This window comes from Mixophyes fleayi, chromosome 9 (genome assembly GCF_038048845.1).
Source record: "Mixophyes fleayi isolate aMixFle1 chromosome 9, aMixFle1.hap1, whole genome shotgun sequence".
Classification (NCBI taxonomy): Eukaryota; Metazoa; Chordata; class Amphibia; order Anura; family Limnodynastidae; genus Mixophyes; species Mixophyes fleayi.
Window position 1 is genome coordinate 76,941,324 of NC_134410.1, and position 288,358 is coordinate 77,229,681.

A 288,358-nucleotide genomic window follows, 5' to 3' on the forward strand; every position below is an offset into this window, starting at 1 on the left:
CATATCTTGACTGCCCTTACTGTAAAGAACCCCTTCCTTTGCTGGTTGTGAAATTTCCTCTCCTCTAACCTTAAGGGGTGACCGCGTGTCCTGTTTATAGTCCTTAGGGTAAAAAGTTCCTGTGAAAGTTCTCTGTATTGACCCTTAATGTATTTGTACATAGTAATCATATCTCCCCTTAGATGCCTCTTTTCTAAAGTAAACATGCCTAAACTGGCTAACCTTTCCTCATAACTTAATGACTCCATAACCTTTATCAATTTTGTCGCCCTTCTTTGAACCCGTTCTAGTTCCAAATTATCTTTTTTATAGAGTGGTGCCCAGAACTGTACTGCATATTCAAGATGAGGTATTACCAACAATTTATCCAGTAGTAAAATTACATTGTCTTCCCTTGCATCTATGCCCCTTTTTATGCATGCCAATACTTTGTTTGCCCTTGCAGCTGCTGCTTGACACTATTAGTAAGTCTACTGTCTACGAGCACTTCCAAATCCTTTTCCATTATAGATTCTCCTAAATTAACTCCATTTAATTTATAGATTGCGTTCTTATTTTTGATCCCTAAATGCATAACCTTACATTTATCTATGTTAAACCTCATATTCCATGTGGCCGCCCAATCCTCCAGTTTATTTAAGTCCCTCTGTAGAGAAGCTACATCTTGCTCTGATTTTATTATCTTACAGAGTTTAGTGTCATCTGCAAAAATAGACACTTTACTCTCTAAACCATCACCAAGGTCATTAATAAATATATTAAAAAGGAGTGGCCCTGTACGAAAGGTTGAGGTACTCCACTTAAGACTTTTGACCAATTAGAAAATGTTCCATTTATCACAACTCTTTGTTCCCTACTCTCTAACCAGTTTTCGATCCAAGTACAAATGTTGATTCCTAGACCCAGTTCCCTTATTTTGTAAACCAACCTCTTGTGTGGCACTGTATCAAAGACCTTTGCAAAATCTAAGTAGATCACATCTACTGTGCTGTCCTGGTCTAAGTTCCCACTAACTTCCTCGTAGAAACTAATTAGATTAGTTTGACATGTCCTATCCCTCACAAATCCATGTTGATTTCCACTAATAATTTTATCCATGTTGATTTCCACTAATAATTTTATTGCACACCAAGTAATCCTGAATACTATCCCTTAAAATACCTTACAGTAGTTTCCCCACTATTGATGTCAGGCTTACAGGTTTATAACTCTCTGGTTGTGATCTCGTCCCCTTTTTAAACAACGACACCACATCTGCTATTCGCCAATCCTTTGGTACTGAGCCTGATGAGATTGAATCTCTGAAAATTAAGAATACCGGTCTAGCTGTTTCCGAGTTTAACTCTATAGGGACCCTTGGGTGTATGCCATCTGGACCTGGAGCTTTATTTATCTTAATATTCTTCAGTCGCCTTTGGACTTCTTCCTCTGACAACTTAGTATCAATTAATGGTATGGTTTCATTTCCATTTTTATGTATTACTCCTACCATTTGTTTCTCTCTAGTAAATACTGAAGAAAATAAAGAGGCCTGTATGTATATATAAATATATATATATATATGTATATATATATATATATATATATATATATATATATATACATATACATATATATATATATATATATATATGTATATATAAAAAATACTGTTGTGACAAAGGGAATGGTTTGCCACGGGTCTCTAAGAGCTTAATTCAGCTGACAGCTGCAGGACACAGCTGCAGACATTACAAATTTGTACACCAGTGCACCTAGTTCAAACATATAAAGGTGGAGAACATATGTTCACCCAAATCTTTTGCATTCACTGCAGAGCAGTTGTAAATGCTGATAGTGATGACTGACAAGGCAAGCGTGCCACTAACAATCACAGGACAACTGTATGTAATGTTTTCTCCTGTTAAGAAAGAGGTAGAAAGCTAAAAATTGTGGACAGTGTTGGTAATGTAAATAATTTCTTCCAAGAGAAAGTAAGAAGTTTAGGTGCTGGAGTGTAGAAATGAAAAATGTCCTGTTTTGCTAGTTTTCTCCTGTTGAGAAAGAGGTAGGAAGCTGAAAATTGTGGAGAGAGTAAGAAGTTTAGGTGCAGGAGTGGAAAAATGCATTTATTTCAATAGTAAATTACAATGGACCTGTAGGAAGCTGAAAATTGTGGACAATGTTGGTAATGTCATCCTATACAAGAATTATATAAAATAATTAATGTAAGTCATTGCTTCCAAGAGAAAGTAAGAAGTTTAGGTGCAGGAGTGTAAAAATGCATTGATTTCAAAAGGAAATGAAAAATTACCTGGTCTGCTAGTTCTCTCCTGTTGAGAAAGGAGGTAGAAGGCAGAAAATTGTAGACTATCAGCATTTACAACTGCTCTGCTGTGAATGCAAAAGATTCAGGTGAAAGGAAGCATACTTACGACAAACACAGGACTTGAATCAGCAGCATCTGCATCGGAGCCAGGTCCGCAGAGAGGGGGGGAGTGGGTATTACCCAGGCCTGGGCATGCCAAGGGGCCCGGCCTGGGCCCTCACTGCCAACGATTTTTTTTATTTATTTTTTGTATTTCTTAATCTTTTTATTTTTTCTTTTGCAGTTTTTTTTTATTTTTGGAGAAAAGCACACTATGAGGAAAAAGGAGGGGGGAGAGAGGCACAGTAAGGAAAAATGGGGGAGAAAGGCACAGTAAGGAAAAAGGGGGAGGAGAGGCACTGTAAGGAAAAAGGGGGTGGATGCACAGTATGAGAAAAAAGGGGAGAGGCGAAGCATGAGAAAAAATAGGGGAGAGAGGCTCAGTATGAGAAAAAAGGGGGGAGAGAGGCACAGAATGAGGAAAAAGATGGGGGAGGGGCACAGTATGAAGAAAAAGGGGGGTGAGAGGCACAGTATAAGGAAAAGGGGAGAGAGAGGCACAGTATGAGGAAAAACGGGAGGAGAGAGGCACAGTATGAGAAAAAACGGGGGGGAGAGGCACAATAGTGGGGATTATTAATTTAAGATGGGGTGGTTTGGGCGCTACTGAATGTGGAGATGAGTTTGGGGAGAATGAGGTCTCTTTATTACATGTGCCTATGAATTATTTAGTTATTTAATGGCATTGACGGTTGCGGGAAATAGGTATAATTCTGAAATGTAAATACTATTAATTTATTGCTGAGGCTGTTTGTAGAGAGGGAAATAGATTTATTTATTAAATGTGAATACTATTATTTTAATGTTGGAGCTGGAGGAAAGCCTAAGTATTAATCGTGGGAGGTATTGATTTAATGACGGGGCTGGCTGTAATTTTCTAAATGTACCCATTTTTTTTCAAATAGGACATCCAACATTCCAGGATCCAGACAAGCCGCAACTAAAGAAACCTGCAGCACAGGTGGTGAAAGTGAGAAGAACAGTTAGGAGAGAGCAGCAGAGTCTGTGAAATGTTGTGATTCTAGTGGGACAATCCCAATTTTTGGTGACCGTTCAATGGTGTACACAACAATGCAGGTTTTTTGTCTGTAGGAGGGTGGCCTGGCCACGCCCACTGATGCATAGCTATGCTCCCAATTGTATGAACACACGCATTAGCAATTTTGCATTCTCAACTATAAAGGGACCCCATGAACTTGTTGTACCAGGGCCCTGAATTCCTCTTGGCAGCCCTGATCGGAACACCCTTACTGTACATTTCCTCCCCTGTTCCACCTCAAGTCATATGTGTCATTAGCCTTTGGACATGAATGATATTCAATTGTGTTCATCATCATCATTTATTTATATAGCGCCAACATATTCCGTAGCGCTTTACAGGGGACAAATACAGTAAGAAACAAAACTTGGTAAAACAGACAAAGAGGTGAGAAGGCCCTGCTCGCAAGCTTACAATCTATGGGACAATGGGAGTTTGATACATGAGGTTAAGTCTACATTTTGCATTTCCGTCCAGCCAGACTACAAAGGTAACAGTGATTCGTAAGCTAAATGATCCCATTACACAACAATGTTGGTCAGGGGGTAGTTGTCTTGTGTAAAATTGTGTAACGGGTGGTAATAGGGTAATCTAGTGAGGTTAAGAGGGTGGTTGAGGAATATTATAAGCTTGTCTGAAGAGGTGGGTTTTCAGAGACCGCTTGTTCATTTGCATAATGTCCATTTCTGGACATGCATAGAACTATTTCACGCAATATACTCTACGAATACGCTGCATGCATCCAAATATGACTCGGGCCCTCTGTAACTTTCTCTCCTTAATGTATAAAAACAGTTAATAATTGTTGCATTTCAATGATTTTGTACTACACAGATATGATTACTATGTTCCTTCCTAAGGAGGACTGCTAAATAATTGGTGTGGAGAGTAGCAGGGTCCGGATGGGTGGAAACAATACAATCTTAGTGCGTTTATTGTTTCTTTACATAAAAAATCAATATTCTTATATTATTAAATTCAATTGCAAATTTACTTTCATTGTGCAAAAGCAAAAATTGGAAGTTTGGTAGCTGACCTCTATCTAGAATAGTAAATATATAATCCCCAGTACACACATAAGGACTACAGAATCACACACAGAACAATTGGAGCTCAATATTTCCCTTGCATCTGAGTATCTGATTGGTTAGCCAGGCATAAGCCCCTGTGATGAGACCTAGTCATTGTACTTGGAGATGTCACACATAAAATCTGAGTTAATAAGGCAGAAGAAAAATACTTACAATAAAAGAATAGTAAGAAGACAAAAAGAGTTTAAATGAATGAGAAAGAAATTATTTATTTCATTAACTTTTTTTCATACTTGCCAACTCTCCCTGAATGTCAGGGAGACTCCCTGAAATAGGGGTGATCTCCCTCGCCCCTGCAATAGATAAGTGGTGGGGGGCGGGGCTTAATGACGCAAATATCGTGTCATCTTAACTAGAGATGAGCGCACTCGGATTTTGTGAATCCGAGCCCACCCGAACGTTTCCGATCCGAGCCGGATCCGAGACAGATCCGGGTATTTGCGCCAAATGAAAACCTGAAACCGAGGCTCGGAGTCATAATCCCACTGTCGGATCTCGCGATACTCGGATCCTATAAATTCCCCGGTAGTCGCCGCCATCTTCACTCGGGCATTGATCAGGGTAGAGGGAGGGTGTGTTAGGTGGTCCTCTGTCCTGGTAGATCTCGTGCTGTGCTGTTTAGTTCTGTGCTGTGCTGTGCTGTGCTGTGTTCTGCAGTATCAGTCCAGTGGTGCTGTGTGCTGTGCTCTGTCAATTTTGAGTTCAGTGGTGCTGCTGGGTCCTGTGCTGTGTCCTGTTCAGTCCAGTGGTGCTGTGTCCTGTGCTCTGTCCTTCTAAGGGCATAGTTATTTCCCCATTATTCCCCATTTTCAAAAAAATTAAAAAAAAGTTATAAAAAAAATACAAAAAAATAATTAAAAAAAAAATTAATTACAACAAAATTTGCAAAACCAACCCTGCAGTATAAGTCCATTGGTACTGCAATATTACCAAGTTCACACATTCAGCAGTAAAAGTCCAGTGGTACTGCAATATTACAAAGTTCACACATTCTGCAGTATCAGTCCAGTGGTGCTGTGTCCTGTGCTCTGTCCTTCTGAGTTCAGTGGTGCTGCTGGGTCCTGTGCTGTGTCCTGTTCAGTCCAGTGGTGCTGTGTCCTGTGCTCTGTGGTTCTAAGGGCATAGTTATTTCCCCATTATTCCCAAGTTTTTTTTTTAAAAAAAAAAAATTATAAAAAAAAAATACAAATTTTTTTTTATAAAAAAAAGTAATTATAACAAAATTTGCAAAACCAATCCAGCAGTATAAGTCCATTGGTACTGCAATATTACCAAGTTCACACATTCTGCAGTATCTTGTGCTACATATAATGGAGACCAAAAATATGGAGGATAAAGTAGGGAAAGATCAAGACCCACTTCCTTCAAATGCTGAAGCTGCTCCCACTAGTCATGACATAGACGATGAAATGCCATCAACGTCGTCTTCCAAGCCCGATGCCCAATCTCCTTGTACAGGGCATGTAAAATCCCAAAAGCCCAAGTTAAGTAAAAGTAGCAAAAAGAGAAACTTAAAATCATCTGCGGAGAAACGTAAAGTTGCCAATATGCCATTTAAGACACGCAGTGGCAAGGAACGAATTAGCCCCTGGCCCGTGTTCATGACTAGTGATTCAGCTTCACCCAAGGAACTAAGCCCTCCCCCCCCCCTAGAAAAAATTTAAGAGAGTTATGCTGTCAGGAACAACACAGCAAACAACTCTGCCTTCTAAAGAGACATTATCACAAATCCCCAAGGCGAGTCCAAGGGTGTTGGTGGTTGTCAAGCCTGACCTTCCCATCACTGTACGGGAAGAGGTGGCTCGGGAGGAGGCTATTGATGTAGCTGGCGGTGTGGAGGAACTTGATGATGATGATGCTGATGTGGTTATTGTAAATGAGGCAGCAGTGGGGGAAACAGCTGATGTCCATGGGATTAAAAAGCCCATTGTCATGCTGGGTCAGAAGACCAAAAAATGCACCTCTTCGGTCTGGAGTTATTTCAATACAAAACGGACAACAATTGTATTGCCATATGTAGCTTATGTAAAGCTCAAATAAGCAGGGGTAAGGATCTTGCCCACCTAGGGACATCCTCCCTTATACGTCACCTGAATAACCTTCATAGTTCAGTGGTTAGTTCAGGAACTGGGGCTAGGACCGTCATCGGTACAGGGACACCTAAATCCAGTGGTCCAGTTGGATACACACCAGCAACACCCTCCTCGTCAACTTCCTCCACGATCTCCATCAGATTCAGTCCTGCAGCCCAAGTCAGCAGCCAGACTGAGTCCTCTTCAATACGGGATTCATCCGAGGAATCCTGCAGCGGTACGCCTACTACTGCCACTGCTGCTGTTGCTGCCGTTAGTCGGTCATCTTCCCAGAGGGGAAGTCGTAAGACCGCTAAGTCTTTCACAAAACAATTGACCGTCCAACAGTCATTTGCCATGACCACAAAATACGATAGTAGTCACCCTATTGCAAAGCGTATAACTGCGGCTGTAACTGCTATGTTGGTGTTAGACGTGTGCCCGGTGTCCGCCATCAGTGGAGTGGGATTTAGAGGGTTGATGGAGGTATTGTGTCCCCGGTACCAAATCCCGTCGAGATTCGTCTTCACTAGGCAGGCGATACCAAAAATGTACAGAGAAGTACGATCAAGTGTCATCAATGCTCTAAAAAATGTTGTTGTACCCATTGTCCACTTAACCACGGACATGTGGACAAGTGGTTCTGGGCAAACGAAGGACTATATGACTGTGACAGCCCACTGGGTAGATGCATCCCCTTCCGCAGCAACAGCAACAGCTGCATCAGTAGCAGCATCTACAAAATGGCTGCTCGTGCAAAGGCAGGCAACATTGTGTATTACAGGCTTTAATAAGAGGCACAACGCTGACAACATATTAGAGAAACTGAGGAAAATTATCTCCCAGTGGCTTACCCCACTTAGACTCTCATGGGGATTTGTGGTGTCAGACAATGCCAGTAACATTGTGCGGGCATTAAATATGGGCAATTTCCAGCACGTCCCATGTTTTGCCCACACCATTAATTTGGTGGTGCAGCATTACCTCAAGAGTGACAGGGGTGTGCAGGAGATGCTTGCGGTGGCGCGCAAAATTGCTGGACACTTTCGGCATTCAACCAGTGCCTACCACAGACTAGAGGCACATCAAAAAACCATGAACCTGCCCTGCCATCACCTCAAACAAGAGGTTGTGACGCGCTGGAACTCCACCCTCTATATGCTGCAGAGGATGGAGGAGCAGCAAAAGGCCATTCAGGCCTACACAGCCACCTACGACATAGGCAAAGGAGTGGGGATGCCCTTGAGTCAAGCGCAGTGGAGACTGATTTCCGTGTTGTGCAAGGTTGTCCAGCCGTTTGAACTTGCCACACGAGAAGTCAGTTCCGACACTGCCAACTTGAGTCAGGTCATTCCCTGATCAGGCTGTTGCAGAAGCAGCTGGAGAAAGTGAGGGAGGAGCTGGTAAACCATTGCGATTCCACCAAGCATGTAGCTCTTGTGGATGTAGCCCTTCGTACGCTTTGCCAGGATCAGAGGGTGGTCACTCTTTTAAAGTCAGAGGAATACATTCTGGCCACCGTGCTCGATCCTCGGTTTAAAGCGTATGTTGTGTCTCTGTTTCCGGCGGACACAAGTCTACAGCGGTGCAAAGACCTGCTGGTCAGGAGATTGTCCTCTGAAGAGGACCGTGACATGCCAACAGCTCCACCCTCATTTTCTTCCACATCTATGGCTGCGAGGAAAAAGCTCAGTTTTCCTAAAAAAGCCGCTGGCGGGGATGCTGATAACATCTGGTCCGGACTGAAGGACCTGCCAACCATTGTAGACATGTCTACTGTCGCTGCATTGGATGCTGTCACAATTGAAAAAATGGTGGAGGATTATTTTGCTGACACCATCCAAATAGACATGTCAGACAGTCCATATTGTTACTGGCAGGAAAAAAAGCCAGTTTGGAAGCCCCTGTACAAACTGGCTCTATTTTACCTGAGTTGTCCCCCCTCCAGTGTGTACTCGAAAAGAGTTTTTAGTGCAGTGGGGAACCTGGTCACTGAGCGGCGAAGGAGGTTGCTTCCTCACAACGTTAAAAAAATGATGTTTATAAAAATGAACAATCAATTCCTCAATGAAGTACAGCACTGCCCTCCAGATAGTACAGAGGGACCTGTGGTTGTGGAGTCCAGCGGGGACAAATTGATAATGTGTGAGGAGGAGGAAGTACACACTGTAGGGGGAGAGGAATCAGAGGTTGAGGATGAGGACAACATCTTTCCTCAGTAGAGCCTGTTTAGTTTGTACAGGGAGAGATGAATTGATTTTTTGGTGTGGGGGCCCAAACAAACCAATTACTTCAGCCACAGTTGTTTGGTAGGCCCTGTCGCTGAAATGATTTATTTGTTATAGTGTGCATGTCCTATTTCAACAACATAAGGGTGGGTGGGAGGGCCCAAGGACAATTCCATCTTGCAACTCTTTTTTGGCATTATGTGACCATTCAACAGTCGTTTGCCATGTTCAAAAAGTAAAACAAAATGTCAATAAATTCAAAAAATTAAACCAAAAGTAAAATGCCCTGTCATTATTTAAAACAAGAGGTATTGATGTGCTAGAATTACTGTAGTGTTTATATGTTATAAACACTACACTTGGAAGTTGGAGGAGGTATTGTGTCCCCGGTTCCAAATTTAGTACCGGGGCCACTCCACTATGCAGTCCAGATAGAGGTGTATCAGATATTAAACAACGTTGACTGTTGCTGCAAAATTTTTAAATAATATTGTGGGGAACACTACACTATGCAGTCCATAAACTTTTTTGGTGGAATTCAGACCCGTGGAGGGTTTTTTAATTATATTGTGGCCCTGGTAAAAAATTGTGTACCGGGGCCACCCCACTACGCAGTCAAGAAACTTTTTTTTTGGAATTCAGACCCGTGGAGGGTTATTTAATTATATTGTAGGGACCACTCCTCTACGCAGTCCAGATACAATTTTTGGTGTAATTAAGACCAGTTGATGCCGGTTTTCTTATTATATTGTGGGGACCACTCCTCTACGCAGTCCAGGTACAATTTTTGGTGGGATTCAGACCATTTGAGGGTTTTTAAATTATATTGTGAGGACCACTCCTCTACGCAGTCCAGGTACAATTTTTGGTGGGATTCAGACCATTTGAGGGTTTTTAAATTATAATGTGGTGACCATTCCTCTACGCAGTCCAGGTACAATTTTTGGTGTAATTAAGACCAGTTGATGCCGGTTTTCTTATTATATTGTAGGGACCACTCCTCTACGCAGTCCAGGTACAATTTTTGGTGGGATTCAGACCATTTGAGGGTTTTTAAATTATATTGTGGTGACCACTCCTCTACGCAGTCCAGGTACAATTTTTGGTGTAATTAAGACCAGTTGATGCCGGTTTTCTTATTATATTGTGGGGATCACTCCTCTACGCAGTCCAGGTACAATTTTTGGTGGGATTCAGACCATTTGATGGTTTTCTTATTATATTGTAGGGACCACTCCTCTAAGCAGTCCAGGTACAATTTTTGGTGTAATTAAGAGCAGTTGATGGTTTTCTTATTATATTGTAGGGACCACTCCTCTACGCAGTCCAGGTACAATTTTTGGTGTAATTAAGAGCAGTTGATGGTTTTCTTATTATATTGTGGGGACCACTCCACTACGCAGTCCAGAAAGATACCTCGTTGCAACGTTTTGGACTCATAACAATATTGTGAGGTGTTCAGAATACACTGTAAATTAGTGGAAATGATTGTTATTGAATGTTATTGAGGTTAATAATAGCGTAGGAGTGAAAATAAGCCCAAAAACTTGATTTTTGAACTTTTTATGCTTTTTTCAAAAAAAATCCGAATCCAAAACCTTTAATCCGAACCAAAACCTTTCGGCAGGTGTTTTGCGAAACAAATCCGAACCCAAAGCCTCAAGCAAATCCGAATCCAAAACACAAAACACGAGACACCAAAAGTCGCCGGTGCACATCCCTAATCTTAACCCCAAAATGATGCGATTCGTTAAGCCCCTCCCCCGGAATCTCCCTGAAGCCAGCAAGGAAAAGTTGGCAAGTATGCTTTTTTTTATTTACATCATGCATGGTTTTTAATTTGCTCCATAGTGTATACCTCTTTCTCATTATACAGACACCCTTGATAGTTTGAGATTACATATAGCCATCATTGGTATCACAACACATAAAAGAATCTTGCACATTTTAGGGCTTGGTCTAATTGTGATAAGTAGACTGGTGCCATGTCTTCTACTACAAGAAAGTATAATGCCCCTGCAGCCACTGTCTGGTTACCAATATTTAGGGGGGGGGGGAAATATGCCAGCAGCATTGGCATTGTTATACAATTTGCATGGGGCTTGAGGTATGCTGCTCTTTTTAACTCATTAAGAAATTTATAACAGGGTTAAAGGAATCACATAACCCATAAGAATTTATTTAAACAGCTATTGAAATCCGACTAACACACCTCAATGTAAAATAAAGTTCATACAATGATTTTATTATGGGATTAGGTAAGAGACGGAATGCCTCCCTATATAGTGCATTCTGTTCTGCTACAGAGACATGTTCTCTGTAATATGTGGAACAACTATTCCACATATTATATTGCATATATATTGTATTGTGTGTATGTGTCATATATATATATATATATATATATATATATATATATATATATCAGGAAAGACTGCAGATAAGCCTATATTTGTTATATACTATGTACGGGCGCATTTTATATATATTAATGATTTTATCTTTGTAATAAAACATTTTTATGGATCATATTGATATGAGCTTATGTTGGTACCCAGTTTTGAGGAATTGTTGGTAGCCTTATTTGGCATACTACACCATAATAGTTTTGCTCTGAGTCCATAGTGATCTGAACTTCTGGAACCATAAGGACTGGACATCAAGGAGTCTATATAGGATGTCGGGAATCTAATTACAGATAAGCTGTTTATTATTTGTCTTTTGGTACGAGGCCAATTCACTTGTTTGCCACATTGAGAAGACTAATTGTTGGTCATTTAATACACTATGCGTGGTGCTTCTCTTTTTGTTTTTTGGATTTATATATATATATATATATATATATATATATATATATATCATATTTGCCAACTCTCCCGGAAAGTCCGGGAGACTCCCGAAATTCGGTTCAGTCTCCCTGACTCCCGCGAGAGCTGGCATTTCTCCCGCATCCCGAAATTCCGTTGTTAAAATGACGGAGAATCACAGAGAATTGCGTCATTTTGGCCCCGCCCGCACCCGCAACAAAACATAATTTTACTCCCGCCAATTAGTCACGCCCCTCTCCTGTACGTGGCCTACTGAAAGTAGGCAAGTATGATATATATATATATATTACACATATACTGACACACTATATATCACAGCTATATATTCTAGTTGTCCGTTCTACCTGCTTGAATGTATGTCGGAATGGAGTGCTGAGTACATTAATCATCCATTCCAGCTGCCAGAATGGGGATCTGAGTACCTTAGCCATCCATTTCGAGTGCCGGAATGGAGGTCTGAGTACATTAGGTATCCATTCCGGCTCTTGAAATGGATGATTAATAGAAAAAAAAACTTATTCCGGCACTCGGATTGGATGGCTAAGATACTTAGACATCCATTCCGGCACCCAGAATAGATGGATAAGGTACTCAGATCCCCATTCTGGCACCCGGAATGGATAGCTAAGGTACTCTGAGCCCCATTCTGGCAGCCGGAATGGAGTGTTAGGGTACTCAGAGCCTCATTTCAGCACCCAGAATGGATGTTTAGGGTACTCTGAGCCCCATTCAGACACTTGTAAAAGTTGCCTAAGACACTGAGAGACCAATTCTGGCAGCTGCACAGGATGCCTAAGTTATAAAGCTATGATATATATGTAACATATGTATAGCTATACACAAGTAATGTAAAATGTGGAACGAACAGTTGAGTCAAAGACAGAATATATATATATACACACATATACATATATATATATATATATATATATATATATATATATATATATATATATACACATATACATATATATATATATATATATATATATATATATATATATATATATATACCCACACACACATATATAAACACACATATATATATATATATATATATATATATATATATATATATATATATATATAGATAGATAGATAAATATATATATATATATATATATATATATTTAAAACACTACACACAGTGCAGAGAACATATCTGCGTAGCAGAACAGAACTGAATGCACTTTACAGGGAGAGAAAACAGAGCAAGCTTCACTCAAGACACCAAGCAGCAGAGGGCGCTGCAGGGAGTCAAATTGTTCCGACATTCCGGCATTTCTGTTTTTCACCCACACTCATTTATTATGAACACCCATTCAATTTCTCAGGTCAAGGGGATTCCAGTTTGCTGCCAACAAACACAAATCGTGTACTTACATTCCATGTCTACTTGGTCAATTTTATTACAGCAACTGAAAGCATTTCTTCCCAAGACACTGACATTGCTGTGCTTTGCCCAGTTGGCTGAGGGTGTGATTGCAGGACTGGTATTTTTTTAGCCCACTGCTTCCCAGCTGAAAGATTGAAGCTGTTAGTGAGGCAGGACAAGCTCTGCCTACTATATGAATGTCCTTATTTAGTCAGCCTGTGAGGTGGAGCACTTTAACTGCATTCCCGCAACTCAGGGGAAAGAAAATCAGACATAAATCAATGTTACAATCTTCTTTACCCGTCCTTTATGCAGCCTGACACATATGAGTGCAAAGATTTAACAAGCAAAAAAGAGAGTTTCCAAAACCACCGTACTTTACAGAATACTGAACCAAAACTCTCAACTCTTCAATGCATTATCGGTCACTCTATGAACATGTAAGATGCAAGTATAATTTGTTGGACAGCAGGGGCTCAGGATGAAAATGACTCCTCAGCAGAAGACACCTAGCAAAGACCTGGGATCGTGGATTCAGGAAGGAGGAAAGGTATGTGCCAAACTTGCTGTATTTTAAGTTTTCAATTTATTAAAAGCATGGAAGGCGCATACTGTACATGAAGTTATGGGGACTTTAAGCATGAACCAGTTTGACAGAAATGTGGATTATTGTACTCCATCCCCCCACTTCTGCTCCATTTATCGACCATCAAAAATTACTTACTTAAGAATAATGGAAGTCTAATATATTGATGATATTGATGATGTGTTTCTTTAGAGGTTAGCATTTGGTGATATTTCTATTTAACAAATATCTATAACAATTTGCATTTAGGATATATGCACTACGTCCAAGTGTGTCAGGAGATTGACTATTTAACAGTAATCTTGCATCTACAGCCATGTGTTATTTTCTGGCATATGAACGAACTTGTATGCTGGAAAATTGATTCAGGGTGTACGTGAACTGAACTTTTGTATCCACCTGTTACAGGAGTCATATGATATCACTAGCAAAAATTAACTTCTTATTAGAAAGTTTAACACTGTTCTCCTTGTTTTCATAAAAGTTGCTCGTTTTGCATATAGGGTTAACTACAGCAACTTTATGACGAACTGGTAAAAATACCTTAGTCTGGACATCTGTGATTATCATAGACAAGCAATGAATTACAAAACCATCAGACACTAAAACATAGCGTCAGAGAAATATGTATATATATTTACTGTGCGTGTTTCTAGAGGTCATTCATCTTGTATACATTGCTGAATATAACTGTTAATAGCTGCTGTTTTTATATTTTTGCTACAATTTTTAAATGACTGCTCTTAATACTCTTATAGTTCCATGGGTCATATTTAACAAATCACGGTAGTGCACTATTGTGCACTTACCGTGGAATTAAAGTCCCGATGTGCCCTCCGCAAATTTATTAAAGGTGCATCGCAGCAGATATCATGGATATCTGCTGCTTTGCAGTCCTGATCGTTTTTGCGAGCAGTCACCATTCAACAGAATGGTGACTGCTCCTGGCCGCAATCTAACAAGTCCCGAAGCTGGCGTACATTATCGGACTTGAAGAAATCCACTGCTGGCAGCTCTGCTCCAAAGAGCAGAGCTGGACAGCGCATGTGTGGAGGGATCACATGATCCCTCCCTGTCACTCAGAGTGGGGACTTTGTGCGCATGTGCACTGCACATGCACAATTGAAGGAAGAAGAGGAACGAAGAGGAGATCCCGAGACAGCGCATCCGAAGAGGGGGGTAAGTATGATTTTTTCTATCACAGAAACAGCAGTTTTTTGGAACTGCTGTTTCTGTGTTCCCTTTTTAATAAATTTGAGAAATAGTTCAATCCTTATCCTTGCGATAAGGATTGATAACTATTTCTCACTTTTGCCGATTAATGATAAATGTGCCCCCATATCTCCATTCCAGTTTACATTCTTTCTATCAAAGCATTATTCAGAATTGTAGCTTTAGAAATGACAGAGCTGTATATAGTGTAGCTAAAAGAAGAACAAGGAAGAAAGCATTTCTGATATCTGTGAGGAGACGGGGTGTCCTTTAGGTCACTCAGACCGATACCAGGTGCAGGTTCAACACCATTTTATTAGTACTGAAGATGGACTTTAACATGGCACAGCAAGACAGAAATTTCCAAATGTACCATACACGATAGCCAGGTGAGCAACAGTGTCCTGCAGATGGCAGTTCAGTGTCTTTGGGTATGTGATGGCAAGTTCCTTGGTTGTATCTCTTAATACATGGCACGGCCCTTCTGTGATTTAACGACGATAACAGCCAATGTCTCCTGACTTGGGATGTCGGCTCACATAAAGCACTGTCGCCAAAGGTACTCTGTACTAACGGAACTTAGATTCCTGCTTAGTACCCCTAACACACGACTCCCTCGAACTGTACTGACAAGGGGTCGGTTACAAATTACCTATGGTTAATATACTGACACAAAAATGTCGACAGGCTAATGCCGACATATTCATTTTGTCAACAAGCTTAAAATATGTGTCCCCCCCCCAATTAGATTATCCTAGTGCTGGTAGTAGCAAAATCAGGGAGATAAAAACCGCGGGGTCCCCTCAATTTTGCTACAACAAGCACTAGGCTAAGCCACCCGAGGCTGTTGGCACTATAGCAGGGTAATCCGCAGCATGGAGTCCCATGGCCATAATGACAACCAAGTACGGGCTGGTCAGCACGGGGCTGGGTTCCTTAGGCAGTTGGGATTACTAAAATATGTGCAGGCCCTCCCCATACTCAGCCCCATGCTGAAAGTGTTAGGGCTCTTCCCACATCCCTGGACGGTGGGTGTGGGGTAATAAAATTGTTTTTAATAATCCAGACACCATTTTGTGCTGGTGCAATATAGATCCCAGCAAGCCCAGGCTGCCATTAACAGTCTGGGCATGCTGGTGCTTGTAGCATACATAAGCAGGTTTGTGTCGTTTTAGGTGTGGGGGGGGGGGGGGTTGTTGACAAGCATGTTGCAGAGGATTAATTGGGATGTTTCAAGCTGCAAAGCAAGAAGATTTATTTCAACACAAGTGGAATAATTTTTTTTTTTATTTTTTTTTATTAAACACCATTTGGATTTAAAGCTTACAAGATATGGATCGTTTACAGATGAAGAACATGAATGTACTACTGGGGTTATTTACATGTAAATACAATTTGGTGGCAGCAAAAAGGGGTGTGGTTTATTTAAATTTTCTCTTGTGGCACAACAGGTCACAACAGGTCCTGGGCCCAGACTGCCATGGGTATGCTGTTGTTTGCAGTACTACAAGCACCAGCAGGCCCAGATAGTTAATGGCTGCCTTGGCTTTTTTTTGCAGACTCCAACTCCCTAGGGAATCCAGCCCCATGCTGACCAGCCCGGGGCTGGTTTGTCATTATGGCAAGCGGAGAGTGGGGGGGGGGGGGACATGCTCTTTATAGCCGCCGGACCTGCCAGCATTACTCACTTAATGTCGACAGCACTGCCGACAATCACACTGTCTACGTTTTAAGCATATGTGAAAATGAAAATGAATATGCATTTAGCCTGTCTACATTTTTGCATTGACAGGATAAGTGTCGGCATATTCACATTGGTAATATGACCGCCAACACTGACAAGCATCTCTCCCTCTCTTTTATACTTAAATCTCCTCCCCTAGCAAATACATTACATCACTTCAATACGCACACAATATATAATATGTTTTACAATTAAATAATTAACATTGTATTTTAAATAACATTCACATATTACAAGGACCAGTAAGGTTATTTGATTTATACCTTGTCCTAGACAACAGAATCAGAGACTGCTCATAACAGCTTAATTAACATACAACTAGAGGTGCAAAGACTGGCTTGCCCTGAAGTTAACTGTGGTCAATAGGCTATTCCCAATAATCTATTGCAATATCTGGTGACCTAGCTTCCAAAGATTAATCTTAATACAGTTACAATAGATATCAACACATAGATATCAACATAAATTACAGGTTACAATCTAAATACAATGGTGTCTTCCTCATAGAAAGTTAATCCACCAAAACTATGTCTACTTGCAGAATGCAAATGTCACATTTTACCATTTAAACTTCAACATGTGACTTATATTAAGTATTAGATACATATTATCAAGTACATAACTGTGTTAATAATAACCTTAGAAATATATCACAACATTGACATGCTGTATATTCACAAAATATATCAACATTCATGATACAACTTTCAAACACATGTACAGTATTAGTCCACATGGACCCTCACTGGATAACGTGGATACTAGTAGCACCCAAAAGTCCTGTGCTTAGAATCACCACTTTAATTAAAGTCTAATGGTAGGGGTGGAGCAGGACCAGGGCAATAAAACTCCATTAGCCTGATCCTTGGTTTTCTCATAACATACACAAAATTTATTTTTCAAAAAAATATTATTAAATATGTATTTTACTGAGCATTTAATCAACAGGAAAGTCAGTATCACCCTCAATACCGCTTTGGATTTCTGCATGAAATTTCTTAGACTAGACAGAAATTGGTCAGTAACTGATTATCTTCGCTAACTTCCCAAATAAGCTGACCCTAAAGTGCTTTAGAATATGAAATATGCAGTAGCAATATCATGCTAGACTTAAAGGATTTGTATATGTCCTCTAAGGTCTGAAACACAGTAAGTTCAGTGTCACAGTGGTCTGCATTTGATTGGTTGTGATCCTGAGAAGACAGTATGTGATTGGTGACTGTGCCTCATAACCAATCATAATGTTTCCAGCACTTGTACACTCCACCAGTTTCAAACTTCTATCCAGTAGCTGTCAAAAGTATTGGTCTGCAAATTCTATTTTTTTTACCTGTGTTCCTAATATTATATACACTAGTATGATTAAATGAAGTATGATTGAATGAAACACATAAAACATATCAGACAAGCATATTAAAATAGTGTTTGCTTTTTGCCTCAAAGGACAAAAACCACCACTGTGGGGTTCTAACATCGACCAGTATTGAATAAGTGGGCAACATATTGGCACAGTGGTTTTCATTTCTACCTCAAAACACTGGGATCATGAGTTCTAAAGATATACTGGTAAGTTAATTTACTTATGAAATTAGTCATGTGTGGATGTGTAATATGGAATATAGATTGAAAGTTACTGGGATAAATAATTAATATATAAATAATAAACAATACAAATAAATTAAAATTAAACAAAGTAAAGAAAAAGTGGCATCAGTAAAAGAAAAATATTGACTATGGAGCTCTGGGCTGAGACCCTGAGATGTACCTTGAAACCTTGCAAATACCCAGATATGGTTATTATGCTATGGTGTTCTTCACAAAAGGAACATACAAGCCCTTTCCTAGACATTGCTCTTGACTGTTGATTGTACAGTATTTTTCTATGAAAGTAGATCTTGAACCATGAACCAGTTCAAAAATTCACAATATATTCACCAACTTTAGATTAGTCAGTTTAAACTTATTGCATACATTACAATATATTATTTAATGGTGTTTACATCAACGTTGTTCATTTTATAGTTTACTTCAATTTCTATGAGCACTGCTAATGTAAACCTTGTTCTGCAGATATGAACTTTTACTAACAATCTTGGATTCGTGAATATGATTTCAAAGTCTACCACTTGAGGGTACGGCAGCCTCAGCAGTCAAACTAGATTGCAGAGGCTGACTACAATGCAAACAAATTCTAGACCCTTGTAACAGCTAAAATCGATTGAATTTCAGACCAATACAAATTATTCCAGCATCTCTATGAATGAGTCCCCCAGTGCTTGTAAAATGTTATAGCTCAAAATATGTTTTAACCCTATTATAATCCATACAATCAAATATAAGTGATATTTTTTTCTTTAAACAAAGGAAATGTTTAAAAATAAATATTTAAACTATTATTATATGGTTTTTTTATGCCTGTTTTCAACTTGCTTATGACTCCCAACTCACAGAACAGTCAACATTTTTTGTTTTTGCTTTTTTATTATTTACTAAAAGATTAACAATAACTGTCCCTTCTCTCCACTTGCTTATGACTCCAGCCCCAAAACCATTATAGTCATTGTTTCTTTTATTTATATTTATGTTGTTGGCAATTGCACCACTGGCATTCAATGTACACCAGCTGCTAGCTTCCGGTCATGGGAATTGACAGGTCTCCATACCAACATTTTCATGCCCCTCAACTAATTAAGTGTTTCATTGGTTTAAAGTACTTGCGTTGTTCTAAAGCAATGATAAATGCAGGGCCTAATCCCTATAGATTAATATTAATGAGGTACATATAGACAAGAAAATAGCAGTAGCATAGTAGTTTTCACTTTAATAGTTCTTAATTTATTTGTTAACTTTAACTCTAGTATGTGAGCCAGACAGGGGCTAACATATAACCCCTATAACTTATCAAAATAAATGGAAGAAAGGGAGGAACATATTTTGGGACATATTTCTAGAGACACATTAATTTGTTATTAATTAAGTAATCATGATTGTAATAATGGAAAAGTGTATTTTTTGACTATTTTTATCTAATGTAGCTTTCATTACTCCAAATATAATCAAATAAAAACCATTATAAGAATATATAATTAATTCGGTTACAATAAAAATTAGTTAATGCTGTTTGAACAGTACATGGCAAAAATGCTAAAATATGTCAAAGCTACAATGTACCATGGTAATTAAGCAGTTAAAGACTTGACAAGCAAAATATAAACATCCTTGCTGGCAGTGGTAGAACTACCATGGGTGCAGGGATGCGGCTACAACGGGGCCCGATGGTAAGGGGGACCCTGCAATGTTGGTGATATTCCCACCCCCAGGTCTACAGCAGGAGACCCCCCCACACCCCTAGAGCCCCAACATTATCTCCCTACACTACCGCTCTGCTTGGGAAAGAAGAGGCTTCCTCTCTGCTCTTTTTGGAACAGCATTGGTGGGTGCCTACCTGCACTTTGCTATGGGAGTTCCACCATTGCTTGCTGGCTTAGGCTGGGTACACACTACAGTGTTTTCACACGATTATCGGGCTAATCAAATGATAAACAACCGTTCAGCCCGATATCGCATTAGTGTGAACGTTGCAACGATGAACGATTATCATTCCAAAGCACATTGTATTGTTTGATTAGATTTTTAAACTGGACTAAAAATGTTGTTCAACGATGGAACGATGCGCTCATGTCCAGCAGTGTCCATGTTTCTCTATGGAGTGTGCAAAGTTACAATCTTTTCAGCCAATGGTTATAACAGATAAAGAACACAGATCTGAAGGTAAAACATGTATAGTGTGTACACATGAATTGGCCTGCTGATCAGTACTTTGTTTTTTTCTGTCATTGGTAAAATCGTTAAAGAATTCGTATCGGCAGAAGTTTACTGTAGTGTGTACCTAGCTTTACCTGAGAAGAGTTAAACAAATAATGATTCTGTACAAGTACAAAACAATGGATATCAATCTAATGGTCAGTATGTAATAATAAAAATGTTTACTGTACGTCTCCTTAGGCTTCATATGGAAATGTGGTATATCAATGCACTGAAAATGTGTTATAATAATCAGGTTACAAAAACCAAAGACATGCCGTCTGTATGGAAACAAATGGAACAAAATAGTTCCAAATATGTAGAATGACTACAGTCAAAATTGTTATGTAGTTCCAACACTTGATTTTTAGCAATTGCCATATACTAAACTCAGCTACACTGGGAGGATACTATTATAGATTAAATGAGCAGTTTTTTTAATCTATTTACCAAAATATGGAGCAGGGATAAAAGAGAATACCTCCTATTGTGTATATTGCAAGATTATTTCATACAATTCCACTTAATTTACAGTGATGAGCCAAAAGTTCCTCAATGTAAAGTCAATACCCCTATATATTATTTGGGTGGTATCTGTAGTACATGGTCCTGGTAAGATGAATGGTGGTGTTAAATTATAGCTGCCAACTTATTCTTCGTTTCCAGAGACAGTAGCAGTTGTAAATATTTATCACCAGGAATTTGTGTCCCTAATAATGGGCTCTTTACTACAAATGAACTGCATAGTTTAACATCTTAAACTCTGTATGTAATATGTCTTTCTGTATCAGTTCCTGTTCTTATTTTATATGCACTGACAGCAGGGGAGGGCTGGCAAGCTTTAGCCCAGGGGGCAAGACTCGACTTAGTAGCCTATTTTAAATGAAAAAAAAAAATGCAGGTGGCCCAGTGATCCAGTCCAAAGTAGCCCTCTTTGGGCCCAGCCTGGGGGGCAGATGCCCCCCTGCTCCCCAGGCCAGCCTGCCCCTGATTGACATTTACACATTACAACATTACAACTAATATATGTTTTTAATTGCAATTTATTTTTTTTAGAAAATAATGCTACATTTTTAGATATATCCATTCGTGGAGAAATGGAGAATTTTGAATGAAAACAACAATCAGTGCAAACATACCCATAACTCTGTTTAGACAGTACATAAATTAAACTTTAACAAGTAGAATGTTCAAAGAAAAATAAAAAAGTTTTAATTAATGAACAGAGTTGAGTGATAGTAGGCCATATTTACCAACTTTCTTCAGCTCTCTTCCAGGAGCCTGCCAGTGAAGGGGGGCGGGGCGCCAAAAATCGCCAAACACCACAAATCGTGGCGTTTGAGGCCTAATTCTGCCCACTTCACTAGGAAGTGGGCAGAATTCGGGAGATTTCCACACTCACCCGGGAGTCCGGGAGACTCTCGCAAAATGCGGGAGTCTCCCGGACATTCCGGGAGAGTTGGCAAGTATGTAGTAGGCTGTACTGTGACATTTTGACTTTTGCTGGCATATCCATCCCCATCTTAGAGAGCCAATCCACAAATTGCACACAAACCTTCTTCACAGCATTTTAAAAAAGCTTTAAGGGAGCATGTAGTTATAATGTGCATATTGGACAAATAGCCACATTTGTGCTAGAAAGCATGTACTGTGCATGTGGCATCACTGGCTGTAAAAATGTTGTGGTGGACCTCTTATATGAGAAGGACCTGAAGTGCTAGTGCAGGCGTGGACAACATGTGGCTCTCCAGTTATTGTGAAACTACAAGCCCCAGCATGCTCTGCCAGAGATATCTAGTTGACATCTTGCAATGTATGCTGGGACTTGTAGTTTCACAGCACTTGGCAAACTACAGGTTGGCCAGGCCTGCACTAGTGTACTCCATCCACTGGATAAACAGCTTTTTGCTATTGCCTCTTTGTTTATAAAACAAGGGTTTGTTTTAAGATTATTTATCTTTTTTGTTTTGTGTTCTGAAATTTTCTGTATGTGAGTTGTACAGTATGTTTTTTGTTCTTATCATGTACTAACCAGCTGAAATGCTACATGTGATAAAGGTCATTTTTTTTATTATCATTTATTTATAATGTTCATTTATAGTCATACTTGCCAACTTGCTGAAGTTGGCTTCTGGGAGCCTGCCGGGGGTGGTGGGCGTGATGGGGGCGGGGCTCCAAAATTTGAGTCATTTTGGCCCCGCCCCGTGATGTAATGACGCAAATGCGTCATTTGACAGTAGGCAAAACACCACGATTCCTGGTGAATCATAGCGTTTTGGACCTAATTCTGCCCACTTCACTAGGAAATGGGCAGAATTCTGCAAGATGCGGGAGATTTCCACACTCTCCCGGGAGTCCGAGAGACTCTCACACAATGCAAGTATGTTTATAGTATTATATAATAGTAGAGAGATGCATGATTTATGGTTTATTTTCATACTATTTGGATCCATGCCCAGATTCCCAAATTTACTTTAGTTCATTTTCATTACAGTTGCCCAAAGTAAAAAAAAAATGATGAGGTAAGTTCTGCAAGATAGAAGATTGAAAGTTTTTCTAATTTATAATAAAACTATATATCATTTTCCAGGGAAGGATGCATTGACATGACCATAGCAGTGTCATATTTGCTGATATTGTTTGTAATCTGCCAGAGAATGCCTTTCAGCATGACAATCACAATTTGAGGGGCTGTCCTGCTATCCCGCGTTTGGCACATTTGGCTCACCTTGCAGTTATTTGGGAGGTATATTTCCCGATCACCAAGGTGAGTGGGTGTAACTGGCGCCAGAGACGGGTGTTTCTGGTGCACAAGCAGTTCAAGAGTGATTTTAAGGGATGGGTAGCATTACGCTCTGCCCTGGACATTGCCATGCCCACTGTTAGATGCACACGCCCCCAATGGAATGCAGCCACACCTCCTATTGTTGTGTCCTAACTTGTACATTTCCAATGTTAGGAGTTATGGCTTTAGTGTGCTGACAACTTGGAATACTTTATTATTCAATTAGAAGTATCACATCTATGACTCCAATCTACAAAACCAAATTTCCTTTTCCCATACTGCACTTGGATTCCCTCATTATTTATTGCACACAGCTCCTCATTGTAACTATACTAATGCAGCTATAATTACATTCTTTCCTTTCTGTATTTTGGAAGTTTTAGGTTAATGGGTTTTTGGTTGCGAGATCCCATACCTGTATGACATTTAAATAATTTGTATGTTTCTTTATCATCATCATCATCAACATTTATTTATTTAGCGCCAGCAGAATCCATAGCGCTTTACAATTGGGAACAAACGGTAATAAAACAATGTAATACATACAGACAGAGAGAGAGGTAAGAGGGCCTTTCCCGCAAGCTTACAATCTATTTCTTTATGTAAAAGTGCTTTACTCTGACCTAGAACTCATATTTTTTCTTAAAAAAAAATGATATTCATAAATCAGGGTATGCTGTTGTCACGTTAAATGTTACCGCCAAGGCCTATTTGTGGTTCCTACCATGTCTGATAACCTCCGCCAGGAATGACTAAAGCCGGAGGCATTTCTGGCCAAAGAGGGGGGCAAAGGGTGTTAGTGCTACATGATTGCCTTGCATCTAATCACATGGGGTCATCTTGTCTTCAGTCTCTCAAATCCAATGGTATTAAAATGCAAGGGGTTAGTTCAAAACCCTTTAAGCACATACATACATCACTAATTACGAAATGCTTGGCTTACGCCTACCAGATCTCCCTTACAATGTGTCCTATGTACAAGGATCTTTTATCTTCAAATATGCCTCGCATTGTAAAGTTTAGCTCTCCTTGCATTTTTCAGAATGTATTTTGCACCCACTGCTGAATAGCTTATTAGCTTAGCTGTAGCTGGTTCTGTACAATTGCAGTTATTGTGACTGCAGCTTGTTTTACCAAGATCACTCTATCAAGCAGCCTGTACTAAATCAATAAAGGAAGGTTATTGAAAATTTGGGATAAGTGTTTTAAATGAACAGAACAGTATTGCACAACACAACTGGAAACTTAATTAGACATCTGATGAAGGGAAACAGTTCTCTGCGACGTTGTAATGTACAGGGTGTTCTGTAAAAATGAAAACAATAGTCACAGAGTTCAGTTACACTTTCTGTATTGATTTATGGAACTAGGTCTATTACAGTGGTTCTGCTACTATCTTCATAGAAAACCATATATTTATACTTTTCTAAATAAATAAAATACTTAAAATAGTTGTTCAATTAAATAGCAATTGATAGTACATTTGCTGGTGTAATGCATAGTTCACTTTCCTTCACTAACCAATTCATTCTTCTTAACTATCAGTCCTATTGGATTTATATCCATTTCTGTAGCTATCCTGCTGCACTAATTTGTGTAGGGACACAGTTACAAATTCGGTACAGTATTTCCCACAATCAATCAATTACTTGTAGTTACTGTCTAAACTGCTGATTATGTATCAGCTGTACAGTATGTAACGGGACTTGCATAAAATGAGAAATATAAAGTATGCTTAAAAGTTCAAATATTCATTTAAAAAAATCAGATTTTTCCCCAGCTGAAATGAGCTTTCACAGCAGTCACAGAATGAATGCACTTCTGTATACCGAAGCTCATGGCAATTTAAATCACGTTAGTTTAGGAGGCACACATAGGGGACTGTATGTAAAACATGCATTGCTAAGTTGGTTCATGTGTGTGATTTGTAAGGTACCATTTATATCCTTGGATACATTTCTCAGTATCTCTTTTCATTGTGCTTACTGCATAAGTAACATGCATACAACATTCCTTATGCTTATAGCTAGTACTATACCTTCTTATTGTCTCTCTTTTGGCAGATTAGCATTTATTTCTCTATGTCCTTCCCAATTGTCCCTCTTTTAGTCATATGTATAGATCTGTATATAGAAACTCTACTATTATATCTCAAAAACATTTTCTAGCTCCCACTGTTTATAACAATAAATAGCTAAGTATTTTAGTGTTCACTGTGGTAGTAAGTTGTATTTTATGATAAATTGTATTGGAAAACCTCCAAGAGGTTCAGAAGTCTGTAAACAAACTTTGATAACAATAAATTGAAAAAATCTTCTTAATAATCAACCTTATGTACCCTTAACCAATTAACTTTTTAACATAGTTTTTGTTTAAACCATAAAAGACCTTTTTACAGATTTGCTGGAAATCAAATTATTGTCTCAATATATTGAACTACCCCATCAGCTGAACTTCTTGAGCTTCACTTATGTCTAGCTCTAAATTAAATTAGACCAATGCAGTATTCAGTGGGATCATTTTTCCATCAGATTCCAGCATATTACCTGTTTCCAGCCAATAGAAGTAGGAGCAAATTCAGCAGCCAATAACTAATGTAGCACCTGAATGGACAGGAGCTGCATGCAATCCAGTGGGATGCAGTAATAATTATACATCTTCCATCCCTAGCCCAGAATGCTATGGAAAGAGGTAAATGCAGAGGTCCTGAGCAGTGTTCTCCACTAATTTAATAATGTTGATAGTATGGAGTATAGAAAGTCGTGGCGAGCGTCTTGTTTTCCACATTTCAAATTAGATAATCCACAGTACATGTGGTTGGGAAAATGGCCTAGATTTAATTATGCTCCACTATTGGTGATTTGTCTTGTAGTCATGGGGCCAGGAAGATGCTACCCCACAAATAAATATAAATTGAATAGTCAAAACCAAAATTTGCTGCCATAGAAAATCAAATATAGGTCCTGCCATATTATAAATGTCCTAGAGACATAAAAGAAATACAGCAAGCAAAAAAAAAAAGCACAGAAACAAATATTTAAATTCAGTTCTGCTGTACATTTATGAAAACTGTGGTTTGTATATTTATTTTTACCCATTAACTATAAAGTGCTGTCATATTATTATATGGAGGGGGCGATAATATAAACAAGTTATATACAATAACATGAAACAGCAGGTAAAGGTGGCCTTGCCCAAATGGACTTGTATTCTAAGAGGTGGATGTGGGGGGATTGATACATAGGGTAGCGGAATAACAATTGCAATTGGTAGGGAAAGTGTGTGTGTGGCTACTTTAAGGAAGAAATATCACTAGCCACCAATACTAAAGTAGCCATTGGTACCGGTCATTTTTGAGTGGCTATCAGTGGTAATGTATGATTGCAGTGAGGCGAGCCAGTGAAAGGTGGAGACATATAAAAATTAACTCTTAAGAGAGACAGCTGTTTATAAATTGATAAACATCTACTTTAGTTTGCACGTGTTCCACAATACATTCTGTCTGCCAGATTAAATTGATATAAACTGTAATTTTTTTGCAATTTACTATCCACTTCCCATGATGATCCTATGTGCAATTCCACAATGCTACTTTTTAAAAACATATTCTTAGTTGTTGTGTTATTCTATTTATTGCATTTCTAGAGATACTAACTAAGGGGGAGATTCAGTTAGCTGCGATATTCCTCAGAACATCACGGCTGTGCATTTTTATCGTTACTGTGGTATATTCTCCGCTCATTTTTACTCGCAACCTCTATGGGGCACAAGGAAAAATCAGTGGAGATTTCTTGTAAAAATCCAGCAGCCGCTATGTTCTGAGGAACAGTGAGGCTAATTGAATCTCCCCCTAAATGTGTTTACAGTGTGTATGAAATCTTTCGAAAATATGTCCTATATTTCTAGAGCACATTAGAAATGGTTATGGGTTTTTAAATAAATAATAATTCTCTTCATGACAGATGACTGGTAAATTTAGAAATAAATAAAGAGCAACTGATCAGCAAATCAAGTGCACAAACGTCTCTCATGTCTCAGAATCTTTTGAAATGTCTATAAAAACTGGAAGAGATTTTCTAGACCAATTTGCCTCCAGTTGTGCAATCAGAAGATTGATAAATAAGATTATGGGCCAAGCGCCACTGAACTACGTAAGTAATGGGACTCTTGTTTCCAAGCATTGTCAGGAATGCTGGGTTGCTAACACATGGGATCAGTTCCACAAGGTGATGCTCATAAGTGGTAAGGCATCGGCAGCTCGTTCTAATGAAATCCAGATGCTGGGAGCTGTGTTTATTTAAGGGATCACTCTCAGTGCCAAGCTGCTAACAATTGTATTACATTACGGTAAACACTATCCTTGCGATAAGAAAGAACAAACCGCAGCCAATATGAATTAAACCGTTAACAGAAACCACAGTCCTCTGACACTGACTGTAACAATTGCATTGGCTCGCTTCTAGGTTCTGTGGTTATGAGTCAGAATCTGAGATACACAGTCCTCACAACCTCAGTCCTTATGTTAATCTGTGTATCATAATAGTAAAGGGTTAAATGGTCCTCAGCATGAAATTAAATTCAGGGTTAGTGCTATTATCATTGCTTGACCCTGTAGCATGATGGTAACCTGTCACATGTGAGGAAGGGGTCAACTTGTTCAGAAGCATTTGAGTAGTCCAGCGCCTTCATCACACTGGGCAGGCCTATGCCTTCTATTAAGCCCAGCAGGCCACTATAGAACACATTGCAAAGAGGAAGAATGTGGCCTGGAACATCATTTATAAATATATTGAAATTTGCTTCCACTTTTTCATCCAATCAGCAAATGGAGTGACAAATAAAAACCAGTTTGCCAAATTCAGTTTAATTTTAGAGTATGTAGATCACCAAACACCGGCTCTTGAATAGCAATAAAAAACACCTGAAAGCAACTTGATTCTTAGGCCTTGTACAAATGGATGTTAAAATTAACCATATAAAGAGCATTTAACACAAGTCAGCAAAGAAAACACTCTCTGATGCCATAGCTCCAAAAAATATGCAAGTTGATGGATTTGTGCACACACAGGTTTTCTGGCAAGTGTTTGCTTAACTTTTGTCATGGAGTTCTATGAGAGCCCTCATCAAGTGTTTTGAACACAGTACAAGGTATTGTGTATGCTTTTAGCAAGATTTGGTTTAAAACACTTGTGTGTAACCTTAATGAAAGTTTCTGCAGAAATGTGTGTTAGAAAAGTACAACCGTACATTTATTGTAATAAAAATAACACTAGAATACTATATAGAAACAGTAAATAAATGGCAGGCAGGTTCACCACATTATCTGTCCCTTACCCCACTAGCTTAAGGAGCAGTTACTTCTGTCATCTGGATGTCCTGATTTTCAGAATCCAAGACCCATGGAGTTCTTCTGAGCTGCATGTGTACCAGCAGGAGGATCAGTCCAGCAGAGGCTTAGACCTCAAAGCTGGAGTTCTTCCCAGGGTCAAATAAAAAAAGACACAACCTCCCCTGTGTCTCACTCTTTCCTCTTTATCTTGTAGTTTTTCCATGCTCCAGGGTCTGGGTCAGGGGTGGCCTTAGATAGAGGGAATCCTCTGAGTTTCACTGTCTGTCAAAAGGGGCTGTTATAGGGCTCTCCCTTGTCATCCCAATACATCTCTTGGTCCCCTGCTGGGATGACTCCAAGGAATCTGGTAGAATACAACCCAAGACAATGGGGACATCCCTATGTTAATTAAGGTGCAGTCACAAAAGTGCAAGTGTCATCAAAATACTTCAGTTGGTGCTAAAAAAAAAGACAGCAGGTTCATCAGTTATAATGCTGTCGGTTTGTGCATGCTATATAAACCAGGTCATAAAGAGCAATTTTTTTGCCAATCAAAATACCTTTTGAAAAATGAAAGCTGAAAAGTGAGCATATTTTAAGTCATATCAATATATTATTAGTTCAAATGTCACAAGTAATCTTTAAGATGTGTCATAATAGGGTAGAGGTATTTTTTTAGTGACAATACCTACAGTAGTTAGAATACCGTTTTGTTTGTGATAGGAAAGGTAACTAAGTTGATTCCTGTCTATATAGAATTCTACCTGAATGTGAGAGAGTTATGTGTTCCCATATAATCCCATTTGTGCAGGCATGTGTGACTAGGTAGCTACACTGTATTAAGGGATATTGATCAGCTTGTATAGTACATGTGACTGAGGTCCAGCATGGCTGATATTTTGAACAGAGTCTAGTTTTGTGTAAGGACCATTGTGTCATTTGTGTGTGGCTGTAGAAGGGATAAATTCAGTTTCTGTCATTGCTGTTGCCAGTAAGGAGAACCCATGAAAAGAGCCCAATTAGGATCTAAGACTAAGCTTTATACTCTTTGTCCCAGGTTCTCTCCTACCATTCTGAAGATTCACAAATTCACTTGAAAACTAGCAGGTGACTGCAACTTCCATATTACAAATAGCTATACATTTCCATATACAACTAAAAGTTTGATTGAGAGTCTAAAGGAAAAACAATGATGGAAATCTACTAACATAGTGCAAAAGTATAAATGTATAGCATCTAATTAGATATTTTCTTTAGTTAGTTTAACTTGACCTGGAGCGATCAAATGTTATTGCTCTTTGTTTTTATTGGTAGCTGTCCATTTGCAATTTTGCACCATGTTCATAAACAAAACTTAGTACCTAAGAATTAACTCAGCAGTGGGCCTAGGCCCAAGGAAGATGAAAGTAAAAATAATTTAATATAGAAAATGTTATTCTGGCAGCCAGTGACTGGATTAGATTGAGTCGGAACAAAAAAATGAAACTTAAGGAGATTCAGAATTTTGTGCAGCTTCTTGAATGAATTGGAGCAGGTGTTTCCACTATGTATATAACACATTTTCCAGGTATACTGCATCTGTGTGGCTGGGAAGAGCTCCATGGAGTTGTTGTATATGTTCCACTCCACTTTTCATAATAAGAAAATGGGCATGGTAGACTTTCCAATTGAAGATGAAGATACTTGTTAGCTCCAAAGTTGTGAGAACTGATCAAGAGACTAGAATAGCTGCATAAAGAAAACCAGAGTATTGAATTATAGTATAATTGTCCCTCCGAATTAAAGCTTCAGGATGAGATAAAACAGCTATGAATATCCAAATTGTTCTATGGAGAGTCCCATGTTGGTAGCCCCCACTCTCCCCCTATTAACATTTTGTCAAACATGCCCCGAGTAGATAATGAAAAAGCTGTAATTGTGTCTTATGGGGGAAAGTAATGCACCAGAAGTGAAAATTGCTAGATTTCTTACGTAAAAATTCCCCAAGTAGCTGGAAGAGTTCACCTAAGAAAGGGGAAGAAAAATTAAATCATGAATATCCTGAACAAGGAACCAAGATAGATATATGATTTGCATGTCAATACTGTCAGTGGTGTCTGGAATATCTGTATCTAAAATTCAAAGGAATAAAATACTGAAAATAATTATTTACTTTATTATCATGTGTTTAAAATTGTGAATATTGCATAAGAGAATACAGTTGTCTGGTGCCATGTTAGAAAGACCAAAAGGCAGAAGCGGTTAGAAGAATGTGATATGTGTGCAAGCTCACTGAATATAGGAAGCAGATGTTCTCATCAGGAAGCTGCGTGTACAGAAACAGATTGGCTGTTGTGCAATGTATGCACCATATCTATAAGTACTTGTACATAAATGGAAGTCATACTGACAAATACGCAAAGTTTCATAGATTATAAACGTACAGAGAAAAAGTTATCTTCTGCAATTGTTATTTATGCGCTGCGCATATATGGAGAAAATAACAAAATAATACTATTTTTGCTTGTTTACAAGACATTTTAATGTTGTTTTTTTACGCAATATAGTTCTCATAAATGAACACAATGCTTTTCAAGTTTCTATGGGAGGAGTCACATATGTGGTAGAATCACTGGATACTATTACAATAAATATGTCCAGTTTGGGTTTGGTCAAGTTTTAGGATTTTTGGAAGATAAGATGTTATCATGTAAGACACTCAGGGGCTTATGTTAAATTAAGTGCAAATTGTGTTCATTGGCGTATAATACACTATGCTAGTTCTAGAGAGCTTTTATCTGTGTATAAACTCTACATATAATACATAACAAAAAGGAGGGGCATCATATCTAAATTAAGTATCAAACTATTTCTATAATGATTTAAATTACTAAGTTAAATACAATTTTACACAACAAATTAAAAACCATATATGATGCCTATGGTACTTTATAAAAGTGCTCCTATAGGCCGTTTATACAAGGGTGTAAATTTTAAGCTTTTAAAGGGGAATTCAATTCCCCCGAATTAGCACAGCGTTAAATCTATTACCGTTATTACGATAAATTTAACCTGGCGTTGCGAGCAAAAAGCCGGGATTGAATCTACCGTAATAACGGTATTTAAGTGCACTATTACCGTAATAACGGTATTTAAGTGCACTATTACCATAATAACGGTAATAGTTCGCAGGCCGCGTTACTTTTCACATTAACGCGGCCAATTGAATTCCCCCCTTAATGTTCATACTGAAAACCTAGCAAATGTTCTTTGGCACTAATAGTCCAAAAATAATGTCAGTAAATGGACACACACACTTTTTCAAAATCTTTTGCTTTTTTTTGTTTGTATCAATTTCAACTTTACATGCAGCATTCATAGGCAATCAGCGCATGTAAATTTCCAATGGAGTTCTACAGCAACACTTACTTACTTGCCAAAATGTTCATCAGGCATATAGAAAGTGTTTGACCTGTTGTCAGAACAACTTCCTGTGTCATTGCCATACAGAACTGATGATGGTGCTTTGAGCATTGAGAAAGGACAGACAGGAGTGGTGAGCACAGCTATAAAGAGCATTCAGCATTCTGTAAAAGTAATAACCAATAGCAATGCAACAATGCTAATCCAGGAGGTGGTGCAGCATCCAGAGCTTTGTGATCTATCTACACCTAACCACAGTGATAGCCACAAGAAGATGGAGGCACAGTTGGATTTTATAAAAAGTGTGGCACCTGGCTACATAAATCAATTACACTTGCACCCATTCCACCACTTATTGCTACATTGGCACCATACTCATATCCATATCACAGTGATGCATCTATAGTCCCGCCTCAACATATATAAAGTCCACAACACAAGCATATTTCACACATATAGCACCAAATACCACATACAGTACCAAATACACCTCCCTCTACTTCCAGCACAACAGTATTTAAAACCTAAACGTCTGAGGGTATAGGCCTGTCTCCCCAACTATCATCCACTGTACATAACTACTATTTCTAGAACGTTTAAGGTTAAATATTTACAATTAAGGCTTCTTAGTTGTTTTGGCTAATTGATTGTAATATTTTGTTATAATTGACCTATATATATATATATATATATATATATATATATATATATATCTATCTATATATATATATATATATATATATATATATATATATATATATATTTATATATGTGTGTATAAGTATATATATATATTGTAACAAAGGGAGGCATTTACCTGACAAGATGCAGAGAAAGCATACAAGCAGAGTAAGACATTGGCGCAGTTATGCACCTAGATTGAGGTTAAACCAGGTAAAGACTTATGTATAGTTTAAAGTTTGGTTAACTTACATGATTTAAAAGCTCCTTCCTCTCAGCTAACAGACAGGGTGTGTCTGTTAGTGCAATCAGAGCCAGTGATGGGCGTTTCCTCTTAAAGAGAAGGTGGGTGTGTCACCTGTCCATCAAGCTAAGTCTGGGGGAGGAGTATCAGGTATAAAAGCTTGTTTGTATCATTTGTTCACTGAGACCAACGCTGGAGAAGCTGGCTGGTCTTGAGAGAGATTGTCTATGTCTACCTAGCGTTTAGGGTCTCCATATCTATTGTGAAATTCATATGGTGTCAAATACATTTTAAACCATCCTGACAATAAAGCTGCATAAAAAGAAGTGGTTCGCGTGTGCTTCAGCAGTAGCGGGCTCTTGCCACAAGTGGAGTCAGGAGTGGAATACTCTGAGAAGCATGTTTCTGCTACCCAACTCGCACAAACGTCAACATGGAGGAAGTACTGGGAACAAAAAGGGCAAAATGGCCTCCTAAAGATTGGTCTGAGAGGCTGGCGCCATATCTGACTGGTGAAGCTCAGTGAGCTTATATGGATTTAGATGAGGAACGGGCCTCTGATTATTTGTGCCTAAAGTCTGAGAAATTGGCTCGCATTGGAATTTCCGGGCCAGGCCAAGCCCAGCGCTATCACCAATGGCGCTATGATAAAGAAAAAACGGTCAGAGCGCAAGTGGCTGAGCTTTCTAAAATTTTAAAGAAATGGCTGCAGCCTGAGGAGAATTCGCCTTCTCGGATTATTGAAGTTCTTGCGATAGATCACTGCATTCGGGGGCTGAACCACGTTTTTCAAAGGTGGGTTCTGCAATCAGACCCACAAATTTATGAAGAGCTTGCCACCGTGGTAGAAAGGTTTTGTGCACTACAGCAAATGACTAAAGAACCTGCATTCGTGCCAAAGCCACGCCAAAAGCCAGGTTTGACAATCCTTGCTACAGGGCCCAATGTCAAAACTGCTACGGACAGAGGGCCAGGTGCAAAGCTGTCTAATTTGAAGTGTTTTGAATGTGGTGAGCCAGGCCACTTTAAGGCAGAGTGTCCTAAACTACAGGAACCATGGACTGTTCCTTGGCACATATTGGGCCTGCTTTTCCAAGCTGTTTTACCATGAATCCCACATCAGGAAGTCCTTGTTTGTTCCGGGTGACTGTGCTAATCAACCAAAACCTTGTTCTGGCCTTGGTTGACTTGGGGAGTGAACTTTCATTGGTTTCCAGCTCCGCCTTACCCGAAACAATAACTTCTCGGTTGCCCAAGGTGAAGGTTCTTTGCGTACATGGCACGACAGAGGAGTATGAAAGAACAATACTACCAGTCACACTCAAAGACAAAACCGTTATGGTGGTAGCTGCCATAGCAGCTAAACTCCCATATCCACTCATTTTAGGGCGAGACTTCCCACTGTTTAATGAGGTCCTCGGTGAGCGGATCCGGCCGGACATGCCGGCAACTGATGCAACGGTCGGAAGTCCGGTCTTAATGGAACCGCTTAAGAATCCACAACATCTGGACATCGATCTTTGGGAACCGCCAAACCGGAATGCCATCCTGGGAGTCACAGCAGGAGTTCCACAAAAGCATCCACCTGCAGGGAAACATGGACAGTCCAAACAAGCGTTGGTCGGTGATGTCGCAGATGAGCCCACCCCGCCTGTCAGTGAGGATACGGACTGGTCCGCAATACCAATTTTGTTTCCTCTGCAGGACTTTGCTCGGGACCAACTTAATGATGCCACTTTGGAACATGCCTTTAAAAGTGTGACTGAGGTAAATGGGGTAGCGAAAGCCGCCCAGCCTGCAGAAGGTATACCATATTTTATTGTCAAAAATAATTTTCTGTATAGAGTTGCTATTGTACAGGGTGAAAAAGTAGAACAATTAATAGTTCCTCAGGTCCATGTACCCCTAGTGTTAAAAGCAGCACACACACATGTTTGTGGGGGACATCTAGGGGAGGATAAAACACGGCAACGAGTTCTGCTTAGGTTTTACTGGCCCGGGGAACACATGGCAGTGAAAAAGTATTGCCGGTCCTGTCCCATTTGTCAGAGAGCCTGTCCCAAACCCATGTACAGGGCACCTCTCATTCCAATACCAATAGTACAAGTTCCTTTTGAACGGATAGCCATGGACCTTGTGGGGCCACTGGAAAAATCCGCACGGGGGCACCAATATATACTAGTGGTGCTTGACTATGCAACCATGTATCCTGAAGCAATTCCCCTATGAAACAAAGTCCAGCACCATAGCTAGAGAACTTGAATTGATGTTTACACGCTTGGGAATACCCAAAGAAATTCTCACAGACCAGGGTACTCCCTTCATGTCCAAATTGATGAAGGACATGTGCCAGTTGCTAGGGGTTACGGCGCTTCATACCTCTGTGTACCATCCACAAACAGACGGCTTGGTGGAACGCTTTAACCGCACATTAAAGCACATGCTCAGGAAAGCAGTGGCTCAAGAGAAAAAAGATTGGGACACTCTTATTCCCTACTTGATGTTTGCCATCCGTGAGGTACCTCAAGCGTAAACAGGGTTTAGTCCATTTGAGTTATTGTTTGGGAGACAGTCCAAGGGTATCTTGGATATGTTAAAAGAAGGGTGGGAGCAGCAAGGTCCCAGGGAGCCAAATCTGGTACAATTTGTGTCCCAAATGTATGATAGGCTAGGAAAGATAGGGCCCATTTTGCAGCAACATGCAAAAGAGGCTCAGGAACGACAGAAGAAAAGTTATGACAAAAGTGCTGTTGTTCGATCTTTCAAGCCTGGGGACAAGGTCCTAGTCCTGGTTCCTACCCAGGAAAGCAAACTTTTCGCCCATTGGCAGTGTCCATAGGAAGTTCTAGAGGCTGTCGGTCCTGTCAATTACAGAGTCCGCCAGTTAGGTAGGAGAAGGGAGGAGCAAATATATCATGTTAACCTCCTTAAACCCTGGCATGATGAGGAAACCTCTCCTCAGGTAGTGAGTACTGCCATTGAAAAGTCTGAAGTGCCCACAGAGCCAGCATTGTCCGTTAAGCAGAGACAACAGACTGAAGAAATGATTCGCCGGAACAGGGATGTCTTCTCTTCCCTCTCTGGGCACACTACCTTAATCGAGCACGACATTGTCACTCCGCCAGGAGTCATTGTAAAGCAGAAGCCGTATCGTATTCCAGAAGTCAAACGGGTGGACATGAGAAAGGAGATCAAGAAGATGCTCCAGTTAGACGTGATTGAAGAGTCCACTAGTGAGTGGAATAGTCCCATTGTTCTTGTTCCGAAACCCAATGGGACAATTAGGTTCTGCAATGACTTTAGGCGCCTAAACAGTATGTCGCAGTTTGATGCCTATGCGATGCCACGTGTGGATGAACTGGTGGAAAATCTTGCTGGTAGCAACTATTTGACAACTCTTGATCTAACAAAGGGTTATTGGCAAGTTCCCCTGACTTCCACGGCCAAGCCAAAGACTGCATTTTCCACCCCTGATGGTCTCTATCAATATAAAGTCCTACCCTTTGGGTTGCATGGGGCACCTGCCACCTTCCAAAGGGCCATGAATAAATTGCTACGACCTCACACAGCTTATGCAGCCGCTTACTTGGACGATATAGTGATTTATACCCCAGACTGGCGATCACATTTAGCCAAAGTTGAGGCGGTCTTAGCTTCATTAAGGTCAGCAGGGTTAACAGCTAACCCAGAGAAATGTGCCATAGCCATGAGAGAAGCCAAATGTTTGGGGTATGTTGTTGGTTGATGGCGTGTAAAACACCAGCTAGACAAAGTGGAGGCAGTCAAAAATTGGGCAAGACCAGAAAAAAAAGTCGCAGTTAAGAACCTTTTTAGGCTTAGTAGGTTACTACAGGCGGTTTGTAAGCCACTTCGCCACTAGAGCTGCTCCACTTACGGACATATTAAAAAAAAGTTGTCCGGGTAGATTAACCTGGTCTGACTCTGCAGAAACAGCCTGGTCTGATCTTCGGTTAGCTCTTTGTTCCTCTCCAGTTCTACAAGCACCGGATTTTACCCGGAGGTTTTTTCTCCAAACTGATGCTTCTGGTGTTGGCTTAGGTGCAGTCTTGTCACAGGAGAAGAATGGAGTAGAAAATCCTGTCCTGTACCTAAGTCGTAAATTACTTCCAAGGGAACAAAAATATGCCACTGTAGAGAAAGAATGTTTCGCCATAAAATGGGCTACAGAAGCTCTGCGCTATTATCTCCTAGGCAGAGAGTTCACCTTAATAACAGATCATGCACCATTGAGATGAATGCAGAACAACCGGGAGGTAAATGCCAAGGTAACCCGCTGGTTCTTGGCACTGCAACCTTTCAAGTTTTCAGTAGAACATAGACCTGGGATTCTGCACAAGAATGCAGATGCATTGTCACGAAAATATGCGCTCCTCGCGAAGTCAGCGTCCCCCTACTTGGAGACGCTAGGGGGAAGGATATGTAACAAAGGGAGGCATTTACCTGACAAGATGTAGAGAAAGCATACAAGCAGAGTAAGACATTGGCGCAGTTATGCACCTAGATTCAGGTTAAACCAAGTAAAGACTTATGTGTAGTTTAAAGTTGGTTAACTTACATGATTTAAAAGCTGCTTCCTCTCAGCAAACAGACAGGGTGTGTCTGTTAGTTGAAACAGAGCCAGTGATTGGCGTTTTTTCTTAAAGAGAAGGTGGGTGTGTCACCGGTCCATCATGCTAAGGCTGGGGCAGGAGTATCATGTATAAAAGCTTGTTTGTGTCATTTGTTCACAAAGACCAATGCTGGGAAAGCTGGCTGGTCCTGAGAGAGAGCTGGTCTATGTATAGCTAGCGTTTAGGGTCTCCATAATTGCTGTGAAAGTATACGGTGTCGAAACATTTACCATCCTGACAATAAAGCTACATAAAAAGGAAGACGTTGTTTGCGTGTGCTTCTGCAGTAGTGGGCTCTTGCCACAATATATATATATATATATATATATATATATATATATATATATATATATATATATATATATATATATATATATATGTGTATATATATATATATGTGTGTATATATATATATGTGTGTATATATATATATATATATATATGTGTGTATATATATATATATATATATGTGTATATATATATATATATGTGTGTATATATATATATATGTGTGTATATATATATATATGTGTGTGTATATATATATATGTGTGTGTATATATATATACATACATGCATACATACAGCGGGTGAAATAAGTATTGAAAAAAGCAACATTCTTCTCAGTAAATATACATTTAATGTGGCTATTGTAATGAAATTTACACCAAATGTCAGCAACAACCCTTGCAATCCACACATGCACAGAAATCAAACCATAGATGTCCATAAATTAAGTTATGTGAAATGACACAGGGAAAAGGTTTTGAACACGCTTCCTGAAATGTATTTAATACTTTGTACAAAAGACTTTGTTGGTAATGACAACCTCAAGATGCCTCCTGTATGGAGAAACTAGTCGCATGCATTCTTCAAGTGTGATTTTGCGAATTCTTCAACACAAATAGTCTTCAAATCTTGAAGGTTCCGTGGGCTTCTTCTATGAACTCTGATCTTTAGTTCTTTCCATAAATTTTCATTTGGATTCAAATCAGGTGATTGGCTGGGACTTCTATCAGCTTTATTTTCTTTCTCTGAAATCAATTGAGAGTGTCCTTGGCTATGTGTTTTGGGATCATTGTCTTGCTGAAATGTCCACCCTCGTTTCATCTTCAGCATCCTGGTAGATGGCAGCAGATTTTTTATCAAGAATGTCTCGGTACATTTTAATTCATCCTTCCTTAAATCATATCAGTATGCCAGTACCTTGTGCAGAAAAACAGCCCCACACCATGATGTTCTCACCTCCAAACTTCTCTGTTTTTATGGTGTTTTTGGGGTGATGTGCAGTGGCATTTCTCCTTCAAACATGATGTGTATTATGGCATCCAAAGAGTTCAATTTTGCTTTCATCTGACTACACTATATTTTCCCAGTATTTCACAGGCTTGTCCAAATGTTGTGCAGCAAACTATCTACAAAAATGTGTTTACACAGTTTAAAAATATCTTCACTGTATCTTTGTATTAAACAAGTATTTTATAGCAGTATGTATTGTAAAACAACATGGAGAAATAATTCATTGGGCACATTTTTCTAAATTTTTTAAGTGGTATTCATGCCATATCTTACAATCTTACAATTCATGGGAAAGCTAGTCCTATCTTTGGCATACAACTTTATGCAGGAAGCATTCCACCTTGATGACCATATCAAAATGTAAGGGAACAAGTTGTATGGCATTGCGTAAAAGATTTTCCATTTTATTAGGGTATATGCTGAAGGAGCTTTCTATTAAATGACTTTCATAGCTTAGGTGGTAATTGAAGACCTTCCTAGGTACACCAAGATCTTTTTTAGCATATGGTTTTATTAGATTGGGAGTAAAAAAAAATGGTTTTCCTCCACCCACAAATGACATTGGGTTTGGAATGTAGGACTTTCCTTCCATTCTTTTGCAACCCATTGATGCGGTTTTAAAGATATTAAAATTGTCTTTCCTGCTAGAGGATCCTACTTCAATGGCAATAGAATTATGAGAACCATAACCATGACAACAGCTCTGTTCAACCAGTTCATATGTTAGAAACTTCAACAGCACTGTTTTAATTTGAAATGGGAAAGAAGCATTGGAGCACTGACAGGCTTGAGTTCTTCCTGATGTCCATGAACCATGAAGAAGCTCTTGACTAGTGAGTGGGGGGATGTTAGGTACAAATAATAGTTTGGCTGGAGTTATCTTTCAAAGAGATATGTCAGTGTGATTCATTTTCACTTTATTTTTCTATAAATAACCCATGCAGATAGCTCAATATTATTCTTGCTCTAAAGAAAGATTAGCTGATAGTTCCACTGACCATACTGTTGCCATAGCAGCCATACAATTGTTAAATGGCAGTATAGGCGGATTAAGGGAAGAGTCTGTTTACTTTAGGCAAGGACAATTGATTTATACATTTCATTGTGAAGTTAGCTGTCGAATATGTTCCCAAATTTGAATATATTTCTAATAAAATGAATTGATTAAAAGTAGAAAATTGATGAAATAATTTGTCAACAGTTTGTTTCAGGTTTTTCTGTATTTATAAAATGTGTTTAAAAGAAAAACTGTTCGTGTTCTTAAGGAAGATTCTAATACTGTTTTTAGTGAGTCTTAATTTGAGACTGTTCTACTAGTCTCTACTAGTCTAGTTCTACTAGTAGCTTCCACCACTTCATTCTAGTGCCAACAAGCCAAAACAGGTGAATTTAACAACATCTGGATTGACACGCATTGAAGAAACATGCAGCCAGCAGCAGTACACATACTTTTGTAGAGCAGTGCAAAATCAAGAATTCAGTTTGCAAGATTATTGAATTGAGAAACATTGGTGGATAGTTTACACATTTAAGTGCATTTCATGCTGTACGGAGAAGCCAATAGTCATTTTCACTGGACAAAATGACTTGAGTTCCACAACAGGTCTGTTCCCATATTTAGCATGGGATGCTCTTTGTAGCATCCATTTAAACTTTTGTGGAGAGCCCAAAATACAGGTACAATCTCAGTACTGCTAATTTTCTGTGAAGTGGAAAATTAAGCCAGGTGAATGTATTTGCATGCAACTTTTACTCCTCCCCCTCAAATATACAAATACAAATGTTATTAGTAGTCAGCTTGGATTTAAGGTATAGTGCACCTTTAAAAATGAAGCAAGGATTACCATAACAATGGACAGAAACGTGCCGCCAGAAATGCTCTGCCTGTCAGTTTTTAGAGTTTTCAATCTTTAGTACGCATGGAAGTAGTTTGTGGAATGTAGATCTACTTTATGAAAGGCAGATTTTAGCGTCATATGTACTGGTAATTCTACATAAATGGTAATGTGTCTGAATTGTGCAGGTTAATCCATCAAGACAGGCTCATTATCATGTAGTACTGAAGCGTTAGTTCAAATTAAGTTTCCTCATATTTAGTTTGAGGCATGACTTGTTCAAAACACTGCCACTGTGGAGGTAGCCGGGTAAACAAATGACACCCAAGCTGTCTCTGGAGGTCTTCAGCAGAGTTAAACGACGTTTAGAGCTCAATATCAACATACCAAAGGCCATGGGTTGGGCTTCATTTTTAGAATAACACTATGCTGACAGTTCAGTTTACTGGAAATGTGGAATCTGAGCAGGTTCACAACCTAAGAAAATTCTTCATCAGTGTTTCTTTACCCAGTTATCCCTCTGTGCACTATTCCTGCCCTTGAAATTGTTTACTCTAAAAGACATTGTTTGGCTCTTTTCTAGACTTCAGAATCATAGCTTTACATGGTCAATAGTGATTGATAAATCTAAGCATGTAGTAATTAAACAACTTAGTTCTGTAATGATAGCTCTATTTCTGAAGTAGCAATTGTTTTATACCAATCAACAAGTGTAACCAGGAGACTTGGCGCCATTTCCAGTCTCGTCTGTTCCAAAAAAATGCATCTCTGCTGCACCAGATTTATCACATAGCAAATGTGTTTTAAAAAACAGAATGATAAATGGTGGGCCTTTGTTTATTTACATAGCAACATAAATTATTCTTAGTTGTATGAACATTTGGATTTTTTTTCTTTAACTCATTTTAGCTGTTACTGTTTCTAAAATAGGTAATGCAAATTATTATACTGCATAAAATATAATTAACAGGCAAATGATTTTAAATATTTCTGTAAATACTGAAAATCCAAAAAAGGCAAATATAAATCTAGCATATGTTCAGGAGTTTTGTAGTTTCCAATAGGATTACAGGTAGTTTTGTCATATGAAGTAAGAAAGGAGCCTAGGTATAATGTCATAACCTGAATTATTTAAAATATCCTTATAGGTGTAATTTTATAATATGGTATACATGCCATTTATATTAGTATCACATGAACAAAGTGATACAAATTAATCAGCTTGGATCAGGTAGTTATAGAATCCAAACAACTCTGCTCCATTCCTTAAATTTACAGCCTCTTGCCAATCAGAAAAGAATGTACAGTATTGATGTTATGTTTTAATGACATCATACAGTTAGGACCTGTTTTGTCATATGAAATAATCTATTGAACATTGATTTGCTTGTCAGTCATGTTTCAGGAGAATAAAACAGATTGTAATATGTCAGCTTGCATTTGATCCTCCATGACTACCTGCAACATTTTAATTTTGGATTGTTTTCTGTCCCAACACTTATACTAACTGTCCTCCCATCTGCAACCTAGATTGTGTCTTGTCTTCAATCTTCAGGTCCATGACGTGTTGATTGTTGCATAGCAGGTCATTCTGTGGGCCATGACCTCTGGGTGTCTCGCCACAAAGACCATCACTTCTTTGCAGGCGTCGGAAGCATTACTCATAGTTGTGACAAAGATTTAGGTTAATCAGTGTCTGCGTATAGCCTTCAAGGTTTGAGGCTAAAAAACTTGTGGACATTTTTCCTTTAATAAGCATACATTAAAGATTGAAAAATCACTTTTGAATTAAATATTCTAAACAAAACCCAATCCCAAAAAGTTGCTTAAGAGGGTTTCATTGTTAATGCTATTCGGTGGATCCTACTGGGAGTATATTGTTAGTGGTCAACACACCACCTGTCTGAATAAATGGCTGTTTTGGCAGGAGCGAGGAGATTCCAGTAATGTCTGTCTCATTCCGCTTGCTCCAGCCGTCACAGCATTTTTTTTTCAGACAGGCAGTGCAGCAGTAAGCAGGGCAGGCATGCTCCAAGATATTTTGCGACCACCTGGATAGCAAAAACTGGACTTTAGGTAAGTGTCCTTAAGTATGGATATTACATTAAATAGAATGCCTTGGTCACTAGAGTTTACACTCTAAAGTATGGTAAGTGTCAAAACATCCACATTAAAGGCGATCTCACTGCATCAAAGCCATGCTTTCTGTATTGTGAAACCATGTGCCTATATTTCCATTACTGTGTGCCTTTTTCATGGAGTCTGGCACTGTTTAGCACACCAAATGATGTTGATTGTGGAATGAGCACATTCTTGCTCAGTATAATAGGCAGACATTCTGTATGAAATGTGGGATATATTCAATAATCCTGTTTTTCATGCACAATTGCAAAATTAGATTTCATTTAACAGGAACTGATAATTTAATAAACTTAAATATGTGGATCTTGCACATACTGGGGTAGGTTCGATTTAGCTGGTGTCTCCAAAGCCTTTTTGCCACAAAAAATGAGCGGTGTGTGTGCATTTAATAAAGACAGAGTATTAATAGTCAAACATAAACCATTCTGCATAACATTTTAAAAATGAAAATTTGATACTTAAGGCAGCAATCTCACATATAAAGTTAATTTTTTTCTTTAAATAGCAAGTTAAGTACTTTTTAAGCATGCATTTGATAGCCAATGTTTTAGCTGTCCACCTAAAACAGGGGTGGGCAAACCTGTCCTCAAGGGCCATATCCAGTTCATGTTTTTAGGATTTCTGTCTGTAGAAACAGGTGGGATAATTACTGACCCAGCCAAATAGATTAACTCAGCTGTACATGATTAAAGAAATCCTAAAAACATGAACTGGATATGGCCCTTGAGGACAGGTTTGCCCACCCCTGACCTAAAATCATTATTTCCTTTTCAAACTCTCTCTGGAGGATACAAATATGGCTGCCAGTAACACACAGGGTCACATCTCTCAAATTGTCCTGTGAAGGCAAAAGGGAGAGAGGAGGGGGATTATTTTACAGTACAGACAGAGCTCAGAGGTTTTTTCAACAGCCTCACTACATCATGGTTGCCATGGTAGTCCATGACACTGTGCCGATTTATAAATCATTAACAGCAGCCTGAAGATACAAACCAAGGAAAAATGATAAATATTGATATTCTTCTTTTAGCTTTCCACAGTAATTTATGTTAAAAAATTCACCTCATTTTGTTGTTGGATGGTTGCTTTAAAATAAAAGTATACTCAATTTCCTATTACTGTTACTGTAAGCAAGCAGTATTGTAAGAGAAAATGTTAATAGTTCAAAATTAGTCTAAGGTTGTCCCAAAAAGATCATAGGCAGTACTTTGAGGTGAGGTTTAACTTATACAGGCAGAAATATTTCAGCCAGGAATGAACGTCTGCAAAATGTCTTACGTTACTATCTGTTTACCTTCTTACCTTCTTTGCTCCTGCTCTGAGGAGATCATTTCCCTAATCCTGGGGAACTTCTGCTTGCATCTAAATCTAGCATGCAAGAATAGCTCCTCTTTAGTGAATCTACTCAAACATACCTTTAATGTGGGATGGTTAACATAAATGTGTGTGCTAAAATAGGCGCAGTTCCATCTAAAATGTGCTCCGCACCCACATTTTTTGCGGTTCATATGTTACCCCCATTTTCTCTTATATTTTTTTTTCTTACTGAATTAAACATTGTTCACAGCCAATGAGAATATGGATTACAATGTTGCTTGTTAAAATGATATCCCAGTCAGTTCATAGTTGACTTTTCTGTCATTCCAGCCAAATTATTAACATAAAAAGGATTCATTGTTTAACATTTGTTGTTTTAGCAGCTCTTTATTCATTTAACCTTTCACTGTCTATGGAGCAAGGAAAGTTCACATGCACCAAAATGACTGATTCATTAGACAAGCATTTCTCAATATTTGTTTGTTTAAAGGAATATATGTCCTGTTTTGTCAGCTTAAAATATATTTATTAAAAAACATGGTAGATATATGGATACTGGTATACTGTGGGAAATACATTCCAAAGTTACTCTTTGTTTTGTATTTTTTTCGGAAACTACGTCAAGATGTCAAGATGACCGCCTTAAGAAGTCAACACTGGATTAGTTTGTTTTATGAGATTTGAAAGGGCAGGACCAAGAAAAGAGACAGACGTGCATGCTAAATATGATCACATGTAATAACAGAGATGTATGGTTTCATTTAAACATTTTTCTACATGTAAAGTTATTTCACTGTGGGAAACTGCTTCACAAGCTCCAGTTGATGTTTAACACACAAATTGTTAGTGAAGAACAAAATACAGAACAGGTTACATTTAAGTCACCATTGTATATTTTGAATTTATAGTTGATAGAGCTGTAAGGGATGGAGATATGGATGGGGTCCTGGGACGGGATAGGAGCTCACACTTACCCTACGCACTGCATCGGTCTCTGGTCATCTTCGGGAGCGTCTCCCCTCTCCTCGATGGTATCTGCGTGAAGGGGGAGGGGGTGTCCGAGTACCTGAATGCATCAGGGGACAAAGCCCCTTGTCTCGTATGCCAGGCACTCGTTTTGCTGTAAAGGGGGTGGGGTGAAATACAGGGAGGACAGTTCTGCAAGATGAGTGCTCCACAGGGAACAACCCTCGCCGGACTATACTCACAGAAGCTGGTCCACTACAATAACTCCATCAGTCCCTGCTGCTCCAGGGGGTTCTCATTCACGGGGGGGGTCTTCCAATGTCCTTGTTTGCCAACCACTGCATGTAACCAGAGCATAGTCTCGCTACCTAGGTTGTCTCTATCCTAACTGCTGCTACGCTTCTAAACTCGCTCGCGCAGCAACGCTGACAACTATCGTGCACGCACAATTCGCATTAAGAGATACACAGCACAACAATGATACAACAAAGAGGACAATCGATAGATAGAGGGAGGGAGGGGGTAAGGTATACATTCGCAATATGGTGCATAAACACTAATCAATACGAAAAGACACACCCACTATGAGTGTTAGACTGGGGGTGGCCTACTAAGATGTTCCTGGGGTAGGTGGTACAGGCAGGGGAACCTAGCAAGACCTAGGGGCTGTGGCTGTGGCCTAGGGGTAGTGACTCAGGCCAAGGGGCAGTAGCTGTAGATCAAGCCTAGGGGCAGTGGCTGTGGATTCCGCCTAGAGGCAGTGGTTGTGGATCAGGCCTAGCGGCAGTGGCTGTGGATCCAGCCTAGGACTAAGCTTAAGGAAGAGGAGACTAGGGACGGCCAGCCAAAGGGTTAGGAGGCTGGGGATGGGAGCTAGAGGTGGAGGCCTGGAACTATACTGGGTCACACACACAGACAAAGAGCACTTACCTGTTCCTTCCTGGTCGCTGAGATCCTTCCTGGTCGCTGAGAGCTCTGCTGCTGCTGCTCTCCCCAGTGGAGCGGCTGTACAGGCTTCTTTTTCCCCTTGTGGCTGCTGGTATTGGGACACTCCTTCGCTGGTCTTTTTCCCTTTCTCTGCAGGAAAACATTTTAGCTCTCGGGTCTCCCCTGTGTGCTCCTGCTGCTGCTTCTGTTTCTCTGTGTGTCTGCCTGTGTCCCACAACAAACTGTTCCTTTGTTCTCACTCCTTCTCCTCTTTGAAATGCCCGCCCGGGTACCAGGGGTAGAGCTCTGGCTGGGCGACACATGATTGGTGTGTTGCCCGATGGCATCACCAAGGCACCACCCACCAGCTGGGGATGCAGCCTAGCAACGCTGGTCCCGGCTCTCACAGAGAATATGATGAGTTGAAATGCTAGTGTTTTACTTCCCTATAATCACCCACATTCAGATGATATTTGCTATTGAGATGTGCTGCTTCCCAATGTCTGCACTCTAGCATGTGAGACAGACAGAGCAAAGCTGATTGAATAATTAAGGAACTGTAACTAGACTTTCTGTTAAACTTTTTTGATACTAATAACTGTATTTTATTTTTTGCTCTCCCTGGGTCATTTTGTTGTGCTTCCTCCTTCCCCATTGCTGGAAAACTTTATGGCCCCAAATTTAACAAAGTCCTCTTTATATTAAAGAAATAAATATATTCTAACAATAATTAAAAATGATCACTCATTTATGCCACCGTGCACCCAATCACCCACTTGAAGAAGAGATTTCAAATAAGAACAGAATTGCCACTGGTGCATTTTTTCCTCCCAAGAACCAGGATTAGGTGTCTTTCCACAAATCTGGGCCTGATTATACAGAAACTTAATTTGTATGCAAGATGTTTGGCTCAGGAACAACTTTTTTCTGCTCCTTTTGTCTCTTATTACTCAAAGCGCTTGTAGTAAAGTAGCAATCCCATGAAAAAATTAGGTGTGTTTTTTAATATAACGAACTGTGGCAGAATCAGGAAAAATCATGGTAGTTACAATTTTACATTGGTTTGTTTATTCTTAATTCATAATTCTGCATAGTGTTATGTAATTATCACTGCAACCTCAGTCACATGGCACATGATGTAGCAAGCAGAGAAGCTTTGGAATGCCTCTCTCACCTCTGTCTGCTCTTGTGTACTTTAAAATCCCTCCCCATCATTCTTCCCCCTTTATGTTCAGATGACTGAGAGCTATGAGTCTGTATCTTTGTGACTGGCAGCCATATTTTGTGACCTCCAGAGAAATTTTGAAAATGAGATAATGATTGCATGTGTATAAGATTCTTAACTTGCTATTTAACAAACAAAAAAATAAACTTTCTATTTGGGATTGTTGCTTTAAGTATCTGCATTTTATACATGACCGCTGCTGTTCAGGAAAAGGTAACATATATTTGATTCTTGGGATTCGTATTTTGTATAATTTTTGTATAATTTATACATACAAAATCAACAAACTAAGGCATTGTCCTTAACCTTTTTGTGCACTACCTAAGTTATGTATGTGAATCAGGTTTGTGATTCATTCTTCACATTTTTGCAGATAATATATTTCCTTTTAATAACAATTTTGTTGTTGTAAAACCCCACACAAATAGGCTCTGTATACACCTGAATTCAACAAGGAACGGATTTCAAGATATGTTCCTTGTTGACTACAAGTGTATCTTGTCTCTGCTCTGCTCTACTACCCAGGGCACTGCAGGATACGGTACCTGTCAGGCTCCTGCGGCAGCATTGCATCCGCCGCACAATACAGTGATTAAATAAATAAAAAAGCAACGTACCCTCCCCCACCCCCAATCAAATTAACACTTATGCTGCTATCTGCTGGGGCAAAACAGGTCACAGCAGGCCATGGGTGCCAAGGCATGTTGGCACTTGTGGTTCATCAAGCACCAGCATGCCCATACTGTTAATGGCAAACTGGGCTTGCTGGGATCTGTAGTGCACTAACTCAAAATGATGTCTGGATTATTAAAAAAACATTTTTAATACCCCACACCCACCGCCCAGGGGTGTAGGAAGAGCCCTAGTGCTTTCAGCATGGGGTGGGTATCCCTAGCCTGAGGCTGGTTTGTCATTATGGCAGGGGGACTCCACGCTGTGGGTTCCCCTGCTATAGTGCCACCTATCCTGGCTGGCTAAGCTTAGTGCTGGTTGTAGTAAAATAGAGGGGAACCCACGCTTTTTGTCCCCCTGATTTTGCTACTACAAGCACTAGACTAGCAGCACAAGGATTAATCTGATTGGGACGTGGGGGGGCACTTTGTTTTTAATATTTATATATTAAACACTGTCATGTGCTGCTGGTTGTAGTGCCGGCGCAACACTTAAATCCCTAACTGGAGCAGGAATTACGACAGAAATGACTGACTTAGACATCCCTGCACGGGAACGCCCTTACTGTATATTTTCTACATAAATCCGACCATTCCCCATACCGATCACTCCCCTAAATCGTATGCTGCAGTCTTTTTTTCACTCCCAAGCCAGCCACTTATGTGCTTGTACAGACTGATTTTGCAGAGGATATGCTCAAAACAGCCAGATAAGTTCCTTAATGACTCAGGCTCATAGGTTTACAAAGACAGGACTCATTCCAGATTGTTTTCCAAACCTGTAAAAAAAACTCTGAGAAAGTAATGGTTTGTATAGGTACAATAAGTACAGGATTTATGGTGTAGTCTAAAAGTTCAGCAAATATGAAATACTTGGGTACATTAAGACATGTATCTAGTGCATAGGATACATTAGATACTTTAGATACTTTTTTGATTTGTGAGAATCCCATATTTGATCAATGCTGTGTTCAGACAATTTTTTCTTGCAACTGCTATCCAAATAATCTGATGTTTTGCCCCTGAGGGGTGGCCATTTCTATTTAGTTATTGCCTATGAATTAAATTAGGTTCTCTGTGCTGAATAACTTATGACCATCTGTTTAATCATATTTACTAATATTGTTTATGAAATTTTATTAAAATACACATTTAGAAAAACATGCTTGCAAGTAGGGTGTGCTTTCCCTTTTTGAGTATTTAATGATTTAACAGGAAAAAGCAGTATGAACGCCCCTCAAAACTTAAAATCTAATAATAGGTGAAGTTGGGTAAAGTTGACTAAGTTAACATTTAATCATGAACTTTACTTATCTGTGATGTGTTACTTGGGCCTCCCCAGATGTGCTACTGGTCCTGGAGGCCATTACTCTTGGCTTGTCTGGATCAAACAAGTAGCAGTGTTGTCAATGCTTTTCCACTGCTTACTGTCCAGTGCATGTAAATTGAATATATAAAGCTGATTATCATCTGTGTTATTATTATTTCCAGAAGTATAAAATTAGCTAAGGTAGATTGGAAGAACATGAATACTGTATAGAGGTGCATATAACTTAAAATGTGATGGTCATAATGGCACATCAGAGGTACATACAACACAGGATTTATTGTTGACTTATGGGACTTATGGGTTTAATATTAGTGTAAAGTCTTGGGTGGTTTTTCTTAGAGTTTAGCCTCACTGAGGCAGCCATTATGTTGGCAGTATTCATGACTCAAGAATATCATTAGTACCTAATGATTGGCTGCTTCTGCTAGGTGCAGAAATGGGCCCACATTAATTCACATATTGGCCAGATTGAAATAATAAGAATTATACTGTATATACTATATTCATGTATGTTTAATTGCAGCTTTTATTTGTGAGTATCTGAGACATGGTGTAATATTTCTTTTACTGAAAGCACCCAGCTATAGTATATTGAAAACATGACAAGTTCATGTTGCTTTAAGCCATAAATGGGTTTAGAATGAACAATATTAGAGGTTTTTGTGCCAAGAAATACAGAGCTAGAGCTGGCAGTTCTCTGATGGATAATGCAGTTACAGCACTGAGTCCTAACGAGCCGAGCGGGTAAACTCTGAGTTGTTGCCTTGGAAACATAACACAGAGACATGAGTTGTTGATGAAACTGTCCGAGTGACAGGTTTAAAATCGAAGCCCAGTCAAAACCAACGTCCGTTACCCAATATGGCCTCACTGAAGGGAATAACTCCCAGTTTGGAATGACTTTATGTGAAGTGTAGAAGGAGATTGTATTTCCTGTAGATTTGTAAGACTGAAATTGATTAAACCTTACTGCTGCAAGGATTATCATCACTCACTCTCTTTGAGAGTTTTCAACAAACTAAGGTCAAACATAGCAGGACCTTCAAAGCCTTTATGACTCCATCTAAGAATAAGTGTAACACCCCTTTCGCAGGTGTGCTTATGGAAAAGGTGTTTATAGTAGAATGGTAGCTCTCACTGCTATCTCTTCTATGTAGTGCCTCCACCATAATCAGAATCACACGGTGTCTTCATTGGGTAATGTCCAGGAAACCTGCAGCACCAGAGGGAGACTAAGGGGACCCTCTGCCCACCTACTATTTATGACCGCAGTCACACAAATGAAATAGTGGTGCTTTAGACTGGTCTTTAGAAGCCACAAGGGCATGTTTCTTTCTAAACCACAGGGACCACTGAGTGTTTTAACTATTATATAAAAAAAATCATAAAAAGGTTGCTTTGCAATATCTACATAAAAAGGGTCAAGTGAAATAATGTATCAAACAGAATTTTCAGTCCAATGACATAAAAACAACAGCAATAAGCATATAAACAGTGTTTTACAGTATATAGAGTGTCTCTCCTTTTCCCGCCTTCTATGCCTTATTAAATTAAGAGATACCTCAGACCAGGTGCGGGCTGGCAGATTTCAGCCCGGGGGGCGCACAGGCAGCCGCATCGCGTGTCATGCGATGCGGCCGCCGTTAATAATCAGGCAATAGAGCATCCGGGGACTGGCCGGCCGGCCCTAACAGCGGTGAGACAGAGCGGCCCCCCTGCCCCCCGGCCCAGCCTGCCCCTGCCTCATGCCCACTTATCACTATCTTCAACAGCTAAACACTGGTTGTTGCTAGAGACTATATACCATTCTCTAATTACATAGGCAGTACTCAATAAACATAAGCTGCTGACACACTTAAACTTGCTCAAACAATGCAGTACAGATATCATGCGTTAAACTGGTAATGCAGTTATAAATGTCCAAATCTTTGATATCCTGTAGTATCAAAGGTGCAGATCCTTGCTTACGTGATCCAAGAATCTAGGAACATATATTCAATTCAGATGAATAAAGAAATAACACAGCTCACTTGAATCACTGTATTTGGCAGAGCATAGAAACCAGCAGTAATCACACACAACTTTCAGTATACATCCTCAAGGAAAATATATATTTCTCACAAATATAACATCCAACACTCCTTCCTACTCACTTGTTGTTTCTCAAAATGGAGATAGAAACAAATGCAAACAAAATGGTGGCTGTTCACTCCTATTGGCTATAATGCTTTCTTTGCTCAAGAGTAAATCACACTTTAAACTTCTAGTTTAATGCAAGAAAATGCTTATTCTTTGCATTTAACAAGCTATTTATTCTTCATATCTCAGACCGATAATCCCTGTCTATCTCTCCCTGCACTATTACCTTTGAAACTAGAACACAGTCCTGCAAAAGAATTTTAAATCAATGTCTTTGGGTCTCCCCACCAATTCCCTGTTTAGCTAAAGTAGGAAACTGGGCCCCTGGTTCCACAGTGCAGCCTTCTCCAACTGTTCTCTATAAATGGCTCTGTCTCCTAACGGTTAGCTTCTCTCACACAACCTCCTCTCTAGCTTCTCCTCTCTCTGCATTCCCACTTTCACACACAGTCCCCCCCCCCCCACCCCCCACCACCAACCTCTTTGTGTCTCTCTAAACTCTGTCTGACCCCAAGGCTGACTGTCATAGGAGCCAGTGCTAATAATCTTTATTATTACTTTAAGGCTAGATCATGCAGAGACATTAGTAATTCTTAAGACAATTTATTTTAGGAGATGTTTTGGTCAAGTGTGTTTCTTGACAGATAAGCAAGTAATGTACAAATTTTCTTGATTATTTGCCCATTAAGGGCAATGTTAAATTGATATGTCCTGGCAATTATTGAGATGCATTTAAAGTGAGGTGCATGACAGTTTTGATTCATAGCTATTATGCAAATATTTACAGAACTGAAGATCAAGAGGTCAAATGGGGCTCTGAAACATTTTTATGTGACTCTCAACACCAAACAACTAGGGTTGAAGAACTTTGGTTTTTACTAGAGATGGTCACTGACCCCCGTGTTTTAGTATTGGATTCAGTTTTGGATCTGGATTACCGTCATGTTTTGGTTTTGGTTTTGCAAAACCGCCATTGCGTGTTTTGGTTTTGGTTTTGTTTGGTTTTGTTTTGCTATTTTGTTGGAAAATCAATGTTTTTGGGCCTAAAATAACCCAATTTAGTGCTCCAACTGTTTCATAGATAAGTAATCTAATTGTAGAGGTAATAAATCTTCCAAAAAACAGTTTAATTCCTGGTAGGTAGGCCTTCATTTATTCTACACACAAAACAGATTGTCTTCCTCTCCATCTATGCATATTGGCAATGCAGCCATCGTCTTTGGATGTATATTACTCCCTGCACTTATAGTTAAATATGAAAAGAAATTGAAAAAGGCAGTTTGCTTTCTGTCACTTGTTTAAAAAACAAAAAAATTCAGCCGTTATAGACTGTACAATATTAATTGAAATGGACAAAGCCAGTTTGGTTTCTGGCTCTCTAGGCCCCCCTTCACTTGTCAAAAATACTAAAAAATTCAGCCGTTATAGACTGTACAATATTAAGAGAAATGGACAAAGCCAGTTTGGGGGTCACTCTGTCTATGACACCCTACCCTTAAGGATAAATTGCCCAAACAGCAGCCTTTCAAGACGGTACGTGATATGGAAATGCCACAAGTCCCTTTCCTCTTTGGGGGTAGATTGCACCCTACACTTACATAGAAAGTTTTAAAAAGATGTTATCGTCATTATCTTCAGCTTCATCCTCGCCCTCATCAGTGTGTGTCATCATCACAGACTATCAATTAATCGCCGCTTGAATCCGCCATTAGAGAACAGTCAGTGCTTCGATGTCTTGGATGGTAAAGGCCTTCCTCGTGGAAGATGTAGTTCATTTTTATAAACATCATTTTCTCCACATTTTTGGGAAGTAACCTTCTATGGCGATCACTAAATAAGTTCCCTGCTGTGCTGAACACTCGTTCAGAGTACACACTGGAGGGTGGGCATCTTAAGTATTGCAAAGCAAGTTTGTACATGGGTTTCCAAATGGCCTGCTTCTCTTCCCAGTAAGGAAAGGGACTGTCTGACATTTCCATATCAACTACCTCTTGAGAAAGTAATCCTCCACCATCCTTTGCATGTTTATACTCGTATTAGATGGAGTTATGGGCAAAGTGACAAATTTTTTCGAAAAATCCTTCAAACCAGCTGTCACGGGCACTAGGAGTCTTGCCCAGGATTTCACCAGATGACTGGGCTTACCAGAGTAGTGAAGTTCACACAACGGTCCTCTGGTAGCGGGGTGACTAGCGGAACAAATATCACAGCAGATGGAGAGAGAATGCCAATCAATAATAGGAAAGTCAGTGACTTGCAGCAATCTTTGGTCAATGAATCAGCGACTAGCTGATATAGTGGAAAGGTAGATTTGAACACGGAGATCAGGATAGACGTGAGTAGATGCAGGGAGGTAGCAGAGAAGTCAGTGGTCTGCGTACAGCAAGTTGTACCACTGCTTATGGTGAAGAGACTTGTCCAGGTGCAGGTAGGTAGCGGGGAAGTCAGTGGTCTGCGTATAGCAAGTTGTACCACTGCTTATAGTGAGAAGACTTGTCCAGGTGCAGGTAGGTAGCGGGGAAGTCAGTGGTCTGCGTATAGCAAGTTGTACCACTGCTTAATAGGTGAGGATGTGTACAAGTGTTGATGAGTGGAAGCATACAAAGATAATAGGATGCAGACACTGAGAGCACAGAGGAACTTGATCCCAATAGGTATGCAACGTATCCAACAAAGTCTATATAACGGTATGTGTGGCGCTGCTAGGTAGAGACTTGCTAAGCACAGATATGCAGGCCAATAATGGATTGTCAATCACAGTTATGCATATAACGACTGAGTAGTATGGTTAATTCCAAACAGGTATGCAGCGTAACAATAACAGTCCATAGCGGGTATGGATACCGCTGTTGAGCGTGGAAACTTGTCCTAGCGGATATGCAGAGTAAACGTAGAAAGTCAATAACAGATAGGCATACCGCTATTCAGTAGAACAGTCTGTCCACAGGGAGATGCAGGAACTGCAGAGACGCTGGACGGCAGAGACGAGTGTAGGAACCACAGGTGAGTAGATCCGGTAATCAGAGTCCAGCTGAGGACACAGGCAGGAAACAGGAGACTGTAGCAGGTATGGAAACCAGCGATGAGTAGCACAGGGAATCCACAGGAACTGAAGACACTAGTAGTACACAGGAGATAGTAGCGGGTATGGAAACCAGCAATGAGTAGATCAGGAATCAGCAGGAAACTGAAGACACTAGTAGAACACAGGGAAAACCTTCAGAGACTCACAGGAAATGAGACTCCAAGATCAGGCAATGAGGTAATGCAAACAGGTGCCTTAAATAGGGAGTTGCCTGATCAACCAATTTGGATTAAAAGCAACAGTCACAAGAGTTCATGGGAGCTGCGCATGCGCAGACCATCAGGATGGGGAACGGCTGCGGTTCAGGATAGGTGCCGGCAGGAAGGCTAGGGAGCCACGCACCAGCGCAGAGGCACTCACGGTCCGGTGAGTGACAGTACCCCCCCTTTTAAAGGTGGGCACAGAACACATGGAGCCGGGTTTGCCCGGATTCTGGAAATATAATTTTTTCAGGAGAGCTGGGGCGTTGAGATCATCAGCCCGGATCCAGAACGCTCCTCTGGGCCAAAGCCCTTCCAGTGCACAAGGAAACGAAGAACTCCTCTGGAAATTTTTGCGTCTAATATATTAGTGATCTCAAACTCCTCCTCTTGATGAACTTGAACTGGCCGAGGTGCTGAAGGAGGAACAGAGAAACGGTTGATGATAAGAGGCTTGAGTAATGACACATGGAAGGCGTTGGAGATACAAAGGTTCTTTGGTAGTAGAAGTTTGAAGCAGACTGGATTTATCACTTGAATGATCCTATATGGACCAATGAAACGAGGAGCAAACTTCATAGATGGAACCTTCAAGCGAATATTTTTGGTAGAAAGCCATACACGATCTCCAATCTTTAGTGGTGGAATAGCCCGCCTCTTTTTATCCGTAAAGGACTTGTATCTGGCAGATGTCTTTTTTAAACAGGTTTTGACCTGAGACCAGATATCTTTGAAGGTCTCCACAGCAGGAACTTGGGTGGGAGGAAGGGCAGGAAATTCCGGGAAAGACGGATGGTGACCGTAAACCACAAAGAATGGACTTCTTGAAGATGACTCGTGATACATGTTGTTATGGGCGAATTCAGCCCATGGGAGTAGATCTACCCAGTTGTCTTGGTTGGCTGAGGAGAACATCCTAATGAAAGTTTCAAGATCTTGATTGACTCTCTCGGTCTGTCCGTTTGATTGAGGATGGTAGGAAGATGAGAGTGATAACCGAATACCCAAGGTCTTACAAAGGGCTCGCCAGAATCTGGAAACGAATTGCACTCCCCTATCCGAAACAATCTCAGAAGGACATCCATGAATTCGGAAAATCTCTTTGATGAAATAATCAGCCAGAGTAGATGAATAAGGTAAACTGGTCAAAGGAACGAAATGTGCCATTTTCGAAAATCGATCCACCACTACCCAGATGGTATTACACTTTTTATTTGGAGGAAGATCGGTGACAAAGTCCATACTAATATGGGTCCAAGGTTTGGAAGGAATGGGTAGTGGTTGTAGTAATCCCGCTGGTGTTCTGCGGGGAGTTTTAAACTGGGAACACAGCTCACAAGCCGCCACAAAGTCTTTGACATCTTTCCTCATAGAGGCCCACCAGTAGCTTCGAGAAAGGATTTCTAAGGTCTTGCGTTCACCCGAATGTCCAGAAAAACGTGAAGAATGGAACCAAGACAATATTTTCCTCCTAAGAGATGGAGGCACAAGGGTTCTCCCAAATGGTAGCACATTGGTACACGAAGTGGCCAGAGACACACACTTGGGATCTAATATAGAATGGTTAGGACCATCTTCAACGTCTGAGGATGTCACAAATGCCCGAGACAGAGCGTCTGCTTTTTTATTTTTGGCAGCCGGTTTGAAGGTTAAAATAAGTTAAAAACGGGAAAAGAAAAGAGACCATCTTGCTTGACGGGGATTCAAACATTGAGCTGACTGTAAATATGACAGGTTTTTGTGATCCGTAAAAATAGTTACAGGATGACGAGCTCCCTCCAGTAGATATCTCCATTCCTCTAATGCTGCTTTTATGGCCAACAACTCCTTGTCCCCGATGGTATAATTCCTCTCCGCAGGTAGAAGACCTCGGGAATAAAAGGCACAAGGATGGAATTTTTGTTGCTCCGATCTTTGGGATATTATGGCCCCTAAGCCAACATTAGAGGCGTCTACCTCTAGGAAGAAGGGAAGCGTCACATCAGGCTGTCGAAGAACAGGAGCAGAAGAGAAGGACTCTTTGAGAGACTGAAAAGCTTGAAGGGCCTCGGAGGACCACTGTTTAGTGTTAGCCCCCTTGCGGGTCAGGGCCACTATAGGAGAGGCAATGGACGAAAACCCTTGAATGAAGCGTCTGTAATAATTCGCAAATCCTAAAAAGCGTTGGATTGCTCTGAGAGTAGTTGGCTGGGGCCAACGTAATACACCTTAATACAACGTAATAGTTCACCTTTTCTGGATCCATCATAAGACCGACTCCGGACACAATGTATCCCAAGAATGGAATCTGGGATAACTCGAATGAACATTTCTCTAGTTTGCAAAATAAAGAATTTCTTCGGAGTCTGGAAAGGACCTCTTCCACCTGTTGATGATGAGTGGGCAGATCCTGGCAAAAAATTAATATGTTGTCCAGATAGACGACGACACAGCAAGTCCCGGAAGATCTCATTCACGAAACCCTGGAAGACAGCGGGGGCGTTACACAACCCGAAGGGCATAACTAGATATTCATAATGGCCATCCCTGGTGTTAAAAGCTGTCTTCCATTCGTCTCCGGACTTGATCCGGATTAAATTATAGGCACCTCGAAGATCCAACTTGGTAAAAATTCGGGCTCCCTTAATGCGATCGAAAAGTTCAGTAATTAACGGAATAGGGTACCGATTTTTGATGGTAATGGCATTGAGTCCACGAAAATCTATACAGGGACGTAATGATCCATCTTTCTTCTTTACAAAAAAGAACCTCGCTCCAGCGGGAGAGGTAGAAGGTCGGATAAATCCTCGCTGGAGGTTCTCCTTAATATACTCAGATGTTGCTTGAGTCTCAGGTAATGAAAGTGGATACACACGGCCCCTAGGAGGACTCTTGCCGGGTTGTTAGTCAATCGGACAATCCCATGCCCGATGAGGAGGAAGGCGTTCTGACTGAACCTTATCGAACACATCCGCAAAGGAAGCATACTGAGGAGGGAGGCCCGGTGGACATGGTGAAATGGACGACTGCTGTATTTTGAGTGGAACAACTTGAGAGAGACAACGATGACGACATTCGGGACCCCAGGAAGTGACTTGAGGAGTGTTCCAGTCAATCTGAGGGGAATGGAAGTTGAAGCCATGGAAGGCATAGTACGATGGGACTGGTAGTAACAGGAAGGATCAATAAAGAAATTTTTTCTTGGTGTAAGGCTCCAATTTGAAGAGTCAGTGGAGACGTACTTTGAGTAATGAGACCATTAATTATACGTGATCCATCAATAGCAGTAACAGCAATGGGAACCTTTAAGGAAATCACTGGTAGAGACCATTGATTCACTAGGGAACTAGAGATATAATTTCCAGCAGCTCCAGAATCTATAAGTGCTTGAGAGACAAAGGATTTGGTAGCAAAGGAAAGGGTGACATCAAAAGCACAAACTTTCACATTCGTAGAACATGGAGAGGACTCCAGGGACCCTAACCTTACCTCTCCAGAACTGGTTAGGGCCTGGCATTTCCCGACTTCCTAGGACATGAGTTCAGCATGTGAGTAGAGTCAGCGCAATAGATACAGAGTCTATTTTTCACTCCTTGTTCTCTCTCCTCAGATGTCAGTTTAGAGCGACCTAGCTCCATAGGTTCTACTGGAGGTGGAGAATGACGAACTTGACATACTGAGCGAAGAGGCACTTTGCAGGAAGTTATTCTCTCGGAATCTCTCTCACGAAATCTCATGTCTACACGATGGCAAAGGGAAATCAAATCATCCAAGGAGGAGGGTAACTCTTGAGAGGTCAGTGCGTCTTTAATTTTATCGGAAAGCCCCTGCCAGAAGGCGGCGATCAGTGCCTCAGTGTTCCACTGAAGTTCAGAGGCAAGTATCCGAAATTGAATGACATACTGAGCCACAGTCCGAGATCCTTGGCGTAGTCGGAGGATACTGGAAGCTGCAGAGATAACACGACCAGGTTCGTCAAAAATACTTCGAAACGTAGAAATAAACAAGGCACTATCTTGCAATAAAGGGTCATTTCTTTCCCACAGAGGGGAGGCCCATGCGAGGGCCTGTCCGGAAAACAAAGAGATGAGGTAGGCCACTTTGGAACGATGAGTAGAGAAGTTATGAGGTTGAAGTTCAAAATGAACGGAGCATTGATTAAGAAAGCCCCTACAGGTTTTGGGATCTCCATCATATTTAGAAGGAGTAGGCAGGTGTAGCGTGGAAGCGATGGACACCTGGGATGGCACTGGGGAAGGAGATGGAGATACTGGAAGATCAACGGTTGCTGCTACATTTTGCACAGGGGTTCCTTGGGAGGCTAAAGCCTGACAAAATTTCAACAACTGTTGTTGGCGAACATCTTGTTGTTCGATTCGGGTGACCAGATACTGCAGCATCTCTTTAGCTGTTGGTTCCGATCCTGGGTCTGTCATGGCCTGATCTTACTGTCAAGGGCACTAGGAGTCTTGCCCAGGATTTCACCAGATGACTGGGCTTACCAGAGCAGTGAAGTTCACACAACGGTCCTCTGGTAGCGGGGTGACTAGCAGAAAAAATATCACAGCAGATGGAGAGAGAATGCTAATCAATAATAGGAAAGTCAGTGACTTGCAGCAATCTTTGGTCAATGAATCAGCGACTAGCTGATATAGTGGAAAAGTAGATTTGAACACGGAGATCAGGATGGATGTGAGTAGATGCAGGGAGGTAGCAGGGAAGTCAGTGGTCTGCGTACAGCAAGTTGTACCACTGCTTATGGTGAAGAGACTTGTCCAGGTGCAGGTAGGTAGCGGGGAAGTCAGTGGTCTGCGTATAGCAAGTTGTACCACTGCTTATGGTGAGAAGACTTGTCCAGGTGCAGGTAGTTAGGTAGCGGGGAAGTCAGTGGTCTGCGTATAGCAAGTTGTACCACTGCTTATAGTGAGAAGACTTGTCCAGGTGCAGGTAGGTAGCGGGGAAGTCAGTGGTCTGCGTATAGCAAGTTGTACCACTGCTTAATAGGTGAGGATGTGTACAAGTGTTGATGAGTGGAAGCATACAAAGATAATAGGATGCAGATACTGAGAGCACAGAGGAACTTGATCCCAATAGGTATGCAGCATATCCAACAAAGTCTATATAACGGTATGTGTGGCGCTGCTAGTAGAGACTTGCTCAGCACAGATATGCAGGCCAATAATGGATAGTCAATCACAGTTATGAATATAACGACTGAGTAGTATGGTTAATTCCAAACAGGTATGCAGCGTAACAATAACAGTCCATAGCGGGTATGGATACCGCTGTTGAGCGTGGAAACTTGTCCTAGCGGATATGCAGAGTAAACGTAGAAAGTCAATAACAGATAGGCATACCGCTATTCAGTAGAACAGTCTGTCCACAGGGAGATGCAGGAACTGCAGAGACGCTGGACGGCAGAGATGAGTGTAGGAACCACAGGTGAGTAGATCCGGTAATCAGAGTCCAGCTGAGGACACAGGCAGGAAACAGGAGACTGTAGCAGGTATGGAAACCAGCGATGAGTAGCACAGGGAATCCACAGGAACTGAAGACACTAGTAGTACACAGGAGATAGTAGCGGGTATGGAAACCAGCAATGAGTAGATCAGGAATCAGCAGGAAACTGAAGACACTAGTATAATACAGGGAACACCTTCAGAGACTCACAGGGAATGAGACTCCAAGATCAGGCAATGAGGTAATGCACACAGGTGCCTTAAATAGGGAGTTGCCTGATCAACCAATTTTGATTAAAAGCAACAGTCACAAGAGTTCTTGGGAGCTGCGCATGCGCAGACCATCAGGATGGCGGACGGCCGCGGTTCAGGATAGGTGCCGGCAGGAAGGCTAGGGAGCAACACACCAGCGCAGAGGCACTCACGGTCCGGTGAGTGACACCAGCCCAGATGTTAAATTGTTATGGTCTGCCCCCTGCGTCTTCCCTGCTTCTTTTTGGGAAATTAAATTTTTCTACGAGCAGCAGCAGCTTGAGAAAGTGAAGGAGGACACGTCGTCAAGCTGAGGCCCAGTTCAGCGGCCAACTTGCTGAGCAATAGCTCCTTGCAAAAGTTCACATCTCGCTCATTTACAAGTAAAATGTAAAACTCAATGTAGGTCTTAAACCTTGGATCAAGCACAGTGGCCAAAACGTATTGATCCGAGTTCAAGATCTTAATAACTCGAGGATCATTGTGAAGCGAATGAAGTACTTGATCGAGAAGGCCAACATATTTTGTTGAATTGCTTGCTTTCAGCTCCTCCTTCATTTTCTCAAGCTGCTTTTCCAATAGTCTAATTAAAGGAATGACTTGGCTCAAACTAGCAGAGTCTGCACTAACCTCACACGTCACATCTTCAAATGGTTTCAGCACCTTGCACAGCACTGAAAGGATTCCCCACTGTGCAAGAGTGAAATACATCCCCCCTCCTTTACGAATGTCATGGCTTGTGCAATATGCTTGGATGGCTTTGCGCTGTTCCTCCATCCTCTGAAGCATGTACAGGGTGGAATTCCACCTAGTTACCACCTCTTGCTTAAGTTGGTGGCAGGGCAAGTTAAACTGCTCTTGGAGCTGCTGTAAACTCCTACATGCTGTGGCTGAATGCCTGAAATGGCCTGAAATTTTACGGGCCACCGAAAGCATCTCCTGCACCTCACGGTTATTTCGTAGGAAGCTCTGCACCACCAAGTTGATGGTGTGAGCAAAACAGGGAATGTGTTAGAAATCACCCAGCTGTAATGCTCGCGCTACATTGTAGGCGTTATCAGAAATGACATACCCTGGGGAGAGTCCAAGTGTTAGAAGCCATGTATCAATCACATCTCTCAGTTTGCATAACAAATTGTCAGCTGTGTGCCTGTTAGTGAAGCCGCTGATACAAAGAGTGGCCTGCCTGTGACAAATGTTACGTAGTGGTGTACATGCTGCTGCTGTTTCTGCTGGTGAAGGTGAATGACCAACCCAGTGGGCTGTCACAGTCATATAGTCTTTGGTTTGCCCACTTCCACTTGTCCGCATATCTGTGGTTAAGTGGACAGTGGGCAGAATGCCATTTTTCAGCGCAATCTCTAAATTTTTACACACTTTTTGGTATAGTTGTGAAATTGCTTTACGGGAGAAATGGTGTCGCAATGGAATTCTGTAATGCGGACACAAAACCTCAATTAACTGTGAAAAACCAGCTGCGTTTATTGTGGAGATTGGACGCAGATCTAACACTAACATTGCAGCCATGGCGTCTGTGATTCGCTTGGCGACTGGGTGACTGCTGTCATATTTGCTTCCCCTAGCAAATGATTGTTTCACAGTTAATTGCTGAAATGTAGGACTGCTCATTTTCTTGACCTGCCTCTGGGCTGGCGATTCACCCGCAACAGCAGCAGCAGCAGTGGGACTAATACTTTCTTCAGAGGAATCAATAAGCGTGCAGGAGTCATCCAACCTTAATAAGTGGGATGCCGGGCTAACTCCGAGCGATACTAAGGATATTGATGAGGATGGTGTGGTGGGTGTATTTTGTAGCCGTCGTGATGTCGGTGAGCGGAGGGTCCTAGCTGATGATGGAGTGCTTGTAAATTTTTGGGAAGAACTTTCAGCTTTTCCCAACACTTCGCCATGAACTCTCGTTAAATGGCGTAACATAGACGAGGTTCCAAGATGATTAAGGTCCCTCCCTCGACTGACTGTGGCTTGACATACACTACAAATGGCTATACAATTGTTGTCTGGATTTGGGAAGAAATAATTCCACACATAAGATGTGGACTTTCTTGTTTTATGACCAGGCATGACAATGGCCTTTTTCTTGTCACGTGCCAGAACTGCTGCCACTGGTGCAGGACTTACACAAACAACCTCATCCTCATCAACATCCTCATTATCGCCCTCATCGCCTACACAAATCTCCCCCTCATCCTCTTCTAATTCCAAAGTGGCATCCTCAATTTGTGTATCACCGGCTAGAATCGAGCTATTAAGGCACACATCAGCAGAATGCTCACGATTAGACATCCCACTGTTGGATGGACTCTCCACAGGGATTGGTGTCATTTCTGAATCAGAGCAAACAGTATCCTCTAATGTCTTACTGTTATCTTGCAACTCGGCTTTGACGCGTAACAGTAGTTGTGCACCAATTGTAGGCTCGGTAACTTTTTAGGATCTGCCACTAATAGCCAAAGGTGAAGGCCTCATTCTCTCTTTGTCACTGCGTGTGTAGAATGGCATGTTGGCAATTTTTTTTTTTTATCAACAGTTAACTTTTGCTCAGTAACACTTCTTTTTCGCTTCAACACAGTAAAAAAAATAAATTGTTTTTGTTTTTTGGACTGATTTCGAAACACTGTGTAGTTTGATATCACCTTGCCCAGATGACGTACTGGGAACACTAGCATCAGGACTGATGACAGAACCTGGTTGCTCATTCTGATCATATGTGGACTGCTGTGAATCCATTCTGAGCCCAAAGCACTGGGGAGTGGTAAAAATTATTTGGTAGATACTGCTGACAGATAGTAATTTTGACAGACAGAAATATTTATGCACAATTATGGGGGACACCCCAAAAGCATTGGGGAGTGCTAAAAATTAGTTGTTAGATACTGCTGACAGATAGTAATTTTGACAGCCAGAAATATTTATGCACAATTATGGGGGACACCCCAAAAGCACTGGGGAGTGCTAAAAATTAGTTGGTAGATACTGCTGACAGATAGTAATTTTGACAGCCAAAATATTTATGCACAATTATGGGGGACACCCCAAAAGCACTGGGGAGTGCCAAATATTGAAAAGAAAAAAAACCTCTATCCTCCTCTCATCTCTAGCAATTTTTGTTACAACAATTGGAATCAGAATATTGGATTTTCTGTCCCTGCTCTAATCAGCCTGTGACTACACCCAGCTCTCTCCCTCTGTCAAATGGCGATGGATTGCTGTGGAGGCGTGTATTTATAATCTTGAAGTATCGCGAGAACCGAGCCCCGAGATCCGATGACGTCACAATGACGTTCGGCCTCGATTTGGATTCGGAGCGGGCAGGAGAGTACAGAGCTACTCAGCTCGGTACTCAGATACCCAAAGTTCCGGTGGGTTCGGTTCTCGGGGAACCGGACCCGCCCATCTCTAGTTTTTACCCTGCAAACATAAATTAATGAAAGATATTATGAGAAATTACCCAATATAAAGACAAGATTCATTGAACAATATCATTAGACAGGTTTATGTGGAAGAGGACACTTGTGCATCTAATCAAGTTGTGCCAGTATCTGTGTACGTATAAAAGCAGACATCGGTAAGGTGTAGAAATCGATCATTAACAACTCGTCCATAATCTAACTCATTAAGTTCCAAATGGAAAGTAAATACAGAAATTAGGGTAGAATTGTATTATTAATATTATTATTATTATTATTATTATATTAATGGTGATGCAATGCATAGTGTACATAGATTCACCTGCCCATCAACATAGTGACTTACAACATACTCAAATGTAGCGAAAAAGAGAGACATCACTTGTTAGTGTGTTTTTACAGCTGCACTAATGTTTCTGACATGCAGTGAGAATTGTTCATTAGTGGCATTATTTAAATAGCTGCTGATGATGATAGTGCAACTCCACATAAATTCAGACTGAGTGCTTTGGACACAGATAAACACTTGGGACCTGATCCACTAAAGAGCTTAAATGCCGATATGTGCCATATTTTGCGTAAAATATCACTGCGCATGCCCATAATCGGAGCACACACCAGAGAACGCAGCAACATCCAATTAATTTTTGTGCGTAACGGCCCCTTACTACAGCCTACGATTTCATGGGCGGAATGGGGAGGGGACTGGGAGTATGCACGAGGTTAATATACTATAAGGATGTGCCAAGCTTGAGCACACGCAACAATGTCCAATTCAAGCTTTGGGCATCTGTAAGGTACGTGATTTTCTATCACTTGCACCAGCTACAGGTCTGGTGTAAGTGCCGATTACTAGTGATGACAATCACATATGCATGCTAGAACCTGTTTTGCAATCAAAAACAACAGTTAAACTGCATTTAATGTACAGTAGACATTAATAACATCCTAATAAATGTATTTTATGGGATTTTTTTTATTTTTTAATGTTTTGCCTTAAATGACTATATTATTAATAAGTGACATTAATTGAATAGTTTTTTTGTTTTTTCTAGGTGTTCTTTTGTGACTTTATTTTCCACATATACTGTATATTGGACATATCCTGCAATGTATTATCTATTAGAGCAGAGCGAACCTAGACCTGTATTAAACAATAATATTGAGGAAGTGCTGATACAATTCACAGAAATATTTAATTCCTAAATATGTTAAAACCAAATTTAACATAAAATAATGTATGAATTACAATAATAAAATATATCGGCATATCACATAAATTTTTAAGATCTGTATTGAATATGTATATATGCTGTATTATTACCGCTAAGAAATAATAAATAACAATAAATGTTGTAATCAGATTAATCTCTACACTCATTAATGAGTAGATATACTAGATATACTAGTTCAGTGGTGGTATTTCCCACTAATTGTGCTTTAACCGTACAGACATTCTGACGTCACCACTTATAAATGAAGGATAATTCTATGGAAACGAGCTGGTGTGTAAATGACAGTATTATTAATCTTCATCAACTTAAGGAGAGAATATTATTATTCCATACAGCATACATCCAAAAAGAGTATATATAAATAGTGAATCTAAACACATTAACCAATAATAAAACATACCACCCTAGTCACTGATATTCATCATGTGACTGGGACGTAACTGTTATGAGATGTGTGGCAGACAAATAATTATACAGGTATCCAAATTAAAACGGATGATAACTTAAATAATATTTAACTCCAAAGTATCATTCAGACCAAGTGGCCACTATGTCTTGAGTTTGAAAATCCAATATGTTTCACGCTTGCACAAAAAAATAAATCTGTCTCCTCCTCTTTTTGTATTTTCAATCTGATCTATAGCTTTCATTTTTACACCTTTGAATTCACCATTCAGGCATATATTAATATGTTCTGAAAGCATATGTTTTCTCACTCTCAACTATATTGCGTCTATGTTCCAGGAAGCGCAACTATAATGGTCTGATTGTACGTCCCACATACTGCATACAGCATCCACAGTGGATTAAGTACACAACATAGTATGACCTACAATCTATCCATTTGTTGATTGTAAATTTTTCCTTGATACAAATGACGAAAACTTGCTTGCTCCATGATCCACTGATTTGCAAGTTAAGCAACGAATTTTTCCACATCTACAAAAACCATACGGTCTACTATTCAACCAACTCTGGGAGTTCACAGGTGGGTTAGCCCCACCTGAAGCCTCAAACTCTGACCTTTTGTTCATTTTTAATATACTACCTTCTGCTCTACTAACAAAATGACTAGGAGCTAACCTCTCCTTGAGATTGCGTGCCCTCCTAAATACAATGTTTTTACCTTTATTGATTTGAGACCCTCATCCATCTCTAGGATCTTTGAGTTCTCGCTAATAATTTTTCTAATACTTTGTGCGTAGTTGTTATACTGAGTAGCAAAAACTGTTGACTTATCACTTGATCTATCTATAAACTTATCTTTGTGAGTCAATAAAAGATTTCGGTCCATAGATTCCATTTGTTTTAAGGCATTTTCTAGCAATAGTCTTGGATATCCTTGTTCCGCAGAAGATTGAAAAAATGTATTAACTTGTTCCTTAAAATCATTTATATCAGAACAGTTTCTACGCACTCTAAAGAACTGACCTCTAGGTAAATTAATCTTCCACCTCCTGGTATGCCCACTCTGAAAGTGTAAATAATTTTATGTATCCACATGTTTCTGTAAGTTTTTGAAACAAATGTATCTGCATTGATATACATTGATAGATCCAAAAAATTAATCTGTGTCTGACTATGGGTATTGGTAAATCTAATACCAAAATCGTTACTACTCAAACAAGCCATAAATAAATTGACTCTTCATCTCAATCCCAAACAAAGAATAGGTTGTCAATATACTGGCCATAGAGAACCAGGCTTGTCCCAAGTAGCGAACCCCATATTTATCAGTCCTCAAAGAGGCCCATATAGAGGTTCGCATAACTAGGGATGAACCTGGTTCCCATGGCCATACCCTTAATCTGTAAATTAAATTCAGAGTCAAACAAAAAATAATTATGTTCTAGTATGAATTTTATTGACCAAAAAATAAATTCAACTAAACAGAAATCCATAGCCAAAAAGTATTTTACTGCTTCAAAACCATGTTCACGTGGAATGTTGGAATATAGAGCCTCCACATCGAATGTGCGGAACCAATAGGAGTTCTTCCATTTTAGTCCAGCTAATGATTGTAAGAAACTTGTTGTATCTTTCAAATGAGATTTCAACGCAAATACAAATTTCTGTAAGTGTGTATTGACATAGAAAGATAAGTTGCTTGTAAGGATGCCCACCCCAGAAATAATGGGCCTGCCTGGGGGTGATTTCAGATTTTTATGGATCTTTGGTAATTGGTAATAGGTCGGTATTACTGGATGTTTAAAATATACGTATTAATCAACAGACATATCTATACATCTGCTCCTTATTGAATACGGAATTGCATATCATCAACATTGATTTATATAGCGCCAGCAAATTCCGTAGCCCAATGTACGTGTGTTTTTTTAAAACGCATATTACTTTCATTTTGCGTTTGTTACTGAATCACGCCGCTGAACTGCAACCTCATTTCTGGGTCTAGAACTAGTTTTAAATATGTTCGTATTTTAACACAAAAAGTCTGTTGCAGCCAACAAGATGTTTGCTTTCATTAGGATGATTTGCAGTAACTTAATGAAGACCTAGTGAAGAATTATAGATCTTCTCACTATTACAGATGAAGGAAATTGAGGACTGAGAATAAATGCAGTTTGTACTATTGTTTCTCCTACAAAATAACTACTAATAACATTCATACACATATAATATTTTCAGAATTTTACCTAAACTTAAAGGGGTTGTCTACTTTTAGCCAACCCCCATTGAAGCTGGGGCTGGAGGACTCAATACAGCCCTCTTCAATATAGCTCTGATTGGTAATATTTGTTTATTGGTGTACTTATTAATGATAACTTCAACTTTGTTTTCACAGAAGATGAGGGCCTCGGTACAAAGAAGACGCTCTGCTTCAGCCATCTCTAAGGCACTGAGCAAGACCAAATCACAATCCAGGTAAAGGCTTTACTAGAAACAAAGAGTAATTTCTCCAAAAGTATAATATTCTAGTGTTGCCTAAAACGGGTGGGGTACGTTATTCCGACAACTTTATAACCCGACAATGAGTATATAGACAAAAACATTGCGATTACTATAACAGCGACATGGTTTAAATTCAGACTTACATTAAAACAGATGACAATTCTAAACACACTGACATCCAGACTGGTACAAATTGTGAACATACAGCATGCCGACACTTCACATTTCGTTAGAAAACAGCGACATTGAGAAATCTGAATTTAAAGCAACAATGGCAGGATCCGGCACTTAACCCTATCCCTAACCTTTAGATTAAATTGGCTAGTTGCCGAGTCCTGCCATTGCTGTTTTAAATTCAGAAATCTTAATGTCGCTACTCCTGTTACACTGTAATGGATTTCAGTATATAAAGAAACTGTTGTGAACTTGCTACTTATTGCAAGCTATATTAATAAAAAATTAAAGTGAAAGAGAATATTTAACTGCACCAAGTGTACCACTCACAACCTCCTCCACTTATATAGTTCCCCCTAACTCCAACTTGATAGAGATATTTATTGAGGAGGGGTGCACCCGGTCATATAATTGGGTAACCTTATTCAACAAGAAGAAAAGAAAATGACCTTAAGGGGCACTCATGAATGGAAATAAACAACATATATATTTGCATTATATTGATATGTTGGTGATATTAAAATCACTCTTTATTGTGTATAAATTTAGAACGTACTTCTAATAGCGAAATATTTAAAATTTGTAATTGGAACCATACATTGATAAATACATAAATCAGTTAAAATAGACAATATTTTATTGTCTAGCCGCGAAGCTACTCTGATATTCTTGTGTGATAATTAATAAATATTTTCATACAACCGCATTCACGGTATGACAATCAACTCCAATTGAATACTGACACTAAATATGTATTTCCTATATATAATCTGGAGATTAGCACCCCTAATAGTGGGCTATTAATAGGTTAAATCTGACGGGGATTAATTTCCTTCTCATAAACCCTTAAGCCCTTTTAATAAAACGGTATTGCTACAAATAGAAAGTGTGCCTCAATTTTCAGATGTAATGCTATTATGGACTCCTATGGTCTGGGATCTAGCCTATCTCACAGTACTGCAGTCTAGCTGTCTGCTGCAGTACTAGGAACTACTGAGATAGTGGGCACCGCTAGCTAGTACCTAAAGCTGTAATTAAACTTGCTAACTATATTGTTAGAGGTGATAATAAATATAATAACAATAGGAGTTGCAGAGTAGCGAGCGCGGCGTCCGCCGATGCGCGTTTCGCTAGTAGCTTTTGCCTTGTTAAAGCTACTAGCGAAACGCGCGTCGGCGGACGCCGCGCTCGCTACTCTGCAACTCCTATTGTTATTATATTTATTATCACCTCTAACAATATAGTTAGCAAGTTTAATTACAGCTTTAGGTACTAGCTAGCGGTGCCCACTATCTCAGTAGTTCCTAGTACTGCAGCAGACAGCTAGACTGCAGTACTGTGAGATAGGCTAGATCCCAGACCATAGGAGTCCATAATAGCATTACATCTGAAAATTGAGGCACACTTTCTATTTGTAGCAATACCGTTTTATTAAAAGGGCTTAAGGGTTTATGAGAAGGAAATTAATCCCCGTCAGATTTAACCTATTAATAGCCCACTATTAGGGGTGCTAATCTCCAGATTATATATAGGAGATACATATTTAGTGTCAGTATTCAATTGGAGTTGATTGTCATACCGTGAATGCGGTTGTATGAAAATATTTATTAATTATCACACAAGAATATCAGAGTAGCTTCGCGGCTAGACAATAAAATATTGTCTATTTTAACTGATTTATGTATTTATCAATGTATGTTTCCAATTACAAATTTTAAATATTTCGCTATTAGAAGTACGTTCTAAATTTATACACAATAAAGAGTGATTTTAATATCACCAACATATCAATATAATGCAAATATATATGTTGTTTATTTCCATTCATGAGTGCCCCTTAAGGTCATTTTCTTTTCTTCTTGTTGAATAAGGTTAAAAAATTAAAGTGATCAGATAAATCCAGTTTCGGACTGGGGCATGAAGGGCCCACCGGGGGACTGCACAGCTAGGGGCCCACCAGAGGGGGTGTGGCCAGCCATCAAAGAGGCGAGACCAGACACTAGAGGGGAAGTGGTCAGCCCACGAAGGACAGCTAGCACCATAGTGTAATATATAAAGCGTAGTATATAAGAAGTAAGCGCTGGGCGGGGCCGATCCCAGGTGACTGGCTGCCATAGCAATGGGTGAGATATCGGTCGGGTCACGCTCAGGAAACGGGACGGTAGTATTATTATTGTTACCCACAGCGCACACAGAGTTAATGAATGGGGGGCACAATGGAGGCATGGAGAGTTGATCCTGGTGGTTGAAGGCACACACATGGATAATAAAAGGGGTGAGGGGCACCTAGGAGCTGTGATCATTTCATTCTGGCTCGGGTTAGGCATGAAATTATATGGGGGGGGCTGGGGTTGTTCACAGATGGGCAGATCTGCACACAGGGTTGAGAGCGGGGTCATCTCTTCCTCAGGGCATGACATGAGGGGTGCTGAGGGATAAGGTGTGTGATGCTCTGCTCACACAGGGTTAATGAAGGGGAGGGGGCACATAGGAGTGGTCACAGAGAAAAGATGGGGTGTAAAGGACACCTGGAAAGGAAAAAAGGTGTTTGGGACAAGGTGTACTATGTTTTGCACACTGTGTTAATGAAGGGGAGGGGGGCATATAGTAGTGGTAGTGATTTTATTCTGGGGGGGTAAAAGAAAAGTATACTGATAGATAAAATGAAATGAGGGGGGGGGGTAAAGTATACTGATAGGTAAAATGAAGTGAGGGGGGTGAAAGTATACTGATAGGTAAAATGAAATGAGGGGGGGTGAAAATATACTGAACTCCTTCTCCCCAGCGCAAAGTAAAAAACACACTACCGCGCAGGTGCAGAGAGCCCAGACGTGGCTCTCTGCACCTGCATGGTAGTGTGGTTACCTTAAGTGTCGCCACCGTCGGAAGTGTCGGGTACCAGCTGTTCGGTAAGCTCCGCCCTAACAACGGAGGGGACAGAGCTTCATCCGGCGGGGCCTACCGATGGTTAGCCCGGCTGCCCGGCACGCCAGTCCGAGGCTGAATAAATCAGATATGGATTAGATAGATACACTAAATTGATGAGGATCATATGGTAATTTAGTGGTTAGATGGTAAGCTCCAATCAGGCAGGGACTGATGTGTGTTTTTGTACAGCTCTTCAGAATTAGTGGCGCTATATAAATAGCTGCTGATGATGATGATGCATATCCTCATGTAGAAAACAGGCAGTATTTAACTTATGTGCAAAACAGAAAACTAATTTTCTCTCCTTGTATTGTAACATGGTTTTGTCCAGGAGACTTAAATAAGAATTTAAGTTCCTTAATGAATCAGGCCCTAGGTGCGTTCATGTGCCTAGCCCATAGTCAACAAGAAACACTCTGAATCAAACCAGTTCCTGCCATCATATGCTGGCCTGAAAAACTATGCGTTGTCCCATAAAAGTGAGTGCATTTGCGCAAAGATGTAGCTGTTATGTGCAAAAGTGGAGGTGCAAAGTATACATTTCAGTAACTTACTTTCTTTGAGTTACAAAATTTAAAACGCTACTGTCATGAAAAACTGAACACATTGAAAATACTTGACAAATTTTAGTATCGACAAGTGCGGTAGGGAGCGTGGTGATGCAATTAGGTTACCATGGCCCCACCCCCTGATGTGTAATGCCGCTATTCACAGCATTGCACACGAAGGGGGCTGATGACATGATTTGCGTCATTAAGCCCTACCTCTGCTGTGATCGGGGAGGGTGACCTCTCTTCTGTGATTCAGGCAGGGCTCCCCTAAATTCAGGAGCCTTGCTAATATTCCGGGAGAGTAGTCAAATATAAGTTATAACATTGAAGCCCAATTACTTTATCAAGAAAAACAAAACACTAAGAATAGCAGACAATACAATCCTCTGCAGCTCTAGAATGTACAGCAAATGAAGTAACAATTTGATCTAGGGAGGTAGTGAGGTCCCAAATCAAGGTGTCTGTATGTATGTGCCTTATGTGCCTAATTATACATCTGGCCATGATTAACATTCTGTATTAATTCCAATTTACAATTAAATAAAACATTAAAAGGCTTAGCAAAGCTGTCACTAGTTGTCTTAACATCACATTTTCACTTTATCTGTTGTCACCATGTTTCTTGCAATGCTGGGAACATTTGTTTCATGCCTGATTTCTGTTTCAGTTAATAGAATAACAGGGAATCTACTGTAACTAGTCTCAGCCAAAGGAAAAATTAATTTCCCTCCCTAAATATTAACAGAGACGGGACCAAAGCAGCCAAATGCTTTTTAATTCTGTTTATCTCCGTGCTTTTGTATAAATTATTTCTCTGGGTGTTTATCTCTTGTTAAGAGTTTCTTTAGCGAACCAATGGTAAGAAATATGATTTTCATATCATATTACAGTGTGCTAATCACTTATTCTTCATAAGCAGCCAAATGTGTTTTCACTGATTTACAACCATCATTTTTGGGGCATAATCTACTTGTAATTGCTGGTAATTGCTGGTGATTGATCTATCCAGAAAATTATACAGGGTAGTCACATAGAGACTTGAATTGAATTGAATAATTTGCTATTTGTACAGAAATATAACTGTAGTCTTGCCAGTTAATGATATGTCATATCCATAGCATTTCCCACATTTTACCACGCTGGCATGCACAACTCTATTGTATCTTTCTGTCCATCTATAGGGATGTGTAAGTGCATATATCCATATCTAGCTCAGTTCACGTCATACTAGACACAGTGGGTAGTTCACTGGAAAGGGCCCCGTGCACATGCAGGTTTATTAATTTAGTGTGATGCTGACACAAGTATTGTAGTGCAGTACAAATCTTATAAAACAAAGCATTACTTTATTACACGTTTTGCTCTTGCACAACACTTAGGTTTATGAGTTTCAGTAGTATCACTTTACATGGTGGCCCCAGAGCTAACACTTTTCCTGGGTTTGTCAATCTGTTTTAGAATTTTCCGGCTCAGTTGTATCATGATATCTCCTCTTGGTCTGGTCATTAATCACTCCAGAGTATACCTTCCCTTTATCTGTTCTGCAGTCTGCCCTGCACAGTACTCATGCGTGGATATGCTCCTCTATGGAACTGCATCCTAAGAATGGACATCCATCCTCCTGCATTGTCCCCTGGCAGGTTAGGTTGATAGTACCTGACTTATCTGAGTCTCCAGTCACACACAACTACTCTCAACAGTTATACAGACTCCTCTCTACACCTTGCTTGGTTCTGGGGCTATTCTCTTGGAACTGATGTTCTCAAATGCATTACTTGTTACAGTAGAGTCCCAGAGTTTCCCTCTTGGAGTCAGTGGCGGATCCAGGGGGGGGGGGGGGGGGGGGACATACTGTGCAGCCGCCGGCAGCCTTAGAAGTTAGAAAGGGGGCGCCCCCACCCCCCCTATATCGACCGGGGTAGAAAAAATTTCTAGATCCGCCCCTGCTTGGAGTTCACACTGACATGCATTTATTGGGCTGCAGTTGTTAATATCCCAAGACCCTGCTATATCAGAATGTTATTGGGTTGGAAGGATTTAGCACTGAAACAAGAGTTCAAACCCAAATGTACATGTTTAGGCTCAAAGGGGAGGTAGCAATCATTCCCAAAAATGTTAACTTGACATTTAAATGCTCTGGTCACGTCACAACACACTTGCCTGCATGAGAGTTGATTCTATTTCACTCGGGGCTACTATTGCAGTTTTGCACCACATTTACATATAAATACTTTATAAAATGTTGTTATGCTATATAAAAGAAAAAACTACACTTTATTTAACTTAATGAACATTTTTTGTTTTGGAGTAATATCTCCCAGTTTATATATTGTGACTGTTGTGTTTGGTCTGCTAAGTGATGTATAGGTTCTTATGACAAAATTTTCTCGCCTGCAATTGAACAATTTCAGCGGGTTTTAATCTGATCCAGTTTTATCCAATCTAATCTTCACCCCTTGCAATTAATTTAAATGTCAGAGATGCACATACAATATTCCATGTATGTGCTCTATCTTAGGTTATAATGCACACGTAAAGTCACAAATCATCCAGCATCCAGAACAATTATGCAATTCACCATCATAGCTTGCAAAACATGCCAGAAAGTTGCATGTGACATCACAAAAAGCAAATAAAATAGCATATACATATATATATATATATATATATATATATAATGTATATATCAACAATTTTCCCTGAAGAAGCGCTTATGCTGGGTGAAACATGTAGGATACAGGTTTTACAAATGAACAGTGAACATTTTCAATCTCTGGTGTTCTAATTCGACAACTGCCATAGTACTAGATGAGACAGCAGCATTTGATTTCCACAGCAGATAAAAGTACACAGCTACCTCTCTGGCATCCCCACGCCTGGACATTACAGAAATAACGGGAACCAAAGCAGAATGGATGAAAGCAGCTGACTCCCTTAAACCAATGAGAGGTAAGAGCTGGACTACCGCTTGAACCACCAGTATAGAAAAGCCATCGTCAGGAAGCATAGCCGTAAGTGGTATCATTGACTGTCATTGTTTCTATAGAATGTCGCCATGGCACTTCCACTCTCATCACTCTCATTGGGTACACAGGACGTTCATCACTATGGATCGATAATGCCTTGCTAGCATCATCCTTTTATAGGCATTGAAGCAAATCATTCTTTGTCTTTCAACTTATATTTACAGCCTCTACTTACCCAGGTACCTGATAGGCAGGCATACAAATCATTATAGAGGTACTCATTTACCTCACCCTGTACACTTTTTATTTATCGGTTGTACTGTTTTATTTCTGTTTATATCAAGTAATTTGTTTCTGCTACTGTTCACTATAAATGATTCAGAATTTGTTGATTATTTATACATCTCTGTAGTTATATTTTATTTTATTAGGTTATGGTACATTACTCTATAAAGGTTATTACCACTCCTGATTATCTCTTCTATACTCACACATATCTGTGTACACATGTATACCTGTACAACAATTTAGAGCGCTAGGGACATCATCAGTTATCTACCTATATTATCTTTCTGAAAACACCAGATCAGCTTGACACACTGCCATAAAAGTATGCACCAGATTAACAATGATGTGTAGATATCCTGTGGTATTCAGACATAACTCCAGTATGCTTACGGGGGTTTTCCAGTTGCCCAGAACCACCAACACCTGATGCAGGCTGCCAGGAAGATTTTGTTATCATTAAAAAAAAAAAAACACAGTAGTAGGCTACAGAGCCCTACCTTCACAACAATGACAGAGGGTGAAGGGATTAAAGGGGCTGTCTTTAATCCCTCTCATTGTGAAGGTAGGGGATAGGCATCCTATTACAGTTGTGCACGACTTCTAATAGGCCACGGCAAATATGCCTTCCTCTGGTACTGGGCTCTGTTTTCTTGTTTCTATGGATTTTTAGTATGGACACAGCCACAAGAGTTTTACAAGCATATTGCTTAGCAATTGTCTCTGTCATACACCATCTTAGGGCTTGGTTTTATTTTGTAATATTTCCTCATACATGTAGTGAATTATCATATAACATTGCTACAGATCATGACATTTTCAAGCTCCTTCTTCATCATTTGCTCCTGTTTTATACAATTCTCTGCATATGTACTGAATATAATATCCCAACTAGAGTAGTACATTCCACTTTCAAAAAAGGCAAATATCTGAATTATTTCACTGGTGTTAGAGATACCCTCCTGCTCACCAATACCACCTTACATATTTTTTATTGTTGTACCCTATAATTTTAACATAGGAGTAATTTACTATTAAAAGTCCCTATAGTTATCCAGCAACTATCATATTTAGACTCTATTAGTTTTCAGCTATATGTGATTTTAAACATTATTTTCTAATCATTTTTTATTGGAATATACTTTCATCAATTTATTGAAAAGAGATGCTGATCTATATGTCAAGAAACAAAAGATTTCATATCATAACTTGTCCTCTGTCTAAAGGGAAGCGATTAAGAGAATCAGTTCAGGCAAATCTTGTTATACACCCCTCTGATAAGGGCGGTGGTATTGTCCTACAGATTTGATGAGTTACATGAATGAAATATTAAGACAAAATTTTGAGGAGATCTGTTATCAGAGATTTACTTTTGACCCTACTTATCAGTACAAGAAGGAGATAGATAAAATCATTACTCTAGGAGTAAATACTGGCAGTATTGATCAGGAGACTGCCCAATTCTTGACGCAAACACACCCTAAAACACCCATTCTCTACGCATTACCAAAAGTACATAAAAAATTGAAAGATCCTCCTGGGACACCCATAATTCTCAGCTAGAGGTTCTGTGTCAACCATTTGTACAAAGTTTAAGCAGTTTTATATCTGATACTACAGAAATCTGTAATGGATGGAGCCTTGTTATTATTATTACCATTTATTTATATAGCACCACTAATTCCGCAGCGCTGTACAGAGACCTCACTCACATCAGTCCCTGCCCCATTGGAGCTTATAGTCTAAATTCCCTAACACGCACACACACACACAGACAGACAGAGTCAGACAGACACTCAGACTAGGGTCAATTTGTTACCTACCAGTATGTTTTTGGAGTGTGGGAGAAAACCGAAGCACCTGGAGGAAACCCGCGCAAACACGGGGAGAACATACAAACTCCTCACAGATAAGGCCATGGTCGGGAATTGAACTCATGACCCCAGTGCTGTAAGGCACAAGTGCTAACCACTTAGCCACCATGTTACTCCTGATGTTACGAGCTTGTATACCAATATACCACACAATTTGGGTCTCAGAGCCTGTAAACATATAATTGAAACCTGTATAATATATCTTGGCCCTAATTCAAATTTTTTATCTTACTGATTGAGATCATCTTGCAGGGGAATTACTTTTTTCAAAATCATTTTTAACTTCAGCTCAGGGGGACCGCAATGGATTCAAACATGATGCCCTTTTATATTAATGTCTTTATGACTGAATTTGAAAATCAATACATTCTGTCAGACTCAATTTATTCCCAATACTTTTTTTTGTTTGCTTCATGGATTATTTGAATTCTGATATGGCGTGGCATTATGGAAGATCTTAACAATTTTATGCAATTCCTAGAGCGATACAGTTTACTTTACATGCAAGGCAGAAGAAGATTCATTTTCTTGATGTCACTGTCCAAGTATGTTCTAATATGTTTGTTACTAAGATTTAAACTAAGAAAACTGATAAGAGTACTCTCTTACATCCAGGAAGCTTCCACACTGGTCCTCTCAAGAGATGCCTCCCATATTTGCAACTTCTTAGGGTGGTATGCATTGTATCAGATACTGAGAAAATTGGGGAAGCATTGGTCTCCAACATTTTATAGACCATGGCTACAGCAGAGCAGAAGTAGGTGAGGCTTTGGTATGTGTAGGCAAAATTAAAAGGGATATGCTTCTTGAACCTCATAGGTGTCTCTGTGTTAATGACCAGAAAACTATCAACTTTTGTTCAGCATTCACAACAGCTTCAAGACATATACAAGAAATGGTGTTAAAACATTGGCATCTTGTTTCTACTTATCCCAATTTGTCTTCTAAATTACCATCTACACCCAGATTTGTTTATAGTGGGGCAAAAAATTTGCGAGATCTACTGGTTAAAACCGACATTGGCTCATAACCGAAAAATAACAGGCTTAATTGGCTTAAAAATAATCCTGGGATTTACCATTGTTCTGGATGTACTAGTACCCAGGTTCGGACTGGCCTGCAGGGCAGCAGGACTATCCACCGGTAGGCCCCGCCACATTATAGCCACGCCCCCTCCGTTGTTAGGGAGGAGCTAAGAAAACAGCTGACTCCCGACTTGCATACAATTCATCTTTTGGACATACGCGAGAACAGGAAGGGACAGATGCTTTCCACGCAGGCACCTTCCTCTCCAACAGTAACAAGCACGGACCACGAGAAACATCGTCTGATTTCAGCACACTGGGTACCCGGCCACCATCTCTATATACATCGAAACTGCAAGTAAACAAAGCTAAATTTGAAAGCATTGCAGCAATAACCATGTGATATATGTGGACAGTGATCTGAATATTTATATTGCACTAGCAGAGACTTAAAGAAATACCAATTCCCATCTACTGGACTTGTATGCTATGAACATTATTTTATTGAGATATCAGTGACTGTGTTATATCTGGATCAATGCAGCATTTATACCCACTGCCATTTGCCTCCCAGTAGCTAGACTAGTCCAGGTCTATATACCTAGGGTTGTCTGATTTTTTATGTATGTTCAATTGATGCCATACCATATGTATGTATATAGAAATCAATGCCTCATAATATAAATACTGTGGTTTAATTGGAGTATTTTATTTGTCTATATTAATGTATTTTTATGTATTTTAACCAGGATTCAATAAATTGTGATAAAACTAACATTAAATGTTATCCCACTAATTGAACCGAGCCTCTTGCTCACAGCCTAATACAAGATATAGAAAAATACGAATTATATTCAAGATAAAAGAATACAAATATTATTATTAGCATTACACTTGGAATAATACATAAGTCAATGAGCGCTTAGCTTTCAGTATATTATTAGTTCGTAGAGAGGCATAACCTGTGTTAATGCTGCTCTTGCAACAGTAGGGGTAAAGCACAATTCCTCCCAACCCCCCCCCCCCCTTCCCCCCCGTTTTTGCCAAACACTCCCGTTAAACACACTACCACACAGGTGCAGAGAGTCGCGTCTGGGCTCTCTGAACCTGCGCGGTAGTGTGTTTTTCACTTTGAGCAGGGCAGATGAGATAAGGAGTTCCGGATATCCAACCGCCCAGAGGAGCATGAGCAGGTTAGTAACTAAGTGCGCAGTCAGCCTGTCATTTTAAAAGAGAAGGATGAGCACACTACATTCTTTATATACTACACTATGGTGCTAGCTGTCCTTTGTGGGCTGACCACTCTCCCTTTAGTGTCTGGTCTCGCCTCTATGATGGCTGTCCACACCCCCTCTGGTGGGCCCCTAGCTGTGCAATCTCCCGGTGGGCCCTTCATGCCCCAGTCCGACACTGCTAGTACCAGTTTTTGGTTTGCAATAGAACATTTATACATTTACACATCCTACTTTTGGCAAAGTATACAACTTCAATAAAAATTGAATTGTGATAGCAAATTTATAGTCTAGATCAGGGGTAGGCAACCTTTTTCTATCGGAGTGCCGGCTAAAATCTAGTCAAGCCCAGGTGTGCCAGTTGTGTGTGTGTGTGTATATATATGTATGTATGTATATATATATGTATGTATATATATATATATATATATATATATATATATATATATATATATATATATATACACATGCATACATACAGAGCTGCCTAGAGAAATTCATGGCCCCTGTACAGCAACTCCATGGGTCCTCCCTTGTAGTTAAGCATAGTTAAAAAAATGTTGTGCCGCCGCAAAGGCGGTACAACATTTTTTTCCCATGCGAGTGGTCGTACAATTGGGGGTGTGGAAATACATCATTGGGGGCATGTCTAGCAGGTGAAAAGCACCAGGCCACCCTCTTACAGAAAAATGCATTACTCACACATGCCCCCTTGCTCTGCAGCTTTGCTCGCATATATCCCCTCTGCCCACATGCTTTAATCACACTTGCCCCCCCCTCTGCCCGGCACCTTTAGTGACACATGCCCCTCTCCATCACACCTTCTTACCTTATTCTCCACTGCACAGCATGGGAAGATATCCAGCAGCCCACCGAGTACCATGTGACCACTGCAGTCACATGACCTGGCGTCTGAAGGTACCTGAGCTGAAGGGGATTTAGCCACTACCGATCCCCCTGCACTCAATAATTTTTTTTTAAAAAAAGTACTTTTAAAATATTTGCTTTTTTTATCAAAATTAGGTCTCCAGAGGGGACTCGGGCCACCATGCAGGCCCAGGCAATTTGTAGCCGCCCCCTCCCCTCTCAGCGGCTATATATATATAATTATTTCTCATTTTATGAGGCTAATATCATATTAACAGTAAGGGACCAGCAAAAAAAAATGTTATGCCGCACAGTAGTGCCCCAGTTCACATCATACCTCATAATTGTGCCCCCAATTCATCTTATGCCACATAGTTGTGCCCCCAATTCATACTTTGCCACAGTTGCCCCCATAAATACATAGTATGTCACAGTTGCCCCTAGAAACACATAATATGCCACAGTTGCCCCCAGAAACACATAATATGCCACAGTTGCCCCAGAAACACATAATATGCCACAGTTGCCCCCAGAAACACATAACATGCCACAGTTGCCCCCCAGAAACACATAATATGCCACAGTTGCCCTCAGAAACACATAATATGCCACAGTTGCCCCAGAAACATAATATGCCACAGTTGCCCCCAGAAACACATAATATGCCACAGTTGCCCTCAGAAACACATAATATGCCACAGTTGCCCCCAGAAACACATAATATGCCACAGTTGCCCCAGAAACACATAGTATGCCACAGTTGCCCCCAATATCTTTTATGCCACAGTAATGCCCCCATTGACTCTTATGGCCTCAGAATTGCATAAAAAAATTTTTTAGGACACTAATAAATGAATAAAAAATTATATAATTTTATACTTACCTCTTCTAGCAGTGATCCGGTCCGCAAAGGTGCTTGGGAGGAACTGCGCTGCCGACACTGAACTTTTTAATCAATGACAGCCGGAGAAGAGCTAAACTGCTGCGCTTGCGCAGTAGTTCAGCTCTTCTCCGGCTGTCATTTAGAACAGTCGGACAGCCGGCGTGCCAGACTCAGTCCTCACTGCTTTAAATAGTACAAAGGGCCAATCAGGGAAAAGCCCTAAAAGTGCTCCCACAGACTTGCATAATTAATCACTGGCATAGCAGCCAATAAGGAGCAGAGTGACCAGTAGTATTCCAAAACCTAATCAGCCATAATTGGCTGAACTACACAGCCCTGCGCGCGCCCAGCTGTTTGCCAGCTGGCCGAGCGTGGCGGCAGGGAGCCTGAAGCGTCCCGGTTGTTGCCCAGGCAACTGGGACACAGGAACCGGAAGCGATGCCCCGGTCGTCATGGAGATGGCCGGGACACCACCAGCAGTGCAGAAAGAGTCACGGCGGTGCCCGTGGCCGCCGCGGCTGCTGACACCTTCGTAGTGGGTGCAACCAGAATAAATTATTATTTATTTGTTTTTTAAACTTTTTATTTATAACAGCAGATTTGTATAAAGCACAACAGTGCAGGTCATACATATTATCCAAGAACCAAAAATACTAAATGTAAAAACTTCATATAAGAAAAATAAGAAACGCATAACAATAACAAAAGAAATATAGGTACAATTTTCTTATCCGAGTACATTCCAAGAGGGAGTTAAGGATCTGCAAAGTGAGCAAGAATAAATTATTTTTATAAAAGGAAACAGGATGGATATCTCATCTGAACACAATAGCACCACAAGGCCTTAATGAGGAACTTTACTTATCGTGCCTAATGTGATGACTACTTAAATTATGATTAATTTTTCCATGCTCTTTTGTCTATCATATATTGCTTAGAGCTCATTACTTGTGTATAGACTGTTTAGCTTATTCATTCTATGTGATTATATAGCAATAGCGATCATATGTTCTATTGAATGTGTGTTTGTTGGTTATGATGGTTGCTTTTGTGTAAATGCCTCCACTGCCAGACATAGATACGTTTTTGCTCTGTTACTGGGGGAGTGACAGATTGCAGCTGGCACCAGTGCAGGTATTATTATTATTATTATTATTATTATTATTATTATTATTATTATAATATTGTAGATTTATAAAGCACCACAGTGCTTCACAGCACCATACAGTAAGAAAACCAGGATATACATAAATAAATGCAGAGATGAAATAAATGGTAAAGAGGGCTCTGCTCATAAGAGAGTTTACATTCTAATTGGAAGAGGGTACAGCTGAGACAAGAAGAGTGGCGCAGAGAGGACATTGGGACAGTTGTGAGGGTGCATTAGTTGAGTAGTATTGACAGGAGTAGCATAGCTTGCAATAAAAAGATGGGTTTTCAAAGAGCATCTAAAGATTTGAGGGCTGTAGAAAAGTCTGATTGGTTGTGGGGATGCCATAAGTTGGTAGCAGCATGGCAGAAGTCTTGTAAGCATCAGTAACCAGAGACGAGGTGAGGTGCAGGATAGAGGTAGATCGAAGAGGGGGAGAGGGAGTGTAATTTGAACAAAATGGTATTTGCTATATATGTAGGGGTGGTGGTGTTGTTAGTTATGGGGGAACAGGGTTGAGGAGACAGGTTGCAGGGTGAGATAATGCAGAAACTTCGTCTTCAGTTACAGGATTGAATGAACTGTGAGAGTTACTGTGAGGAAGAAAGGGGCACAGGTGGGCAGCAAAGTGAGTTGAAGGTGGGTAAGAGCCGACGTTGGTTAGAAGATAGAGTGGATGTTAGAGATTTGAAGTATGCTTGCTCGCCAATTGAATGATGAGAGAATGTAGTAGAATTATAGTAGAGGAATTCAGAATAGGAAAAATATTTCCTCCAGTGGTGCTCAGCGGTGCAGGACCACTTTTGCAGGTATTTAAACTTGCTCAGTATGATTTGTTGTATGTGGCAGCCCTTGAAAAGCTCTGAAATGTCCATTGGGCACATGAATACATTACTGTCCTGATAAGTACACTGGTTGTTATAAATATATATATATAGATAGATAGATAGATAGATAGATATGTCCCTGACAATTTCTATGTCAGCAGCCTATCCAGCCCAAGCTAGCAATGTCGAATAAACGAGAGTAAGATAAGTGTCATGAAGAGGGAGAGCTCTATTGGCCTCTATGTATGTATATAAGAAAGTGGAGATTTTCATGCTGCCTTTTGTTGTTAACACAGAGGTCAATGTTCTATGCAGCTTGCTCATCACACACACAGAAGCAAGATACCATTTTTAGTATGCCATTCTGAGTATCAGTAAGGCCGTGGTTGGCCGGTAGTGGAAGCCCAGAATACCATGTGTGTTCAAGGAGAGTGCAAGGTCATTTGGGTAGAATTAGAGATAAGGTTAAAATTATAAAAAATTATAAAATAGGCTGTTATTTTCCTGTTGTTTAAAAATCACACTCTGAAGGATACAATGCTCCAGGCATCCTGTCGGGTTTCCTGTAGAAATCCTCTGGTCTAGTAGAATTCTTCCTTAACTTCTCTTGTTTTTGCCAACTGATTTTAGAACAGAAGTGGCAACATAAATGTGCCCAGGTCCCAATGTGCCTGGTAGTAAAAACAGTAACAAAAAAAAAAAGTGTTTGTTCCTTTTGTTGTCTTCTTGCACCAATTTGGCGACTCTATCTCAAAACTGAACATACCTTTTCCTGCAGAATTCTTTGATATCGAGACCTTTAACATTTTGTTCTGTTCTCCCAACTCTTTTTCCAAATTTCATGGCTGTTCGTTTTGGAGATGTTTATTTATGCAGTGGAAACATTTTGCAGGTTGTGCCAGAGTGTTCTCAAGAGATTAGAAGACACTTCATTCATCTGCTCCTCAAAATAGATGTCATGGTGGGATTGTTGATCACATGGAGACTTTAGCATGGAGACTTACATAAAGTTATGGTTTTATGTACTTACAAGTGAATATAACTTTCCAACACAGTTGTTCACTGTGACTAATATGGTGTTTGGGGAACATCAGACTCTATGGGGTAAATTTATGAAGCTGCGGTTTTGAAAGATTGGAGATGTTGCCTATAGCAACCAGTCAGAATCTAGTTATCATTATTTTAGTACATTCTACAAAATGACAGCTAGAATCTGATTGGTTGCTTTAGGCAACATCTCTACTTTTTCAAACCCGCAGCTTGATAAGTTTACCCCTATGTGACAGATTGTAACATTGTGTATACTGTGTTGTATAAAATAGTCTAACGTAATTAGAGATGGTCACTGACCCCCGTGTTTTGGTTTTGGATTCGGTTTTGGATCTGGATTACCGTCGTGTTTTGGTTTTGGTTTTGGTTTTGCAAAACCGCCATTGCGTGTTTTGGTTTTGGTTTTGGTTTTGTTTGGTTTTGTTTTGCTATTTTTTGGGAAAATCCATGTTTTTGGGCCTAAATTAACCCAATTTAGTGCTCCAACTGTTTTAGAGACAAGTAATCTAATTGTTGAGGTAATAAATCATCCAAAAAAACAGTTTAATTCTTCGTTGGTAGGCCTATTCTACACACAAAACAGATTGTCTTCCTCTCCATCTATGCATATTGGCAATGCAGCCATCGTCTTTGAATGTATATTACACCCTACACTTATAGTTAAATATGTAAAGAAATGGAAAAAGCCAGTTTGGTTTCTGTCTCTCAAGGCCCCCCTCCACTTGTATAAAATAGCAAAAAATTCAGCCATTATAGACTGTACAATATTAATTGACATGGAGAAAGCCAGTTTGGTTTCTGTCTCTCTAGGCCCCCCTCCACTTGTATAAAATACTAAAAAATTCAGCCATTATAGACTGTACAATATTAATTGACATGGAGAAAGACAGTTTGGGGTCACTCTGTCTCTCTAGGCCCCCCTCCACTTGTATAAAATACCAAAAAATCCAGCCGATATAGACTGTACAATATTAATTGACATGGAGAAAGCCAGTTTGGTTTCTGTCTCTCTAGGCCCCCCTCCACTTGTATAAAATACTAATAAATTCAGCCGTTATATACTGTACAATATAAATTGAAATGGACAAAGGCAGTTTGGTATCTGTCTGCATCAGATCCTCTCTCCACTAGGAGTAAAATAGAAAACTATTCAGCCGTTATATAATCTAGAATATAAATAGAAATTGAGAAAGGCAATTTGGTATCTGTCTGCATCATAATCATCAACATCATCATTAGCGCCCTCGTCGCCTACACAAATCTCCCCCTCATCCTCTTCTAATTCCAAAGTGGCATCCTCAATTTGGGTATCACCGGCTACACTCGGGCTATTAAGGCACACATCAGCAGAATGCTCACGATTAGACATCCCACTGTTGGATGGACTCTCCACAGGGATTGTTATCATTTGTGAATCAGAGCAAATATTCTCCTGTAATGCCTCACTGTTATCTTGCAGCTCGGCTTTGACGCGTAACAGTAGTTGTGCACCAATTGTAGGCTGGGTAACTTTTTGGGATCTGCCACTAATAGCCAAAGGTGAAGGCCTCATTCTCTCTTTGCCACTGCGTGTGTAGAATGGCATGCTTGCAATTTTTTTTTTATCGTCACTTAACTTTTGCTCAGTTACACTTCTTTTTCGCTTCAATACAGTAAATTTTTTTTTGGTTTTTGTTTTTTGCACTAATTTGAAAACACTCTGTTGTTTGACATCGCCTTGGCCAGATGACGTACTGGGAACACTAACATCAGGACTGGTGACAGAACCTGGTTGCTCATTTAGATCATATGTGGACTGCTTTGAATCCATTCTGAGCGCAAACCACTGAGGAGTGCTAAAAATTATTGAGTAGATACTGCTGACAGATATGACTTTTGACAGCCAGAAATATTAATGCACAATTAGGGAGGACACCCCAAAAACACTGAGGAGTGCTAAAAATTATTGAGTAGATACTGCTGACAGATATGACTTTTGACAGCCAGAAATATTAATGCACAATTAGGGAGGACACCCCAAAAACACTGAGGAGTGCTACAAATTATTGAGTAGATACTGCTGACAGATATGACTTTTGACAGCCAGAAATATTAATGCACAATTAGGGAGGACACCCCAAAAACACTGAGGAGTGCTAAAAATTATTGAGTAGATACTGCTGACAGATATGACTTTTGACAGCCAGAAATATTAATGCACAATTAGGGAGGACACCCCAAAAACACTGAGGAGTGCTAAAAATTATTGAGTAGATACTGCTGACAGATATGACTTTTGACAGCCAGAAATATTAATGCACAATTAGGGAGGACACCCCAAAAACACTGAGGTGTGCTACAAATTATTTAGTAGATACTGCTGACAGATATGACTTTTGACAGCCAGAAATATTAATGCACAATTATGGGGGACACCCCAAAAGCGCTGGGGAGTGCCAAATATGAAGAAAAAATAATAAACCTCTATCCTCCTCTCTGCACTAGCGATTTTGGTTAGAGCAATTGCAAGAACAATATGGTATTCTCTGTCCCTGCTCTAATTAGCCTATGACTACACCCTGCTCTCTCCCTCTGTCAAATGGCGATGGATTGCTGTGGAGGCGTGTATTTATAAAGTTGAAGTATCGCGAGAACCGAGTCCCGAGATCCGACGACGTCACAATGACGTTCGGCCTCGATTTGGATTCGGAATGGGCGGGAGAGTACCGAGCTGCTCAGCTCGGTACTCGGATACCCAAAGTTCGGGTGGGTTCGGTTCTCGGAGAACCGGACCCGCCCATCTCTAAACGTAATTGACATATTTAATTGTAAATATGTCAGTTAATCCTTGTTTACTATTTAACTATAAACACTCTATATGTTAATGTCAAACAGTGACTTTACTTGCTAGTTAAACATAGGTTAGTCACCTTTCGTACACTAATATTAAAGTGTGCTTTTTGTTTTTTTAATTAAATCTTTCACCAATATTCACATTTAATATTAAATCGTAATGATGATACCACTCATTTAAGAGATAACTATAGGACAATGTGTAACAGTATCTTATCACCATGATTTTTGCAGAAATATATTTATTCCATAGTACTGCATTAGTTTCCAGTAATTCTAGGTTTAACATAAAGTATATTATTTGTAACCGGATAGAATAATTAGAAAATCATTTTCAGTAGACACATGCATGGCTGACAACCTGGCATCAGTTTTTGGAAATGCACAAAAGAATGTTAAAAGTTAGGGAATTATTTATGAAGTGACCTGGCCGGTAGCTCTCATATCAGAACTCCCCCCTGGAAATAATGCATTTTACAGTTGTCCCAAGTATTTCATAAAAATGTTCAAGAGAGAAGACTGTTGCTGACTGGCGGTGATGTCCACCCTTCACTGGAATGAATATTATGAAACAACTATACATGCTGCTACTCAGCCACAAGACTAGCCAGGGCACCTGTTCTGTTATGTATTCTTTTAAGCATCTGACATTTGTTTTCAGATGTATTATATATATATATATATATATATATATATATATATATATATATATATATATATATATATATATATATATATATTAAATATAGTAAGTCTGCGCTTAGCACATTAACTGATATTTGGCCTTGCTTTGTTAGGGAGAGCACACTATTTTCTGCTAAGTCTGGGAATGGACTTCTCCTCGGAGCTTTCTGTAGACCCAGCAACATGTTCATCCTGAAAGAAAGAGTTCAGCTATCAAGTGGTTGGCAGACACAAGAGAGACACCTGTTCCTATTCAGTGACTCCCTTATAATCGCTAAGTCAAAGTGAGTACAGCTTCACCAATCTGGATAATCATTTATGTGATTTATTATTGAATGTTTATGTAAGGACAGTCCGACCATATGTTAGCTGAAATCATTACTGATAGACTTAAATTAATGGGATTTGCTCAGACAGATGCCAGTATCTAATTTTATGTGTTAGAATAGAATATAAGTAAATTTATAGGGTGACCTTTAGAGAACCACCAAAGGTCCCGCTAAATCATTGTCCACTCTGTTTTAAAAATGGATATAGAGAACTCCTGGTTTTGTCAATCTATATTTGCATTCCTACTTCAGTTTATCCTGAAAAAAATGATATCCTTAAAAATTTCCCTTATGGTTACAGCCAGTGACAGAACTACCAGATGCCATGCAACAGAGCCGATGGAGATAATGGGGCCCGCTGTATGGCAGATGCAGTGGGTCGGGTGCCCTTATTCCCTCCTCCCCACCTCGCTGCACCAGGGCCCAAAGCTCGCTAGTTCCGCCTCAGGTTACAGCCTTATATCAAGCAAATTTGCGAAGTTCCTAAAACATATATATTTATTAACTGAGAGAACTGCAGGAATCCCAAGTTTATTGGCTATCATCCAATCAGTTTTATCTATGCCTTGTACTGAGCAGTGTATTCCTTCAAATTTCTGCAGAGTGTAAGCCAATGAGAATTAATCGCTACCAGCACTGAGAGGGGTGGGTGTCTGTGGAATTTTCTGTTAGTAGTAGATGGAGTTCATCTATAAAATGATTTATTTAGGACCATAATGAGAAAATACCTTTCTGTAAATATAGTAGCTACTTTCTCGTAAAATTCCTGAGATAGCCACTGTTATGCTGCACAGTCTTAAATCTCTTCAGACACATGCTCTCCTTACATATCTTTTTTGACCAATATTGTTTTTTAATATCTTCTCTAAGCTACAAAGTACCTCTTTTTTTTCCTCTAAGGTCCTCCTCCAGCATGAAGCTAAAAAACCAAGTTCGATTGACTGAGATATGGATCTCCACCACTCTCGGGGGAGTCTCCGGAAAAACACATTGCTCCGACAATTCATTTGTAATTGGCTGGCCTACAACAAACTATGTTGTTACATTTAGGTATGTAATTTCAGTTTTAGTATTCACCCACAAGGAGACTATCTTCTGCAACTAAAGGGGATTCCTTTAATTAAATTCCATCACGCAAATTAATCTGCCATTTGTAAATGAAAATATCAGCCATAGGGCTAGATTTACTAAGCTGCGGGTTTGAAAAAGTGGGGATGTTGCCTATAGCAAACAATCAGATTCTAGCTATCATTTTGTAGAAGATACTAAATAAATGAAAGCTAGAATCTGATTGGTTGCTATAGGCAACATCCCCACTTTTTCAAACCCGCAGCTTAGTAAATCTAGCCCATAGAGTGTTTGCTCAACACACAAAGCATGAAACATTTCACAACCCATGTTAATATCTATAGTAAAGCTTGTTGAACCAAAATCACTATGTATAAAGTCCTCTTCTTCTTTGCTTAATAAAAAAAAGAGTAGATGAGGGAAGAATCTGTCTAGGACTTAATCATCCAGCACACTGTTTACAATAATTTGGTATAAGTTTTATTATAGTTTAATTGTGTTTAGTTTTTTAAATTCTATATTAATTTATGAAAATGTTTCACATAAGTGTAGTAGCATTGAGATTGAAAGCCTAAGCAAGTTCATTAAATTTCTTTGGAAAAGTTCCAAAGTCACATTTGAGAGAAGTGATACAGAACAGCACTATTTTATAAGATCAAAGCAAAATTCATAAAGAGGGCTGATTACTTAAACATAAAATCACAAAGTATGCATTATGAACTGTTCTTTAGATGACAATCTAAAATAATACATCTAAACAATTGGATAACTTCTGCAAGTCAAACACTAGCCAAAGTAAACAGTAATATGTTTATTTTGTTCAGGTTGCTAAATGTAGAAAACAAAAATATTACAAAAATGTGATCTCAAAAGAATAATAATGAACACCAACTGTAAGATGTAAGAATATTAGAAGCCGCAGGGGGGTTATGTGATTAGATAAAGACATCAATCAAATGCTTAATGTATCCATGTGAACACTATTGAGCAAAATTACTTACAAGGTGGTCCTGCATTACACAAGACAAGTAATAAGTATTTAATACATTTATTTAGACAGAGACAGTAGATACAAAAGTGCAATTTATTGTAATAATAGTAGAGGTAGAACTGCAATAGAGAGGATAAATAAAAATACATTTGGGTTCAGTTAAAAGACAGGCCATAGGCCATTCATAACAATGAGCCAATAAAATTGATACCAGATACAACATATATAACAATATATATGGATCCGCATGTCAGGAATTTAAAGACACTACAGTACTGCATGGAGGGTGGATATTACAAATTAAATGATGTACATAGATAGTTTAAAAGGTCCCAGGCATATCATTGGGAGACATGTGTCAGGGCCTGGAACCGGCAGTGGCGGTCATAATTCCGGCACTGGAAATGTCGGCACTTAACCTGCAGGTTAAATGCCGACAGTTCCATTGTGCTGACAGGTTCACAGTGTTGATTGCCATTGTCGCCAATAATAATGCCGTCATTAAAAGAGTAATGGAGGTAGGTCCGGGGTATAGTTGCTGAACCCGCCTTCATTACTCTTTTAATGTCGGGAATGTGATCAGCTAAGTTAGTGCTGACATTTCCAGTGCTGGAATTACGTACCCCACCCGCAACCGGAATAGTACTCGGAGAGAAAAAGTGAAGAGTTGTAAGTATACAAGGAATAGGTAAGCAAGGGAAATGAAATTTAGGGTGACTCAGGGACAGGCATATCCTCCCTCTTTCTTGCACTGAAGGTATTCATTAAGTCAACTCACAGTATTATAGTACATAGAAAGCACCTAGTCTTGTGCTTTAGCATTGGTATAGAACTTGTAATTTACTTATATCTTACTTAGGGTTACATTATTACATATTTAGTATTCAGCATGTTATGTCAGGACCATATAGTATGATGAGCTAGATCAACACTTACATACAAAAGTATTTGAACAGTTACATTGTAATGTCTTACTGTGAAGGACTGAAGAATATGTTGGCTCTGTATTGATAAACAGTATAAATAATATTTATAGGGTGCTGCTGCCATATGTGGACCCCTGAGACTAAATGAATGAAAACACAATGTTCAGGTCAATAAAGATAAATACAAAAGGAAACTTGGCAACATGTAAGATCTTGACATAAGGAGAAGGAAATCCAGACTGGACATCGTTTCAATGCTAAAATAGAAGCAGGAAGGGCAGTTTGCTTATGTTGTAGATAGGAGGAAGGAACTCGGATATGTGTCTAAATGTGCCTTCAGTAAGAGCGGTAGTCACTTCATTTCTCTCTGCATTGTTTTTTCTGTTGTAGTTCCTCAGACACAAAGGAGAAGTGGCTCTCAACTTTATGCTGGTAAGAACTCATTTAAAAAAAAACAAAAAAAAACAGAAAACTTTCTTAACTCTACCGCTGCCAGACAAGACATATTGCCAGCAACAAAATCCAATTAGATGTTTATATATTAAATAGCTTACTTTTATGCTACTTTACATATGTTATGATGTAAGCACAGGACAGCACAATTATAGTGTTTGGCTGGATAAATCAGGATCTTTTGTTTGTGCGCTATACAATGTTGTGCAGCACAATCATTAAGTACATGACACAAGATGGAATGCAAGGGTTAAGAATAAAGTATTTTTTAAAATCGCTGACACAAATCAATTTTCATAGAACACAGTCAGAAGTAACTTTAAAATTAGATTTCTTTTGACTTTTTTCAGAAGCCACTGCAGTTCCATAGAAGAATTCTGTTCATGCAAATAATGTAAAAAGAAACCCACATTGCACTACTGATATAAAGCCAGTTTCAAAGATTATTTGATGGCACTTTTGTATATGATGTGTATGTAAATGTAGCTATGAAATTGTAATGGGCAAATTGTGATTTTTTTTTTATCCTCAGGCATATCAATGAGGCGAAAAAAGATGAATATCCCAGGAAAGTTCCCATTAGTGTTTTATACCTGGATGCAGAGGATTTCATGTCTGTAAGTGGCTCTTATCTAATCACTGATATGGATATTCTACTTATCTATATTTGCCACTGGCAAGCTGCACAATTTTATTTTTTAGCATGCCGGGACTGTTGGGACAAGTCCAGTTCTCACTGAAAATCTCTGGTTGATGCCTAATTTATAGGGAACAATAATTATGAGGAGACAAGCACTGGCATAGAACACTGAGTCTTTAATTAGAAGAAGAATTATTTTAAACAAGTCTTGAATTCTCTGGACATCAAATTCGAAAAAGTATTTGGAGATCAAAAAGAAATTGATTTAATATGTAATACATTTCATCGTGTTTCTTTTAACATTGAAGAAGTATAGATACAGTTGCGGGAGTTCTGGATAAGTCAATATGCTCACAACTGACTCATCAACACAGGAAAAACTTACAGTTGTGCGCAGTTAGAAATCTGAGTACAATAGCTATTATAACAAATGGATCCTATATAAAAGCAACATATACATTTTTTAAATACTCACGTTTGATGCAAGTGCACTACATATACATGCACTACATATACACATATATATATATATATATATATAGTTGCAGGTGTTACATTATTAGTCAATACAATATACAATTAATTACAACAATACAACATTTTCTTGAACAATAGTTTTACTGTAACAATCCTGGAAGGGATATCTTGCTACTCTTGCTGAACAGAAGGTACACAATTTCAATATGTTATCATTTCCCTAGCACAATTACATCAGCTCACATCTGGCTGGGAAGTGAGAGGTGCTGACTCTTTACTTATCTTGTAGATCTGGAAACATGTAATATACTTTATAGTAGCTCTTACTACACACAATATATTGTATATTTTGCTGAATGTCAATCAACTTTCCATTCTTTGAAAACATTTGCTAGAATTGTTTGAAGTTGCTAATATACAGTATTAAGGATATATGGAAAGACATGCAAGACAACTACATGAACTAATACAGGGTGGGAAAAACCCCAAGAACCAGGATATTTCATTTTGTGTTGTCCGGGTATCCTGAGTTTTGAAATAACAAGCTGTAACTAAATATATTTGATTGGCTGCTAACCTCTGCATAGTAATTGTATGTAATATTAAAGTTAGGAATGCATGTTCTTAAGTCTCCATTAAATAGTTAAAAACAATTGCATCATTAATTTTGTTAAAGATGGATTGGAGGTTATTTTTATATTTTTATGGATGCTAGGTTAGTGGAATTGTGTCAACAGTGTAAATTGTGTCCATTCTGTTATTTATTATATTCTACTATGTCCTCATCTCTCTAGAGTGCCACAATCACTGTATGTAACATGGATGAAGCAGAGAAAGTGATTAAGCTGGTGTCTCAACAACTCAGCATTCCAGTAAGTATACAAAATATGGGATTTGTTTAAAATATATAGATATATATTTTATATATATTGTGGCCGTGTGAGGGGGTCAGATACCATCTCCCAGGTTAGATGGAGGTGAACAGTAGCAATAATCATGTAAGTCCAAGGTCTGCGGTATAACTGATAAAAACATAAATAAATAAATAAATCTTGCCTGTCCAGCACTAGCTAAACTTTGTCCAAAACCCTCTCTGAAGTGTGGAACCTTATGTCCCAGACACATATCAAACACAGTAATACAGTTGCTCACAACAGCAATGTGTCTCTCAGAAGGTACCCAGCCTCCTTACCCCAGGACTGAGAGAGAGATTCAAGCAGAGCTGCAGCCTTTTACAGCCATCACTCACCTGCTGTGAGCTTGCAGACCAGAAGACCTGGACTGGCCATTTTGCATGGAGCCCACCCTGCTCTCTCCATACAAAACACCAGGGATCCTTACCAGCTTTTCCTATGCTGAACATACTCTTTTGGAATTCCTATATAAATCGATCTCCCTAGGTTTAAAAACATGCAAGTCAGGCAGCCTGGGACATAGATACCTCCCAGTCCAGTGACTTTGTCACAGTATATATATAGATATAGATATACACACACACACGCACACGCAACATCAAGTATTCTACCCTGCTGATAATTCATAATTAATTAGAGATGTAAAACAGACAATAATTGTTTAAATTCTCCTCTCTTGTTTTACTACTTGGCAGAAGCACATCTTTCTTTATACTTTTGCTTGTAAATATTATACAGTACATTGCTGTTTTGCAAACCCTTTAGTTTTTGTTTTATTATTCTGTTATATTATAACACAGTTCCAATTTTTTTAAAATTTAGACTGATAGATATTAAACCGAATAACTTAGTTACAGATGAGAGCTAGTGATACCACTAGGCTAACCTATGTGGTCACTAGGGAACAAAAGTTTAGGTGGGAGGCTAAAACATTGAATAAATTACATAATCATACATGCCAACTTTTAAAACTTCTGTCACATGACTTCACTCCCCGGGATCTCCCGGGGGAGAAGTCATGTGACGGGGTAGGAGGGGGCGTCACCATAGCCCCGCACCCACTTTAAAATGACGAAATTCACGGCATTAAATAGATGAAGCGGGGTTTAATGACGCGATTAAGCCACAACATTAAATCCCATGAATTTCGGCAAATCTGGGAGTTTTGCCTATTCTTCAGGGAGTCCGGGACTCCCCAAAATACGGGAGCCTTCCGGGAGAGTAGGCAAGTATACATAACGTCACTAATTCAGTGTTTTTATTTTCCTTGTGTCCCCCCCCCTGCCCCTGACACTGAACACTGTGGACATGGCATGGAGGTGCAGCAGCCAGCAGATTCTGATCTGTGAAGCTGCCAGGAACTTTTCCTTCATGTCAGTGATATGCTGGGAGTGTGGCACTGGGGCTATGATTCCACAGCCCACAATAACAGTTTGACAAATGAGCAGAAGATGCCAGGTGGGTTATGGGGGTGGCACTTAGGGTTTTTCATTGGCCCTGACTGTGGAGTACACTTAAATATACTGTATGTCTTAAGGATATCCTCTTTTAGGGACTCCTTCTGCCAGTATGAAGACACAAATGCATTGAACTTTCAATCACCTTCTATTTTCTTTTCCCCTTAGACTTAAATTGTCTGATGCTGAGTTTGAATGTTTTTGTGTAACGCAAAAAAAGCAGACATAAAATGGGTTCACGAAAAAACCCAGAAAAAAACAATTGTGCAGATATGCAAAGTTGGACAAATCACAAGATGTTTGCAGCTCCCACTTATTTTTGTTTTGATATCAAAATACGCATTCACTATCAGGTTGGAATAAGAATAAAAAAATCTCCTGAATACAGCAGGTATAACTCCACTTCTCGTGTACAAATAATAATAAAGAAATTTTGCCTAAAATACACACTAAAAATCATATAACATGTGCATGGTCAATGAATAAAGCATCTATCAGGTTCAGAGTAAATCCGCAATCAGAAGAGGCTAGTTAGGCTGGCTACCATCAACATCATTAGTGTGTCATTTCACCTGCTCTCAGACACTGCAAATGGATACAGCTAGTAACAGGTATATATGTGTCTCTGTGCGAGTTTGCATCTGTTCGCAATTACTTGAACATGCCCTTACTGTACTCAGCCTATTTCAAGACAGTCCAGTCGCAAGCAGACGCAAGTGTTAGATGCGAACAAATCTGCATATGAATGCAGATTATTTTGTGGGCTTGTGCAGTACAAATTTGCATTTTTTTACTATACGCAAATGGGTGTACATCCAACACATCATCATGCCCAACATCTTTCTTTTTTTCCCGTCAGATCTTTGCTCTGTGTTAATATTTTTCTAGTTTTCTGCCTCTTTCCTCCCTTTTATAATTACTTTTTATTCACTTTTTCTCATCATATATTCTGCTTCTACTTCAGTGGGTATACAATTTTCTTCCCACTCACTACAACTCCTATATCAAAGACTATCTATTCTTCTGGTCCCTTTTCTTTATTTCTCATTGCACACTAGTGATCTACCTGGCAATGCATTTACTTTGGGTGAGAATGACATAATGCCGCTCTTTACTTACCCATTCAGTCTGTCACTATTTGTCATGCCTCATGGTGATGTCACCATTGTGGCTTCCAATGAAAACGTTCCTGCCTGTTGGATAGGATGGGTGTCTTGGAAACCAACACTATGGCTGGCACACTACTACACCCAGCATATAGTCCAACGAAGGAAAGTATACTCAATACAGATAATCAGCAATTTTCAAATCAAACCCCACATTATCAGTGGTTTTGAATTCTGGGTTTTGATCCAGGACATTTATTTATTTTTATACTATGCCAGTCCAATTTGGATTTTAGTGTATGATTTGGACCATTGTCTTGCTGGATTATACATTTTCTCTCAAGTTGTATGTCTCTTGCAAGCTGCAGTAAGCTTTCATCAAAGATTTCTATATCTTGCACCATCATTATCATCATCATCACCATTTATTTATATAGTGCCACCAATTCTGCAACGCTGTACAGAGAATATTTGTCATTCACATCTGTCCCTGCCCTATTGGAGCTTACAGTCTTCATTTCTTAACACACACACACACACACACACACACACACATACTAGTATTAATTTTTGTCAGCAGTCAAATAACCTACTAGTATGTTTTTGGAGTGAGGGAGGAAACCGGAGCACCGGAGGAAACCCACACGCACACGGGGAGAATATAGAAACTGCACACAAATAAGGCCATGGTCGGGAATTGAATTCATGACCCCAGTGCTGATCATTTTGACACATTTTCCAGTCACTAATGCAGAGAAGCATAACAGTATGCTCTTGCCACCATACAGTAAGGAGAGTGTTCTTGCACCAAACATAGTGTCTGGCATTAAAGCCAAAAAGTTCAGTCTTGGTTTCATCAGGACATTTACTCTTCCTGCACTTGGAAGTGAATCTTCCACATACTTTCTGGCAAATTCTAGGTAAGGTTTCATGGCGACCTCTTCTCAACAATGGTTTTCTTTCTGCCATCTTCCACTGCGGCACTGATTTATGAAGTGCCTGAGCTATTATTGTCCCATGTACCATTCCTTCCATGTCTGCCATGGAAGACTGTAACTCAGACAGAGTTACAGGGGCATCTGTGTGGTGCCTCTGAGTGTCCTTCTAGCATAGATGCACAGTTTTAGGGCACGGCCTTTTCTAGTCAAACTCCCAGTTGTGCCATATTTTCTCCATTTCTTTCTAATTTACTTTACAGTGCTTTGGGCGATTTGAAGCATATTTGAAATCTTACATGCTTCCTCTGATTGGTGCTTTTCTGTAACTTTATCTAGGATCTTTATCTTTTCTTTATACCCAAATTCCATTTTTGATTCTATTAAATAAGAAAAAGAAATCTGAAAAAGGGGGTAAATATTTTTTTTATAGACAATGTATAATTTAAATAAAATGCTTAGACTTTGTGATTTCTAGTTATATTAAGGTGTTTTCTATGTGGTTGATAATGCCAGGTAAAAACACTAGAAAAGGTGCATATAACAAGCAAACACATTGCATTATACAGATCATTGCAGGCTGTGAGAAAGAAGTGCTAACCACTAAACCACCGTGCTGCCCATATATTTTATCAGAATAAGATTTTCACCTGTTTGACGTAGTTCACACTACTAATTTTATACTATGTCTGTAATATATCTTTGGCTCTCCAACAGTTATGATTCAACTAAAATTCCTATGATACTTTAACCAGCATCTGGCCCTCTGCTGTGACTGACAATCTGATGATTCTAATCTGACAAGACATTGGTCCGTGATCCTCATTTATTTTTCTTAATAATTGCTTGTGTATTTGTGCAGGGCAGACCAAGTGACTACCATCTGTGGGTGATGTCTGGAACGGATGAACCTCCCTGTCCTCTTTTTGGTGAGAGCTTCACTGAATACCTGATAAGGGTTTCTGGTTACCACATGTTCTACTAATATAAGCAGTGTGCCAGCTATAAATCCTTAATCCCAGCAACCCTTGGTATTACTTTATATTTATAACTTTCATTGCTCCCTTTTTTCATTTCCTTAAAGTGTAGACAAATGTGAATTATACAGTGAAAGCAGAATAGTATGTTCTCAACTGCACAGGTGTTAGAATGTTATTAATATTACAGTACAAAATAATGAATTAATTAAATTTGTTTTTTTTCTGCACTTAAACATGTATCTAATATTTAAATGCGTCTGTATGTAACATATTGTAGTCATTATGATCTCTATGTTTGCTATTGTACTCACAGTATCTTGTTTCCCACCAGGTCATGAGTATCCTTACAGTATTGCAATGAACTGTTTTAGGGAATCAGTGGACATACCCAGAGGAAGCAATAATCATTGTTTGTTACAGCAGAGTGCAGATGACATGGTTCTTGAACAATTCTCTCAGGAATCACAGTGCAGGTTCATCATTAAATTGAAGCCACAGGTTCCTCTTTACATGAGGAGAAGTAAGTATCTTATGTACCTGCATGTATTGTTTTTACATACTTAAGAGTCTTAAGTGTAATGATTTTCAATAACACAAAAGTGCAGAGGAAAATACAATAAACCAAATGTGATACCATACCCACTCGTGCTTGCAATTGAGATTGGGAATGCCGATTCGGTTCAGTCTTCTGACTAAATCCAAGTATTGTTTGAATCAATTTTCAACATCAAACTGAATCCAACAACATTCCCACTAAGACAGTGCATCATTTTCAGGCCCCCTTGCACAGAACCACTTTCACTGACTTCTAATAGCAGAGGTGAAGGCCTCAATTGCTGTCATCGCTGCAATTACTGCAGCATCCATGTCTTAGCCATTGAGTGCTCATATAACTTTGTGAACCTGACAGCAATACTTATTGTGCATTTACATCACATCTGAGGTCATCTGGGACCAATGAGTAACAGCTTGTGGTTCTCAATGATCTCTGAACTAAACACCAATGTGGAGGCCCTGAGATATTTAGAACAAGACTGCTTAGTTGTTAGGGTGGCTGAGATTTCTGTGCTTCAGTTGGAGGATCTCTATAACAAGTAGCTGTCTGTTTGGGGGTCTCAGTACAACAGCTGGCTGGCAGTTGAATATCTGACTGGCTGTAAGTGGTTCTCTTTGGAACAGATGGCAAACAGTTGGGGGTTTCCATGGAGCAAGTAGCTATAAGTTGGTGGGTTTCTATTGACAGGTGGCTGGAAGTTGAGGGTATAGCTGGCAGTTGGGGAGTTCTATAAGCAACACATAGCTAGAAGTTGTAGGGGTCTCTGTGTAGCAGATGGCTGGCATTTCAAAAGGGGTCTCTGCAGCTGGAGGGTTCTCTGTGTGACAGGTGACTGGCAGTTGTGAGGCTTTCGTACAAGAGGTGGTTGGTAGTTGTTGGGTGGTGTGGGGGTTTTGCAACAGATTGCTGGCAGTTGTGAGTGTCATGGCGCAACAGGTAGCTGTCAGTTGCTGGTTTTCTGTTCAGCATAAGACTGGAAAATTGGTGGTTCGCATTGAAGGTGTTTCACTGAAATATGTTGTTTGTACTGAGGGAGGTTCTGCAATTAACGTGTTTTATGTCAATATATGGCTGTTAATGATTATTTATCTCTGTGCTATATTTCCGATGATGATGTCCTAAAAAACAAAAGTACTTTTTTGTAGAATTTGAATTCACATCCATTTTTAAGATTCAGAATTTGCCCAAATCCTGAAATATTGGATTCAGTACATCCCTTATTTTAAGATTAGTACATTTTATGGCTTTATGACTTTAATACATGTGCACTGAAATAAATGTCTCTAGACTTTAGAACATAGCAGAAATGCAATTACTAACATGTATGTAATTGTAATTGATCTGCCATCTGGTTTAGGTAAATTACCTACATCTGCAGACTCTGCACAAAAACATTGCAGGAGAAAGAAGTCACTTATAGATTGGGCTCTGCGACGTAGCGGAAGTACCACACTAATCACACCTGCTGCCCACTCACCCCTAACTCCTCGCAAACTTTTTGGGCATTCCCTGACATCAATATGTCCAAGTGGAACTCTTCCCAAACCCATAAAGGTAAGGCTAGCTCTTTATATATCCAATAACATCAGCTGTAATCATTCTGCAACAGTTCTTTATGTGCCGTGCAGGAATAATGCATTGCATTTGTCTACTTTGCAAAAATAATTGCCTTCTATATGGTGTGTAGCAGTTGTCAGGTTTGGAAAAGTAATTTCAATTGCACGTGTTGTTAATTTGTGTATACAACCTATGTGGGCTCATTTAGAGTTGGTTGTAGGAAAACATGTAGGAAAACACACACAAAAAAAAGTACACTATGGGCCTGAGTCATTAAGGAGAGCAAAGCATAAAAAAGAAGTAACATTTGCACCTGTCACGAGCCGCGGCGGTACTCACAGCCGCCGCGGCTCGCATCCTGTCGGTCCCAGCGTCCCGGCCGTCGCTATGACGACCGGGACGTCACTTCCTTCCAGCTCCGGACCGTTGCCAAGGCAACGGCTGGGCAGCGTCGCTGCAGCCAGGCGCGCCTGCGCATTAGGGACTAATAGTTAGATTCAGCCTGTGGCTGAATTGGCAGTCTTTAGCTTGCAGGTGTGAGATTCAGGGCTAAGCCCTGATTGGCCTTTTAGTATCTGGCAATTAGTCTGCAACTGTGGCTCTGTTTGTGATTGGCTCTTGGCTGCATTTAAGGTAATGAGGGCTGATGCCTCATTGCCGGTTATAGCGTTCTGTCTACCTGCTTGTTCTCCCTGTTTGGCTATTATTACCTTTGATTGACTACCCGTGTATGACCTTTGCTTGTTCCTGGACCATTGAACCCTCGCTTCTTACCCTGACCATTTGCCTGAACTCCAGATTTTGCTCCTTTCGCTTGTGCACCTGACCTTTCGCCTCTCCCTGGATTACGTACCTGTGCTAGTGACCTTTTGACCTTGGATCTCCTTCTCACTTCGGCCTGCCAGTCACTCCTCTCCTGGGTTCTCCTTTAAGTCAGTATACGTTACTCGACCCTCGGTCGGCCCGCAGCCAAGTCTGTCCCCACCACTAGGGGCTCCAGTGAATACCGGGCCTTCAGAGTAGTCCCCGAGTTTCACTGTACTGGCTTGGTAGTTCCTAACATTATAACCGGCCAAGGAAGATTGGTATCATACGGCCATGGACAACGATGAGCCGAACCTGTCTCCAGCCCAGATTCTGGCAAATCAGATACAGGCAATTTCCCAAGTGGTGCAGAATTTATCCCAGCGCCTGGCAGTCCAAGAAGGGGCTTCCAGAGACCTGCAGCTCCAGCAAGTCCCCGCTGGTGACACACCAGAGCCTAAGATGAACTTGCCTGACCGATTCTCTGGAAGCAGGTCAGCCTTCCGTAATTTCAAAGAGAGCTGCAAGTTGTACTTCCATCTGAAACCACGTTCCTCTGGTTCTGAACAACAAAGTGTAGGGATCATCATCTCTTTACTCCAGGGTGACCCTCAGTCTTGGGCCTTCTCCTTGCCTTCAACAAGCCCAGCCTTGCAGTCCGTGGATGCTTTTTTCCAAGCTTTGGGGTTATTGTACAATGACCCAGACAGGGTAGCCTCAGCTGAGTCTCATCTCCGAACGTTAAGGCAAGGACGTCGCTCCGCGGAAGAGTATTGTGCGGAATTTCGGCGATGGTCCACTGATAGTGCCTGGAACGATCCAGCATTGCGAAGTCAATTTCGCTTAGGACTTACCGAGCAGATTAAGGATTCCTTAGTCCAGTATCCGATATCCGATACACTGGAGAAGTTGATGCAACTCGTTCTAAAAATTGATCGTCGGATCAGAGAAAGGAAGACTGAACGGGAGTCCTCTGCTCCTATGGACGTTTTCTCTAGCTTTGGTAACACTTTGCCCAATTCCTCTGAACCCATGCAGTTGGGCGCTTACCGCTTGCCTCCGGAGGAATGCTCCAGAAGACGCTCACTAGGCCTGTGTATGTATTGTGGTCAACCAGGCCACTTAGTTCGTTCATGTCCCTACAAGCCGGGAAACTCCAAAGCCTAAGTGCAGGTGAAGAGGTGTGCTTGGGTCTTCAGATTACCTCTTCATAAATTCTTTATTAGTCCCTGGACATCTAACTTTCCGTGGGAGATCCATGGACCTGAAAGCTTTTCTTGATAGTGGTGCGCCCGGTAATTTCCTGGATATACATTTGGCTCAGACGCTTGATATTCCGCATATCAAGTTAGGATAAAGCATCACCACATGTGGTTTGGACGGTAACCCCTTGCCTGGGGGAAGGATTCTCGCTAGGACTCCAATGGTTCAGTTGTCTGTAGGAGCCCTCCATACGGAGGAACTCTCCTATCTTATTACTTGTTCCTCTGCTCCTTTGATATTGGGGTATCCCTGGCTTTGCAGTCATAATCCCCTTATTGACTGGAAAAGTGGATAGATTATTTGTTGGAGTTCCGAGTGTTCCTCGTCTTGCTTGACCCTGCCGCTTAGAATCCTACAGCCTAGTCCAGACTTTTTGCCAATACCCTACCAGGACTTCAGTGATGTGTTCTGCAAAAAGAAAGCTGATTCCCTTCCACCACATCGAGAATATGACCGCAATTAATTTAGTCCCGGGTTCCAAGTTGCCCAAAGGGCGGTTATACTCCTTGTCCATTCTGGAGACTCATGCCATGGAGCTATACGTAGAGGAAAACCTGAAAGATGAATTCATTCGTCCTTCTAAATCTCCCGTAGGCGCAGGTTGCTTTTTCGTGTCAAAAAAAGATGGCAGTCTTAGACCTTGCATTGATTTCCGTGGACTGAATAACATCACTATTAAGAATATGTACCCGTTACCGTTGATTTCGGTTTTGTTTGATCAATTAAAATCTGCCACTATATTTTAGAAGATTGACCTCAGAGGGGCTTACAATCTTATTCGAATCAAGAAAGGGAAGACCGCTTTCAATACCCAGTCGGGACATTATGAATATCTCGTGATGCTATTCGGGTTATGCAACGCTCCGGCGGTTTTCCAGGACCTGATCAACGATGTTTTACGAGAATTCCTGGGTAAAACAGTAGTTGTATATTTGGATGATATTTTAATCTACTCTGAGTCTTTACTTCAGCACCGTCAGCATGTTCGCCAAGTTCTATTGAAGTTACGGGAACATCACCTATATGCAAAAAGGGAGAAATGCGAATTTGAGGTGGCCACAGTGTCATTCCTGGGGTATATCATCTTCTCATCAGGATTCGCAATGGACCCTGCCAAAGTTCGGGCAATCCAGGATTGGGTCCTCCCTACTAATCTGAAGGCGATCCAGAGATTCCTCGGATTCGCAAATTATTACCGTAGGTTTATCGATTCTTTTTCCTCATTAGTGGCTCCTATCACTGCCCTCACTCGAAAGGGAGCTAAGCCAGCAAAGTGGTCTTCGGAGGCATTGGCGAGTTTCTCGGCACTCAAAGCTGCTTTCATTTCTGCTCCAGTGCTGAGACATCCTGACCCGGAACTTCCGTTCATTGTAGAGGTGGACGCTTCAGATATCGGTGCTGGCGCCATCCTTTCACAAAAAGACCCAAGGAGCAAAAAGTTACATCCCTGTGCATTTTTCTCTAGAAAATTTCTATCTGCCGAATGTAATTATGATGTCGGCAATCGTGAATTGTTGGCCATTAAGTTGGCATTGGAGGAATGGCGACATTGGTTAGAGGGAGCTACTCATACCATTACCATCTTCACGGACCATAAAAGCCTCCAATACATCCAGACCGCTAAAACCCTGAATCCCAGGCAGGTCCGCTGGGCCTTATTTTTCACCAGATTTAAGTTCATTATTACATTCCGTCCAGGTTCTAAAAATACTAAGGCCGATTCCTTGTCCCGAAGTTTTTGGGCCCATCATCCTCAGTCTCCTGACCCGTTGCCTATTGTTCCTACAACTGCTGTTCATCTTGGACTCACCCAAGATCTAGGAGCAACTATCCGGCACTTCCAGAGAATCGCTCCAGTTCAGACACCGGTCAACAAATTATTTGTCCCAGTACATTTAAGGAAATCTGTTCTAATTGAAGGCCACAACAACCGCTATGCTGGCCATCCAGGAATTTGTAGGACTATCGAGGTTCTTTCTCGTTGGCTGTGGTGGCCCACCTTGTCAGACGATGTGGAGAATTATGTTCGGGCTTGTCCTGAGTGTGCTAAAAACAAAACTGATAGGAACCGTCCTTCTGGGCTATTGTTACCCTTGCCGGCGCCAAGCAGGCCTTAGACCCATTTATCCATGTATTTCATTGTCGACCTACCAGTATCCGCAGGACATAACACCATCCTGGTAGTTGTGGATCGGTTCAGTAAGATGGCACATTTTATATCATTGCCCAAGTTACCGGATGCCAAGACCTTGGCCACCTTGTTTTTGACGCATAATTTTCGTCTTCATGGGACTCCTGAAGATATCGTATCAGATCGAGGATCCCAGTTTATTGCCCGGTTTTGGAAAGCCTTTTGTAATTCCATCGGGATCTCTATCAGTCTGTCCTCGGCGTATCACCCCCAGTCGAATGGACAGACAGAGAGGACCAACCAGGCTCTGGAACCGTTTCTGCGCATCTATGTGTCTAAATTCCACGACAACTGGTCCTCTCTCTTGCCCTGGGCAGAATTCGCGTACAATAATTCTTGCCATTCCACTATTCATACATCCCGTGTTTCTGCAACTTCGGGTTTCACCCAAAATCCAACTCATTCTCTACTACTGTTCCCTGCGGGGATTCCGGAACACCTGCTTTTACGGCCAGGCTGAGGTCCGTCTGGAAAAAGGTGCACGCTGCACTAGGTCAAGCTTCCCGAAAATCCAAGGTCTTCGCTGACCGTCACCGTAGACCATGTTCATTGAAAGTGGGGGATCGGGTTTGGTTATCCACATGGAACATCAGGTTGCGGCAACCTTGTAGGAAGCTGGGGCCCCGATACATTGGACCGTTTCCAATTGAGAAGAAAATTAATCCAGTGGCATTTAGGTTAAAACTACCAACCTCCTTAAAAATACCTGTGACCTTTCATTGTTCGCTTCTGAAGAAAGTCGCTGCTCCCAGCAAGTTTAATCAGTCTCTCTCTAACAGGCCCAGGCCTCTGATGGTGAACGGAGACCACGAATATATTATTGAAAAAATCCTTGACTTAAGGAAGGTTCAAGGCCAAGTTCAATTCCTCGTACATTGGAAGGGTTATGGCCCTGAGGAGCGTTCTTGGATACCACAGAGGCGCCTTCACGCTGGAAGGCTCATCAAAGAGTTTTTTAGAAAGTTTCCCACGAAACCTGGATGTCGGGGTTCCTTAACCCCTCCTCAAGGGGGGGTACTGTCACGAGCCGCGGCGGTACTCACAGCCGCCGCGGCTCGCATCCTGTCGGTCCCAGCGTCCCGGCCGTCGCTATGACGACCGGGACGTCACTTCCTTCCAGCTCCCGACCATTGCCAAGGCAACGGCCGGGCAGCGTCGCTGCAGCCAGGCGCGCCTGCGCATTAGGGGCTAATAGTTAGATTCAGCCTGTGGCTGAATTGGCAGTCTTTAGCCTGCAGGTGTGAGATTCAGGGCTAAGCCCTGATTGGCCTTTTAGTATCTGGCAATTAGTCTGCAACTGTGGCTCTGTTTGTGATTGGCTCTGGCTGCATTTAAGGCAATGAGGGCTGATGCCTCATTGCCGGTTATAGCGTTCTGTCCTCAGTTCTGCTACCTGCTTGTTCTCCCTGTTTGGTTTTATTACCTTTGATTGATTACCCGTGTATGACCTTTGCTTGTTCCTGGACCATTGAACCCTTGCTTCTTACCCTGACCATTTGCCTGAACTCCGGATTTTGCTCCTTTCGCTTGTGCACCTGACCTTTCGCCTGTCCCTGGATTACGTACCTGTGCTAGTGAACTTTTGACCTTGGATCTCCTCCTCACTTCGGCCTGCCAATCACTCCTCTCCTGGGTTCTCCTTTAAGTCAGTATACGTTACTCGACCCTCGGTCGGCCCGCAGCCAAGTCTGTCCCCACCACTAGGGGCTCCAGCGAATACCGGGCCTTCAGAGTAGTCCCCGAGTTTCACTGTACTGGCTTGGGAGTTCCTAACAGCACCTGGGCAAAACCATGTTGCATTGGAGGGGGAGGTAAATTTAAAATGTGGAGACAGATTTATAGTTGGGGTAGGACATGTCCTAGATCAACTTTAAATTTCGGTGTAATAATAAAGCTAGCAAGTATTTGTGTGCTAGAGGAAAAAGCCAGTATTTAACTTATGTGCAAAATAATAAACTAATTTGCACCCCTTTGCATTGTAACATGGATTGTCACAGAGAACATTTACTCCTTTTTTGCCTTAATGACTCAGGCCCTATGTGTATATGTTGAGTTGATTGCATCTTTAAGATATGTCCAGCTCAACAACATTTCAATTTTTATCACACATGTACAAGTGTGTTTACTTAAGTAGAGATGTAGCTTGACAGTGCTAGCAGTAAATGCTAAAGTCACATTACTCTATTTGTACATAATATATTAATGAATATTATAGTAATGTAACAATAAAATAAAATTAATAAACAAAGTGCCAAATACACAAGATAGTATATTGACTTCACATGGAAATCTTTTCTGCAGCTATCCAAATGGAAATGTTAAGTAAGTAATGCAACGTCACACAATATAGCCACCATGTCAATGAATTAAGTATTGTTGCACAATCCCTCCAGTACCTTCCAAAAAATGTAACTGCAGATGTGTGCATGTCTAATTATGTCACAATTACATGAACACACCCTTACTGTCCTCTGCTTACACCTGCCCATCACCTTCCGCCTCCTTCTGCAATTCGATAAGCAAAAATCTACCTATAGACGTATGGACATCTGTATTTTACGTAAAAAAATTGATGTATATGTAACTCAAAATCAGCCTAATTGTATCTTTACAATACATTAATATTAAAAATTAGTACTTAATATGGAGTAGTGTTGGTCTTAAATGGAGCAAATTAAGATTAAAACCTGCCTGGGGACATAAACAAGTATTTTATTCCAGTCAGTACTATTTGGTGGGCAATAAACAGTAAAACAAGGATTAGGATTAATGATGGAGCTGTCATAAACCTTTCATGTCTTGTTCTAAATCACTTCTAGGATATGCTTCTGCTATTGTATGAAGAAGGGCCGAACACCAAGGGTATTTTCAGACGCTCAGCAAATGCCAAAACATGCAAAGAGCTTAAGGAGAAGTTAATCTCTGGGGATGAGGTCCAGATGGATGGAGAATCTGTGTTTGTAGCAGCTGCAGTGATTATGGTACTTGATGAAAGTATAAACATTGTTTGAATGGAAATGTTACTAAAATATTTCATATTTTAAAAATAATGTAGTTTTATAGATGTTTTAACTGAGTAAAAGAAGCTTAAAACTAGGAATGAGCGGTTTGACTACTGTGAAATACGATAGATCCAAATTTTGGTGTTCTGAGTCTAACCAAGACATAACTCGGATTCTCGTGCCGAATTTGGATTTGAAAATAAGGAAAAATCACATTTACATTAAAATGTTGGATCTCACGAGTTTTGGATCAATATCCTCTATATACAGCCCTCCCTCCTGTTCTCATTTGCTATTTTAAAAGTGAGAGCGTGTGGGGAGGAGGATGGCTGCAGTTCTGTGCTCAGAAAATCACTTGTTTAGGGTTGGACGGGGTGACAGATGCAATTTATATAGCAAGCGATAGCTGTGATTTTACTGCAGTTTATATAGAGATCAGTCTGCCAGAATTCTGTTCTGATCAATTGGGTGCCAGAGAGTTTAGAGTAGTGGCTACTGGTAGTTATTATTACATATAGTATAGAAGTCTGAACTATTTAGTGGACAAAGAACAGGGTGCTGTTGCTATCTGGCTGTGAGCAGCACTCTCCAAAAACAAATATATTTCTTTCTATTAAAAATCGAAGTGTTTCAAACACAATTTTTTTTAAAACCAGTCATGTAAATTTGAATTATATTGTGTAGCAGTGTCAGAAGAATTGTAATGTAGAATTCCCTCCCTTTCCTATTTCATTGGTTGTTCACCTTGTGTAGTGGCAACTACAAGTAGTTCCAAATTCAGGTAGCATTACTTCTCTTGTGAACCATGGATCAGTCTACAGATCAATAGCCTCCCACTACCAGTACTGGCAGTTGTACTTTTACCGACATGTACCAGTAAAGAGGGAAGAAAGTGTAATCCAAACACTGTTGGTCAATCTTAAAGAAAACATCAGCAATTGGTGTAAGAAGGATTAAGGGAGAAGTTTCTGATGAATGTGGTGATTTGTCCAAACAAAGGAAAATAGCTAACATTCCATACACCACCCGTAGCGGAAATACAAGGCTTAGACCATACCCACTTTTTCTAGTTGAGGTCCTGCTACTGCTGGTATAGTACTAGAATGTGTTGAACTAAGGCAGCCACCAGTGGTACCACCTCATGGGCATAATAAGCACGCTGTCATGCCAGAACATAAGACAAAAAAAACACCTCTTTTGTTTGGAAATATTTTTAGCCCAACCCAGATAACATTTGTCAGGGCATCTGCAGCCCTTGCAATGTCAAAATAAATAGAGGTAAGGATGTTGATTATCTAGAACCTCCTCCCTGTTACATCATTTACAGCGAGTTCATTCAAGACGTTTTTCAAAAGGTGGAAAATTGTGCATAGTAGTGTTATGATCACAGGAGAATAACTATCAGTCAGGGTTAGCACAGAACTTCCCAAGGAGCGGAGTCTAACAAACCCCCAGGTCTCCACCAAGAACTGCTGCAAGGTGAGATGGATTTTCTCGTGGGAGTTCGCAGGTTGCAGCTGTTTGGTTAGCCCATGGACAGTATAGAAGAAAGATGGAAGGTCACGGCAGGACATAGAGTATGGAGCAGGGAGAAAACAGGCTGAAGATAGCTAAAGGCGGGATGCAGCAGAGAAACCAAAGCCATAGTCAGCTCAGATTTGCCGGGGTCTGGCTGTTTTAGGATCTACAGAACTACCATGTCTGTCCAGCTGTGGGACCCTCAGAGCTCAACTGTCATTGCTTATTCAACATCTGTTCAGCTACTCACTGAGCTAAGTTGTGATTACTGTTACCATCTCTGTTTGGCTGCTGGACCCTCCGCACCCAACTATCAGCATCCTCTTGGAGCTCGCTGTGACAGAGCGGCAGAAACTGCCTACTCCATTAATCCCAGTCAGGGTCCGGTAAGGTATCCTTCACCTCTTCCTTTGCCCCACACAGTTTGGATCAATTGTTCCTTTCAACTCTCTCATTACCTACACTAACTAATACACATTCATTTCCATCTCTCCATCATGCACCTACTCAAATTACTGTCTCTCCTATTTACTGTCACCATACTTCTCTCCAAACTCCATTTCTTTCTCCATCATCCTATTCCTCCCACCCTGATTATGATTTCCCCTTCACTATTTCCCTCCTCGCTAGTCTGTACACATGAACTGTTTTGTCTCCTGCTCACACCACACTCACCAACCTACATAAACAGAAATAAACCTCACACCCAAAAATTCTCCTCACATGTCCTCTATCACGCATCTTACTGGTTTAGTCCCATTCTGATCCTGAATTTGTACATGGGTTTCCCGTAGTTACTCCTATCTGTTGTACAGTCTGGCATTTCTCTATTCTCGAACACCATCTTGCCAAGTATTCTGCACATGCTCAACCCGGGAACCTTGTAAAACCTCTGCTCCATGGAAATAGGACGATCACCAGCCAGTTCACTTTTATAAGGGTCCTACTCCTTTCTATGGGTGTCAGATCATCAGGTCCCCCTACCTGATAGGAAGCATCTTTTCGGACTCCTGTCCATTCTCATACTTACCCTGCTCTGGTCTTCGCCAGTTAGACCACTCATTCTTCGGCTGCAGATTCACCCATCATCGGTCCTCTTCCAGAGTTATAAAACTTGTGTGGATCTCAGTGCTTCTGCTCCCCGCTGTTCATTGCTCACTGCAATACCTGATCTGCTTACTCGGCAGTTAAGTCCTGAGACTATAGTGCTTCGCTCAGCATTTGTCCTGTTCCTGAATTACTAAGCTAGCGTACAACTCAGTTCTTCTGAGTTCTGCAGCTCATAGCTTCACAGCATCAGCGTTCAGCTTATTCTGCTGTTAAGACCTGTGACTATACTTCATCGCTCAGCATCCGTCCTGTTTCTGAATTCCCATACACCTGAGGTTACATTTCATTCTGCTTTACAGTTACTTTGTGGTTCTCCAAATTATCTGTTCTGCGCCCCCTAGAGGATCACGTCCTGCAGTTGAGAGCAGCTAAGACCATATTCCCTTGCAGGAATCCCTGGTGAATACCTCTCCTCCGTTAGACTCCACACCTCTCTGGGGGTATGCTGTTACTCAAGCAGAAATCAAGACCATTCCAACTATCTGGCTTTCGTGACATCCTCTTTCTCAACCTGCTCCCTCTCATGGCTGTTGGTGATATCTTACCTAACCCTGGGCCCCACACAATTCCCATTATCTGCTTATGCTCCTCGCTGCACCCCAAACCTTTCCATCCATCCCGCCAACCTTATCCACATATCTATACTGCCCTCTCTTCTTTTCTCCTGTGCACAATGGAACTCAGATCTGTTTGTAACAAACTTATATCCATCCATGATCTATTAATTTCAAAATCCCTCAACCTCCTTGCCATTACAGAAACCTGGCTCACCTCCTCTGACACTACATTCCCTGCAGCTCTCTCCTATTGGGGACACTCCCTCTGCCACACTCCCAGAGCCGGAAACAGACAAGGTGGTGGAGTAGACATTCTACTCTCTCCAAGCTGCACCTTTCAAGTTATACCCTCTAAACCCTCACTCTAACGCTACTAGGATAAAATAGACTGACACTATCTGTTTATTTTATCCTCTCCACCTTCATGTTGCTGTCATTTATTGCCCCCCCCCCAGGTCCAGTTTCCCAATTCCTTGACAACTTTGCAGCCTGGCTCACTTATTTCCTATCCTTTGACCTGCCTACACTCATACTAGGTAATGTCAACATTCCCATTGATAATCCCACTGTCTCTTCTGCCACTAAACTTCTTTCACTTATTTTCTCCGTTGGTCTCTCCCAATGGATCTCATCTCCCACCCAATGTGATGGGCACTCCCTTGACCTTGTCTTCTCCCGCTACTGCTCCATCTCTAATTTCTCCAATTTAGCTTTTCCACTCTCCGACCACAACCTCCTTTCCTTCAGCATCTCCTTACCTAATGCTCTTCCCCCTGCACCCAAATACACACGTACACAATGAAACCTAAGTACTCTTAACCCAATCCACTTCTCATTTTCACTAAAACAAGTGATCGCTCCACCTGTTTCTTGCGAGTTGGTACATGGGTCTCCAAATTCCTTTTTTTTCCTCCCAGTTTGTAAAGGGACTGTCTGATGTGTCTACTTCTATGCTGTCGTGAAAATAATCCTCCACCATCCTTTGGATGCTGATAGTAGGATCAGGTGGAGTTACGGCAGAGGTTTCACGTTTTTTGGTCAATTCTTTTAGACCAGACAAGATATCAAAATTTGGTGCAGAGTCATCTGCATCATCCCTGGGTCTCTTGGGAAAGGGAAGTTTTTTCCTAGCAGCAGTTGAGTGAGAAACTGAAGGAGGAGATGCCGTCCTGTCACGTAACACTTGAGCTGTCATCTTGCTCATCAGGAGCTCCTTTCATCTCTTCAGATCTGGGTCAGTTGAAAACAAAGAGAAGACATAGGTCTTAAACCGCGGATCAAGCACAGTCGCCAAAATGTAGTGATCCGATTCAAGATTTTTATTTTTTTTTATTAAATCTCTTTTTTATTAAAAAATTTAAACAGCTTTTACAAACATCTCTCCAAATTTCAAGATTTTGATAACTCTTGGATCCTGGCGAAGCGAATAAAGTACTTGATCTACAAGTTCGACATACTTCGTGGAATTGCTTTGTTTCATCTCCTTCTTCAGTTTCTCAAGCTGCTTTTCCAAAAGTCTAATTAAGGGAATCACTTGACTCAAGCTCGCAGTGTCTGAACTCACTTCACAGGTGACTACTTCAAATGGTTTCAGCACCTTGCACAACATGGAAAGTATTCTCCACTGCGCTTGACTAAAATACATCCCCCCTCTTTTCCCAATGTCATGACTTGTGGAGCAAGCGTAGATGGCTTTTTGCTGTTCCTCCATACGCAGAAGCATATACAGGGTTGAATTCCAACTTGTCATCACCTCTTGCTTCAGGTTGTGGCAAGGCAAATTAAATTACTCTTGCAGCTCCTACAATCTCTTACACACTGTTGCTGAATGCCGGAAATGTCCAGATATTTTACGGGCCACAGACATCATCTCCTGCACATCCTTGTCATTTTTAAAAAGCTCTGCACCACCAAGTTTATTGTGTGAGCAAAACAGAGAATGTGATGGAATTCAGCCAGCTGTAATGCTCTCACAATATTGGTGGCGTTATCAGAAATAACATATCCTAAGGAGAGTCCAAGTTGCAATAACATCCCTTAGTGTTTGTAACAGAGTGTCAGCTGTATGCCTCTTAGTGAAGCCGGTGATACACAGAGTAGCCTGCCTCTGACAAATGTGACATACTTGGCTACATGCTGCTGCTGTTCCTGCTGGTGAAGGGGAATCACCAACCCAGTAGGCTTTAACAGTCATATAATCTTTAGTTTGCCCAGTTCCGGTTGTCCACATATCTGTGGTTAAGTGTACATTGGGTAGTATGGCATTTTGCAGCCCAATAATAAAATTTTTACGAACCTTCTGGTAGAGGTGAGGAATAGCTTTTCTACTGAAATGGTGTCGTTATGGAATTTGGTAACAGGGACACAAGACCTCAAGTAACTGTCTAAAACCAGCAGCATTAATAGTGGATATTGGACACAGATCTAATACTAGCATAGTCGCCATGGCGTCTGTGATCCTGCTTTGCGACTGGGTGAGAGCTTTCATACTTGCTTCCTCTTGCAAAGGATTGTTTAACAAGCAATTGTGGTAAACTACTAGTAGTCTTCTTCTTCACCTGCTTGTGTGATGAAGATTCACCCCCAGTGGGACTAATGCTGAAGAATTCTTCTGAGGAATCCAGGATAGTGGAGGAGTCATCTAGCCTTAGAAACTTGGATGCAAGACTACCTACGATCGCTACTGAGGATATTGATGAGGACGGTGTTGTGGGTGTAGATTGCAGGCATCGGAATGTAGGTGAAAGAAGGGTCCTAGCTGATGATGGACTGCTTGTTGTTGTTTTTTTTACCATAACTATCTGATTTTCCCAACACCTTGCCATGAACTTGTGTTAAATGGCGTAACATGGATGAGGTTCCTAGATGGTTAAGGTCTCTCCATTGACTGACTGTGGCTTTACATACACTAGAAATGGCTAGGCAACTGTTGGCAGGATTTTGGGTAGAAATAATTCCACACATGTCCAGACATGACAATGGCCTTCTTCTTATCACGTGCCAGAACTGCTTCCACTGGTGCAGGACTTACACAAACAACATCATCCTCATCAACATCCTCATTACCGCCCTCGTCGGCTAAACAAATACCCCCCTCATTCTGTTCCAATTCCAAAGTGGCATCCTCAATTGGTGTATCACCGACTACACTTGGGCTGTTCAGGCACAAATCTGCAGAAATGCTGAAAGGGGCATTCTTTATGGGTACACTATCAGAATGGTCATGATTACACATAGCACTCGTGGATGGACTCTCCTCAGGGATTGGTGTCATTTCTGAATCTGAGCATACATTTTCCTCTAATGCCTTACTGTTTTCTTCCAGCTCGGCTTTTACACGTAAAAGTATTTGTGCACCCTTTTGGAATCCGAATTACTTGGTCTTGCTTGGTCACTCACGAGTAACCTTACAAGAAGATGCCTCAGTAACAATTTAGATCTCGCACTCATAGAGAAAGGCGAAGGCCTCATTCTTTCTTTGCCACTGCATGTGTAGAATGGCATGTTGGCAATTTTTTTTTTTTTTCGACAGCTAACTTTTCCGGGATTACAGTTCTTTTTTTTCTTCACCATGGTAAAAGGTGTTTTGTTTTTTGTTATGTTTTTTCCCTGACTTAAAAAGACTATGTACTTTTACATAGGCTTTACCAGATGATGTACAGGGATTACTATCATCAAGACTGGTGTCAGCAGCTGCTTTCTGCTCCTGCTCTTCTGTGTACTGCTGTGAATCCATTTGGATAACACCGTACACTTTTTGTTGCAAATTCAGAAGAAAAGCCTGCAAGGACTGGTATTTGTATTTCAGCAATGACAATTAGCAATGGAGCTCTTGTCATTGGGTGTATATAACAACTTACACTTTTTGGTGCAAATTCAGAAGAAAAACAAGAAAGGACTAGTATTTGTATTTCAGCAATGACAATTAGCAATGGAGCTCTTGTCTTTGGGTGTATATAACACCCTACACTTTGTGGTGCAAATTCAGAAGAAAAGCCTGCAAAGACCAGTATTTGTATTGCAGCAATTACAATTAACAACGCAGCTCTCCTTTTTGTGTTACCTATATAACACTGTAGAATTTTACTGCAGAATTACACCAACCCTGATAGCACTAGTTTTTTTATTTTTATGCAATGAGTATTACCAATGCAGCTCTCCTTTTTGTGTGTTACCTATATAACACAGTAGAATTACACCAACCCTGCCAGCAGCAATAGTATTTGTATTTCTCTGCAATGAGGTTTAACACTGGAGCTATGGAGCTCTCCTGAATATCACTGATTACTTTCTTTAACACTGCTACCACCCTCCTCTTTCAATTCTCTAACTTCGCCTGCCCAACTGCTTTATACTCTATGCTACCCCTTCTGTATCCCTCTCTCAAATGGCGCTAGATCGCCGTGGAGGGCGGTATTTATAGATTCCAAAACTACAGAGATCCATCAACGTCACAATGACATTTTGCATCGTTTTGTAATCCGAAAAGCGTGAAAGTACCGAGCCGCCTCGACTTGGTACTCGGATCCACTAAGTTCGGGTGTGTTCGGTTTCCGAGGAACCGAGCCTGAGCATCTCTAATTGTCACCATTAGGAAGATGAGCACGGTTAGCCAAATGCCTATTAGTAAGTTGTTAGAATCCCTTTCTGTTCTCCAGTTCAACAGCAAACTACCAAAATGTTTGCTTTTGTGTGGGTCTAAACAAATCAAGCACCAGTCGCTGAAATGCTTAGTTTGTTAAACTATATGTGCATGTCCTTTTTTTTTTGTTTGTTTCTTGTTTTGTGAGATTTTTTCCTCATACTACATATAACAACACTACAGATAAACCATGTCCAACACCACTTCATACCACCTATTAATGTCCTAAAAATATTAAAGCTGATTTAGTAATTATATTTTTTATGCTGCCATAGGCCTTGTCCATTTTAGCTCTTTTATTTTTTTTCCCTATGGTAATGATTCCTATGCTGGCACAAAGCCACTACCCACATGGGTAGCAACAACAAACAGCTCTATCAGTTCTCAGTTATTCATCGCTGCCCATGCCACTATGCACCAGAATAGAGATCAGTAATCTATCTATATAACTTGGCACAGGAATCTGTTGTCAAGCAGAGGCATGGTCACTGTAATTATACGGCATACAGCAGGACTCGTTAACCTGTGGCTCCCCAGGTGTAATGAAACTACAAACCCCAACATACTTTGCAAGTAGATAGCCAGCCGACAACTGATAATGCATTCTGGAACTTGTAGAGCCACAGGTTGGCCAGGTTTGGCATATAGGCTCCAAAAGGACCAGATACAACAGTATTTGAATCTAACTGGTGAAGTTGGCATAAGAATGGTTTGTAGCATAAGAATTTTGGGCGTCCAGGATATGCAGATGATTGACTGCAAGGATTGGTCTGTTGTGTACTGTAAGACGCTCCCTGATATCCCTGAGACATTAAATTAGTGTTACTGCCATAAGTATAATGAGAAGGAAAGGGACCTAGGAGTCACTATTTCAGGTGACTTAAAGGCAGGTAAGCAATGTAACAAAGCAATGAGGAAGGAAAGTCAGATGCTTGGTTGCATAGGGAGAGGAATCAGTAGTAGAAATAAGTAATAATGCCACTGTATTGGTCATTGGTACGGCCTCATCTTGAATACTGTGTTCAATTCTGGAGGCCATATCTGCAGAAGGATATAAATACATTAGAGACTGTACAAAGAAGGACAACTAAAATGGTGTATGGCCTAAAGCACAAAACTTACCCAGAAAGACTAAAAGATCTTAATATGTATAGTTTGGAGCAGAGAAGGGAAAGGAGGGACATGTTATAAACTTTCAAATATATCAATGGTTTTAACAAGGTACAGATGGGAACCATTCTCCAAAGGAAGAGAAGAATTAGAACATGAGAACATGCACTGAAACTGCAGGGAAGTGGGTTCAGAGCTAATTTGAGGAAAAACTACTTCACAGAAAGAGAAGTGGATAAGTGTAATAGCCTTCCATCAGAGGTGGTAGAGTCTAATACAGTAGAGCTGTTTAAATATGCTTGGGATAGACCTAAGAATATCCTTATAAAGATTAAAGGCTCAAAAAGGGGTTGAGGTTACCATAGGTTAATAAAACAATGGGCAGACTAGATGGTTCAAGTGGTTCTTATCTGCCATCAAATTCTATGTTTCTGTTTCTATGAATAGTGCCAAGGATTAGAAGATCCTTGGCACTTCATATATGGGATGCTAATCAGTGACATTAACTGGCTGTTCCATTTGGGAGGTTTAGGCTACAGCAGCGCCATCTGAGTAGAACTGTCTCCCAGTTTTCCTTTGTTCCAGCATGTCCTTTTTAACATATGGGTGGGTTTACCAAAGGGAAATTCTTTCTTGCGTTATTTAACATTATGGCCTTGGTCTATCATCATCTGTTAGATGTCTACTGATGCAGCAGCTGTCCGTTTAATGAGCTCTGATTACTGCCTCTTCACCTTCCATAAGGCATGCTGTCTAATGTTGAAAAAAAAGCGTGTGTGGTCTTTCACCATTTTTCTACTAGCTGCAGCCCAACTTTGTCTACCTACTTGTCTAAAATGACCATCCTATCAGCCAGTGCACTGCCACTATGTTTCATTGGGACTGTAGCGTGCTTTTCACACAAAACTTGTTTGTTCATCATCATCCTCCTCCTCATTCTTTAAGCATAGTAGTGCTAACATACAATGCCAGGTCATTCACAGGAAAGCTACCCTTTGGGGGGGGATTCAATTGATGAGTAACGCGGCCCGCATACTATTACCGTTACTACGGTAATATTGTGCATTATTACCATTAGAACAGTAATTTCAATGCTGATTTTTGCTAGCAGCTCTGACGCCACATTTATTAGATACACATAAATTACAAAAACGATAATAGCTGTAGCTGACAAATGTTAGATAAGTGAAAAATGTATTCTCTATATAATTGAAATATTCTCATCATATTCATTTATAAGACACTAATAAAACGACAGAAAAACTGCAAAAACTAAACTTCAGAAACTCAACATTTCAAATTAACCTGTAATGTAAGCGTTAATAAAAGATAAACTGTAGAGTCACTTTGCTTCCGTTTGTACAGTGTCTCATTCATTGGTCTCTCTAAAAAGGAACCAGTAATAGTCCCCATCATTCCAGGGTCCCAGCGTCCTTTGTAGCGACGCTCCATAGTCAGAATGTCTTGGTGAAAATGTTCCCCCTGTTCATCACTTACACTACCCAGGATGTCAGGAATAAAGTCTAGATGGGAATGTAAAAAGTTAATTTTAAGTGACATTCTACAGCTCATATTCTTGTAGTTGTGCAAACATTCATTCAGGATGGACAAGAAATAAGATTGGTTGCCATACCTAAATAGTGAACTACATTAGTAATCTTATTTTGAGTGTGTCCTAATTTCACAAATGCTTAATGGCTTTGTGGGAGAGCAATAATGCTATTCAAACCAAATATTACATAGATCAAATATTTAAGGCCAGTGACCCATACAGTGAGTATCACATCTTATTTCTGTGTGCTTAATAGTATCGTATTTTACCAAAGGAATAAAGGGAAATAAACCCTCTGTGGGGTTTCAGCAAGTGGCACCAGGAATGATATCATGGGCTCAGTGTAGTAATTTGTACATTAGATTTTTCAAACTTCATTTAAACAGCTGCCAAAAAGTAACCTTCTGAATGTATGAGCTGTTTATTGTAGCTTTATGTATCAGCCGAATGCTATCAGCTAGCACCAGCACATTGACAGGCAGATTAAACAACTAGGAAGACGGTGATATTCTCCAATGCTATGTTTAACTACAGTGTGTTAAACATATAGAATTCCATTAATACACTATGGGGCATTTTGTCACAACCAGTAGGGTCAGAGGAGTAACCGTACAGTCTGCTCACGTTGGCACTACCTCCTTGAGGGTGCGGAGTCTAATGGAGTGGGAGGTTTTCGCCAGAGTCTCCCGTAGGGGTGCTTGGTCGTCTCAGCTCCCTGACCGCAGGTCGCGGTTATCCTAGAAGGTGATGAGCGAAACTGCGAAGAGAACCAGGACTATAACTGAAGATGCTTCGGATGAGGAGTACCAGGAAGGCTGAGAGATTAGGAGACAGTAGAGCAGTGGGCTGATTAACACAGGAGACTGATAGCGATGGTAGCAATAACCAGCACACAGGGATAGTGGAGTAGACACAGAGGCTGTGATGATCTGCAGATAGATGTGCTGGAGACTTCAGAGAACAGGCAGCAAACAGGAGCCAGGGAACAGGACATCTGAAAAGGCAAGTAGACCTGAAGATCTGGCAACTTGGTAGAGAAGCAGGTGCTTTAAATAGACAGAGCTGACAGGCAATTAGCCAATCAAGAGAATGCAGAATGTATTGAGCAGTATTGGTGTGTGCCTGCTCAGTTCAGCCCAGCAAGTGAATGCAGAAAGAGGGAAACAGGTGCGAACAGTGACTATAATGCAGGTTTAGCTTGTGCAATGTGTGACACATATTTATTAACAAGCAGTAATAACAATTTTTTTTTTATTATTGTTATTGCCACAATTTGTCAATAAAATCTCACCGATACCCAGCTGCCTCTGTGATACTGGCCTGGAGCATTAACTTACCACTTCTTCACGCCAGTCTCAGAATATATGGGCATGTAAGATCGAGCGAGCAGCCCAGTTCCTTTTAGTACAAAAAAAATAATAAAAAAATAATTAAAAATAGATTACAATCATTATATAAAATTAAAAAAACTATTGCTAAATTCTTTTTTTATTCATGTATTGTTTTATATTAATTTTCTTCTGTTATCGCCATTCGTGGAGAAGCTGACAAAACCCAGCAAACGCAGTACCTGAAGCCCTATCGCCAGCGAAAAACATACATTTTCACCACTTTTGTTTTTTTTTGTCCTTTTATAAATATACCCCTATATCTCTAAAATAGACTGATCTACAGTGATGTATTTTTGTACAATAAGAAACATATCTAAGCTATATAGTAAGGACATAGCCTTGTTCAATAATGAATAATTTTAGGCTAGCCTTTTGTTTCCTTTATATATATATATATATATATATATATATATATATATATATATATATATATCTGTAAGTCTGTAAGTCTCTCTCCTGGTGAACTGACCATCCTAATATACGCGTATATTTGATTTAGGATTTTCTACGCAATGTTCCTGACAGTATTCTATCCTCAGAAATGTACGGACTTTGGATGGAGGTTACAGAAATGGAGCAACCTGAATATAAGATAAAAGTCATAAAAAGGTTAGTCTGTAACAGGAGACTGAATGTAGCACCCTGCTATTATATGTTCAAGTTAATCTGTTTGTGATTGAATTCCAATTTATAGGATTTTTAAAAACAATTGTAATTAGAAACTGATGTGGCAATATTGTCATTGACAGTCTGTAATATATTCAAAATTGTATGTACCATTGCCATCTAGCAAATGAACATTGCTTTCATGCTATTCCTTACTTTGTCAACTTCCTGGTGCTTATATTGCAGACTTGAAATACAATCTGCAATGCAAAAAATAATTGATTTAAAACCTAAATGAGAATATATTAGTTCAATAATATTGATAATCCCCATAACAATCCATTATTAGGGTGCTATTCATTGTGTTGTGTTTATTTGTATTTTTCTGTTTATTTATTACTGTGTTGCCTTCCTTCAGACAAACTGATTGCAGGAAAACCAGATTGAGCAGTTCACTTTACTTCTTATTTCAATACTATTCTGAAAAGCACATTTGGGGCCTGATTCATTAAGGAATGTTAAGCAAAAAATTGAGTAAGTTTTCTTACTCAAGTTTTCTGGACAAAACCATGTTGCAATGCAAGTGGTGTCTGTTTTTCCATGTAGCACACAAGTACTTGAGAGCTTCTTTGTATGCTGAAATTGAAAGTTGATCTAGAACACGCCCTATCTCAACTATGGATCTGACATCACAGATTTAGCACGCAACCTGCATGCAAGTTGCGTTTAAAGAACGAACATGGAACTTGAGCATAGTTCCAATTGTATACAAATACAAGCGGATCTCAATATACGTGTCCATTGGAATCTGGGTGTCACGGGCACTAGGAGTCTTTGCCCAGGATATCACCAGATGATGGACTTACCAGCGTAATATAGTTGGTAATATGGTTCTCTGGTAGCAGGGTGACAACGGAACAGGAGAAACAGCAGATGGTGAGAGAATGCTCGAGGAAAGTCTATGACTAGCAGCAACTGGTAATGAGTAGATGAATGTACACGAGGAACCAGATGGACAAGGGAACGTGAGGAAAGTCAGTGGTCTGCGTATAGCAAGTTGTACCACTGCTATAGTGAGGTGGAATGTCCAGGAGTAGCGAGGAGGTAGTGAGAGTCAGCGGTCTGCGTATAGCAAGTTGTACCGCTGTCTAGGTGAAGGAATGGAATCCAGGTGAAGGTAGGTAACAGGGAAGTCAGTGGTCTGCGTATAGCAAGTTGTACCACTGCTTATGTGAGAGGATACTTGAAACTGGTGTCACAGGGAACAGGAGTCAGTGGTCTGCGTCAGCAAGTTGTACCACTGCTATATATATGTGAGGAGGGGCACGAGGAGATGAATGTAAAGCAGAGTATACACGGGGCACACAGAACTGGATCCCACGATGATATCCACAATACAACGATAACTGACAAGCACTGCTTAAGTATACAAAGTCACAATAACTATCCAGGCAATAGGAAACAAAGTCAATGGTAACAATAGCTTCAGTGGATAGGAGGCTCCGAAGGAGAACACAACTCAGTCCAGATGGATATGCAATACACAAGCAAAGTCAATGGAAAGTATGCATACCGCGGTTCAGGAGAGCAGGCTGTCAGAGAGACGTGCAGGGATACCTGAACGGTTGAAGGCCGGCAGGAGGAGAGACCACTGGAGGGTGGAAGCGGTAATCAGGTTGGTGCAGCGCACGGCAGGTAATCCAGAATGAACGAAGCAATACTCAGGAAGCAGTAGTAAGTGGAACTGGAAACATGAAGAACATGGGAGAGTTGAGGCTGTCTGGTATCCAGTAGTAGAGGTGGAGGCAGCGGAGCGCTGACACGATAAACCCAGGAGAGTTGGGACGATCAGGAACTCTGTAGTAGTAACGGAGGCAGCGGATAGGAATCAGCTGAGTGCAGGCACGATGAACACAGGAGAGTTGAAGTGAACAGGAACTCTGTAGAAGTAACGGAGGCAGCGGATAGGAATCAGCTGAGTGCAGACACGATGAACACAGGAGTTGAAGTGGTCTGGAAACCACAATAGCAGTAAACAGGAATCAGCAGGAGCTGAATACACGAGGAACACAGGAACACCTTCAGAGGCTCATGGGGAATGAGACTCCAAGATCAGGCAACCAGGTAATGATCACAGGTGGTTTAAATAGGGAGGGTTGCCTGATCATCCAATCAATTAAAAGCAACAGGTACTGAAGGTTTGAAAGGGCTGCGCATGCGCAGACCCTCAGGATGGTGGACGGCCACGGTTCCTAAACACACGGGAAGAAGCACTCACAGTCTGGTGAGTGACACCCACACACACAATATATATACTGCATCCCTCCCCCCTATTTACCTTTCTATTGCCTTTTTCTCTTCTGTATTCCTCTTTCCTGCTCTTCTTGTCTTCCTGTCATCTTCTCCGGGGCGCTGCTCCTCTCTGCTCCTCGGTGAGTCCTCACTGAAAATGACGTTGGGAGTGATGATGTCACGCCAAACATTCAGTGGGATAGAGCAGAGAGGAGGAGAGACTGCCAGGAGCCGACGCAGTGTCAGGTGACTGATTTTTTTTTTTTTATTGTTCCTGGACGCAATTTGTTTTACTATGCCAGCAGGCAGACGGGGATGGCAGGCGGAGGGGAGCGCCCCTCTGCCTTGCCTACCCCACTTACCGCTGGTCCTTGGGGGCCCTCTGGGGACCGCTGGGCCCTAGGCAGTTGCCTAGGTTGCCTAGCGGTAAATCCGACCCTGACTGCGTAAGGCCCGTTTCTAAGCATGTGCACACTAGATACAGCATGCTAATGGACTTATATCCAAAGATGAATCAGGCCCTTGGATTGTTATTTTTGTCTGTGGAGGCTTTGAAAATACCCCCACTAGATATGTGCACCATTTCATTATATATATGCAAACAAAACTAGGGTACTATAATTTTTTTACCATTAGGACCAAACTAGCAGAAGCATATTTGAAGATGTAGATGGTTTATGTGTATTTTCCACTTTACTTTTAAATCTGCTTTTATTTTTATTTTTAACTGCAAGAATTAATTTTTTATTTAAATTTTTTTAACTGTCAAGAGGGACTGTTTTTTTATTCGTGTAAAATAGTTTGCCTTTTGCTCAGGCTTACTATTTCCTGTGCAAATGGTTAAAGCATATTTGTTTTCTTTCTGCATTACAACAAAACGTGCAGAACTTTTAAGAGTCATATTTAAAATTCTTATCATTTATTCCTGTGCAAATTTTAAATCTAATTTTTCTTCAAATGATTTGGAGCTCTTAAAATCAGACAGCATTGTTTTAAGTTTTAGGACAGTTTAACCAGACCTTAAATGTGTTTTAAGTTTATTAGGACTGCGTTTGTTTTGCCACTGAAAATATTCTTTAATGCACCATGATTCACAGAATTAGTGAGGATTCCTATAACATGATAAATGCATCCAGCAGACTGAAACATCTTCTTGCCATGGTTTTCACTTTAGAAATGATAGAAGTCCTAGATGTTACCCAATTATGTACACATTCTATGCATCCATAGTAAAGTCATTGTTGGCACATTGGGTGATGTCATAATTGGTGTGGCTAGTGTGCTTGCTATCTGGTGACCTATTGGATTACGACAACAGGAGAATGGATGAAACTCGTAACCATACTGGATGAAGCCAGTATTGCACCCCAATAATATAGCCTATTTTGCCTACTTTTGTAACAATACAGATGTTTGGTTGCTTCTTACCTGATTTACACAATCTACTATTTCTAGCTTGTTGGACCAGCTTCCTGAAGCTAATTTCATTTTGCTGCAGCATTTGTTTGCTGTACTGAACCACATTGAGGAGAACTCTGAAGAGAACCAAATGAATGCTTCCAACCTTGCTCTCTGCATAGCTCCCAATATGTTATGGCTGCCTACTGTGAGTGACCCAGAAGAGGAGAGCAAGTCAACAAAAAAGGTAAAGACAGAATGACAGAAAAGTTCTTATATGGTACTAAACTATACATACTAAAAATATCTTTTTGTTTTCAATCCAAAATTAAAGACATAACCACTTTCAGTGTAAGTGTAAACATACATAACAAGACTTTGTGTTATGTCTTACAATCAGTGTAATAAAATTCTCAGGGCTGTTTTGTGTCTGGATGTCATATTAGATAATGTTTGAAAGTGGGTGGTTTTCCTAAAAGCTAACCCCTGTTTATTCAGAATTAGTTGTCAATGCGCAACTTGAAATTGCTAAATGAGTTTGTACCATAATGCTATAATAACTCCATGTGTTACAATGAATAAAACATTCTTTTGTACTACTTCTTCCTAGTCTGTGAGGAAACAATAACCATAGTATCCTCTAAGCCATTGGCTCCTGCAGGGTGAAAGCCTGAACACTTTCTCCACCCTCTTAGTATAAAACTTGATATTTTTGAAAGCAGTTGGGTCAAGGGCAGAGGTGTAGTAATGTTATGTGGCGCTTGAGAGCATATATGTAAGTGCTTCAGCACGTAACATCACAAGTTTGTGTCACCAAAATCGGTGCATCATCACATGACATCATGTGGAAGTGTTAGCCACATAGACATGCAAGGCAGTGAGTGGAGGAGAGCTGTGAGCACCAGGGGGACCACTGTGAGCAGGGGGATTGAAGCCCTTTCCCTTGGTCCCCCCTTAATTCAGCTCTTCCATCCCCCCCCCTGTAAACTGGCGCCAAGGGGTAACAGCCCCCAGTTTCCTCCATCCTTGGTCATCAAGAAATTTTAAAGGAGGAACATGCTACCGGGTTAGTGGTAGCACTATGTATTAAAATCTTAATGTGTTTTCATTATTATCATTGCCATCATCACTGTTTATTTCTAAGGCGCCAATTGTTCCGCAGTGGCGCCTTAGAAATAAACAGACATACAGCATTAATGAACATATGGGGCATGTTTTGTGCCTCTTACCTATTTCTTTGATACAGAAAAGATAATTTGTAAAATTAGATGGCTCATTTGCTCCTTATCTGTAGTTAAATTCTGTTTTTGTGTGTTTAATTTGAACTCTTTAAGCATTTCAGAGCAGATATCACTGTGTGCCTATTTTGTATATTTGCTATCTTATGTTCCAAACATCCTAATTATAGAACTATTTCCCTCAGTGATGGAAACAGCGAATGTACTGGGGAGTCATTTCACACTAAGCTGGGGTTCCTGGCTGGGATCCACCTTTGAATTGCATACACAGTATTACACTGAATATTGGCACGTCTGCACACTTTGTTCCATTTTTGCGGATTTCCTTAATATCTAGACATTTTGAATCATTAAGGCATAACCTTTATGTATTTAGTTGATGCTAAAATAGTACAAAAAGAAAGTAAAAATAGCTTATGCATGAAAAAATGTCTCTCTCTTCTTAATTTGAAGATATTAATTAGAGATAATGTTTAACTCTGTTTCTAGACTAGTAAAAAGAAGTGATTATGTTAGCTGCGCAATCACCATTCCAGATATTGAAATTTTATTTTTCATACAGGTGGCTCTTCTGGTACAGTTTCTGATAGAGAATTATCCACTTATATTTGGTCAAGATGCTGCATCTTTGTTTATCAAACACAAAAAGCAAGACTCAGGAAGCACTGAGGACTTCAAAGGTAATTTCTTGCAAAGGGTGTTAAAATACTGAGGGTCATTTATTTTGCACAAAAAAAAATGTTAAGTAAAATGCAACATATTTATAATTGAAGATGGACATTTTTATCCTTTTGTGACTCTCATGACTGCTTTTGGATTCTGGGGGTAATAAAGGATGGGAGTCATGGGCTTCCTATGGGACTGCTTGCCACCACCCTGGGATTGTGCTGTCCATAATATGTAGTGATACTAGTATATTATAGACTCATGGGTAATCAGGACATTGGGAAAGAAATCTACATCAGTATTTAATATTTGTCCTGGCATCTCGTGTCCACTTGTATCTTTGCTGTCTGACATTACACTGGGAAAAAATGGAGTTTTACAACAAGGCTAAGATTAAATATCTAACCAGACAGACTCACTCTATTTTAAAATATTTTCAGGTAATAGACTGGTGATTTACAACATACCAACTGACAAAACATCTCTGTTACAGGCATACATTTGATCCAAGGACAGGACTCCTCTGATGAGCTTGAATTTCTGGATAAGTCAGAGCTAAAAGATAAAGATGTGCTGTTTGATGAGTCTTTGCTACTAGAAGAGAGGGAAGACTGGGACCTGTTTGGCGAAATAGCTGCCTATTATCAGAGTAAAACAAAGATGGACATCCTAGAATGTTATAGCACTGACCCACTGCACACCATAGATTCTGCATGTTGCCTAAGTCCAGCCAGAGACAGATGCTCTTCAGAACCAAGTGTATGTCTCAGTTCAAGGCCTCCTGCCGAGGACCATGAACCAGTTGCCCGGCAGTCTAGCTGTGATGCCACCATTATACACAATCAAGTTGATTATATAAACCAGCTGAAGCAGATGCAGCTAGAAAGTCAAAAGTTGCTAAATGACAAACTGGGCCCTAGTTTGAAAACCACTCAACAAGCCTTATGGAGGTCCACCCAAGCTAGTACATTAATAAAGGAAAAGAGTTCACAAAAGGAAAGCCCTTCAAACAGATCAAGCTTTTCAAGTCTTTCTTCCACTACCACCTCCCCCTCTGCCTCCTCCTTAAGTTCCTTGGACAGTGCTTTTTCTTACTGCTCAGAGTCCTCAGTATTCAGCCCCACTGATGTCACCTCATTACCTTTTATGTTTGGAACATCAGCCAGATTACACACACTATCTCCAGAAATTACCAAAAAGAAATTAAAAGAATGGCATATACCTCTGTCTACTCTATTTGGTGGCAACTCTTGTGATCTTGACTCATGGGAGATGCAGTGGGAATCAAAAGTGGATAGCACAGTAAGAGCAAATGATAATGCCAACAACAAAGTCCCAATTCAAAGTGGTATTCAAAATGTATGTTTGGACAAGGAGTCAAATGCCAATTTTAATTACTTTGTACAAACCACAAACAGTGTCAGGTCTTTAAAGGAATCAAGACTTGAAGGAAATCATGTCAGAGCTGAAGCATGTCCAGAAAATGGGCATTGTATTCACAAGGAAACCTCTGTCAAGCACATTGAGATTAGGAGACCAGAGTCATCCAATGATGAGGGTCACCAGCATACAAAAGTCACTTTCTTTATGTCTCCTAATATAATGGCAGTAAAAAATCTGAATGACCAGAACATAAATGGAGATTCTAGTAGTTCCGGCTCTAAAAGCACAAAACTTCAAATACCCCAGACGGTATTCTATGGTCAAAATACACCACTTGTTCTGCATTCAGTGTCCAGGAGGCAACAACCAGAAATAGAGAAACCTTATTGGCAAACACAACTCAAACATGTACTTCACAGTAGCCCTTCAAATGAGCCAGTAACTAATAACAAATATGAGGACCTTCCTTCCACAGTTATAGACAATGAGGTTGTAAACAAAGAGCAAAGCTTAAAAGAGCCTAAAAGAGAGGAAACTACCAAAGAAGCCACACTTACTAAAAGCCATAGCAAGAGCATAGCATCCTTCACTCAGACTATCCATATAACTTTACCATCTTCTGTAAAGAACACCGTGAGGGAATATTTCAAGCATAGTGACCCTAAGTCTACTTCTCAACCAGTGACTATGGAAAGCAAGCTGGCCCAAAGTAAAACTGAGACATGTGACCTACAGGGTCCAGAAGCTGCCAGGGAGAAAAAGGAACACGGTTGCTTGGTAGAAGAATCATTTGTATAAAAGCGAATGATGAAAAAAATTAATATTTTTTTGTATAAGGTGCAAAATAATGCTGCAAAGGAAAATAATGTAAAAGATTCAGATGTGAATAGTTTTGTTGTACAAAGCTTTTTTGTCAAGTAAAACGTTTATTTTGTACATTTTTAATGTTTTGAATGGATTTAAAATGAACTTTATAATGTGCAATCAGGTGACCACTTGGTAAGTTCTTCTTTCTTTCAAGTGGAGCATCTAGTGTTTCTTAACTTTGCTTTTAGGAGCAAAACGTGATCTGAACCACAGTTACCAATTAGCAGTTAGCGTTTATCTGTTTAGTGTAAGTTAGACAATGAAAGCAAGTTTCTGATTGGTTGCTATTGTTTAGTGCAAATACCTTGATGCATGTTAGTAAAATCCCTAGGAGTGTATTTACTAAACTGCGGCTTTGAAAAAGTGGAGATGTTGCCTATAGCAACCAATCAGATTCTAGCTATCATTTATGTAGTACGTTCTAAAAAATGAGAGTTAGAATCTGATTGGCTGCTATAGGCAACATCTTCACCTTTTTAAACTAGCAGTTTAGTAAATATAACCCCAGGCGCCTTGCTTTTAGTAATATAACTTTAAAAATAAGACCAGTATTTATTAAAACCTGTCACACCATAACCATAACAGATCAAAAAGTAAGTACTAGTAACAAAAGAATGTATCTAAAGAAAGTTAGAAAGTACCTTGACATGTGTTTAAAAAAGAAAACTGTACCAGACACTGTAGTATATGAAGACAAATCTATGGTTTATATTATTTAGTTGTCAAAAGAAGGATATAAAACTCTTCTAGAGATGGTGTGATGGACACATTTCACCCCTATACTGGGCGTCTTGTGGAGCTGGAACAGTTGGAAAGCCACAGATCTAAATTTGCTATAAATGGCTGTCAAGTATTAACTATTTAAAGAAGAAATCTCATAATGAAAGTCAAATCAGTGGTACAGGGTGCATTTTTGTAGCAAATACATATGCTTAACCATACTGTTTATGACATTCCTTGTGTTTTTTAAAGATCCACATGTAATCATGTATATTTATTTACTGCCTCTACTCCTATTGCTTGAGTTTAGACCAGTATGCTACTACAAAAGAACAAAGTTCATGTTAACTCTTAAAAATCACATATCCATGTCATTTAAATGTGTCATCTCAAGTACATGCCGATGGGAGTATCATTTACTGGGTAATTGAGAGACATTTAAAGTCAAAAGCTGGACAATGTTAAGATAAAAGGAGATGTCTACTAATTGTTTTAATTTATATACCACCATTCATAAGATGATTTGCAAATACTGAGTTTCATCTTCCTGCTGAGTGAGAGCTCATACACACTTGCATGGAAAAGCATTAGTTGCATCATAGACGACACCTTTCTCCTCACTTTGACTGAGTGCAAGAAACACATTTATTAATCTGTCTCAGCACTTCCCTGCAGCATAGTCAGGGCCAGACTGGCTATCTAGCCCTTCTGGCAATGCCAGAAGGGCCGCTGGGCAGATGGGCCGGTCCGGTCCCGGGAAGTCAGTGCACGGTGTACTGACAGCGTACACTGTGCATTGACACAGAGTGCACTGACAGCTTGTCACAGGCTTCCTGGTGGCTGGCTCCTCCCCAGGAACCAGCCACCAGATCACATGTGCAGCGCTGCACTGTCAAGTCGGCAGGGTCAGAAAAGCGGAGAACAGAAGAAGAAAGAAAACGGAAACAAGAAGAGAAAAGAAGATGAAAAGGTAAGTATACTAAAACGGGGGGGGGGGGGGGGGAGGATGCCACACAGAAAACGGGAAAGGGGGGGAATAAGGATGCCACACAGAAAACAGAGGGGGAGAAGAGAGAGGATGCCACACAGGATGGGGGGTATAGAGAGGATGCCACACAGGGAGGGGAGAGAAGAGAAAGGGTGCCACACGAGTGGGGGGTGCTGTATAGTCCATAATTATTCCTATTGGATATTTATATAAACTCACAGTTTATGCAAATATAATTTAGTGTTGTTAATATGTTTACTCTGTGGCATAATATGATTTGGGGCACTATTGTGGCATAATATGATTTTTGAGTACTACTGTAAAGTATAATATGATTTGGGGCACTACTGTATGGCATAATGTGATTTGGGGCCACTATTGTGGCATAATATGATTTGGGGGCTGTTAATTGAAAGTGGGGCTGCTTGGGAAAAAAATAACGTCTATTTATTAAATGTGAATAGGAATTATTTAATGCCAGTGATGGTTGCGGGAAATAGGTATATTTCTTAAATGTAAATGCTATTTAATTTATTGCTGGGGTTGTTTGGAGGGAGGTATATAGGTTTATTTATTAAACATGAATACTAGTATTTTAATGTTTAGGCTGGAGGGAGGCCTAATTATAAAACATGGGTTGCATTGATTAAACACCAGTGGGTAAATGTATTATGCTCCGATTTTTTCAAGTCGCCGGAAATCGGCGACTTTGCAGCTAAAACTTAAAGCGGCGATGGCTTGTAAAGGCAAACTTGCCTTTACAAGCCATCGCCGCTTTAAATTTTAGCTGCAAAGTCGCCGATTTCCGGCGACTTGAAAAAATTGGAGCATAATACATTTACCCCCAGGGCTGGTTGAAGATTCCTAAATTACATGTACGCATTTTTTTTTCCAAATAGGGCCTCCAGCATTCGAGGATCCAGACAAGCAGCAACTAAAGACACCAGCAGCCACAGGTGGTGAAAGTAACAAGAACACTGATGGGGAAGTACCGAATTTTGGTGACTGTCTCGTTTAGTGAGATTTGGTCCTACTACAAGGACAGTTGGGAGGTAAGTCCCACTTCACACTGTACTGCTTGTGAAGGCAGAGCTGCGTGCAACTAACAGTAGTGCACACAGTATTGCCTGTGTATTTGTCTAACATTTGTCTAATATGATAACCATGTTACATAATAGGGGGCCCCTGTCTTAAATACCCCGTGCACCCTGAGCGTTAATCCAGCTCTGGTTAGCAGGAGGGAGCGGATAGCTGCTCCCAGTCCCTGGATAGGACACCGCCTGCAGAGCAAGCCGAGGAGCTCTAAGTCTTACAAGATTTGGTAATCTCGTGAGACAAAGAGCTTCCCTACTCACTCTACAGAAAGTTCCCACCCTGATGGATGTCAGCAGCACCAGAAGTATAGATAAGTACAGTGGGCTGGGGGTGTCATAATGGTGGGATGGCGTGATGTGGCTTGGAGGGCGTGATAAATGTAATGTTTTATTATAATGTATGTATCAATGCCCCATGTCGGCCACACCCACAACACAATATGGTCACGCCCTTTTCGCCGGCAGCGGCGGCTCACAGTCTCTTTCCTACTGGACCTGAGGTGGGCCTGTGTACTTTAAATGCCAGTGCTGATTTTTAGTCCCAGTCCAGCACTGAGCATAATGTACTAAGTGCTTAAATGAGCGCAGTCATCATTGACACAGGCAAAGTGAAGTGACAACTTTTACTTAGTGCAATAAACTATTTGTTCTTACCCTGTCAGTGGAGCAACCCACAAATTATAGAGGTAAGCAAGGGAGAACTGAAATATAGAAATATAGTCTAAACTGAAAAGAATGAATGTCGACGATGGTGTGTGCATGTGATTAGAAAGATGTTAAGCATGTTGTAACATAGTAGTACTAAAGAGTAGATTCTCACCAGCATTCCGTGGCCATAATCAAGCCAGATTGTGAGAATATAGAAGCTTTTAAAGTTGGTGGTGTTAAGTAGATTTAAATGGACAAGTTTGTTGGATAACAATTATATTTGTGATTATCTTGGATATGTAGGAATTGTGTAAAGTATGTGGTAAGTGGTGAAAATCTATAGCATTACTTTGTTGGATTTAAATTTTTAAATCACTTTTAAATTGTATTTTATGACCGTAACTTACAGGGCTGTACCCACAGCACATACAATAAAGCAGCAAGTTTGGGGGAATGGGGCAAAGTGTAAGGAATTCCTTTACACAGCAAACATTCTTCATGCAAAATTCTAAGTGGTTTCTACAGCATCTTGTTCATATATAGTAAGTATTAATGATTAACATGTTTATACCACTCATATATAACTCTTTATAGTAGTATGTAAGGTATGAGAAGGATACTTCTTCAGTTATCCCTTCAGACAACTTGGCCTAAAAACTTATAAATATTAACTTTGAATGGGACTTTCTAAGCAGCATGTTTAGTACAAAAATCCCAGTCTTAAGTCAGACATATAGTCTGGAATAACTTATAAATAACATTTTTTTTTCTTACAGCACACTTTCACCATATAATTCTGAACACAATATGAAACATGTTTTTACTATTCTGTGCTTCGACCAATTTTATCTCTTACATCTTTAAATTGTGAAATTTGCCTGTAATTGCACCCTACCATAACTGTCCTAGATACAACTGGTAAACCGAATAATACTTAAGGAGCTATTTATTTTTATAGGTCTAAGTTTTGTCAAGTTTGGCAGGTATGTGTTCACATCCAACAGCCAATCAGGTTGCAAAAAAACAAGAAGAACACCCCCTTCCCCGAAAGTCTGATGGGCTCTATGTGGAGATTCAGGTCTGCCAAGCTTGCGACTGCTGTTTATTTTTTTAATTTGCATGTTTGTTTTTGAATTTTGAAGCGGTGGATTGAGAAATGCACAAGTAAACCCTTCAGTTTAATGGGAGACAAACAACAATTAGTGAGTTGCTGGCATCATTCAGCGCATGGTTGTTCTGAGAGACATTAGCACAATTTTGTGGTCACAGTGTTAGCCAAGAGTAAGTGGAATGTAAATATCAAACATGTAAGAGATGACAAGAAGGTGTTGTGAAATTAGTACTGCAAAGCAGGATTATTAACAAAGGGATTGAAAACATACTGGCCTACATTTTCTACCCAATTGGCAAGTACATGGGGGGGTGCATAATAGCATGATTCTCATCATCACAGTCCTGCCCCTGCAGCACAATGGCGGGATTCATATCATTGTGCAGCAAGGGGTGGGATGTAATGATGCAGTATGCAAGAAGATTGAACTGGATCCGTAGGGTGGCTTACTCTTCTGAGAGTAATGTATGAGTTTCCTCGACATTCCAGGGGGTATATTTACTAAACTGCGTGTTTGAAAAAGTAGAGGTGTTGCCCATACAAACCAATCAGATTCTAGCTGTCATTTATTTAGTACATTCTACAAAATGACAGCTAGAATCTGAATGGTTGCTATAGGCAACATCTCTACTTTTTCAAACCCGCAGTTTACTAAATATACCCCCAGGAATGTAAATATACCCTCAGGACTGTAGGCAAATATGCCCGAAAAATGCTAAATTATTTAATAGCAAAGGCTATGATGAATTCTGACACAGAAATGCACTGACAATATATTTTCTTGAAATTCTCCACATTGACAACCAATAAATGTGAAATACAATAGGCTGTGGCTCTGTGCAATCAGTGTCTGTGTAGGAAACTAAGACAGCAATATGCATCTCCTTATCAAGCTGTTGTCCTGATGTAGCACGTTCAGAGGCGAGTTCTTCTGAATTGCAGGGGTGCAGGGCACGGTTCTGCTATTTAAAGGAGGGGGATGTAATAAATGTACATGATTTCAAGGGATTCAAGTGTTGATTCAAATTTAATATCTGTGTGGAAATATCCTTTAATTTTATAATCTGCAAATCAAGGATGGTATGTGTGTTTGTGATTAGAAAGATGAGTGTAACTATCCATAGCTGACAACTATAGAACCAATCGGTGGGCCACTGGATCTAAAGGAAATGTGTCTCTGTGTGGACTGCCGCAGTCTGACTGCATATTTATTTATTCAAGTAGCAACTGATTTACTTATTGAGATTAAAAATATTATTTAAATAGTTTAGGCCTCTGTGTCAGATTAGTAAAGCTGTAATAAGTTCAGTTATGTGTCAGGTGTAATAGACCTAATAGATCTTGGTGGGTGTGATTTTAGACTTGTAGTAAACCATTGATTTGGATGGCACAGCCGAAAGTATGTCCCTGGTACAAAGTTATTTTAAAATTCTACTTTTCCAGAGTTTTCTATTCCCCTGGGATAGCATGTGCTGCCACAGCTTGAAAATAGACCATAGTGCAGTTACTAAAAGAAATGTTGAACTTTTTAAATTCAGCTGGACTAATATAAATGTGCCATTTCACCTATCTAGTGCTTAGAGTGTTTATTTTGTAGTTTATAATTGATAGTTATAAGCTGAAAAATGTCAGTGGGCCTGATTCATTAAGGAAAGTTAAGCAAAAGTAAGCATCTAAGGCAAAACCATGTTGATTAGAGGGGAAGGTTAATTTAAAATTTGATGACAGATTTATAATTGGGTAGGGCATGTCCTAAGTCAAGTTTCATTGTACAAAAAAACTATCGAGTATTTGTGTGCTACATGAAAAAACAGCTAGTATTTTCCTTATGTGCAAACTCATTTGCACCCCTTGCATTGCAACATGGTTTTGTCCAGAAAACTTGAGTAAGAAAACTTACTCAATTTTTTGCTTAACTTTCCTTAATGAATCAGGCCCAGTATGTCCACTATTTTTTTTTAAATTCATATCTCAACATTTTTCTGTTGTCTGAGGACATTGTATACATTAAAAGCAATGCTAGTTAAAGTCATAATTGAAACCTCCTGCTTTGTGCCCTCTTCCTTGGTGAAATAGTTGGGTTCAGGGCGAAACGTGTCATCCTGGCTCCGCCCCCTGTTGTGATAGGCCGATATTGATAAAGTTTGACAGGTGAGGGGCCTATTGATGTGCCCCATGATATCATGACGATGCCCCCTCTTGGTGATCATACTGCCAAAGTTGCAAGTATGGTTAAAGTGTAGACTAATCCTTGAACTCTGTCCTATCTTTATCAGAGTGTTACAAGTGCTTTCAATAACATGTCTCAAATCTTCCCTGCATCAGATTATACTAAGCACTTAAATGAAAATTCCCATAGAACTCCATTGTATTTTACATAGTTTTAACACTGCAGGCAATGTTGAAACTAATGTAAAGGAAAGTGAAGTGAACACGTGTCAAAAGTGCGCTTTGATTTTTTTGTTGACTATCAACATTAAAATGCATTTAATTGTCTTTGAAAACGAGTGTTGAATGCTGGGAATTACTGGCCATGTATACAAAATCTTGTTGTTGAAAATGTTCTTTTGTCAGCTTGTGTGCAGAAATTGTTGGAAAAATGTTGCAGTTCTCTGCAAAATAATTAGCCACTAAGTAAATTCAAATTTCAAATTCAGGTGCAACATGACAGTTAAAGTCTTCAGTACCCTAGAAGAAACTATATGGGATAATGCACCCTGTACAGTGAAACATAAACTACAACAACGGAATGCCATATCTGGAGTGGGCTTTTTGATTGTTGTCTTCTAACCTGGTCGTCATGCCAATTTAGGCTCAGACACAATGATCCTCAGCATCATAATTATTGTCACTGAGACCTTGACCGCTGGCGGCCTTAACTAGGGTTCGATTTCAGTGACCTCTAAAGTGCAGAGGACTGGGGCCTAATGGAGCGATGGTCACAGTTAAGGTACTGTAATCAGCTAGAACAGGGGTGTCCAACCTTTTAGCTTCCCTGGGGCACATTGGAAGACGACGAGTTGGTTTGGGCCGCACATATATTAGAAAAAAAGTGATATATATATATATATATATATATCACTTTTTTTTAAAATCCCCCTATACTTACCTTTCAATTGCCCTGTTCAAAAAATCCTCTCTAGTTATTATACTATAATCACTTTTTGTATTGTTTCAATGGAATATCAATAAAGTGCATTTAAGCCAGGCATTGTATATCAGGGTGCCCTGACCAGGCCTGTGGTACCTGACATATACATTACTGTGACCCCAAATTGTGACCTGTTTTGCTAATTACACCACTATGTTAGTTAAGGGATAACAACTTATAATGGGCCAAGAGAATAATATATAATGCCCCATTAGTATTACAAGTAGAAGTATGTAGCAGGGAGATAAGGTCCATGATGCTCCAGGACAAGATGACTTTTATTCACTGGTCAGCGTCCCTTGAAATAATAAAAAAAATCCCCTGTCCTCTTCTCTTCTTTTCTCCAATTATGTGCTGCTGTTCTTCTCACTCGGGTGACTCCTCTGTGCTGCGCTCCGCAATGGATGTTGGGCGTGATGACATCACGCCCGACATTCACTGCGAGCACCGCACGGAGGAGGAGACAAGGGAGGGAGCCAGAGTACCAGCTGACGTGACCGTGTGACCGCGATGTAAGTCTTTTCTTTTCTTTTTTTTGCAGGATTTTTTTTTTCCATTAACAGTGCTGCCCCCTTTCCACAACCAAAACTCCTTCTGGGCCACATTTACAGGCGTGCTGGGCCGCATGCTGCCCGCGGGCCGCAGGTTGGACAACCCTGAGCTAGAAGAATGTTCACCCTTTGTGAATGGTGAATAGGAATGAGTAGGATTAACCCGGGTTATTGTTACTTTAATTTTTCAGTCTTGTTTTCTGTAAATGCACAAATCACATTTGTTTTGTATCTTAACAATATATTTGACACTATGTATGTTTTACGCATGATTATCTGGATAATGTTGACATCAACCATATGTTACTAAGTAAAAGCTAGCAAACATTTTGTTTTATTCATTTGAAGGGAGAGAAATAGACGGAGCACTTTCCTGTAGAAAAGCAATTATAGGTTACTGAACTGAGGGGCAAACTATCTATTCAAGCAATGAAGAATTTCTGCACTATATCTTCCATGCTTAGACAGACACTGGTCGTTTCAGATTAGAGGCTTTGGAGTTCAGTTAGTAGTAGATAAGTAGAGGTTTGCTACTCCTTGATCCAGTCATATGAATATACAACAAGTACATTAGAGCTAACAGGGTGTGTTCAGAGTGTATTTAAGGACAGTATTTTAACTCACGTATGCTGATTGCTGAAGGATATGTACATAGCTTATTTTCTGCTATGTTTCTGCTTTACATGGTGTTCACATTCTCTGTGCCACAACACAGTTGTAACTATTTTAATAAAGTCAAATGGATTCACCACTGGAATGTCTCTTCGTGTTTATATGTCTTTGATTATTCAGAGTCTGTTAACACATTCTACTGTGTGAATTAAACTGTGTTTTATTACTAATCTTTTTAGGCTAAAACTATCCAGAGTTACGTAGAACTGTACTGGAACCATTAAGCTATATAGTTCAGCTTGCATTGTATACATTGAATATGTATTGCTAATATCCTAAATAATACAGTAACTTATTGCTTAAGATTGTGCTTATTTTCAGAGAAATAATGTGTTGTGAAGAAAAACTTTGAGCAGATCAACAGTGACATGGTTAATATTTTATCTCCAATGTCGAGAGTTTGTTTTATTGATATTTTTAGAATTTTATGAATGTTTGTGGACATCAAATTCACATGGGGACTGTCAGGTATTTGAATTGAGTAAAGACTGGCGTCTACCAGAGTGCAGGATGTGTGTTTACACAACGAAGGCACTTCCAAATACTTATCATTACTTGGTTCTTCTCATGACGCAATACTTCTGGAAGAGGTTCAAACCGAGTGGCCTATGTCTGCATATGGGATGATTCTCCACTTTACACCTTGGGAACAGAGAGGCAAGAAAAAACATTGTGAGGCAGAGGATTGGACATTTCATGTAGTACAATTGAAGAACCCTGTGTTCTATGTGATATGTATATCTCCAACACTTCTTCTGCTCAGTGTGTAATGAAAAGTTGCATTGATTAGATATTTCAAATATTTCTGCATATAACAGGTGCTGTCTGATTTTAAATCCAGTTCTTCTTCTTAAAACAATCGTCCAGAGTGCATATGCTATAACATTCATTCAACATAATATTTCCCAATGCTACTTCATTTTGGAACTAAACTCCTAGGGGTAAATGTATTAACTTCCAATTTTTGCAAGTCGCCACTATTTGGCGAGTTTGCAGGGAAAATTGAAATCAACAATGGCTTTATAGTCATTGTTTTGGCTTTAAAGCCATTGCCACTTCCGATTTTTGCAAGTCACCGCTATTTGGCGAGTTTGCAGTGAAAATTTGAAGTTAATACATTAACCCCCTAATCTGTCTATGCTTCAATATTGTTTTTTGTCTTATCCTACAGCAGTATAAATGTACTTTTTGTTACCTCTATTCTACATTATTAACCTCCTCCCCCAAAACACTAATCTATCCACACAGTGGGGGCTTATATAATAATCTGCCACAAACAGCAATGATGCGCTGTAACTTATAGTGAGCAATCACATATAATATTGGTTTATATGGGTTATAGCAGATATTTATTCTTTGCACAATACTTCATAATAAGCCATTATAGATGTCAAAGTGATGTTTAGTGCTATAGTTTGGTGTTGATTAACTGTCATAATTTGATATGCATTTGTTTACTTCTATATCTGGAATACAAGCAAAAAAGGTGTTTGTACACTGAGCATAAAGTGTTCCTACCATGGACTATATTTACTTTTAACTTGGCATCTTATTATTAAATATGCTTGATCACCCTCCCTCCCTCTCCCTCTCGCCACCACTCCCTCTTCTCCTTCCGCCCCACTACGGGAGAAGAAGTCCACTCTCTCATCTCATCCTCCCCTCCGTCTTTCTGTCCCCTGGACCCCATCCCCTCCCACCTCCTTCGCTCCCTTTCCCCCGCCACCTGCTCCCACCTCGCCCACCTCTTCAACCTCTCCCTCTCCACCGGCATCTTCCCCTCCTCCTTCAAACACGCTCTTGTATCCCCCATTCTTAAGAAACCTGTCACGGGCACTAGGAGTCTTTACCCAGGGATCACCAGGTGATAGGCTTACCAGAGCAGTATAGGTGGTAATATGGTACTCTGGTAGCAGGGTGATCACGGAACAGGAAATAGCAGATGATGAGATGCTCAGGAAAGTCTATGACTAGCAGCACTGGCATTCTATTCTTTACTCTTCGTTTCCTCTCCTCTGAAGATAATTTGGAACGTCCTATCTCCATGGGAATCGCAGAGGATGGAGCTGGACGAAATTGAGGGTTAGAACGAAGAGGTGCTTTGACAGCCGTTGTTTTCTCAGACTCTCTTTCACGAAATCTCATATCTACACGATGGCAAAGAGAGATCAAATCTTCTAGTGACGAAGGAAGTTCTTGGGTAGTCAGTGCATCCTTAATTTTATCGGAGAGCCCCTGCCAGAAGGCGGCAACTAATGCTTCAGAGTTCCACTGAAGTTCAGAGGCTAAGATCCTAAATTGAATGACATACTGTCCTACTGTATGAGAGCCTTGTCGCAAACGAAGAATGCTGGAAGCAGCGGAGGTCACACGACCTGGTTCATCGAACACACTTCGGAACGTGGAAATGAATTTGGCACTATCTTGTAGAATTGGATCGTTTCTCTCCCACAGAGGGGAGGCCCAAGCCAGGGCTTGTCCAGAAAACAATGAGATAAGATAGGCCACTCTGGAACGATGGGTAGAAAAATTTTGAGGTTGAAGTTCAAAATGGACTGAACATTGGTTAAGGAAACCTCTACAAGTTTTGGGGTCCCCGTCATATTTTGATGGAGTAGGCAGGTGAAGCGTAGGAACTGTAGACACCTGGGATGGCACTGGGGAAACGGAGGAAAGCACAGGAGCTTCAACATTAGCTGTAACAGTCTGTCCAGATGTTCCTTGGGAGGTTAAAGATTGGTAACATTGAAGTAACAGCTGTTGGCGAGCATCCTGTTGCTCCACACGGCTGACCAGATGCTGCAGCATCTCTTTAGCGGTAGGTTCCGTATCTGGGTCTGTCATGGCCTGATCTTACTGTCACGGGCACTAGGAGTCTTTACCCAGGGATCACCAGGTGATAGGCTTACCAGAGCAGTATAGGTGGTAATATGGTACTCTGGTAGCAGGGTGATCACGGAACAGGAAATAGCAGATGATGAGATGCTCAGGAAAGTCTATGACTAGCAGCACTGGCAATATGGAAGTAGTAATACACGAGGAACTGTATGGACAAAGGACACGTGAAGGTAGTCAGTGGTCTGCGGTAGCAAGTTGTACCACTACTATAGTGAGGAGGAATGTCCAACAGAAACGAGGAGGTGAAGAGAGTCAGCGGTCTGCGGATAGCAAGTTGTACCGCTGTCTGAGTGAAGGAATGGAATCCAAGTGGAGGTATCCGGGGAGTCAGTGGTCTGCGTTAGCAAGTTGTACCACTGCTATGTGAGAGGATACTGGAACAGGTGAAACTGTAAACAGGAGTCAGTGGTCTGCCACTAGCAAGTTGTACCACTGAATATATATGTGAGGAGGTGCACGGGGAGAGACTGCAACACAATATATACACGGGCACCTTGACTTTGATCCACAGTAATATGCACAATATAAATGTATAAATGACTGAACAACACTGCCAATATAGAAAGTCTCTTGAAGTAATCCAGCATGAGATAACACAGTCAATGATGGCAATAGAGTCAGCAGATAGTACACTCCAGAGGAGAACCAACACAGTCAATGATGGCAATAGACTCAGCGGATAGTACACTCCAGAGGAGAACCAACACAGTCCAGCAAAGTATGCAATACACAGCACAGTCAATGGGAAGTATGCATACCGTGGTTCAGGAGAAGGCAGTCAGACAGGAGTGCAGAGATACCTGAAGGGCAGGAGGCCGGCAGGATCCAAAGTCCCTGGATGGGTGAAGCGGTGGTCTAGCAGGTGCAGCGCACAGGTAGGTAGACCAGCAGGGAACACAGGAAGGCGTGGAGAGCGGATCAGCAGTAGATGGATGAGTAGCGCTGAGAAGTAACAGCAGCGGGTCTCTGCGGGAACACGGAGGTAGCCAATAGCAACCAGCAGGTGCAGTAACGATGGGACACCGGAGCAGAGTTGAACTGGAACAGTTGATCACGGAGAGTAGCGGGTAGCAATAGTGGCAGCAGACTCAAGGAAACACGGGAGAGTTGACAAGGGCTGAAGACTGAAGCGCACAGAGGCAGCGGATAGGAATCAGCTAAACAGTCACGATGAAACACAGACGGGTTGCAGGTTGAAGACTGTAGTGCACGGAGGCAGCGGATAGGAATCAGCTAGCAGTCACGATGATGAAACACAGACGAGTTGCAGGTTGAAGACTGTAGTGCACGGAGGCAGCGGATAGGAATCAGCCAAACAGTCACGATGATGAAACACAGACGAGTTGCAGGTTGAAGCCTGTAGTGCACGGAGGCAGCGGATAGGAATCAGCTGGCAGTCACAATCATGAACAGGTGAGTGGATGTGAATGAAAGACTGTAGTGCACGGAGGCAGCGGATAGGAATCAGCTCACAGTCACGATGATACAGTAGATGGTAGAAGTGGTATGGGAACCACAGTAGTAGAAGTGGTTTGGAAACCACAGAGGTAGAAGTGGTTTGGAAACCACAGGAATCAGCTGGGCTGAATAAACGAGGAAACACAGGAACACCTTCAGAGACTCATGGGGAATGAGACTCCAAGATCAGGCAACGTGGTGTTGACCACAGGTGCTTAATATAGGGAGGTTGCCTGATCTGCCAATTTAGTTAAAGGAACATACACTGGAGGTATGGAAAGGGCTGCGCATGCGCAGTCCCTCAGGATGGAGGACGGCCACGGTTCCTAAATGTCCGGGAAGAAGCACTCACAGTCCGGTGAGTGACAGTACCCCCCCTTTTAAAGGTGGGCACAGAACGCCTGGAACCGGGCTTGTCCGGATTTTTGGAATAAAACTTCTTCAGAAGGGCAGGAGCATTAAGATCTTCAGCTTTGATCCATGAACGCTCTTCAGGACCAAAGCCCTTCCAATGAACGAGGAAACGGAGGACTCCTCGCGAAATTTTTGCATCCAATACCTCAGTAATCTCGAAATCCTCCTCCTGATGAACTTGAACTGGCTGCGGTGCTGAGGGAGGAGTCGAGAAACGGTTGATGATGAGAGGTTTGAGCAAGGACACATGGAAGTCTTTGGAAATCCGAAGATTCTTAGGAAGAAGAAGTTTAACACATACTGGATTGATAACTTGAATGATCCTATATGGACCAATAAAACGAGGGGCGAATTTCATAGATGGAACCTTCAAACGAATATTTTTGGTAGATAACCAGACACGATCTCCAATTTTTAGTGGTGGAATAGCCCGCCTCTTCTTATCTGCGAAAGACTTATATTTATTAGATGTCTTCTTTAAACAGGTTTTGACCTGAGACCAGATATTTTTGAAGGTCTGACAAGCAGTCTCCACAGCAGGAACTTGGGTGGGCGGGAGGGCAGGAAATTCCGGAAAAGACGGATGGTGACCGTAGACCACAAAGAATGGAGTTTTGGATGATGACTCATGGTACATGTTGTTATGGGCGAATTCAGCCCAAGGGAGCAATTCTACCCAGTTGTCTTGGTTGGCTGAAGAGAACATCCTAATAAAAGTCTCAAGATCTTGATTGACTCGTTCCGTTTGTCCGTTAGATTGCGGATGGTAAGATGATGAGAGTGCTAATCGTATGCCCAAGGTTTTACAAAGGGCCCGCCAGAATCTGGAAACGAATTGTACTCCTCTATCCGACACAATCTCAGACGGACATCCATGGATGCGGAAGATTTCTTTAATGAAATGTTCAGCCAGAGTAGACGAGGAAGGTAAACCGGACAGAGGGACGAAATGGGCCATCTTCGAAAATCTGTCTACCACTACCCAAATAGTATTGTGATTCTTACTTGGTGGCAAATCAGTAACGAAATCCATACTAATATGGGTCCAAGGCTTGGACGGAATGGGTAGCGGTCGCAGCAACCCTGCTGGAGTTCTGCGGGAGGATTTGAACTGAGAACATAAATCACAGGAAGCAATAAACTCTTTGACGTCTCTCCTCATTGAAGGCCACCAGTAACTTCGAGAGAGAATCTCAAAGGTCTTGTGTTCACCGGCGTGTCCAGAAAAACGAGAGGCATGGAACCACGAAAGGATTTTCCTCCTCAGAGTAGGAGGCACGAGGGTCTTCCCAAATGGTAGCATTTTGGTGGATGAAGCAGCCAGAGAAATACATTTGGGGTCTAGAATAGTATGGTTGGGAACCTCTTCTACATCAGAGGACGTCACAAAAGCTCGAGATAGAGCGTCAGCTTTCTTGTTCTTAGCGGCTGGTTTGAAGGTTATAATTAATTCAAAACGGGAAAAGAAAAGAGACCATCTTGCTTGACGAGGGTTCAAGCATTGGGCAGATTGCAAATATGACAAGTTCTTATGATCCGTGAAGATCGTCACCGGATGGCGAGCTCCTTCCAACAAGTATCTCCATTCCTCTAATGCAGCTTTGATGGCCAGCAACTCCTTGTCCCCGATAGTATAATTTTTCTCTGCGGGCAGAAGACCCCGAGAGTAGAAGGCACAAGGATGTAATTTTTGTTGCTCCGAGCGTTGGGAGAGAATAGCTCCTAAGCCCACATTAGAGGCATCTACTTCTAGGAAGAAGGGGAGTGTCACATCAGGCTGTCGCAGAATGGGAGCAGACGAGAAGGCCTCTTTGAGGATTTGAAAGGCTTGGAGAGCCTCAGATGACCATTGCTTAGTATTAGCCCCTTTCCGAGTTAGGGCCACAATGGGAGATGCAATGGATGAAAAGTCTTGAATGAAGCGTCTATAGTAATTGGCAAAACCTAAAAAACGCTGGATGGCACGAAGAGTAGTTGGCTGAGGCCAATGTAGTACAGCATTTACTTTGTCTGGATCCATCTTCAGGCCAACTCCGGAAACTATATACCCCAAGAATGGAATCTGGGGTAACTCGAATGAACATTTTTCCAATTTACAGAACAACGAGTTTTTCCGTAGTCTGGAGAGGACCTCTGCCACATGTTGGTGATGAGAAGGCAGGTCCTGTGAGAAGATCAATATGTCGTCCAGGTAGACAACGACACATACATATAATAAGTCCCGAAAGATCTCATTGATGAAACCCTGGAAAACAGCGGGGGCATTACTAAATATTCGTAATGCCCATCTCTGGTGTTAAACGCGGTCTTCCATTCGTCACCGGAACGGATTCTAATTAAATTGTAGGCACCACGAAGATCCAACTTAGTAAATATCCGAGCTCCCTTGATGCGATCAAATAGCTCAGTGATCAGCGGAATGGGATACCGATTCTTGATAGTAATGGCGTTGAGTCCACGAAAATCTATACAAGGGCGTAATGATCCATCCTTCTTTTTGACGAAGAAGAACCCAGCTCCAGCGGGAGAGGTGGAAGGTCGAATGAACCCACGCTGGAGATTCTCCTGTATGTACTCAGATGTGGCTTGAGTTTCAGGTAACGAGAGAGGATAGACCCGACCCCTGGGAGGAGTCTTGCCAGGTAGAAGGTCGATCGGACAATCCCAAGAACGATGAGGAGGAAGACGTTCAGACTGAGCTTTATCAAACACATCGGCAAATGAAGCATACTGAGGAGGGAGTCCCGGGGAGGAAGATGAGATGGAAGATCGCTGTACTTTAAGAGGAATAACTTGAGAGAGACAACGATGGTGACATTCAGACCCCCAAGACATAACTTGAGGGGTGCGCCAGTCAATCTGGGGAGAGTGACACTGAAGCCATGGAAGGCCTAAGACAATCGGACTTGTCGTAACTGGAAGAATTAAAAACGAAATTTCTTCATGGTGTAGTACACCAATCTGAAGGGTTACTGGAGACGTACTCTGGGTGATGAGACCATTGATGAGGCGTGATCCATCTATAGCCGTCACAGTAATGGGTGTTTTTAAAGTGATCACTGGTAGGGACCATTGATTCACTAGTGATTTAGAAATGAAATTTCCTGCTGCTCCGGAATCAATCAATGCCTGTGACTCAAAGGATTTGGTAGCAAAGGAAATCGTAACATCGAAAGCGCAGACTTTAGATTTCATAGACAATGGAGAGGACTCCAGGGACCCTAACTTCACCTCTCCAGAACTAGTTAGGGCCTGGCATTTCCCGATCTCTTAGGGCAAGAGCTGAGCATATGCGTGGAATCAGCACAATAGATACAGAGTCTATTCTTTACTCTTCGTTTCCTCTCCTCTGAAGATAATTTGGAACGTCCTATCTCCATGGGAATCGCAGAGGATGGAGCTGGACGAAATTGAGGGTTAGAACGAAGAGGTGCTTTGACAGCCGTTGTTTTCTCAGACTCTCTTTCACGAAATCTCATATCTACACGATGGCAAAGAGAGATCAAATCTTCTAGTGACGAAGGAAGTTCTTGGGTAGTCAGTGCATCCTTAATTTTATCGGAGAGCCCCTGCCAGAAGGCGGCAACTAATGCTTCAGAGTTCCACTGAAGTTCAGAGGCTAAGATCCTAAATTGAATGACATACTGTCCTACTGTATGAGAGCCTTGTCGCAAACGAAGAATGCTGGAAGCAGCGGAGGTCACACGACCTGGTTCATCGAACACACTTCGGAACGTGGAAATGAATTTGGCACTATCTTGTAGAATTGGATCGTTTCTCTCCCACAGAGGGGAGGCCCAAGCCAGGGCTTGTCCAGAAAACAATGAGATAAGATAGGCCACTCTGGAACGATGGGTAGAAAAATTTTGAGGTTGAAGTTCAAAATGGACTGAACATTGGTTAAGGAAACCTCTACAAGTTTTGGGGTCCCCGTCATATTTTGACGGAGTAGGCAGGTGAAGCGTAGGAACTGTAGACACCTGGGATGGCACTGGGGAAACGGAGGAAAGCACAGGAGCTTCAACATTAGCTGTAACAGTCTGTCCAGATGTTCCTTGGGAGGTTAAAGATTGGTAACATTGAAGTAACAGCTGTTGGCGAGCATCCTGTTGCTCCACACGGCTGACCAGATGCTGCAGCATCTCTTTAGCGGTAGGTTCCGTATCTGGGTCTGTCATGGCCTGATCTTACTGTCACGGGCACTAGGAGTCTTTACCCAGGGATCACCAGGTGATAGGCTTACCAGAGCAGTATAGGTGGTAATATGGTACTCTGGTAGCAGGGTGATCACGGAACAGGAAATAGCAGATGATGAGATGCTCAGGAAAGTCTATGACTAGCAGCACTGGCAATATGGAAGTAGTAATACACGAGGAACTGTATGGACAAAGGACACGTGAAGGTAGTCAGTGGTCTGCGGTAGCAAGTTGTACCACTACTATAGTGAGGAGGAATGTCCAACAGAAACGAGGAGGTGAAGAGAGTCAGCGGTCTGCGGATAGCAAGTTGTACCGCTGTCTGAGTGAAGGAATGGAATCCAAGTGGAGGTATCCGGGGAGTCAGTGGTCTGCGTTAGCAAGTTGTACCACTGCTATGTGAGAGGATACTGGAACAGGTGAAACTGTAAACAGGAGTCAGTGGTCTGCCACTAGCAAGTTGTACCACTGAATATATATGTGAGGAGGTGCACGGGGAGAGACTGCAACACAATATATACACGGGCACCTTGACTTTGATCCACAGTAATATGCACAATATAAATGTATAAATGACTGAACAACACTGCCAATATAGAAAGTCTCTTGAAGTAATCCAGCATGAGATAACACAGTCAATGATGGCAATAGAGTCAGCAGATAGTACACTCCAGAGGAGAACCAACACAGTCAATGATGGCAATAGACTCAGCGGATAGTACACTCCAGAGGAGAACCAACACAGTCCAGCAAAGTATGCAATACACAGCACAGTCAATGGGAAGTATGCATACCGTGGTTCAGGAGAAGGCAGTCAGACAGGAGTGCAGAGATACCTGAAGGGCAGGAGGCCGGCAGGATCCAAAGTCCCTGGATGGGTGAAGCGGTGGTCTAGCAGGTGCAGCGCACAGGTAGGTAGACCAGCAGGGAACACAGGAAGGCGTGGAGAGCGGATCAGCAGTAGATGGATGAGTAGCGCTGAGAAGTAACAGCAGCGGGTCTCTGCGGGAACACGGAGGTAGCCAATAGCAACCAGCAGGTGCAGTAACGATGGGACACCGGAGCAGAGTTGAACTGGAACAGTTGATCACGGAGAGTAGCGGGTAGCAATAGTGGCAGCAGACTCAAGGAAACACGGGAGAGTTGACAAGGGCTGAAGACTGAAGCGCACAGAGGCAGCGGATAGGAATCAGCTAAACAGTCACGATGAAACACAGACGGGTTGCAGGTTGAAGACTGTAGTGCACGGAGGCAGCGGATAGGAATCAGCTAGCAGTCACGATGATGAAACACAGACGAGTTGCAGGTTGAAGACTGTAGTGCACGGAGGCAGCGGATAGGAATCAGCCAAACAGTCACGATGATGAAACACAGACGAGTTGCAGGTTGAAGCCTGTAGTGCACGGAGGCAGCGGATAGGAATCAGCTGGCAGTCACAATCATGAACAGGTGAGTGGATGTGAATGAAAGACTGTAGTGCACGGAGGCAGCGGATAGGCATCAGCTAACAGTCCCAATGATACATGGTAGAGTTGAAGTGATTAGAAGACTGTAGTGCACGGAGGCAGCGGATAGGAATCAGCTCACAGTCACGATGATACAGTAGATGGTAGAAGTGGTATGGGAACCACAGTAGTAGAAGTGGTTTGGAAACCACAGAGGTAGAAGTGGTTTGGAAACCACAGGAATCAGCTGGGCTGAATAAACGAGGAAACACAGGAACACCTTCAGAGACTCATGGGGAATGAGACTCCAAGATCAGGCAACGTGGTGTTGACCACAGGTGCTTAATATAGGGAGGTTGCCTGATCTGCCAATTTAGTTAAAGGAACATACACTGGAGGTATGGAAAGGGCTGCGCATGCGCAGTCCCTCAGGATGGAGGACGGCCACGGTTCCTAAATGTCCGAGAAGAAGCACTCACAGTCCGGTGAGTGACAAAACCTCATCTCGACCCCACCTCTCTCTCCAACTATCGCCCCATCTCTCTTCTCCCTTTTGCCTCCAAAATACTTGAGAGGCTCGTCTGCAGCCGCCTCTCCACCTACCTCTCTGATCACTCCCTCCTTGATCCTCTCCAATCTGGCTTCCGCCCCCTCCACTTCACCGAAACTGCCCTGGCCATAGTCACCAACGATCTCCTCTCTGCCAAAGCTAGGGGCCACTTCTCCCTTCTCATTCTCTTGGATCTCTCAGCGGCCTTCGACACCGTTGACCACCCGCTCTTGCTCCACACCCTTCAATCCTTTGGCCTCTCCGGCTCCGCCCTGTCCTCGTTCACCTCTTACCTTGCTGACCGTACCTTCTCCGTCTCCACCTCCGGATCTGTCTCCCCCCCCTTCCAGTAGGGGTTCCCCAAGGCTTTGTTCTCGGACCCCTACTGTTCTCCCTTTACACCTCTTCCCTCGGTGAACTCATCAGCTCCTTTGGTCTCAAGTACCACCTCTATGCGGATGACACCCAACTCTACCTTACCTCTCCCGATCTCTCTCCCTCCCTCCTCTCCAGGGTGTCCGCCTGCCTCTCCGCCATCTCCTCCTGGATGTCCTCTAGATTCCTCAAACTCAATCTCACAAAAACCAAACTTATTGTCTTTCCCCCCACTCACTCCCCCCTCACTTCCGACCTTTCTATCACTGCTCTCAACTCCTCTATTTCCCCTGTTTCTCAACTTCGCTGCCTCGGCGTCACCCTGGACTCCTCTCTCTCCTTTGTCCCTCACATCCTCTCTCTCGCCAAATCCTGACGCTTTCAGCTGCGCAACATCGCACGCATCCGGCCCTTCCTCTCCCAAGATGCCACTAAAGCCCTTGTCCACTCTCTTATTATCTCCCGCTTGGACTACTGTAACCTCCTCCTTACTGGCCTCCCCCGCTCTCATCTCGCTCCCCTTCGCTCCGTACTCAATGCAGTCGCTCGGCTCATTTTCCTTTCTCGCCGCTCCTCTTCTGTCTTCCCCCTCTACCAATCCCTCCACTGGCTCTCCATCCCCTACAGAATCGTGTTCAAGCTCCTCACGCTTACTTTCAAGGCCCTCTCCAACTCCACTGCTCCCTACATCTCCAACATTATCTCCAATCACGCTCCATCCCGCCCTCTTTGTTCGGCTAACGACCGCCGCCTCTCTTCCCCCCTGGTTACCTCCTCCCATGCTCGCATCCAAGACTTCTCCCACGATGCCCCCCTCCACTGGAACCAGCTCCCCCGCTCCATCAGAACTTCCCCTAACTTGTCCAGCTTCAAACAGGCCTTAAAAACCCACCTCTTCCTTAAAGCCCTTCCGTCCCCCACCCATTGACCTCCTCCCAGTCTCCCCCTACCCCCCTCCCTCTCCTGTCCCCCTCCTACTTCCCTCCTTTTCATTCTCCTCTCCCCCCCCCTCTGTCTCTGCCTCCGTTCTCCCCATTCCCTCCTCCTACCATTGTGTCTCTGTCCGTCCTACCCTCCCCTTAGATTGTACGCTCCTCCGAGCAGGGCCTCCTCTCCTTCTGTTCTCCACCACCTTAACTCTGCTCTCCAGCTCCTTGTCTCCTCCGTGAGGTCCTCCGGCCCCTGTCTCTACCCCGCTGGGGGCGCTCACCTCTAATCTAGCTGTTCATTGAGCTTCTGAGTTACTGTGATTTCTGTTAACTGTACTGTGCTGTCTCACCCTGTATCGTGTTTCTGTCTGTCCCTGTACGGCGCTACGGATACCTAGTGGCGCCCTATAAATTAAAAATTAATAATAATAAAAAAATTTTGCCTGGACTCACACTTTTTTATTGCTCTTCAGCTGATATCATAGCCCTACCTCCACTACTTAGTACATAGAATTATGATGCACTGTTGCCAAATTTACATTTATAGCCCCCAGTGATAGCTACTCTTTACATCTATGTCTGATCATAAACAGAACCACTTTAAAATGTTCAAGTATGAAAAGATAAGTAGTTAAAAATGGAGCAGGGTATAGACAGATATTTGGTAGCTCATACACATTTCAGATGTATCTGATTGCCACCAGCGCCCTTCCAGCGCATATGTTCAAATGTCATGCAGGTGGGGAGGACATCCTCAGGACATCATCAGCTAACTCTTTACTCCCTATAGTCATTTTGTGGTGGCAGCCTCTTTATACTTGCTCTTCAGGGCCTTGAGGTGCCACGGGTCTGAGCCGATTAGCCTGTTGAGCTGCAAGTGCCCAGAGGTACCACTCTGCGCCATAGACTCAGGCCTAGGGCCCAGTAGGCAACAATGAGCCCATATTCTCTAACCATTTTTATGTGTGTGCTTTTTTTGAAAAACTGAAGGGCCCCAATTCAGTAAATTTCCTATGGCCTTGTGACGTCTTAATCAGGCTCTGCAGATGGCGTTGATGGTGGGCATTTCTGAAGTCTTTTTCATGGAAAACATGTTATATTGACCTTCCATAATTTTTATCTTAATTTTCTATACATCCCCTATATTGGTACCTTAGCTAATTACCACTATGATTTATCCTGTTGATTTTTACATTTATTAGCTACCCTGGCTTTATCATAGTTCACCCGCTTATTAATAATTAATAATTAGATATATGATATATAAGTGGCTACAATTACACCCCACCTCCAAAAAAAAGTTCCCAAAGGTGGATTTGGTCATTATTGCACCTGAAAGCTGATGACATGAATTCTGCAGCTAGTTCCCACATATTTTCAATGGGACTTATGCCGAGTTGGATGTACACACATTTCAGTAGAGTAAATTCCTAAAATTTGCACTGCACTTGCCCACTAAAAGAGAGAGTGCTGTGCGCATCTGACCCTTTTGCCTCCTTATGACTGCAGACGCGGAACAGGGGAGTGCGTGTTTATGTAAATGTGGCTCTGACAGAGCAGCACAGAGATGAAAATAGGCCTGTCAGGAGCCTTATCCTTTGCACTAGCTAGAGGGCAGATGCAAATACACATTGATAATGATGATAATGAAGATGATCGTCAACACTAGCTAGTGCTGTTGTCTGCACATTCATCTCTGAAGCTGAGAGCTGCTTTCTTCATTAATGGGGCATGTATTATAGGATTTTGCGGGCATATTTTTTTTCAAGCCAAATTTCAAATGTGTTTTTAGCTATCAAAGCAAATGATAAACCTTTATGACCTGGTTGGGTGTATATATATCATGGTGTATGGTACGTCTGATGTAAACCTGGTGTTCATGCTGCAGGTGCAGAGCTGCCGCATGTTACGGTACATGTGACTCAGCATATTGCAGTAAATATCCTATTTTTCTTGACAGGTTTTTTTAACATAAATTATGCCCAATGTCCATCCAACTCAGCATCAGGCCAAGTATGTGCAAAATTGCATCTTATATCAACTGCGTTTTTGGTTTATCTGTTGTACTAATGAATAGTTTTATTTGTATAGAAGGATCCAATAACTCATTAGAGGATGGCACATTTCTGCTGCTTCTGCCTGTGGGTCAGCAAATTGATTTTTCACTGGGGAGTCTATGTGTCAGCATTATATGTGTATTTTTCAGACATCCCAACCATGTTGACAGCTCTCTTTGAAGCTAAATGGGACAAGGCCCAGTTCAGGATATATTCACACAGTATTGTGGGAACATTTCTATCTCTTATTCCGTCCTTATAACTCAGATTTATTGTTATTCGAGAACACTGACCCTATTAACAACATACATTGCTGTAGTGACAAAATAGAGTCAACAAGGAAAAGCACAGCAATCATATACCTTTTATGATTACCTCTCTATCAATTTACCAAGAAAAAAACATGCATAATTGACATAACATTAAAGTTGTCAGCATGACTAATGCACAACAAAAAAATATGCACTCAGTGTCAGTTTTGTAATGTCCGTCTGCAACCCCTTCCCATCCACTTCAATTACACAGGCAATGCTGCGTACACTAGTGTTGTGTGTACGCAGATCCTCTTTCCCAAGTAGATGAGTGTGAAGCAGAACATACCTCCCAACTATCCCTTCAGATTGAATAAAATCGTGACTGAGCAGGACAGTCACTCAAAATCAGTCCCACCAGAATCAGGACAGTTGGAACACTGTCCTGCTCTCTCCTACCTGTTCTTGCAGCTTTCACTACCTGCAGCTGCTGGTGTCAAAAGTTTTGGTGCTGCTTGTCTGGATCCTAGAATGTTGGGTCCCTGTTTGGGAAAAGGGTAGGTACACAATATATGAAAAGCCTAGCAATGAGTATGAGTATTAATAAATATACTCTTCCCACAAACAGCCTCAACATTAAGTTAATAGTATTAAAATAATAAATAAACTTATTTCACCATTAAATTAATAAACCTATCCCACCAAACAGCCCAAACATCACACATTAAATTGTTAGTATTACATTTAATAAATATACCTGTTTCACCAAACAGCTCTTTTGCACCAAACTCAGCCGCCATTCAATTAATAGCCCCCATACCATCCCATCATTAAATTAATAGTCCCACTACACAACTGCAAATTAATAGACACTACCCATAAGCTCACTATTAAATTAAATAGCCCTCACCATCAAATCAATTGCCCCCATAAATACATTAATATCTCCCATCCAATATTACATTAGCCCCATCATAACAATAAAATGAATAGGCCAAGTCCACACTACATTAAGAGCACTCCTTCCCCCCACACTCTTACCTTCTTGCATTTGGCACTGTAAATTTCAGACACACTTTTCTGTCTGCTTCTCTTAAATGACACGGGTCCCCTGTAACTGGTTCATCTGATACATATGGCTCTTTCAGCATGATACCAGCAAGCCAATCAGAGAGGTTTCAGTCTTTCGCTTGGTGGTGTATGGGAAAGAGAAAGTGGAGCAAAGTACACTGAACAGCCGGGGAAAGACCATTTTCATTGAGCGGACTGCATGTTGCGAGTGTGCAGTCAGCAGGTGATGGCATGCACACATAGACGGAAAATAGAGCACTGTGCAAATTGGTCATGCAGAAATTCATTGGTGTCCAGGCAGTTGTGGGATTCAAATAAATTAACAACCGGTTCTCTGCCCTAATGACCGTTTTAAGTATACAAGAAGATATACCGAAATATTTCATGCATTTAATACTCACATAAGAACAATTAAAGAGGCACACAAAACTAGATTATGTTATTAGAAAGAATTTTGTGCCATCCTGCTTTTACCCCCTTCACACTGTGCCATGCTGCTTTTACCCCCTTCACACTGTGCCATGCTGCTTTTACCCCCTTCACACTGTGCCATGCAGCTTTTACCACCCTTCAAACTGTGCCATGCTGCTTTTACCCCTTCACACTGTGCCATGCTGCTTTTACCCCTTTACACTGTGCCATGTTGCTTTTACCCCCTTCACACTGTGCCATGTTGCTTTTACCCCTTCACACTGTGCTATGTTGTTTTTGCCCCTCTTCACACTCTGCCATGCTGTTTTTGCCCCAATTCACACTGTGCCATGCTGCTTTTGCACCTCTTCACACTCTGCCATGCTGATTTTGCTCCCCCTTGCTTCCATTCCTTCACTTACCTTTTTTATCTGCTTCTTTCTTCTCTTTTCTTTTCTTCTTGTCTTCTGTCTTCTTGCTTCTTGCTTGCAGACTCCTCTCTGCGCAGCTCCTCACTGAATGTCGGGCATGATGACGTCACACCCGACATTCAATGCGAACGGAGCAGGGAGAAGGAGTAACGACGGGCGAACAGGTGAGTATTTTTTTTTTTTTTTTAAAGGACCCTGCTCCCCCCCCCAACGAAAATTAGGTATAGGTTCTGGCGAATCGGTGAGAAACGGTTGAATCCCACCACTGTGTCTGGGCCTGGACAAATGTATCTAAAAGTTAGGAGCTAGCATCACCAGTTAGCAAATTTAAGAAAAAAATAGTAAGCCACGCAAAAAAATGTTTGGAATGTAGTGACATTAAACACAAAGCAACATCCAGTGACAAGCATATAACTTACCCCAAATACAATACATCTACAAAATTTAATACACAGGCTATTGCACTACACAAATATTTTACTATCCTGTGCCTCTTTCGTACACTTTATAAAAGCACGTTCACCCTTTTTACACATTATGCCATATCTGCAAGTGACTGTGTTCACTTTCTCCGATTTTCATTTGCCTGGAACCATTAGACCTTGTTTCAGTGGTTACAGCTACCAAAGAATCAACGCAGTGTATCATAACACTCAGGGCCATCTTAACAACATTATGGGCCCCCGGGCAAAGCAGTGCACCGGGGCCCCTAGATATAGATAGATATATAGATGTATACAGATACAGATATAGATATAGATATATAGAGATAGATAGATGTACTTGCTCAGTGACCCTTGTAGGCTTTTTTTGCAGTTTTTTTTCTTTTGCAGGATTCTTTATTCTCATTAAGAGCCGTGCCTATGGGGCCCCCTTGCCCGTGGGGCCCCCGGGCAGCTGCCCATTGTGCCCAATGGAAAAGATGGCCCTGATAACACTGTGCCTGAGAGCTGTCATCACCCAGAACCAGGTATAATAGTTCCCAGCAAAATGCACTTGAGAGATAGATCTGTCACTCAGCTGTATTCCAGGACAGACAACACACATGAGACATGCTTTGGTCACCAGGAAACATTTCATAGTCAGCATTGCATCATATGTAGACATCATGCATACTGTAGATGTATAGGAAGAGTAAACAATAAATCCACATTTAATAAAAATAACTTTATTGTTTCATTTACTATTTATGTTTTATTAATTTCTACATTGGTTATATATATTATTTAAATTTATTAAATGGAATAAACAATACTTATGTAATTTAAAGATTTTTTTTAAAACATACTAATTGCCATAATTAATTTATTTGTTCTATATGAGTGTTTATATGTTTTAGGAACTTGCAATGATGCAGTGAACAGGAGCAGAGATTGTGCATTTGGTTATGTGGTTGTGAAAATATGGACACTTATAGACTGCACGCAGTTTCATGAAAAGCCACTGCTGGATTTGGAATGCAGTGCACACTCCCACTGTGACGATTAGGTAGTATATCTAATGACTGATTGTTATTGCATGTTGAATTCATGTATGACAATGTGACTGGATCACTGAAAAATAACTTCTGGTATAAAATTGTTTAAAGAAAATAGCGCAGGGCGCTTATTTATATAATTGCACATGCACTTATTTTTGATATTGTGTATATTTTGAGATAGGAAATTGTTATTTTTGAGACCAGGGTAGAAAATTTGTTTTTCTGTTTTAACCTTTCTAAAGGAAATGCCTTATTTCGGATGTATATATCTGATACAATGAGCCTTTGTGGATAGAGATCTTTTGTGTATTTGGATGTATTTTGTATGGGAGTGTCATTGTTTGGGGTTTGTAAGGTTGCTAGTGGAAACCTCCAATTAGGCTTATGGGGTGGGAGTCTGATAGCAGGAATTGCTAACTAAAGCTGGGTACACACTACAGAAATTTCGACCAACTTTTTATGCCGAGCGATTTTACATGCGACCGATGGTCCGATCTCTCGGTCCATGGACTGCATACACACTAGCCTTGTTTAGGATGATAAAGGGAAGAGCGGGCGTCCCTTTAGCGACTTTTTACAGCCATGTTGTTGTGAACAATGATTTAAATTTCGTATACACTGCAGCGACATTTTCGGAAAATGTACGAGATACCAAAGACATTAGCATAAAGGGGCAGAGCTTTCACTATAGTTAACTCCCAAAACAGCTTAAAAACAGAAGGCTACACTGTCCCTTCATTCATTCCTATTTGCAAACCTACAATGGCTACAGAAGAACAAGAACAAGCAACTGCACTTCTCCTGCTTGCTGTGGCAAGAAGACTGCTGGTACAGAACCAAAGAGAAAGAAGGAGAAAGAATAGATCTTGTTGGAGCAAAGATTGGTTCAAGAGGAGAGACTTGCTCTCTCATATGCCCCTGCTACAGGAGATACGGGACAACAACCTAGATGATTTCAAGAATTTTCTTCGTATGAGTGATTCAACTTTTCAGGAACTGCTCCAACTAGTAACTCCTCTCATCCAGAGGGAGAACACTCATTTAAGGAGACCCATACCGCCAGAGCAAAGACTGGTGGCAACACTATGATTTTTGGCATCAGGGAGAACACTTTCAGATCTAAAATACAGTACGGCTATTTCACCCCAAGCTCTTGGCATGATAATACCTGACACCTGTGATGCTATCATCGAAGTTCTCAGTGACCAGTATATGAAGGTTGGTGAAAAGCAATACAATTTATTGTAAAAATAGCGGTTTACATATTAACATATATAACATTGTAAAAATACATTTAACTTGGAATGTGCAATTCGTAGATTGTTTGGACCAGAGCAATAGTTTATAATTGTTGGTAGTGCAAATTGTCGCTTGTGTCCATACCAGATGTGTCCCCTGCGTAATGTGGCATCCTTACTGATGGTAATGGCGTGGATGTCATATAAGGTTGAGACATGCCGCTTTGTCCACTTATGGTACCATGCTGCAACTGTGCTGTGTGAAATGTGTATGATTGTTTGTGTCTATGGTTAGTTGTGGAAATAAATGTGTCCGGCCACAAATCTTCAGCGGTAGCCTTACACATGAGGTCGCACAGCAGCCGCTCTATTTCAGCTTGTATGCGCTTGCTACTACTTCTCATTTTGCTCGCTATTGTTGCTGCAAGGAAATCAAATGTGTCCTGTTCCTTTCTTTTTGTTATCAGAGTGTTAGCGCAATCAATCATCTTTTCTGCTAGTGCATCAGTTTCTTGTATTTCATTTATTCTGCGTCTCTTTTGCTTCTGATTGTTTTTTGCTGGTGTATCAGCTTGGGTCACATCTTGCCTGTCAGCAGTTAGCTGGCTTTCACGTGGAGTGCTAGTAATTGTTGTAGCATCCTGGTCTTCAACTTCCAGCAAGAGCCCATCAGACAGTAGTGCAGGCTGAAAAAGAGCAAACGAATGAGGGAATGCAATTGCATGCATGTTCAAATGTAAACTATTTACACATCTTTATGTTTCAGTTTCCATCGACAGAGGAAGACTGGAAAGTGAAAGCGGAAGACTTTGGGAGACTATGGAATTTCCCAAATTGCGGTGGTGCTATTGATGGCAAACATGTCCGAATCATGCCCAAGCCTGTCGCTACCAGCTACGCAACATTGCCCGTATCCGGCCCTTCCTCTCCCAGGATGCCACCAAAATTATCATCCACGCACTCATCTCCCGCCTTGATTATTGCAACCTCCTTCTTACCGGCCTCCCCCATTACCATCTCGCCCCCTCCGCTCTATACTCAATGCGGCTGCAAGACTCATCTTCCTTTCTCGCCGCTCCTCGTCTGCCTCCCCTCTCTGCCTTGCCCTACACTGGCTCCCCATTCCTTACAGAATCCTTTTCAAACTCCTGACAAGGCTCTCTCCCAGTCTACTGCTCCCTATATCTCTAACCTCCTCTCCATTCACACCCCTGCCTGCTCCCTGCGTTCGGCCAATGACCGTCACCTCTTCCCACTCCAGAATCCAAGACTTCTCCCGTGCTGCCCCCCTTCACTGGAACGACCTTCCTCGCTCCATCCGTCTTTCTCCCAATCTGTTCTCCTTCAAGAGGGCACTCAAAACTTACCTGTTCCAAAAGGCTTACCAACCTTCCACTTAACCTCTCCTCCACCTGTTCTTCCCCTCTCTCCTCCCAGCCCCCCTGTTCTCTCCCCTCTTACTTCAACTTGCTCCCTGTGTGCCTGAGTTCTGTCTACCCTCCCTTAGGATGTAAGCTCATTTGAGCAGGGCCCTCTTCCCTTTGTTCTCCATACCTGCTCTTCTGCACGTTGGCTACGTGGTTAGCACTTCTGCCTCACAGCACTGGGGTCATGAGTTCAATTCCCAACCATGGCCTTATCTGTGTGGAGTTTGTATGTTCTCCCTGTGTCTGCGTGGGTTTCCTCCGGGTGCCCCGGTTTCCTCCCACACTCCAAAAAACATACTAGTAGGTTAATTGGCTGCTATCAAAATTGACCCTAGTCTCTCTGTCTGTCTGTGTGTGTGTGTGTGTATGTTAGAGAATTTAGACTGTAAGCTCCAATGGGGCAGGGACTGATGTGAGTGAGTTCTCTGTACAGCGCTGCGGAATCAGTGGCGCTATATAAATAAATGATGATGATGATGATGATGATGCTCCGTCTTTACTGCATTAGCCTGCCCGGAGTCTCTGAAGTTTTGGTATTTTTTGTTAACCGTTTGTAATGTTTCACCTTGTTTAGTCTACTGTTTGTGCTGTGTACGGCACTGCTGAACTCTTGTGGCGCCTAATAAATTAAAGGATAATAATAATAATAATAATAATAATCATGCCACCATCAAACAGTGGATCTTTCTACTATAACTACAAAGGTTTTTTTTTTTGGCATTATTTTAATGGCCATAGTAGATGAGAACTATGAATTCCTATTTGTGGACATTGGAAAAAATGGAAGAGTCTCAGATGGAGGTGCATTGGAGCATACTACCTTCCATAACAAACTACAAAACAATGCCCTAAACCTTCCATCGCGGAGTAGCACAAAATATGGACTAAACTTTGTGTTTGTGGCAGATGACGCCTTTGCATTGCACAACAATGTTTTAAAACCATACCCTCAAAGAAATCTGACCATTGAAAGACGTATATTTAATTACAGACTGTCACGTGCTTGGCGTGTAGTTGAAAATGCCTTTGGGATTCTAAGTAACAGGTTCCGAGTTTTACATTCTACAATAAACCGGCGTTTGGACAAAGTCAACAAAGTAGCGATGGCCTGTTGTGTTCTGCATAACTTTCTGCGGCGTAAAAGCAACAGTGGACGTACCACTCAGGTCAATGTGGAAAGCAATGCAGAGGACATGGAGGTAGAGGGCTTGACACCATTAGAGTGTGGAAACTCTAAAAACAGTAGTTCATTGGCAAAATTAAATCGTGAAGCTGTACGCTTTTTCAACGGTTATTTCAACGGTGATGGTGTCGTGCCATGGCAGAATGATTGCTTATGACTGTTTATATACATGTTATGCATTGTTATCGTGTTGTTGATTGTTTAAACATGAATAAATCTGTTACATGGCAACATCATAATGTACTGTACTTACTGTGCCGCTTGCAGGTATATCATATGCTTGCTGCCAGTGGACGTACGTGGTGTTTCTTGGTCCCTCACAAAGTGTAACATATCAAAGTACCATAGCTTTGGCACATACACGTCTTCAGCTGCAGCTCCAGATTTTTATGCTGCTTCCACTTTATTTAATTCTTTTTTATACACAGTCCTAAGGTTCTGGATCTTGCTTTTTGCCCATTCAACAGTTGCTCCAGGGTGATATGGCAGACATGCTTTTACAAGCTCTTGCATCGCCATGTTTCGCATCATTCGGTTAAAATACTCTTTGGATTTGGCTTTCCACAAACATGGGTGAGCCCTGTAGGTCTCAATTAAATCCTTCATTAGGTCAGCATTTCTTTCGTAAGCCATTGTGTTCTGTTTGGGTGTAATAAAAAGAAACACAAGTCCCATCTGTGCTGTACAATAAACCAATGCAAGTACACATGTATGTACCAATCAGAAATAGCTTACCGTATATGTGAACGAATGTACAGCTCCGAAGAATCATAAAATACCTTCGTATGTAATGGTCATGAACGGGTTACAGTTATAGAAACAAAAATCGATACACGAGGTTATTATACACGAATAGTCTTCACCCACAATGCTCCATTCTCTAAACAAACGCCCATGTCTCAGTGTATAATATTATAGAGGAGCCTGTCTAGCGCCGAGGAACGTGAGAAGATGGCGAATGAAGAGAAGGTGTAAGTGGGGGTTGAGGCAATGGAGACGGAGACGCAGTCACAAATGGTGCTGGAAGGGCCTACAAATGTTGAAAGAGTTAAGGTGGGGGTGGAGATGCTCAAGAAGAATTTACTGCAGTTAAAAGAGCAAAGTCAATGAGCCCAAGAGAGATGGAGATGATGGTAAAAGTACTGGACCAGTACGACTACGACTGTCAAAAGCGAAAGTACAGAACAGTGAATAATAGAAAGGAATTGATAATGCAAAAACTACTGCGATTACTGAAGTAAAAAACTTAGAAAGAAAAGAAATAAATTCCAAGTCCAAAAGAGGTAGTCGGACCTTAAAAATAAAGAGGCTAGGAGACTGGAGCTAAATGGGAAAACATTTTTATTTTCTTGCTTCATAGATACCATCGTCATACCCGATGAAAGTTTCGGAAGAAGAAAAAAATGTTGCCAAGAGCAATGATTATTTTAAATAAATGAAAGGAAATATTGCCAACATTAAGAAAAAAAATCAAAAACCTTGATAATACTTTTGATGACATGTATATGCTGTTTGAAACTGTTGTGCCACAAACCAGTAGCACCCTTTTACTGTAATACTAATTTTATATTGTTATTTTTTTACCTGCAATAAAACTGTTGCGTTAACACTGTGTGGTTTATTCTGAGTATTTTATAAATAGTATTTATTAAAGGTTAGCATGACTTTATAACTTTCATAGTTTTTAAACTTTATAAAGGCTAAATGAGAAATGATTGCCAACATAGATGCAAAGGGTAATAACCCACGTGCTTTATACACGTGTAACGGTCTGCAGCCAGATAGGTGCAATACACATCTATACAAAACACAAGCCTGTGATGTGCGGATTCCGCACCACGTGGGACTGGGATTGACATAAAAAATTAACATACACATGCCCCCCAGGTCGAGGAAGTATCGGAGGATTGTCGTGGATCGGTCGGAAGTTTATACATACTACACAGCGGAAACGAGATTGGAACGAAAATATTAAACGATATGACCAACCAAATGAGGCGACAATCGTCCATTTGGGCAGACTTTCGACCATCGTGTCACTGCACACACTGACCCGACTTTTGAACGAGCGGTCGTGTGTCGGCTGTTTGAGCCGATTATTGGACGAAAACAGTGTAGTGTGTACCCAGCTTAAGTTTTTTGATGAAGTGTCAAATGCCTGCTCTCGTCAAAGGCCCAGCAGGGGGTCGTTACTGTGTGGCCTGTTGTCAGAGTATTCAAACCTTTCTGAACATTGTAAGCAGTATGTGAAGCATGCCTACCCCTGACAGGCATATCTGCGTCTGCTTCCACCTCTACAGTGGAGCAGGTTATGAGAAATACTCTTACTGTGCTTGAGCTATGCATGCTGCTATTTCTCTCCCCCGTTCCGCCACTCCAAGCCTAGCTAAGCGTAGAAAGTAGTGAGACTGTTACGGTTGGCTATAGGAAATTGATCTCTAGGCTCTGCTGAACATGGCTTAGCCCACCCACAGGCGTGGAGTCTAACAGGCAGGTGGTTTTCACCAGGAACCCCCGCAAGGAGGTATGGGCTTAGCGGCACCAAACCTGCAGGTCGCGGTCCTGTGAGTGGGTGCACAACAGAACGGTGAGGAGGAGCCAGGTAACACAGATAGAGATTCTGGAGCACTGGAGTACTGCACTAGAATCATGCTGAATACACGGAGAAGTGGAGGTAACTGGAGAGGACAAGCAATGAGTCACCAAGGCAGTTGCGGTTCACAGTAGTAGCGATCAGAGAACTGGAGCTGTCACGATGAAGTACATAAAATATAGTATAGTGGTACTGGAGCAGCAATAGTTCAATACAGCAGGATACTGAGAACACTACTGAAGTGGTGAAGGTAACTCATAGCAACCACTGATGAGACACAGTAGTAGTAGCGGCTCAGAGTGATAGTGGTAAGAGAACTGAGGCTGTCGCGATGTAGTACAGGTAAGATGGTGATAGCAGTACTGCATCAGCAAAAGTTCAACACAGCCAGAGACTGAGAGCAAACTGAGGTAGCGGAGGTTACTCATAGTAACGGCTGATGAGTCACAATAGTAGCAGCGGCCCTGAGTGGTAGCGATGAGAGAACTGGAGCTGTCACGATGAAGTACACGAGAAGATGGTAATAATAGTACTGGAGCAGCGATGGTTCAACACAGGCCACAAACTGAGAGCAGGCTGGAATAGCGGAGGCAACTCGGAATAGCAGCTGATGAGTCACAGGTGAAATAGTGGATCTGAGTAGTAGCGATGAGAGAACCGGAGCTGTCACGATGCAGTACACGGGAAGATGGTAATAGTAGTACTGGAGCAGCGATGGTTCAACACAGGCCACAAATTGAGAGCAGGCTGGAATAGCGGAGGCAACTCGGAATAGCAGCTGATGAGTCACAGGTGTAATAGCGGCTCAGAGTAGTAGCGATGAGAGAACTGGAGCTGTCACGATGAAGTACACGGAAAGATGGTAAGAGCAGTACTGGAGCAGTGATGGTTCAACACAGGCCACAAACTGAGAGCAGGCTGAACAGCGGAGATCCACATGGAGAACAGGAACCAGAACCACAGGCTACAGGAAGTGAGCTTAAAGAACAGGCATCAGACAGGTGAATCCAGGAGGTTTAAATAGTGCTCCAGAAATGCTCAGCCAATGACAAGAGGAGGGAGGTCCAGAAGTGCAATAGCCTAGCACCTGTGCCGAACTGAGTATAGCTGAATGAATGAATGAATGAAATTGTCTGATGCTGAAACATGGCAGTTTCCAGATAAATGAAATGCGGGTAACGAGACAGATACTACTTGCGGGACCGAAGCGTTACAGAGACATACGCTTGCAAAATACTAGTTCATATGCATGTTGCCACAGTGTTTTGGTCTTGGTCACTTTCTTGACATCTGGGGATGATCAGCCGATTAGTCACTGTTGGAGATATGCCTCCAACCGAATCATACTAAGGGTCTCCCTAAAATAGGTCCATCTGTTCAGCTTTATATTGTCATTGATAGCATTTACACGCCAGCTTCCTGGTCCTGTACTTTCCGCTCCAGATGGTTCCTGGCTCTGCATTATGGTAACTTCTGGCTCCAGATCCCTGGCTCTGCATTACGGTAACTTCTGGCTACAGATCCCTGGCTCTGTATTATGGTGATTTCTGACTCCTGCCCTCTGGCTCTGTATTACGGTGACTTCTGCTCCTGATCCCGATAGATTACTTGACAATCTACTGCTGTTATGCAATGCAATTCAAGACAGGATGAATCTTTATCTATTTTTTTTTACTGACACTCAGTTTTATCGAACATTTTCTGTGCACATGTGAAGGTTTATTTTGTTCACTGTGAGTTTGTCGTTCAATATGTCCCTTTTTATAACATTTCCTGCATTCTTTAATGTTAAACCATCAGTGGCTGTCGTCATGTGAAATCAGCCCACGTTGACAACATTATATTGTCCATCTAAAAGATATTTTGGGGCAGATTCAATTGTTCACGATGTTCCTAACAACATTGCAGACGTGCTTTTTTTACTGTTACTACGGTAAAAAGTTACGCTCATTTTTGCTTGCACCTCTATGGGGCACAAGCAGGGCCGGATTAACCCGAGGTCTAACTGGGCTATAGCCCAGGGGCCTCGGGCATCCAGGGGGCCCTTCAAACTCCTCAGCAGCATTATTGATCGGTCGGGGGCGGGGGCGCCCCCGGCCCCATCGATGCTGCTGAGTACTGTCAGTGCAGTCCTCCGTCCCGGCGCGCTGTAGTCTGCTTACTGAGGATATCTCGCGAGAGTTCAGATCTCCTCAGTAAGGAGCTTACAGCGCGCCGGGACGGAGGACTGCACTGACAGGTAAGTGCTTGGGGGGGTCCTCGCGGGGGGTGGAGGGCGGCGGACGGCTCACATTGGGGGCCTCGCGGGGAATGGAGGGCCCCTTAGCCCAGGGGCCTTCATTCCCTTAATCCGGCCCTGGGCACAAGCAAAAATTAGTGTTACTTCTGTAAAAAAAAAAAATCAGTGTGATATTTTTCACAGCCATTCCAGAAGCACCCCGTGTGGATATTTTGAGAATTCAATTCACCCCTTTGTGTGTTATTAATTCAAGCCCTTTTTATTGTAGTTCTTCTGTGTCATCCTTTGCTGCTGTTTCCATTGAAATTGCAATACACAATGCACAGGCTATTGGTAACTCTGGTTAAGATAATAATCTCTTTAATATACCTCATTGTCATCAACTTTTTATATAGCACCACTAATTCCACGGCACTGTACAGAGAACACACTCACATCAGTCCCTGCCCCATTGGAGCTTACAGTCTAAATTCCCTAACATACACACAGAGAGAGACTAGAGTTAATTTGACTTCAGCCAATTAACCTACCAGTATAATTTTGGAGTGTGAGAGGAAACCAGAGCACCCGGAGGAAACCCACACAGACACCACACAGCTAAGGCCATGGTCAGAAATCACATCATGACCCCAGTACTGTGAGGCAGAAGTGCTAAGCACTAAGCTACCATGCTGCCCATACTTTCATTGTGCATACCACACCAGCCTGTCTTTAATTGCATCTGAGAGACCCATTCCAAATTGACGTGTGGGAGGAAACCGGAGCACCCGGAGGAAACCCACGCAAACACGGGGAGAACATACAAACTCCTCACAGATAAGGCCATGGTCGGGAATTGAACTCATGACCCCAGTGCTGTAAGGCAGAAGTGCTAACCACTTAACCACCGTGTGGCCTGTGTGACATTATGTGGAGTTCGGTTTTTTTTTTAGATTGGCTCCGACGTTACCTGATTCACCGCTGAAATCCTGGCTATTTATTTGTGCACTGATCATTGCAGTTTTAGCCTTGTCGTCAGTTCAAGTAGTTTTGAATAAACAAGCTGACCACTTGAATATATTAGGAACAGCAGCAGCTGCACCGTTTATTTCTGAGCTCATGCGCGTAATACAAAAGATGACAGTTGGGCACATGATATAAATACATTTCTTAGAACACACTCCCAACGTCGACCTCCACGGAACTATAAAGTAGTCCACATACACTACACTGTGATTAACACTTTGTCACAGACGTCACTCATACACTCAGGTGAGTCCTGTTTTGTGACATATTACCACTGTTTTTTTAATTTCTATTTTATTTCTTTGTGTTTTTACTTAGTTAAAGTTCACATTTCATTTACTATTGAGGCATAAATGTACTTGTATTTGATATTTAATGCAGCATATGTTAACACTATATAAATACATTATTATTTATTATAATAAAGTTGTATTATAAATTTGTACATGACTTGGCCTATGGAGCCTATTTATTAAGGACCCTACTTTTGCCCCGTTAATAATAATCTGTTGCAGCGATTACAGACAAATTAACATGACAATTTACTACTGAAGTCATTTGGGGACAGTGCATCCGATAGGAGGCTGTCCCTGCCATGACTTCTTTCAAACATTAACACTGGGTCCTGGCCTGGAGTCTTTACTGCGCATGCGCGACCTGCGGTATCTTCTGCGTTAGGCTTTTGTTAAATGTTAATTTATTTAAAACTACATAAGTCTTGCGGAAAAGCCGTTTCTACATGGCTTGGAGCAGTGATGGGCAAACTTTTTCAGGAGCAGGCCAAATAAAAAAGAAAACCTTTAGGCGGTCCAATATAATTTATTAAATAACTCAAATATCAAAAATATATAATACAAATTTTTTGAATGGGACGGGAGGGTGTAATATAGCAGTGTTACCTCTATAAGTGCTGCGATCGTACAGACACAGCCCTTATTTCAGCAGGTTGTTGCCGGTCCGTCATTCTGGTGAGCCACTAACTGACAACACAGCAGCAAATCGAAATCCGCCTTAGTATATGGCCCAGCCCATCACTTCTCACATGACTTTCAGCCATTAGGGGGCGGGCAGGTGTTTGAGTGATTGACATACGAAGTGTCCTTTTAGGAAGGAGGATGAAGTCTGGAAGAAATAGCTGGGAAGGCATAAAAATGAAGGTTCTGACACACAGGGTCGGCCCTAATAATTTTATGCATATTTTAATGAAATTTTTTTAAATATTGGCAGGCCGGAGAGAACCTCTAAGTGGGCCGGATCTGGCCCGAGGGCCGCAGTTTGCCCATCACTGGCTTGGAGCTTGATAAATAGGTCTCTCTGTCACATAATATGTAGGGATTTGTTACAACACCTCTTGATTATTAACCTTAATTTTGGCCATTTGCTTGTGGTTTGATGCCTTAATCAAGAAATAGAGGGGATTACTTTACACATGGCCAACAATTGGAGAAAATATAAATCTGGGACTGTATAAATCAAGTGTGAATATATTTTCAATATAAAATCTATTGGTTTTCATATATTGTCCTGCCATTAATGACTGAAAAAAGCACCATTATAAGGTGTCCACAAAGAACTGGGAAAAAAATTGTATGTTAACTACAACTTTGTTTTTGAATTATGGTGATAAAATCAGAGAAGCTTAAGTTGAAAAATTGTAGCAACCCATTTAATAAGAAACAGCAAACTCTTCAGAAAATTAAATTGAAATTAAATATTTTTAGAAAAAATCAAGAGAGCATTACAACAGGAGAAATAAAAGTCAATGGCCCCATTCCCATAACTGTGCTCTAAAATGTTTAGCATTTTTAGATTTACGCGTTCCCTAATTCTTATGCCTTAAAGCACACTATCACCAGTACAATAAATTGATATTGATTAAAGTGCGATGTATGTAAAGTGCATGGAAAATGTGGTAAAAAATGCAGAACTAAAGCAGATGCTATTTTTAAGTGTTTCGCTCATTTTCTCAGCACATTTATGTGAATGAGTCCTAAAAATAAACTGGAAAAAGAGACAAACTGGAAAAAAAGAGACAACTAGACAGCTTAGCATAGATTTCATAACGCTAAAATTATTCTGCTACTATCTGTATGTGGATAGAGCTCCACCAGGTGGACAACATCAGTATAATAAAATGTACGTAATAGATGAATGGGATGCCTATGATCCTTGCATTGTCCATTATACCTAAAAAATATGTGACACCAAGACATAAATGCATTTTAATTGAACCAAATTTTCCCTCCTTATTAAAAATGCCTTCATAATATAGATCATTGTGGGTCATTATGCGCCTGCTTAGGCAACCCGTAGCTGTGGCTGTGGCTGGACACAGATGGTCCTTAGGTTTGCAAGTGGTCATGACAGGTGGGAAAGGGGTTGGGGCAAATATGTAAAGGAAAAAGTGAAAAGACCAGCACAATCGAGTCTTTGTTCTATTCTAGATTTTTCACAAAGAGATTGATTAATTTGGAAGGGGAAGCTGCAGAGAGTACATTCCTGTGTTTAAAATTGCACTTCTGTTGTTGAAGATTTAGACTATCATTATTCATTTGTCATGCACTCACTTTTCTTCTTGTTTCTGACCCTACTCAGCACTCTCCCTTCAGGAGGTGTGTCTGTCACCCTGGTGGGCATGTCCTTTTTATCCCGTTTGTACGGTTGGCAGGATGTAACCAAAGGATTCTTGCTCTTTAGGGTGCCGTGCGGCTGGGCACACAAGTGCCCTGTCATTCCTGATGGCAGGCGATCTATTAGTTCCGAGGTCTTGGTAGGCTTGCTAGGTGCACATGCTGTTGTGGCCCGAGACCCCTATGAAAGTAGTTTATTTGGCACGCCCTTCATTGAGCTGTTCTTTGGCACGTTCCGAGGGAGTGAGGTGGTAGCCTCCGGGCGGTCTACTGCGTTCTCTGTGATATTGGCCAAAGATGTAGTCCTGGCCCCTGATTCGGTATTTTGCAAGGTGAACTGGTCCAAGATAGATCAGCTGGGTAGGGGACGATAGGTTACAATGTCACCCCAGTGAAGCTGCTTGGTTTACAGGTGGTTACTAGATTTGCTGGACTCCGGCCGCAGGAAGCGTTACCATGGCTGGTGCATTGTGACAATACCCCTCACGTGGTACCAGTTCACGGTGGTCTTCAATCTCACGCTTAGCAAATTCAAATTTAATAGCGCACAGTTTGGCACGCATTCATTTAGAATAGGTGCGGCCACGTGTGCAGCTGTGGATGGGGCTTCAGTCCCATGTATTCAGGAATTAGGCTGATGGAAGTCTGCTGCATATCGTGATATGTTAGGCCCTCTCTTCTCTCTCTTGATCTTTGTTTTGCTTTCTCTGATCTCTCTGGGTTGACATAGGACTCTGTTGCTTGCTGCTCTTGGGAGCAGGGTTGCTGTCAGGAATAGCCCCCTCTAATTACTCCCTGATCAAACCATAAATCACCTCTAATTTGTCAGGAAACCTCTCCTGACCCCCTTTATCTGAATGTCCCTTGAATGCAACCTAGGGTTTGTTCAAAACTATTCCTAAGTTTTGACCTGTCTTAACTTTTCTTAGAGATATCCCAGAAACATAACTTCCCCGTCAATACACTGGTCATAATCTCCCCCACATTTAAATACAAAACATGATGGAATTATAACATTATGACATACCTTTCCCAAAGACATGTGACTACAGCTCTTCCCTGGCACCGCTAGTACCTGTAATTTACAACTCTGGTGTGGTTTATGCCCCCCAGTATGGAGTGGCACACAGATTTTTTAAAAATATTTGTTGCCTTTGTCTACATAAGATACAGCAAGTCATCACGTGGTCTCCTTGTGCAAGACCACAAACTGTGAACAGCTCCCTCCCATCTGAATAAAGACTTGTTAGTGTCAAAAACTCTCATATATCAGGATGCAGCTCACCCTAGGGGCCTTTGAAGCGGGTCAGCTTTCCCTGAAAGTGTTGCTGTTATCTTTTAACATAGAGGTGGCCACTGTTAAACAAGACTTCACTCTCTCGCCAGAATCTGCATGCTCTTGCGTCTAGGGATTCCTCTGTCTTGTCTGCCTTGCTGAAGCAACACTCCCTACACGTTACCAGGTGCCTTAAAAACTCCACTGCCAAAGACTACACCCACTATTCGGGCCCCCATCAAATATACTCTAGCATTAACATGCTCCATGTTTCTGACTCTCTTACACCCATGACCACACAGGCGGGGATTACCCCATTTTCCTCGACTGATCATACGGGAGTATAAATCATTCTCGACCTATTGCAAAATTATCCCCGTACTCCTCGTTGGCGCCTGAATGCCTATCTGCTGTTGAATGCCACTACCTTTTCCAACATCAAATCGGCAATCTCTGATTATTTTCATGACAACTCCTCTCAGGAGGTTGCACCGGGTGTCGTATGGGAGGTCCATAAAGCCACCATTCGTGGCCAGTTTATCAGCGCAGCCTCACAAGCTAAAAAGACGGTAGCTCTAGACTGCTTTTCCCTAGACCAAAGCATTTCCTCCCTCTTGGTGCAACATCAGCAACACCCTGACCCATCGTTACTATCACAGATTGATTCCCTTTAGGGCCAACTGAACACCTTTCTATCACTTAGGGCAGCCTCCCTTTTGCAAACACTACAACAACGCTTTTATGACAAGGCAGACAAGGCAAACTCTTTGCTAACTCGGAAGCTTTGGCAGAAATGTGCACAGGGACTCATTGACAGATTACATGAAAAAAGGACTAGCACCATCACTTATGGCCCCCTTGATATTGTGAATGAGTTCAGAGAATGCTATTCCTCTCTTTATAATCTTCCTGACCCTCCGCACCGGGGAGACTTTCTGTCAGGACCCTAGAGTCGTATCTAGCGAGCACCCCTCTCCCCACACTCACTCTGCCCCAGATCTCCTGCCTAAATGCGGACATTACTCCGGCAGAATTGACAGTGGCCATAAAATCCCTTAAACCCTCTTCAGGCCCTGGCCCGGATAGCTTCACGGCCCAATATTCTAAACAATTTGCCATGATCCTCACTAAACGTCCAACATCCTTGTTTAACCAGATTCTAGAGGGGACATCCTTTGACTTCGCCACATCCTCTGTCCAGCATAGCCGTCATTTCGAAGCCCGGGATAGACTATATGCATTGCTTAGGCTACAGACCCATTTCCCAACTAAATGTAGACTTGAAAATTTATGCTAAGATTCTTGCCACAAGACTCAATCCCCTACTTTCCACTGTCATTCACCCCCACCAAGTTGGATTTATGCCAGGTAGACAGGCCGCCGACATCACTAGGAGAACCATTAACCTGATCAACTCTATTCATAATGGCAAATGTCCCTCTCTGATAATGTCCCTGGACGCTGAAAAAGTGTTTGATTTAATCTCTTGGCCGTTCATGCGTGGAGTGCTTGGGTCGATGGGCTTCACTAGAAAATTTTTGACGGACATTATGGCTCTCTATAGATCTCTGCTACAGTCTCGCCTAATGGTCTAATCTCCTGACTGTTTAATATTAATAATGAGACCCGTCAAGGATTCCCTCTCTCCCCACTAAGCTTTGCTCTCGTAATTAAACCACTTGCTGCCAGGATTCGGGCCAATAAAGCCATCTCTGGCATCAAGGATGGCTCCAATGAAGATAAAATAGCTCTTCAAGCGGACGATGACCTGCTAAGCATATCTCACCCAACTTCCTCCCTTCCCTTTCTCTTATCTGCGCTCAACACTGGCCATTTTCTCACGATACAATATCAATCCATACAAAACAGAGACTCTAGATTTCTACATTTCCCATTCTGAAAAATTGCTTCTAGAACACAGTTCCCCATTTACCTGTCGGCTACAGATGATCAAATACCTGGGCGTCTATCTTACTAAAAATAATCACCAGCTTTTTCAGGTCAACCTCCCCCACACCTTATCTCAAATAAAACAAGGCCTTGCCTCTTGGGCTCATCAACTAATTTCCTGGATAGGCCGTATTAATGCCGTTAAAATGAATATTCTCCCAATGCTTTTATATCTATTTCAAACCCTCCCCATCCATATACCTCCATATGTAATCAAATTTCTCCAGCATGAAACATCAAATTTATCTGGGTGGGTAGGAGGACCAGCATACGGCTCTGGGTTCTACAGAGGTCTTCCCAGGGCAGCGGCCTGTGCATTCCAAATTTTAAACAATTTTATCTCTCAGCCCAACTCGCTCAATGTCTCTTGTGGATAGGTCCTACATCATATAGAGTACGGGTTTCTCTCAAGGCTGAGGACCTTGGTGTCACTCACCGGACGGTTAGTGCCTCTGGTCTGGTACGTGGCTCTCTCTCATTCCTGCCGGCGCCTGTCCTAAGCCGCAGCCATGCGCCATCTTGACTGGATTGCGCATGTGCAGGACTCTTGAACTTAAAACCTTGCTTTTAATCCTATTGGTGAATCAATCACCACTCACTATTTAAGGCACCTGTGTCCTTAGTATCGTTGCCTGTTCTTGGTTCTCATTCCCTTGAGACTCCTAGGTGTTTCCTGTGTTCTGCTCGTGTGATCGGTTTTGCTGTGGACAAGTCCTCTCTGCTCATCCGTGGTAAACTTGCCCGCTACAGACTACCTCTACTCCGCTGCATGCCTACACCTGAACAAGCCTTATCTGCTCATCTGTGGTAAACGTACCCGCTATAGACTGCTTGCCTTTCCGCTGCATACCTGCACCTGGACAAGCCTGCTCTGCGCATCAGTGGTAACGTACCCGCCACAGACTATTAGCTATTCAGCTGCTTGCCTGCATTTGGACAAGTCTCCCTTGCTCATCAGTGGTATACTTGCCGCTACAGACTACCCGCTATTCCGCCACCTACCTGCACCTGGACAAGTCTTCCCATCACCGCAGTGGTACAACTTGCTATCCGCAGACCACTGACGCTCCCGCTCCTACCTGCACCTGGACAACTCTTCCCATCACAGCAGTGGTACAACTTGCTATCCGCAGACCACTGACGCTCCCGCTACCTACCTGCACCTGGACAACTCTTCCCATCACAGCAGTGGTACAACTTGCTATCCGCAGACCACTGACTCTCCCCGCTACCCACCTGCACTGGCACGAGTCTTCACTGCTTATCAGTTGTTATACCTACCTCCGCATTATAGTTGCAAGTCGCTGACTCTCCTGCTGCATAGCTGCAAGTCGCTGACTCTCCTGCTGCATAGCTGCAAGTCGCTGACTCTCCTGCCGCATAGCTTGTCTGCTTACCCCTGCATCCCTTCTCTGGCTCCCAAGGGCTCATTTTCCCAAGAGGGTTCTGGCTCACCCAGCTGTTTTGCACTCCCTGGCTAACTAGCATTCTGCCTCCAGATTGTTTGACCTTTCTCCGCACCCAACCCCAGTAGTCTCTCTCTTTAACTCCCCTGAATTCCCACAAGGCTTTCTACCGGCTGCCTTTTCTACCTGACATACTCAAGGTGTTAAATACCTAAATGATCTCTCATGTAGCATCACATTCCCTCAATTCTCCGACATACAAGCAGCAATTCCCTCCAGTTCCCTCCAATTCCCACACCAGTACCTACAGATAAGTAACCTACATACAATGGCTAAGTCTTGCTTGACCTTCCGTCCTCTCACCGCCATTGAGGCGCTGTACCTATGCCGAGCAGCATCCACGCCCGGTCTTATCTCCACTATCTATTCTGAACTCACCACCCCAAATGCCCCCGCCCCCCATGATCTCCATAAGATGGCTCTGGAACGTGAACTGGGTGACTCTCTCAACGACGACGACAGGATGGAAATTCGGGAAAATTCTGCTTTCAGCTCCTATTTTGCTGGTCCCTACTCGTATTTGTAAAATGCTGCCGGACTGTTCTAGTAGATGTTGGCGTGAATGATGTGGCATGGGCATGTTCTTTCATACATGGTGGGGCTGCCCAAAACTGACCCTGTTTTGACAGGATATTACATCCCTATTAGAGTCTATAATTCAAATTTCCTTTCCGCTGGATCCGAAATGCTTTCACCTCCCTTTGGGTATCCCTTCGGCTACCAGACACCAGAATAAATTGGCCCGCCACATTATTTTAGCCGCCACCTGTCAAATTGCTGCTGACTGGAAACAAACCATCCTTTACCACTGTTATTACCAGACTCTGGCATATCCACCACATGGAATTCATGACCAGCATAATCAATAATTCTTTCAAGTCCTATAATAAAGTTTGGGACCTATGGATGTCATACTTCCAATACCGCTCCCCCTTTTCCTGATGCACTCATCAATCCTGCTCAGTACCATCACTTTCCTCCTCGCTTCCTCTCTCTCAAAGACGGCTCCTGCCACCCCGTCCTTTCTCTCTATTTCTCCTTTCTACCTGCCTCCCTTCTCCTTTCTTTTGGAGTCCTTTTCTTCTCTCTACTCTCATCTCCTTCTCGTTTCTCTAGCCCCTAACTTACTCTTTTCTTTACTTCAATCTCTGTATAACTACAAAAATTCTCCAGTCTCTCATGATTGATGTCTCTGTTTGACCTGACTACTGCATGTTCAGTTTTCTCTCGTTTATCCTTACTTATGTTTTTGTACACTTGTGTGATGTATCACTTTATTACACCATGATATAATATTGACAGTCTTCTGTTTAAAGACCGTTTAATAAAAATAAATTAAAAAAACAAAAAAAAAAGCATTGAGGTGGTCAGAAGCACCACGTAAACACACACCAGACTCTTTGACTTCACATTTTACACTTAGAGCTCAATTTATCAATGGATTCATTTGATATAACATATTTACACTGCAGTTATGATAAGACCTTATTCACCACAATGATGTTATTGGTTAATCCTTATAACTGTAATTCCTGTCTGTTCACTACAGGTGTAAAAGGATGTTTCTGGATTTTTCCTCTAAAGTGGGCCTGATTGGCTGTTGGCACCACAAGGTTTTGAATGTTTTTACCTTCGTCTGTGTTGTCCTATGGGAATGCTGTGTTGCTGTGGGATGCTTTAACTTTTTTGTTTTTGCTGCCTTACAGTGTATGAAGCTCCGCTGAAGATTTGGTTCCTGGGCCACTCGTTCATGCATTGGGCAGCTTTGCACCGAGTGACTGTTGATACATCCGTGCTCCCGCTCCCAGTAGAAGTATATTGGGTGGGGAGACCGTGGTTGAGATGGTCGAGCTTTAGAAGACTGCTGTCCATGGAATAGCGGAGCGTGAGGTCCCCCATATTCTTGTTATTCACCTGGGTGGGAACAATTTTGGTCATGCCAAATCGGTGCATTTGACCCTGGCTATCCAGTCTGACCTAGCGTGGGTGCACGCCTCCTGGCTGTCAGGCCGATGGCCTACTGGAGAGTACAAAGGAGCAGAACACTAACCGGAATTAGAACTACTGAACTAGTAGGTGCGGAGTCTAACGTACCCCTGGTATTCGCCAGGGACCCCCGCAAGGAGGTTTGGACTTCGCTGCACAGGGTACGCAGGTCGCGGTCCTGCTAGCCAGTTGCCGCTGTAGTGTAGAAGAGTCAGACAGTCCAGGTCACTACAAACGAGATAATACGGTGCCAAGGGAAATCCAAAGAGTAGTCCCCAAGCCGAGGTCACAGTACAATATGGGTCACGTAGATAGCAGAGTAGTCGCCAAGTCGAGGTCACAGTACAATATGGGTCACGTAGATAGCAGAGTAGTCGCCAAGCCGAGGTAACAGTGAAGAGCAGGAACGGATAAGCACACAGGAGCATTAAGGCACAAACCAGGAACACAGGCAGATAACCTGTTACTCTGGCACCCTAATGGCGCCAGAGCCAGGTTTAAATAATGGGGGAGAGGCGCTGATAGGAGCGCTCTGGAGGCGGCGCTGATCGGCAGCAGAAGCGTCCCGTTGCCTAGCAACGGGACGAAGGCATAGCGCATGCGCCCGACAAGGAACCCAGGAGGTGGAAGTCGATGCCGCCACGGAGGCTCAGACGTCCGTTCCCCGACTGACAGGGAATCAGCGGGGACGGCGTCTGACACTGGCCTAATCTGTTACTATGCTGGTCTGACACAGTGTAAATAGAAAAAAATAGGATAAGCGCTCAAATCCAATTAAAATTCAACCTGCTACAAGCTGCATGTAGGGAGACTCTCCCAAAATCCCTAAGTTTAAATGATGTATACAATCCCACAATATCAAAGCAATATTGAAAGAATCACTATAGATTCCGGGCCACATCCGTTATTCTAACCATCATTCCGGACAATCCACACTTCTTAAATCACATTAGAAGATGGGACAGAGGTGAAGATATTGGATGAATTTTATCGATTATCATCAGGAGACTTATATACGGTACATTTTTTATTACCCATTGGAGACTGATGCACGTGATAATCCCTCCGCTGAGGAGTTAAAGTGCACATTTCATTTCCTCACTGACGGTTGAATTGAAATGTTACACAATCCATCCTTTTATATGCGTGCACATTACACTATATGCTGAGTCAATTAGCATGGCTATACAAGTTGTAAGACCACATCTCAAATATTAGTCCCAAGGTGTTTGTATGAAAGTATAACTGCAACTGTACCTCTGGGTACATGTAAGTGTGTTTTGTTTGTATCTTGTTACTTAGCGCTGTGGGATGGTCTGACACAGTGCCCCAGCTAGTGTGGAGGTCCTTCCCTCCTGTAGAAAGGTGAATTCTTTGGTTGCCCGGTATCTTAGGTCCATAGGGAAAATTCGTATTGAGTACCCTGGGATTAGGTTCCAGAGCCCCATTCTCTATAGGTTAATGGGGTGCATCTTACTGGGTATGGCTTAGATATCTTCATAGGGGAGATTTATGCGGTTTTGGGCACATTGGTTAGTGCGTTTTATGGTGGCAGGCCTAGGTTCAGGAGGGAATCTGGCATGGCAGGAGAACACTTTACAGGTGATAAGCAAGGTTGGTAAAGCGCACAATGATGCTAACGAGGCATTTGGAACCCATTCATTTCAATAAGTCGGCTTAGGTTCGGTGCAAGTACAGCCCCTTTGTGCTAACTTGTGGTCTATTATGATTAGCCCAGAAGAGTTCAGGTTCTAGATTGCCTGGAGATTATTGTCCCAGTTTAAGGATACACTAGGGTGGAGCACTTAAATAAAATGGCTGATAATACTGATGTCCCGAGCATGGGTGACTCACGATGGGACATCCTGATTAGTAGTGATCAGTAGCCAAGGCTGAGTACAGTGTTCACTCTCCACTATATCAGTGCAAGGTTAAATTAATAAACTAAGTTAATTGCCAACAAGTTGGTGTTGTGTCTCTTATTACATAGCATAAATATTAAGGTTAAATATTTATGGTTATGTTATCAACCGCTAAGCATTTTATGAAACTTTCAGAGGGGACACCAGCAACAGTTAAGTACAGAAAGTATTGTTGAATTCTATGAGATATTTGTACAAATGGAAAAAAAAGACTAGACCATGTTAACTTTCTTCTGTCTGGCTATATTGATCTGCACATGTTGGAACAATTACAGACTGTGATATGCAAATATGTAAATGAGTGAACAGTTTATGCTTGTTGGCTTCAGGAAGCCTATAGTCTTTTTCCTTTCCCATATGTAGCATGTATTATGGTTATGGGAGATGACCAGAGACCTAATTGATTATATGATTGCATATTAATATATCCCTGTCACGAACAGCACTCACCTGAGTCTGCGTGATGCATATGTGACACAGGGTCAACCACAAAGACAACCACCTGGTCTGTCTAAAATGATTAAATACTTCCCTATCTATGCCACACACTAGCTTTGCGATACTAATTACCACCACCAAGGTTGTTTCGGATAAGAGCTGACACTCTTATTTAGGAAGCCTTCGGTCCTCCCTAGCATCAATCCAACACAATTTACTTTAATCAGAGTTCACTTAAACCACAAGGTTTGCACAGTTTCAATTAAGTAGCGTCTGGACCAAACTGTCGCGTGAATTCATAGGAACACAGAGACTAGAACTTATTAAGTGTAATTTAATATGGAAGATACATCCACAATGCTTAAGATAAAAAGATAATAAAATGACATACAAATATAGTGCAATTGTTTCACATAAAATAAAAAGGATAAAACACAGAATTGATACCTCACTTAGCATCAAGTTTGTGGTGCCGGGAGGAGCAGAACAAATGGGACTTCTTCAATTAAATGACTCCCTCAGAAGAACCCGGAGTTACATTTTCACTACAGTTTTAAAACCAAGCTACAGAGCCCACAGCCCCCCTTTCTGGGAGGTCAGAACCAACAGGTCTCAAGAATGCAAATTAGGGTTTTATGATTATGCTGTAGAGACAAGTTTCTGTCACTCTATCCTAACTTCTCACCCATAGGCCTTACAAACCTGATTTTACCTCCACACAGCAGGTCATAAGTTTCCCTTCATCTGCATACCACACATGCCTCTGGTAGGTATGATATTGGAGAAAATGATATGATATTTTCGTGTGACCCTATTCAGCTTGAATCTGTCATTCCCATACAACTCTGTCTCTGCAGTCGGCATGTCTGGGGCCTCCCAAACAGGTGTTAGATTTCATTGTCTTGCAAGAGATATCCTCAAAGGCTCAAAGGCTTTCACATTTGCGTCCTGCCATAAATGTTATAAGGTGCTACTCTTATCTACCAGCCCCCCTGGGCAGTTTAACATATACACAACCCATTGATCTAACAGCTTCTAAGAGAACCATGTCACACTATTTCTAGGAAGTAATTCACAAACATATATTTGCAGATTTATGCCTAAAAATTAGCTTGCACATGACAATCCCCTTATGTGAATTCTTAAATCAGATTTTTTACTGCACGAATTCTGTGAAGCGCTCTGAGAGGGAGTGGAATGTAACCCTCCCCTACTCTGTGGCGGTGTGAACGCTTCTCTATGTTAGAAGGCAGACAAGGAGGGGTTGTGTGGGGGGTTGCTGCTGTAGCATCTTTCATTAACAAATATTATAGTCTGTGAAAAAAAGTGTAAAGGAAAAAATGTTTTGTAAGTTGAAATTGTAATGAAAATGTCTCCGGGGTACTAACAACAAGAGCTTAAATGGAATCTGATCATTTTTTTTTATTTTTTATTTTTTTTAAATATGCTGGGACTTATTGAACCAACTATGTAGGCTGTGGGAAATAGGTCCCCCCCCCTTTTTATTTCCTGTTTTAGTGAGTGTCTCTGCTCTTACCTCACAGTTATTCTTAGAGAGTGGAGAATGATGTTTTTTGCTTTCATATTTTATATGTATAGCCAAAGACGTGCAATTGTTTGCATACAGTATACACTATGACAGCTGTGTGTGCATGTTTCATTTTTGTTGTTGTTTGTGAGACACTGTGTGGTTAACTTGCTTTTAGAAGATAAAAATGGCTAAATACATCATATACTTAACTAACATTTATATGCCTTGCTTTTCATGTACATATATTTACTAAACTGCGGTTCTGATGAACTGTCGATTCTCTGCGCTTTCCTGTCAGTTTTTAAAATAGCAAACTTATTAAAGACAAAACCCATGGCTGTGAATCATGTCTGGTCTTAGAGGGTGAACCCTCTAAGACCAGTACAATATATAATGATGGGACTGGTCATTATGGGGCAGTTCATGCTGCTAGACTATACCTATTCTCTGGGGGGCCTATAGGGACACCCTTGTCCAGTACATTCAGTACTGGTTATTACCCCATCCTTTCCACAGAGTGGGGTACTATAGAGCGATGAAAAAGAAGCCAACGCTTACCCCAACATCTTCATCGCAAAGCTGTTATTCCCCGACAGACTGCTAATCCCAATTGTTTGAAAAAGTCACCTCCAACAATTCCAACCTATGAACATCCTTGCCCCACAGAATTACGTGACTTTCAAGGGCGACACTCTTATTCCCGCTGTTAAGGGGCAATGCAAGCAGGCACCGACTGTACAATGTAGAAGCCTTCATAAAAACATTGTACAGCCGTGAAGATGTCAGAGTAAGAGTTTTCAGCGTTTTGTTCATCGCTGATATGACTACCACCGCTTTCCACACACCTTCTACTTATTTGTTTTCCCTACACTCCTTAGTTGTAGGCACTCTAGTGTGTAAGAGCATGCAATTCAACCTACCTGTCACTTCTACTAAGACTGGGTATTGATTTGTGTGAGGATGGATTCCTCAGAGGGAGGATTATTAAAAATATAATGGATCTTGGATGAATTCAAATATTAATGTGAAGATAGATTGTAAACTTGCGAGGGTTCTCTTACCTCTCTGTTTGTATGTATTACCCAGTATTGTTTTATTAATGTTTGTTCCCAATTGTAAAGCACTACGGAATTTGCTGGCGCTATATAAATAAACGATGATGATATGCTTATGCTTATGGTTAAAGAGTTAATAAGAGCTCATAGTGTGCAGATGGAATAATCTGTTCGACTAATGTCTAACAAAGAAGAGATAAAGCACATTCATGGTATTTGACTGTATCAAGGTATGAGAAAACCAGATGAAACCAGATATTATGCAGGACCCTGCAGATTCAAAATCTGTATAGGGGGAGTCCTAAAACAAGATGTGTTACTAAAATCTGCCAAATAACAAGAAAGCTATATAAGCTATATAAGACTGTTAAAATGTATTATTTAGGGTTCAGACATTTGGATCTTTAGATTATGACTCTGACTTCTTACTGCTTGGTAAAAAACTAAACTATAACATTTTCATTCAGCCCAGAGACCTTTTTCTATGTCTTGCCAGCATACTGCTTACTTCAAAATACACAACTGCAAAATAGAGGCAACATAAGCCCCATTCACCTACTTTGGCGTGAGGCTGAACCAATGGTTGATTTGTAAGTACCATCCATGCTGTTGTGGCATTCCTCCCAACTGCATTGATTGGGGTTGGGTACTGTTATGCACGTTTTTGTCGCTATCCAATAACGATTGTCGAATCTTGATTTGTGTTTCCAACGCACAAATATTTATTCTCAAAAAGTAGCAGAATAATTCAAGCGAAATAATAATAAGTACAGCCGTTACTTATCGCAGGCGCTCTGGATCCAGTGAACAGTCATTCAGGTCTGAAGTCTGTGGTCAATGTGACTGAACACTAGATGAAAGCTACTGCTTATATGCAAACAGAAATACAGTAAAACAATGCAGATGGTATGGCTTGCTTCTATGGTCCAGGCTTCAGGAAGGTCCAGGGGGTTGCAGATCACAGGATAGTTCAAACTAAAGAATCCAAAGTTGGGGGTCATCTTTCCAGGGGATGTGCTCCTTTCTTCCCGCCAAGACTCCAGTTACAACTAGTCCATTAGCATTTTATAGTCATCATCATATTAAAGGTTTATTCCCTAACATCAATAACTAGAGTATGCAATGTGTGATCTCTTCGCCAAATGCACCGGACAGCTGCTGATGTAAAGGGGATTAATATAATATCAGACATGACACCTTTCCTTTAACCTGTACTATATGTATTACTAATGTGCATATAACTTATAATATTACACATAAACACTACTATATTTCAATATAAATAACTATGTGTTGCGAATATAATTAATGTGTACTTGTTAGGAACCCCCATTGCCAGCAACACAAAACCCGGAGTCTACTCAGAAGTCTGGTTTTCGCTGGAGCCCCTAGTTGTGGGGACAGACTTGGCCGCAGACAGCTGAGGGTTGTAAATTGTGCGCTGACTGGGGAGAACCCAGCGATAGAGGATAGGAGCAATAGCAGAGTGAGGTCCAAGCAAGAGTCAAGGTCGGCAGCAGACAGAATATCCAGTACACAAACCGGGGTCAGAGGTCACAGGCAAATCAGCAGCGTAGAAGTCCAGGCAAAATGGTCAAAGGGCACAGGCAATCAAAGGGAGTCAGGAATCAGGCAAAAGGTCGGCAACAGGTATCAATCCAAAAGGTAACAGCAATCAGGAACAAAGCAGGCTAGTCAGCAGCAAGCAGGAACTATAACCGGCAGGGGAGGATTGCCCCTCCGTGCCTTAAATACTAGTACTGGCCAATAGGAATGTCTGAGGCACAGGAAGAAAACATGGGCCAGCTGACTATACTTTAATTTGCGCACGCGCCCGGCTTCCCTGGATGCCGGGACGCGGCGCTAAACATCAGGAGCGTCCCGACCGTTGCCTTGGCAATGGTTGGGGTAAGGCGCAAGTGACGTCTCGGTTGTCATGACGACGGCCGGGACGCCAGAAAGCAGAGAGGAGCGAGTCGCTGCAGTGCCCAGAGCCGCCGCGGCTCGTAACAGTACTATTTACAAAGATGCGTATTGGTGCGAATGTGTGTAAATGTGTAAAAACCGCTATTGCCACGTGTTGTGGCTGCGTACGCCCTTCCACGCTGTAGCATGCAATACGCATCTTTTTAGACAAAGACATCCAAATCTGCTCGATATTAATTAAAATGACTTTATCCAATTTGCTGACTTCGACAGCACGGATGAGCAATTACCAGTATTCCGACAACTGGGATTCCTATATAAAATACCCGATGGCAGAAGAAGACGAATGAAATAGAAGCAGCCTTACCTGAAAGATGACGAGGGAGATGTCCGATAGCAGTGAAGGCTGACAGGCGGCGATTCCGACTGGAGACCTGTCCGGCAGTGCAGTGTGACGTGGACGCGACTTACTTCAATGGTAATTTAAAGCGGCATTGTCCGGACCCCGCAGGCTAACTGCTTGAACACTTACACTCTAATCCATTCCCGACTGTTCTGTGTTGAACCCAGCATCTCTGTGTAAAGGCTCTGCCCACTACCCAGTAGCCCTCTTCCATAGTAAGTGGTTCGAAGGTACCTGCAAACCCACAGAAAAGATGTACTGTAGCAGCTATACCAGCTACCTAAAAGTAAGCGGTACTAGTTACCGTGAAGGAACCCAGTGGTGGCAATGAGATTCTCCTAGAGCTATTGCGCAGTTTGCATTCACAGTCGGCTAGTGTCTGGTGGCAAGGTGACACCAGTAGAAGTGGTCAGTAACAGTTGGTTACTGATGGTGAGAAAGAAACCCAGATAAACTATGTAAGAAGAACATCCCTTCATCCTCTGCCCCCAACAGACCGGGTAGCAAAGTAAGCCCATCCAGTCACAATGTATATCTGCAGCACAGGGGAACGCACAGGATGGCTAAATGCAGTGCAATGTACAAGGTAGACCTCTAGATCCTGTGCCAAGCAAAGAACATTAGAATTCCTCACTCAGCGACAAGGAGCAAAATGAAATAGGCACTGATGGCCTGGAGTGAGCAGTACAGGTCAGTGGTCGAGGAAGCTGAATGCGACAGTGACTATGTCACGGGCACTAGGAGTTCTGCCCAGGATTCACCAGTTGATAATGCTTACCAGAGGGGCGGGGTTTCCACAGCGGTCCTCTGGGCAGTAGGGTGAATAGTATGAACGTATATAACAGCAGATGGAGAGAGAATGCCAATGGAATAGATGAGAGTCAGTGACTTGCAGCTATACTGGTAAGAGAGTCAGCGACTTGCAGCTGTACTGGTCGGAGAGTAGAGTGGACGTGAACAGGTGAAGGAAGGTAACGGGAGAGTCAGTGGTCTGCGGATAGCAAGTTGTACCACTGCTGTGAAGGGAAGACTTGTGCAGGTAGGTAGCGGGAGAGTCAGTGGTCTGCGTATAGCAAGTTGTACCACTGCTGTGAAGGGAAGACTTGTCCAGATGCAGGTAGGTAGCGGGAGAGTCAGTGGTCTGCGTATAGCAAGTTGTACCACTGCTGTGAAGGGAAGACTTGTCCAGGTGTAGGTAGGTAGCGGGAGAGTCAGTGGTCTGCGTATAGCAAGTTGTACCACTGCTGTGATGAGGTGAGGACTTGTCCAGGTGCGGATAAGTAGAGGAGTGATAAGAGTCTATAACTGTATAAATACAATTGGAGAGCAGAGGAGCTAGTCCCAAACAGATATGCAGCGTCACAGCTAACAGTCTATAGCGGGTATGTATACCGCTGCTAAGTAGAGAGGCTTGTCCAAGCGGATATGCAGGATAACAACTGATAGTCAATAACAAGTATGCATATCGCTGCTGAGTAGAGAAGCTTGTTCAAACAGATATGCAGGGTAACGGCTAATAGTCTATAGCGGGTATGGATACCGCTGCTGAGTAGAGAAGCTTGTCCAAAGCGGTAATGCAGGATAACAGCTGATAGTCAATAACAAGTATGCATACCGCTGCTGAGTAGAGAAGCTTGTCCAACGAGGATATGCAGGCACAGCAGTATAGCTGAGAGACTGTAGCGGATATGGGAACCACAGGTGAGCAGAGCAGGTAATCCAGCAGACAGCTAAAGACACGAGCAGGACACAGGAGTCAGTAGCGGGTATGGGAACCGCCGATGAGCAGAGCAGGTAATCCAGCAAACAGCTGAAGACACGAGCAGGACACAGGAGTCAGTAGAGGGTATGGGAACCGCCGATGAGCAGAGCAGGTAATCCTGCAGGAAACTGAAGATACGAGCAGGACACAGGAGCCCCCTATAGAGACTCACAGGGAATGAGACTCAAGATCAGGCCACGATACAATGGCCACAGGTGCCTTAAATAGGGAGAGGTGATTGATCCACCAATTAGGTTAAAAGAAAGGTCATAAGAGTTCATGGATGCTGCGCATGCGCAGTCCATCAAGATGGCGGATGGCCGCGGCTCAGGACAGGCACCGGCAGGAAGGATAGAGAACCACGCACCAGCGCAGAGGCACTCACGGTCCGGTGAGTGACAGTAGCCCCCCTTTTAAAGGTGGGCACAGAACACTTGGAGCCGGGTTTGCCCGGAAACTTGGAGTAAATTTTTTTTAGACGAGCTGGAGCATTGAGATCATCTGCGCGGATCCAAGAACGCTCTTCTGGACCAAAGCCCTTCCAACGCACTAGGAAGCGAAGAACTCCTCGCGAAATTTCGGCATCCAGAATATGAGTAATTTCAAACTCCTCCTCTTGATGAACTTGTACTGGCCGAGGTGCTGAAGAACAGAGAAACGGTTGATGATAAGAGGCTTGAGTAATGACACATGGAAGGCGTTGGAGATCCGAAGGTTCTTAGGTAATAGTAGTTTGAAGCACACCGGATTTATCACCTGAGTGATTTTATATGGACCAATGAAACGGGGCGCGAACTTCATGGACGGAACCTTCAAGCAAATATTTTTGGTAGAAAGCCATACGCGGTCTCCAACTTTAAGTGGTGAAATAGCTTGCCTCTTTTTATCAGCAAAACACTTGTATCTGGCAGATGTCTTCTTCAGGGAGGATTTAACCTGAGACCAGATAGTTTTGAAACTCTGACATAAACTCTCCACTGCAGGAACTTGGGTGGGAGGGAGGGCAGGAAATTCTGGGAGAGACGGATGGTGACCGTATACCACAAAGAATGGAGTTTTTGAAGATGACTCGTGATACATATTGTTATGGGCGAATTCAGCCCATGGAAGCAAATCTACCCAATTGTCTTGGTTGGCCGAGGTGAACATCCTTATGAAAGTCTCAAGATCTTGGTTGACTCTCTCGGTCTGTCCATTTGATTGAGGATGGTAGGAGGATGATAGTGACAATCGGATACCCAAGGTCTTGCAAAGGGCTCGCCAGAATCTGGAGACCAACTGCACTCCTCTATCCGAAACAATCTCAGATGGACATCCGTGAATCCGAAAGATCTCCTTGATAAGATGGTCAGCCAGAGTAGATGAGGAAGGTAATCCGGTCAAAGGAACAAAATGTGCCATTTTCGAAAATCTATCCACCACTACCCAGATGGTATTGCAACTTTTGCTAGGAGGAAGATCGGTGACAAAGTCCATACTAATATGGGTCCATGGTTTGGAAGAAATGGGTAGTGGTTGAAGTAATCCCGCTGGTGTTCTGCGGGGGGTTTTAAACTGGGAACAAACCTCACACGCGGCCACAAATTCTTTGACATCTCTCCTCATAGAGGGCCACCAGTAGCTTCGAGAAAGGATTTCTAATGTCTTGCGTTCTCCCGAATGTCCAGAAAAATGGGAAGAATGATACCACGATAATATTTTTTTTTACGTAGAGATGGAGGCACGAGGGTTCTCCCAAATGGTAGCACCTTGGTGGAAGAAGTGGCCAGAGTCACACATTTGGGATCAAATATGGGATGATTAGGACTATCCTCAGTGTCAGAGAACGCCACAAACGCCCGAGATAAGGCGTCTGCATTTCTATTCTTGGAAGCTGGTTTGAAGGTTATGATAAGTTCAAAACGAGAAAAGAAAAGTGACCATCTTGCTTGACGAGGATTCAAACACTGAGCTGACTGCAGATATAACAGGTTTTTGTGGTCAGTAAAAATAGTTACAGGATGATGAGCCCCCTCCAGCAGATATCTCCACTCCTCTAATGCTGATTTTATGGCCAACAACTCCTTGTCCCCAATGGTATAGTTTCTCTCCGCAGATAGAAGACCTCTAGAGTAGAAGGCACAAGGATGGAATTTTTGTTGCTCCGATCTTTAAGATAGAATGGCCCCTAGACCAACATTAGAGGCGTCTACTTCCAGAAAGAAAGGAAGGGTTACGTCAGGCTGTCGAAGAACAGGAGCGGTAGAGAACGCCTTCTTGAGGAAGTTAAAGACTTGAAGGGCCTCGGAGGACCATTGTTTAGTATTAGCGCCCTTACAGGTCAGAGCCACTATTGGAGAAGCAATGGAGGAAAAACCTTAAATGAAGCATCTGTAGTAGTTTGCAAACCCTAAAAAGCATTGGATTGCTCTGAGGGTAGTTGGCTGGGGCCAACGTAGTACAGCTTTAACCTTCTCCGGATCCATCTTTAGACCTACTCCGGACACAATATATCCCAAGAATGGAATCTGGGATAACTCAAAGGAACATTTCTCTAACTTGCAGAATAATGAGATTCTCCGGAGTCTGGAAAGGACCTCTGCCACATGTTGATGATGAGTGGGCAGATCCTGGAAGAAAATTAATATGTCGTCCAAGTAGACGACGACACAAACATACAAGTCCCGGAAGATCTCATTCACAAATCCCTGGAAGACAGCTGGGGCGTTTCACAACCCGAAGGGCATAACTAGATATTCATAGTGTCCATCCCTGGTGTTAAAAGCTGTCTTCCATTCGTCTCAGGACTTGATGCGGATTAAGTTATAAGCGCCTCTGAGATCAAGTTTGGTGAATATGCGGGCTCCCTTAATGCGGTCAAAGAGCTCGGTAATTAGCGGAATAGGGTACCGATTTTTAATGGTAATGGCATTAAGTCCACGATAATCTATACAGGGTCGTAATGACCCATCTTTCTTCTTAACAAAAAAGAACCCCGCTCCAGCGGGAGAAGTAGAAGGTTGAATAAAACCACGATGGAGATTCTCCTTGATAAAATCAGATGTTGCTTGAGTCTCTGGTAGTGAGAGAGAATACACACGACCCCTAGGAGGGTTCTTGCCAGGTTGTAAATCAATCGGACAATCCCAAGGTGTTCAGACTGGATTTTATCGAACACATCCGCGAAGGAAGCATACTGTGGAGAAAGACCCAGCAGGCAGGGTGTAATAGAAGATTGATTTATTTTGAGTGGAACAACTTGAGACAGACATCTATGACGACAATCCGGACCCCAGGAAGTGACTTGAGGAGTGTTCCAGTCAATCTGAGGAGAATGAAGTTGAAGCCATGGAAGGCCAAGTACAATGGGACTGGTGGTAACAGGAAGGACCAGCAAAGAAATTTTCTCCTGGTGTAAGGCTCCGATTTGAAGGGACAATGGAGTCGTACATTGAGTGATGAGTCCATTAATTATGCGAGAACCATCGATAGCGGTGACAGCAATAGCTGCTTTTAAAGGAGTCACTGGTAGGGACCATTGATTCACTAGAGAACTAGAGATAAAGTTTCCAGCAGCTCCAGAGTCTAGAAGCGCCTGAGACATAAATGACTTGGTAGCAAAGGAAACGGTAACATCAAATGCACAGATTTTAGAATCCATAGAACATGGAGAGGACTCCAGGGACCTTAACCTTACCTCTCCAGAACTAGTTAGGGCCTGTCAATTTCCCGACCTTCTAAGGCATGAGTTCAGCATGTGAGTAGAGTCAGCGCAATAGATGCAGAGTCTATTTTTCACTCGTCGCTCCCTCTCTTCAGATGTTAGTTTACAACGTCCTACCTCCATGGGTTCTACTGGAGGTGGAAGATGACAAACTTGAGATGCTGAGCGAACAGGCGCTTTGGAAGAAGTTACTCTTTCGGAATCTCTCTCACGAAACCTCATGTCTACACGGTGGCATAGAGAAATCAAGTCGTCCAAGGAGGAGGGTTACTCTTGTGAGGTCAGTGCGTCTTTGATCTTGTCGGCAAGACCCTGCCAGAAGGCAGCTATCAGCGCCTCAGTGTTCCATTGGAGCTCGGAGGCAAGAATCCGAAATTGGATGACGTACTGGGCTACTGACCGGGATCCTTGGCGTAGTCGGAGAATACTGGAAGCCGCAGAGATAACATGACCAGGTTCGTCAAAAATTCTTCGAAACATAGAAATAAACATGGCACTATCTTCCAATAAAGGGTCATTTCTTTCCCACAGAGGGGAGGCCCATGCGAGAGCCTGTCCGGAAAACAAAGAGATGAGAGAGGCCACTTTAGAACGATGAGTAGAAAAGTTGTGAGGTTGAAGTTCGAAATAATTGGAACATTAGTTAAGAAAACCCCTACCTGGGATGGCACTGGGGAAGAAGAAGAAGGTACTGGAGGATCAACAGTAGCTGCTACAGGTCAGGTAATCCAGCAAACAGCTGAAGACACGAGCAGGACACAGGAGTCGGTATGGGAACCGCCGATGAGCAGAGCAGGTAATCCAGCAGGAAACTGAAGATACGAGCAGGACACAGGAGACACCTTCAGAGACTCACAGGGAATGAGACTCAAGATCAGGCCACGATACAATGGCCACAGGTGCCTTAAATAGGGAGAGGTGATTGATCCACCAATTAGGTTAAAAGCAAGGTCATAAGAGTTCATGGATGCTGCGCATGCGCAGTCCATCAAGATGGCGGACAGCCGCGGCTCAGGACAGGCGCTGGCAGGAAGGATAGAGAACCACGCACCAGCGCAGAGGCACTCACGGTCTGGTGAGTGACAGACTAAGGGGAGATGCAAATGCCAAACCAAGTGGTGTCTGCAGTTACCTTCAAGAATCCAGCAATTTTTCCCAGCAACAGCCCTCTCCCACAGACTGAACGAGTGGTGTAAATTCAACATCCTGATGAGGGCAAATTTTGAGTACTATTGTGGCAGCTGAAGTCCCTGGGAGAGAAAACAACTGAGGATTTGATGACAATGTAAGAGATATAGATCTAGACTCCATGATTTGCCCAAAAAGGGGTGGGACAAGTATTTGGTCCCCACACAAGAAAACTGTTCAATGGAGACTGATCTCGGCCACAGAGGACTGTGTGGATTATGACGTCATGAAAATTGCTCTCTTTAAGCGCTATTTTATTGCCCCAGAAACCGACCATGAGGAATTTGCCAAACAGTGTCAGCAGTTGGCAATGAGATGGATTAATGGATCTGGCACCTAATCCTGGGAAGAATTAATGGAATTAATTTGCAGAGAGAAAATTAACTGCCAGTGTGCACTGGAGGTAAAGCAATGGGCACTGGACTATAGCCCAGCAACCATCAAAGCAGCGGCCCAGTTGGTGGATCAGTATGTGGCGGTTCGGCCACATTGGCAGAAGCAACAGTCTAGTAGCCGGTCCCAAATGACTGTGCAAACAGAAGAACACCCCTCTTCTGTTCATCACCCCCAAAGCACATATCTACAAAGTGCTTCTAGCTGGCACCCACTCTGCCCTGTTCCTGGAAGTTATCAGAGACCACCGGAGCCCCAACTGAATTGTTATTGCTGACAGAAATTAGGCCACCTGAGGATGGATTGTCCCTCAAACCAAGTACCCCAGACTTGTGCCTCTAAACAGAGTCCTGAGGCCTGACTGACTTGTTTAACTAGCGAATGTGAGCCCAAAGAGACTGTACCCACACAAGCCAGTCCAGAGGAGCGTGGCAGTGAGGAAAACAACTCAGGGGAGAGAGTAACTTGTTTAGCCAAAAGATCCCCAAAAAGCATTTGGAGGAACTTGCAGCTGGTGCTAGTGGGCCCCCTGCAGAGAGATATACTTAGAGAATCGGGGGCCTCAATTACTGTAGTGAGCCCTCATCGTATTGATCCTGCTGCAGTATTGCAGGGTTGCACTGCCACTGGTGTTCTGGCTGAAGGACTAGAAAGGGAAGTTGACTGGGGAGATGGCAAGGAGTTGCAAGATGTTGCCTCCCCACCGATGTGACCTTGGGCATCAATGTTGGGGGATGGAATTGTGACTGCATTTCTCAACTCCATTACCTGGAGCCAAGCTGCCAGACTATAGTCTTCAGGATCTAGACCTGCACATCTAGCCTAGAGGAAAAGACCACAGCTGCTAGAAAACAGTCATCACCAGCAACCTCAGCATCAGCCAGCCCCGAGGAAAAGACTCAAGCTGCTACATCTTCAGAAACCAGTGAACTCTTTGCCTCTGGAAAACCTACATCCCCTACCAGCACAGAGGATATTTCCTCCAGACAATCTGATCTTATGGGGATACCCAGTGATACTCTTGCCCCTAGCAGTATGCCAGCTCCAGCGGTGAGTATAGCCAACCACAGTGACGTCCTTCTGGCTGACCCCACTTTGACTGAATCTAGTAACCCCAACATAGTACATCCCAAGGCGAAAAAGGAGAATCCTGCGCTGGGCTGCACTAGGCTCAAGGTGTACAAAGCAGCTGCACTAATATGGGCAAATTGCTTATCCCCAATAATGAGTCTCCAAAAAAAAAAACAGAGCTAGAGTACAAACAAGAGTCAGTAGATTAATTAGATGTCAAAAACCAGGACAGAAAATAAATCAAGGTAGTTTTATTGCACATATATTCAATTATAACCAATATATAAAAGATAAAATAAACCCTCCTAAATACGATGGCACTTTATTGATAAGAGAGTCTCTTGAGTAAATTAGGACCTATTTATACACATATGAATGTTGGAGAGAGATAACTGATGTTTGTATCCGGAATTCTGTGTCGCATAAAGTATTTTCTAATACATGTCTGTAAATGCAAAAACTGCACAGAAAGGAGTAATGGAAGTAAACCAAAATATATCCGGCTTAGCAAGCCCACTAATAGTCCAGAAAAAGGTAAGAGTAGATGCTGAAAACTGTCCGTATTCACAATCCCTCTCGTACTTCTTATTCAACAGCTCTCCGGTATCAGACCTCCTGCAGCTATCCGCTGACAGTATGTTCCGAGATGCAGTGCATATAGAAAATCTGCCCGGGCAGAAACAAAAGATGACAGCTGTTGATTCCTCGTATACTTAATCCATTACAGTATATTCAATGTGTGTAACATCTCCAGGTCCGTAGTACTGGTAATAACTCAAGATATAGGATAGGCTGGCGACGCGTTTCGTCTTGGTAATGAGACTTTTTCAAAGCCAAAGGTAAGTGTATGCTCATTGTTAAAGTACATTCTTAAATAGAAGGAAGAAGTACCAGGTTTCATTAATCAATTAGCTACATCATTGGCAGCTGACATAGAATATCGCAAACATAGAGAGCTAACAATATAATGCAACAAACCCATTTTTGAGAGAAGAGAAGGGTATTCTGGCCTAAAAATAAACTAAATAGGGAATTATATTAAAAGTAATACATATTCAACTATGATCCCTATATAGTAGAGGTATCAAATCTGATAGACAATAGTCATATATGTGTGCTCTAATAGAAATATAGACAAAGTTACAAAGACAAAAGCAGTATACATAATTATTAAATAGGAAACCCCAAAATAGACCTCTCTGCAATGTATCCAAACGCAGATGATACTGAGTGCCGCAAGAAAGTCTTTAGGGCATCTCAACTCTCTGATGCCTCACAGAAAGACATGAGGTGCCAAGCTTTCAGGATTGGAGGTAAGGAGTTTGACCTGTTGTAAAGGGTTGCTGTACCAGGTAGCCAGGAAGGTAGATGGGTTAGACCAGTCTGGAAACAAGTTCAACTGCTGACTCAAAGGAGCTTTCATGTGCAACTGATATTAGTTACTCATAAAAATCCCTTTGGCTGGACATGAGGAGAAAAACTGCACATTGATGTAACTTACACAGAACATTTTCTGGCCCAGGAATGTCAGATTGCCTCTGAGTTTACTGTAAGTCCTGTGATATGTGTCAGTGGCTTGGACACCCCAGTGCTCGTGCTCCCCTCAGGTCCTTGCAAATAGTCAGGAAACCTTTCCAGTGAGTTGTTGTGGACATTGCAGGTCAACTACTTGTGCCCAGTAGATCGGGGAAAGAGATACATGCTCACTGTGGTGGATTATGCCACTAGGGACCCTGAGGCTGTAGCTTGGTCCTCCATCACTGCAGATGTTCTGCTAGGAATATATAATAGGATAAGAATAGGTTTCTTGTCATGATTAGCCTTTGGCTTCAGTTCACCATCTCCTCACTAGATACTGCTGGTCCTTCATCTGTTCCTGCCAGCTAGGGGTTAAACCCCCATCATGTGTTTTTTATCCCAATCACCTCTCTCTGGCCTTTAAGAGGCTGTCATCCTCAGCAGTCTGGACAGTTCCCCAATTGTCTTTGCAGATGGTTTCTCCTGTAACACCTGTGATCTGATTCTGACTTGCTTCCTGGTATTTTACTTCTGTCAAGTGATCATTTCTCCGCTAGTATCTTGCATTTCCAAAATGTATACTTTTCTGCAAATACCCTGCATAACAAAGTGATCATATCTCCAGTGGTTAAACCTGGTAATCCAGTCTCATTGTTCCTGCATTTCATCAGTTATACCTGGTGTGATAAAGGGATTGTTTTGCCACAGACCTTTAAAAGAGAAATGAGCTATTCAGCTGACAGTCTGCAGATAAAGGCTGTAGGCAGGGTTACACACATGTATAGCAGTACACCTAGGTTAAGGTATACAGGTGTAAGACATGCGTTACAAAGTAAAAGTATTAAGTGTGATTTAACTTACATGCTTTGAAAATGGTTTGAAAATGTTTTTCCCACAGCTCCATTATTGTTAGGCTGCTGGCCTGATCACCAACCCACAGAACTAGATGACGGAGATCTTTGCCTATAGCAGCCGCCTTTCCCTTAGAGTTTGACGGGCTCACCGGTACTCGGATGCCCCCGGGACTTAGCTCCAAGTGTAGTGTGGGTTAGTAATGAAGGACCACAGCGGCGGGCCAGGAGACTGGAAGAAGGCAGCGAGTAGTCAACACGATAGCCAAGGTCAAGGGTCACAGGCAAGCAGGGTAATCGATAAACACGCCAGAGGTCGGGGTCACAGGCACGGTAGCAAAGTCCCAGGTACAGGCAAGAAGTGTGAGGGTCATGAGCAAAACAGGCAGAGTCCAATAATCCAAGCGGGGGGTCATACACGGGAGATCAAACAGGGTATCCACAGGACAAGGCAAGGAAACAGGAGCAGACTAGGTCAGACACGCTATAACCGGCAGTGAGGCTTCAGACCTCACTGCTTTAAATATCACTGGCCGCCAATCAGAGCTTAGCTCTGAAATAATCCACAGCCCCTGCTAATATTGCCTGAGTGATTAATTAGCCCACAGGCTGGCGGACATACTGTGCGCGCGCCTGACTTCCCTGTCTTGTCAGGACGAGACGCCTGGGGAGATTAGCATCCGACCGTTGCCTTGGCAAAGGTCGGGTCTTCAGCGGAACTGACGTCCCGGTCGTCAAGGTGACGGCGGGGACGCTAGAGGCCACAGGAAGCGAGTCGCTGCTCATAACAATTATTTTGTCAAAAAAAAGCAAATCAAAACCAAAACCAAAAACGCAAGGGCGGTTTTGGCAAAACCAAAACCCAAAGGTAATCCAGAACCAAAACCAAAACACGGGGGTCAGTGAGCATCTCTACTTCAAGGGCGACAATATTGCTTGTGGTGTAAAGGTGCTAATGCAAAGAGGCGCCGGTTGTACTGTGTTTTTTACAAAGCCTTCTACCTTGTAAAGCCGGTGCTTCTTTGCATTAGCATCTTAACACCAGGAACGATAGTGCTGACCTTGAAGTGACGTGTCACACATCGCACCTGTTAACCTTCCATTCTGGCTGCTCTGAACTGAGCATGCGCACACCTGGGGCTAGATTTACTAAGCTGCGGGTTTGAAAAAGTGGGGATATTGCCTATAGCAATCAATCAGATTCTAGCTTTCATTTATTTAGTACCTTCTACAAAATGATAGCTAGAATCTGATTGGTTGCTATAGGCAACATCCCCACTTTTTCAAACTTGCAGCTTAGTAAATCTAGCCCCTGGTCTTTTCGAAACCCCCTACATTCACTTGATTGGCTAAGTACCTGTCAGCCTGTCTATTTAAAGCACTTTTCTCCTTACTATGATTGTGAGATCTTCAGGTCTCCTTACCTGTTAGGACGTCTCCTCCTCTGGCTCCTGATATTGCTCTCCTGTGTGTACCTGTATCACCTCCTCAGTCAAGTTGCTGCTGCTACTCTGCAGATAGTTATGCATTTCCTCTTTCCTCTGATCCTGCTCCAGGGCTTCCATCTTATCAGGATCTCAGCACTTCATTACCCTGCAGTCTATTGCTCTCCTGTGTATACGTGCATCACCTCTGAAGTCAACACATTACTGCTACGCTGCAGATCATTGTGCATCTCCGCGAATCTTGCTCCAGGGCTTCTAGCTTATCAGGACCCCGGTGCATCAGCATCCTGCAGACTATTGTTCTCTTCTATAATCCTGAACTTCCACTTACCTGTTGGACCTGCCTTCAGCAGTGTGACATATCCTTACTGCAACCATTATCTCCTGATCCTCCATCTAGTCTCACTCATTGCTACCTAGAGGACTACGATCCTTGGGTGCCTAAAGTGGAGAAAAGAGGGGTGTAGGAGAGAGACAAATGGTGGGGGGGGGGTAGAGAATTACAATTTGAGCGGTACATACAATATACTTAGATGCTGGATATGTAGCAGGTGATTATAGCTTTTTTTGCAGTTTTGAATGTTATAGCTCTTTTGCTTTTTGTCTATAGCTCTGATGCAGTGTATATTGTGTGTGGTTTTGTGCTCCGTTAATTGCTAATTGCTCTTGTTTATAGCTCAGGGTTTTTTTGGGTATTTGTGATAATGTTTATAGATCTATGTTTATAGCCCCTAGTTTTCAGGGTGTTTGCATCTATAGTGGGCTAATAAATGAGTGGCTGGTCTTGAGGTAGTGGATGTGTTTGGCTGTGTGTCTATAGTCTGGATTGGGGTGGGTGGATACAGGCTGTATCCTTATTTGGGCTGGCAGTAGGGGTGTGTAATACTGTAGTGTCGTGGGGTCTTATTACATAAAGTAGTTTTAAAGTCTCTCGTTCTGTTTTCCTTCGCTTCAGTCAGAGAGGGAGTGGTTCTAAGTTGATTGGAGGGGTTGATTTCCCACAAATACAACCTTAGTGCGTAGTACAAAAACCTGCAATCCAACAGTCACCAATCACCCCACAAAAAGTATAACACACGCATCGGTACATAGTTCCACAAAAATCGATACACAGCATCCCAATATCCAATTAAATTCAGTCCAATCCCATCTCTCCCACCCCTTCCCGACTCCTGCAATCTGATTGGACAAAAGATCAGAACCCTGGAACAAAAGGAGCAGCATACTTACACAACCACCATATCCCTGATGAAGTCCACAGACGAAACGCGTTGGTGAAGGAAACAAGCACCCGGAACAGAGCACCAAAAGATCCTCTACGCCTCCAATCAACTTAGATCCACTCCCTCTCCAACTGAACGAACAGAACGAGAACCAAGCGGCACTAACATTCAGCAGCGGAACGCACTGGCGCCTGTGCGTTCCACCCAATTACCGGGAGTTCGGCATTTGGAACGAATATTGTGTTCCAACTGCCGCAATAGGAAGCCGCTCGGCCCAGCTACATTCTCTCTCTTCTTCTGAAGCAAGGAGATCCACGAACCACCCCTGGACATCTACAACCAACTAAAACCGAGGCATTTTAACCAAACTGCTCTTATAAGAGCGACATTATAAGAGCATACCTTGCCCGCTCCGCAACTACATGCCCAGACTTTTAAACTACTTCATGTAATAAGACCCCACAACACCACAGTATTACACACCCCTACTGCCAGCCCAAATAAGGATACAGCCTATATCCACCCACCCCAATCCAGGCTATAAACACACAGCCAAACACATCCGCTACCTCAAGACCAGCCATTCATTTATTAGCCCACTATAGATGCAAACACCCTGAAATCTAGGGGCTATAAACATAATGTTTATAGCTCTATCACAAATACCAAAAAAAAACCTGAGCTATAAACAAGAGCAATTAGCAATTAACGGAGCACAAAACCACACACAATATACACCTCATCAGAGCTATAGACAAAAAGCAAAATAGCTATAACATTCAAAACTGCAAAAAAAGCTATAATCACCCGCTGCATATCCAGCATCTAAATAGAAATAATAGGGCTGACAGTCTTGGTCTAAATCTGCAGTCACATTGTACTGTGTTATATAGCTAACACACAAACAGGACAGGTCCATTGCTCCATTGCTAATTGTCATTGCTGAAATAGAAATAATAGGGCTGGCAGTGTTGTTCAAAATCTGCAGTCACATTGTAATGTGTTATATAGCTAAGACACAAACAGGAGAGGTCCATTGCTCCATTGCTAATAAATAAATAATAGGGCTGGCAGTATTTTTCAAAATCTGCAGTCACATTGTACTGTGCCATAGCTCACCCAGAAATAGGAGAGGTGGCAGTGTTCAGTGCTGAAACAGAAATTCAAATAATAAAGCTGACAGTGTTCTTAAAAGTCTCCAGTGACATTCTGTGATATGCCTCATTGTCACTCACCGGAGTGTTAGTTCCTCTGGCTCAGGACCTAGGTCTCTCTCTGCCTTGCCGGCGCCTATCCTGCACCGTGGCCGCCCGCAATCTTGACCAGAGGTCTGCGCATGTGCAGACCTACAGACTGTTAAAACCTTGTTCTTCTCTTCATTGGATGATTAATTACTTCTCACTATTTAAGACACTTGCTGCCCTACTACCTATGCCTGTTCTTGGTCCTCATTCCGTTGAGGTACTAAGGAGTTCCCTGCTCATGTTCGTGGTTCGGGCTTGCTGTGGACGCTACCTTGTATCTTGCCTGCACCTGGACAAGTCTCTACTCCACGCCAGTGCTAATACCTGTTAGCCACAGACAGCTCCACGCTGTCACGACTTGCACTCTGCAGCTGCTGTCTGCAGTGACTCTATTGGATTTGTTATGCTTTCCACTTGTAGTACCACTGCCCACCAAAGGGGCCACTGTGCTACTTGATTATTCTCCTTGATCGCTGGGAGTGGTTTCAGCTGCATGAGGCCTAGTTATACCTGCCTGCTTCAAACAGTCTGGGCCAGATCATCAGGTCACTCCTGTGAGCATTTCCTTGTGCTTTGTTCCAGTCTGCATTATCAAGTTGTTTGTTCCAGTCTGCATTTCCATGTGCTTTGTTCCAGTCTGCATTACCAAGTTGTTTGTTCCAGTCTGCATTACTAAGTTGTTTGTTCCTGTCTGCATTACCAAGTTGTCAGTTCCAGTCTGCATTACTAAGTTGTCATCTCCAGTCTGCATTACTAAGTTGTTTGTTCCAGTCTGCATTACCAAGTTGTCAGTTCCAGTCTGCATTACCAAGTTGTCATCTCCAGTCTGCATTACTAAGTTGTTTGTTCCAGTCTGCATTACCAAGTTGTCCTCTCCAGTCTGCATTACCAAGTTGTCCTCTCCAATCTGCATTACCAAGTTGTCCTCTCCAGTCTGCATTACCAAGTTGTCCTCTCCAGTCTGCATTACCAAGTTGTCCTCTCCAGTCTGCATTACCAAGTTGTCCTCTCCAGTCTGCATTACCAAGTTGTCCTCTCCAGTCTGCATTACCAAGTTGTCCTCTCCAGTCTGCATTACCAAGTTGACATCTCCAGTCTGTATTACCAAGTTCTGTTAAATTGTTGATCCCATTGAACTGTTGCTCTGTCTTCCCATATCAGTATATCTGTGCCACAATCCGTGGTGGTTTGTTATGTGTTCTTAATAAAGCCACTTTAACCACTTACGCTCTCTCCTTGGTCATACCTGGGAAATCCTGACACACGCTACCTTGTATCTCACCTGCACCTGGACAAGTCTCTACTCCACGCCAGTGGTAATAACTGTTAGCCGCAGACCGCTCCACGCTACCTCGCATCTTGCCTGCACCTGGACAAGTCTCTACTCCACGCCAGTGGTAATACCTGTTAGCCGCAGACCGCTCCACGCTACCTTGTATCTTGTCTGCACCTGGACAAGTCTCTACTCCACGCCAGTGGTAATACCTGTCAGCCGTAGACCGTTCCATGCTACCTCGTATCTTGCCTGCACATGGACAAGTCTCTACTTCATGCCAGTGGTAATACCTGTCAGCCGCAGACCACTCCTCGCTACCTTGTATCTTACCTGCACCTGGATAAGTCTCTACTCCACGCCAGTGGTAATACCTGTCAGCCACAGACCGCTCCACGCTACCTTGTATGTTATCTATTACCGGGACTAAGTTTCTACTTTGCATCTGTAGTAATATCTGCTAGTCGCTGACTTCTCTGCTACTTTGTATAATTGGCTGCTCGTATAGACTTTTCTTCAGTTGTCAAGCATCCGTCTGTTACAGTATACTTGCATGCTAGGCACTTCGGAACCTCTCATTCCCAGTTTCTACTGGTCATCATTCTTGCTGTGTCACTACTATTCCTACTACTCAGAGACTATCTACTCTCCTGGCATTTCTCCTCCTATCCAGCTCAAGGAGGTCCTTAATCTCATTGTGTATAGCTGTATCCGCCTATTTACCATACTCTCCAGAGGGCCGCGACCTGCACAGTGGAAGCCGCTAAAATCCATACTTCCTTGCGGGAGTTTCTGGAGAAGACCAGCCACTGTGTTAGACTCCGCGCCTCTGGTGAGTAAAGCTACATCTGGTAAATTCTGGGTCAAGACTCCTAGTGACCGTGACACTCATACAGAAACAAGAGGGTGGCAGTGTCCTTGTCACTCTCCAGTAACATTGTTCTTGTCACTCTCCAGTAGTCACATTGTTCCTGTCACTCTCCAGTATTCAGTCACATTGCTCTTGTCACTCTTCAGTCTCAGTCATGATGATACTAATCCCTCTACCTCATGTGCTAAAGCATATGTTCAAGTGCTGAGTGGTTTTAAGTCAGGGAAACAAAAATGTAAATTAAAAGCTTGTACCTTTTTATAAAAAAACACCTCTCTATTAAAGGTGAAAGTTTACTGTAGAAAAACATAAAATTGCCAACATGCCATTCTACCCAAAATATTACCAAGCATACCAGCATCAGCTAGCTCCCTTCTCTCAGCTAGTTCTCAGCACCTGCAATCTACACTGTCATCATATTCACCCTCATCAGTGTGTACATCATCCTCAAACAATACTAATTCATCCCTGGAATCCACCATCACAGAAATCTGTGTACCTTGATGTAATTGCCAGTAATTGCCTTCCTCATGGAATTTGTAGTTCATTTTACGACACAGCTGTCACAATTTTTGGGCAATTCTTTTAGATCAGACCAAATGTCAAAATGTTGTGCTGACTAATCTGCATCACCACTGGGTGTCTTGAGAAAGCTAAGTTTTTTCCTAGAAGCAGTTGCCAGAGAAACTGAGACGTCGTTGTGTCATGTACCACTTGAGCTGTCAACTTGCTGACCAGGAGTTCATTGCATCTCTTGAAATCTGGGTCAGTTGGAAAGAAAGAGAAGACATAGCTCTTAAACAGAGGATCAACCACAGTTGCCAAAATGTAGACATTCGATTTCAAGATGTTTATAACTCTTGGATCCTGGCAAAGAGAATAAAGTACTTAATCTACAAGTCCAACACAATTATCAGAATTGCTTTGTTTAATTTCCTACTTCAATTTCTCTAGCTGCTTTTAAAAAAGTCTAATTAGGGGATTGACTCAGCTATCAGTGTCTGCACTCACTTCACAGGTGATTACTTCAAGTGGTTTCAGCCCCTTACCATCCACTGCGCTGGACTAAAGTACATTTCCCCTAAATTATATTCTTCTTGCAGCTGCTGCATTCTCCTACATGCTGTTGCAGAATCCCGAAAATGACCCAAAATATTTCGGGACACAGACACATCTCCTGCTTGTCACTGTGATTTTTTAAAAAGTTCTGTACCACCAAGTTGATTGTGTGAGCAAAACAGGGAATGTGATTGAATTCCCCGTGCTGTAATGCTCTAATAATTTTGGTTGGTATTATCAGAAATCACATATCCTTAGGAGAGTCCAAGCAGGATAAGCCATGTTGCAATGACAGTGGTATGCCTCTTAGTGAAGCAGATGATACACAGAGTAGCCTGCCTCTGAAAGATCTGGTGTTGTTTTTTAGATGCTGCTGCTGTTCCTGCTGCTGAAGGCGATTTACCAAGCCAGTGGGCTGTCACAGTCATATAATAATTCGTTTTCCCAGTTCCGCTTGTTCCCATATCTGTGGTTAAGTGTACAGTGGGTAGAATGGCATTTTGTATCCCAATTATTTTCTTATTTGTAACCTCCTGGTACAGGTGAGGAATTGCTTGTCTAGTAAAATGGTGTTGAGATGGAATTTGGTAACGGGGACACAGGCCCTCAATTATCTGTCTTATTCCTGCTGCATTAATGGTGGATATTGGGTGCAGATCTAATACTAATATAGTCACCATGGCGTCTGTGATCCGTTGTGCGACTGGGTGACAGCTGCAATACTTGCTTATTATTGCAAAGGATTGTTTAATAGTCAATTGTTGTAAACTACTAGTAGTCTTCTTCTTGGTCTGCTTCTGTGTTGAAGATCCACCCCCGGCAGCAGGAGCAGCAGCACTGGACCTAACACTTGAGGATTCTTCTGAGAAGTCCTAGATAGGGGAGGAGTGATCTCGCCTTAGCAACTTGGATGCAGTGCTAAATCCGATCACTTGTGAGGATATTATTAATGAAGGTGTTGGGGGTGTAGACTGCAGGTGCTGGAATCTAGCTGAGAGAAGAGAGGTAGCTAATGCTGAACTGCTTATTGTTATTTTTTTAGCATAAGTTTATGAATTTCCCAAGAGCTTTCCATGAACTTGCTTCAAATGGCGTAACATTAATGAGGTTTCTAGATGGTTAAGGTCCGTACCTCTACTGACTGTGGCTTGACAATGCTACAAATAGCTAGACAACTGTTGTCAGGATTTGGGTAAAAATAATTCCACACATAAGAGGTGGATTTTTTGGTCTTATGCCCAGGCACGACAATGGTCTTCTTCTTATCACTGGCAAGAACTATTTTCACTGGTGCATGACTTGCCATAGTAGAGTTCATTAACAGCACTGTCTGCTTCGGTGCCTTAATCCCATTGTTAGCTCGTTTTGTGGGGACCAAAACAAACCAAGCACTGCAGCCATAAAAGTTACACTCCTTGACGCTGGAGTACTTGCTTTGTTAAACTGTTCATGTCCTTTTCAATATCTTACATAAAGGTGGGTAAAAGGGCCCAAGGACAATTCTATCTTGCACCACGTTTCCTTTTTTTCTGCCATCGCTATGTGGCAATGTTTCCTAGATGTGCTATGAACTGCTGTGTGTTTGTGTCGTTGCTCTTTCGCTTAGCATCAAGCCAGCTCACTGCAGTCTTTGTCCGAAAGTGGATGAAAATAATATTGTGACCTGTGAGGTGTTCAAAATTGACTGGAAATGACTGGAAATTATTGTTATTGAGGTTAATAATAATGTAAGAACAATAAAGAGCAAAATTAAGTAATTTTAGCATATTTTAGCTATTTTTTCTAAAAAAAATACAGGTCCAAAACCAAAACACGGGGGTCAGTGAACATCTCTATTTTTTATCTTGAGTAAGCTGGACAATTGGGATAGTGCAAATTGCACACTGTGAGTTAAGTACTTAATAGTACATTTGGAGATCCATTTTGTTATTTCTGTTTCATGAATTTGAATAGCAATATTAGACATTGTTGTTTAGTTTATTTTATAATAAATGTTTGTTTTATAAAGACACGAATTGCATAATATTTCTATGTTTATTCATTTGTTTAAGGTTTGGCACTCCTTAGCGAGGATGCGACATCGGATTTTTGAGCTATTAACACTGACCCCTGGAGTATGAGTGCCCAAGAGTTTAGTTGTTTATATTAATAATATTCCCACCCACTAACAGAATTTATCAACCTGACATTTATATTTCTATTGACAACATGGCCATAAATTCCAACCTGCAAGCTAGCTGGCTAGGTGTGATCCTTGACTTCCAACTATCCTTTGTTCCCCACATCATCTCATATATATATATATATATATATATATATATATATATATATATATATATATATATATATATATATATATCACGTTACATACATTTAAAAAACATTTCCAGAACACGGACATATCTTATATAAAACACTGCATAAACTTTAATTCATGCACTCATCATCTCCCGCATTAACTATTGCAATTCCCTCCTTACTGGTCTTCACCTAAACAGACTCAAATCCTTACGATCTATTTTGCACACTGTGACCAGAATGATTTTCTTTGCAAATCGTTCTTCCTCTGGTGAGCCACTCTGTCACTATTTACATTGGTTGCCTGGTTTTTCCAGAATCCAATATTAAATTCTTCTTCTAACATTTAAGGCCATCAACAAAACTGCACCAACAAATATTTCCTCACTTGTCTCAAAATATCTTCCAACTCGACAACTCCATGTCACACTTTATGCAGGAAATATCACTGACTGGTATTAACGCAACTAACCCGAGAGGCGCGGAGTCTAACACACCACCGGTGTTCACCAGGGACCCCCGCAAGGAGGTTTGGGCTGCATGCAATGTGCAGGTCGCGGTTCTCCCAGGAAGTCACCAGTGCAGCGATTAGAGGGTAGTCAGACAGGCCGAGTCGAAACCAAGGAAGCGAGGTACCACGAGGAAAAGGCAGGAGAGTAGTCAGGAACGGTCCAAAGGTCAATACCAGTGCAGGCAACGAAGTACAGGGGATATCCGGAAGAGAGGTCAAACAAGCCAAGGAGTCAAATACACAGGAGGTCAGGAACTGTAAACAAACTAATAGCTGGAGCAGGTAGAACCAATACTCTGGCACTCAAATGGTGCCAGAGTGGAGTTTAAATAGTGGTTGGCAGGAAATCCTCATGATGAAGTTCCGGTGATCAGTCTCAGCTGATCGCCGGAGAAGCGTCTGGGTTGCCAGGCAACCGAATTGGCGCATGATGGCATTAAGTCTCCTGTAATCAATGCACGGTCTGAGAGAGCCGTCCTTCTTCTTTAGAAAAAAAGAAGCCTGCACCTGCTGGAGAAGATGATTTCCTAATGAATCCCTTTATGAGATTCTCAGCCACATATTCCGACATAGCCTGTGTCTCGGGCAAGGACAGTGGGTATACCCTTCCTCTAGGAATGTTCTTTCCAGGGATGAGGTCGATGGGGCAATCCCAAGGCCGATGAGGAGGAAGGATCTCGGAAGCAGTTTTAGAGAACACATTAGCGAACTCAGAGTAGACTTCAGGAAGGTCCTCCAAGGCAGAAGTATGGAGACAGACCAGCTTAGGTCTAGATGTAGAAACAGATCCCAGACATCTTTTTTTGCAGGATGAACCCCAACGGATAACTTGAGCTCGCTGCCAGTTGAATTGTGGAGAATGGAGCTTCAGCCAGGGTAGACCCAAGATGATAGGGTTAATGGATTGGGGTAGCACAAGGAAACTTATAGTCTCGGAGTGAAGTGCTCCTATCTCCATCCGAAGCGAAGAAGTAGAGAGAGAGATTGAGCCATTGGAGACTCTATTTCTGTCCATCGCAGTGAGCATCAAATGTTGAGACAAGGGTTTAGTATCCAGGCAGAGTTCGGTCACTAGCTTGGAAGAAATGAAGTTCCCTGCGGACCCCAAGTCCACAAAGGCCCAAGTAGTAAATGGGCTGTTAGGGAAAACCAAGGTGACTGGCATCAAAAACTCTGACTCCTTCCGAAGGTAGAGAGAAAGGGACTGGGGTCCTAGGTTGACCTCCCTATTATCACCTAGGAGGTGGCGTTTCCCGGCCTCTTGGGACAAACAGAGAGATGTCCTGGTTCACTGCAATACAAGCAGAGGCGGTTTTTCATGCGTCTCTCACGTTCCTCTGGGGACAGACGAGAACGGCCGATCTGCATACGCTCCTCTGTATGCTGAGTAGGAGGAATAAAGTTAGGTGCTAAACGAGGAAACGTCCGGCGAGTGCGGTCCCGCTCGCAAGCTCGTTCTCTATGGCGGATGTCCACCTTGATACACAAGGATATGATGTCACCCAGAGTAGAAGGAAGATCCCGAGAAGCTAAATCATCCTTGATGCGCTCATTAAGACCCTGCCAGAAGGTAGCGATGAGAGCTTCGTCGTTCCACCGGAGTTCGGCTGCAAGGGTCTGAAATTGTACTGCATATTGTCCTGCTGTCAGAGAGCCTTGGCGTAGTCCTAGGAGACCAGAGGCGGCAGAAGAGATTCTTCCGGGTTCATCAAATACCTTGCGGAATCCTTCAATGAAGACCACAGAATTTTGTAGAATGGGATCATCTCGTTCCCAGAGAGGGGAAGCCCAGGCCAATGCTTGCCCTGATAGAAGAGAAATTAGATAAGCCACTTTCACTCTTTCTGATGAGAAATTCTCCGGAGCTAACTCGAATTGAATCGAACACTGGAGAGGAAACCACGGCAGTTCAATGGATCGCCATCATATTTTTCAGGTGGAGGAAGACGGAAACCTTTGACGGTAATACCCCTAGCGGGGATGGTAGGTTCTGATGCCGCAGAGGAAGTGGCGGCCAAGGAAGTGGTAGATGGTAATGCTTGCAAGGAGTCCAAACGGGAGATGACCCCCTGAAGGCATTGCAGTAATTGGGCCTGGTTGGACTCTTGTCGTTCCACTCTTTAACCCAGGTGAATTAATAAGTCGCGGGCCGAAGGTTCATCCGGTCCACTCATGGCCAGAGTATTCTGTCACACTTTATGCAGGAAATATCACTGACTGGTATTAACGCAACTAACCTAAGAGGCGCGGAGTCTAACACACCACCGGTGTTCACCAGGGACCCCCGCAAGGAGCTTTGGGCTTCGCTGCGTGCGATGTGCAGGTCGCGATTCTCCCGGGAAGTCACCAGTGCAGCGATTAGAGGGTAGTCAGACAGGCCGAGTCGAAACCAAGGAAGCGAGGTACCACGAGGAAAAGGCAGGAGAGTAGTCAGGAAAGGTCCAAAGGTCAATACCAGTGCAGGCAACGAAGTACAGGGGATATCCGGAAGAGAGGTCAAACAAGCCAAGGAGTCAAATACACAGGAGGTCAGGAACTGTAAACAAACTAATAGCTGGAGCAGGTAGAAAAAATACTCTGGCACTCAAATGGTGCCAGAGTGGAGTTTAAATAGTGGTTGGCAGGAAGTCCTCATGATGAAGTTCCGGTGATCAGTCTCAGCTGATCGCCGGAGAAGCGTCTGGGTTGCCAGGCAACCGAATCGGCGCATCGCGCATGTGCGAGCGCCGCGGTCACGTGATCGCGTCCCGTTGCTACGTTCCTTCCGGGCAGAAGGTGTCCGTCTCCGGCACCCAGCGGAGGTGCGGAGGCGGCACCTGACACTCCATTCTGCACAAGGGGCCTGATTCTTTAAGGATCTTAACTTGAGAAACTTCTTATTTCAGTCTCCTGGACAAAACCATGTTACAATGCAAGGGGTGCAAATTAGTTTTCTGTTTTGCATATAAGTTAAATACTGCCTATTTTTTCATGTAGCCCACAAATACTTGATAGCTTATTTGTACACTGAAATGTAAAGTTGACATTTTTGTGCTACATAAAAAAACAGGCAGTATTTAACTTATGTGCAAAACAGAATACTAATTTTCACCCCTTGCATTCTAACATGGTTTTGTCCAGGAGACAGAAATAAGAAGTTTCTCAAGTTAAGATCCCTAATGAATCAGGCCCAAGATCTGCATCTCTCATCCACTCTAATTACATCCTCCCATTCCCGTTTAATTGACCGCTTTTCGAGTTGCACCCACTCTGTGGAATTCCCTCCCTTGCACAATATTATTTTCCTCTGGTCTACAAACCTTCAGGTGTTCTGTGAAAACCCACCTATTCAGGCAAGTTTATAATATTTCTCAACCACCCTTTTAACCTCACTAGGTTACCCTATTACCACCCTTTACACAATTCAGACAACAAAACAACCCTCTGTACCCAAATTAAGATTACTGTGTGACTGGATCACATAGCATTCAAATCACTTTTTACCTTTGCAATCTGGTTTGTCCTAAATTTTAAAGCGCTTCGGAATTTGCTGGCGCTAAATATATAAATGTTGATGATGGTGATGATTATGAATGGGCAATTACACTTGCAGTACTTATGAAGTACCAGTTACCATCACTGGTTCACAGGAGCAAGTTGATTTTAATTATCACAAAACTCACCGCCATAATGAGAAACGGAATGATGATGGTTAGTGTTGTGCTTTTTTGCTATCTGGAATATTGTAATTTACACGTTGCACATGTCATTGTTTACTTAACTGCCTTCCAATGTGCACATTTAATACTTGTATCACCTTTGCCATGGTCCTTTTGAGTCACAATGTACAAAGGTAACCATTGATAACAGTAATAAATACTCATCTTTACAAGAGTATATGACCCTAGTATCATTATGATAACAATATGGAAGATTCTAAGCCATCAATGTATTTGTTTGAAAAGTGTAAATAAGGCTGACATTAATGCAGCTATGCTTATTAAATACATAATTAGAAGCCTAACGATAGCACACAAAAATTAGTTTAGAGCAATGTGCATTTGCTACTAATCACCACACCACAAGACGTTCACAAGTTACAGGGTAAATCGTAGCACGTATCCTCAGCAGCCTCTTGCAGTCAACACTCCAAAGTAATAATCTCAGTCTTTTTCAGAGTCTTATCCTATCCACTATTACCACTACTGATAAGCAAAACAGATACTGGCTCACTCAGACTCTGTCCTGGTAGGGTTTCCTCCAAGCGGCACCACAATGCATGGCCCATAGTTCTTTTTGCTGATGTCTTGTACACCAGGATCCTCCAAGCTTCAATGGCTCCCTTGGCATTCTGCTCTCTCTATATTCTTCGCTGTATACACAGGAAGTAGGGTCAAATGTCTCAAACCTCCCCCCGTACAGCAGGGGTCTCTCAGTGGACACTTTAGCTGCTAGACATACTGTCCCTGTTACCTTGATTATACAATGGAATGACTTCGCTCAATTAGCTGTTTTGACTGGATACACTAAACATCGGGTTACAATATTACATTAGGGAATGACACTGCACGCTTACATGAAACAAGACTTTTGACACATTGTTTCAGCAGTGTTAAGCCATCTGAGTATGTGATACATTTTGATGCAATAACATTTATATTGATACATATGGATACATTTCCAATGCTATTTCAGCCAGTATATTACTGTGGAGGCACATTGCATATCATCTAAAAGTTCTAACCTAATTACCTCTCAGATTACCTGTTGACCTAGCTAATTTACATGTGCTACCAGCTAGTTAACTCAGACATTATATAAACCAAATTTAAGCTGCACCTCATAACAATGAACATTTGAGACAAGTGGTAATTACTTTAGCTTACACAAGCAAATGACTTCTGCTGTCCTGTTATTTTCAACAGTATGGCAATATTCTTTATATTTCTACTACATACAATATTGCAGGTAATAGCAAGGGCAAAATGTACCTAATAACATGAAATAATAATACACACAATACAAAGATGTTCTGGCGTCTATACTTAGACTGGGCCAAGGATTAAAAAGGACTTTAAATCATGAGAAACGGGTGATGAATACAAAGTTCTCAGTCCAGTAGCATTCAATTCCCTCACATCCCTTCCCCACTTTGCAAACTTGAGCCCCAGTCTCTTCTGCCGACACTACTGCAGGTTTTATGCGGTCTCGCGCAAGGTGGACCAATTTCCTGCTGGGCTGTGCGCAGCCTCCAGCGTTCACTTGTTGCACCTTGTTATATTTTTGTAGCCGCCAGCATCGGTCGATTCCCAGAGGCTCTGTGGGAAGTCTCGGTCTCCTGCTCCAGTAGCTACTCTGAGCCCTACTGCCTGAGAGCTCTACCGACTGCCTTTCCCTGGTTGTCTGGGGTTCTGTCTGGCTACGCCTCCACCTACCCCCAGTTCCTTTCTACCCTGGGATTACTCATTTCCCCAGTCTGCATCCGCTAATAGACTGGTTTCTTGCAGGAATCCTGCTGCACACTCTCTCCTACAGGGATTACTGAGAGTAACATCATGCAGTCATCAATGTCCGGCTCTCTATGCTGTCTTCTCCCCTCCTGTGTCTGACTGTTACTGTTGCAGCCCTGTCCTAATATATTCATGCAGTTTGCACAGTGGGCTATGTAGCGGACTAAATCCCTCACTAAACCTAACCACATAAACTGCTGTCTGAGCCTGGCTCTTGTTCTCCTTTTTCCTTGGTGATTGGTGCCCCCTTCCCCATGGGCCTGAGCTATGAGCCAATCCTGATATTCGGGTGGGATTACCAACCTGTACTTATGATTTGGGCTGGACACCATATACAGTAACCCATCAAACCAAGCACATTCATCTACCACCCTAGTCTTATATGACATATATGCTATTGCCCGCATCACTTCTAGATCTGGATCTAGTAACTGGACTTCTTGCAGTCTAAATTTATCCTCCTCCCCCAGGACTATCCCCCCTCAGGATGGTCTTAGCTACTCACCCTCAGAGGCCCGGAGATGGAAAAAAGAGGTTGCTGATACCCGGTTGTCACTGGCGTATAGGGGTGGTTGTTCTTCCTCTGCCTGGGGTTCGCCTTTCTATGGGCATCTTTTCCAACAAAATAATTTCCGATGTCTTGCCCAAAATCACCTCATTGGGCATTCCTGCCATAACTCCAACTTTCACCAGGTTGTTACAATGGCCCCAATGCAACTGGAGTGTTGGAATCTCTGCCCATCGTCCATCCTCCATCCTAACTTTAAAGTACTTGTTGGGGATAATTATTTTGGAATTCACGAACACGGGCCATACCAGAGTGATGGCTGCCCCACAGTCCCTAATTTCTTGGGCTTTTCTGCCATCCATCCATACAGGTTTCAAGTGTCTGTGATTGCATCCTCTTGTTGTTTGCCTCATGCCAGCCACAGCATTTCAAGTGGCACTTACCCCACTTGCCTCTGGCGCATCAGGGTGGTAGTGATTGTTTTTCTGCAGATGGCTCCTGCCAAAAACCCCCGTGGGTGGAAAATGATCTAATGACCTCCTTTCCTGGGACACTCCTGTCGAAAATGCCCCCGGTATTCACATCGATTACACCGCTTCCATACTTGTCCCGAGTGTGGTATCGTTGGTCCTCGTTTGCGTGGTCGCCATGGGCCTTCACTCTGCCCCTTTTCTGTTTTTTCCCCGGACTGTGGGTTACACTTTGCCTAGCTTTTACCAGCTCAAGTCCTTTACTCCGGATCCACTGACTGAGGACGTACTGCAGCTCTTGACTAAGCTGACTATAGTCCCTTAGCTGGGATGACAGTTGCCCTCTGTGGGATTCAGCTCACCTGGGTAGACCAGAATATATCCAAAATAAGTCTTTATTACAACAGCACAACACCACAAGACCTTCACAAGTTACAGGGTAAATCGTATCACGTATCCTCAGCAGCCTCTTGCAGTCAACACTCCAAAGTAATAATCTCAGTCTTTTTCAGAGTCTTATCCTCTCGCACTATTACCACTACTGATTAGCAAAACAGATGCTGGCTCACTCAGACCCTGTCCTGGTAGGGTTTTCTCCAAGTGGTACCACGATGCCTGGCCCAGAGTCCTTTCTGCTGATCTCTTGTACACCAGGATCCTCCAAGCTAGAATAGCTCCCTTGGCATTCTGCTCTCCCTATATTCTTTGCTGTATTCAGAGGAAGTAGGGTCAAATGTCTCAAACCTCCCCCTTACAGCAGGGGTCTCTCAGTGGACACTTTAGCTGCTAGACATACTGTCCCTGTTACCTTGATTATACAATGGAGTGACTTGACTCAATTAGCTATTTTGGCTGGATAAACTAAACATGGGGTTACAATATTACGTCAGGGAATGACACTGTACGCTTACATGAAACAAGACTTTTGACACATTGTTTCAGCAGTGTCACACCATCTGAGCCTGTGATACATTTTGATAGAAGAAAATTTATATTGATACATATTGATACATTTCCCAATGCTATTTCAGCCAGTATATTACTGTGGAGGCACATTGTATATCATCTAGAAGTTCTAACCTAATTACCTCTCAGATTACCTGTTGACCTAGATAATTAACATGGACTGCCAGCTAGTTAACGCAGACATTGTTCTGAATACAAACCAAATCTAAAGCTGGGTACACACTACAGAATTTTCCACCAACTTTTTTATGCCGATCGATTTTACATGCGATCGCTCGGTCCATGGACTGCGTAAACACTAGCCTTGTTTAAGACGATAAAGGGAAGAGCGGACGTCCCTTAAGCGACTTTTTACAGCTATGTTGTCGTGACCAATAATTTTAATTTCGTACACACTGAAGCATCATTTGTGGGGCATGTAACGATATAGCAAAGACATTAGCATAAAGGGGCAGAGCTTTCACTATTGTTAACACCCAAAGCCGCATAAAAAGAGAAGGCTACACTTTCTCTTCATTCATTCCTATAAAATAGAAGTTTATTACCATACATAAAATTTGGAAAAACATTTAAGTGGTAAAGTGCAATGCAATGAATATTCCCTAATAATAAAATCCCTTTGTATGTAATGGAATGCTCCATTCTCTGCGGGCATCATTGCTGATTGGCCCACAGCAGAAACGAACGCCCATGTCTGAGTCTATAAAATGACAGAGGAACCTGTCTGGCGCTGAGGAGCGTGAGACGATGGCAAGTGAGGAGAAAGTGTCAGTGGGTGTTGCGATTGAGGAGAAGGTGTCAGTGGGGGTTGTGGGTGAAGAGAAGGTGTCAGTGGAGGTTGCAGCTATAGAGACAGAGTCAGAAATGGTGCTGGAAGGGCCAAAAAATGTTGAAAAAGTTAGGGTGGAGGATGGAGATACTCAAGAAGAGCAAAGAGCAAATCCAATGAGCCCAAGAAAGGTGGAGATGATGATCAAAGTACTGGACCAGGACGACTACGACATTAAAAAAAAGTCAGTAGCACATGTAGTGTACCTGTTTGAAGGACTTTATTTCATTCTAGTTTCACACAAAGCAATGTAAACTCCTAATTTGTAACATAGATTTTTGTTTGTCAGAACAAAGAATTAATGGTGAGAAGGCCTGTTTAGATACCACTGATACCACTATTGTAACATCTGTTATCAAACAAGAAAAAAATGAAAAAGAAAAAGATATGAAAGAAGTTAGACACAAAGATATTTCAGTGAACATGTATAGACAACTAAATGCTTTGGGCACATAGCTGTACCGTTATAATAATAAAAATGGCGCCTGTTTTCCAGAATATATGGAGGTCAAGTCCGCTATTATTGCGATTGTACCACAGGGACCAAAACATAAACTGATCTCGAACAGTGTGCAAGATGAGAAAATAAGAGTATTTCTGGTGTTGGATATATAAAGATATAGAAGTTTAATGGTAAACATTTTTTATTTCCTTGTTTTGTAGGTAAAGAAATCAAAGTGAATAGAAACCCAAGAGACATCAAGACCTGTTCTGCCACAAACCAGTAGCACCTTTAAAGTGTAATACTATTTTTTTCACCTGTCATATTGTAAAAATGTTTGTCCTTTTTTCTGCAATAAAACCGTTGCATGAATACTGTGTGGTTTATTCATGGTATTTTACAAATATTAGTTAATAAAGGTTAAATGTGAATGGATTGCCAACATGGATGCAAATGGTAATAACACACGTGCTTTATACATGTGTAATGGTCTGCAGCCAGACAGGTGCAATATACATTTATACAAAACACAAGTCTGTGATGTGCGGATACCACACCACATGGGACTGGTACAGATATCACAAATTTACATACACACGCCCCCCCCCCAGGTCGAGGAAGTATTGGATGACTGTCGTGGATCAGTCGGAAGTTTATACACACTACACAACGGAAACGAGATTGGAACGAAAATATTTAACGGTACGACCAACCAAACGAGACGACAGTCGTACATTTGGGCAGACTTTCGACCATCGTGTCACTCCACACACTGACCCGACTTTTGAACGAGCGGTCGTATGTCGGCTAGTTGAGCCGATTATTGCACGAAAACCCTGTAGTGTGTACCCAGCTTAAGCTGCACCTCATAACAAAGAACATTTTAGACAAGTGGTAATTACCATAGCGAACACAAGCAAATTGACTTTTGCTGTCCTGTTATTTTCACACAGTATGGCAATATTCTTTATACTTCTACTACATACAATATTGCAGGTAATAGCAAGGGCAAAATGTATCTAATAGCATGAAATAATAACACACATGATACACCAATGCTCTGTATATACTTAGACTGGGCCAAGGATTAAAAAGGACATTAAACCGTGAGAAACGGGTGATGAATACAAAGTTCTCAGTCCAGTAGCACCCCGTTTACTCACATTGGCTTTATAGCCTTTCTTGTCCGAGTTGTGAAACGAGGAAAGCTTTGCTGAAGGGAAGTGTAAAGAGATGTGTCTGCATTTTTGTTTTACAAATGTTGTATGACACAGACATTGTTTGAGCCTCAATTATAAAGCTCAACACACTCCAAAAACAGCTTAATTTTGCATCTCTGTACAGCGCTGTGGAATTAGTGACGTTATATAAATAAATGGTAAAAATAATAGATCAAATAACAGGGACAAAAAATATTTTTTCTCTCATTTGGACCAATATAAATGAAAGAAGAAGAAAATAAGATTTAATTTAATTTGGGGGGATAAACATGACAAATCTGCATAAAAAAATGATCCACTCACACACATCAATGACCTACCTACACAAGAATTACAAAAGGAAAATGATTAAAGTTTGGAGTGCCCGGATCTCACATTTACCACCAACTAATCACAAGCAGCAGCATGTGAAATAACCTGTGATTGGTTGACAATCAAGGTAAGAACCAAAGACAAGTATTGATCATGTTGCTTCAGCCATTTGTCATGAGCATGTGGTTTGTTTTTTCCAGGGATTTTTTCAGTATTGGGTACCTTTTTACCTAAGTAAGAAAAATGGAAAAAAACATTGCTCATTTGGACTATGACAGATCAAGAAAATAAAATTAAGATTTGATGCAATATTTAACAATGTAATGAACCAGGTTTTTATGGTATTGTTTATCCAAACAAAATCATCATATTTATATAGCGCCACCAATTCCATAGTGCTGTACAGAAAATATTTGTCATTCACATCAGTCCCTGCCCCATTAGAGCTTACAGTCCAAATTTCCTAACACATAGGCACAGACTATGGTCAATTTGTTAGCAGCCAATTCAGAGGTGCCTGCCTGAATTGGGATGGCTGCCACTGTGCATGATGATGGTGCTAGTAGCAGTGGAGCACCTAGCAGGTAGGAATGAGCCTCTGACAAGGTTATCTGGGCCCAACATAGATGTACTCACAATGCTGCAAATGCTTTGGTGGATTTTGATCCATCTGCACTGACCCAGCCAACAGGGCAGAAGGATACAATTGTGGGGCAGGGTAAACTAGCAGTGTGGCAGATAGTTTCAGGTCCCTGTACTTGGCTGTACGCGGTGTCTGTTATGAAATAATGGTATGACTATGGGCAGGGCCGCCATCAGAAATCATGGGGCCCAGTACAAATGAAGCAGGCAGGCCCCCCCCCGATGATCACCCCTCCCTAATGAACCATTGCCATCTTTCCAACTGCGCACAATGGGCAGGTGCCCGGGGGCCCAGGGGAAAAGGGGGCACATGGCAATGAAAAAAAAAAATCACTGAACTTAATGAGTTAGGTTCAGGTAAGTTAAGGGGGCCACTAATATATATATATATATATATCTATACACACACACACTCACCAAATATTGGTATTGTCCCTACTAGAATCACAACATTTCACAGACTGTCCTACCTGTTCTTCTCACTTTCCCCACCTGTGGCTGCAGGTGTCTTTAGTTGCAGCTTTTCTGGATTCTGGAATGTTGGGGGCCCTATTTGGAAAAAAAAAATGGGTACATTTAGAAAATGACAGCCAGCCCCGGCGTTAAATCAATAGCACCCACGATTAATAATTAGGCCTTCCTCCAACCCCAACATTAAAATAACAGTATTCACATTTAATAAATAAACCTATTTCTATCCCTACAAATAGCCCCAGCAATAAATTAATAGTATTTACATTTCAGAAATATACTTATCACTGACATTAAATAATTCATAGTCACATTTAATAGAGTGACCTCATTCTCCCCCACATTCAGTAGCCCCCAAACCACCCCATCTTAAAATAATAGTCTGCACAATAAAATTGCCCAACCATTACCCCACAAACAAACTTGCACCCATTAATTAGCCACCACCTACCTCACAGTACATTGCCACAAGCCCCCTGTACCATCACACACACATTACTGTGCCCCTTCATCACCATGTTTTGTCCCCTTATGATCACACTGCGCACTCCATGCTGCTTTTCCCCCTTCACCTGGCTCCCCATTTTTACACTATGCCATCCTACACCCCCTCTCCATCACTCCGTGACTTTCTCCTCCCCCCCCTTTTTCTTCATACTGTGCCTCTCTTCCCTACTTTTTCCTCCTGGTGTCTGTGCCTCTTTTCCTACTTTTTCCTCATGGTGTCTGTGCCTCTCTTCCCTACTTTTTCCTCATGGTGTCTGTGCCTCTTTTCCTACTTTTTCCTCCTGGTGTCTGTGCCTCTTTTCCTACTTTTTCCTCATGGTGTGACTTTCTCTTTTCATTTACTTACCTTTGTATTAGCTTTTTTCCCTCTCTTCTCTTCTCTTCTCTTCTGTCTTGTTCCTCTCTGCACAGTTCCTCACTGAGTGTCAGGCGTGACTTGATGATGTCACACCTGACACTCAGTGTAAATAGTGCAGAGAGGAAGAAGGAGGGACGCCGGCGCTGTCATCATAGGTGAGTATCTGTGTTTTGGGTTTTTTTCTCCCACTACCCTGCTCCCCACTGAACACCAGTGGCGCCCCCCCCCCCCCCCCCCCCCCCCCGGCGGCGGGTGCGCGCTTGCGCGAGCACGCAAAAAGAAAAAAAAAAGTTTAAAAAGTTTTTTTAAAAAAAGAAATGTGGGCAGTGAGGGCCCGGGCCAGACACGGCGGCCCTGACTATGGGACACGATGCTGAAATAATAGATAATTTTTACAGACTACCTAGTTTCAACAACATAAAAGCACTCTCCCTAGCTATGAACATACCTGATGTTCCTTCAAAGAATTTAAGATAGTATGGAGGTGGTGGAGAGCAAGAGGATGTTGGTGACGGTAGGGACAATTGTGGCCACTAGTCAAGGTTAGTCTGCCAGTAACACAATCACAAGGGGATCACAATAAAATAAAAGTACTGTATGGCAATTTTGCATGACTCCACCTGTCTCCACTCAAAAGTTGCAGAATTTGGCGGCTTTCTAATCATGATTTTACAAAACATCTGCATCATTCCTATCAATATAGGTGCATCTTATGCATTGGTGTTGCTAAATTCTTTATTTCCTGGAAGGCAGTTTTGCTGATAGTTTGGTGAATTCGTTTCACATTATGGGGGGAATTATTACGGTAATTCGCATATGCCACATTCATCCCTATTAGCAATATTAGTCGCCTAATCAAATGGGCTATTTCCCTGGGGTAATGAAATAAATACATTTGTATCAACATAACAGTCATTGATATCTTTTCTGTGCTCTTAGAGTCTCTGAAACATAGCGACAGTAGAATATCATGTAGTTAGACAGTTAGAATATCAATTATGAGCTATTGCGACAAATTGTTGTGCCATTTTTGTAATATGCGAAGACCATTTCTAGGGCAATGTGATCTATTAAAATTGGCATAGATCTTCCTTTAATATATAAACATATCATTTGTTGGCAACCATTTGGCCTATCTAGTCAGCATATTTATTTTTGTCCCTGATAACCCCAGACCCTATTTGACACTTTTCATAGAATCGTAGGATATTCTGTCTATCCTACACATCTTTAAATTCCCCTTCTGTAATTTTTTTTCTTAGATTTCCTCTAAACCTATTACCCTCCAGCTTTATTGTGCTATTATCAGTTTGTTCTAAAACTTTTCTTCCTCTGAAGAAAGCTTCCTTCCTGCACCTTGTTAAAACCCTTAATACATTTGAAACTTTTTTTTCATATATACCTCTTCATTCTCTGCTCCAACTATACATGTTTATATAATTGAGGAATAGATTTACTAAAACTTATAGCAAGAAATAGTGGAAGTGCTGCCCATAGCAACCAATCAAATTCTAGCTATAAATGTATGCAATCTTCTAGACAAATGATTGCTAGGGGTAAATGTATTAAGAAGGGCTTTTTTCAAAATGCAGATTTCCGGCGACTTTGCATGAAAAATTTAAAACGGCAATATCTTGCCATTAAACTTTCCTAATATTTTTTTTTTAGAACAGAATAAAGAAAATAAAATCAACAACCCAAAAGAGGATATTACAGGCTAGAGGAAAATACAGAAACTAGGCAAGGGAGGAAGTAAAAAAAAAAGAGGGGGGGGGGGGAGACACATCTAACAAGGCAGTAATATTCCATAGTTAAGCAATCAAATAATCTAACAACTGGAGCAATAGGTTCTAGTCTGATATGGGTGAATCTGGCAATCCCGGATAATCCACATAGAAATCATTCCATGAGTTCTTTTTAAACAAGGGGAGGACACAGAAATGGAATACTTGAACCCAATGGTCTCCATAATGTAACTTCTCGGAATTTTAACAATAATTTTAAAAAGAGGTGGAGGAGTTGGGCACTTCCACTGTTGGACTATGACAATCCTGGTTGCAATGAGTATATGGCCAGTGACATAGTGATTGTGTGGTAGTAGCAGCTGTGGAGGATAGAGATGGAGAAGTGCCATACTAGGGAGGACATACCTGTAATCTTGTGTTAGTAACTTGATGTATGAGGTAAAACATAGCTTCCCAAAGAGAGTGTGGTTTCGGGCAGGACAAAAAGATTTGCATAAAAGATTCAATCTCACTACCTTCCCTCCAAAAAGGCTTAGTTTATGTAGTAGAGATCCTATTGAGTTTATCATTCATAAGGTACAGTCTATGGATTACCTTAACCAACATCACTGAATGGTTAATACATCTATACATTTTGCAAACATTCCAGAATATTTTTTCACAGTCCCCATCAGAGAGAGAAGTTTGCAAATCTGCCACCCACTGAGTCTGAATGGGTAATTTGTGGGAATTAACAGGGGGTCAAAAGTGTATTATACCATGAGGAAATACCACCAGAATGGGAGGAAGAAGAGCAAAGCAGTCTCATATGTGATGGAGGGGGCTTCAAAGATGGGGAATGTGTTGGCTGCGACTGTATCCAGTGGCAGAGCAGTAAATATTTCTAAAAGTGTTGAGAAGGGATATGAAAGCGATCCTACATTTGAGAAAAGGACATAAGAGAACCACCCACAAACAGATTCTGTATCCCAACAGCTGTCTGACTATGCCAAAAATCTAGTCGAAGTTTCAATATCGATTTTGATAATATTATTATGGAAATGTGGGAAGAAGGGAGAACAAACTCTTGGGTCAAAATCCTCATCTTGTCCCAAACAACAAGGGAGTCAGTGATACTTTGCAGGGGGGTAGTATATACCGATCTGCTAATCCTACCCAGCTGCAATAGATCCTCCAGAGGGAATGGGGAGGACTTATTCTATTGAATGGTAACCCAGGGTTTATGAGGGAGAGGCAGTGGCGCACGCAGGGGGGGTTTATGAGTCTCTAGAAACCCCACCCCTGCGCTAACTAAGTGGCCACTGTCCTATACAGCAGCCGCGGCGCTGTCAAAGAAGCGTCCGCGGCGGTGCTGTATTGTATACAGCACCGCCGCAGACGCTTCTTAGACAGCGCCGCGGCTGCTGTATAGGACAGCGCTTGCGAAACGGAGTTGCTGCGCATGCGTGGGCGCATGCGCAGCAGCTCTCTCTCGGGGTTTTTTTGTTTGGTTTTTTTGGGGTCGGCGGGGAGAAACCCCCCCCCCCCCGACAATCCTCCATGCGCCCCTGAGAGGGGCCACCCAATCTTTAAGTTTGTCCAACAGGGAGGCTTGTTGGTAGGCTTTCAGATTAGCGAGACCCCCTTTCAGTTTGAATTGATACAGGCATTCTCTAGCAAGTCTGGGGCACTTACCTCTCCATCAAAATTTAAAGCTACATAGTAAAATTTATTAGGAAGGTTTTGGGGAGCTGTATAAGGCATAGCGTGGATCTTTGGGAACAACATCAGTTTCAATGTGACTACCCTGTCCAACTACGAGACCTCAAAGCTGGCCTAGGACCTAGTAAGAGAGTGACATTGTTGTAAGAGTGCTAAGTAATTACACTCAATAACAGTAAAGGGATTTGGGGGAATAAGAATCCCCAGATACCTAAAGAAGGAAGTACACCACTGAAATTTATATGCAGATTTAAGAGCTAGGGGAGATACCTGTGTAATTCCAACTCCCAGAGCTTCAGGTTTGTAGGTGTTTAGTTTATAGTAAAAGGCTTCAGAGTAGTCCAGCAGAATTTGGCACAAAGCAGACAGTTATGTCTCGGGGTCAGCTATTAACAAGAGGGCATCATCCGCAAATAGGCAAATTTTATGATACATGTTACAAATCTGGGACCCCTTGATGAAATCAGATGTTCTAATTCTTTCAGCCAAGGGCTCCATAGCTAAAGCAAAAATTAGTGTGAAGAGGGGGCATCTCTGTCTAGTGCCATTTTTAATCTGGAAGGAAGAGGTGAGGAACCCATTGCTGAAAACTTGAGCAGAATGCCTGGTGTACAGGGTGCATATTGTCTGGAAAAAGTAACCACTGCGTCCAAATTTAGCTAGGATGGTAGACAGGTATTCCCAGTGAATCCAATTAAAGGCCTTCAGCATCCAATGAGAGTAACAGTAGAGGTTGGGGACTGGCAGCATGAGTAGCAATAAGATTGAGAACACTTCTAATGTTGTCTGGTGCCTGCTTGCCAGGCACAAAGCCCACCTTATCCTGATTATTGAGTTGAGGAAAGATGGGGTTCAGTCTATCAGCTATAAATCTAGCAAATAATTTGAAATACGAATTCAGAACCGTGATTGGCAAGCAGTTATTACAGTGTGTTGAGTCTTTACTAAGCTTGGGTATTGTAATTATTTACTCTGCAAGCATCTTCGCTGGGAAATATGTATCACGAGTAGCATTATTAAAAAGCTCGGTTAGAATTAAGGTTAGTTCAGACTGAAAGGTGATATAGAATCCATGTGAAAAGCCGCCAGGACCTGGAGCTTTACCCCGTTTCATAGTTTTAATGGCATCCTTAACCTCCTCCTCCGTCTGTCTGAACATAATGCCGAAGCTACATCAGGGTCACAAAGATGGGAGATTGATTGTAAGCCTAGCAATGGCATTATTGATTTGCAAAAGAAGAACAGCATTGAACTTCTTATGGAGATCAGCAAGTTCAGCTTTAATAGTGGGATTCGAAGGATTACATTTATGCTAAACTTCCAGAAGTGCAATCTGAGATTCATAAGAATATTGTACTTCAGTCAGAGTCTTTCTAATTCTAGCAGCTGCCTCAATTGCCGCCCCCTTCCCCCTCATAACAGCTTTCAGGGTGCACCAGTGAGTATAGGCCGAGGTTTCCTCAGGTGCTTTAGTTTGTAAATAAGACTCGAGAGCCTCATGCATGACCTGGCCACCTACATCATCTGATAAAATATAATCAGCCAATCTCTAGGGTCTAGGATGGCAGTCTCCAGCAATGGGTTCCAAGCTCCATGACAAAGGTGCATGGTCTGACCATATTATAGACAGGATAGCAACATTGGCTATTCATTATAAGAACCATTTATCTGGCAGCAAGAGATTGATTTGGGAGTATGAGTTGTGAACATATGAGAAATATGTGGACCTTTTCACCAGGATGTTTAGCCCTCTATAAATCATATTCTGCTAGTAGTTGGCAAAAGGCTGAAGAGAGAGTGAAGAAGGAGGCAAGTGATTGTCTGGAGAGGACTGAGGTACAATTGAACCTGGGATCAGGTGTTATCTTAAAATAACCCATGTAGAAAAGCATTCACCATTTGACATTATGTATAGCCTGTATGTTTTTCTGAGAAAGGGGAGTTGTCCAGAGTTAGGGGCATATAGGGAGACCAAAGTGATATATTGTCAAATTAATTTCCACACTAAGATCAGATAACAACCATTTTTATCTACAACCTTTTCTCTAGTTTAAATGGGCAGCTAGCACTTAGCAAAATAGCGACACCATTGTGCTTAAAAGGTCCACATGCAGTATAACAAGCAGGATGTTTGTTGTTAAAAATCTGAGGCATGGAGTGGATAGAAAAATGGGTCTCCTGAAAAGCAACTATGCTTTTTGGGCTGCACAATATTTTAGGGCAATCATATGTTTATTTGGGGAGTTTAAGCCCTTGGCATATATGGAGAGAGACTGAACCATGGTAACATTTTGGGGGAATGCTTAGATGATTGCATAGGAATATGTAAGGCACTGGTCGAAAAGTATATTCGAAAAAGGATGATTACCCAAACAGGAATCAGCGATTGAGCTAACCGATTACCGAACATAGAAAGTATGGAAAACTTGAAGTAGGCATATTACAGTCACATGACAGTCAGCACATTACTCATGACAGATGACTATGACACATAACAGTCAGCAGTCAGATCCTTATATTACTAGACTTGGTATAACAGTGGAGAAAGAGACTTTCAGGTGTCAGGTGTTGACCATTCCCTGCGGACATGACTAACAGTGTTAAGGGACATTGTTTCCTCCAGCTAGATATTGCAATCTCTCAAGACCAACAGACCTTTTTCCAGAGATGTAATTACGTTGCAGGCACCATTCCTATGGATTAGAAGTTTAGTCAAGAAACCCCATCTATATTGAATATTTGCAGAAAGTAGAGCTTTTGGTGATCTGACCGAAAAGTCTGTGTCACGTATCACTGAGATGAGATGAGATGACAGGCACCTACCAGCAGTTGGCGCTACTGAGCTAGGAGGCGCAGAGTCTAATACGCTCCTGGTTTTCACCAGGGACTCCAGCGAGGGAGTATTGACTCAACTGCAAGGAGCTTGCAGGTCGCAGTCCTCCTAGTCAGTTGTTAGTTGTTGTAATTCCTAGCAAACTCAGGAAGCCGCAACAGAAGTATAATAAAGCAAATGTCTTTATTCAGGCAAAATACATAAAGAAGGACTCAGTACGTGGGATATGCAGATTTCCAGGTTGCAGTATAAACAGGTATAACTCAAATCCACAGATACTAAGAGGTGAGATCAATGGCAGCAAAAGTCCACAGAGCAACAGGTTCCAAATAATGACTGATACAGATAAATAGCAGGAACAAGCATTATGAGTTACCCCAGTCCAGGAGACACGAGGCTATCCAGGAAAGCAGATAAACTGAGTCCAGTGATCAAGCAGAGATCAGGTTAAGCAGAATCCAATAGCCGGGCAAAGGTCAGGGTCACAAGCAAAATAGCATAGTCCAGTAATAAAGCCGTGGTCGGGGCAACAGGCAAACAAGCAGAAGCACAAACACTGGAACAGGAAGGAACCAGCAGCAGCCAGGGATTAAAGATGAACTGTACAGAGCACATCTTGAGGCAGGTATTTCAAGCTGTGGGACAGGTGCAGTTTTAATCAGGCATCAGGTAAGGGGATTAACTACTACAGGCATAGTGAAAAGTTCATGAACAGAACAGCAGCACCTGTGGTGGATTTGAGGTACTGCTGCTACATACAAAGAATAGGCAGAGTCGTAACACTAGTGAAGTGGACAGTGAAGAAGCTGGGTTGGTAACAGGTATCAGTATGGGTCCGAATCGGTATCCAGAGAATGGTGAAGAAGCCGGGTCAGCAACAGATATCAGTATGGGTCCAAATCGGTATCAAGAGAATGGTGAACAAGCTGGATCAGTTACAAATGCAGGAACCAGTAGAATAGTCAGGCCAAGCAAGAGTCAGAAACTAGGAAGTAGGTAAGAACACAGGTGCTGGAGCAGGATATGACCTAATACTCTGACAGTTCCATGCTTCCAGAGGGATCCTTAAATAGAGGCTGATGGGGGAGGAGTCAGTGACTTCACTGACCACCGAAATGTTCGGCAGAAGCGGGTCCCATTACTAGGTAACGGGTCTGCATGCGCAGAGGAGCAGGTTGGCCAGCGGAAGGGGAACTCGGAGGTAGCATGTCATTGCTAGGCAACAAGACACAATCAAGAGAGGAAGACGTCCATCCCTGCTGAGGAGCTGGTACCCAGGGATGGCACCTGACAGTCTGTGCTTGGCTAGAGTCGTGGGGGAGATATCCGGAAACATTTGTACATCCCCCAATACTTTGTGGGTAGAGGAGGAAGGCAGAGAGGTTTGGAGAATCTGTACCTTAATGTGAAAAAAGTGCACTCTAAGCAGGATATCTTTGGTGAAGAATCCAAAGCATTCCTGCATTTGGGTAACCTTTGGATTCTGTCTATGAGAAGATCATTAGATGTGGTAGAGAGCAGAAATGTTTTAAACAAATCAGTCGAAAACTCGTATAGATCTGCATTGAGGACCATGGCCAGGATGCCCCATATTTTAATGTTGTTGCGCCTGGATCTACCCTCCACGTCGGTAAGTTTGAAATTGATCGGAGAGAGATGCTCCTGGAATAGATCATGGGCAGATATCAGGTCATTGTGTGAAGAGACAAGCTCTTCTATCTTATTTTCAAGATGGTCCATATGGGATCCAAGGCTTGCCAAATCCGTTTTTATTTCTTTGACTGTTGATCTGAATTCGGAGGTGATATCCATTTGAGGGCTGTCATCATAGATTGGATAGATCTCAGGGTGGCAGGTCCATCATTTTTAAGTGCCTGGGAATCCCCAGATCCATAGAGGGTTCCTATATTGATCTGGGAGGTGAAACCTAAAGAGGGTGTATTACCACTTTTGCATGAGAGTGAGCTGTATTGAAGGATAATGAGGCAGTGCCAGCTCCACAGAAGTTTCCCGGAGTGGCTGATTTAGTTGATTTCACCTTCTTGAGCGGCATAATTCCAGAGAGACACAAAATATCGAAGACAATACCCAGAACCTCCGAGATCCAAATAGAGGATACCCTGTAAAGATGGTGCAAGAGGAGTTATGGCATGAGAGACAAGAAGTAAGACAGAGGCCCAGTACAGAAATTTAAGTATGCATTGCTAAGCAATCCCATTATGCTACCATTAGGAGATAAAATATCCAGGTGGACAGTGTTGAGCACTTGAAAGCAGGTATCTGAAATGACCACCAGATGTCAGTAGTGCTCCACAAGAAGCAGCTTTCTCAGTATGTTGTTGTACAGCAACAAAATACCAGTTAGGCTGCTGCAGGGCAGCTTAGGTTGAGTGTCAGGTAGTCAGTCACTTTAAAGTTCCGTACATGCTCCAAGCATAATAGAAGTGGTAAGGTTAATCAGTTATGCAGCACAATATGCGGGTGCATCATGAGATGAGGACAGAAAACCTGTTCCCTAGGCTACCCCACAGGTAAGTCACACAAATAATAATGGTGCGCTTTGGGGAAGTCAGTGGGAAGAGTCATGCAGTATAAGGTGCGGTAGACTTATGAAGATGCAAGTGGGTGTGAGAGGACCGCAAGAAAAGGACTTAATGCCGGGCAGTTGGTTACCCAGACGGTGAGGTCTGCATAGTCCCAGTGAGAAGGACAGGAATTCTTCACCCCGAAAGGACCTTAATGGGGTTCCCAGCAAGGTTTGAGCTGCAGCAGGGGGCGGGTGAAAGGGAGGATGGGTTCTGACCTGTTCGTCCAAGTACCATGGGTTCCATCACAGGGCTCCCCGGGGAAGTCACCCTCAGATCACAGCATCAAGGTGGCAGTGGGTGGAAGCAATTTCACACAAGCAGTTACCGAAGCTCCACAATGGCGTGCAGCCACCCCCAGCAGTGGTAAGATGGCGGAATTTGTTGCCGGTCCTTGTGACCTGTTGTGAGGGATGGTGTAGACTCACTGGAGGGGCATATACCAGGAGGGTGTGAGCAGAGTTCACCAGCCAAATATGCGGCGACACTGCCTTACTGCCAGACACAGGAGCAGCGTGGAACTTGCTGGTAGGTAAGCTGCAACGTGATCGGGCGGGACGTACTAAAAGGAATGACAGCTGCAGTCTGCTAAAAGGAATGCCAATAGACTTCTATGATAGAAAAATGTAATTTTATGTATATTTTAAAAACTCTTATACTTTTCAAATATATCTTTCACCCACTTATTGCTAAGGTACTTGGTCATGTTTTACATGTGGAATGACGTGGAATGACGGACGATTACTGTGGAATGACAGCTGTTTTATACGACATGTCAATGAAGAAATATCAGTAAAAACTTGCATTTCTCCCAATAAAACACCCCTATTTCTCCCATATCCCCAAGTTCCACACACTAATCCAATTGCATATGCGCTCCCACACACCTGTACACCAACAAACAAGTCTCATAACGTGGAATGACGGACAACTACTGTGGAATGATAGCCATTTTATACGCTATGTTAATGCAGAAATATCAGTAAAAGCTTGCATTTTTCACAAAAATACACCCCTATTTCTCCCACATCCCCTAATCCCACACAATAATCCCTATTCATATGTGTTCCCCCACACCTGTACCCCACCAAACAAGTCTCATAACGTGGAATGACGGACGATTACTGTGGAATGACAGCTGTTTTATGCGGCATGTCAATGAAGAAATATCAGTAAAAGCTTGCATTTCTCCCAATAAAACACCCCTATTTCTCCCACATCCCCTAATCCCACACAATAATCCCTATTCATATGTGTTTCCCCACACCTGTACCCCACCAAACAAGTCTCATAACGTGGAATGACGGACGATTACTGTGGAATGATAGCCGTTTTATACGCCATGTTAATGCAGAAATATCAGTAAAAGCTTGCATTTTTCACAAAAATACACCCCTATTTCTCCCACATCCCCTAATCCCACACAATAATCCCTATTCATATGTGTTCCCCCACACCTGTACCCCACCAAACAAGTCTCATAACGTGGAATGACGGACGATTACTGTGGAATGACAGCTGTTTTATACGCCATGTCAATGCAGAAATATCAGTAAAAACTTGCATTTCTCCCAAAAATCACCCCTATTGCTCCAACATCCCGTAATCCCACACACTAATCCAATTGCATATGCGCTCCCACACACCTGTACACCAACAAACAAGTCTCATAACGTGGAATGACGGACGACTACTGTGGAATGATAGCCGTTTTATACGCTATGTTAATGCAGAAATATCAGTAAAAGCTTGCATTTTTCACAAAAATACACCCCTATTTCTCCCACATCCCCTAATCCCACACAATAATCCCTATTCATATGTGTTCCCCCACACCTGTACCCCACCAAACAAGTCTCATAACGTGGAATGACGGACGATTACTGTGGAATGACAGCTGTTTTATGCGGCATGTCAATGAAGAAATATCAGTAAAAGCTTGCATTTCTCCCAATAAAACACCCCTATTTCTCCCACATCCCCTAATCCCACACAATAATCCCTATTCATATGTGTTTCCCCACACCTGTACCCCACCAAACAAGTCTCATAACGTGGAATGACGGACGATTACTGTGGAATGATAGCCGTTTTATACGCCATGTTAATGCAGAAATATCAGTAAAAGCTTGCATTTTTCACAAAAATACACCCCTATTTCTCCCACATCCCCTAATCCCACACAATAATCCCTATTCATATGTGTTCCCCCACACCTGTACCCCACCAAACAAGTCTCATAACGTGGAATGACGGACGATTACTGTGGAATGACAGCTGTTTTATACGCCATGTCAATGCAGAAATATCAGTAAAAACTTGCATTTCTCCCAAAAATCACCCCTATTGCTCCAACATCCCCTAATCCCACACACTAATCCAATTGCATATGCGCTCCCACACACCTGTACACCAACAAACAAGTCTCATAACGTGGAATGACGGACGTCTACTGTGGAATGATAGCCGTTTTATACGCTATGTTAATGCAGAAATATCAGTAAAAGCTTGCATTTTTCACAAAAATACACCCCTATTTCTCCCACATCCCCTAATCCCACACAATAATCCCTATTCATATGTGTTCCCCCACACCTGTACCCCACCAAACAAGTCTCATAACGTGGAATGACGGACGATTACTGTGGAATAACAGCTGTTTTATACGCCATGTCAATGCAGAAATATCAGTAAAAACTTGCATTTCTCCCAAAAATCACCCCTATTGCTCCAACATCCCCTAATCCCACACACTAATCCAATTGCATATGCGCTCCCACACACCTGTACACCAACAAACAAGTCTCATAACGTGGAATGACGGACGACTACTGTGGAATGATAGCCGTTTTATACGCTATGTTAATGCAGAAATATCAGTAAAAGCTTGCATTTTTCACAAAAATACACCCCTATTCCTCCCACATCCCCTAATCCCACACAATAATCCCTATTCATATGTGTTCCCCCACACCTGTACCCCACCAAACAAGTCTCATAACGTGGAATGACGGACGATTACTGTGGAATGACAGCTGTTTTATACGCCATGTCAATGCAGAAATATCAGTAAAAACTTGCATTTCTCCCAAAAATCACCCCTATTGCTCCAACATCCCCTAATCCCACACACTAATCCAATTGCATATGCGCTCCCACACACCTGTACACCAACAAACAAGTCTCATAACGTGGAATGACGGACGACTACTGTGGAATGATAGCCGTTTTATACGCTATGTTAATGCAGAAATATCAGTAAAAGCTTGCATTTTTCACAAAAATACACCCCTATTTCTCCCACATCCCCTAATCCCACACAATAATCCCTATTCCCTATTAGTATTATTATTATATCCCTATTAGTGTGTGGGATTAGGGGATATGGGAGAAATAGAGGTGTTTTTTTGGGAGAAATGCAAGTTTTTACTGATATTTCTGCATTGACATGGCGTATAAAACAACTGCCATTCCACAGTAATCGTCCGTCATTCCACGTTATGAGACATGTGTGGTGGGGTACAGGTGTGGGGCAACGCATATGCAAAAGGGTTAGTGTGCGGGATTAGGGGATGTGGGAGAAATAGGGGTGTTTTCCATGAAAGCAATGTAAATGTGTTGACATTTCTGCATTGACATCTCGTATAAAACAGCTATCATTCCACAGTAATCGTCCGTCATTCCACGTTATGAGACTTGTTTGGTGGGGTACAGGTGTGGGGGGGCGCATGTGCAAAGGGATTAGTGTGTGGGATTAGGGGATATGGGAGAAATAGGGGTGTTTTATTGGGAGAAATTCAAGTTTTTACTCATATTTCTGCATTAACATGGCGTATAAAACAACTGTCATTCCACAGTAATCGTCCGTCATTCCACGTGATGAGACTTGTTTGGCGGGGTACAGGTGTGGGGGGGCGCATGGGCAAAGGGATTAGTGTGTGGGATTAGGGGATATGGGAGAAATAGAGGTGTTTTTTTGGGAGAAATGCAAGTTTTTACTCATATTTCTGCATTGACATAACGTATAAAAACAGCTGTCATTCCACAGTAATCGTCCGTCATTCCACGTCATTCCACTTGTAGGTTTGAGACTCCCAATTAATGGCTGGGTTATTGTTAGGGAACCAAGGGAGACCCAAAATTATGGGAAATTTTGGAGAAGAGATGAGAAAAAAGTGAGTTCCTCCTTATGATGGGGTTCTATCATCAGGGACATAAGTTCTGTCTCATGTGTGATGGGACCAGAATTCAGAGGGGATCCATCAACTGTCTCTATCAATATAGGAGCCTTTCTTTCTTGAAATACTATATTGTTTTGTTTAGCAAAATCTATATCCACGAAGTTACCATTGGCTCCAGAATCCAGCATTGCCATGGTTGAAATAAGTCTTGAGTTTATCTCAAGTTGTATTGGAATGGAAAAATTATTTTTTATTCTTCTGTTCTCTCTCTCAAATGTAGACAGCGAAGAGATTTGAGGAATAATAGCATTCAGTTGATGTGAACAGCATGAAATAATAGATTCCTGGTCAGAATCTTTAGGTTCCATCAATGTAGCAACTGTCTTGCGAGGTCGTTGAGAACAATTAGATACATAATGTCCAGATTTTCCACAATACAAACAGAGATTCTCTTGTCGTCGTTGATCTCTTCTCTCAATAGAAATCTGCTTGCAAATGGTATCTATTTGCATTGGCTCAGGCTCCTCAATTTGTTGTGTTGCAGGAGTTGCAGAGTAATTTAATACTGCTGGATCTGAATAATTAGGGCGAGTCCACATGGAGCCCCATCTATCCTGTTTCCTCTCCATTTGACGAGCATTAATACGAATACAATGTTTACCAAAGGCTTCAAATTCAGTGAGTGCATCAGCTCTAGATAATTCATCTTTAATAAACTCAGATAACCCCTTTCGATAAACAGACAGCTTGGCTGCCGAATTCCAATCTGTGTCCAAGATCCATCTTCGAAAATCAGAGGTGTATTCAGCCACTGAACGTCTGCCCTGAAGCATCTTTAATCAAACCGACTCAGCAGTAGCACTTCGATTTGGATCATCAAATATCTGGTTCATTGCATCCATAAAATTAGAAAAGTCTTGATATATGGGACTTTTTGCTTCTATCAAAGGAGAAGCCCATGCCAAGGCATCATCTTTCAATAATAAAAGAATACAACGTACTTTTTGTACATCGGTCAAAAAATAAGTAGGATGTAAATCAAAATGCATATTACATTGATTAATAAAACCTCTGTATTTTTTACGATCACCTGAAAATCGAGCCGGAGGTAGTGGGAGTGTGGGCTGATGTACTGCAACCGAAGGTGCTACAGCATTAACTTCTTGAAGCCGCACCTGTAGTTCTGTAATAACTCCATTGTCACGGGCACTAGGAGTCTTTACCCAGGTATCACCAGATGATGGACTTACCAGAGCAGTATAGTTGGTATAATGGTACTCTGGTAGCGGGGTGATCACGGAACAGGAGACAGCAGATGGTAAGAGAATGCTCGAGGAAAGTCTATGACTAGCAGCACTGGTAATAGGTGGATAACTGTACACAAGGAACTGGATGGACAAGGAAACGTGAGGGTAGTCAGTGGTCTGCGGATAGCAAGTTGTACCACTGCTATAGTGAAGGAATGTCCAGAAGTAACTAGGAGGTGATGAGAGTCAGCGGTCTGCGTATAGCAAGTTGTACCGCTGTATGGGTGCAGGAATGGAATCCAGGTGAAGGTATCCGGGGAGTCAGTGGTCTGCGTTAGCAAGTTGTACCACTGCTATGTGAAAGGATACTGGAAACAGGTGACTCAGGGAACAGGGAACAATGGTCTGCCTCTAGCAAGTTGTACCATTGAAATATATAAGTGAGGAGGAGCACGGGGAGATAGATGCAATGCAGAGTATACACGGGCACACTGAACTTGATCCCACGATGATAGGCACAAAATAATAATAACTGAGCAGCACTGCACAAATATACAAAGTCACAAGAACTATCCACGCTAAAAGGAAACACAGTCAAATGATGGCAATAGTCTCAGTGGATAGGAAACTCCGGAGGAGAACAACTCAGTCCCGCAAGATATGCAATACACCAGCACAGTCAATGAGAAGTATGCATACCGTGGTTCAGGAGAGCAGGCTGTCAGAGAGAGGTGCAGGGATACCTGAACGGCTGGAGGCCGGCAGGAATGCGAAGTCCCAGGAGGGTGGAAGCGGTAACCAAGTAGGTGCAGCGCACGGTAGGTAGACCAGCGTGGAATGAAACAATACTCAGGAAGCAGTAGTATATAGAACTGGACACCTTGAGAACACGGGAGAGTTGAGGCGGTCTAGCTGAAATGAAAGCAGCGGGCATTGATCCGATGCAGACAGGCGAGATGACACAAGCAGGAACACTGTAGACACGGAGACAGCGGATCGGCTGGCTGCAGACACGATGAGCACTGGAGAGTTGCGATGAGCAGGATACTGCGGAGACCCGGAGGCAGCGGATAGGAATCAGCTGAGCAGTAACGATGACACACGGGAGAGTTGAGGTAAGCAGGGTCCTGTAGAAGCACAGAGGCAGCGGATAGGAATCAGCTGGAGTAGTCACGATGAAACACGGGAGAGTTGAAGTGATCTGGAAACTGTAGAAGCACGGAGGCAGCGGATAGGAATCAGCTGGTGCAGTCATGATGAAACACAGGAGAGTTGAAGTGGTTTGGAAACTGTAGAAGCACGGAGGCAGCGGATAGGAATCAGCTGGTGCAGTCACGATGAAACACAGGAGAGTTGAAGTGATCTGGAAACTGTAGAAGCACGGAGGCAGCGGATAGGAATCAGCTGGTGCAGTCACGATGAAACACAGGAGAGTTGAAGTGGTCTGGAAACCACAAACGAACAACAGGAATCAGCAGGAGCTGAATACACGAGGAAACACAGGAACACCTTCAGAGGCTCATGGGGAATGAGACTCCAAGATCAGGCCACGAGGTATTGACCTCAGGTGCTTTAAATAGGGAGTGTTGCCTGATCAGCCAATTAACTAAAATGAACATGTACTGAAGGTTTGAAAGGGCTGCACATGCGCAGACCCTCAGGATGGTGGACGGCCACGGTTCCTAAACACACGAGGAGTAGCACTCACAGTCCGGTGAGTGACATCCATTTCGGAGCGCTATTTGTTCTTTGAGTTCTTGAACATTTATTTGCAACTCGGTTACCTGTTGGTTTTTGCAGTTGAAAATTATTTGTACACTGGGTCTCAAGTCCTTGAAATTTTGCATGAAATTCCTGTAGCTGTCTTGAGGCAGAATGCATGTGGAAACTCGGATCTGAAAGTCGCTGTAAAGCAGTTGGTTCTGTACCGGCGGGGTCCGTCATTTTGGGCACGAGTATCCTGTCACACTTCTGGTATCACAAACGAAACCCAATAGCTAGGTATTTCTGAAATAAACAGGATTTATTTTGGTATATAAATAAATATCCAGTGTCCAACAAAAAAAGTCCCAAGTCACAAGAGGATAAAGGTCTGGTGGAAGTATCAAGCACTTGTAGCCCAAATCACAAGGAGGCAAGGTTCTGTGGAAGCATCTGGATCAGATACAAACACAATACTTGTGCAAAGGCTTCATAACAGGAAGTGCCTTTTCTAGGCCCAAACAGGAAATGGGATCCAAGATGGAATCTTCATGAGACAGTCCCGGCCATCTTGGATAAGGGCTATTGTAATGGCAAGTTCATAACAGAGATCCAAGATGGAAACTTCATGAGGCAATCACGACCATCTTGAATGAGGGCAAATCTAAGGGCAAGTACATAACAATAAGATTGCTATTTACGCTACGTATTCTGTGGAAATTACTGTGGTAGGCTGATAAATAAAAGGATGGAATGAAAGACCTGGCTAGTAAAACAGAGCAGAAATTAATTACAATTGGCATACAGCTATACAGCTGCTGCTGGCGGAGTAGAACCATACTTAGAGATGCGGGTTGCATATCTCCGTTTGTCATAAAGACCATTAATCTCCAGCAATTAGCGATCCCACTATAGCTGTGGACACTAATGTGACATATTCTCCGGATTAAGGGACATATTAATAGAGCTAATTCATCAATGGCGGTGGAGATAATAATTTGAAAGCACCTGCCTATGTATTATCAATATTATATGTATGTTACATATAATTTCCTGTCTTGTTCTTGAACTCTAACATGTATTTCTGTTCTGAAGGTTACCCATAACTCTTTTGACCCTTGGTTTATAAAATTCAGATTTCTGTCATTACTCTTGAAAACCCCCCTCCCCCAGTCATTACAGGGAGTGGAATTAGAGGGAGCTCTATTTGTATTGAAACTGCTCCATTCAATTTATAAGTTGTGGCCCTGTATAGGTAATATTTTTTCTTATTTTTGTACAATCACAGGATGCATTCATGGGATTCTGATTGCGGTCTGGCAAAAGTATCCTGTGTATTGAACTGGCCAAAATCCAATGACTAGAAAGCTATGCTATATTTTCTAGAGTTTTCAAACTACTATGGGAAATATATCAATGGCAATAGCTGCATGATTAATAATAGGCCCTTCACATATTCTGCCTGTTACCCCCATGCTTATATTAAAAATCCCTCCGGCCAATCATTTTATGCCACTGATTTCTATCCAAAGTTTTTATGTTGGGGTTATAATAATGGGTAATCATGGCATTAAGAAGACCCTGGATTTTATCACCAGAACCTATTGGTGACCTAATTTAAGTAAGGACGTGATAGAGTTTATAATAATTTGTCCTTTACCAAATTAAGAACCCTTGTATGTCTTAAAATGCATAGTGTTGATTCCTCTTCCTATGCAACCTACCCTTCCCGTTAAAGTCCCCACTTATATAAACCATAAAATAAAGACATGGACACCAACTTAAGTTTGGAAGAAAAAGGTAACCTTTTTATTTTTATTTTTATTTTATTTATATTAAAATGGACTTTCAGTAGGTGGCGAAGAGCAGTGCAGCCAGCTAAACCCGCATAAACCAATAAGGTGGAAAATCGTCTCATTTTCACTGACCCAGGTTAAAACCTTATCTATTGGCCGGTACTATTACAAAACAATAAATTGCCTATATACCCTCTGGACTCAACCAAGTTATGCCCTTACTAAGCAAAACTGATACTCCTTACTAGAGCATCACCGAGTCTGATGACCTCGAGGGAACCATGCTCAGTGCCAACGCGTAAGTACCGTATGCTACCAAAAAGCTGACTGCAATGCTCTCCTACTCCTCGATGCCTTGTCTGCATGTAAGGGAAAATTGTAACTTTATTAACATGTCTAAAAACCGGGTGGGTGGGTATCCAGATCCAGGAAACAGGAGGCTCTCTCCCTCTTCCCCTCATTGATATATATTTTCCACGGACACTCCCACCTAATCCCCAGTGGCTGCTTCCTTTTCAGACTTAACCCCTAAATGGTAAGTAACAAATCAGCTCAACAACACATGATTTTAACCTCTTTCAGCTTAATGGCCTCTCTCCTTCTTTTTAGCATAATATAAGAATCTAATATATACTCTTTTTGCTATTCCTTTTTTCAGTTGAAATGTGCACTTTGTGTCTGCTCTTTCACCCTCCAACAATTTAGCTTAGCAGTTATCAGGCACATATTTATGATAGTTATGGGGAACTTAACATTACCCAGAACCGCCAATACTTGAATCGCATGAATTCCTGCTGTGGCTTTTTCTCCCTTTTACCTCCCATCATACAGTGAGGTGAGGTGTGGTAGGTCTGCACTTTATGTGGCATTTTGGTTTCTGCCAGTAAAGAGAGAGTTATTGCCATAAGTACCCTTCTCTCCTACCCATCACACATGACTTGTTCCTTAATACTTCCAACCCGACTTAATGAAATCAGCCTTAAACTTGGCGCTACTCATTGACCATGATCATCTAGTTTCCACTTAGCTTGGGTATTTATCAATTTATGTATGGCCTGTTGTATGGGAGAAAGGAGACAAGCAGAAAGAAATCAACCAACTTTTTGCTATTGGGAAACAACTTAGCCATCTGGGGTAAATATATTAAGATAGAGTTTTCTGGCGGGTTTGAAAAAATAATTAGATTCTAGCTATCATTTATTTAGTACATTTTACAAAATGATAGCTATAATCTGATTGGTTGCTATAGGCAGCATCTCCACTTTTCAAATCCGCCGGAAAACTCTCAGCTTAATACATTTACCCCCAAGAGTCGTTGGGAGCTGTCCCACTGTTAGGAACCCCTCCAGCCGGCACAACACAACCCGGAGTCTACTCTGCCAGTCAGGTGTTCACTGGAGCCCCTGATGGTGGGGACAGACTGGGCTGCAGACTGACAGAGGGTCGTGAAGTGTGTACCGGCTAGGGAGAACCCAGGCAAGAAGAGTCAGGTCCACGCAGAGGTCAAAGGCCGGCAGCAGGTAACAGTAATGATGAACAAGCTGAGGTCAGAGGTCACAGGCAAAGTAGCGGAACGGGTAAACAAGCCAAGGATCAGGGTCACAGGAAACACAAGCGAAGTCCAATACGAAGCCAAGGGTCATACACGGGAAGTCAAACGTAGATACAGGATACAGGAACTGGAACAAGCAGGTCAGCAGACTGGAGCACAGAAGCTATAACCGGCAATGAGGCAGCAGACCTCATTGCCTTAAATACCCAGCTGAACCAATCACAGGTAAAACACACTCCTGCAGGTTAATAGAGCAGTCACTAATAGAGCCAATCAGGGCTTGCCCCTGGCCTGCACAGTTGCAGGCTAATGCCTGTAATTGCCTCCTATAATCTGCCCATATTAATTAGCCCACAGGCTGTAGAATGCTGCGCCCGGCTTCCTCCTATTGCCGGGACGCAGCTCTGAAGCGTCTGCTGGTTGCCCCGGCAACGGCCGGGTTATGGCCGGAAATGACGTCCCGGTCGCCATGGCGACGGCCGGGACGCGGGTGAGTGAGTCGCGGCGGCTGGGCACCGCCGCGGCTCGTAACACCCACAGGGGAGCCCAATAAGGTGCTGGTGCTATCTGGGTATTCCTGGGGAATATGCCAAGATGCCCAGACTGTTTTATTCCAGCCTTTTTCTCATAAGCCACACATCAACCTTCAGAAGTGGCTTTTACAATGCATTATAGTTCCAAGGGGATGTTTTTGGAGAGCCAATACCACAGGAGAACATCAATTATATTACTATAAGATTTTTTTTAACTGTTGTAATTGAAATATTTTAATTATACCTAATTTTACATTTTTATGAGGCATTAGGGTGGACATCCCCATATCTCCCAGGTCATAATCTGGTGCAAGAGTGACTGTCAAATTTCCCACCTGCATTCAAGTTCTAATGGGAGGAGCAGATACCTTTACTCTTGTGAGATGGAAAGACTGATGCTATCCTGTTTGCCTATGTCTGTATCAGAGGGCAGTGAAAAAAACATTTGATTTGGTGAGTGCCTTTTAAGACGGGTGAATTCTGAAAGGGTGACATAAAACCTAGGAAGTGGGCATGTTATGTATGCTATATTCAGTATGTGCCATTATGGAGCTAGAGGTGATGGAGGTTCAGACACTTTCAGGAGCTGCTGTCATCTGTTCTGCTTTCATTATGATCTTTTTGCTTTTGCTTAGGCTCTGTGCTTTCCAGATGAGCTTCTATTTTAAATGTTTCAAGAAATGTGGAATATTAAATTCATATAAAAACCCTACATCATTGCAGCATGAGCAGCACATCTGACATTGAAGGAGGACATGTGTGCAGTCAGTGGAAAAGAGCTGTGTGAATCTTGCTTATCTCATTTAAGTAAGGTTTTTAGGCAGTTTCTTTCATGACTAGTTTGCTACAAAGTTGCTGTCTACTCATTCTCTATAATGGGACATATTAAAAACAACAAATGCATCAGGCTGATGGATGGGAACTTCTCTGCAGAATTGCATTGTGCCTGTTCCAGACATACACCTACCTTTCAAATGCAATTGATAACTCTGTTCACCCAGAACTCACATTCATTTGTCATAATTGTTTGTTATAGCTTGTAACACTTGTTTGTCTTACATTAAACTATTATATTTATTTAGTAAAATTACAAAGTGGTGTCTCTTTCTTTGATTAAATCAATTGATGGTAACTTATTACTTAGAATAAGGGTAATGTGTGGTCCTATTAAGTATTGAGGGACACACTTATTTACATTGTTTTCAATGACTTTCATGGCTTTATGGTCACCGCTTTCTCAGGATATGACACGCGTATCTACAGTGGCTCGCAATTTATTGGAGACCAATTAATTTGTGTAGGTTTTTTTTTCTTTTGTACAAATTCCCCATTCCTTCACATCCCCCCCTTTGTATTTCATTCAGTAGTGTAATAAATCCAAAACCCATTGTTTCTGTACAACACGCTGACTGGCTCAAAAATATAATTGTTCAGAAGTCCACTGGCAGGAAGAGAGAATGCATTTTTTTTTTTGCAGACGTTTAGTGCATTTGCTATTTAAATGTGCAAAGGCAGCATACTGTTGCTTCAACTGCAGATATGAGCAAAATTTTCGGAACTATTCCACAATATAATCGCCTCCTTCTTTATTTGTAACAAAAGTTTGAATTTTTCATCTGCGTAATTTAGCCTTAAATGTTCCCAGTCCTACCTCAGCCACACTAAACAGCAGAACAAACTGACTGTTGTGGTCCAAGCTTTATTTGTAAACTATAAATTCCTATAAATTAGAATTCACTGCAAAATGCTATTCTGCAGAATGGCAAAACAGAAGAAGAGATTGTATTTCCAGAACTTTGCACCACTGCAAAACTGTTTGCTCAAGCACAACTCATTTAGCAAATAAATGTATTATACTTGTTACTTTCACTAGTCAGCCAATCCAAAGTCAGCCAAGCCAAACCCTTTAATTGAAGCCCTTATTGTATTCGAAAGACCCGATAAGAAGCTTATTGTATTGACTGTCAGTTACTTTATAAAGAATGATAACTTGTGTGAAGAAAACAAAAGTACACAACAAAGCTTAATTTTTTTTTCCTCAAAGCATTCTTGGTTTTCTAGATATGAGACTCTGATGACCAGGGGCGCACGGAGCATTTTTAAGGGGGGGTTTCCCCTCCACCGAAAGAAAAAAAAAAAAAAGCGAGAGAGCTGCCGCGCATGCGCAGCAGCTCCGTTTAGGCAGCACTGTACTATACAGCGGCTGCGGCACTGTCAAAGAAGCGACTGCGGCGGTGCTGTATACAATACAGCGCTGCCGCGCGCGCTTCTTTGACAGCGCTGCGGCTGCTGTATAGTACAGTGCCGCTATATAGGGCACTTTTTTAGCGGAGGGGAGGGGTTTCTGGAGACCCAGAAACCCCCCCTGTGTGCGCCACTGATGACAGTGAAAATTTCTCATCAAGCGAAAAAGCGTACATGTCGCATTTGCAAATGTGCTCAAACAGTGCCACATCACTAAGTATAGTACATTGTATCAGAAAGAAGCAATGTTAGTGGCAGAGGTAATGAAGCCAACAAAAAGTGGCTTCCTCATCTAACTTATTTAGCAAACATTTGTCAGTTGTGCTTAATGCAATATAGTTGTGATTGCAGATTCTAGTTACATAGCCTTACAAAATAAAATTACATAAGACCACATAGTTTCAGAAACTGCTTGCGAAGTTCTATCAAGCAGTGATGCTGAAAAGGACACATACACATAACTACATATTGTTGCCATTCAGCAGACACCAACAATTATCTGCCTCACCAAATGCATCTAAGAAGCACAAATCCTCCCATCTTGCCCCTAATAACTTAAAATGATGCTATACATTAAAGTGTAATTTATTATAGGCAGTGAATCTCATATCATAATACCAAGCAGGCCCATGGCTGCTAGTTCTCTGTATCCTACAACTTTACAAAAAAGCACCTAAAAAAGTATAATTCAAGAAATAAGCCATACTTTATGTTAAAGGCTAGTTGTCACTGTCAGACATAAATTGTCAGTTTGGAAGTTTTTCTAAAGTGACATGGATAACATGGCAATGGTCAAGTGCGTAGTATCTGAAATTGCAACTGATGACAATGGTGAAATGCAAACTAACTTTGCAAACATCATCGCCAAATATTTGTAATAATTCCATAGGAAAATTAATAATCTGCCATGGCTATGACTGCCAACTATCACTGATGGAAGTGTTACACAAAGGGAAAAAGTACAAAAGAACCTATTAGGTTTCTCTCGCCCTACCCTTATACTCACCCTCTAGCCTACCCTTGTTTTCCTTCCCTACTATCTGTCAGCATGCAGTCCATGCTCATATCTCTTCTTTTCCCCACTCAACCTGACCCTGCAACCCTTTTCACTCACCTCTATTCTCCTTCTCTGCCATTGCTTGCACTCACCACCATCACATCACCCACCACCTGAAATTGTTCCTCTCCTCTGGAACCTTCCCCTCCTCCTTCAAATTTGTGCTTGTCTCCACCATCCTCAAAAAACCTCCCTTGGCCCTGCCTCTCTCTCTAACTGCTGCCAAATCTCTCTACACCCCTTCATCTTCAAGCTTCTTGAGTGGCTTGTCAAACAAACACCTCACCACCTTCTTCTCCACTCACTTTCTCCTCAACTTGCTTCAATTTGGCTTTTGCTTCCTTCACTCTACTGAAACTACACTTACCAAAATGATCTTCTCACTTCTCACTAAATCTAAGGGTCACTTTTTTTTACTCATCTTTCTGGACCTATCTGTGGCCTTCCACACCATGGTGCACCCTCTCTTCCTGAAAACCCTCCTCAGCATTGACCTCCATTACACTGTTCTCTACTGGTTTAATTCCTACCTTTCCAACAATTCCTTCTCCATATGAACCCCTGCCACACCTTCCCCTCTTCCTCCTCTACCTGTTAGCATCCCCCAAGGGTCCATTATTGCCCTCTTCTCATTTCTCTGTACACTTCCTCCCTTTGTGATCTTATCAGCTCTTTTGGCCTCCAGTGCCAACTCTTTGCCAACAATACCCAAAATCCTTTGCTACTTGTTCATTGTTTCATTTTTTAGTTGTTTGTTCGACTTCCCATTGTACTGCATTGCGTACCCTTTGTGACACATTATAAATAAATGAGCATATTAATAATAATCCTAGAGGACTCTCTCTCTACATGCGCACTTAGCAGAAAATAATAGCTTTTTAAAATTAGGCTTTTCAAGTTTGTTGAATCATGTGTCATTTCCGTAATTGGTAACTTGTGCAGAATTGAGATGCCAAGTAGCCATTCGCTATTATCTTTAAACTAAAAATGTACTGGCTTTATATGCTACCAATATATAGCTGTTACTCTTTAAATCTGTTTGTACATGCTCCAATGCATATTTATGGTCAGGGTCAATATATGTCAATATATGTCTTTCAATGTTCACTACAAGCCGTATATAGAGTTGGACGCAATTTACGCTTACGTTGGAAGCGTAAATTACAACTCATAGTTTATTATGTATTCAGAGTCGCACATATCTTAAGGTACGTATGACTCGGAATAGTATGTATTAAGATTTGCTTAAAGCATATCCAATGTGAAAAGCGTAGGCTGGTGATGGCAAAATTGGGGGCTTAAAAGGATAAGGGGCCCCCAAAATTATCAGTACCAGTAGTAGGCTATACCAATCATGGAGGCACTATAGCAATGTTAATACAAACACACACCGTGTCTTAAAAATGAATATTTATTTACTTTTTGCACCATTGGGAAAGTAGCCACAACAGATACTTAGAAGAGTATGTGCTGCTGCTTCCTCTTCAAATCCTGCAGGTTTCCCTGCTGGCATAGTCTAGTGTTGGTACTGTTCATTTCAAGGGGACCCCAATCTTTTTGAAGGCTGGCAGCACTAGGGCCAGTTATGCATTTTTTTGGAGAGTGGCTGCTAATTTTTCACATTTATTTACTTTTTTTTTTTAACAAAATGCAAGTTCCATACTAATGTTTAGAAGCAGCAATAGGGACCTTGCACAAGGTTCAAGTAGCTGCAACAGATACACCTTCTAGAGGAATATCTGCAGCTACTTGCTCCACAATATAGTATGTAAGAAGCTTTAACATGACCTATCTGTAATATGCCTATGCCTGCCCATCCCTTCCCTCCTCCGTTCCTCCTCTGCAAGCTTAGAGGCACAATGGAGAAATAGGTCTGAGGCATAACCTTTGCACTGTGCATGCACAGTAAGTTAAAGGGCTTTTTGCACTGATGAATTGGACTTATGTCTGACACTATATTTTCTCCCTGGGTGATTCTGTTCAAAAAATGTCAAGCCACTATTCCATGACTCTAAATTAGTAGGTCATAAAGGACTACAGAAAACTCAAGAACTGTTATGCCGTTCATTCTGGTGGCCCAACTATAAGGAAGATGTAGCAAAATATGTATCCTCTTGTACAACGTGTGCCAGATTTAAGACTCCTCGTGCTTCTCCTTTTGGACTATTACAACCTTTGCCAATACCTACATGTCCATGGGATTCCATTTCCATGGGCTTAATTGTAGACCTTCCGAGATCTAAGAATATGACCACTATCTTTGTGGTAATTGACAGACTGATAAAGATGGCTCACTTTATACCCTGCCAGGGTACACCTACAGCAAAAGAAACAGCCGACTTACTTATAAAAGAAGTTTTTCGTTTGCATGGCGTTCCTAATGATGTGGTGTCAGACCGGATCGTTCAATTCACATCACGATTTTGGAAACAGTTTTGCAAATCCCTTGGCATTTTGGTGAACTTGTCCACTGCATTTCATCCACAGTCAAATGGACAAACGGAGCGAACAAACCAAACACTTGAGCAATACCTCAGATGTTATATTTGTCACCTACAAGATGATTGGGTTGATATCCTCCCCATGGCTGAGTTTGCATACAATAATTCTCAACATTCATCTACAAGACTTAGCCCTTTCTATGCTAATCTAGGATATCATCTAAATATTTGTCCCAATCTACCTTGTGACTCTCCAATTCCTGCTGTGGAAGATAGACTGATTTTTATGCAAAGTAATCTTGAATTATTAAAAGAGACATTAAAAACGGCTCAAGAAAGATATAAACGTGATGCTGACAGATCACGAAGGGCTGCTCCAACTTTTAATATTGGTGATGAAGTATGGTTGTCAACTAGACATTTAAGGATGAAGGTACCATCTTCTAAGTTGGGAAGCAAGTTTATTGGTCCATATAAGATCATTGCACAGATTAGTTCAGTAGCTTTTCGATTGGATATTCCTGATTCCATGAAGGTACATCCTGTGTTTTATGTGTCATTACTAAAACCTTCAGTTAAGAATCCATTTTCTGGTCTCTCTTTGCCTCCTCCTGAGCCAATTCAAGTTGATGAGCATGAGGAATTTATAGTCAAAAAGATCCTGGACTCTCGTATGTTTCAAAATCAATTACAGTATCTGCTATGTTGGCAGGGAAATGGGCCAGAAGATGACTCTTGGCAATCTGCTAATGATGTTCATGCCTACTTTTGGTAAAAACATTTCATCGACAGCATCCTGGGAAGCCTGGCCCTAAGTCTTCCGGAGGACGTCGTTCAGAAGGGGGCATCCTGTTATGTACTTGCCCTTAGATTTGCCCTCATTCAAGATGGTCGTGATTGCCTCATGAAGTTTCCATCTTGGATCTCTGTTATGAACTTGCCATTACAATAGCCCTTATCCAAGATGGCCGGGACTGTCTCATGAAGATTCCATCTTGGATCCCATTTCCTGTTTGGGCCTAGAAAAGGCACTTCCTGTTATGAAGCCTTTGCACAAGTATTGTGTTTGTATCTGAACCAGATGCTTCCACAGAACCTTGCCTTCTTGTGATTTGGACTACAAGTACTTGATACTTCCACCAGACCTTTATCCTCTTGTGACTTGGGACTTTATTTGTTGGACACTGGAGATTTATTTATATACCAAAATAAATCCTGTTTATTTGAGAAATACCTGGCTATTGGGTTCCGTTTATGATACCAAAAGTGTGACACTTATTCTGCTCCTATACTCCTCCTTTCTCCAGTTTAATCGCGGATTTCTCAGAGATGTGGACCATCAGAAACGTCTCTTTTTTAAACAAATCTTATCCAATAGAGCCTCCTCACCAATCAATCACAGGTGGTTTTCTTTGATTAGATTCAAATCTGTATATTGTTACAATCAATTTTAAAACCATTTTCATTTGGATATCTAATATAAATTACTCTATCACATGACATTTAAAATATATTTATTAGTGATGAACGGTTAGGATTCCTTGAAATTTGATGTTGGGGATCCGAGTAAAACAGAATCGTGAGTCCCGCCAAACTCGTATGTCAAAATGAGGCGAAACGTAATATCTGTGATTTATTTTTTGCAAAACTCCCGCGAAGTTTAGATCGCCATCTCTTGTATATATAGTCCACCCTTGTTCCCTTAAGTACCATTTTAGAACAGACAGCGTGTAGAAAGGAGGTTAGCTCCGGTGATCTACTCATAATTAGAGATTAGCGCATTCGGATTTCGTGAATCCGAGCCCACCCGAACGTTGCCGATCCGAGTCGGATCCGAGACAGATCCGGGTATTGGCGCCAAATGAAAACCTAAAACCGAGGCTCGGAGTCATAATCCCGGTGTCGGATCTCGCGATACTCGGATCCTATGAATTCCCCGCTAGTCGCCGCCATCTTCACTCGGGCATTGATCAGGGTAGAGGGAGGGTGTGTTAGGTGGTCCTCTGTCCTGGTAGATCCCGTGCTGTGCTGTTTAGTTCTGTGCTGTGCTGTGCTGTGTTCTGCAGTATCAGTCCAGTGGTGCTGTGTGCTGTGCTCTGTCAATTTTGAGTTCAGTGGTGCTGCTGGGTCCTGTGCTGTGTCCTGTTCAGTCCAGTCGTGCTGTGTCCTGTGGTCTGTGCTTCTAAGGGCATAGTTATTTCCCCATTATTCCCAAGTTTTTAAAAAATTTAAAAAAAGTTATAAAAAAAAAATACAAAAAAATAATTAAAAAAATAATTTATTACAACAAAATTTGCAAAACCAATCCTGCAGTATAAGCCCATTGGTACTGCAATATTACCAAGTTCACACATTCAGCAGTAAAAGTCCAGTGGTACTGCAATATTACAAAGTTCACACATTCTGCAGTATCAGTCCAGTGGTGCTGTGTCCTGTGCTCTGTCCTTCTGAGTTCAGTGGTGCTGCTGCGTCCTGTGCTGTGTCCTGTTCAGTCCAGTGGTGCTGTGTCCTGTGCTCTGTCCTTCTGAGTTCAGGGGTGCTGCTGGGTCCTGTGCTGTGTCCTGTTCAGTCCAGTGGTGCTGTGTCCTGTGCTCTGTCCTTCTGAGTTCAGTGGTGCTGCTGGGTCCTGTGCTGTGTCCTGTTCAGTCCAGTGGTGCTGTGTCCTGTGCTCTGTCCTTCTGAGTTCAGTGGTGCTGCTGGGTCCTGTGCTGTGTCCTGTTCAGTCCAGTGGTGCTGTGTCCTGTGCTCTGTGCTTCTAAGGGCATAGTTATTTCCCCATTATTCCCAAGTTTTTAAAAGATTAAAAAAAAAGTAAGTATAACAGAATTTGCAAAACCAATCCAGCAGTATAAGTCCATTGGTACTGCAATATTACCAAGTTCACACATTCTGCAGTATCTTGTGCTACATATAATGGAGACCAAAAATTTGGAGGATAAAGTAGGGAAAGATCAAGACCCACTTCCTCCTAATGCTGAAGCTGCTGCCACTAGTCATGACATAGACGATGAAATGCCATCAACGTCGTCTTCCAAGTCCGATGCCCAATCTCCTAGTACAGGGCATGTAAAATCCAAAAAGCCCAAGTTAAGTAAAAGTAGCAAAAAGAGAAACTTAAAATCATCTGCGGAGAAACGTAAAGTTGCCAATATGCCATTTATGACACGGAGTGGCAAGGAACGGCTTAGGCCCTGGCCCGTGTTCATGACTAGTGGTACAGCTTCACCCAAGGATCTTAGCCCCCCTCCTCCTCCCCCCCCCTACAAAAAATTGAAGAGAGTTATGCTGTCAGCAACAAAACAGCAAACAACTCTGCCTTCTAAAGAGAAATTATCACAAATCCCCAAGGCGAGTCCAAGGGTGTTTGTGGTTGTCAAGCCTGACCTTCCCATCACTGTACGGGAAGAGGTGGCTCGGGAGGAGGCTATTGATGATGTAGCTGGCGCTGTGGAGGAACTTGATGATGAGGATGGTGATGTGGTTATTGAAAATGAGGTACCAGGGGGGGAAACAGCTGATGTCCATGGGATGAAAAAGCCCATCGTCATGCCTGGTCAGAAGACCAAAAAATGCACCTCTTCGGTCTGGAGTTATTTTTATCCAAATCCGGACAACCAATGTATGGCCATATGTAGCTTATGTAAAGCTCAAATAAGCAGGGGTAAGGATCTTGCCCACCTAGGGACATCCTCCCTTATACGTCACCTGAATAACCTTCATAGTTCAGTGGTTAGTTCAGGAACTGGGGCTAGGACCGTCATCGGTACAGGGACACCTAAATCCCGTGGTCCAGTTGGATACACACCAGCAACACCCTCCTCATCAACTTCCTTCACAATCTCCATCAGATTCAGTCCTGCAGCCCAAGTCAGCAGCCAGACTGAGTCCTCTTCAATACGGGATTCATCCGAGGAATCCTGCAGCGGTACGCCTACTACTGCCACTTCTGCTGTTGCTGCTGTTAGTCGGTCATCTTCCCAGAGGGGAAGTCGTAAGACCGCTAAGTCTTTCACAAAACAATTGACCGTCCAACAGTCGTTTGCCATGACCACAAAATACGAAAGTAGTCACCCTATTGCAAAGCGTATAACTGCGGCTGTAACTGCAATGTTGGTGTTAGACGTGCGCCCGGTGTCCGCCATCAGTGGAGTGGGATTTAGAGGGTTGATGGAGGTATTGTGTCCCCGGTACCAAATCCCGTCGAGATTCCACTTCACTAGGCAGGCGATGCCAAAAATGTACAGAGAAGTACGATCAAGTGTCCTCAGTGCTCTAAAAAATGCGGTTGTACCCACTGTCCACTTAACCACGGACATGTGGACAAGTGGTTCTGGGCAAACGAAGGACTATATGACTGTGACAGCCCACTGGGTAGATGCATCCCCTTCCGCTGCAACAGCAACAGCTGCACCAGTAGCAGCATCTACAAAATGGCTGCTCGTGCAAAGGCAGGCAACATTGTGTATTACAGGCTTTAATAAGAGGCACAACGCTGACAACATATTAGAGAAACTGAGGGAAATTATCTCCCAGTGGCTTACCCCACTTAGACTCTCATGGGGATTTGTGGTGTCAGACAATGCCAGTAACATTGTGCGGGCATTAAATATGGGCAATTTCCAGCACGTCCCATGTTTTGCCCACACCATTAATTTGGTGGTGCAGCATTACCTCAAGAGTGACAGGGGTGTGCAGTAGATGCTTGCGGTGGCGCGCAAAATTGCTGGACACTTTCGGCATTCAGCCAGTGCCTACCGCAGACTAGAGGCACATCAAAAAACCATGAACCTGCCCTGCCATCACCTCAAACAAGAGGTTGTGACGCGCTGGAACTCCACCCTCTATATCAGGGGTAGGCAACCTGCGGCTCTCCAGGTGTTGTGAAACTACAAATCCCAGCATGCTTTGCCACCTATCTGCTGGTTATCTACTGGCAAAGCATGCTGGGACTTGTAGTTTCACAACACCTGGAGAGCCGCAGGTTGCCTACCCCTGCTCTATAGGCTGCAGAGGATGGAGGAGCAGCAAAAGGCCATTCAGGCCTACACAGCCACCTACGACATAGCCAAAGGAGTGGGGATGCGCCTGAGTCAAGCGCAGTGGAGACTGATTTCCATGTTGTACAAGGTTCTCCAGCCGTTTGAACTTGCCACACGAGAAGTCAGTTCCGACACTGCCAGCTTGAGTCAGGTCATTCCCCTGATCAGGCTGTTGCAGAAGCAGCTGGAGAAAGTGAGGGAGGAGCTGGTAAACCATTGCGATTACACCAAGAATGTAGCTCTTGTGGATGTAGCCCTTCGTACGCTTTTCCAGGATCCGAGGGTGGTCACTCTTTTAAAGTCAGAGGAATACATTCCGGCCACCATGCTCGATCCTCGGTTTAAAGCGTATGTTGTGTCTCTGTTTCCGGTGGACACAAGTCTACAGCGGTGCAAAGACCTGCTGGTCAAGAGATAGTCCTCTGAAGAGGACCATGACATGCCAACAGCTCCACCCTCATTTTCTTCCACATCTATGGCTTCGAGGAAAAAGCTCAGTTTTCCTAAAAGAGCCGCTGGCGGGGATGCTGATAACATCTGGTCCAGACTGAAGGACCTGCCAACCATTGCAGACATGTCTACTGTCGCTGCATTGGATGCTGTCACAATTGAAAAAATGGTGGAGGATTATTTTGCTGACACCATCCAAAAAGACATGTCAGACAGTCCATATTGTTACTGGCAGGAAAAAAAGGCAGTTTGGAAGCCCCTGTACAAACTAGCTCTATTTTATCTGAGTTGTCCCCCCTCCAGTGTGTACTCGGAAAGAGATTTTAGTGCAGCGGGGAACCTGGTCAGTGAGCGGCGAAGGAGGTTGCTTCCTCACAACGTTGAAAAAATGATGTTTATACAAATGAATAATCAATTCCTCAATGAAGTACAGCACTGCCCTCCAGATAGTACAGAGGGACCTGTGGTTGTGGAGTCCAGCGGGGACTAATTGATAATGTGTGAGGAGGAGGAAGTACACACTGTAGGGGGAGAGGAATCAGAGGTTGAGGATGAGGACGACATCTTTCCTCAGTAGAGCCTGTTTAGTTTGTACAGGGAGAGATGAATTGCTTTTTTGGTGTGGGGGCCCAAACAAACCAATCATTTCAGCCACAGTTGTTTGGTAGGCCCTGTCGCTGAAATGATTGGTTTGTTATAGTGTGCATGTCCTATTTCAACAACATAAGGGTGGGTGGGAGGGCCCAAGGACAATTCCATCTTGCAACTCTTTTTTTGGCATTATGTGACCATTCAACAGTCGTTTGCCATGTTCAAAAAGTAAAACAAAATGTCAACAAATTCAAAAAATTAAACCAAAAGTAAAATGCTCTGTCATTATTTAAAACAAGAGGTATTGACGTGCTAGAATTACTGTAGTGTTTATATGTTATAAACACTACACTTGGAAGTTGGAGGAGGTATTGTGGCCCCGGTACCAAATTTAGTACCGGGGCCACTCCACTATGCAGTCCAGATAGAGGTGTATCAGATATTAAACAACGTTGACTGTTGCTGCAAAATTTTTAAATAATATTGTGGGGAACACTACACTATGCAGTCCATAAACTTTTTTGGTGGAATTCAGACCCGTGGAGGGTTTTTTAATTATATTGTGGCCCCGGTAAAAAATAGTGTACCGGGGCCACCCCACTACGCAGTCAAGAAACTTTTTTTTTGGAATTCAGACCCGTGGAGGGTTTTTTAATTATATTGTAGGGACCACTCCTCTACGCAGTCCAGATAAAATTTTTGGTGCGATTCAGACCCGTGGAGGGTATTTTAATTATATTGTGGTGACCACTCCTCTACGCAGTCCAGGTACATTTTTTGGTGCGATTCAGACCAGTTGATGGTTTTCTTATTTTATTGTGGTGACCACTCCTCTACGCAGTCCAGGTACAATTTTTGGTGTAATTAAGACCAGTTGATGGTTTTCTTATTATATTGTGGTGACCACTCCTCTACGCAGTCCAGGTACATTGTTTGGTGCGATTCAGACCAGTTGATGGTTTTCTTATTATATTGTGGTGACCACTCCTCTACGCAGTCCAGGTACATTTTTTGGTGCGATTCAGACCAGTTGATGGTTTTCTTATTATATTGTGGTGACCATTTCTCTACGCAGTCCAGGTACAATTTTGGGTGTAATTAAGACCAGTTGATGGTTTTCTTATTATATTGTGGGGACCACTCCTCTATGCAGTCCAGGTACATTTTTTGGTGCGATTCAGACCAGTTGATGGTTTTCTTATTATATTGTGGTGACCACTCCTCTACGCAGTCCAGGTACAATTTTTGGTGGTATTCAGACCATTTGAGGGTTTTTAAATTATATTGTGGTGACCACTCCTCTACGCAGTCCAGGTACAATTTTTGGTGTAATTAAGACCAATTGATGGTTTTCTTATTATATTGTGGTGACCACTCCTCTACGCAGTCCAGGTAAATTTTTTGGTGCGATTCAGACCAGTTGAGGGTTTTTAAATTATATTGTGGTGACCACTCCTCTACGCCGTCCAGGTACATTTTTTGGTGCGATTCAGACCAGTTGATGGTTTTCTTATTATATTGTGGTGACCACTTCTCTACGCAGTCCAGGTACATTTTTGGGTGTAATTAAGACCAGTTGATGGTTTTCTTATTATATTGTGGTGACCACTCCTCTACGCAGTCCAGGTACAATTCTTGGTGGGATTCAGACCATTTGAGGGTTTTTAAATTGTATTGTGGTGACCGCTCCTCTACGCAGTCCAGGTACAATTTTTGGTGGGATTCAGACCATTTGAGGTTTTTTAAATTATATTGTGGTGACCACTCCTCTACGCAGTCCAGGTACAATTTTTGGTGTAATTAAGTCCAGTTGATGGTTTTCTTATTATATTGTGGTGACTACTCCTCTACACAGTCCAGGTACATTTTTTGGTGCGATTCAGACCAGTTGAGGGTTTTTAAATTATATTGTGGTGACCACTCCTCTACGCAGTTTAGGTACATTTTTTGGTGCGATTCAGACCAGTTGATGGTTTTCTTATTATATTGTGGTGACCACTCCTCTACGCAGTCCAGGTACATTTTTTGGTGCGATTCAGACCAGTTGAGGGTTTTTAAATTATATTGTGCTGACCACTCCTCTACGCAGTCCAGGTACATTTTTTGGTGCGATTCAGACCAGTTGATGGTTTTCTTATTTTATTGTGGTGACCACTCCTCTACGCAGTCCAGGTACAATTTTTGGTGTAATTAAGACCAGTTGATGGTTTTCTTATTATATTGTGGTGACCACTCCTCTACGCAGTCCAGGTACATTTTTTGGTGCGATTCAGACCAGTTGAGGGTTTTTAAATTATATTGTGGTGACCACTCCTCTACGCAGTCCAGGTACATTTTTTGGTGCGATTCAGACCAGTTGATGGTTTTCTTATTTTATTGTGGTGACCACTCCTCTACGCAGTCCAGGTACAATTTTTGGTGTAATTCAGACCAGTTGATGGTTTTCTTATTATATTGTGGTGACCACTCCTCTACGCAGTCCAGGTACATTTTTTGGTGCGATTCAGACCCGTTGAGGGTTTTTAAATTATATTGTGGTGACCAGTCCTCTACGCAGTCCAGATACAATTTTTGGTGTAATTAAGACAAGTTGATGGTTTTCTTATTATATTGTGGTGACTATTTCTCTACGCAGTCCAGGTACAATTTTGGGTGTAATTAAGACCAGTTGATGGTTTTCTTATTATATTGTGGTGACCACTCCTCTACGCAGTCCAGATACAATTTTTGGTGTAATTAAGACCAGTTGATGGTTTTCTTATTATATTGTGGTGACCACTCCTCTACGCAGTCCAGGTACAATTTTTGGTGGGATACAGACCATTTGAGGGTTTTTAAATTATATTGTGGTGACCACTCCTCTATGCCGTCCAGGTACATTTTTTGGTGCGATTCAGACAAGTTGATGGTTTTCTTATTATATTCTGGTGACCACTCCTCTACGCAGTCCAGGTAAATTTTTTGGTGCGATTCAGACCAGTTGAGGTTAAATTATATTGTGGTGACCACTCCTCTACGCAGTCCAGGTACATTTTTTGGTGCGATTCAGACCAGTTGATGGTTTTCTTATTATATTGTGGTGACCATTTCTCTACGCAGTCCAGGTACAATTTTGGGTGTAATTAAGACCAGTTGATGGTTTTCTTATTATATTGTGGGGACCACTCCTCTATGCAGTCCAGGTACATTTTTTGGTGCGATTCAGACCAGTTGATGGTTTTCTTATTATATTGTGGTGACCACTCCTCTACGCAGTCCAGGTACAATTTTTGGTGGTATTCAGACCATTTGAGGGTTTTTAAATTATATTGTGGTGACCACTCCTCTACGCAGTCCAGGTACAATTTTTGGTGTAATTAAGACCAATTGATGGTTTTCTTATTATATTGTGGTGACCACTCCTCTACGCAGTCCAGGTAAATTTTTTGGTGCGATTCAGACCAGTTGAGGGTTTTTAAATTATATTGTGGTGACCACTCCTCTACGCCGTCCAGGTACATTTTTTGGTGCGATTCAGACCAGTTGATGGTTTTCTTATTATATTGTGGTGACCACTTCTCTACGCAGTCCAGGTACATTTTTGGGTGTAATTAAGACCAGTTGATGGTTTTCTTATTATATTGTGGTGACCACTCCTCTACGCAGTCCAGGTACAATTCTTGGTGGGATTCAGACCATTTGAGGGTTTTTAAATTGTATTGTGGTGACCGCTCCTCTACGCAGTCCAGGTACAATTTTTGGTGGGATTCAGACCATTTGAGGTTTTTTAAATTATATTGTGGTGACCACTCCTCTACGCAGTCCAGGTACAATTTTTGGTGTAATTAAGTCCAGTTGATGGTTTTCTTATTATATTGTGGTGACTACTCCTCTACACAGTCCAGGTACATTTTTTGGTGCGATTCAGACCAGTTGAGGGTTTTTAAATTATATTGTGGTGACCACTCCTCTACGCAGTTTAGGTACATTTTTTGGTGCGATTCAGACCAGTTGATGGTTTTCTTATTATATTGTGGTGACCACTCCTCTACGCAGTCCAGGTACATTTTTTGGTGCGATTCAGACCAGTTGAGGGTTTTTAAATTATATTGTGGTGACCACTCCTCTACGCAGTCCAGGTACATTTTTTGGTGCGATTCAGACCAGTTGATGGTTTTCTTATTTTATTGTGGTGACCACTCCTCTACGCAGTCCAGGTACAATTTTTGGTGTAATTAAGACCAGTTGATGGTTTTCTTATTATATTGTGGTGACCACTCCTCTACGCAGTCCAGGTACATTTTTTGGTGCGATTCAGACCAGTTGAGGGTTTTTAAATTATATTGCGGTGACCACTCCTCTACGCAGTCCAGGTACATTTTTTGGTGCGATTCAGACCAGTTGATGGTTTTCTTATTTTATTGTGGTGACCACTCCTCTACGCAGTCCAGGTACAATTTTTGGTGTAATTCAGACCAGTTGATGGTTTTCTTATTATATTGTGGTGACCACTCCTCTACGCAGTCCAGGTACATTTTTTGGTGCGATTCAGACCCGTTGAGGGTTTTTAAATTATATTGTGGTGACCAGTCCTCTACGCAGTCCAGATACAATTTTTGGTGTAATTAAGACAAGTTGATGGTTTTCTTATTATATTGTGGTGACTATTTCTCTACGCAGTCCAGGTACAATTTTGGGTGTAATTAAGACCAGTTGATGGTTTTCTTATTATATTGTGGTGACCACTCCTCTACGCAGTCCAGATACAATTTTTGGTGTAATTAAGACCAGTTGATGGTTTTCTTATTATATTGTGGTGACCACTCCTCTACGCAGTCCAGGTACAATTTTTGGTGGGATACAGACCATTTGAGGGTTTTTAAATTATATTGTGGTGACCACTCCTCTATGCCGTCCAGGTACATTTTTTGGTGCGATTCAGACAAGTTGATGGTTTTCTTATTATATTCTGGTGACCACTCCTCTACGCAGTCCAGGTAAATTTTTTGGTGCGATTCAGACCAGTTGAGGTTAAATTATATTGTGGTGACCACTCCTCTACGCAGTCCAGGTACATTTTTTGGTGCGATTCAGACCAGTTGATGGTTTTCTTATTATATTGTGGTGACCACTCCTCTACACAGTCCAGGTACATTTTTTGGTGCGATTCAGACCAGTTGAGGGTTTTTAAATTATATTGTGGTGACCACTCCACTACGCAGTCCAGGTACATTTTTTGGTGTGATTCAGACCAGTTGAGGGTTTTTAAATTATATTGTGGTGACCACTCCTCTACGCAGTCCAGGTACAATTTTTGGTGGTATTCAGACCATTTGAGGGTTTTTAAATTATATTGTGGTGACTACTCCTCTACGCAGTCCAGATACAATTTTTGGTGTAATTAAGACCAGTTGATGGTTTTCTTATTATATTGTGGTGACCACTTCTCTACGCAGTCCAGGTACATTTTTGGGTGTAATTAAGACCAGTTGATGGTTTTCTTATTATATTGTGGTGACCACTCCTCTACGCAGTCCAGGTACAATTTCTGGTGGGATTCAGACCATTTGAGGGTTTTTAAATTCTATTGTGGTGACCGCTCCTCTACGCAGTCCAGGTACAATTTTTGGTGGTATTCAGACCATTTGAGGTTTTTTAAATTATATTGTGGTGACCACTCCTCTACGCAGTCCAGGTACAATTTTTGGTGTAATTAAGTCCAGTTGATGGTTTTCCTATTATATTGTGGTGACTACTCCTCTATTCAGTCCAGGTACATTTTTTGGTGCGATTCAGACCAGTTGAGGATTTTTACATTATATTGTGGTGACCACTCCTCTACGCAGTTTAGGTACATTTTTTGGTGCGATTCAGACCAGTTGATGGTTTTCTTATTATATTGTGGTGACCACTCCTCTACGCAGTCCAGGTAAATTTTTTGGTGCGATTCAGACCAGTTGAGGGTTTTTAAATTATATTGTGGTGACCACTCCTCTACGCAGTCCAGGTACATTTTTTGGTGCGATTCAGACCAGTTGATGGTTTTCTTATTATATTGTGGTGACCACTCCTCTACGCAGTCCAGGAACAATTTTCGGTGTAATTAAGACCAGTTGATGGTTTTCTTATTATATTGTGGTGACCACTCCTCTACACAGTCCAGGTACATTTTTTGGTGCGAATTAGACCAGTTGAGGGTTTTTAAATGATATTGTGGTGACCACTCCTCTACGCAGTCCAGGTACATTTTTCGGTGCGATTCAGACCAGTTGAGGGTTTTTAAATTATATTGTGGTGACCACTCCTCTACGCAGTCCAGGTACATTTTTTGGTGCGATTCAGACCAGTTGATGGTTTTCTTATTATATTGTGGTGACCACTCCTCTACGCAGTCCAGGTACATTTTTTTGGTGTAATTAAGACCAGTTGATGGTTTTCTTATTATATTGTGGTGACCACTCCTCTACGCAGTCCAGGTAAATTTTTGGTGTAATTAAGACCAATTGATGGTTTTCTTATTATATTGTGGTGACCACTCCTCTACGCAGTCCAGGTAAATTTTTTGGTGCGATTCAGACCAGTTGAGGGTTTTTAAATTATATTGTGGTGACCACTCCTCTACGCCGTCCAGGTACATTTTTTGGTGCGATTCAGACCAGTTGATGGTTTTCTTATTATATTGTGGTGACCACTTCTCTACGCAGTCCAGGTACATTTTTGGGTGTAATTAAGACCAGTTGATGGTTTACTTATTATATTGTGGTGACCACTCCTCTACGCAGTCCAGGTACAATTCTTGGTGGGATTCAGACCATTTGAGGGTTTTTAAATTGTATTGTGGTGACCGCTCCTCTACGCAGTCCAGGTACAATTTTTGGTGGGATTCAGACCATTTGAGGTTTTTTAAATTATATTGTGGTGACCACTCCTCTACGCAGTCCAGGTACAATTTTTGGTGTAATTAAGTCCAGTTGATGGTTTTCTTATTATATTGTGGTGACTACTCCTCTACACAGTCCAGGTACATTTTTTGGTGCGATTCAGACCAGTTGAGGGTTTTTAAATTATATTGTGGTGACCACTCCTCTACGCAGTTTAGGTACATTTTTTGGTGCGATTCAGACCAGTTGATGGTTTTCTTATTATATTGTGGTGACCACTCCTCTACGCAGTCCAGGTACATTTTTTGGTGCGATTCAGACCAGTTGAGGGTTTTTAAATTATATTGTGGTGACCACTCCTCTACGCAGTCCAGGTACATTTTTTGGTGCGATTCAGACCAGTTGATGGTTTTCTTATTTTATTGTGGTGACCACTCCTCTACGCAGTCCAGGTACAATTTTTGGTGTAATTAAGACCAGTTGATGGTTTTCTTATTATATTGTGGTGACCACTCCTCTACGCAGTCCAGGTACATTTTTTGGTGCGATTCAGACCAGTTGAGGGTTTTTAAATTATATTGTGGTGACCACTCCTCTACGCAGTCCAGGTACATTTTTTGGTGCGATTCAGACCAGTTGATGGTTTTCTTATTTTATTGTGGTGACCACTCCTCTACGCAGTCCAGGTACAATTTTTGGTGTAATTCAGACCAGTTGATGGTTTTCTTATTATATTGTGGTGACCACTCCTCTACGCAGTCCAGGTACTTTTTTTGGTGCGATTCAGACCCGTTGAGGGTTTTTAAATTATATTGTGGTGACCACTCCTCAACGCAGTCCAGATACAATTTTTGGTGTAATTAAGACCAGTTGATGGTTTTCTTATTATATTGTGGTGACTATTTCTCTACGCAGTCCAGGTACAATTTTGGGTGTAATTAAGACCAGTTGATGGTTTTCTTATTATATTGTGGTGACCACTCCTCTACGCAGTCCAGATACAATTTTTGGTGTAATTAAGACCAGTTGATGGTTTTCTTATTATATTGTGTTGACCACTCCTCTACGCAGTCCAGGTACATTTTTTGGTGCGATTCAGACCAGTTGAGGGTTTTTAAATTATATTGTGGTGACCACTCCTCTATGCCGTCCAGGTACATTTTTTGGTGCGATTCAGACAAGTTGATGGTTTTCTTATTATATTCTGGTGACCACTCCTCTACGCAGTCCAGGTAAATTTTTTGGTGCGATTCAGACCAGTTGAGGTTAAATTATATTGTGGTGACCACTCCTCTACGCAGTCCAGGTACATTTTTTGGTGCGATTCAGACCAGTTGATGGTTTTCTTATTATATTGTGGTGACCACTCCTCTACACAGTCCAGGTACATTTTTTGGTGCGATTCAGACCAGTTGAGGGTTTTTAAATTATATTGTGGTGACCACTCCACTACGCAGTCCAGGTACATTTTTTGGTGTGATTCAGACCAGTTGAGGGTTTTTAAATTATATTGTGGTGACCACTCCTCTACGCAGTCCAGGTACAATTTTTGGTGGTATTCAGACCATTTGAGGGTTTTTAAATTATATTGTGGTGACTACTCCTCTACGCAGTCCAGATACAATTTTTGGTGTAATTAAGACCAGTTGATGGTTTTCTTATTATATTGTGGTGACCACTTCTCTACGCAGTCCAGGTACATTTTTGGGTGTAATTAAGACCAGTTGATGGTTTTCTTATTATATTGTGGTGACCACTCCTCTACGCAGTCCAGGTACAATTTCTGGTGGGATTCAGACCATTTGAGGGTTTTTAAATTCTATTGTGGTGACCGCTCCTCTACGCAGTCCAGGTACAATTTTTGGTGGTATTCAGACCATTTGAGGTTTTTTAAATTATATTGTGGTGACCACTCCTCTACGCAGTCCAGGTACAATTTTTGGTGTAATTAAGTCCAGTTGATGGTTTTCCTATTATATTGTGGTGACTACTCCTCTATTCAGTCCAGGTACATTTTTTGGTGCGATTCAGACCAGTTGAGGATTTTTACATTATATTGTGGTGACCACTCCTCTACGCAGTTTAGGTACATTTTTTGGTGCGATTCAGACCAGTTGATGGTTTTCTTATTATATTGTGGTGACCACTCCTCTACGCAGTCCAGGTAAATTTTTTGGTGCGATTCAGACCAGTTGAGGGTTTTTAAATTATATTGTGGTGACCACTCCTCTACGCAGTCCAGGTACATTTTTTGGTGCGATTCAGACCAGTTGATGGTTTTCTTATTATATTGTGGTGACCACTCCTCTACGCAGTCCAGGAACAATTTTCGGTGTAATTAAGACCAGTTGATGGTTTTCTTATTATATTGTGGTGACCACTCCTCTACACAGTCCAGGTACATTTTTTGGTGCGAATTAGACCAGTTGAGGGTTTTTAAATGATATTGTGGTGACCACTCCTCTACGCAGTCCAGGTACATTTTTCGGTGCGATTCAGACCAGTTGAGGGTTTTTAAATTATATTGTGGTGACCACTCCTCTACGCAGTCCAGGTACATTTTTTGGTGCGATTCAGACCAGTTGATGGTTTTCTTATTATATTGTGGTGACCACTCCTCTACGCAGTCCAGGTACATTTTTTTGGTGTAATTAAGACCAGTTGATGGTTTTCTTATTATATTGTGGTGACCACTCCTCTACGCAGTCCAGGTACATTTTTTGGTGCGATTCAGACCAGTTGAGGGTTTTTAAATTATATTGTGGTGACCACTCCTCTACGCAGTCCAGGTACATTTTTTGGTGCGATTCAGACCAGTTGAGGATTTTTACATTATATTGTGGTGACCACTCCTCTACGCAGTTTAGGTACATTTTTTGGTGCGATTCAGACCAGTTGATGGTTTTCTTATTATATTGTGGTGACCACTCCTCTACGCAGTCCAGGTAAATTTTTTGGTGCGATTCAGACCAGTTGAGGGTTTTTAAATTATATTGTGGTGACCACTCCTCTACGCAGTCCAGGTACATTTTTTGGTGCGATTCAGACCAGTTGATGGTTTTCTTATTATATTGTGGTGACCACTCCTCTACGCAGTCCAGGAACAATTTTCGGTGTAATTAAGACCAGTTGATGGTTTTCTTATTATATTGTGGTGACCACTCCTCTACACAGTCCAGGTACATTTTTTGGTGCGAATTAGACCAGTTGAGGGTTTTTAAATGATATTGTGGTGACCACTCCTCTACGCAGTCCAGGTACATTTTTCGGTGCGATTCAGACCAGTTGAGGGTTTTTAAATTATATTGTGGTGACCACTCCTCTACGCAGTCCAGGTACATTTTTTGGTGCGATTCAGACCAGTTGATGGTTTTCTTATTATATTGTGGTGACCACTCCTCTACGCAGTCCAGGTACATTTTTTTGGTGTAATTAAGACCAGTTGATGGTTTTCTTATTATATTGTGGTGACCACTCCTCTACGCAGTCCAGGTACATTTTTTGGTGCGATTCAGACCAGTTGAGGGTTTTTAAATTATATTGTGGTGACCACTCCTCTACGCAGTCCAGGTACATTTTTTGGTGCGATTCAGACCAGTTGATGGTTTTCTTATTATATTGTGGTGACCACTCCTCTACGCAGTCCAGGAACAATTTTCGGTGTAATTAAGACCAGTTGATGGTTTTCTTATTATATTGTGGTGACCACTCCTCTACACAGTCCAGGTACATTTTTTGGTGCGAATTAGACCAGTTGAGGGTTTTTAAATGATATTGTGGTGACCACTCCTCTACGCAGTCCAGGTACATTTTTCGGTGCGATTCAGACCAGTTGAGGGTTTTTAAATTATATTGTGGTGACCACTCCTCTACGCAGTCCAGGTACATTTTTTGGTGCGATTCAGACCAGTTGATGGTTTTCTTATTATATTGTGGTGACCACTCCTCTACGCAGTCCAGGTACATTTTTTTGGTGTAATTAAGACCAGTTGATGGTTTTCTTATTATATTGTGGTGACCACTCCTCTACGCAGTCCAGGTAAATTTTTGGTGTAATTAAGACCAATTGATGGTTTTCTTATTATATTGTGGTGACCACTCCTCTACGCAGTCCAGGTAAATTTTTTGGTGCGATTCAGACCAGTTGAGGGTTTTTAAATTATATTGTGGTGACCACTCCTCTACGCCGTCCAGGTACATTTTTTGGTGCGATTCAGACCAATTGATGGTTTTCTTATTATATTGTGGTGACCACTTCTCTACGCAGTCCAGGTACATTTTTGGGTGTAATTAAGACCAGTTGATGGTTTACTTATTATATTGTGGTGACCACTCCTCTACGCAGTCCAGGTACAATTCTTGGTGGGATTCAGACCATTTGAGGGTTTTTAAATTGTATTGTGGTGACCGCTCCTCTACGCAGTCCAGGTACAATTTTTGGTGGGATTCAGACCATTTGAGGTTTTTTAAATTATATTGTGGTGACCACTCCTCTACGCAGTCCAGGTACAATTTTTGGTGTAATTAAGTCCAGTTGATGGTTTTCTTATTATATTGTGGTGACTACTCCTCTACACAGTCCAGGTACATTTTTTGGTGCGATTCAGACCAGTTGAGGGTTTTTAAATTATATTGTGGTGACCACTCCTCTACGCAGTTTAGGTACATTTTTTGGTGCGATTCAGACCAGTTGATGGTTTTCTTATTATATTGTGGTGACCACTCCTCTACGCAGTCCAGGTACATTTTTTGGTGCGATTCAGACCAGTTGAGGGTTTTTAAATTATATTGTGGTGACCACTCCTCTACGCAGTCCAGGTACATTTTTTGGTGCGATTCAGACCAGTTGATGGTTTTCTTATTTTATTGTGGTGACCACTCCTCTACGCAGTCCAGGTACAATTTTTGGTGTAATTAAGACCAGTTGATGGTTTTCTTATTATATTGTGGTGACCACTCCTCTACGCAGTCCAGGTACATTTTTTGGTGCGATTCAGACCAGTTGAGGGTTTTTAAATTATATTGTGGTGACCACTCCTCTACGCAGTCCAGGTACATTTTTTGGTGCGATTCAGACCAGTTGATGGTTTTCTTATTTTATTGTGGTGACCACTCCTCTACGCAGTCCAGGTACAATTTTTGGTGTAATTCAGACCAGTTGATGGTTTTCTTATTATATTGTGGTGACCACTCCTCTACGCAGTCCAGGTACATTTTTTGGTGCGATTCAGACCCGTTGAGGGTTTTTAAATTATATTGTGGTGACCACTCCTCAACGCAGTCCAGATACAATTTTTGGTGTAATTAAGACCAGTTGATGGTTTTCTTATTATATTGTGGTGACCACTCCTCTACGCAGTCCAGGTACAATTTTTGGTGGGATACAGACCATTTGAGGGTTTTTAAATTATATTGTGGTGACCACTCCTCTACGCAGTCCAGGTACAATTTTTGGTGTAATTAAGACCAATTGATGGTTTTCTTATTATATTGTGGTGACCACTCCTCTACGCAGTCCAGGTACATTTTTTGGTGCGATTCAGACCAGTTGAGGGTTTTTAAATTATATTGTGGTGACCACTCCTCTATGCCGTCCAGGTACATTTTTTGGTGCGATTCAGACAAGTTGATGGTTTTCTTATTATATTCTGGTGACCACTCCTCTACGCAGTCCAGGTAAATTTTTTGGTGCGATTCAGACCAGTTGAGGTTAAATTATATTGTGGTGACCACTCCTCTACGCAGTCCAGGTACATTTTTTGGTGCGATTCAGACCAGTTGATGGTTTTCTTATTATATTGTGGTGACCACTCCTCTACACAGTCCAGGTACATTTTTTGGTGCGATTCAGACCAGTTGAGGGTTTTTAAATTATATTGTGGTGACCACTCCACTACGCAGTCCAGGTACATTTTTTGGTGTGATTCAGACCAGTTGAGGGTTTTTAAATTATATTGTGGTGACCACTCCTCTACGCAGTCCAGGTACAATTTTTGGTGGTATTCAGACCATTTGAGGGTTTTTAAATTATATTGTGGTGACTACTCCTCTACGCAGTCCAGATACAATTTTTGGTGTAATTAAGACCAGTTGATGGTTTTCTTATTATATTGTGGTGACCACTTCTCTACGCAGTCCAGGTACATTTTTGGGTGTAATTAAGACCAGTTGATGGTTTTCTTATTATATTGTGGTGACCACTCCTCTACGCAGTCCAGGTACAATTTCTGGTGGGATTCAGACCATTTGAGGGTTTTTAAATTCTATTGTGGTGACCACTCCTCTACGCAGTCCAGGTACATTTTTTGGTGCGATTCAGACCCGTTGAGGGTTTTTAAATTATATTGTGGTGACCACTCCTCAACGCAGTCCAGATACAATTTTTGGTGTAATTAAGACCAGTTGATGGTTTTCTTATTATATTGTGGTGACCACTCCTCTACGCAGTCCAGGTACAATTTTTGGTGGGATACAGACCATTTGAGGGTTTTTAAATTATATTGTGGTGACCACTCCTCTACGCAGTCCAGGTACAATTTTTGGTGTAATTAAGACCAATTGATGGTTTTCTTATTATATTGTGGTGACCACTCCTCTACGCAGTCCAGGTACATTTTTTGGTGCGATTCAGACCAGTTGAGGGTTTTTAAATTATATTGTGGTGACCACTCCTCTATGCCGTCCAGGTACATTTTTTGGTGCGATTCAGACAAGTTGATGGTTTTCTTATTATATTCTGGTGACCACTCCTCTACGCAGTCCAGGTAAATTTTTTGGTGCGATTCAGACCAGTTGAGGTTAAATTATATTGTGGTGACCACTCCTCTACGCAGTCCAGGTACATTTTTTGGTGCGATTCAGACCAGTTGATGGTTTTCTTATTATATTGTGGTGACCACTCCTCTACACAGTCCAGGTACATTTTTTGGTGCGATTCAGACCAGTTGAGGGTTTTTAAATTATATTGTGGTGACCACTCCACTACGCAGTCCAGGTACATTTTTTGGTGTGATTCAGACCAGTTGAGGGTTTTTAAATTATATTGTGGTGACCACTCCTCTACGCAGTCCAGGTACAATTTTTGGTGGTATTCAGACCATTTGAGGGTTTTTAAATTATATTGTGGTGACTACTCCTCTACGCAGTCCAGATACAATTTTTGGTGTAATTAAGACCAGTTGATGGTTTTCTTATTATATTGTGGTGACCACTTCTCTACGCAGTCCAGGTACATTTTTGGGTGTAATTAAGACCAGTTGATGGTTTTCTTATTATATTGTGGTGACCACTCCTCTACGCAGTCCAGGTACAATTTCTGGTGGGATTCAGACCATTTGAGGGTTTTTAAATTCTATTGTGGTGACCGCTCCTCTACGCAGTCCAGGTACAATTTTTGGTGGTATTCAGACCAGTTGATGGTTTTCTTATTATATTGTGGTGACCACTCCTCTACGCAGTCCAGGTAAATTTTTTGGTGGGATTCAGACCATTTGAGGTTTTTTAAATTATATTGTGGTGACCACTCCTCTACGCAGTCCAGGTACAATTTTTGGTGTAATTAAGTCCAGTTGATGGTTTTCCTATTATATTGTGGTGACTACTCCTCTATTCAGTCCAGGTACATTTTTTGGTGCGATTCAGACCAGTTGAGGATTTTTACATTATATTGTGGTGACCACTCCTCTACACAGTTTAGGTACATTTTTTGGTGCGATTCAGACCAGTTGATGGTTTTCTTATTATATTGTGGTGACCACTCCTCTACGCAGTCCAGGTAAATTTTTTGGTGCGATTCAGACCAGTTGAGGGTTTTTAAATTATATTGTGGTGACCACTCCTCTACGCAGTCCAGGTACATTTTTTGGTGCGATTCAGACCAGTTGATGGTTTTCTTATTATATTGTGGTGACCACTCCTCTACGCAGTCCAGGAACAATTTTCGGTGTAATTAAGACCAGTTGATGGTTTTCTTATTATATTGTGGTGACCACTCCTCTACACAGTCCAGGTACATTTTTTGGTGCGAATTAGACCAGTTGAGGGTTTTTAAATGATATTGTGGTGACCACTCCTCTACGCAGTCCAGGTACATTTTTCGGTGCGATTCAGACCAGTTGAGGGTTTTTAAATTATATTGTGGTGACCACTCCTCTACGCAGTCCAGGTACATTTTTTGGTGCGATTCAGACCAGTTGATGGTTTTCTTATTATATTGTGGTGACCACTCCTCTACGCAGTCCAGGTACATTTTTTTGGTGTAATTAAGACCAGTTGATGGTTTTCTTATTATATTGTGGTGACCACTCCTCTACGCAGTCCAGGTACATTTTTTGGTGCGATTCAGACCAGTTGATGGTTTTCTTATTATATTGTGGTGACCACTCCTCTACACAGTCCAGGTACATTTTTTGGTGCGAATTAGACCAGTTGAGGGTTTTTAAATGATATTGTGGTGACCACTCCTCTACGCAGTCCAGGTACATTTTTCGGTGCGATTCAGACCAGTTGAGGGTTTTTAAATTATATTGTGGTGACCACTCCTCTACGCAGTCCAGGTACATTTTTTGGTGCGATTCAGACCAGTTGAGGGTTTTTAAATTATATTGTGGTGACCACTCCTCTACGCAGTCCAGGTACATTTTTTGGTGCGATTCAGACCAGTTGATGGTTTTCTTATTATATTGTGGTGACCACTCCTCTACGCAGTCCAGGTACATTTTTTGGTGTAATTAAGACCAGTTGATGGTTTTCTTATTATATTGTGGTGACCACTCCTCTACGCAGTCCAGGTACATTTTTTGGTGCGATTCAGACCAGTTGATGGTTTTCTTATTATATTGTGGTGACCACTCCTCTACGCAGTCCAGGTACATTTTTCGGTGCGATTCAGACCAGTTGATGGTTTTCTTATTATATTGTGGTGACCACTCCTCTACGCAGTCCAGGTACATTTTTTGGTGCGACTCAGACCAGTTGATGGTTTTCTTATTATATTGTGGGGACCACTCCACTACGCAGTCCAGAAAGATACCTCGTTGCAACGTTTTGGACTAATAACAATATTGTGAGGTGTTCAGAATACACTGTAAATTAGTGGAAATGATTGTTATGGAATGTTTTTGAGGTTAATAATAGCGTAGGAGTTAAAATAAGCCCAAAAACTTGATTTTTGAACTTTTTATGCTTTTTTCAAAAAAAATCCGAATCCAAAACCTTAAATCCGAACCAAAACTTTTCGGCAGGTGTTTTGCGAAACAAATCTGAACCCAAAACCTCAAGAAAATCCGAATCCAAAACACAAAACAGGAGACACCAAAAGTCGCCGGTGCACATCCCTACTCATAATATAGTGTTCAGGGTGAAACAGGGACTTAGGAATGCAAAAGGAAAACAATATAATCCCATTATTATTGTAAAGCAGTTCTGTAGAGAATAGTCAGCTACAAATGTTCACTGATCAATTGCTTTTAATTTCAATCTTAAATAGACTTACACAGACTAGTGGCTACTGGTTGTTGTTAATGCATTGTATTGCATATATATAATAGTACTAGACAGTATGTACAGACTGAGTTAGATAGATATCATTCTGAACTAACTAGTGTATTCTTTAAGAAAAACAGTGCTTTTGGTGTCAGACTATTAGCAAGAGAATCCAAAAAACAAACAGATTTATTTCTTTCAAAATTAAAAACTTTTTGAATTTTGAAAATAATTGGGTGTTTGCGTGTGACATTCAGGAGCAGTTGCATACCCCAAAAAAAGGCTACATATTCCTATATTTTAATCTTTTCTATTTTTTAATACTTGTCTATTTTTCATTCAGTGAAATGTATATTTAAAAAAGGCTGTATGTGAGGGTCAGCATGCAACAGCACACCCAAAAAAACACTATATATTCTAATATTTCCTGTTTTTCAATCTATTCAATTCTATCTAATTTGCTGTTGCTATATAAATAAATCAGGTTGCTGAGAGATGAAGGTGTCCTGCACTCATACTACAAAAAAATCAAAGATTGGGCACACAATATACTGCCAGAGTATTCATCGGTTTCCAAGAGCATGGCTTTCAATACCTTGCAGTCAGTGTCGGACTGGGGCATGAAGGGCCCTCCGGGGGACTGCAACGCTAGGGACCCACCAGAGGGGGTGTGGCCAGCCATCAAAGACGCGAGATTAGACACCAGAGGGAGAGTAGTCAGTCCACGAAGGACAGCTAGCATCATAGTGTAGTATATATAGAATGCAGTGTGTATATAAAGAGTACACAGTCTTGACCTGCCCCTTAGATTGGGCAGAACAGTCACCAAAAAATGGGATTGTGCCACTAGAATCAGAACATTTGACAGACTGTAATACCTGTTCTTGTCACCACCTGGGGTTGCTGGTTTCTTTAGTTGCGGCTTGTCTGGATCCTGAAATGTTGGGGGCCTTATTTGGAAAAAAAATGGTATTTTTAAAAAATTCCAACCAGCCCCGGCATTAAATCAATAGGACCCACAATTAATGCTTAGACCTTCCTCCAGCCCTAACATTAAAGTAATAGTATTCCCATTTAATAAATAAACATATTTCCCTCCCTCCGGACAGCCCCAGCAATAAATTAATAGCATTTACATATAATAAATATACCTATTTCCTGCAACCGTCACTGCCATTAAATAATTCATATTCACATTTAATAAATAGACCTCATGCTCCTCAAACTCAGCCCCACATTCAATTAATATCCCCAAACCACCCCATCTTAAATTAATAGTCCCCACTATAAAATTAAATTGCCCCACTGTTAGGAACCCCTCTACTCGGTACAGCACAACCCGGAGTCTGCTCTGCCAGTCAGGTGTTCACTGGAGCCCCTAGTGGTGGGAACAGACTTGGCCGCAGACTAGCAGAGGGTCGTGAAGTGCGTACCGACTAGGGAGAACCCAGAAAAGCGGAGTGAAGTCCAGGCAAGGGTCGAGGGCCGGCAGCAGACAGGGAATCCAATACACAAGCTGAGGTCAAGGGTCACAGGCACGGTAGCAAGGTCCAGATACAGGCAGGAAGGTCAGGGTCACAAGAAACACAGGCAGGGTCCAGGCAAGGGGTCATACACAGGCAATCCGATCGTAATATCCACAGGACAGAACTGGGAACACAGCAGGTCAGCAAACTGGCAACAGGAAGCTATAACCGGCAGTGAGGCTGCAGACCTCACTGCCTTAAATACATGGTTGGACCAATCAGAGCCTAGCTCTGCAATTACACCTAGGGCCTGTCTAACTAATAAATTAAAGCTTAATAGCCCCTAGGCTATTAAGACACTTTACGCACGCGCCAGGCTGTGCCCTGTTGCCGGGACGCGGCGTTATACTGAGAAGCGTCTGACCGTTGCCTTGGCAATGGTCGGGACCCCGGCGGAAATGACGTCCCGGTCGTCAAGGTGACAGCCGGGACGTCAGAGGACACCAGAAGCGAGCCACGGTGGTACTCACCATCTCCCCACAAACAAAATAGCACCCATTAGTTAGCCACCACCTACCACACACACATTACATTGCCACAAGCCCGCTGTGCCATCACACACACATTACTGTGTCCCTTCATCACCATGCTGTGTCTCCTTATGATCACACTGCGCCCTCCATGCTGCTTTTGCTCCCCCCTTCTCCTGGCCCCTCTTCATCACCCTGTGCCATGCTGCTTTTGCTCCCCCCCTTCTCCGGGCCCCCCTTCATCACCCTATGTCATGCTGCTTTGGCCCCCCTTTACACTCTGCCATGTTGCTTTGGCCCCCCTTCACACTCTGCCATGCTGCTTTGAACACCCTACATATTCTGCCATGATGCTTTGCCCCCCTTCACTCTCTGCCATGCTGCCTTTGCCCCTTCTCACTCTCTTCAATGCTGCCTTTGCCCCTCCTCACTTTCTGCCATGCTGCCTTTGCCCCTTCACTCTCTGTCATGCTGTCTGTGCTCCCCTTTCACTCTCTGCCATGCTGTCTGTGCTCCCCCTTCACTCTCTCTGCCATGCTGTCTGTTCTCCCCCTTCACTCTCTGCCATGCTGCCTTTACTCCCCCTTGCTTCCGTTCATGCACTTACCTTTTCTATAGGCTTCTTTTTTCTCTTCTTCTGTCTTCTCTCTCCTTGCCGACGCCTCTCTGCACCGCTCCTCACTGAACGTCTGGCATTATGACGTCGCGCCCGACATTCAGTGAGTGCAGAGAGGAAGGGTGCCGCTGCCGCGGTCATGTGACTATTTTTTTTTTTTAAGTTTTTCATTGGTTCCCATGAGCATGGCTTTCAATACCTTGTTTTATTTATATTTTCTGTGTCATATTACTGCTCTTCTGAATCTAACCAGGGGAGGGCTTAAGAATCGTGGAAACCAGGGAAAGCTTTGTCCAACCTCAGGGTAAAGGGGACTGCCCGAGACTTGCAGCGGAGGTGGACCCCAAGAACCATGTATATAAATATAGAATGTATATAAATTGTATTTATATGTTCTATTAGTGATGTGTAAGAAACATGTAGACATGAGACCACTCAGAATGGCCAATAGTCACCCTTACCACACATGCTAGTATATATATTACTTACATTGCTGCAGATTTGGTTGCCCAAAACATGTATTAACAACACAATTGAAAATCCACATTCTGAGAAATTAACAAGACAGATTTTTGACCTGGCAAAGAATATATGTATAGATGGAGATGATTTATGCTATGTGATGGAGTTAGAGAACTGTTAAATAAGGTTAATTATTTTTAGAATTGAATTGGAGAACGCATCTGTGGCAGTTTTACAAAATCCTTCATTAAGACAACAGGGGACAACTACGGGCAGCGGTATTAGTAGACAATTAAAAGATGATGAAGGGGAGGGGCATGGCTTGTGAGCCGACATGACCGGACGCTTCTGAGGAGAGCTCCAGCGGACATTCTAAGAAAAGACCTAACTCGGGCAAACGAGAGAGTGCCACGATCACCTGGGACAATTCCCGTAACACCTCAGGGCTCTGTGCCCCTAATTGTTGATTGTGGCTCGCTCTGAAGTTCACCTGGAGATCGGAGGTCAGCTCTTCCCCCAGAGCACGCTTGGGCGCCATTGTGGTGCCTGCATGGGCGCTGAAACGCTCAGGATTAATACCACAGCAGTGACTCTAGACACGCAGGTTCTGTCATCCTGAAGCAGAAAACAGGCAGCCTAGACCCATCAAATACTGCCGTAGAAAACAGACACCTGGTTCTGGCATCAGAAGGAAAAAAGTTTTGGCGCGAAAGTCGCTAGCCAGCAAAAGCAGGTGAGGGAAAATAGCTGATTACCACTTTAATAAGGGGAAGTAAAGAGGAAAGAGAATCTGCCCTGCACATCTGTCCCCAAAGAGTTAAGTTTAATTATTTAAGTACTTGGCATAACTGGTTTGGGCATTCCAAGTCTATTGCACATCACTATTATAGAAAATACTTATTCAGGCTGTCCTGGACTCTTTTGCAAAGCTGCATCTCAGCTGTGTTCTCAACTGCAAACATAACAACAGAAACACAAAAATAAAAAAAACCCAAATAAATAAAAGAATATTTAATCTATATTTGTGAATACCTTGAGATGTAGTATTCAGGAATAATTGGGAGGGAGTGTTGCCCACTTTGTCTAAAATTGAATAAGTCTGAGCTAAGGCCATCTTTCTTTCTGAAGAATTGTTCTTTGTCCATTTGTAATGGAAAGATTTGTTAATCCACCCGCAAGTGGTAAGCCACAACGCACTGGCACTGATTCTGAACGAAAAAGAGGCGCAAGGAATACTGGTCAAGGTAACAAAGGGAGTGATAAGGCCACTAACGACAATTCAAATGTTAATCCTCCATCCCCACCTCGTGCTAGCCACATGGTGTCAGACACGCCAGCTCTTTCCTATGAATCAGTAGTTCGAGCCATCAAAGAGACTATGGAGCCATTAATGCAACAGCAGATGAGCACTCTTACAGCTGCTATGAAAGAGCTTAAAGACCAGGTCTCACAAATCACTAAACAAGTCCAAGCAAACGAGCTGCGAATTGGAGAAAATATGCATGATATTGGAATCCAGAAGACTCTCACAGCTTCAATGCTTAAAACTCAAAAACAAATGTTAAATAAGCTGGATGACTTGGAGAATAGATCCAGGAGAAGTAATCTGCGGCTGGTAGGGCTGCCGGAAACAGTCAAAGGCCCAGCCCTTCTAGCATTTGTATCCAAAGAGTTACCAAGACTTCTGGGAATAAGTGAAGATTTTGCCAGTGTGGAGATTGAACGGGCGCATAGACTGGGGCTGCCAAGAGAAAATATGAAAGATCGGCCTCGCACTGTAATCTTCAAATGCCTCAACTACACACACAAAAATGCTCTCTGGATGGCCTCAAAATCATCGGGCCCGATAAAATGGGAAGGTTTTCGCTTACTGCTCTTCCAAGATTACTCGGCAGAAGTTACTATGGCGCGGAAGGAATTCTCCATGATCTGTTCAGCTTTGGTAAAGAAAGGGAATAAGTTTGCTCTTTTGTACCCGGCACGCCTGAGGATCTTTGAAGGTCAAGGTTACAAGGGCTTCATGACTGCGGGCGATGCGCAAGCTTACTTACAGGAACTGGAAGCTGAGGCTGACTCAGCAAACTAAAGAAACTGATTAGAGTCTGGACTTGCCACCAACATGTTCCAGCTTATCATCTTCATATTTGAACTACCATGATAATCGGTTTAATTTCCGTAGACACGTAAATATACCCTTTTAATCGCATTCTATTTAACTGCCTAAGTGTATCTAAACTTTTAGGATACTAGTTATACACATTATGCATGGCAGAAACCTTTGTGAGCATAACTTGATCTGTTTAAATAGTCTCAATACTAGATAAGCCTGAGATTATTATGACTTCAATACATGAAGCCTTATAAGAATGCATTATGTTCATTGTTACCACTTTGGTATTTACTGATATGTTCAGTGTTATAATATCGCTCTTCTAAATTATATATTGTTCTGATGTTGTTTTACTTAAGGAGACTCAACATTAGATAAGCTTGGGATTTATAAAAAAAAAAAAAAAAAGCTCTATTATTAATACTCTAATATCTGAAAAGTCTCAAGACTGTAATATACTATCCAAGGCCGCAATGATAATTAAGAATATGTTTAATGTTATAGTATCACTAAGCTAAACTATTCTGATCTGATGTTTTTACGCTTTCGCCCTACCTATTAGATCTAGATTTAAATTTTAATGCAGAGTTATCCCCGGTATGTTATGTTATTTTGTACTGTACTGTACTGCATTAATTAACATGTAAAGATGTTGGTAACTGTGGGTTCCTATCGCCAAATGAGTGGGCTCCCCCTCCCTCCCTTCACTCCACTTCACTTCACTTTAAACTCTCTATCCCAATATTATGCTTGGGTTAGTATTTCTCATTAAATTTACATTTAATTTGTGAAGGTGGTGGGCTGATCTCCAGCACACTAAAAAAAAAATTGGAGTTCACAGTGACTATGCTGTGCCACACCTATTTCTTTCACACCCAATGTTTATGTCCCCACCTCTTCCCTACCTTAACAGTAGTTGCTCTTCTTTAAAGTTTAGACAAAACAACAACAACAAAAAAAAAACCCAAAACCACAGTATGGGGGAAGAAAAACCAACACACGAAATATTTCTAATTATTTATTCTTTATATTTTCATGGTCAGGTCAAAGTTATTCATTTCTAATTCATATTTGTAGTCCAAAGTTTATTGACATTGCCCGAGAATATATAAATATGAAAATTAGATGTCTGCGCTAAAAATTTGCTCATGGAATGTTGGAGGTATCAACTCACCTATTAAACGGAAAAAATTGCTGACATATTTAAACAAGTCTAAAGCAGATATAACCTTACTTCAGGAGACCCATCTAACTGACATAGAACATGACAAACTCTCTATGTTAGAACATAAAATTTTAGTATATGCCTCATACAATAAGAAGTCAAGAGGAGTGGCAATCCTAATTAGAAAAAACCTTCAGGTGGACATTCACCATAAGATAATTGATAAAGAAGGGAGATTTGTTATATTAGAGACAACTATTGAATTCTCCAAATATGTACTTTGCAACGTTTATGCCCCTAATACGCAGCCTAAACCATTTTTTCTACAACTGATTAATAAACTCTATACATACTCAAATTCATCTCTCATAATTAGAGGAGACTTCAATATTGTGGCCTCTAGACACTTAGATAGATCAGCTCCCTTAAGACAGAAGAGGTCTGGTGGTCAAATTGGTATAAAGTATATAAGTGAACAGCTGGGGTTGTTTGATATATGGAGAGCTAGACACTCAGTTGATTTAGAGTTCACATGTTTATCAGCAGCTCACAACACACTCTCCCGTATAGATTATTTTCTGGTCTCACACGCTTTAGGCAATAAAATCCTATCAACTGGTATTGAACCAATAGGTCTCTCTGACCATGCTATGATTTGGATTAAAATAGAAAGACAGACTCCACTAGGTAAACATAGGCAATGGAGATTCCCAGCCAAGCTTTCTAATTCCAATAAATTCAAAGATATGTTAAAACTAGCATGGGACGAATATGTGCATGATAACCAACAACATGCCGACGACCCTTTGCTCTTCTGGCAGACGGCCAAAGCAGTCCTGAGGGGGGAGATCATTTCATATACGACAAAATATAATAAAGATCAGCAGAAAACTTATTTGGAGGCTCAGCGTGAACTGACAAAGTCCTTTGAGTTATTTAAAGGTCAGCCCACCGCAGAAAATAAAAACAAATATAAACAAAAACAAGTCCACTTTGATCAGGTAGTGCAGCAGCAATGCACACGACAAGATATGGCAAGTAAGTTTAACTTCTATAAGTTTGGCAATAAATCCAGTAGAATACTTTCGAACTTACTAAATGGCACCAGGCTAAACAGTAATATTCCATCATTACAATCGCATGATGGGTCTATAAAATATAGAGGGACAGAAATCATAGAAATCCTAAGATCATTCTATTCTAATCTTTATACCCAAGACACAATTGATACAAATGCACAATCCCTGTTTTGGGGTAAAAACGCTCTGCCCCAACTGACAAAAACGCAGGCAGACTCCTTAATTCAGCCCATCTCCTCTGAGGAGGTATTGCAAGCGATTAAACAATTGAAGTCTTTCAAGTCCCCGGGCCCAGACGGGTTTAGTGGGGAATTTTACAAACTTTTACAAGACAGAGTTGTAGCTCTGCTGACAGATCTCTTCAATTTGATACTCTTGGAAAACAGAATCTGTCACGACTAGTATAGCGTACCTGCTATCGTTGGCACTACTCGGAGGAAGGTGCGGAGTCTAACGTGCCCCTGGTGTTCACCAGGGACCCCCGCAAGGAGGTATGGGCTTAGCTGCAGGAAACACGCAGGTCGCGGTCCTTCCACGAGTCAGATAGCGAAGCATGAGAGGAATGTCAGACAGTCCGGGTCGGCAACGGTGCGGGCAATGCAGGTACACAAGGAGAATCCGAAGGGGTAGTGAGTCAAGCCGGGTCGATAACGTTCTGACAGCGAGGTACAAAAGGGAGATCCAAAAGGGTAGTAAAGGCAATCCGGGTCACAATGGTCACAGGCAAACGGCAATAAACTGGAGGAAGGAAAGGGTCAGGACACAGATAATCACAGGAACACTGGAACGCTGGAGGACAGGAAAGGACCTGAAACTCTGGCACAGGAAGTGGGGTCAGAGAGGCTTAAATAGTGCTGCTAGCCAATGCCCTCAGCACTAGTAGTGCTGTCATACTGCAGCGCCGTAGCGCTAGTCATTCCTTAGCGCCGTAGCGCTATCTTCATGCAGCGTCCCGTTGCCTAGCAACGGGAACGCTTCCAAGTCCGTAGCTGGCCGGCCGGCGGAAGGGGAAGTGACGCGTCTGGTTGCTAGGCAACCAGCCATGCTATGCAGACGGGCGGGCGGCCGCCGAGCGGCGCCTGATAGAATCCCAATTTATTTTAACAGCGCTATTGTCAAAGTTCTCCCTAAGCTGGGACGGGATCACGGGCTACCAGGATCTTATAGACCCATATCACTACTTGATGTTGATTATAAACTATTCACGAAAATAATGGCAGAACGCCTCAAAATCCTGTTGCCAACTATTATTCACAATGATCAAACAGGTTTTATATGGGGGCGGCATTCAGAAACCAATGTTAGAAAAATCCTAACGGTCCTCCAGGCCTTGGAGGGTTCAGGGAAAGAAGACCCAGCCTTATTACTCTCCCTAGACGCCGAAAAGGCATTTGACCTGGTAACCTGGGAACATTTATTCACTACCCTTCACAAATTCGGATTCCCTACACAATACATTAAAACCCTGAAAACATTGTATCATTCACCTAGCACACAAATCCTGTCCAATGGTTATCTATCAGCTCCATTTACAGTAGAAAGAGGTACCAGGCAGGGGTGCCCACTATCTCCATTATTATTTGCGTTGGCGCTAGAGCCCCTCGCACTGGCTTTAAGAAAAAACTCAGGTTACATAGGCATAAAAGTCTGCAACCAAGAGGTTAAATTGGCCCTCTTCGCAGATGACATGCTATTGATGGTGTCTAACCCAGAAAAATCAATCCCGGCTATCCTAAAAACAATTCAGGAATTTAGTTCCTTTGCAGGATATAAGATAAATTTTGATAAATCAGAAATGCTCCCATTGGCAGGTTCCCAAACTATAACGAATAACTCATTCCTTACATCTCACTTCACGCTGAGTCACACCAAAATCAAGTATTTAGGAATTCATATCCCAGCTAAGCTCCAAAACCTCTATGGAGCCAATTACCCTGCTATTATCAAACAAATCTCAACGCTCTTAACCAAATGGCATGATCTCCCACTTTCTCTCCTAGGGCGCAACGCGGTCATAAAAAGTGTAGTTTTTCCAAAGCTATCATATCCAATTTAAATGCTCTCTATAGGATTAAACAAACTGGACACGCATGTTTGCACAAAATTGTTTTCCAAATTTATTTGGCACTCTAAAAAACCTTGTATACCTAGAAGCAAACTGATTCTCGGAAAATCACAAGGAGGAATAGGCTTGCCTGATATAAACTTATTCACACGAGCAGCATTATTCAGATACATCTCTGACTGGCTTTTTCAACGTAATTGCTTTACTGATAAAAAAAATTGAAAATGCTCTATTTCATCCATACTCCCCAGCAGCTCTTTTACACTTACCTAAAGACTTGATACCGCCAAAATTTGATAAAAATATATTTTTTAAGGATACACACAAAGCTTGGATCCATATTAACAAAAAGTATAATAGAGACTTCAAAACCACTTCTTATCTCCCAACCTGGGGTAATCCTGCATTTCAACCCAGTTTAGAAAATATTAACTATCTCGCATGGCGTGATAAAGGAATAATGGCAATAAGGGACATTTTTGACCCGAGTGGCAGGGTTTATTCCTTTGAGCAATTAAAAGAAAAACTAGGGACTCCTAATTCTCAGTTTTTTATGTATTTCCAACTTAGACATTATGCAAACTCAAACCTAGATCCGAGAAAATCTAAAGAAAACCCAGATAGTTTGGAAAGTCTGCTCTCCTTTTTGAAAAATATCAAATTTAAAATTAGGTATATTTATGCAGATCTACTATCTACGCAAAATATAACCCCCTGGAACCGAACAGTGAAGGCGTGGCAAAAAGACATCTCTAGTATAAATGAGCCAATCACCTTAACTCGGCACTTTGAATTTATCTGGAAGTCCTTATCTACTGCTCATCTCCAGGAAATACACTTAAAGGTGATTCATAGAGCATATATACCACAGTCAAGACGTAGGTTTATGGTTGATGGGGAGACAGGACTATGCCCAAAATGCAAATCTCAAAAAGTAGACTGGCTACATAACTTCTGGAACTGTAGGAAGATTAGGAAATTTTGGTATAAAGTTGTTGATTTCATTAACAACACATTTAAATCAGGGGTGACATTGGCCGCAGAACCTCTCTTGCTGGCTGACTTCAACAGTTGGAAGGAATGCCTACCCGGCTATGGGATTTTACCTGCTCTGACTGTATTGGTTACGGTAGCAAAGAAACTGATTTTGCGATTTTTTTGGGCATCGCCAGTCCCCCCATCTCTAGAGATGCTCAAAATTGAAATTTTGAATATTATTTATTTGGACAGAAGAGCCACTCTTCCGGACATAGAAAAAGGTGGAGAAAAATTTCAGAAGAAATGGGGCACTTATATTGAGTCGCTCGAACCCTCGATCCAACAAAATATCTATAAATTATTTGAATATACTACTTGGAATTTACTTAAACAATTAAGCTAATTCTTGACCCGCCTAATGAGAAAAAAAAAATAAAAATCATTTATTCGTGTCTAAAGATTCTGCTTACTCTCTCGGATGCTGAGGATTTGAGTTCACTCTGAATACAGAGAAAAATTACAAAAATAATCTCTAGTCTTATTACCTCTATATTCCCTAAAAGACACAGACTACTACTAGGTTGGAAAAAGATTGATCTGTAATGTTTGGCTGACTTCTGCTCGCTAAAGTGGCAACTACTCCCCCCCCCCCTTTTTTTCTTTCTTTTGTCTTCCTTAAAACCGTATTTTTCTTGTTCTCTTCGATATAGATTTTAAATTGTTATAAGCATAAAGCTATACATATTGTCGATATATAATTTAAGCAAATTCAGTCCTTGGACTAAAATTTTGATTGTATATGAACGCATCTAAATAAGTAATTGGTATTGTATACTTTGTGTTTGTTACTGTTACTGTCATGTCTTTTTCTGACTTCTGAGAAAAACTAATAAAAAGATTTAAAAAAAAAAAAAAAAAGATGATGAAGGGGCACAATGTAAAATAGTGCAAGTAAAGATGGCATTGTCCCTGGAGTGAGGTACACCTGTGATATAATGTGCCTTTCTGAATCAAACCAGGAGACTTGTAACTATTCCTGGGACTAGTGGTGTAATAGCAATCTGACCTTCCACTGTTTGGTTTTGCTATTAGTTGTTAGTTGACTCGCATTGCTCTCTCCGCCACCATTTTTGTTTAGATGAAACCAAAGTTACATTGGTGACCCCATGGTTATTTATTTATTAAATTACAGTAATAGTAAGTCTGAACATGCGAAGGAGGTTTGGGTGCAATGAAAGGGAGATATCAACACTATGCAGTTTATTATTTTTTTTTATTGAATCAGAGAAAGTCAATGCAATGATGACAAACTTACAAAATCCTTCATTAAGGCAGCTTGCTGCAGACTTGGCCAAACTTGGTGAAAATTGGGACTGCTGTGAAGGGATCATTAGAAAATAGACTGGAAATGACTGGAAATTAATGCTAATGCTATAAATAATAATATAGGAGGATAAACATCTCAAAATTTCAATATTTTACCTATTTTTCACAATTTTTAATTAAGTCCAGATCCAAAACCAAAACCTTTTGCGTTTGTTCGACAAAACCAGTAGCAAAGCTGAAACATGAAGTTTGGTTAGAAGAACCAACACTGGTTTTGAAACCAAAACACAGGGGTCAGCGCACATCTCTAATATTTATACCTAAAATCTTCACAGATTAAATGCATAACAATAATTCTTAGTACATCCCCTTCTGGGATCAAACCCTTATGTGAGGTTTACAAGGTTTAGCTGGTAATTAAGAGTTAAGGGTGTGACCCCAGAGAGGGACATACTTTTAATTTAGGGAACCTGTGGTTGAATTAGCTAGACAATTACCTTTGATGTGGCAGGTGCCAGGTTCAATCCACGAATGGGGGAAATTGATTTATTTGTTTTTGAGGGGTAAGTTGAGCTAATTTAATAACCTATAAAGATTGCCACTTTATTACTATTTTTATTTAAGAAAATGTGATAGAGTTTATAGAATATTATATGTTAGATATACTACTGCCATCCAAATGAAAATTGGTTTTAACATTGATTGTAACAATATGCAGATTTGAGTCTAATCAAAGTAAATTACTTGTGGTTGATTGTGGGGAAGCTGTATAGTATAAGATATGTTTAAAAAAGAGACATTCCTGATGTCTCCACATTTCCGGAAAGCGCGATTAAACCAGGCAGAGAAACGCGTAAGAGGAGCAGAATAAGAAATGCTATGTACACTAAGGATTCTGTGGAAATGGCTGCAGTATTCTGATAAAATGAATGATGGAATGAGAGTCCCGGGTCTGGCTACTAAAACAGAGTAGAAGGTAATTACAAGTAGTATACTGCTCAGAGATCTGCTGCTGGGAGAGGAGAACAGTACAGAGAGAGGTGTGGATTTCATATCTCCACTGGTCATAAAGACTATTGAACTCCAGTAATTAGTGATCCCAATATAACTGTGGACACTAATGTTACATACACTCCGGATTAATGACACATTAAAAGTCCTGAAATCCTAAATGGAGGTGGAGAATAATAACTACAATTTGAAAGGAACTGTCTTTCTGTGTGTGCCAGAAGCTTTAAAATGTGTCAGATTCACTCTATGCTATATAAAAGAATATCAGTGTGTGGACCATTGGATTTCAAATCAACACAGTCAGGATTATCTAATCAGATGACTTCTGTATGTTTGTAAGGTGGATTGTTTATATATGCTCAAGATTTATTTATTTATTTATTTATTTATTTCTTTATATATGTATGTATGGTGTATTTGTTAATAAGCACAATTATATATTGAGTTGATTAGTATTATTTAGTTGGCTGGTTTAAACATTTGGGCAGAGAGTATGTGCTTCCCTTTTATTCTATAAAAAGTCTTGTTTTGGAGCCATTGGCTAGCCAACTGCCACTGCTGCCACAGACGCAAGGATTGTCTGTGGGATCATTTCTATTCAGAAAGTTGAACATAGTACTCTTGCTTTGATTCTTTGTAAGAATAAAATAAGGGTTTCTGGAATTCTGAGCCAAACGTAGAGACTGCACCATTAGGATGTGCCCTATTCCCTAAGAATGCTATCTAAAGTAGACCATTTTCATTGCAAAGAATAATGAGCTAACCAAGACATGCTGGAAACTCTTGCAGGCTTGAGGATTTGTAACAAAGTGATGAGGAAGTCAGATGCAGAAATAAAATTGGCACTTTAAGCTGTTATGCTATCAGTAATTAATGACTGAACTCAATCCAATTGAGTTGACAAACTTAAAAGAAAATGGAAATTTGGACTGTTTGTTCTCCTGCCTCTCCACTTACTTAAAGACGTCTTTAAAAGCTAAAGTAGGCTGTGCTATATTAATGGGGTCCATGGTCTGAGAAAACACTAGGCGGCTGTCACAAACAGGGGGAGTGGAGCCACTGTAATACTGGGGGTTAGCTCTGGCTGTGGTGTGGAGTCTAAATGAGTGTCCAGTCTTCACTATAGACGCCCCCAAAGAGGTAGTAAACTTCTTGGCATGCAAGCCCAGATTCACCCCTATAGGCAGCTGCTGACTCAGAAAGGAACAGAAATTGAGGGACAGGAGACATACGTCATTGGAGACAGGCCATAGGTCAGGGAGTACAGCACAGAGTCAACACCAGAAAACACCAGAAAACAAGACAAGAAGGATGAGAAATTAAGAGACAAAACACAAAGAGACAGGAGGAAGAAGGTTATGAAGGGCAGCACAGATTCAATGTCAGGAAAGGAGACAAAGCACACAATAGCCAATATAAAATATAAAATATTGCTCAGACACTGAGTGAACTTTTGAACCAGTCAGAAGATGCAAACCAAAGCATAATAGATAGATGGACAGAGTAGAGTGGATGGGGGGAATGATTAACAGGCAGTGGGATTACTAGAGAGTGACAGATTTGTATAATATGAGCCTGTTGACACACTAACTTTAACCTACCTCTTTAGATAAACTCACAACAGTCTATGTTTCTCATTCTCTAGGTTTTATCTTCTCTGCTGATAATCAATAAAGTTTAATCACATTTGCTGATAATCAATAAAGTTTAAAATGCATTCTGTATAGGAATAAGAAACTAACAATAAATCAATACTGACTGCAGTATTTTCCTGTCATTCGCTTGTGGTCTTTAGAGTCGAGTGAGATCTAGAACATCTATACTAAGGAAAGGCAAAGGTCTGTACCTCTGTCCAACAACATGAGGCATACTATATAGAATAATTTTAAAGTGTCTGACATGTTTGTAATAACACATAGTAGTAATATTATGTATATATATATATAGAGAGAGAGAGAGAAAGCGAGAGATAGATGTATATTCTTTGCATGTACATGCTCAGGATATTATGTGCAAATACAAGCAGGTTATGATGATAGTGTTGGTAGAGCAAACAGTATTTATAGTCTTCAACTAAGTTGTTTTGATTTAACATTGTAGAAGAGATGACAAACAGTGTTCTAAATCTAAAAAAAAATACAGGCCGTCACGTATCATTCCATTTACATTACAGGACATTGCAATGTTCCACTTAAGTCCAGGTCTTGGACTTCACTGCAGCATTAACTCTAACCAAGTACAGCAGTTTTATGATATTTCTGAGATGATGATATTTTCCATTAGATTTGGTAAAAGCTTGTCCTCTAGCTTGAAAAAGCTCCCACATCGAGTATCTAATGTAAAAATAAAATCACCATTAAACATTGGTTTAACAGTCATATCACTGCGTGTTTTGCTTTCCAACTGTTTCCCTTCGGACATCAGACACATCTTTTGGGACTCGTACTGTTATTCCATCGATTGCTTTTGTCATGCAGATCTGGCACCCAAGACGGGACCTGCAAGATAAGTGAGAATTTGTAGGAGATTTCCATCAAACCATATATCACATATTGCACTTTGGTTTTCAGCCAAAGAATAATGTATGCAGAAGGGAGTGACACATCTCGTATGATCACTCACTGACTGTGCATATCGTGTAATATTGTCAAACAAGTAGACTTGTTTCGTCAAACAAGTAGACTTTCTACTTGTTTGACAATATTACAGGATAAGGTCTTCTCTTTTGTTCATATGAGTACACAAGATTGGAGTGGATTTATATGACTACGGTGAAGCACGCAAGCTGCGTGTATTGATGAGCATGTTTCCAAATTGACATCTGGTACGCATATGCACACACTTTGGCTTTTGGGACTATATTACCCTAAATACTACACCATAGGCGCCTTCCCCTTCCACCCCGATTTTGTAGAATTCTGATGGGTATATCATCCGAACTTTGAAGGGAGGCTGCCACCTTGTATGAAGGTGGTGTCCGGGTGTGAATAAGAATTGGACAATTACTTATACAATCTTGAATTGAGCATCACGATTATTGTCATTGTTTGTTGGCTTTGGCTATATATATATATATATATCTATATATATAGATATATATATATATATATATATATATATATATATTGTGACAAAGAGGGATATTTGCCAGTGAGTGGCCGACAAGCAGACAGGGAAGTCATGTCTAGCCAAATGTAGGTGGTGGGGATATTTGTGTACTGTTACTGGATATGATTGCTGTACCAGCATTGGAGCTGTTTTACCATCCTGACAACTACTAATAAACAACTAAATGGTTCAGCATACCTGTGTCCGATTCCTGTGAATGGTGTACTTTCTCACAAGTGGTGTCATCGTGGGATCTATAGGACAGCTAAGACACAGCCATCCTCCCAGTCTCCAGATGCAAGGGTGGTGAGTGGAGTCTGTTAAAGACCACTATAATCCCCCAAACTGTGAATTGGGTGTGGTCCAGAAAATCAATCAAACTTGTAATGCTATGTTTCAAATGTGTTGCTGTGAAGAGACAAACCTTTGCATTGGGAAACTGATTAGCACCTGTTTTGTTGCAAAATAAAGCAGAAGTTAAAACACTGCTAGTCCTTGTAGTGCCACACTTGTTAAGGGTTCAAACTGTGAATTGGGTGTGGTCCAAAAAAAAATAGATTTTTTTTTTTTTGGGGGGGTTTGTTTGCTATTTACCAATGAAGGTTTCACAGCACATGTCAGCTGAAAAAAAGGGGTTTAAAAACAAACAAAAACAAATTTATTTTCTGGTAATTGTAGTACCACACCTTGTGGGTCACTCAGTTGTTAATTTGGTTTGGCCCAGAACTTTTGTTGTTACCTGAATGCTGAGAAAAGCTAGGTTTCATTTCCCAGCACATACTCCTGTGGGAATGGAAGACATTTTAAGAACCCTAGTGCATGTAGAAGCAGTGCAGGAGGAAATTACCCGACTTCTCCGTGAGGAGATTGCTCAGGGGAGATGGGATAGAGAGGCTCCAGCTAATACCACGTTACAGAAATTAACTTCTGATGATGACGTGGAGGCCTATCTAATAGCCTTTCAGCGTGCCGCCACCCGTGCCAAGTGGCCACCTGGGTCTTGGTTCGAATACCTGGCTCCCTATCTTTCAAGAGAAGCACAGCGAACTTATATAGACCTAGATGAGGACCAGGCTGGCGATTATCAGCGGCTGAAAAACGCCATCTTAGCGAGGGTTGGAGTCACCAGAGCAGGGGAGGCCCAACGATATTATGACTGGAGACTCTCCCAAGATATACCAGTTCAGGCTCAGCTTGGTAGAACATTAAAGAAGTGGTTGCAGCCAGAAAAGAACACTGCGGGTGGAAGGATCGAAATTCTGCCCATTGACCACTGTATCCGGGGTATGAACCAAGGGCTCCAAAGGTGGGCGCGGCAGGCAAGTCCTCAGTCATATGGTGAATTGGCTGCTATAGTGGAGAGATACAGTGCCTTGTAGCATATGCCCAAATCTCCGTTGCCCGCTCCAAAGTTTGTGCCTCGGTCAAAATCTGGCATATGGAACAGTGGACCGGATGCTGGTGAGGAGAGATTGCTTGATAAAAAGGCAGCCAAACCTGCATTAAGTCCAATCTGCTTCAAGTGCAATGAGCCTGGACATTTGAGGGCTCAGTGCCCAACGGTAGTAGAGCATATGCGTTGTTCACTAGCACACACACAACCAAGCTATCCGAGCTGCTGTACAATGAGTCCGGTTACCAAGAAGTCCTGCTTGTTCTGCATGACTGTGTTTGCGAATCACCAACCGGTGCTGGCTCTGGTAGATTTGGGTAGTGAACTGTCCTTGGTTTCCAGCTCCATATTACCAGAGAAACTGACGCATAATCTGCCCAAAGTGAAGGTACTCTGTGTCCATGGGACTGCCGAGGAATATGACAGGACTCTTTCGCTAATTACTGTGAATGGACAGACAGTAACAATGGTAGCGGCCGTTGTTCCAAAACTGCCATACCCTTTAATCCTGGGCAGAAACTTTCCACTGTTCAAGCAGATCCTCCAGGAGCGAATCCAGCCGGACACGTCGGCAATTGAAGCACCGGCCGAAAGTCCAGCCTTGATGGAGGAGCTTGAGGGAACAGGGAATGGAAAGCGCCAGGATCTACTACAAAACCTGAACCAGACAATTCAGGAAAATACACCTCCTAAGAGGTGGGAGTGTAGACAAAGGAGAGCTGCACCAGTACCAATGTAAATCCAGACCCTGGCATCGTTCGTTGGTGAGACATCCGGTGAAGGGGCTACGCCTCCCAATGAGGACTCAGACTGGGCAGGATTGTCTAACTTGTTTCCACTAAGAGACTTTGTCCGAGACCAATTTGGAGATGTTGCCTTAGCTAATGTCTATAAGAATGTGGTTGAGATTAATGAGGTAGAGAAGGCTAACAAGCCTGCAGAAGGTATAGCCTATTATATGGTAGAGAAATATCTGTTGTATAGAGTTGCTAATGTACAGGGTAGAACTGTGGAGCAATTTATGTACCACAAATCCATATATCACTTGTTCTCAAAGCTGCACATACACATTTGTGTGGGGGACACATGGGGGAAGATAAAACACGGGAGCGGATATTGCTCAGGTTCTATTGGCCAGGAGTGTACGGGGCAATAAAATGGTTTTGCCTGACATGTCCAGTATGTCAGAGAACCTGTCTGAAGCCAGACTATCAGGCCCCGCTAGGTCCCATCCCTGTTGTGCAGACCCTGTTCAAGCGTATTGGTATGGATTTGGGTAGGCCCATTAAAGAAGTCGGCCTGCGGCCATCAGTATGTATTGGTTATAGTGGACTATGCCACTAGGTATCCCAAGGCTATACCTTGGCACAATATAAAGTCCAGCACAATAGAAAAAGAAACTACGATAAGTAAGCTGTAGTTAGAATTTTCCAACCAGGTGACAAAGTTCCCATGAGGGACGATCTGTCCCCAGGGCGGGGATGTGCTCTCCGCAGTGTCAGCATCAGCAAGGTTGGCGACGCAAATGGGAGGGTATGTGGCAAAGAGTATTATTTTCCACAGTTCTCTGTAAGGGAACAGGTAGGAACACAGTTAGTCTGCAGCAGCAGGCTGCAGTCAGGGTTAAGTTTTCCCTAGGCTCCTCTTTGAGCACATACACACACAGGTGTTCCACATGGGTGTGATTGGTTTGCTGTGATTTGTTTGTAGTGCTTGGGTGGAGGATAAAGACACTGTCTTTATGTGTGGGTGGGACCCCCGATGCCAGTGAGTGGCCGACAAGCAGACAGGGAAGTAATGTCTAGCCAGATGTGGGTGGTGGGGATTTTCGTGTACTGTTACTGGATATGATTGCTGTACCAGCATTGGAGCTGTTCTACCATCCTGACAACTGCTAATAAACAGCTAATTGGTTCAGCATACCTGTGTCCGTTTCCTGTGAATGGTGTACTTTCTCATATATATATATATATATATATATATATATATATATATATAGTATCAAGATATATTAACCACAGGTATGTCACAACACATTTAATTAGGCAGGTGTTATCTTTCATTATTACAATATATATATAGCCTGTAAAGTAGTGAAGACATTATCAGGTTGGTTCAAAAGAATTCAAATATGAAAATTAAACCTACCTGGGCTTGCACCTCTATGAGAAAAGCAAAGTTGTGATCTACAGGAATTACCAAAAGTGACATGATCATTTGAAAATGCATAATTGTATATACAGTGGTCGAAGTGGAAATTTAGAAGTAGATGTATGGAAAATGTAAGTAAATGGATTTTCATAGTTTTACAATGACAGCATTAGGAGATGTGGCCTTACATTATTGTTATGTAGGTATGTATGTTAATTGAATGTGTTTGTGTGTGTCTTATAGAGCAGTGTGCCTTGCTGTGAGAGAAGGTGACTGTCTAGGAAGCAGAGTAATTGCCAGTTGATGTTACCTATTGTAGAACAGCTGCTGTCTGCCTGGACAAACTGTTTGACAGTGCAGCTACACTGTTTATAGCCCCTGAACAGATCCGAAGGTAACTACACACTGGCCATTTATGTGTGAGAAGCAGAGGTGAGAGGTGCATTTGTCATCATACTCACTGGGCCCGATTCATTAAGGAAAGTAAGGCAAAATAAAAGAGTGCATTTGCTCCTGGACAAACCATGTTACAATGCAAAGGGTTCAAATTAGTTTATTATTTTGTCCATAAGTAAAATACTATCTGCTTTCTTTTTCATGTAGTAGACAAATACTTAATAGCTTTATTTTTACACATTCTTGCCTACTCCTGGAAACTTGTTTCCGGGAGAAGGGGCGTGACTGGAGGGCGGGAGGATGCGGGGTGGAGCCAATTGCGTCATTTTGGCCCTGCAAACCCGCTAAACCGTCATTTACGTCGCGGCCTCCAAAAAATGGCGTGATTCACCGAGAATCGCGTCATTTGACGCGATTCTCGCTGAGTTGCGGGATGCGGAAGAACTGCCAGCTCTTGCGGGAGCCCGGGAGACTGACCCGAATTTCGGGAGTCTCCCGGACTTTCCGGGAGGGTTGGCAAGTATGTTTTTACACTGAAATATAAAGTTCATCTATGACATGCTCTTCCTCAAATATAATCTGTCCCCACATTTTAAATTTACCTCCCCCTCCAACGCAACATGGTTTTGCCAAGGTGCAAAGTTAATCCTTTTTTTTTTGCTTTTCTTTCCTTAATGAATCACGCTCACTGTCTCACGTATGTGTAGGTTTATGTCAGGCGTACAAAAGATACATTTACACTCAACCAGGTCATGAGCACAAGAAACATTTTATAACATTTGTTTTGATAGCACATATCACATATGCCATTAGGTTTGATAAAATACCTTTATACTAACAGCAGGTATAATATTCCTTCTGGCGTATGAATAAAAGTAGCAAAAAAATCATTCTAAAATATGCCCTAAAAATCATATAATACAGACATGATCAATGAAGAAAGCAATATCAGATTCATAAGTAAATCCCCAATCAGCCAATCAGAAGCAGCTAGTTTGACAGACCTTTCCTTCCACTGTTCTACCTCTCCAAGCTTAAGAAGGAGCAAGTGTCAGATCCAAAATTTGCATAAGGACATAGGTGTACACTTCTTTTGTGGGCACGTGCAGTGCAAATTTTCATATTTTATACTAAACAAACGTGTGTATGCACAACTCAGCATGCGCCTTGTCATCTTTTCTTTAGACAGACAGCGTGTCCCCATCCCCCGCAACAAGCAGGAGGTTGCATGAGCAATTTGAGCAGTCAAAATATTGGGAAACCTGTCAAATAACCTACGTACCAGACTCATGGTAAGTACCCTTTTGTAACTGTGTTTCACTTAAGATATTCCACCCCACACATTTTCTAGCATCATACTTCTTCAGACAGCAGGAATGTATACACTCCAAATATATGCCAGCCTTCACCACCTACTCATCTATCAACATCAGCTGGTTTGAATTGTGCAGCTTGAAAAGTTGTTCACGCTATGGAATTCAAAAACGCTTATGTCTGAGAGGTAACAAGTCTGTGAAGCATTCCATATATTTGGAGAGAATACATGCTAACCATCAGAAGAACATTTTACCTTACAAGTAATGTGAGGTACACTTTGCTAGAGAGAATGTTTAACTAACTAAAAAAATGGGTATGGTATACCATTTAATAATAACCATTTACAGTATGTCCTTAATATTTCTTAGCATCTTCATCCTTATCGAACCTATTTTATTTATAAGGCGTCATAGGATCCATAGGGCGGTAAGGAGAGGTGGAAGGAGAGGAGGTTGTGGTAAGAAAGCGGGAAGAATGAGATAGAGAAGTCACAAAGTTAAGAGAACACGAAATCAAAGGATTGTCCATCATGTTGTGTGTGAAAAAGGTCCACTATTTGAGACCATGAGCAGATGTGATGGAGAAGTTTATGGAGGCAGAAATACCATTGGGGTTATCATCGGGGATGTTTAAGTCCTCAAGGATGAAGGTGCGTATATTGGAAGAATCAAAGTGGGAGAGGCAGTTGGCAAAATTTTCTAGGTAGTAGGATTTGGGGCAGAGGTGGAAAGGGGAGAAGAGACGTATGGTGTGAGTCTATGGTGGTAAATGTAGATTAATCCTTTAAGGATTCTGGATATAAGACAGTCATTTGTCTTTGCCATTATGTCACTGTTTTAAATAATACCAGTGGTCAAAATGGAAACTTACAAGTGGCAAATATAAGTGAATGGAATTTGATAGTTATTCAATCAAAGTATTCGGAGAAGTGGCGGTATGACATACCATTGTTTACCAGCCCACTTCGACCATGGAATAAAACATCACAAAACTGCACCTCTCACAAGCACATAACATAAAAAGCATTATTATTATTTCTCAAGAGCATTGTTTCAGAAGGTTTAATGTAAGGGTTCCAAAGAGACAAGTAATGAAATAAAGTACTTACGTGTCAGTCAGTCCAAAAGCTAAATCCAGCATGTCCATCTCTTCATCTGAAATGGAGCTCAGCTGGTGGAAGACCTTCTGATCAAATATAAGGTGACAAGTGGAACAGGCTAGGGTCCCCTCACAGGCACCTTATAGAGGAGAAGAAATAGTAACAAATCAATTGCTTTGCTGGAAAAATGCCTTTAATAGTATATTTGTTAATAATAATTAAAGTCAACAACAAAATATATAGTTAGAATTATGAAAATATTAAAGTGACAGTTTTATTTACTTTGTTTTTACTTTTTTTAATGTTTACTTTGCTAATTTAACATTTTTTTAAGTACAGTATGATAACTTAATCTCTTACCAAACCCATCAATATCCAGATGATGATGGATGACCACATCCAGTAGACTCTCCCCTTCTTTGGCTGTTGCTGTCAGTGTTTCACCATTACGGTTGATGAAATTAACTGTCAAGTTATCTTCTGAGCTTCTGAATGGTAAAGAAGACGAAAGATTTTAATTTTAGCTATATGTTAGCATATGATTTAAGTGTCCCCACTTTTCTTAAGCAGTTAGAGCTCATTCTCCCAAAACGTTTTTAGATTTTAATAACCTGGCTTCCTGGTCCGAGATGAGATGCATTTCTTTCTTATTCCCAGGTATACTGGATTCAGCTTATCCTTATCCCAACATACACTTTACTATTCTGAGAACAATCAGGTGCCAGATACTATAATTTTTTTTAAAGGATAAATAGACACAAAATGTATATATACATCTATATAACATGAATGTAATTAAAATCTGCAGCTGTGTTAAAAAGTAAATTGAAATTTAATATTTCTGCCCCTTAATTCCCATACCCAACAGAAACAAAAGAACATACACAACAACTTATACAGTATCTAAAGTGGTTGTGACACAGGGAAATGTTCAAATGGCAATGCATAGTATTATTATTTACTTATTATACTTTATTGATAAAGAACTGACATATTACCAGTACTGTACATTGAGGGATTCATGACATTCAATGACATGAAACAGAAGGTAAATACATTATGTTATGCCCCTGTGTTTGAATCTATCAATCTGCAATATATACAAAGCAATTATGTTACCCAGAAAATTTCAAACTACTCACCCAGACTCTGTTTTCCATATAGGCTGATAGAAAGGTAAGATAAAAGGTAAGATAGAATAGGTCTGTTCTTTTAAGTATATCTCAAAATATCTTCACATAGACTAGAACTGTGATAGATAAATGGACAGATTTAGTTAAGTATAAACTCTTATTGGACATTACTGGAGGGGTTGGTAATAGAATGTAGTAGCTTTGTCGCTGTTTTCAATATACATAAATTTACAAACACAGTAAAGCAGATGTGTTAAGATTTCAAATTTTGACTCAGATTGTAACATATTGTACATAGAGGACTGAGTCCAAAAAGTATTTTTTTTATGAAACTCAAATTGTGAACACAATTTTGGATTCTAAACTTGTTCTGCTTTTAATTAATGTGTGATAAAATAATCCCCCCTTTCCCCTCCACCTTAAATTAGTGACTAAAAAGCATCACAGATGATAAAAAAAAGCTCAAGTTATAAAGCTAAATATGTTTAGCTAATTACATGCAATTTAAATTATGCTGCATTTTGAAGTTTTACCAAGCGATTGGAACAGACAATATGTTTAATAGATTAAATTAAGTGAAAATATTTCAATTATGTCAGTGTAGTGGTTTGTCCCTTTTTGTCTTTAAATTTCTAACCCTTGGTGCATTAAAGAAGACTTGGTGATGAAGAAGACTCAAACCTTCGGAACCAATAGTTAGATGGTTGATCTCCAAACTGAGGTATAGTAGTGCATGGAGGGGAAACTTAACTGCCTACCATTACAGCCTACTGTTGTCAAATATTTACTATGCTATCTAAAAGGATGTGTCTTAAAACACCCATGTTTTACATCACATTGCATTGACAGATGCAAGCAAAGGTTATTTTTGGAATGTTTACCTGTCACTAACAAATGTGTTAAAACTTGGATATTTATAAAAAAACAACAACATATGTTTATACAAAAAGAAAGAAATGAAGATGATTTTTACAGTTTTTATCGTATTTACTTTGAATTACAGAAGGTTAATGACCAGTATGTGTTATCATTTTGTGAAGAGACCTTGAAACTCCCCTACTATCTAAGAAATTTTACTGCAGGGTGATATGACCTTGCTGTATTATTGCAACCCTGGATTCCTCTAATCCTTACTAGGGTTGCTGATTGAAGATTTGATAAATATAAGTTATGCAGAATTTCTGATTATAGTCATAAAGAATCAAGGAGTTGTGCCATGTTGTGATGTTTCACTCCAGACTGAATATACACGATTATTATGTGCAATGTTGCAAAACTGTGTTATTCCGTACCTGCTACAGAGGACTATTAGTTACAATATAGTGTTATTAAATACAGTTCTACTTTTAAATGTCAGTTTATTCATGTGTCAAATAACTTTTTGATGTGAATGTTGAGCATCCATTGTAAGCCCTTTTTTTAACTAATGAGGTGTGGACACATTGGGGCAGATTCAATTCCCCGTGTTGTACTTTAGAACAACGCAGACCACACACTATTACTGTTACTAAAGTAATTGCTGCGCATTACTACCGTTACTACGGTAATTTCAACTCTGATGTTTACTCGCAGCTCTATGAGTCGCAAGTAAAAATCTGTTTTAAAATTACTGCAGTAACAGTAATAGTGTGCAGCCCACGTTGTTCTAAAGAACAGTGCGGGGAATTGAATCTGTCCCATTGAGAGGAATATACACATAGACAGTGATGTTTACTCGCAGCTCTATGAGTCGCAAGTAAAAATCTGTTTTAAAATTACTGCAGTAACAGTAATAGTGTGCAGCCCACGTTGTTCTAAAGAACAGTGCGGGGAATTGAATCTGTCCCATTGAGAGGAATATACACATAGACAGTGAGGGTTATTTAGTAAGATTAAGGTCCTGATTCATCAAGGAACGTAAATGTCGATATGTGCTGTATTTTGTGTTAAATTGCTCTGCGCATGCCCACAAAAGAATTATATGCCACAGAAGGCAAGTGTATGCAATTCATCTTCGAGCGCAAAGGACACTTACAACAGACTACAATTTCATGGGTGGAATGTGGAGGGGAATGGGCGTATGTATGTAGCAAATTAACAGTAAGGGCATGCCAAGATCGAGCGCCCAGCAGAAGTGCCAAATTCAAGCCTTGGGCATCTCCATGGTATGTGATTTTCTGTTGTATCGCTTGCACCAGCTACAGGGCAGGCATACGTGCCGAGTGATAGTGATGACGGTTGTGTATGCATTGCTAGAAATTGTAAAAATGCATTTTATGTACAATAAACATTAGTACCATCATGATAAATGTATATAATGGTGGGAAAAACAAAACATTTTCATAAAACGTTTTTTCAATAATTACTATATTATTAACAGGTGACAATAATTGAATACTTTTCTCCTGGAACTTTATATTTCACATATGTATTATACATATCCTGCAGTGTATTGTCTTTCAGAGTTCCTGGCAGTACATGGGCTTTTCATTCTCTCATTAACAGCCCTGTATATTCAAATCTGCCCAGAAGTTAGCTAAATTAATGCTTGAATAAAGAAGAAAGTATAGAGATACATTTATATAGGAGCCCCCACATGAGTGATAAGAGGAAGTGTGGCAATTGAAATACATGTGCAAACATCAAGGGATAAATTGTTAACACTCTTGACCATTTTAAAGTCAAACTACATTAAAACTGAAAAATATATACATGGCCAGAGAATGTGGTTTTGCCTTTCCCTGAATATTAGAAAGAGCTATTACTTTAAGAAAATAATTTAGGGTACAACTTTATATCATACTTGTCAACTCTCCCAGAACCTTTAGGAGACTCCTGAATTCCGGGTAGGTCGCAAGCACTTGCTTGTTTTTGAAGATATGATCACATCACGGTAGACTTCAGTATTTGACTATACCATGAACACCAAAAAACACAGCAGCCATAATACTACACAAAATCAATGTTATATTAGGTAACACAATAGACAATTTGAGAGCCACTTATCTACACAGTTCTATAAAGCATAACCACATTTAATAGAAAAAAGCAGATAAATTTCATGCCAAAAGTAGAACTATTACTGGAAAACTGAGGTACTGCATGAATTAATATATGTAATCTGTAATCTCTGTACTATGGATTTTCAACACCTTTTTAAACTAATGATATTGCATTCGATCCTAGTTCAATCTCTATTCATTTTTTACCCAGTGTTGGACTTGGCATCTTCAGCCGAAGATGTGATGCCCCTCATGTAGCAATTAGCTAGTGCCTTGGTTGCAGCATCATTCTTAAGGCTTATGTGACCATGACGGCTACTCAGAAGTGTCCGCAAGAGTCCTGGGGCCCGGCGAGCCATGTTCAGAGAGGAGAAGTCTTGACTGCAGCTGCTTAGCGTTTTGTCAGCAACTGAATGGAATGTGAGATTATAAGGAGAGCAAATATTATGCAGAATGAACCATCCCACTGTGGGTGTAAGCTCATACATAACACACACACACACACACACACACTCACTAGCATATACACAATATCGTACCAGCTCTTCTCACACTGAAATCATGACGATCAGAGGCTGCAAGGTCAATTTAGCAAATGCTCTTTAACAGAAGATTAGTAAATGTCATATTGCATAGTATTTTTTTTTTACAAGACAAAGTAATTAAGATCATAGTACAAAATACAGTACACATAAAATTAACCACAACAGTAGAGCTGTGCAGTCAAAGTACAACATAACATATGATATTAAAGTATATAAATTAGTAATAGTATATTAAAAGGCTTAATAGAATATAAAGGTACCATGGCTATAAATATAACTAGATATTAACATAGAAAATGTTTATGCTTTGCAATTGTCTCTCTTTTGTCTGCCAAGGTGCTTGATGTATCATTGAAAAAGTGTTCCTCTTAGGTCTTTTCATATGTTATGATAGTAATATGGTATAATTTACCACAGTGCTAGAAGAAAAA

General features: G+C 41.6%; 2 protein-coding genes and 1 long non-coding RNA gene across 5 annotated transcripts; 1 reads left to right on the plus strand and 2 right to left on the minus strand.

The window, feature by feature from the left end:
* The first annotated feature begins 13,011 nt into the window (after positions 1-13,011).
* On the plus strand, positions 13,012-128,853 carry LOC142100760 (uncharacterized). Of its 3 annotated transcripts, XM_075184557.1 has the most exons (16): positions 13,503-13,590; positions 18,026-18,148; positions 67,751-67,830; positions 87,299-87,469; positions 88,415-88,564; positions 90,890-90,931; positions 91,485-91,569; positions 92,864-92,941; positions 97,344-97,410; positions 97,793-97,981; positions 99,375-99,571; positions 106,652-106,813; positions 119,214-119,323; positions 123,068-123,257; positions 124,811-124,928; positions 125,408-128,853. In XM_075184557.1, exons 2-16 carry the CDS (start codon positions 18,128-18,130, stop codon positions 127,093-127,095), a joined length of 3,348 nt encoding a protein of 1,115 aa, XP_075040658.1. In that variant the 5' UTR covers positions 13,503-13,590; positions 18,026-18,127; the 3' UTR covers positions 127,096-128,853. The 3 variants fall into 3 exon arrangements, with proteins under 3 accessions (XP_075040657.1, XP_075040659.1, XP_075040658.1); XM_075184556.1 differs by lacking the exon at positions 18,026-18,148 and having other exon boundaries at positions 13,012-13,590; XM_075184558.1 differs by lacking the exons at positions 18,026-18,148; positions 88,415-88,564 and having other exon boundaries at positions 13,012-13,590.
* Positions 41,895-46,201, minus strand: LOC142101637 (uncharacterized). Its single transcript, XR_012679088.1, has 4 exons — positions 45,948-46,201; positions 44,037-44,102; positions 43,485-43,572; positions 41,895-43,293 (listed from the first exon to the last, which is right to left on the minus strand). It is a non-coding gene; the product is annotated as an uncharacterized LOC142101637 (long non-coding RNA).
* A 146,615-nt stretch (positions 128,854-275,468) lies between the features above and the next one.
* LOC142100761 (adrenodoxin-like) lies at positions 275,469-287,813 on the minus strand. Its single transcript, XM_075184559.1, has 4 exons — positions 287,590-287,813; positions 283,629-283,756; positions 283,278-283,407; positions 275,469-276,302 (listed from the first exon to the last, which is right to left on the minus strand). The coding sequence occupies exons 1-4, from the start codon at positions 287,739-287,741 to the stop codon at positions 276,185-276,187; spliced, it is 528 nt and encodes a 175-aa protein (XP_075040660.1). The 5' UTR covers positions 287,742-287,813; the 3' UTR covers positions 275,469-276,184.
* Between the last annotated feature and the right edge of the window lie 545 nt (positions 287,814-288,358).

Excerpts from the sequence above, each read along its gene's own strand:
- LOC142100760 (XM_075184556.1), top strand. The coding sequence starts at position 13,522 with ATGAAAATGACTCCTCAGCAGAAGACACCTAGCAAAGACCTGGGATCG. Across the intron at positions 87,470-88,414 it reads CTTATAATCGCTAAGTCAAA|GTCCTCCTCCAGCATGAAGC; the intron begins GTGAGTACAGCT and ends TTTTCCTCTAAG. Across the intron at positions 123,258-124,810 it reads AGAGCAAGTCAACAAAAAAG|GTGGCTCTTCTGGTACAGTT; the intron begins GTAAAGACAGAA and ends TTTTTCATACAG.
- LOC142100761 (XM_075184559.1), bottom strand. The coding sequence starts at position 287,741 with ATGGCTCGCCGGGCCCCAGGACTCTTGCGGACACTTCTGAGTAGCCGT. Across the intron at positions 283,757-287,589 it reads GATGCCAAGTCCAACACTGG|AAGCTCAGAAGATAACTTGA; the intron begins GTAAAAAATGAA and ends TTTACCATTCAG. Across the intron at positions 276,303-283,277 it reads GCTTTTGGACTGACTGACAC|GTCCCGTCTTGGGTGCCAGA; the intron begins GTAAGTACTTTA and ends CTTATCTTGCAG.